The following is a 288,358-nucleotide window of genomic DNA, read 5'->3' on the forward strand; positions in this document are numbered from 1 at the left end:
AATGGTACATTGTGTTTGCTAATCGCCTTAGAAGACTAATGTCTGATTAGAAAACCCTTGTGCAATTATGTTAGCACAGCTGAAAACAGTTATGCTGGTGATATAAGCTATAACTGGCCTTCCTTTGAGCTTGAAGTTTGAAGAACAAAATTAATACTTCAAATATTAATCATTATTTCTAACCTTGTCAATGTCTTGACTATATTTTCTATTCAATTTTCAATTCATTTGATAAATAAAAGTGAGTTTTCATGGAAGACACGAAATTGTCTGGATGACCCCAAACTTTTGAACGGTAGTGTATATACATATATATATATGTATATATATATATATAGCGTGCTAATATATTTAAATGTATTTTGTTTCTTTGCATATATATATATATATATATATATAGCGTGCTAATATATTTAAATGTATTTTGTTTCTTTGCAATGTTAAAAAATATATATTTCAGCTTCGTAATCATCACTCTCCTTCAAATTAAAAGTCAGAAAAATATCCACTGAATATTTTACTCTCATGCGATCGCGATCGGTTAAAGTATGGAGTCATATTTTTGGGATATATAGCTAAAATATCACATTTTGGAATATACAGGACTGTCTCAGAAAATTAGAATATTGTGATGAAGTTCTTTATTTTCTGTAATGCAATTAAAAAAACAAAAATGTCATGCATTCTGGATTCATTACAAATCAACTGAAATATTGCAAGCCTTTTATTCTGATTTATTGCTGATTATGGCTTACAGCTTAAGAAAACTCAAATATCCTATCTCTAAATATTAGAATATCATGAAAAAGTATACTAGTAGGGTATTAAACAAATCACTTGAATTGTCTAATTAACTCGAAACACCTGCAAGGGTTTCCTGAGCCTTGACAAACACTCAGCTGTTATAAATCTTTTTTTTACTTGGTCTGAGGAAATATTAAAATTTTATGAGATAGGATTTTAGAGTTTTCTTAAGCTGTAAGCCATAATCAGCAATATTAAAAGAATAAAAGGCTTGCAATATTTCAGTTGATTTGTAATGAATCCAGAATGCATGACATTTTTGTTTTTTTAATTGCATTACAGAAAATAAAGAACTTTATCACAATATTCTAATTTTCTGAGACAGTCCTGTATCTCCTCAATTCAAATCCACAGAGAGAATCAATAAAACGTGTTTAAACATTTTTACGAGCAATGCGATAAGGATTTAGGCCTCGCCGGTCAGAAACCTGGTACCAGGCTGCGAGGGCTCATCTGCAGGGGGATCGGCGAGCTTAGAAACAGACGTTCAGGACCGCCAGCAGATGGCCGGGTGACAACTTGAGCTGCCGGTTCTCGTGGTGACATATCACAGCGAGGTCACGGCCGATGACGTCATCGCATCGAAATCCGTCTCTCACCGGGTAACGGAGAAATGGGCTAGCAAAAGGTTCATAAAAGAAGAAGAGAAATACTTTAAATGTTTCGCAGTATGTAGACGATATAAATGCATCAGGGGGGGTGGAGAAAATACTCGGATCCTTTACTGAATTTAAACAACCAAATATCACAAAATAAGAATATCCTAAATGTCCTTAATTCGAAAGGAAGAGAGGGGTGAGGAAGAGAGGGATGAGGAAGAGAGGGGTGAGGAAGAGAGATGAGGAAATATTAAAGAAGTACTGTAGCCTACATATAGCATATTTGACTCTTATACACCAGTAGTAGGAAGCGTTAATGCAGGGCACCGTAGAAGGAGCTCGAGAGCGCCCCCTAGGTGTCATGAGGTCAACAACGTGAGAGGAATAAAAATAAAAGAACAAAGTTTTGCTCCTTTTAACAAAAATGTAGGTTTAATCTTACATTTTGACTCTAACAATGTTTTGTTTTTCCATAAGCTTAGCTGTTTGTATAATTTGCATAATCTGTGAACTAGAAACGGCATTTATTAGCAATATTTCACTCTGAAATGTAGCGGGATGGAAGTTTAAAGTGGGCTCTGAAGTACTTTGAATTTGCGCTCTGTGGGTAACAGCGGGTAGCAGGTCCGTCTTCCAATGTGGGGGTTGGCGGTTCAATCCCCGCCCTAGTCGATGTGTCCTCGAGCAAGACACTTCACCCTGAGTTGCTCCCTGTAGCTGCGTCTATGAATGTAACAGGATTAGGTCGAGCGGTGCTTCAGTCAATGCACCGGTTTCCACCACTGACGTAAAGTGTCCTATACGTCTGCAGAACTCAGGAAATATAATTTGACATGTGTGCGTTCACCGCCGAGCTAATCCAATTCTTCCGACGATAGGAGCTATTAGCGTGGAGCTAATGCTAACCACACAGTTCAGTTCCTCGTCCTCCGAGTGGGACACGTACGGCTCATCTCGGACCATCGTGATCTTGCAGGAGGAGCAGAGGGCCGGGGCATCTTTCTGATGTCATCCATGCGTATATGCTTTCATAAACCCAATCCCAGGAGTCGCCCACATGCATGAAAATACACGAACACACGGGACGCAAGAAAGAAAACTCCAAGCCACGTGCTGGAAAAAGTCGGAGCTGTGCAAACGTCGGCATGAGGACGATATTGTGAACAAACTGGCAGATGTCAAAAGGCTTTGGAGGGTTTTAGAGGAGAGGAAAAAAAGAAAAAGCACTAATACGGATGTGCTGTAGTTACTGTGTGCTTGTTTCTGAGTGCTCTGGACCCCGGGCGGCCAGCCAGGCCCGCGTCCTACAGGCGTGAGAAGTAAAAGCATTTCCCTGAAAAACAAACAGAATTTAAAACTAGAACGGGCACTCGGTAGAGCGCATACCTTCGCATATCACAAGATTGGGCATTGAATTATGAACATGTTGGCATTAGTTGCATGCCAATTGGATAGAAATTGACCGCGCTATGGTAAAAAGAAGATTTTGACCTTTTCATGACCTTGACCTTGCCTTTGACCTGTTCGATCCCAAAATCTAATCAAATGGTCCCCGGATAATAACCAATCATCCCACCAAATTTCATGCGATCCAGTTTAATACTTTTTGACTTATGCGAGTAACACGCATACAAATAAATAAATAAATAAATAAATACACGGCGATCAAAACATAACCTTCCGCATTTTCAATGCGAAGGTAAAAATAGATGGGAGGGAAAAAAAGGATGTGATAGGAATTGTTGTGTACTGAATTCTAAGGAACAACTTTATCCATCTGTACAGATCTTTGAGACTTTCAGGACACTCAAGTTTACCTGAAATCCACCCAAATCCCCATGTACCTCTATTAAAACATAATTTGTGTAGAAGTGGAGATGTTCTCCCTCCTCCTGCACCTGAGGGAAGTTTATTTGTCTTTCTTTGGTTTATTTAAATAAGATACGGTGCATATTTATAAAAACATTTCAGTTTTAGCCAAGAGGCTATTTTTCATCTGAAGTCCCGAGAGGCAGACGTCATAAAACAAACCTAAAAAACATAAGATTACATATTTAATGTGTGTACAATGTTTACGCTTTCCAAAGGGTGCGTAAACAATTAATGAGAATAGTGAGAATACTCTTAGACGTTGTCAAGTACTGACAAGACAGAAGACCCGCGTTTAAAACACACAAAGCAAATAAGATAAAGGAGAGTGCGATGTTAAAATGGGCAGATTGATGTTTTTCTTGAGTCTTATATGCACTTCGAGGCTGTAATGACAACTTTACTAAAAATTGGCAACCTTTTATTTTTAATATTTTCTAAATCTGCCTGTGTTGCCGACTGAATGAGAGACATCTGGTAATGTGTCTGTAGTATATGGTAGTATATATATAGATAGATAGATAGATAGATAGATAGATATATACTTTATTAATCCCCAAGGGGAAATTTGTCGAGTCAGTAGCAGCAACACAAGAATAAAAAAACAAAACACAAAATATAAGAAGGGTTAGGGTGATCTGGCAAGAGGTGAACTGTTGTAGAGCCTCATAGCCGCCGGCAGGAATGTTCTCCTGTATCTCTCCTTGTGGCAGCGGAGCGTGAGGAGACGTCTGGAGAAAGTACTCCTCTGTCCCTGTAGGAGGTGGTGGAGAGGGTCCGGGTTGTCCAATATGGACACCAGTTTCTTCAACGACCTCCTCTCCACCACCTGTTCCAGGTGCTCCAGCTGGCAGCCGATGATGGAGCCAGCCTTCCTAACCAGTTTGTTAAGGCGGCTGGTGTCACCGGCTCGATGCTGCTCCCCAGCAGACAATGGCAAAGTGCAGCACACTGGCGACAACCGACTGGTAGAATAACTCCAGCATCTTGCTGCACACGTTGAAGGATCGAAGCTTTCTCAGGAAAAGAGCGACTCATCCCTTCTTGTACACAGCGTTGATGTTGGCCTTCCAGTTCAGTCGGCTGTCGATGGAGGCGCCCAGGTACTTTCCTCCACCATGTCCACGTCCACTCCCAGGACACTCAGAGGTGTAGGAGCTGTCGCCTTCCTCCTGAAGTCCACCACCATCTCTCTGGTCTTGGCCACGTTCAGCCGCAGGTGGTTCTCATAAGTCACTCACCACTGCCCTGTACTCCTCCTCCCGTCCATCCCTAATACACCCGACCACTGCAGAATCATCAGAGTACTTCTGCAGATGGCATGACTCCGTGTTGTACTGGAAGTCACTGGTGTACAGGGTGAAGAGGAAGGAGACAGAACAGTTCCTGTGGGGCTCAACATCACTGACCACCGTTCCAGACAGCACACGCCCATTCTGACAAACTGTGGTCTGCCTGTGAGGTAGTCAGTGATCCAGGAGATGGTGGGCGGCGTCCACACCGGCCGTCGTCCACCACACAGCTTCTCACTCAGCAGCAGTGGCTGGATGGTGTTAAATGCACTGGAGAAGTCAAAGAAAGTGACTCTCACAGAGACATCGGTTCCATCCAGGTGCGACTGAGCTCGTTGCAGCAGGTAGATGATCACTCCCACATGAGGCTGGTAAGCAAATTGCAGAGGGTCCAACGATGATTTCACCTGCGGCGGAGGTGGGCCAAGACCAGCCTCTCCAGCACCTTCATCACATGGGAGGTGAGGCGACCGTCGGTAGTCGTTGAGGCCAGATGGTGCTGACTTCTTTGGGACAGGGACCAGGCACGGCGTCTTCCACAGCACGGGACTTCCCCAGCCTCAGGCTGAGGTTGAAGAGGCGCTGCAGGACACCAGACAGCTGGGTGGCGCAGGTCTTTAGGACCCTGGGGCTGATGCCATCAGGACCTTCAGCTCTGCGCTGGTGTAGTTTCTCCAGCTGTCTTCTCACCTGGTCAGTCGTCACAGAGGGTGGAGGCTCGGTGGATGTGCAGCTCAGCAGGGGGACAGAGGGGAGGAGGTGTTTGGGAGGTGTGATGTGTGGAGGACTGAACCTATTGAAAAAACAGTTCAGCTCGTTGGCCCTCTCCAGTGAGCCCCCTGGCTGTCTCCCTCCCACCTTGAAGCCAAGATTCAAGATTCAAGATTCAAGATGTTTTATTTGTCACATACACACACAGGGTGTGCAGTGAAATGAAAGTGGCAATGCTCAGCAGGAATGTGCAAGGGCAACAAGTACACACTATTTACAAATAAAAAACAACACAATATTTACAGTAAGTGTGTGTGTGTGTGTGTGTGTGTGTGTGCCTAAGAGGGGCAGTTGTGTGGGTCTATGTGGGGGTCCTGGTGAGGTCGGAGTTCACAATCCTGATGGCCTGAGGAAAGAAACTCCGTCTCAGTCTCTCTGTTCTTGCAGCGTGACTACGGAGGCGCCTGCCTGACCGCAGCAGCTGAAACAGTCTGTTGTTGGGGTGGTGAGGATCCTTCATGATCCTGCGGCTCTGGTTCTGCACCTCCTGGTGTACAAGTCCTGCAGGGTGGGAGTGTAGTTCAATAGTGCGCTCAGCCGAACACTACTCTCTGCAGAGCCTTCCTGTCCTGAGCGGAGCAGTTGCCAAACCAGGCTGTGATGCTTCCTGTCAGGACGCTCTCTACAGCTCCAGAGTAGAAGGACTGAAGGATCCTCTGGGAAACTTTAAATTTCCTCAGCTGCCTGAGGTGGTAGGCGCTGCCTTGCCTTTCTCACCAGAGTGTCTGTGTTTGTTGACCATGTCAGATCCTCGGTGATGTGGACTCCCAGGTATTTATACCCGCTCACCCTCTCCACAGTAGTCCCGTTAATCCCCAGTGGTGAGTACGTCCTCTGTTGTTGTACCCTCCTAAAGTCCACAATCAGCTCCTTAGTTTTGGTGACATTCATGATGAGGCTGTTGTCCCGGCACCAGAGTGACAGATCAGCAACTTCCTCCAGGTAGGCCAGTTATCTGCTTCATGCCAGACCACACCTCCCTTGTGTTGTTCAGCTGGAGTTTGGCCTCCAGCTTCCTCCTGTAGGAGTCCTTGCCCTCCCTGAGCTTCACCTTCAGGTTGCGCTGGGCTTTCCTCAGCTCATCCCTGTCTCCAGACCTGAAAGCAGCTTTCTTCATGTTAAGAGCGCCTTCAGGTCCCTGGTGATCAGGGCTTGTTGTTGGGAAGCAGCGCACAGTCCGTGATGGGATGGTGGTGTGTTCACAGAACTTGATGTATTCCGTGATGCAGTCGGTCATACTGTTGATGTCCTCCCGTGCGGTCCACAGCACATCCCAGTCCGTTGACTCGAAGCAGTCCTGTAGGCGTCGTTAGCCTCCATAGACCACCTCCTCACAGTCCTGGTGGTCACGGCAGCCTCTTCACCAGAGGAACATACCTGGGTGTCAGCGGACCAGGTCATGATCAGACCTGCCGAGGGGAAGGGCAGTGGCTAGCATACAGCAAGTCCAGAGTTTTATTGTTCCTAGTTGGGCAGTCTATGTATTGATGGAAGGTTGGCAGAGCTTTATCCAATGTGGTGTGGTTAAAGTCACCAGTGATAGCCATGAATGCTCCAGGCTGATGATTCAGCAGAGCAGACACAGTGGAGTGGATGGTGTCCACAGCTTCCTCAGCGTCAGCTGATGGCGGCACGTACGACAACCAAAATGGCGGACGTGAACTCTCTCGGCAAATAATGCGGGCGCATCCCCACGGCCAACAGTTCAATGTTCGGGCTGAAGCGCTCCTTCACGCACACATGGTCCGGGTGGCACCACCGTTCATTCACATAAACAGCGATCCGCCCCTCTTCTTACCGCTCTGTGTAGCGTCTCTGTCAGCCGAACAGTCCTGAAGCCGGGCAAAGGCGCTGTGATCCGGATAGTCGCGTGCAGCCACGTCTCAGTGAAACACAAGAGACTGCTCTCACGGAAGACCCTCTCGGTCATTACCAGCGCCGAGCTCATCCGTCTTATTCGCCAAAGACCTCACGTTCCCGTTATGATCGGCGGTGCGAGAGGTTTGTATCTCCTCGTTTAGCCCTCCGCTTGACACCCGCTCGGCAGCCAGCCCTTCTCCGTAGCTCCAGCGGGATCACAGGTCTTTCTCCAGGCAGAAGCTCGGCCTGCACAGCGCGATCAGCTGAGCAGCGAGTGAGCGGACGGGGCCCGTCATTGTTATGGCTCACCGATACTCACGACAAAGTGAACAAAAGCCACAGTAGAAGTATCGAAAAAAGTAGTTATGGTCCAGTGTAGACAAACGTGAAAGAAAAGAAGAAGAAAAAGAGAGGAAAAGTGCAAAAAAAAGACAATAAAATAAAAGCAAAACGCCACTACTGAAACAAGCAGCCGTTGGCACAGCGCTTCCTCCCGCTTCCTCCCGCTTATATGTATATATATATATATATAAATAGCCTGCTAATATATTTAAATGTATTTTGTTTCTTTGCTATGTTAAAAATATATATATTTCAGCTTTGTAAATATATACATATATATATATATATAAAATAAAAAAATAACAAATGGACAGAATAAAAACATCCATGTCAGAGACACATGAACAAAAAAGCAGAAGTTGAGAGGGGATCTGGAAAAAAAATAAAACGCGCTAGAGACACACACACACACACACACACACACACACGCGTGTACAGTGTTTTAACCCCGAGGCCTGCAGGGTAATGGTAGGATTAATTACTGTGTGTTTTGACCCCAGAACAACTGGAGCAGATGATCCCAGATGCTGCAGAGGAAGGAATTAGTGCCGGTCGTCAGGGAGACGGGCACCTCGACCGCGAGCGTGTCACCGTGACATCGCAGATTCTTGGCCAAAATAACCACACCGAGGCGGCGGCGTGCAGGAGGCTCACGTGGCGGCGGCCATGCAAGAGAGCACGACCACGCGTCAACCATCCGATGAAGAGTGGGTCACCGTAAAGCCTCCTCCTCTCCGCGAGCATCAGAGGAGGAGAATAATGTGTAATTACAATAGACAATCTAAAACAAAGCCCTTCACTTTCAATGAGCTGCTCCTAGAGAAGGGAAGGTTACCTCAAGGGGGAATTATAATGAAGCAGAAGGCTGAGCGCACACCGGGGCCGATGGAGACCGAACTCCTATTTTTAAAATATTTTTTTTAGACAGACTGCCAATATTTCCAGTATTCTGAGGAGTTCCACCTGGCTCTTCTCAGTTCTTTGTGTGCATCTGGAAGAAAAATGTGACCTTTACCACAATGGTTCTCAAATGGGGGTACTGTACCCCCTGGGGGTTACGTGAAGGCCCTCTAAGGGGTACGGGAGATTTGTCTTAAATGTATTTTAAAATGACCATCCATTAAAAAAGCCTTTTGAAATAGTTATTTAATAAATATTCAATAAAATATTGATTTTGTTAACATGTTACTTCATATTTTTTAGATTATTTAATAAATATTCAATACAATATAGATTTTATAACCATGTTACTTCATACTTAAAAAAAATATATTGACAACAATATTGATTTTGTTAGCATGTTACTTAATATTTTTAATATTATTTAATAAATATTCAATAAAATATTTATTTTGTTACCATGTTACTTAATATTTATAATATTATTTAATACATTTTCAATAAAATATTGATTGGTATCATGTTACTTAATATTTGTAATATTATTTAATAAGTATTCAATAAAATATTGATTTTGTTACCATGTAACTTAATATTTGTAATATTATTTAATAAATATTCAAGAAAATATTGATTTTGTTACCATGTTACTTACACTTGTAGGTTCATAAACTGAATTGTATATATTATATGCAAAATGTATTACATTTTTTTTCAACCCAAAATGCTTTGCACTGGTCGGGAGTGTACTCGGCTGAAAAAAATATTTCACAGGGGGGAACATAACTGAAAAAAGGTTGACAACCACTGCTTTACTGCACCTGAACACACCTGTATCGGCAAAATATACACAATGCAAAATGGACCAAAGAGGTCCAAATATATTGCATTTTGCGAAGTAACTTTTGTGATGTGCAATTGAGAGAATGCAATGAAAGAAAGACTCCAGGCAGATGCTCCTTATATTTATTCTATACCGTTTTATGTCATCCATGTGTGCTTATCGACAACGCAGGTTCGGCCTCACTCCTTCGACTCACGAGCCACGGCTACTGTGTGTGTGTGTGGGTCAAAGTCCTGCAGGTACACACATCCAGTCACACACACCAGTACAGTTCCTTTATTGCTTTGTTCTCCCATAGTTCTCGTGTTGAATGCAGAAAAAAATAGATATCCATTGATCAATAGCAAAGCGGTCAAAATACTGTCCTCCCCCAAAAAGTTCCCGTGTCCTTGTGAGAAGTGTCGAGCTTCAGATAGAAAGTCTTATCAAACATTGACGTCCCGCTCCATGCGCCACCGCAAAGAGATCACACAATGCAAATCACACGTGTCCTCCGAAATCATGAACATGTTATGAACTCTGTATACACACACACACACACACACCATTTTGGTGAGGACATCGCTTATTGTTATGCCGACGATGACATCACTTATTTAAGAGTCTAAAATGAATACAGAAATATAAATATGGAAATATATAAATCTGTATAAGTACCACGTTCCCAACGTCAGATCAAGAGGAATTATAGCTCACGCTTCCGTAAATGAAGGATAGGGTTGGAAAGTAGATTTATTTGTAATTTTTAAAGTAAACCGTTATCTCTCCAAATGTAGGATGAATTAACCCTTTCTGTCCCCCCAGACTAATCCAGGGAAGAGCAGCATCACCTTTGGTTTCCACACAGGATTTTAAACCAGTAGAAAAAAAAACATATTAAGCAAATCTAAGCATCCAGGTACATTTGTTAGTTTACATGTCAACTGCATCATATGAATAAGCCGTAAAGTTGGTTTGAATCGCCGACTTCATATCGACGGCGACAAAGAGCGAGCGACACAGTCGTGGCGTGAACTACTGGCATGCTTTCCCTAAACTAGGTCACGTGCAGGTAACGCTGCCCAACGGCTCGCTTTGTGGTCAAAATAACATTATTGTTATTCCACCTCGCCGGAGCGGCAGCGAAAGAGGTCAGTCGTATTAGACGCCACGATAAACACACGCGTAGCAATCTTTTTTGTTCCGTATCATATCCAATCACTCTGAGGTACGGCGGCGTACGGGAAACACCTGATTGTGGCGCTCGCGTACGAGATAAATCGAGCGATCGCGGGACGAATTTGCCGTCGTGAATGAATAACGAGATTAAAAAAAGAAGAAGAAAAAAAAAACGCTCACGCGCACATTTCGCGGGTTCGATTCCGCCGCCGCGACATCTAATCCTCAATCGCGGCAAATGATTTCATTATAGCGTGCATCGCTGATTCCCCAACCACGTGTGAGTGGGGCGAGGGGCTGACATCGGAAGTGCACCAAACGGAATCTGAGAGTTCTGCTTTACGGGAAACAACCGTGAATTTAGAAATAATACCCAAGGTGCCATGTGGAGCCCAACACATCTCGCTGGGGCCAGAGCCTCAAGCAGATATATGAATAACTTCTGCCAGACAGTATTCATTGATATACATCCTTTCTCCAGACTAGGTCGCCTTGATCTAGATCAGATTCAGAAATTACCCAATAATACCTTTCAGGATCAAAAAGCACAGACCTGGCAGTAGGTAGTGCTTTCCCTTCTATTCCTTCTGGTATTATTTCCTCCGTGTTTCTTGTACAGCTGTTTTCTCGCCACGTTTAGACGGGTGACGTGGAGAGAACTCGTGGAAATAGTTCCCCGCACGAGAAACGTGAGTCACAGTGAGTTTTATTCTTACGTCGCTTCTCTCAGAAGAGAAAGTTTCAAAGGCTCCATATCCAATTCCCAGATGAAGACTCTCTCTACGCGACGTACGAGGCCGCAGCCGATAGTTTTGGGAGGATGGAAGTACTCCCCTCTTTTAGAATAATCATCGATGTCTTTACTCGGAACGAAGGGTTACTCGCTGTCTTCTGTGAGTTGAGAACGGTATCGTAAATCCCCTTTTCCTTTACATTGCCGCCAATGAAAACACTGCTTTATTTTCCAGTTCTTTCTCCAAGGTCTTGCATAAAAAGTCCAAGACAGATCTTGCGAATGACGTCGCCCCAAAAGAACCAGACGGGACGTCGTGCTCTCTAACCGACAGCGACAGATTCGACCGATATCTGTGATAGTGGACCAGACTAAGTTCAGGCCGACTAATCGATCCCTATCCGACGTCTATCTCTGAGTAAACTATGACCTCTGCCTCCCTTTCCCACCCCTACTCCGATAGCGGCCGGCCTCCAGCCATCGACCCTGCTCACACACACACACACACAAGCTGCATATCAATGCTCCTTATCAATTAATTGTACATCGACCTCCACGAGCTATATGCCCCACGAGAAACAGATGCTCTGTCCGCATGAGGAACCCACGAGGTGCCCGTCTACCTGCCCTCCCCCATGGCTAAAAGCCGGACTCCACCATCCCCTCATTGCATCGACGTCTCCCATCTACGCCTTCGTCTCACGAATCGACTTCAAACTGTTCTCCGACGCCACGTCTAAATAGAGTCATATTGGGATGAAGAGGGGGCTACACCTGATGTGCAAGGCTCTCAGATACAGGAAGACGAAGGTTTTAAAGCCCAAGACAATCAGTATCCTCTGCACGGCTCCTACCAGGAGGTCCGAGGCCAACGAGATGTTTCACGGCCTATCGGATGGTCGCCAACTGCCGATGTAGACGATGGCGTCTAATGCGGAAGAGGTGACCGACACACCGCTCGAGCTATGCCGCTAACTGCTGCTCCGTCTTTGAAGAAGACCATGAAAAGGTCACGCGTATCCAGATGAACGCCGTGATGCATTATCGATTTCACTCATGTAATCCGATTCAAGAGTAATTCCATAATGAAAAGCCAATCACGGAGTTCTCGCTTCGTCTACTTCCCCTCATTCGGCCTAATCAAATCACATGTCAGTTGTTGATAGACTACATTTCCCATGACCAGAAACGCAGATCACTCAGCTTGTACGTGGGTACGTACAAGTGCTGGCTCTATAAACCGGGCTGTCTAATCTGATTGCAATAAGAAAGTGGAAAATCGATTGGTAATAGATCTGCAAATCCAGTAATTTCACAAAAGTCTTGCTGAATATTTAATATTTTTGCTTTGGTTGTCGTGTGGACGTCAGTAAGTGAGCATACATGCGTCACTACATTATAGGGACTTCTTCTGGGAACTGTAATGAAGGGGAAAGAAACCGTGGTCACCGCCATCGCCTCACGAGATTACAGACATGTCTCGTTAAATTAGGCGGATGTGGCTGAGTGGCGTGACTGAGTTAGGGACTCAGCTGTCTGAGTGGAACCTTGGTCTGTCGTGGTGATGAGCTACAGACAAACATGTAGAAGCATATCCTCTCCTTTGGGGGGTGTAGGGATACCTTCACTCCGCTGTGTATTCCACTTTCTTGTCCACTTTGAGGCTCCTAGATGCTCCGTGCATGTACTGTACATCATCCAGAAATGTAACCACAACTAAAGTCAAAATCCTTCAACGATGTTGAACTCAAACCAAAAGGTTTTCGAGGTCTTTTCCTGCTCCTCTATGTGAGCAATAATGTCTCTCAAGAGTTAGGGAAGCAACGCAGGATGGATGGCACAACATTAACCCTCCTGTTACCTTCACATGTACGAACATCTTTTACCCTCGGGGTCAATTTGAACCAAGCAATTAAAACCTCCAGAAAATTATTAGAATTTATCATGTTTCCCAAGTGTAAGTGTGAGGTACTTTATGTTTGTTTGTTGACTCCCTAAATAGCCCTTTAAATGAATAATAAATTTGATATTTCTCATATGTTTTACACAGTGAAAAACAGCCTGGGGTCAAATTGACCCCGAAGAACACCGATGCGTACAAGTTGTGTACAGGACAGTGAAAACATATCATCATGTGAATTTTATGTTTTTCCAGTTGTCCTCAATAAATTAGGAAAAGTCATGAAATACGAAGCAAAACAAATTCTGTCAATCATTTTTTTAGAGACGTTAAACATTGAATGGGGTCAAATTGAACCCAAAGGTAATAGGAGGGTTAAGGAAAACATGCAGTCAAGAATGGGCTGTTTTAAGCAAATTACTCAGTCGTATATATTCCGCTTGCCTTACACCAAGTGAGTCAGTTCTGTGTCTTGCTAAAGGACACTTTAGGCAGAATAAATGGCTACTGATGAAAACGTCAAAGATGTTTAACCCCAATGACCAGTTCAGTTACGGAACAGTCTCTTCAGCCCCGCTGCTACCGCGGCTACTGCACCTGCTTTTAGCTACATCTCAAGAGGAAACATGTCTATATTGATCTCATAGCAGCTATACTAGAAGTAATGCACAAATCATATTTCCCTTCTTTGGATATGTCAGCTTGTGTGCTGTAATGTAACTGCATTTGCCCAACGACTGTACGTCTAGTTTGTCATATTTGATTGTTGTTGCACAAACGTGTTCACAATGCAACACACAAGCTGCGGTTGATGGAAGGTTTTGAGTAAAAAAAAGACCAACATCCTTCTGATAAGTCCAGGGAGGAGTTATCCTTGCATCCACACTACCACTCACACATTAACAGTTGCACACAGTCAGGAAGAAAAACAACACATGCTTTCTACGCACGTTAGCGGCATGAGTTTGGAAGACAAAGTGAGCTTGTAAGGACGTGGTTGAGGACGATGCAGAAAGTCACTCACATATTGTTACGCCTCCATATTGAGAAGGAGGGTTGCTCCTTGAATATATTTCCCACCCCCTGCTTCAAAAAACATTATTATTACAATAACGTGGTATGAAATAAAGATCGACGGGCCGAGAGGAGGTGAACGAACCCCACAGGAAAAGTATTTTTGGTTTCCTAAAATCTCTTCTCCATCTCTTATTGATAGGTTTTTTAAAAGTTTATACAGAGGATAAATAAGTACAATCTAATAGATACATTTAAGGATCAGCAATATGTGATCCCGTATGAGATGGTACAAGATTCAGCCTCTCGAAGTATTTTTGCTTTAGCTAAAAAGTTATATAATTTTTTGGGAAACACACAAAAAGCATTTATACATGCAGGTATTAGTGCATAGATTCCTGCGGGGGAAAAAAGAGTATTACTGTGTAGTCAAATGAATTGTGGTAGAAAACTTCACCAGATGAATTTGGCATAGTTATAAGAATAAAGAAAACGACTGTCCTTTAGATCTAGATCTTTTTTTTCACACCCTCCTAGACAATTGATTAACTTATTTAAATATATCTCTATCTATGTACAGCATGTATGACTAAACAGAAGAAGAGGTCAAAGCATAAAAGAAATATGGAGTGATCTAGAGCTCTGAGTTACCCGGTAAAGTGTCATTAAAATCACAGTAATTCATAAGATTCGGTAAAATGAGGCGGAACACAGTGATATCTGAAGACACGAAAAGAAAACAAGCATCTCGCACACGGAGATAGTTTGTGTGTGCGTCTCAGTTTCGAGGAGCACTGGAGGGTGTGATCAATCCTCACAAATTGGAAGGGAGTTTCGAGCGGACAGTTTGAGGTTCTAGATCTGATGGGTAGGCAGCGGAGGTCCTCCGTAGAGGCAAGGCCGGGGAGGACCCGGGGGCCTGAGTCTGGTGAGAGTGCCCCGGAGACAAGTGGATTGGAGGAGTCTTGTGTCCTGGCACTGAGCTACAGGGTTTGGGCAGAAGAGTGGGCGAGGAAAAGGGCGACGGGTAATATCCAGTTTCCACAGAGGGGCAAGAAGTTTGTCTGCCTAAGGCATGGGCCGAGCCGGATAAAAGCTTAAGGTCCTCAGAAAAATGGCCCAGTGGAGAATCTCTCTCCGTTGTGTGTAGCTGGCTGGCCGGCTGTGAAGGGAGAAAAGTGTGAGGCATGAACGGAGAACTGTTGGATCCGGTGGCACTTGAGGGGTCGCTGTCGTAGAAAGTCCTACCCGCCACGGGGCTTTGAATAGTCGGGCTGGGCGCCACTGGGGTAAGGCAGGGGGAGGCGTTTGCTGAACCATACTGAGCCAGGGAGGCCAGGGCAGACCTCTCCAGGGACATCTGGTGAGGCAGTGAGCCAGACTGGAGGCCTGCCAGGCTGAAGTGGCTGAGGGAGGACGGGGAGCCCTCAGCCGGCTGCTGGCTGTGCTGCCCTCTGCTCGAGGATGGAGAGCCATGCGGAGGGGAATGGAAGAGGTTCGAGCCACCGCTAGTCCGGCCGCCCCCGGCAAACTGCTGCAAAGGGGCTACCAGAGGCGGCTTGGGCGGTGGCTGGCTATGTAGAAGCTGACCGGGCGTCGGGCTGGATGAGCCGGTAGATATAGGACTCTGACAACACGAGGATCCAAGAAGTCCCGCTGTAGTTCCAGCAGAAGTTCCTCCTACAGCACAGGCTGTCGGACCCCCTATATGGCTCCCTGATGCTCCTCCTGGTGCTCGGCCATCATGTACTCCAATCACCGCTCCCCCTGGCCCACTTACACTCCCAACTCCAGTTGTGGATCCGTCAGAAACCCTTCCCAACAATCCTCCAGGGTTCCCTACCATGGAATCACCAGCCACCCCTCCAAGTGGTCCCCCAGAAACCACTCCTATTGATCCACCAGAAGCCTTTCCCAACGATCCTCCGGTAGTCATCTCTACCAGGGACTCTCCATAAGCCCCTCCCACTGATCCCCCAGAAGCTCTTTTCAATGATCCTCTCGAGGTCCCTCCCATTGATCTCCTGACTGCATCTCCTATTGACCCGCATGTAATGCCCCCTGCTGATCCCCCTGGTGCCCCACCTGATAACCTGCCACAAGCTGCACCTACTGATCCTTCAGATACCCCTCCCATTGAATCCCCTGAGATCTCAACTGATCCACCAGCAGCTCCCCCCAACCCAAAGTGCACTCCAGGCAGTAGCCCAGTCGCTCCAGTTGTAAAGTCCTCTCCAGCCCAAGAAGCGTCTCCTCCCACGGCTCCTTCCGCTGACCCTCCAACTGCTCCACCTGAAGACCACCCTGCTGCACCGCCGCCGCAGGCTCCGACTGCCCCTCCACTTATTCCTGACCCCGTGCTTCCACCTGGAGACCCTTGGTGGAAGAGGTTTGAGAGCGGTGGGGTGCTGGAGCAAAACGACTGTTGGCGCTGTGGTTGTGTGTGCAGTTGGGCCATGCTAGACGGGGGCGAACCAGAGGAAGAGTACGGTCCGAAAGGGAACGCAGAAGCCCCCCGTCCACTGGACCCCGAGCCAGTCCCGCTAGGTCCGTGCTGGCCTCCGCTACCCGAGGCCTGTTGGCTAGAGCCGGTCGGCCCTGTACCTGACGTCATGTGCAGAGCCCGAAAAGAGGCCAGCAATGGCATGTCCAACCCGGCGTGCAGTGTGCCAGAAGGGGAGGAGTCTCCAGGTGTTGGGGATGGAGGAACAAATGTGTGGAACTTCTTAAGGGGAGGGTCCTTCAGAGACCCCAGAACTGAAACCGGAGGCCTGAAAAGACCATGGTGCGTCAGGGCAATGGCTATGGAGGTGGTGGCAGCCGCCGCCTGGAGAGGGGCCTGGATGAGCGGGGCCCAGATGACGGGGATCGGGGAAGGAGGCGCCGGGGGCGGAGCGTTCTGCAGGAGGTGGGCGCCGTCGGCCATGTCCCTGTCGTGCTGCACAATCTGCTGAATGATCTCACTCTCGTGGTCGTCGAGTACACCGGAGCTGAGGTCGTGTTGTACCTTGTCCTGCAGGATGGAGTTTTTCTTGCCTGTAAAAAAAAAAAGAACACGCAAACAACAAGATCAATAGTAGACTCTGGCACAGGAGAACGCTTTGAAAGGAGTACACACAACAACGACAAAAATGCGCACCTGAAGATCACAAGTGGGATAAAAGGAAGGAAAAGAGATTTAAGAAAGAGAGAGAGAGGATGGAGCAGAATGGGAAAGACAAAGCGTCAAAGAGCAGAGGATAAGAGAAACAACAAAGGATATAGGTGGGAGATAAGTACCCGGAGACGGAAGCTCAGGATGACGGCTTACGGTGGAGGCGGCGTCTGTTTGACGAGTTCTTTCTGCGATTCCCTCGGTAACATAATGCAAATATTGTACCATGAGATACTGCAGATAGAGGGTGAGCTTCACTGAGGTCACAGGTCTAGCCATCTCTCTTGTGTCACGTCTTCTTTCCTTGTAAAGGTAAAGTTGAAATTCTACTATAACTGGGACTAACAATGTGTGAATCATTGCTGTGTAAGGTACGTAATAAAGTAAAGAAGGGTGTACATGAGCATCGCGCCCATGGAGGAAGGAAACATCCCTATCAGCCCAACACATCTTCTCAAAGCAGCCATTTTCTACAAAGAGAACCCCTCGAGCCGTTTCTCTCTTTCTTCCATTCTAAACATAGCCGAGGATAAAACCGAGCGCGGCCGAGTGATGAGACGGGCGTGCCTTTCATTGGGAATTGTTCATCTACTCATGCTGAGCCTGGGAACAGCGGTGGATATATGGAAAGAATATACGTTGTAAGAGGATTCACACATTGCCATACCGAAGCTCTATCGGCACGTTCATATGCAGATGACTTAGTCGTTTCCGTCAGTGAATATCAGTGTGGATTTATGCATGTTGGGCCATGCTGAAGATGTCTACTCTTACCGATACGGTCCAGTCTGTCCACGGCGACCGTCTCAAACGCCCTCCTCATCATGGGATACTCCTCCAGCACCTCGTTGAAGTTGTCCACGGACAGCGAGTACAGGCGGCAGTACGTGTTGGCTCGGACGCTGGCCGTCCTCCGGCCGCACGTCAGCAGACAAATCTCTGCAAGACAAGAGATGGTAACGTAAGGGAGTTAATCTCTATTAGTATTTGTCCTTTTCCCCTCGGCAGATACTGACTGCTAAGCGGCAGTCTCTGAGCAAAATGGGCACCAAAGACTGGATTTTTTGGGGTATCTTTTAGCGTTAAAACCTACAACGTCTCTGGCATTACTCACAGGAATAACATATTCAGAGGTCAAGGGGGTCTGCCAGCCCTCATCTGTCATGCACAGGAAAAATAACGCTCCATTAAACAAGCTGCACGGCTGCAGAGCTCTGGCAAACACACGGGGTGTGTGTGTGTGTGTGTGAGTACCGTATTCAGATGGAGCACGTGCAAGCATGCACTAACCAAGTGGGATGTGTGTGTGAGTCGGTGTCTGCACATTCACAAATGAATGTGAAAGTACTATGTGTGTGTGTGTATGATGATGCCAGTGATTCATTAATGAGAGCAGGTTAGATATGATATACACTTTACATACTTACATTGTAATGTACTGTATGTATGTATGTATACAATGTTATATATTGTATGCATGTATTTATATGGACAGGGATAGGTGACTTTGATGTATATGTTAATGTGCCATGTGTTTGTATACAGTCCCTAATGTGTCTCTTCTGTCCCTCCCTTCCTGTGTTTCCCTTTCTCAGAAATCCATTTCCATCTCATCTTCACACACACACACACACACACGCACAGACACACACACACACACACACACACACAGACACACACACACACACACACACACACACACTCAATCAATTCTCTCACAGAATGCACTCTTGCCCCCTGTAGCCTACATCCACGTTATCTCCTTGAAATCACATGCATAGCTTCACTTTGCACAATAACTGTATTCGTTCTCCGGCGTCCCATCTTGGGGTATTGCCCATCTGTAGAATGTCAATGTTTGTGGGTTTTGCATTAACATCTCTCTGACCTGCCGCCACACACACACACACACACAGACGGACACACAATAAGAGGCTCCTCGTACAGTCTAGGTCGGCCTCTGTGCTTTAAAACAGAAACATCAGTAACACTGTTATTTTCCCGTGCTTTCGATGTGGGTATGATGACATATGATACGATGCTGTCGACGAGTCTGCTGCGTTAGGGCAGAGTGACAACCACGACGGCTGCTCTCTCACCCTTTAAAGGCAGATCCCACATCAACACATTCAGAAAACCTACACATTAGTGTTTCTATAGTACATCTATACTCAAGGTCGTGAATACGAGCGGCCGAAATGAGTTCCCTCCGTCGGGCGGCCGGGCTCAGCCTTAGAGAGAGGGTACGGAGCTCGGACATCAGGAGGGAGCTCGGAGTCGAGCCGCTACTCGAAAAGGAGTCGGCTGAGGTGGTTCGGGCATCTGATTCGGACGCCTCCTGGACGCCTCCTGGACGCCTCCTGTTAGAGCTTTTCCAGGCACGTCCTACTGGGAGGAGACCCCGGGGAAGACCCAGGACACGCTGGAGGGATTACATCTCCCGGCTGACCTGGGAACGCCTCGGGATCCCCCAGAATCCCCCAGAATCCCCCAGAATGAGCTGGGAAATGTTGCGGGTCGAGAGGGAAGTCTGGGTCAGCCTGCTGGGTCTGCTGCCCCCCCGACCCCGGACTAAGTGGATGACAATGGATGGATGGATGCTATTCATACTGAAGGCATGATCCAGAGTGTTATGGAAGCATCACAGTCTTAGTTATGTATTATACAACTTCACGACTTAAAAGACGAGATGGGACATCAACCTTTTTTCTTCTTCTACCCTCTAAATGCTCCGTCGGTTGACGTCTATTGGATGTCAGAGTTCTGCCGATTTTGACCAGGGATAACTTCAACAGGAGAGGAGATGTCTGCGTCCAATAGACGCACACCACTCGCATGAGGAAGTGCAGGTGGAAGACTTTCTGTAAGTGACAGCCGCATCAGGAGATAATTAACCGAGAGGAAAAGCCTTTCGGTTAATTAGCCCCAGCGTCTTAACTGTTGTCGATGACAGATGCCGGTAAGCAGCACATATTTAATATTCCCTCTGCCTTCCCCGGCATTAATGAATAATCAGTTTTTTTTTTAAATATCCGTGCAATTTGATGTGAAAAGACAGGTAGCATGAATTAAACAGAAAGGTTGGACCAAGACGAGAGGCATCTCTATTATCTATGGACAGAACATTTAAACTAAACATCAATATTCCCTTTGTGACAGAGAACAACACCTTTTAATATGATAAACGTCAACAAACACCACCGATAAACAACGGCCGAGTGACCACGAAACAATGTGAACGCTGCAGAATTCACATTATGTAGCGTTCACTCCCCAGAGATTAAACTTTACATCGACTCCAAGTGGTTCAGATGCTAATGAGGCTTTATATAGGTCAGCGGATAAAAGGTACAAATGTGTGATTTGACAGAGCAGAGAATGAGAAAGGTACTTCGTACGTGGCATTTAAAAAACCTCAAGCGTTCCTGTTTATGCATGTATGTGTGAGAGAGTGAGAGGAGAGAGAGGAGAGAGAAAGCATGGCTGAATGGACAATGGCCAATTTAGCAAGAGAGCTGTGTGCAGTGTGAGAGAGTAAAAATACACCGTGTGTGTGTGTGTGTGTGTGTGTGTGTCAGCGGGACAGCCCTTTATCTGTTGTAGCTGGGGTTCCGCGTCCCTGAAGCTTTGCTCCAGTAACCCCTGGAGGAGCCTCACCGCTCCGGCCCCGTGGCCTCCTGCAGGAAGCAGGACTCAGAAGACGAGGCGCCGAGCGGCGCCGAGCCCGCTGGCCTCGTGCAACCGTCTTTACAGAAAGAAAGTGAAGCAAAGACACTTGGAAGGTGCCACCTGAACGACAAGTGGAGGAAACTAAATCCTCGGCGGGGGTCTGGTGCAACAAAAAAGGGATTAGCGGCTAAACGCATGAAGCTGCCCTGAGGCTCAATCCTCTAAAATACTCATAAAATACTCATATATATATATATATCGTATATATATACACTACCGTTCAAAAGTTTGGGATCACCCAGACAATTTCGTTTTTTCCATGAAAACTCACACTTTTATTTATCAAATGAGTTGCAAAATGTATAGAAAATATAGTCAAGACATTGACAAGGTTAGAAATAATGATTTGTATTTGAAGTATTAATTTTTTTCTTCAAACTTTGCTTTCGTCAAAGAATGCTCCTTTTGCAGCAATTACAGCATTGCAGACCTTTGGCATTCTAGCTGTTAATTTGTTGAGGTAATCTGTTGAAATGTCACCCACGCTTCCTGAAGCACCTCCACAAGTTGGATTGGCTTGATGGGCACTTCTTGCGGACCATACGGTCAAGCTGCTCCCACAACAGCTCAATGGGGTTGAGATCTGGTGACTGGCCACTCCATTACAGACAGCAAGCTGCCTGCTTCTTCCCTCAATAGTTCTTACACAATGTGGAGGTGTGCTTTGGGTCATTGTCCTGTTGGAGGAGGAAATTGGCTCCAATCAAGCGCTGCCCACAGGGTATGGCATGGCGTTGCAAAATGGAGTGATAGCCTTCCTTATTTAAAATCCCTTTTACCTGGTACAAATCTCCCACTTTACCAGCACCAAAGCAGCCCCAGACCATCACATGACCTCCACCATGCTTGACAGATGGTGTCAGGCACTCTTCCAGCATCTTTTCACCTGTTCTGCGTCTCACAAATGTTCTTCTGTGTGATCCAAACACCTCAAACTTGGATTCATCTGTCCAGAACACCTTTTCCAATCTTCCTCTGTCCAATGCCTGTGTTCTTTTGCCCATACCAATCTTTTCTTTTTATTGGCCAGTCTCAGATATGGCTTTTTCTTTGCCACTCTGCCTAGAAGGCCAGCATCCCGGAGTCGCCTCTTCACTGTCGACGTTGACACTGGCGTTTTGCGGGTACCATTTAAAGAAGCTGCCAGTTGAGGCCTGTGAGGCGTCTATTTCTCAAACTAGAGACTCTAATGTACTTGTCTTCTTGCTGAGTTGTGCACCGGGGCCTCCCACTTCTCTTTCTGCTCTGGTTAGAGCCCGTTTGTGCTGTTCTCTGAAGGGAGTAGTACACACCGCTGGAGGACATTTTCAGTTTCTTTGCAATTTCTCACATGGAATAGCCTTCATTTCTAAGAACAAGAATAGACTGGCGAATTTCACATGAAAGTTCTTTTTTTCTGGCCATTTTGAGAGTCTTATCGAACCCACAAATGTGATGCTCCAGATAATCAACTAGCTCAAAGGAAGGCCAGTTTTATAGCTTCTCTCATCAGCAAAACAGTTTTCAGCTGTGCTAACATAATTGCACAAGGGTTTTCAAGGGTTTTCTAATCAGATATTAGTCTTCTAAGGCGATTAGCAAACACAATGTACCATTAGAACACTGGAGTGATAGTTGATGGAAATGGGCCTCTATACACCTCTGGAGATATTTCATTAGAAACCAGACGTTTCCACCTAGAATAGTCATTTACCACATTAACAATGTATAGAGGGTATTTCTGATTGATTTAATGTTATCTTCATTGAAAAAAACAATGCTTCTCTTTGAAAAATAAGGACATTTCTAAGTGATCCCAAACTTTTGAACGGTAGTGTATATACTGTATATATATGGTTTTACACAAAATGCAACGAAAACTCCTCATCTAAAAAACACATTATTGCTAATATTAACGAGAAATACATCATTGACTATTAAACTATGGAATTCTTTTTAATTTAAATATATATTTTTTCAATATTAATTTAAATACATTTACAGTTATTTATTCTTTGTTTCTATTTCTCCACAAAAATACATATACCATCGTAGAATATTGTTTTCTATTAAATAGTAATGTGTCCAATGTAGAATATGTATGAACCGATGAATTGTCAAAACATTTAATGAGTTCTTAAAAGAATTGTAAGCTATTTATTAAATGTTCATTTTATTAAATAAAATTTCAGGAATAAAAAAAAAAATCCCAGTGACATGTTTTATTTTAATGTAACTTTTCATGACGGCGGTTAAATTTAACACTTAAATGCACTTATCTGTCGGCCTCAAAGCGTCTACATTAAATTTATTCATGCTCACTTACACTTTCTGTGACTCATCGCAACGCTCCCAAAATCAAAGGCTGGGCTGAGTTGACGGCCGTGTGTGTTCTCCTCAGACCGACTGCCGCCTCGCTGTAATTACACACTTTCTTGAGGTCCTCGGCAACAACGAGATGATTCATAACCGGCCCAAAAAAGCTGTGGGCTTCCTGACCTCAAATTAGCAACGCTATGATATCGTCATGACGCCAGACAAAATGAGGAAATGGCATTGTACTCAATATTCAGATAATTCCCCCCCGGCCCAAAAAAGAAGCTTTTCGAAAAAGATAAGAAGTAAAAGTAGAGAAAACAAAGCTGCAGCTCTGAGAATAAACTTTAAAAGGTCATGTGACCTTAGTGAGAGAACATCAAGGAACAGGGCACTTCCTGTGAGTGTCTTTACACTATGGGTTCTGTATACAGTGTAGAGACATCTCTGCATGTTGTACATATAAATAGAGGCACAACCGCTACGCTCCCTAGGGGAGTTTTTATTGACTTTCTCCTGCACTGGGAACAACAAACTAAGCAAAATATAGTCAATAAAAACATCTCTTTATGATCGACATCTGGTGAAGCACAATTATAAGCTCTAAAAATCATTAATACCCAAGAGATAAGTCTTTAAAAAAAACACAAAACATTGTTTGCACTTTAAAATAGTTAATTTAGGCAATAAACACACATTATAAATAGAAGAAACCAAGTTAAAAATGTAGATATATATAGTAAATTATGCTTCAGAACTTCAAAACTTTAGGGAAAACAACAATCAGAGAGCTCTACTGAAACAAGTGAGTCAAACTAATGAATGCAATGAGTAATGAACATCCAAGGGGGTGTGGCCTAATACGTAAAGACAGAACTTCCATATCACTGGGCCTATCCTCACCAAATTGCTAGCCTATGTCCACATGGCATCCCTAAACCTGCCCTAATACTTTCATAATATGTGAACAATAGGGGGCGCTACAATCTATCTCTCAATATCTGCATTTTTTGCCATTTTTCACGTTTTGGGGATCCAAGGGGGTGTGGCCTAATATGTAAAGACAGATAACTTCAAAATCCCTGGGCCTATCCTCACCCAATTGCTAGCCTAGGGCCATATGGCATCCCTAAACCTACCCTAATTCTTTCATAATATTTGAACATTAGGGGGCGCTACTATCTACCCCTCAATATCTGCATTTTTTTTGCCATTTTTCACGTTTTGGGGAGTTGTAAACCAGTCAACTCCTCCCAGAGATTAAACCCGATTCCTTCCAGAGTCGGGCAGTCTGGTCTTGAGACAATTTGCAGTTGAAAATCTTTGAAAGATTGAGAAAATATTATGTGCGTTGGGTGCAACGGCAAAAAACCCACCAATCGTTGTTTTAACTGGGCCATACGTGATATCCATATTTCTCACGTGTCATGACATACTGACTCCGAAGACATCCGTATGACGTCGTTTCACATCATACATCAAAACGCAGCCTCGTATCAAGTCCAACCGTTCTTGAGACTACTCGATATATATATCATCACATCCCTCTTTCTGTCCCTCACTCATCTGCTGCAGTGCCTCAGAATTAGAGGTGTAGGAGGTAACTGGGTTAAGGACCTGGAGGATTACCTGGCCCTCAGTCACAGCCAGCTGTAAGCTTTGAGAAGAGGAACAAGCGACACGAAGATAACAGGGAGCATGAGAGGACTGTTTGTTCCCTGACCCTCGGACTACAGCACCGTTCACAGAAAACCAGCCAGAGATCCGGTAAAGCCCCCAAAAAAAGATGAACCGGGAGATTTCACACAGTCGACGCTCTTCACTCGCACTCTGCGACCAGCCGCTCGCTCAGAGGCAAAGTGAGCCGTCTTTTAGGGGTGCGATCGAAAAAGGCAGCTTTTTGAGAAGCGCCGCTGACTGGCGTGCAGGGGTCACCGCGAGGTCACCGAGAGAGAGAGACGGAGCCTGCACGGGGCGACGCGAGGAGGAACTACAACAATAAGCTGCTCGGTCTGGGCTCCGAGAGAGCAGCGGAGATGCTGCGAAGATAAGCGGGCGAACTATAAAGAGAGGAAGTGGGAAGTGGAGGGCGGAGGGTGGAGGGCGGGGGGTGGAGGGTGGATGTCGCCTTCAGGAGCCCAGTGCGGCGTCCAGAGAGCGGCGTCGGTGCGGCGCTCCATGTGTCTCTCGGCGTTAGTGTTGCAGTCACATCACATGTTCTCCTTCTGCGTCGGATCTCCGGGTCGCGTCAACTCGAGACTTCGGGCTCTCCGGCTGCAGCGAGTCCGACAGATACCGAGGCTGGAGAGCCGACTCGCCGGGTGCGTCGGCACGTGAATACCGTAAACTGAAGCCTGCCGACGCGGAGTGTCGAAGCTCCTCCACGACGGACCGGGTGGAGGCTGCTCTCGAGTCAAAGCCCATCGATGCATGTGGAGTGGAGCGAAGCCACCCCCCCCCACAAAATATGAATAATACCTGCATTTGACTTCCTGCTTGCTGATACTGACACACTGACAATGTGCCTCATACTCCTTGTGCTGATCCTGCAGCAATTCATTTTATGAATGACTAACTTGTGTTGGGTAACAAACTCCCGGCAGCTCTCGGTGTACACCCCCCCCCCCCCCCCCCCAGAGGAGTGGCACTGCCTGGAATAGTGGGGCGGCTGTAGCTCAGTGGGGTAAGGGGGTCGTCCTGCAACCCCAAGGTTGTCGGTTCGATCCCGGCTCTCCCCATTAGTTGCAAGTCGAAGTGTCCTTGAGCAAGGCACTGAACCCCCAGTTGCTTCCCGGGCGCATCACTGCAGCCCACTGCTCCTTAATAACTAAGGATGGGTTAAATGCAGAGAACTAATTTCCCCTTGGGGATTAATAAAGTATCTATAAAAAAATATGTAAATAGTCATATGATAATGGAGTCAAAGAGCCTTGTGCCTACAATGTGGAATAATTTCTGATCCGAGTTTTAAGATTAAAGCGAGCTTCTGCTCCGAAAAAGTTAATTAGCACTTTCTGTGGGTGACACTGTAACAGTGGTTTCTGTAAGAGAGATGTTAATGCCCCACCGCCCCCAACAAAATTGTCACAAAATGGTGGATGCTGAATTGCAACCTTTGCGAAAAACTAAACAAGGTCAGGTATGCGTGAGTCATCACGTGTTGTCATTATTATACTCTGCAATGAGCTTTCCACTACACCTCTTTTTAAAAACGGGGTTGCAGGCTCGATGCGGCCACTCTGAAGTCATGCTCAATGTTGAGCTCTTATTTTGAAGGGCAACGAGAGGAAAGCCGATCTTACGGAGGTAGGATGTGTCGCCAAGAATCTCGGCCGCGCGCAGCGTAACCTGTTGGTAACGTAAACATTCACACTTAAGTACAGGTATTATACTTTTTATTTATTGATATAGCACCTGCTCAACATCACACTTTTAGTTTTTACTTTTAATTTATTCATCTGGTTGATGAACATGTTTTAAAAAATTATAAAAACTACAATTTCCCTCAACCGTAGCAAGATCCGCAGACTATCATGTGAAGTTCTCGATAACGGTCTTGAAATAAAAACAAATCTGCATTTCCCCTTTACACCTGTAATTCCGTGGCGCTCCACCAGAGGGCCGCGCAGTTTGAGAACCACTGCTCTGTAATAACTTAAACTTCTCAGGACTTTACGGTTTCAAATCGCTGGTTTTCTCTTCAATGCAGCGATTGACGATGAAGCGGAGGACGCTTTAGGGCGTTCCGACCGTCACCGCCGGGTCACCGCCGCTACCAAAGCCCCAATAATATGCCGTCTCTACGCCGCTTCTCTGCATTCCCGAATGCGGTAACCTCCATTTATTGGTTGCGAAAAACAACAACATGGCGACGGCCGTAATTCAAGATGGCGTCTACAAACCAACAGGTGAGGCCATAATGAATACGTCCTCTTCTAATATACAGTTTTGGATTTTTTAGGTCTCCTCACTTCATCTTCTTCAGCGCCATCATCACAAAGCTATAGAAACAAGTCCGTCTTTTATCTTTTAATCTGATTTCTCGGCGAGGAGCGACAGGTGGAGGAAACGTTTTTGCACGACGTCTCAGACAACATGGCCTCGGCTCGCTCCGGGGTCCATGTTGTTTAAAATGTTGATTAGATTTGGCACGTGTAAAGATAGATTGCCTGCCATCTTTTCATTATTTCTCTGGAGAGAGGGCATGGAGATGGACTGGAGCGGGCGAAGGCGTAATTAAACTCCCACGGCCAGGTCATGTGCCGTTAAACGCTTTGCCACCACGTCTCATAACAGGGGAGACTGAATGATACGCTGTCACCGGGCAGATTAATTGGTATTTGGTGAGGGCAGCATTGTCTTCTACACGTGTCATCGGCTCCATGGGACCGTGAGATGACGATGCATGATCTGACCCTGATTCAGAGCAGAACACGAGTCATGGTGCATAACGTCTCTGGTTACTGCACACGTCTGAAGCATTCACAGTGTGGTATTTCACATATTTCTGTCCCCTTTGATTGTTAAATGCAGATTTCTTATTTTGTAAATTTGGGTTTTTCCTTAGAAAACATTAGTAATGGTCATTTTTCATTTGCACACACACACCATGAAGCTTTATCTGCAGTGTGAAGTCATTTCTCACTCACATTTTATATCATTTTGGGGAACGGTGTGACAGACATGGTGTGACATCATTTCTACTCCAAAAACGATAATACAAAATGTGGTTTTAGACATTTATTTACATGTATTTACCATTTTATTCATATGTTTCACTGCGTTTGTGAACCCAAGACCTTTTTTGGTAAACCAATTTCAAACACCAAAAACAGTTTGTTCACATAAATAAAAGGTTTGTTTTCACAAGAGATGTGAAGAATTAAAAAAAATCTAACTTCAATTTTCAGCTTTTAGGGTCCAAATTATCCATTTACACTTGAGCCTCATTATATAGAGAGATGAGATTGTTCTGGGTACACACAGAAAAAAATAATGGTTCTTAAATGGTTCTTTAAAAGGCTTTGTGGTTCTACGAAGAACCATCACCAACTGAAGAACCATTTTTTCGCTTGAGACACCTTCGTAGGTTATTTGAAGAACTCTTTAAGGAAATGGTTCTTTAAAGAACCCTGGTTTGAAAGGTTCTTCGTGGAACCAGAAATGGTGCCTTAAAGAACCATTTTTAAGGTTCTTTGAGACACCTTTATATGTTCTTAGAAGAACTCTTTTAGGAAATGGTTGTTTAAAGAACTCTGTTTTGAAAGGTTCTTTGTGGAATCAGAAATGGTGCCTTGAAGAACCATTTTTTAAGGTTCTTTTAGACATCTTTATAGGTTATTTGTGGAACCAGAAATGGTGCCTTAAAGGACCATTTTTTAAGGTTCTTTGAGACACCTTTATATAGGTGCTTTGTGGAACCAGAAATGGTGCCTTGAAGAACCATTTTTTAAAGGTTCTTTTAGACACCTTTATATAGGTGCTTTGAAGAACTCTTTAAGGAAATAGTTCTTTAAAGAACCCTGGTTTGAAAGGCTCTTTGTGGAACCAGAAATGGTTCTTCTATGGCATCCCTCTGAAGAACCATTTTCGGTTCCAGATGGCACCTCCATGTTTCTGTGTGTGCGTGTCATATGCAAGTGCCTTTAAAAGGTGAATTTAAGAAATAGTGTCAAATGGAGAAAATGACCCCGGAGGGTTGAAACCGCTCCTGACGTGAAGTTGTGCATAAAACATGAAGCAGAACTTTAAGTGAGCTGACACTCTACCACACACCGCTTGTTCTTCACGATGAGCTAATACCAGGAGCCACAACGCCTGACAAATACAAATTCAAACCAACCTTTCAAGGTACCAAAGGAGAGAGTTATTAATATTAAAGCAGATGTGTGTGTGTGTGTGTGTGACCTTTGTGGTTCTGGTGCAGCGCCGGCTCTCCTCACCTCCAAAGTAGGAGCCGTCGGCCAGCTTGGTCTCCTTGTTGCCCTTCGTCAGCACGCCGACGACACCGTGCTGTATGAAGTACATCTTCTTGCCGATGGTGCCCTCCCGGATGATGTAATCCCCGGGCTGGAACACCTCAAACCGCAGCCAGGTGAGCATGGAGGTGACGAAGTTGGGGTCGGCGTTGGCGAACAGCGGCATGGACGCCACCAGCTTCCGACAGTTGAAGTTCACGATTTCCTGCGTGAGCGTACGGAGAAACCGGTTGGAAAGAACGGCAAGAAAAGGTGGAGCGCTTTAGGAAAGACATCGACCTCTTACGACCTTCAAAGAATAAAGACTCAGCAAACATTTGTTTTTGTTTTTATGAGCTCCTCTCGGTTTTACTCTTGTTGGGATTCAGGCCACAAGATAAAAGAACTGAACCGAGGGGAATGTTAAGAAGCATACAATTTTTGTTGTTGTAATTGTTAAAACATTTTTTGAAACATTTGACAAATTTTTTACAACAAAATGAATAAAAAAATTACAAAAGATGTACCTAAAATGTAATTTTTTAAAACATTTCACAAAAAATGTGTAAAACATTAAAAGATTAAAAAAAAAAAAAATGTAAACAAATTAATAAAAGTAAAAAAAAAAATACATACATTTACAAAAAATTACATTTAGAAAATGTACAAAAAATGAAAAACATTTCACAAAAAATGTACATTAACATGAACAAAAAACCAATTTCAACAAAAAGTACAAAAAAGTAAAAGAAAATACGAACAAATTTAACAAACTACTAAAAGTTTAATTTTTTTTACAAACATTAACAAAAAATATGCAAAACATTAACAACTAATTTAAAAATAATTACAACAAAAGTACAAATAAATACTAAAAAGTTCCAAAGAAATTACAAAAAGATGTACACAAAATGTACACAAAATACAAAGAAACTTTTTTTTTTAATACAAAAATTACAAACAAATTTACAAAAAAAGTTTAAAAAAATTAACAAAGATTTTGCAAAACGAGCGTTTGAATGCGTCACGCAGAAGACGGACAGGTGCTCTCACCTCTCTCAGCGGCTCGTTCAGCTCTCCCAGGATGCTGTCCTCGTCGAACATCTTGCCCTGGTAGCGATGCTCGTAGTAGTCGTGGATCCTCTGCCTCATTTCCGTTGGCAGCTTGTGGAAGGACATGTACTGCTCCACCTGTTTGTACTGCGGGGACACACACACGACAATTAGGTTACTCAAAGGCCACACACACTGCTGCAGAAACACAGCCCCGGGGAACACACAAACACACACACACACACACACACACACACACACACACACACACACACTCAAGGAGATGGAGACGGATGCTCATCGGCCATCGGGGCTCTTGTGCTCAGCAGGACCTGGATTACAATCTCAAAGTTTGGTAAATGTTCAGTTGGATGTGTCCTCACCGACATTATATTAACGTTCATTCGCGGAACTAAAATACTTTGCATCCACATATATTATCCAATAATAAATAAATAGTGTCTTAAAAATGAGTGTGTATTGGGAAGTTAAGATCCAACATAGAAAGTGGAAGACAAAATGAAAGGGATAAATTGATTATATATCCACATATATATATATATTTAATATGTATGTGTATTATATATAAAATATATGATATAGTATATATATATATTATATATATAAGAAAAAAGGAAAGGGATGAAGTGATTATATATCATATACATATATAATATAAATAATATACATATATAATATATATTTTTTATATCGTATATATTATATATATTATATGTATATTATATATATATATTATATATATAATACACAGAAAACACGGCACTATAAATGAAAGAAAAGTGTGTGTGAGTGTAAGTTTATGTTTCTGTGTGTTTATTAACATCATACATGCAACTAAATCATACTAAGAAAAACGAGCAATATGTTCTTATTCATCTTTGATTATAAAGCTTACACATATATAGAAAATGACATTATGTTATATGCATGTGTTTCAGCTAGTAATACACAAATCCCAGAGGTTCCTCGAACACCACATGCACCAACACAATTAACAGTGTAATTCCTGCATCTGTCTCCACCCTCGAGTCTCTATGTTGGTTGTTAAAAAATAGAAGTATTGAAATGTGTTAGATGGCCTTTTCATTGATGTTGCAGTATAGGAAGCAGAGATGCAGATCCAAATACACTGAGAGCACCTCGGGGAATAAAACCAGGTAGAATCCTTGACCCTCAGTGATGGAGAAAATAAATTAACCATTCATAGCGCAATGCTGCCGGAGGTGCTCTTTGATCACCGCTCCCACTCGACCACAACGCTGACCTCAGATGTCTCCCTCTTTATTATTCCACTCTACTACACTAGTCACCACTTTTCTCGTAGGAGATCATCAAAAGGCCGATCTTTTTGGAAACAGAGCACGGTAAATGAGGGCAGCTGTCTCATGCAAGTCAGATTGGGTTTTAGTTTTTTTTGTGAAAGCAGAAAAAAAAGCTGTCGGGGTTCCTGAAAATCAAAAGAAGTGATTAGAGATGGAGAGAAAAACACACGTCAGGGTTAAAATCCACACATTTATGAATGAGGCCAACGACCTGCTGGCACCCTGCTGTGTGTTTAAGCCTCCGCGATGTTTTCCTTTTTTTTAAACCAAATGTTCATAGATTTTAGGGCTTTGTGAGTCCTTCAAGGACAAATAAAACATGCTGGAGGTAATCTGCGTACAGATTGTTGATGATGAGTTTACTATGAAGTGTTTAAATGCTGCAGATGAGGCAGAGTGGATGAACCGATATATATATATAAATATATATATATAAATATATATATATAAATATATATATACACATATATACACATATGTAAATATATATATAAATATAAATATATCTATATAAATATATATATAAATAAATATATTTGTAAATATATATATATATTTATATAAATATATATAAATATGTATAAATATATATCAATATATAAGTAAAAGGGAATATTCTGCGCATATGTAAACACATGCACACACAGTCTGCACCCCTAAAGGTTTTCACATTCCATAGTATCATTAATATCCTAAATATTTGTGCAAAATAAATAAACTTTATTGACTTACTTACTTACAAAAGACTGCAGATAAATTGGTTGAACTGATAAACTATCTATGTCCAATATAAATAAATTGCTCCTCAGATATTACAACAATATCCATCAAGTGACAGATTTAACAATTCACACGTGCCGATGTTGTGTGAAGTCAAATATCTTGCAGAGGCAGTAATAAAGATGTGGAAAGTATGTCTCATGTGTGTGGATGTGGATGGATGGGGGGGGTGTAGTGGTCTTGAGTCTTTACCCACACCCTTTTTGGCCATATAATTGAGCTTTTTACTGATGTGACGATGAAATGGAGGAAGTTTCACTCAAAGAGACAGACGGCCGGAAAACAATCACAGGCTGGCGTTCCCATTGGCTGCGGCGGCGGCGGCTCGACGGCGCGTTGACACCGGGTGTGTAACCCGCGTCCTGCGTCTCGTCACACGTCTTAATGTCTCGCGGCGGCACTCGATTATCATCTCCTTCAGAACAAAGAGAACATCCCGGCTCAGCTTTCTGCGGCATTTTTCACGAGGGCATCGGTCGAGTGAACGAATGCGAGATGGCGTCTTATTTATTGTACTACTACACTGCGTACAGTGGCCCAGTCAAAGGCATTTTATCTTTACTCGTCACAGCTGACGGGGATGTAAAGACTCTCCCGATGCTGCCGTGGGCTGATTACATAAACGATCGGATTCCTGCACAGCCGCCATCCCACCGCCAAGAGGAAGACCCTCCGTGCTCCCCCCTGCTCTACTCGGCTAAATCAAATCACAGTCAGCATCATGGAGGTAACCATTACCTCCGCTGCACCCCCCCCCCCTGGGTTCAACACGTAGGAGGAGCTGATGAGATTCCCCGGGTTAATTCTCTCTTTCTTTCTCCTCCATCTCGCTTTAAATTGAGACATTTTGGATCACGCGCTAAATGGTTAGATTAAAAGATTCACACCCCCTTTAATATATGTATAGTATCCACAATCAGCTGGGAACTACTTCTGCCCTCTGAGCGATGCAGAACTGCATCTTCATGCACTTTAATGTCACAAATCCTCTCTTGGTTTTGCACTTGGCCGTTCTTTGGATTCCCATTCATACTTTTCTTTTTCTTTCTGTCTGTGTCTTTTATCGGGGTATTTATTTACTTCCTTTTTCTCTCTCCCGCAGCTCTCCAAATAGATGCAAATGTAGTTTTAAAAAAAAGTAAAATCTGAATAATTCATTTCCCCAACAGAGATTTCAGCCCCTAATTATACTCTCTAGACATTTTATTTGTCCTCCCATGTTCATAAAGTACGGGTCACACTTTAAGGCCAACTGAATTGTTTTAACCCACCGATGTATGCATAAAAAAGGGGCAACGGAGAAAATAACAAACCACTTCAAAGACAACGCTCCACCTGCTTTGTATGTGCAGGAGGAGCGCCGAGTCCTGCTGAGCTGTAACTATTGGATGCATTGCTATTTAAATTTAAACAAGAGATTCAAGGTTCTCAAAAGGATGACGCCCAATCATTCTGGTGATCTCCTGACTTGAGCTTCACATTCAGTGCGGTTACATGCAATCGAATTATTGGCTTAGTCGGACTGAAATCGAATTATCCGTTTCATGTAAACACCTTAGTCGGACTATGTGCGGTCCGACTTCGGTCCGATTAACACCCCTGGATAGCTCGGTCCGATCCGGTTGATAATTCGACTCTCGCGGCATGTAACTCTGAATTCGATTCGGAACTGGACTTTGCGTCTTTGCGCATGCTCGAGATCCCGCCGCCCTCCCGCCCTCCCTCCCATGTCGTGACCCGGAAGTCGAAAGAGACGATAAATTAAATTCTCCGTGTACCTTCGGCGACGGCGTCTTCTCTCCATTATCAACTCAGCCAATAGCGCCATTTGCATTAGCTGTACTCCTATTAACACCATGGAAGAATAGTAGAGGGATGTAGCTTCGCCTTGCTCTCTGTTCGCCATCTTTCTCGAAATGTTGTTGTTGGTGGTGGTGAAGAGGTCAAGCGGAAATGGCTGTATCACCACGAGTTGTAATGAAAACAGCGCCGCCTATCGTATCGGATATGACATGCTTTCGGCCAATGATTCGAATTACTCACTGCCATGTACAGGACTGTCTCAGAAAATTAGAATATTGTGATAAAGTTCTTTATTTTCTGTAATGCAATTAAAAAAACAAAAATGTCATGCATTCTGGATTCATTACAAATCAACTGAAATATTGCAAGCCTTTTATTCTTTTAATATTGCTGATTATGGCTTACAGCTTAAGAAAACTCAAATATCCTATCTCTAAATATTAGAATATCATGAAAAAGTATACTAGTAGGGTATTAAACAAATCACTTGAATCGTCTAATTAACTCGAAACACCTGGAAACACATTTTCAAATGTTTGATTTTGTTTTGCTGTTATAAATCTTTTTAACTTGGTCTGAGGAAATATTCAAATTTTATGAGATAGGATTTTAGAGTTTTCTTAAGCTGTAAGCCATAATCAGCAATATTAAAAGAATAAAAGGCTTGCAATATTTCAGTTGATTTGTAATGAATCCAGAATGCATGACATTTTTGTTTTTTTAATTGCATTACAGAAAATAAAGAACTTTATCACAATATTCTAATTTTCTGAGACAGTCCTGTATATTGGGATAACAGCAGATCCCCCAAAAGATAGCATAGTCCGACTAAAGCAAGATTCGAATTATACCATCATGTAAACGCACTGAATGACTCTTTCTGGTGTCAATGTCTTGATAACTATTAGATCAATTGCAATTTGGTGACCGTCATATCTTAAGGAGCTTGTAGTACCTTATTGTCCCACTAGAGAGCTTGTAGTACCTTATTGTCGCACTAGAGAGCTTGTAGTACCTCATTGTCCCACTAGAGAGCGTGTAGTACCTTATTGGCCCACTAGAGAGCTTGTAGTACCTTATTGTCACACTAGAGAGCTTGTAGTACCTTATTGGCCCACTAGAGAGCTTGTTGTACCTCATTGTCCCACTAGAGAGCTTGTTGTACCTTATTGTCGCACTAGAGAGCTTGTAGTACCTCATTGTCCCACTAGAGAGCTTGTAGTACCTCATTGTCCCACTAGAGAGCTTGTTGTACCTTATTGTCGCACTAGAGAGCTTGTAGTACCTCATTGTCCCACTAGAGAGCGTGTAGTACCTTATTGGCCCACTAGAGAGCTTGTTGTACCTTATCATTCCACTAGAGCGCTTGTAGTACCTTATTGGCCCACTAGAGAGCTTGTAGTACCTTATTGGCCCACTAGAGAGCTTGTAGTACCTTATTGTCCCACTAGAGAGCTATTGTCCCACTAGAGAGCTTGTAGTACCTTATTGTCCCACTAGAGAGCTTGTAGTACCTCATTGTCTCACTAGAGAGCTTGTAGGACCTTATTGTCCCACTAGAGAGCTTGTAGGACCTTATTGTCCCACTAGAGAGCTTGTAGTACCTCATTGTCCCACTAGAGAGCTTGTAGGACCTTATTGGCCCACGAGAGAGCTTGTAGTACCATATTGGCCCACTAGAGAGCTTGTAGGACCTTATTGGCCCACTAGAGAGCTTGTAGTACCATATTGTCCCACTAGAGAGCTTGTAGGACCTTATTGGCCCACTAGAGAGCTTGTAGTACCTTATTGGCCCACTAGAGAGCTTGTAGTACCTCATTGTCCCACTAGAGAGCTTGTAGGACCTTATTGGCCAACTAGAGAGCTTGTAGTACCATATTGGCCCACTAGAGAGCTTGTAGGACCTTATTGGCCCACTAGAGAGCTTGTAGGACCTTATTGGCCCACTAGAGAGCTTGTAGTACCTCATTGTCCCACTAGAGAGTTTGTAGTACCTTATTGTCCCACTAGAGAGCTTGTAGTACCTCATTGTCCCACTAGAGAGCTTGTAGTACCTTATTGTCCCACTAGAGAGCTTGTAGTACCTCATTGTCCCACTAGAGAGCTTGTAGTACCTTATTGTCCCACTAGAGAGCTTGTAGTACCTCCTTGTCCCACTAGAGAGCTTGTAGTACCTTATTGTCCCACTAGAGAGCTTGTAGTACCTCATTGTCCCACTAGAGAGCTTGTAGTACCTTATTGTCCCACTAGAGAGCTTGTAGTACCTCATTGTCCCACTAGAGAGCTTGTAGTACCTCATTGGCCCACTAGAGAGCTTGTAGTACCTTATTGGCCCACTAGAGAGCTTGTAGGACCTCATTGTCCCACTAGAGAGCTTGTAGTACCTCATTGTCCCACTAGAGAGCTTGTAGGACCTCATTGTCCCACTAGAGAGCTTGTAGTACCTCATTGGCCCACTAGAGAGCTTGTAGTACCTTATTGGCCCACTAGAGAGCTTGTAGTACCTCATTGGCCCACTAGAGAGCTTGTAGTACCTCATTGTCCCACTAGAGAGCTTGTAGGACCTCATTGGCCCACTAGAGAGCTTGTAGTACCTTATTGGCCCACTAGAGAGCTTGTAGTACCTCATTGGCCCACTAGAGAGCTTGTAGTACCTTATTGGCCCACTAGAGAGCTTGTAGTACCATATTGGCCCACTAGAGAGCTGCGCTCACTAAATGCGGGGCTACTTGTGGTTCTATAGAGTCTTAAAAAGTAGGATGGGAGCCAGAGCCTTCAGTTATCAAGCTCCTCTTTTCTGGAACCAGCTTCCACCTGAAGACCACTAGAATAGACAAGCCTACCCAACATCAGCAATCCATATGGAGGCTGACCAAGAATGCATCGGCAAGGAAGTAAGTATATATATCGTGTATTGATATAGCACTGTATTATTTTAGTTAAGAGGGTGTACATGATTAATGTTCCCTATGTTGCATCCTAGCCTCCTAAAGCAAGGATATAATCTAATAATCTAATAAAATGCTTTACATCTGTTGAAATGACCTTTGACATGAATACTGGAGATGGTGCAGCTACCAAGATATCAAATGAAGAGAATACTGACATTGGTTGTGCTTTTGATTTGTGGTTATACGACGTTAACGGGCCCGTTAGACTCGGCTTGTGTGAAAGACGGGGAGGAAAAAGGTAATGTAACCGGGTTAATGTCGTCGGTCGGGTCCAGACTAATGAGAACGTCTCTCACTGTAAGGCAGAATCAGACTTAAGCTCCTCAACGTGTGGACAGCTGCGTCCTCGGGCTTCCTGCACGACTTACCCTCTACTGAGGTTGGATACACTACATCTTCTTTTAAACCGCTTGTTAGGCCTTTAAAAGGAATTAACCGAGTACATATTTAGCTTGAATAAGGAATCGCTAGTTCACTGCCAGCATTATTACATTAAAAAAAGAAAGGGACAAATCTATAAGTGCAACTTTAGTCCTCCTCTGATGACTATTTACTGTGTTTCCAAAAGGTCTTGATTGGGGGGATTGAAGTGAGGGAACACAAAGTTCTCCAGAGCCTCTTCACCCGCAAATAAAATCAGCTTTTGGGCCTCGTATGAACTAATCCCCAAACAGCTGTGTTTAATTGCCAAGTGATTAGAGATTTAAAGGGGGAGGCGCTGCAGCCACCCCCCCCTTCCCCCCATTGCCATTTCCTTCTAAAGCCATTTGGGGACCCGGCGTGCCACAACACGCCGCCCCTCATGGGCATCCCCGGATTTCCTCAGGAACTACCAACAACAAACAGAACATCGCTCAGCTATCCCACGCTGAACAATATTAATAATATACCGCTAAAAGGAGAAGAAATGCTCGAAAAAGCATCGGAGGGCTTCTATAAAAGAATCACCTACAAGTGGATGAGATCATCTCTTGTGCTTGGCGTCCCCGTCTCGCTATGCGGTGACAGATAAGCGCCGGAGTGGCGGGCGTATCCTGTATGCACGGTCACATGTGCAGCCATCTTGTGCCCCCAATCTGGAGAGGATGTCATTCTTTTTTTTTGTGTGACGATGGCTCCCAACATGCCCGAGACAAGAGGGAGGATTCCTCAGGGGGAATTTGGGCAGATGCTTAAACCCGTTCCAGAGAGGAGTGTAATTCAATAATACTACTGGGGTATTGTAAAGCTACAGGAGTCGACAGTACTACAACATTACATCATTACAGTATTGCACTGTGTAATAACAGTGTAATTCTTCCAGAGGAGCATTCTACTGTAGTGATGGTTACAAATCAAATCAATTAAAGAGTATTTTTAAATAAAAAGAAAATCACTGCCGCAGCTCAACACTGTTGTCATATTTTAGTTAAATATATCAGATTTTGACACGATTTAAAGAAAATAATCATTTAGTCAATTTAACACAAATATTTAAGTCATTTATACAACAACTAATGATTATATTTATTTGTTTCTATACATTTCTATAATATTTTATTTATATATATTTATTTATATTTGTTTTATTTATCTATTTATTATTATTTGTACTTAATTACTTTTATTTATTCTTTGTTTTATATTAAAATGTCCTGTCTTAATGTTTTTATACGTGTTTTTATCTGTTACTGCTGTACTCGCCAACATCATGTCATTGTATGTTTTTACAATAACAATAAATATCCTTAACTTACTTTACATAAAATGCATTTCTTTTTTTAAATGATGGATTCAGAGCTTCATCTGTTTATTGTCATTAAAAATGTAATATCTTTGGGGGTTTTGGACAAAACAGTTCACGTTAAATATCGAACGTTTTCATTATTTTACCATTTTATAGATTCATGTTTGATTTAAAAGAAATTGAGAGAAAAATTGCTAATTAAAATAAATTTCAGTGCAATTAAACTCATTAAACTAGCAAAGAGAACATAAATAGAGATACGGCACCATTCACATCTGACGCGGACCCATCTAACACATGCAGTCGGATGCATCTGCAACCAATTGAGTTGCAAACAGATGAAGAAGAAAAAATGCCTCCACCTTAATATTCTGCACCAGCAGCTCCGTGTTTACATACGCGGCAAAACGACCGGCACGGTGGAGACGAATCAAAGAAGCGTTTTCTCGTCTCGGCGTCGAGCCACATTTCAAAGCCGACTGTTGGAGTCTCTACGTTGTGTGTAACAGCGATTCCCATTTAAGAGCTCGTCTAAATCTGCTCGCTGCAGCTTCTGACAGCCCGGGCATCTTTCACACGGCGCCTCATTGTAATAGAATCCCATTCAGGAGAAGATTACAACCCGAAAGCTTTCTGATGATAATTTCCCACCGTCTTCGAGGGAAGAGCTTTTTTCTTTTTCTTCTTCTTCTTCTTCTTCATCTCCTTTCTTTCCTATTTCCCATCTGTACTCAATAATAGACTGGTATTTTTCTTCATATAAGTCCCTCGGTAAGAGGGGGTTACATCTAAATATAACCGTTACCTGGACATCGGCTTCAGAGCGCCATGATTTATGCTTTACATCTCATTTATTTATGCTTTTTACATCTTATTTATTGTGGATAAAGACATCGAAAATGTGCACGAGGCATTTTAAGTCAGTATCTTAAATACAAGTTAATGACATATTAAGGCACTTGGCATTACAACTTTAAATCCACAGCTTTGAAATACCAAATGTTGATATTTGCACAATATCAAAACTCCACTGTGAAAGTCGTGGGTGTGAAGGTCAACTGAAATACAGCTCCATGGTACCTAATGTTCATATTTATCAATACTGCCAACCACTTTTTACCTGTGTAATAACTGTGTAATTACTGAGTAATTACTCTGTAATAAGCACAACTATGAAAACACATGCCAGTGACTTATGGGGATGATTCACAACGCGTGCTACTTCACAGAGTTAGAGGGGTAAGATGCAGATTATGCAGTTTTTGTATAGTTGCTGACGGTGTCTTTGGAATATCAACATGGGAATATTTGTCTTATACTAACACAAAAAAGCCCAAACTACAGAAATCCATCCAAGCTTGCCAATGGAAGAAGAGACCAGCGTTAATCGAGTGAAAATGTCTTAATTCCTCAAACTTCATGGTCTGTAATCTACCACATCAGCAGTCTGAACACTGCGAAACAAAATGACGTATTAGGTTTTAGTTGAATATACTTTAGAGATTTTGAAAGTCATTTTTTTTCCTCTTCACGACAAACTAAGAACACAAAATATCACTTTGTGCAAAACTGTTTTATATAATGAGTTACACGTTACACGTTTAAAGAGAATTAAAGTGAGTGAGTTTGTGGGTAATATGAACACATGTACTATTATTTAAAGTACATACATTATGCAAATATCAAAAGACGTATATGGGTTTTTGTGTGAAGATTTTGGTATTTCAAAGCTGTGGACTTAATGTTTTAATGCCGAGAGCCTCGCGGCGTCACTAACTTCACCCGATGTGTGTCTTTTGTGTGTTTTTAAAGTGTATCTACCACATTCTGCTGTGCATTTGTAATCATCATGTATTTTATTGTACCGTCGTGGCAATCACATTATTATTCTGTTATTGCGTATGCTTTATTAATGGTTAATTAACAATAAGCCAACCTGCGGAGTAAACACAACCGTCCATCACTTCGTAGGTTGCTTTCAGAGGTGACTGTTTGCTTTAGGAGGTGAATATTCAATATTTAATATATAATATTAACAATATTTGCGATGTCACACATAGCCGCTGCATGTCGGTAATGAGACTGCGTGGCATCACAGGTGTGTGTGATGACTCGGTGGCCCGGCTCGCCTCTCTCCGGGCCGAGTGGTCCCAGCAGAGAGGAGAGAACAGCTGTTCCCCGTCACGGCCGCTCGGTGAAAACAGCTTCCTGTAAAACTCCGGGGAGCGACGGCGGGCGGTCGACTCCCGGAGCGCTCCGATTATTAGGCTGTTAAAGTCGGACGGGGAGAAGAGCCGAGAGAAATCTACGGGGAGCACAACCCATCATCACAGCACCGATGTGAGGATGACAAACGGGTTTATTAAGGAGGAGGGGAGGAGGAGGAGGAGGGGGGGGGGTGAGGATGATGAGGAGGATGATGAGGGGGAGGAGGATGAGGAGGAGGAGGAGAATGCTGATGAGGATGAGGAGGATGATGAGGAGGATGCTGATGAGGAGTGGTGGAGGAGGAGGATGATGAGGAGGATGCTGATGAGGGGAGGATGAGGAGGAGGATGCTGATGAGGAGTGGTGGAGAAGGAGGATGATGAGGATGCTGATGAGGGGAGGATGAGGAGGAGGATGCTGATGAGGAGGGGTGGAGGAGGAGGATGATGAGGAGGATGCTGATGAGGGGAAGATGAGGAGGAGGATGCTGATGAGGGATGGAGGAGGATGATTAGGGGGAGGAGGAGGAGGATGCTGATGATGAGGGGGAGGATGCTGATGATGATGAGGAGGAGAGTGCTGATGAGGAGGAGGGGGAAGATGAGGAGAAGGACGAGGAGGATGATGGGGATGATGATGAAGAGGACAGGGAGGATGCTGAAGAGGAGGATGATAATGATGAGGAGGTGGAGGATGATGATGATAATGAGGAGGAGTGTGATGATGATGAGGATGATGAAGAGGACGGGGAGGATGCTGAGGAGGAGGAGGATGATAATGAGGAGGAGGAGCAGGAGTAGGATGCTGATGAGGAGGAGGATGATGAAGAGGACGGGGAGGATGATGGGGATGAGGAGGATGATGAAGAGGACAGGGAGGATGCTGAGGATGATGAGGAGGAGAATGCTGAGGAGGTGGAGGATGATGATGATAATGAGGAGGAGTGTGATGATGAGGAGGATGATGAAGAGGACGGGGAGGATGCTGAGGAGGAGGATGGTAATGAGAATGTTGATGAGGATGCTGATGAGGAGGAGGTGGAGGATGATGATGAGGAGGAGGAGGGTGATGATTAGGAGAAGGAGGAGGATGATGATGGTGATGATGATGAGGAGGAGGGGCTAAAGTCTAGAAACTACCATCCGGCTCACATCGTGCCGAAGCCCCCGGCGTCTCTCCACCGGGAGGAGAGACACGCGATCTGCCCTCTTCAAAGAATTAATTGGCGCAGCTACAGGGAGCAACTCAGGGTTAAGTGCCTTGCTCAAGGACACATCGACTCGGGCAGGGATCGAACCTCCAACCCCCTGATTGCTACCCACTGACCCACACTCGCCATATATTCTTCTACATGTTATCTTTGACACTATGTGAAGGCTCTGTCAATCATCTTCTGTCCTGTAAAGGTTACTCAGCATATTGCATAGCACCCTCCTTCCCTTTGTCAAAGAAACAATGAATTGTGGACATTAGAAATGAGAGATTAGAAATTAAAACAAAGGATGAAGATTGATAAGTGTCATAATTCCCAGGATATGTCAACGTGGAGGGACGTGAAGACAAACGTCTCCATCTTGCTTTTCATACGTGTGTCATGTGTCGTTTCATTGACTCCGTGTCGCGGCGACTCTTCTCGCAAGAATCACGATTTCATGGACAAGTTCTGGTTCTTCGATATTCGTCGTTTCAGTTTTAGAAAGACTCGACATTGGGGGACAAATTTTACCGTTTTTAGCTGGTGAGAATCTGCCGGAAAACTATGTATATTTTATAAAAAATTTACGCCCCCTTTCCTCCTTTCTGAAGATGTCGCAACGCGCGCCCGCTACGTCAGATAATCTGTCGCTCTGCTCTCAGCGTGCCCCAATATCTCTCTCTATCTATCAGTGCTTTCTGTGTTTGTTGAAGAAGATGAAGTCGTTCTTCTTAATTCACAGAGTGAGACAAAGACAAAGACGCCGCACTGCGTCAGCTGAAATGCGATAAAGGTAAAAAACGTTATTGCTGCAATTTGCTTCAAAACTAATTCTCTTCCTCGCAGTCCAATCTAAACACGTCGACATGATGCACGTTTTATTTTTTCCGATGAAGTGTGACTCGCACTTAGAACTCGCCGGGGATGAAGAGTCACATGTTGAAGTTCTCCAGTGATCAGTGACGGAGACAATCGAGACCATTTTAAACAAATACTAACAGCTGACGTGGACATATGATACGACTTCTTTACATCTACAGAGGCGGTAAAGGGGACGTCGTGTTTCCACAACGTCAGACTCTTGGAACCCGGTTCAGAGGATGATCGTTTTCTCTTTCTGGAAGACACCCAGACGTATGTGTGTCAAACACAAACAACAACAACATTCAATGTGTGGGTGACCTGCTGCATTAAAAGACAGAATAAGAAATAATAAGACATAATCCTCCTTTTTTTGGGGGGGGGGGGGAATTTGAAAATAAAATGGTGGTAATAATTATATAAATACAATTGTTATATTAGGTTGATGATGATTCATGTCCGTGTTGTTCTGTCCTCATCTGGACGTTTTGCTGTTATGTCCTTTTTATTTGTTTGTGTTTTTGTTGTTGTCTGGTAATGTGTGACTTGTAAACAAATAATAATAATAATTGAAAGAGATGAAAAACAGAAAAAAGACAGAAAAAAAGACAAAGCGACAATGGACGACCCGACATGTCGCCTCCACCTCCACCTTCCCGACCTCTTCCTCCTCCACCTTCTCCTTCACCCCCAGCTCAACCTCCACCTCTACATCCACCTCCTCCTCCTTCACCTTCACATCTACCTCCCCCTCCACCCCACCCCTACCTCTACCTCCTCTACATCCACCTCCACCCCCACATCTACCTCCTCCTCCACCTCCACTCACCTCCATATCTAACTCCTCCCCCACCTCTACCCCACCTCCACCATCCTCTCCACAGCCCCACTCCTCCTTCTCATCCACCTCCTCCACCTCCACCATCCTCTCCACAGCGTGGTCTCACTCACCTTCTCATCCACCTCCACCCTCACCATCCTCTCCACAGCGTGGTCTCACTCACCTTCTCATCCACCTCCACCCTCACCATCCTCTCCACAGCGTGGTCTCACTCACCTTCTCCTGGTACTGCCGCCTGGAGGAGTCCAGGGATTGGATGAGCGCCGTGGCGTGGCCCACGAACATGGCGTAGCAGGTGGCGCCCACGATCATGCTGAGGATGGTGAGCCACACGTCCGTCATGCCCACCGGGGGGTACATGCCGTAGCCGATGCACAGCATGTGGCTCATGGCCTTGAACAGCGCGTAGGAGTACTGCTGACCCCAGGGGTCGTTCTGGAGGGAGGAGAGGAGCTGGGGTGAGGAGACGTTATCACTCTCACTCTCTCACTATCTCTCACTATCTCTCACTCACTCACTCTCTCTCACTCACTGACTATCTCTCTCACTCTCTCTCACTATATCTCACTCTCACTCTCTCTCACTATCTCTCTCTCACTCTCTCCCACTATCTCTCTCTCTCTCTCTCACTATCTCTGACTCACTCACTCTCTCTCACTATATCTCTCTCACTCTCTCTCACTATCTCTCTCACTCACTATCTCTGACTCACTCACTCTCTCTCACTATATCTCTCTCACTCTCTCCCACTATCTCTCTCACTCACTCTCTCTCACTATCTCTCTCACTCACTATCTCTCTCACTATCTGACTCACTCACTCTCTCTCTCACTCTCTCACTCACTCACTCTCTCACTCTCTCTCACTCTCTCTCACTCTCTCTCTCACTCTCTCTCTCTCTCTCACTCTCTCTCACTCTCTCTCACTCACTCTCTCTCTCTCACTCTCTCTCACTCTCTCTCACTCTCTCACTCTCTCACTCTCTCTCACTCACTCTCTCACTCTCTCTCACTCTCTCTCACTCACTCACTCTCACTATCTCTAACTCACTCACTCTCACTCTCTCTGACTCATTACTCTCTCTCACTATCTCTCTCACTATCTCTGACTCACACTCACTCTCTCACTCTCTCTTTGACTCACACTCACTCTCTCACTCTCTCTGACTCACTCACTCACTCTCTCACTCACTCACTCTCACTATCTCTAACTCACACTCTCACTCTCTCTGACTCATTACTCTCTCTCACTATCTCTCTCACTCACTATCTCTCACTCACTCTCTCTCACTATCTCTCTCACTATCTCTCACTCACTCACTCTCACTATCTCTAACTCACACACTCTCACTATCTCTCTCACTATCTACAACATCTATTCTTCTGTCCATCCTGGAGAGGGATCCTCCTCTCTTGCTCTCCTGAAGGCTTCTTACCTCTTTTATACCCTGAATGGTTTTTTTCAATTTTTGGAGAGTTTTTCCTGATCTGATGTGAGGTCAAAGGTCAGGGATGTCGTATGTGTACAGATTGTAAAGCCCTCTGAGGGGAGTTTGTAATTTGTGATATTGGGCTACACAAAATAAACTGAACTGAACTGAATCCCTGAAGACCCAGCTAATGGCAGACGTCCACTTCAGACCTCCGTGGTTCAATACAGAGCAGCTGGCAGCGGGAAACACACTTTTCAATCGGCAGACATTTTGGACAAGAGCCTAAAACTGAGCCCCCGAGACTGGGCGGAGGTTTGCATGGCAGAAAGTAGGTCAGCTATTTAAAGAAACAAAAGTGATTTAACTTTTCTCATCTGTAGATACATTGCACCCTTTTCTTCCTTTTAGATCCCGGTAGTAGTTCACGGTAAAATCAATATCAACTCTCTCCTGGGGGCGATGTGTCCAAATTGCTTTAAAACTCATTTCCACAACAGAAAAGTGGCGAGAGAGAGAGAGAAATATAGTTATTTTATTAGTAACCTCCTGAAAAGGTAAAGGAGCGATGACCTGGCAACATCCCGGGACAGCTCCTGTAAAAAGAAGACCAAAAAAATTTGTCTCCTAATGATTTTGATCAGAGCCGAGCGAACCGAGACATTACGAACTCTTCGTGTCTCGGGTGATGTGAGAGGTGCTCTGGATCCATTCAAGATATATTTGTTATTCCCTCCACATTGAGAGCATTTCTTCTACGTTAATACAATTAATTTCACCGTGTTTACTGTGGGAAACAACACAAGCTCCATGTTGATGTGAATGAGAGGCGACATCCCTCACACAGGACTTTAAACTCATTGTATATATAAATAAATATATATATATGTATTTATATAAATGTATATTTATTTATATAAATATATATGTATTCATGGAAATATATATATATATATTATTTATATATATAAATATATATACAGTATATAAACATGTATATAAATACATATATATATATATATATTTATATCAATAAATATATTTATATCAATAAATATGTATTTATTTATATATATAAATAAATATTTTTTTCTTTATATAAATATATATATATATATATATTTATATACATGTGGGGGGGGGGCGCGGCGATGCACGACGGACCGAATGCATCATACCGTTGAGCGATGGAGCTAGTCATGTGACCTCAGCTGTGGCACGGAGAGCCGGGCCCACGGCTAGTGACGCTTTGTGTGGAGCTCGATGTCGGCTTCCTTCAATTTGTCGCCACGGTTTTTAATCTCAGCATTTTTCCACGTAGAAAAGGGAGTTCTGTCTTTGACTAGAATTACTAAATTATTAATGTAATAAGTACATTCGTAATATTTTTTGCAATCTATTCCTTTTTTACCCTCTTCTTCTTTTCGTGAGCACCATCTGATGTTTGTTATTTGTGTGTTGTGTACACCTGAATATCACGTGTACCGAGACATACAACTGGAACTTTTACAAAGAAAGTGACTGTATAAAAATACATTTTGTTATGTTGAAAAAAAATTATTACAAAAAAGTGAGTAAAAAAAAAAATGCTTTTAATGTCAGCATGTATCATAAATATAAAAATACAAAGAATGAAAATAAAATTGTGTATCTTCCTCACATGGGACAGAATAGCTGTGATCATTGGATGGATACTAAATAGTTGCCAATACACTTACAAATTGGCCCTTATATTGAATTATATTGATAAGCCATCAGATATAGGGACCGCTCAGCTGCTTCCCATAAGAGTTAAATATACAGTACGTTGATTTGTTGTTAGGCTGTCATAAAAAGATCAATCACAGCCACCGCCACATAAACCTGACAATAACCCTGATACATTATGCTAATTTAGCAGGAGAGCCAATCAGCTGCGGGCGAATCCGAGTCACGCATCAGGTGTGACTCGGTCTGCTTCCACAAGCACAGAAAAGATTACTCGACAGCAGCTGTTTAACAATAAAGATAAATTAAAACCTGGAAGCTCTTAATATTCAACCAATATACAGTATGTCCTTCAGAAAATCAATATCCTTTGCAAAGCTTCAGTAGATGTCGGGAGCTCCGAATAAATAAATAAAACGAATCAACAAATTGAATAAATGTGCGCAAATGTAGAAGATAAATATTGTTGGGGCTATTTATTTTATATTTGTTTTAGTTATTTTATTGACAAGTTGTTTAATCATTCAGGTCGTTTTAATGTTTTGATATATTAGAATACGTTTTTCTTGTGATAGTTTTTAGTTTAGTTTGATTCGTTGTTGTTGTTGTTGTTGTTTTTTAGATATATTTAGTCTTTTGATCCTTTACTTATTGGGTAACACTATGGGTACCTGTGGTTATATGTAGGAGTAGGCAGGTACAGAACCAGCATGCACCTGGGTTGTTTACCAGCGTTAGGAGTTCCTTTGTTCTTTTGTTTGTTTGTTTGTTTTAGTTAAATAAATTATCAGAAAAAAGAATCCTGATTGGACAAAACTTTCTTTTAGCTGCGTGAATCTCAAACTCATGAGGCGTCAGTGGCAATTTGATTTATGTTTGTTTTTGATTTGTTAGACAAACGGCAACTATAAATATATTTAATTTAAATTAAGAGCTTAAAATTACAGATATGCGAGGCAATCTTTTCCCAGGATGCAACTTTTTGTAATTTTTTTTAACAATAATTATCAAAGTTGACCGATAAGATAAGACGGGGCCGTCAGAAGCGCTCACCACCATCTTGTTTTTGGACACCCAGCAGTCGGGGGGGAAGTCCTGCAGCATGGGCACCAGGAACTGCAGGCAGCCGTCCCAGTGGCACAGCAGCAGCATCATGCCGATCAGGTTCACGATCCTCACCATGGCGCTCGCGAGGTCATAGGTCATGTGGAAGATCTGAGGAGAGAAACCAGGAAAAGGGGGTTAGGGTATACCAGGGGTGTCGTTAGGCCTATTTTAGGACCCCCCCTAAATAATTTAGCATTATTGGCTATTTTTTGTGTGTGATGTTATAAATTAAACTATTGTTTGTTACATGGACACGGCCCCCACTGACTGACATCCAGGGGCATTTAAAAAGAAATTGCGGGCACTTTTTGAAACTTGTGAAATAACATTTAACCTTTGTTAAAAAAAAGAATATTATTTAGGCTAACAGTATATGAGCAATTGTCATAAAAATGGCAATAATAAGACTATTAGGCAGTAGTCTACAGATTCAAAATGTTTAGATTTTTTGAACAAAAAACAAAACGTAAATCAAACGATCATATTAAATTGTATTCTTATTTCTTCGTGGTTATTTATTGTTATTAATTTTTTAACAACTATTAACAATTATAACTTTTATTTATTTTTATTATTCAAAATGATATATATTTAAATATACAGGACTGTCTCAGAAAATTAGAATATTGTGATGAAGTTCTTTATTTTCTGTAATGCAATTAAAAAAACAAAAATGTCATGCATTCTGGATTCATTACAAATCAACTGAAATATTGCAAGCCTTTTATTCTGATTTATTGCTGATTATGGCTTACAGCTTAAGAAAACTCAAATATCCTATCTCTAAATATTAGAATATCATGAAAAAGTATACTAGTAGGGTATTAAACAAATCACTTGAATTGTCTAATTAACTCGAAACACCTGCAAGGGTTTCCTGAGCCTTGACAAACACTCAGCTGTTATAAATCTTTATTTTTACTTGGTCTGAGGAAATATTAAAATTTTGTGAGATAGGATTTTAGAGTTTTCTTAAGCTGTAAGCCATAATCAGCAATATTAAAAAAAATAAAAGGCTTGCAATATTTCAGTTGATTTGTAATGAATCCAGAATGGATGACATTTTTGTTTTTTTAATTGCATTACAGAAAATAAAGAACTTTATCACAATATTCTAATTTTCTGAGACAGTCCTGTATATTGCTAATGTAATGTAATATATATATATATTTATGTATATATTTGTGTGTGTACCTACCTAGTAAAGGCAATACGGATAGGACAAGCAAAACAAAAAGGTATTAAATTATCATAATTATCAGAGGAAATTATGGGGGAATTTTTTGCCCCTCTCCTCATAATATATAATTAGATTTCTTGGGAGCAGTTTTGCTCTTTGCCCTCGTGTATTTCCGACGCTGCCTGACATGCAGCTCCCTTGGGGCTTAGCCCCCCCTTTCTTTGAATCCTACTCAAGACGATTTAACACGCCGATGGTCAAATCCCCGATATCTCCCGAACGCACACACACGAGGGTCGTTATTTAGGAGTTAGACAACAACGCACTAGCCTGTATACATCATAGTTATGATGCATCATAGGAGGCAGATGTTGCCCCTCTGAGAGCCGTCCACTGGGGGCGCTCTGCAGACGGGGGACCGGAGCCTCGGCTCCCCCGGTGCCGAAGCCACTCAGCGAAAAACACAACAACGGTACGAGGAGTACGAGGCGGGAGCAATCACAGTTAATCCTAATGATGAATATACTCCAGGACTTCTGGTGGAGACGTGTTAATGGCCTCGGCCGGTCAAAAGCCTCTTAATCCCCATTGAAGACCTGAAGGCGTCCGCTTCCTCAGTCACATCCGCTCCTTGGAGAGCGCGCGAGCCAGAGGGGAATATTCCATCTGCACTTTGAAAAGACGCAGCGACGTGTTTGTCGTCTTCAGAATCAGAATCCTTATGGCCATTCATGTTTTCCCGTGCACGGTGTTTGTCACAGCGGGTGGTACGACAGTCGAAAACAACAATCAACGACAATCAGCACAGTGCGAGAATTAAGAATATAAATATAAAGATAAAGTGCACAAACGGGCAAGCTTCAGAACTTTAACCAGTGTAAGTTAGTTTAAAGTGACACGTGTATTAAAAGTGAAGAGATACGTGTATCTAAGTGTATTTAAAGTGAAGAGTTACATGTATTTAAATTAAAGAGTTATGTGTATTTAAGTGTATTTAAAGTGTATTTAAAGTAAAGAGTGACATGAATTTAAGTGTATTGAAAGTAAAGAGCTAAATGTATTTAAGTGTATTTAAAGTGAAGTTACATGTATTTAAGTGTATTAAAAGTGAAGTTCCGTGTATTTAAAATGTATTTAAAGTGAAGTTACGTGTATTTAAAGTAAAGAGTGACATGTATTTAAGTGTATTAAAAGTGTATTTAAAGTGAAGAGCTACATGTATTTAAGTGTATTTAAAGTGAAGAGCTACATGTATTTAAGTGTATTTAAAGTAAAGTTATGTGTATTTAAAGTGTATTTAAAGTGAAGAGCTACATGTATTTAAGTGTATTAAAAGTTAAGTTATGTGTATTTAAGTGTATTTAAAGTAAAGAGTTACGTGTATTTAAGTGTATTTAAGTTAGGCATTAAGTGTTGTCCAGGGGAGTGAGTGGAAGTAAATTGTCGGGGGTGCCAGTCAGTCCTTCCTGAAGCTCCGGGCTTGTTTATTTGTCTTGTCGTGTGCAGTGTGTGTGAGGAAGAAGGAGGCTGGCAGGGATCAGGGTGGTGTTTGTCCAGGACGGTGTGGGCGCTGCAGCTGCAGCATCGAATCACATCAACTCGGCTCCGTCAACAGGCCTCAACCCACCGGATCCTTTAATTTTCGACACTTCTGTTTCACAGCTGCACGACAAATGTGAGCTTTATATACACACACTACCGTTTAAAGGTTTGGGGTCACTTAGAAATGTCCTTATTAAACCCCCCACACACACACACACAGCAGGTATTTTAGCATGTGCTACAAAAGTGCTGATATAAGGGTATTTAATGAAAACAAGGATTGCATGCACATCATTTCACAACGTGCCGTGTTTTATAAACGATGATGGATTGCTGGCCGCTTTTCTTTTTAATTGATCGGGAGCGCGGCTGCATTAGCATCAGCATGAACAGGAGAGCTTTGATGGATGAGGGCTGGTTGTTACTCTCACTACCTTCATCAGGCCTCTCCATACGGGAGGATCTGCTTGCCTTTAAAAAAATAACATGGGTCAGATCACACATAACCCAAAGTAATCACTCTAATGTTGTAGTTTCATAAATCCAACTAATGAAATATCAGTTACAAGGTTGTAAGACATGGAAGAAACACTACAATACTGGTATCTTAATGCAGAGTTTTATGCATACATGCATGAAAAAAAACTGTAGAGTTGTAATTAGTTGTGTTATTTTCATTTGCACATGTAGATAAGGGAAGTATATGTTTACAGTACAATGCATTAAGAATTGTACCGGTTTGTGATGACACATGCAACAATAAACTGTATGATGCATGAGAATTAATGAGATTTTATTGTTTAAAGATAGTAGTTAAAAGACTATATTCTGAAGGCAAGATAAGAAAGTTTTATGTTGAAGGCGACTTTACAGTCTTGAACCAGGAAACTCGCACCCGCCATCTTGAATTGGCTTTAAGCCAAACGAATTGTTGCATCATTTGAACCTGCCAATGACTCACTTTTGAGGAGTTCAGTGGAGTGTCTGTTACTAACTCCCGGAAAAGTTGTCATGGAGAGTTTTTTGGGGGCGAGCTGGCGTAGCACCCTGAAATATGTTATGTCATATAGGGAGCTTGTTGTCCCTTTTGGAAGTGAGCGCTGTCTCTTTAAGAGAGGGGCGCTGTCCCTTTAAGAGAGGAGCGCAGTCTCTTTAAGAGAGGGGTGTCTCTTTAAGAGAGGAGTGTCTCTTTAACAGAGGGGCGCAGTCTCTTTAAGTGAGGAGCGCAGTCTCTTTAAGAGAGGAGCGCTGTCTCTTTAAGAGAGAGGCGCAGTCTCTTTAAGAGAGAGGTGCAGTCTCTTTAAGAGAGAGGCACAGTCTCTTTAAGAGAGAAGCACTGTCTCTTTAAGAGAGGAGCTCTGTCTCTTTAAGAGAGGAGTGCTGTCTCTTTAACAGAGGAGCGCAGTCTCTTTAAGAGAGAGGCGCTGTCTCTTTAAGAGACGGGCACTGTCTCTTTAAGAGAGGTGCACTGTCTCTTTAAGAGAGGGGGACTGTCTCATCTTCTCCAGAAACAGGCCTCCATTGTCTTTGTTAGGGGAAGCAGCTAAGTTCTCCTCTCTTAGAGTACCCGTGACCAACTTTTTATCAGTGATTGAAGAAGAATACTGATTAATATTTGGACTTCCTGGTGCCCCCCCCCCCCCATCCCAGCAAGACCTTCAGACCATAAAAGTCCAACATCCTGTGAATTGCACATCACAGGATGTCACAAGTCCTGTTGAAATTGATATTTTAAAAATGAATATTGTTCAAGTTTAATTCATCGAATCCTGAGCCCGAGACGTCCTGGTGGATGAATCTTTTCACTATCAAGAGAAATAAACCAAAGAAAAATATAACCCAAAATCTGAACAGGGGTTTGGTTCCCAGGCCCATGGGTGGAGGCAGTGAAACAGTTGGAGGAAGGCGAGCGTGGTCCAGGGAGAGGAGGATGCGTTGTGTCCCACGGTGCTGATGGGAGCCGCCCAGACACATTTGATGCGGCGCTCCGCCGAGGCATCTGGTGTCCGCTGCTCCCGCCGCTAATGATGATGAATGTTTGGCGTGATGGCGACCCGACACGGCGGAGGAAAGCTCAATTCCTCCCTCGTATTTTCTCCTGACTGATTTCTCACATGTCGGATTTACTTTTTGGGCTTTTCTATCCTGTGAATCTTTTGTTTTCGTGCAGTCCAAACATGGCATTATAGTTTATTATTGGGTTTAATGTTCTAATAAATGAAAATAAACAGAATTTTGTCGTCTCATGGTGCGTTCACACCGGACGCGTCGAAAAAATTCTCTACGCGTCTGACGCAGCAGTCTTGACGCGCGTCGAAAAAAGGGTGTTCACACCAGACGCGTCGGGGGCGGAGTAATAAATGAGTCGAGGAACCACAGGACCGCAGCGTACTTCCACTTTTTAGTGGACTGAGCTGCACTCTCTGACTGCGCTTCTCGCTGCTCTCTCTCTCTTCTCTCTTTGATACGTGTCTCTGAGACTTTTCCACCTACGGCGGCAGATCTCCTCTGCCATGAAACACATATGCCGGCGGTTGGTTGATAGTAAAGTACAACAAATAGCGAGAATAAAAGCAAATACATATTCAAAATTTACCAGGTAGTCCCACGGCTTCTCCGACCTTGTTCCACGCTTTATCTTTATAGCTCCGGTTTCGGTAAGCATAAAGAGTTGTATCGTAAAGTTCGGGGTGCCCACAGACAGCGACAATAATCTTTTCCTCCATTTTTTTCGACCGGCAGGACGATGACGAGCGGAGCTGCTCAACGCTGATTGGCTGACGCAACTATGACTCACGCGTCTTTGCTGCCAGAGTTGGGAAATTTGAACTCGCGCGTCAACGAGCTGCGTCTGTTCGCGCTGTTCGCTGAGTTCGCCCCGCGACAAACCCTCTGTTCGTGCTGCTTCAAACGCGTCTGACGCGCTGCTCGCTGGAAAATACGCAGCTACGCAGCTTCGACGCAGTTTTGCATTGACTTAACATGTAATCTCGACGCGCGTCAAAATTTTGACGCGTCCGGTGTGAACACACCATCAGTATCTGTCCTGTGATCCTTTTGTGTTCGTGCAGTCCAAACATTCTCCTTTTAAATAGTTTATTAATGAGTTTAAGGCTCTAATAGTTCATGTCGTTTCAGTGGTTTCTGAGTTTTGAAGCGTCGGCTAAATTCGTTAACATCTGCTCGTTTATGAAGACGTGGCTTAACATATACATTGGAAAGCGTGCGCTCGTATTCACACCAGAGCATGATAATCTTATTAAATCAGGTTTAAACATATATGCAACATAAAAATGTTTATGTTTTTATCTTCAAAATTCTACCTTTTTATAAATATACACCTTTTTCAATTGAATTAGCTGGTTATTTGAATGCCACGTGTCTGTAGTCGTGCAAATTTAATTCATTTACAGCACTGTGTGTATTACATAAACGTGTCGGATTACCTTTTTTTTGGGATGGTTTCACGGTTCAATGATTACGTTAACTGCTTTTTAAAAATGTGATTTTAGCTTCATACTTTTTTGATGGATTTGATGGTTATTTGAATGTCATCCATCTGTGGTAGTGCTTAATTCAAATTTTCGGGGGGAAATATAGTGGTTAGCAGGTCCATCTTCCAATCAGGGGGTTGGCGGTTCAATCCCCGCCCTTGTTGATGTGTCCTTGCGCAAGCCGCTTAACCCTGCATTGCTCCCGTAGCTGTGTCTACGGTGTATGAATGTAACATGTAAAGTGTCTTTAAAGTACCGTAAAAATCGCTTCATAAATTAAATGGATTATTATTAAGCAATTCATTTACATTACCATATGTATTACATATACTACATAATGCGTCTAAATATCTTCTCGTTTTTTTGAGCGAGAATAATTTTTTGTGCATCAGCTCAATCAATGTTATTTCTAAATCACCCCTCATGACGGAGGATTCTGGGAGCAGGCCGCGTGGGCCGGGCTGAGTTTTCTGACTATAACCGCCTTGACCAGAATGTCATGCTCACGCACGCCGTCACACTGGATGAGGCGCATGTGGAGAATGAGAAGCAGGCCTGGGAGTGCACCCCTGGGAGCACCCTTCCATCATCCGTCTAAACAGGCCCGGAGGGGCTCGGAGGATCACACGAAGAAAAAAAGAAGAAAAAAAGAAAACCCGCTCTGACTCCGCTCCCTGCCGAGATATGTGCCCATTGGGTTTTCTGGAGGATTACACATATTTTGTGGGTATTGATATCGCAGCCGGCTCATTCAGAACATTGAGGACCTGTCACTGCCCCATTGTGCACTCAATAATAGCCCATCAAAATATATTATTTCCTTATCTCTGAGAGACCAGTCTTTTTGCTAAGGTAATGGGGGTCAGTGAGTGGGTGGGTGGCCGATTAGTGAATTTACCATATTTAAATATATTTTTTTTGTATAGATTTACTGGGTAGAAGTGAAAGGCATTGGAATCCTCTGGACCCCCCCCCCCCCCCCCCCTTGAGGCTCCACATGGCTGACTTCTATCAAAGCACCTGACGTCAGCCTTTTGTTTCTGCGGCACACTGCCAATCACAGAGCCCGAGAGGATCCAATATTAAAAGAGATTGACGAACGGCCACCTCGTGATAAATAAACACAGGTGTTGTCGCGTAGCGGCGAACCACCTCGAGTCATTTCGCTTTTCACCGTCCTCTTCCTCGCCTGAAAAAGCCTCCGTTCGCCGCGTGGTAGGCATCGGGCTCGATGGGAGGAAGTCCCCGGAGCTTAGTCATTAGCGCGCCGATGACTAATCTCATGCAAGTCACCGGTTCGTCACTCGGAGACGACTCCGCTGAGCAGAACATCCGGTCACAGTCTTATTTTTATCCCGGTGACGAGAGGAAGGAGAGACAGGGGAGACGCCATGACGGCGGCAGTGTGCAGGGCGATGGATATCTGCACGCCATGTGGAACGCCATTATGCGTGACAGTGTCATCACAGCCAACGCCACCAAAATCTCAGCAATATGGCAAGTCTGGCAACGCGGCAGTTATACAAAATCAAAGTTTGAAATGGAAGCAATCGGCACATTTCTGACAGCTGTGATGAAGAAAAAGGAAATTAAAAAAAGGATATTGATGGGGATCGGTGAGCTGGTGTGACACGGGGAGGAAACGAAACACAAACAATAACACTCGAGATTAATTTGTGCCGGATTATTTATAGCGTGCAGATACTTGTGAAATACGAGGAAATACAAATAAAATCAGCTATTTGGAGAACATCACAACATCAAAGGTTTGCTGCTTCTACAATATGGCGTTAAGCGATGATAGTCCTGTCTCCTGGGCGAGAATCCCGTCTCCTGGGCGAGAGTCCCGTCTCCTGGACGAGAATCCCGTCTCCTGGGCGAGAGTCCCGTCTCCTGGGCGAGAGTCCCGTCTCCTGGGCGAGAGTCCCGTCTCCTGGACGAGAGTCCCGTCTCTTGGGCGAGAGTCCCGTCTCCTGGGCGAGAGTCCCGTCTCCTGGGCGAGAGTCCCGTCTCTTGGGCGAGAGTCCCGTCTCCTGGGCGAGAATCCCGTCTCCTGGGCGAGAGTCCCGTCTCCTGGGCAAGAGTCCCGTCTCGTGGGTGAGAGTCCTGTCTCTTCCTGACTCGTCTGCCTTCCTCATGAGGACTGTATTCTGCTCTTTACACTCCACCGAATGTCCTCACGAAGCTCAGAGCTAACAACCGAGCGGTGCCGTGTTTGACGACAACGTGCCACCCCGAGCTCGACATGCCGATGTGTAGACCAATGTCAGCTATTTGGAGAACATCACAACATCAAAGGTTTGCTGCTTCTACAATATGGCGTTAAGCGATGATAGTCCCGTCTCCTGGGCGAGAATCCCGTCTCCTGGGCGAGAGTCCCGTCTCCTGGGCGAGAGTCCCGTCTCCTGGACGAGAGTCCCGTCTCCTGGACGAGAGTCCCGTCTCCTGGGCGAGAGTCCCGTCTCCTGGGCGAGAGTCCCGTCTCCTGGGCGAGAATCCCGTCTCCTGGGCGAGAGTCCCGTCTCCTGGGCGAGAGTCCCGTCTCTTGAGTTAGAGTCCCGTCTCCTGGGCGAGAGTCCCGTCTCCTGGGCGAGAGTCCCGTCTCTTGGGCGAGAGTCCCGTCTCCTGGGCGAGAGTCCCGTCTCTTGGGGGAGAGTGCCGTCTCCTGGGCGAGAGTCCCGTCTCCTGGGCGAGAATCCCGTCTCTTTAGCGAGAGTCCCGTCTCCTGGGCGAGAGTCCCGTCTCCTGGACGAGAGTCCCGTCTCCTGGGCGAGAGTCCCATCTCCTGGGCGAGAGTCCCGTCTCCTGGGTGAGAGTCCCGTCTCCTGGGCGAGAATCCCGTCTCTTGAGCGAGAGTCCCGTCTCTTGGGCGAGAGTCCCGTCTCTTGGGCGAGAGTCCCGTCTCTTGGGCGAGAGTCTCGTCTCCTGGGCGAGAGTCCCGTCTCCTGGACGAGAGTCCCGTCTCCTGGACGAGAATCCCGTCTCCTGGACGAGAGTCCCGACTCCTGGACGAGAGTCCCGTCTCCTGGGCGAGAGTCCCGTCTCCTGGGCGAGAGTCCCGTCTCCTGGGCGAGAGTCCCGTCTCGTGGGTGAGAGTCCCGTCTCCTGGGTGAGAGTCCCGTCTCCTGGGCGAGAATCCCGTCTCCTGGGCGAGAGTCCCGTCTCCTGGGCGAGAATCCCGTCTCCTGGGTGAGAGTCCCGTCTCCTGGGCGAGAGTCCCGTCTCGTGGGCGAGAGTCCTGTCTCTTCCTGACTCGTCTGCCTTCCTCATGAGGACTGTATTCTGCTCTTTACACTCCACCGAATGTCCTCATGAAGCTCAGAGCTACCAACCGAGCGGTGCCGTGTTTGACGACAACGTGCCGCCCCGAGCTCGACATGCCGATGTGTAGACCAATGTTAGGGTTCTCAAAAATATTCAAATGGCGACGAGAGACGTGCACGTCGTCTGAAGTGTCGCCGATCGGAAAGGAGAAAAAAAAGTAAAAAAGGCGGTGGGGTGGGGAGATATTTGGTCGGCAAGTTATTCTGTGCTGACGGGTGACATTTGTGTGAGGTTGCATCTGGAGTTCTCTGGCGCTGAGGCAAAGCTGGCCTTTCACTCTGACACTCACACACTCACGTAAATGGCAGCTGGCTCTTTGCGTGTAATGTCCTCTCTCTTTGTCAGATTGCCTCGGTGGTTTGTACACGCTGCCCCGTGAAGTCCTGGACATTATGTAAATTGCAACAATGGGTTGTGTTGCTTTGTTTTATTCTCACCGTACCGTCTTCCTTTCTTTCTGAGACAGAGGACGAGTCTGGTGATCGATGACAACCAATAAGCTAGTTCGACGGGCGATACTGATTCTTTCCTCTTTTTTTTCTTCCATCCTGTGGTTCCCCTCTGTTGTTTCCTCCCCTCTTGTCTCCTTCCCTCATCGCCTCGGTGCTGAGGCTGCACGTGTGACAGCTGACTGTCAGTTCATCCATCCTATTCAAATGAGGGCTGGCCTCAACTGCTCCTATCTCTGCCTTCATTTCGGGGCTCACACACAGAACGGTAATGGTTCTTAAATGGTTCTTTAAAAGGCTTTGTGGTTCTACGAAGAACCATCAACCGACTGAAGAACCATATTTTCGTTTGAGACACTTTTATAGGTTATTTGAATAAGGTTCTTACACAGCGGCGAGCATGCACGAGGTGGTAGAGGGATTCTCTCCCCCCCAGGTTATTCATTTGAACTTTTCCTCGCTCTTGAAAAGGCATCCGAGGCCTTTGCATGATTAATGTCGCCACACTTTACATACGCTGTTAAACACGGAGCAGAGAGCTTTTTGAGAACGCCCGAAGGCGGGTCTGGAATATCGTACTTTGATTGCCAATCAAGCTTTCTATTCAACGTTTCCAATCGTCTGTATAATGTCACACGTTAAGAACACGCCCACCGACCCACTGGGCGGCGCTGCATTGGGACCACAGCGTGCACAAATGTCCCGATACTGTGTGTAACTGTGACATTACAGCAGAAATATTCAATGCAGCCAGAAAATAAGATTTAAAAAAACAAAATTCTTGATGTATTTCATAGTTTCACGACCACTTTAAAGTTCGATGGTTATTTTGTTAATAAGAACCAAAATGATGTCTACTTATTTGCCTTTCATTCATAAAATCCAAACGGCTCCGATGAGACATAACAAAAGTCTGTTTGATATACGATCTACTTAAAAAAAACCGAGGAAAGGCAAAGAACGGGAGTTATTTCCTGCATTTCCACACATATCTTTTCCAAGAATGGATGATCACAAGAAGCTAGCAATTAACGAGGAAGAAAGAAAAAAGAATCTGAAGGAGAGAATTGTTCGGGACACACAGATACTGTAGCAGGATTGTCAAAATGAATACATGGCATTTGTCGCTGATGCCATTTTGCCTCCGATTTGGGGCTCTTGGCATGTAATCTCCCCAAAAAAATCACAAAAATCTAATTAATAATCTGTTATTATCGAGAATGATGCAATATCATCGCAATAATAATAATATTTAAAATATTTATTTGATGCATGATGAAATAATTATTCAGAGCACAGGTGGTCACCAACGTCTACAAATATAATATATAATATAAATCTGATAAATCCCATCTGTTAAATGGCCATTGTGTTTTCCGATGTGGGGCTTTTTGCATGTGATCTCCAAAAACTCACAAAAATCGAATTAATAACCTTTTATTATTGAGAATTACGCACTGATGCATAGTGAAAACAATAATTCAGAGCTTAGGACACTCTGGGTAATAAACACAATGTATGGATTTCTTACATTAGGCGCATAAACCCATCTGTTAAATGGCCATCTTGCTTTCCGATTTGGGGCTTTTTTGCATATGATCTCCAAAAAATTCACAAAAATCTATTATTATCGAGAATTACGCAATATCACCGCAATGATGCAGAGTGAAAACAATAATTCAGATCTCAGGACACTCTGGGTACTAAACACAATGTATGGATTCCTTACATTAGGTGCATAAACCCATCAGTTAAATGGCCTCGAGGGAAACAACCTGCCGAGTGTTAGACGTTGCTTTGACAGTATGAATTGCATAAAAACATGATCAACATCTGTCGTCCATGCACCTCGTGTCAAAGTACTCTTTATCAACACCGACGCTGAGCTGAAGCCTCCGGCCTCCATCGCCTCGTGGAAATACGACCTGTACTGGAGCTTTCATTAAATCTCGGGGAGGACACGTGGAATGACAAACGGCCGCTCATCGTAAAGCACCGCGACGCTCGGAAGAAGTCGTGGGTAGCATTTAATAAATGATCCCGTGTTTTCACTTACATTGTGACGGACCGTCACACATCATCCTCTAGCGGAGTGACTTCCTGCTGACTCCGAGCTGAGACTCCGATGCTTCACTTTGCACCTTTTACCTCTGAGACTAAAAACAACAAGACCCATTCAGTGAGAGCATATGGGACCTTCTTCTAATTATTGCCTCCAATCATAATCACGCTCGTGTCGCAGCAGAAGGCCTCGGTGGGCTCTGTGGTCCCCGTCGCTAGCTGGATGGAGGCACACGGGGGAAAAATGCTAATCAACATCCGGCCTCATTAACTTATCGGTGAGTGGGGGTATCAGCAAAAAGAGCCTCTTCACTCCTTTCAAGGGTGGATGTAATCAGAAGCAGCGTCTATCCAGATTCGCTTCTCAGGGGGAAGGGAAAAGGTGCGTGGCTCGCAGTGGGTCCTCGGCATTGGGAAAATAATGTGGATTATAATCGGATTCAAGAAGAAAGCCCCGTGTGTTCGACGAGCTTCATCAAATAATGGCAATCATTGAGATCTCCTTGGTGTTTTCTCTTTCTTTTCTCACTTGTAGAAAGCAAAGGAATCCAGCTCGCCACGGTCAACTTAAAAGAAGCAGCGTCGCGAATATTCGCGTGAGTTTACTCGCTTGACTATTTGTGGTTTATTCGCTTCATTCGTGCCTTAGAGGGGGCGGGGCTTATCTCTGTGGTTTTACTCCGTGGAAACAGTTATCATGTTCTTCATCCACCATGAAGAACTAACCACTAGTTCTGCTTTTCGCTTCATTCGTGCATTCGAGGCGGGGCTTAGAGGGCGGGGCTTATAGGGGGCGGGGCTTATCTCTGTGGCATTACTCCGTGGAAACAGTTATCATCTCCGAGGACGTCCCACAAACGTCTGAACATCTAACGCCCTCGTGTTTGGGTTCATAACATTAATATAAATATATATTTATACATGAAACACCCGTAGGCTCACACAGCTCGGTGACTTTCACCTCTACGTCTCAATAACTGTCTCTTCCGGCTCGACGAGAGCAGCAGTTAGATTCACCAACGGCGGAGCAGCTCGACGCTGATTGGCTCTCGCAACTCGGCGTCGGGCGAATCTTTCGCCAAAGTTTAAATATTTCAACATGAGGCGAATTTGCGTCAATCGAAACCGTTCGCGTCCGTACATTGACTTTGCTTATGGGATCTTCGCAGCATTACAGGAAAATGGCCAAGATTCAGCACAACTACACACTAAAACACACACACAAACACACACTGCGGTGCACTCCCCTACCTCTTCCCACTGGTGGATGTAGCGAATGAGCCTCGAGAGGCGCAGCAGTCGCAGCAGGCTGAGGATCTTCGTGAAGCGGACGATCCGCAGGGCGCGCGCCGTCTTGTAGAAATCCGAATCGATGCGCGTCTCCACGATGAGGAAGATGTAGTCCACGGGGATGGAGGAGATGAAGTCCACCACGAACCAACTGCGCAGGTACTTGATCTTAATCTGCCGCGGGTCCAGGATGATCTCCGTGTTGTCCTCCTTGACGATGCCGGTCCTGAAATTGAGGACCAGATCCATGAGGAAGAAGGTGTCGGAGACCACGTTGAACACGATCCAGGGCGGCGTGTGCTCGTCCTTGAAGAACGTGATGCCCACGGGGATGATGATGAGGTTGCCCACCATCAGCAGCAGCATGGTCAAGTCCCAGTAAAACCTTAGTGCGGATAGGAGGTGGAGAAAGACAAGAGATGGGATGGTGACAGAGTCAGAACATAGAACAACGACCTCGAGAACTCTCAGAAACATCCTGAGGGTTTCACTAATCTTCTGTGTGCTTTAAAAAATATTATTTTTGGACTGTATGATATACAAACTGTGTGTAAATCTCTTTGCATCATGCAGTAAACACACGTTTAAAGTGCAGGTGAAGATGATACGAATATTATCTTCTTTTTAACGGCCGAACCAAGAGACATCGACTCACACACGTTGCAGAAGTATAGAGATTGTTTCTATGCACAAGCAACCACTCTGATCCACTCTGAGACTCATCATGTATTTTTTATTATTATCAATTTACCTTTGGGTGTGCTTGTGTGGTGGAAGCCAGCATAGCCACACAGGGTGTAATGATAGTGTAATAAGCCAGTGGTTCTCCAATGGGGGTGCGTGTACCCCTGATGGTACGTAAAGGCCCTCCAGGGGGTAAGTGAGATGTTTAAATATATATAAAATGAGCATTTTAATCATAAAAAAAAGCATTTATTAAATATTCAATACAATATAAGTGTAAATTCCTAAACTGAAGTGTATATATTGTGTATTAAATCAGACACTGATTGCACAGCGCTGTATAAAACAACCTTTTTCCTTTATTTTCCACGGGGTATTTGGCTGAAAGAACTCTTTCACAGGGGAAGATCATTAAAAAAAAAGGTTGAGAAGCACTGTAATAAGCTATATGAGTAACTTCCCCACTGGGGGCAGCGTGACGTATAAGCTATGTGTGTGTGTGTGTGTGTGTGTGTGTGTGTGTGTGTGTATACTGTAAATTCCAATCCAAAGGTCGATGAGGTTTAAATGCTAATTACAAACTGCCCCGTGACCTCATCCGTCTTCTGGGCCTGAGAGTTTGGATATAAATTGCAGTATTTTGCCGGCTTGGTAATTGAATCCGGATTGGCTCTTTTGTTTTAAGGGGCGATATATCTGGATCCTCCGGAGATTGCACCGTGGCGGGGGGTGGGGGGGGGGGTCCTGCATGATGGACCGGCCCGGTGAGCTTTTCATGATTCACCATTAAACTGGGCCACAATGATCCGTCTCTGCCCAAAGGCCAGTTCCAAGAGCAGGGCCGGAAGAAACCAGGAAGGAAAGGATAAAAGCAACCAGGGTTGGATATGCTAGAAAGTCTACAGCGAGTTATTACTGCTCTCTCACTCCCTTATTTATATTATGAAACGAACTGCAGGATGATGATGCATCCTGATCCAACATGTCCTCTGTCCCACGACATCATATCCAGTGGCACATAGACCCCGTTTACCCTCCTCGTGTTCTTCTTTTCTTTTCTTTGACTTTTCTTTGCATGTCTGTGTTTGCTTTGTTGGAGGTTGAAAGTTCATTTTAGTCGCGATTAGTTCGATTTAAAATGTCCTTTTCTCTTCAAAGTCCGTCGCGATACGCTTGTGATGAAGCACAACGACTCCAAAGTACTTTTACCCTGATGATGTACCCCGATATTCACATCGATGATACTACAACCAAAACTAATTTGAGATTTTGTCTGATTTTATTTTATTTTCTGTGAATAAACATCATTGCCGATTAATTATGTAGGTAAAACCCAAATAAATCATGACATGGTTGCATTGGTAGACACAAGAGATCTCTTTGACTCACATAAATATGTGGAAGGAGTTACCGGTACTTTAAAAAAACAAACGTGATAACGGAAAAATACTGCAAAACTACACCGAGTTGTGATGTGTTCAGGTTACACGTTGTGGCAGCGGGGGGTGTTAAGGCTCGGCTGCAGAGTGGGTGGAGCGGGGGTGTGGTTCAGGGAACGGTGTCTGATTGTCATCAGCTGGTCTGGGGACAATCAGACCAGCTGATGACAATCTGTGTTTGTGTATCTGCGAGGCGGTGACTTCAAAAGGAGCTGGATGGACTGGAGAGGGGAGGAGCGTGCAGAGCAGAGACACAGTCTGCGGTCGGAATAAAAACTATTACCGAATATCCCTCTGGCTGCTGGTGACTTATTGGTGCTTTAGGGGGGGAACCTACTAGTGACAGCGACACACTTGTCACACACGTTAACAAGAGGATTTCACACATGCAGACAGACGTGTAAAGTATACACAGACACACACACACACACACACACACACTGAGGAAACCAGGACAGTAATTGGAATTCTTCAAAGTAAAAGCGTATCTACTGTTCCAGCTTGTTGTCGAGTTATATTTAGACAGACCTTGGCACCGCTGTGTTTTATCATGTTGAGACTGAAAGCCCAACAGGACCAGAGAAATGCCAAAGGAAGCAACACAAACATAGATTATGATTTTTTTTAGTTTTTATCGCCACGTTAGCTAACGTCATAAAAAATGCTAGACAGCGTGTGCATGTTGTTGTTTCCTCAGTTTACAGCTCACGAATAGAATAAAAGTGTGCTCCCGCTTGACGGAGTGCATCCGTAATGATATAAAGTTTTCTGTTTTATCCAGAAAATATAAAAATATTTCCCTTTGTTTTGCTTTTTGTATGAACCGTGACGACTCCACCGCCAACCAAGCCGCCAGAAAATGTTAGCATTGTAGATTTCTGCTAACCACGGGGATACTTTTGAACTCCGGTGTCTGAACCAAAAACAATATTCATAAAAGTTGTAAAATATGCCTCGTTTCATTGCAGAAACACACAATTACACGTGGTTAGCTTTGTGAAATAATTTGTTCGCTTTAAAACAACAAAACAACCGCCGTTAGCAAACTTTTCTTACATAGAGTTATGTAACAAGCGCGGCAGTGTTACGCAACAAGCATAACGTCCATGTTAAATTTGGGTTTTTAGGTATAAAATCCTGTGTTTATTTCCCCATCTACCTTGGTCCCACCTGCCCTTAGTGACCTTTCTCGTTCCTTATAATTACACCACATAACGTTCAAACTAAATAACCTTTAGTGAAGAGATGGCACTAACTCACTAAAGTGTCCACATTTTATATTTCTACAGTTTGCCAAAACTTGCAACGCCAACATTTGTGGACTATAATTCACATTTAAAATGTCAGTCTCTTTCAATTTCAGCAGCTTCTTTTCACATTTACAGACGCATGCAATATAATTCAGGATAGTCAAATGTGCTTCTCCATTCTTAAAAGGCAAACATGTGTTTTCATTGAATTTCCCACAGTTGAGTTAACTCTTGTGTTGTCTCATCAATCTGTGACGCAATAAAGATCAACACACAAAACCAATGGTACTTTGGAAAGATACAGCCAAATATATTGGATTAAACTGCTAAATTATATATATCATTTAGAAAAAAATAGTTTTATCCTTACTATTATACTAAGATACTATTTAATTACAGAGTGATATCCTGTGATTGGCACACATGTTGTTATGCCGTTGTTCAACATCAACTGGCTATTCTTCAGAACAACAAAAGAATAAGACGAGCCGTAGAGGTAAAGATAACAAAGATATCTGGCGTCAGTTCGATGATGTGTGAAGGAAAGAAACAGAAGAAGCTTCTCCACATCTGTGCAGATGGAACACGCCGGCGTGCCGTCTGAGACACCTGGAGGCAGAACACTGCTGCCACCTGTTTGAGTACACCTCAGTTCTTATAGGATGGGTGGGCCTCTATGGTCACTGTAAAAATGCATCTTTCTTAGTATGCACCGCACAAAAAACAAATGAGAGCGTGGATACTTTTTGTAAAAAACAATTAATAAATCAATCTACTGGTGGAAGAGCGTTCCTTATCCCACTTTAATGTGTTGGGATGAGGAAAATCCCTCAAAGAGCTGTGAAGGAATCCTTTTGGATTTCAAGTGTTTTTATGTGTGGACATGTTCCTGCGTGTGTGTGTGTGTGTGTGTGTGTGTGTGTGTGTGTGTGTGTGTGTGTGTGTGTGTGTGTGTGTGTGTGTGTGTGTGTGTGTGTGTGTGTGTGTGTGTGTGTGTGTGTGTGTGTGTGTGTGTGTGTGTGTGTGTGTGTGTGTGTGTGTGTGTGTGTAGTGAATGCCTGTGATTTCTCCTTTTCACTCCTGTGGAGGTCAGGCCACCTAAACATAGCAGGGATCCATTTACTGTGTTGTATTATTCACTGGGACCCTGACACAGAAGAACATTGCTCTATAAATACAGTTGGATGTTGGGCGGACGTTTCAAAGGCATTAAACAATCCCATATTTCTGTATTCATCCCAAATCACTGGCTCGTGCCGTGTGCTATGCTGTTGCCACTCGTCTTGAAAATGAAATGAAAGCACAGTGCAGCGACCTTGCAGTGGTGCTGTGAAGGTGGAATTACCAAGTGTATATATATATATACACACACATATATATATACACATATACATTTATATACACATATATATATGCATATATATATTTATATACATACATACACATATGCATGTATATATATTTATATATATATACATGCAATTAAAAAAACAAAAATGTCATGCATTCTGGATTAATTACAAATCAACTGAAATATTGCAAGCCTTTTATTCTGATTTATTGCTGATTATGGCTTACAGCTTAAGAAAACTCAAATATCCTATCTCTAAATATTAGAATATCATGAAAAAGTATACTAGTAGGGTATTAAACAAATCACTTGAATTGTCTAATTAACTCGAAACACCTGCAAGGGTTTCCTGAGCCTTGACAAACACTCAGCTGTTATAAATCTTTTTTTTAACTGTGTCTGAGGAAATATTAAAATTTTATGAGATAGGATTTTAGAGTTTTCTTAAGCTGTAAGCCATAATCAGCAATATTAAAAGAATAAAAGGCTTGCAATATTTCAGTTGATTTGTAATGAATCCAGAATGCATGACATTTTTGTTTTTTTAATTGCATTACAGAAAATAAAGAACTTCATCACAATATTCTAATTTTCTGAGACAGTCCTGTATATACATACACATATATACTGTATATATACATATACATATATATACATATATATACACATACACATATATATATACATATATACATATATAAATACACATATATATACACACACACATATACATATATACGCATATATATATATATATGAGACAATAGTTTGATTAAAAGAATAAAGATTTATCTAAATGTTTATTCTTTTAATTCAAACTGCGTAAATAAACATATGAATATAACAAAATGTCCATAACTTTTCTAAAACTTTTGGGATTCAATATTTTTTTCTACGACTTTTCCAGGCCTGGAAATAACCATTTTGAAATGCCATGACTTTTCCAGGTTTGCCATGACCGTACAAAACCTGAATTTATTAAAGCAATGCCAACAGTTAAATATTAAATACTTTTTTATGTAAAACAAAAAATTAAAAAAATGGGTGGAAACTGTGATGATGACTCAAATTAATCTTTTTGCTTTTATTTGGTTGTAAACAAAGCTTTAAAAAAAAACACACGATATAATCTCTATAATCTACAGAATAATGTGGCCAGAGCTCAAGTATGTAGACTAAGGAAGTAGACTAAAGAAAAAGTTTTCAACTGCACACCATGCAGAGCAGAGAACCAGTGGGAACGTTGAGAGTGATGAGCATTATCGCCAACGCGAGTGTTTAATGTCCCGACGAAGGGCGCCCTGACATTTCCCCACCTGTAGGGATGGAGCCAGAGTGGGGTGACGAGGGCCGGCAGGAACATGCCGTCGCCCTCAGAGTGGCTCTCAGTCTCCAGCCCAGGCTACCTGAACGGGGCCGTGAGCCACTAAAATACAGCCTGAAATGGACCTATATGGCCTATATACACAGGGTAAAGGAGTGGCGGGTGTATACAGTGCTGCACATATACGGGGCATTTAAAAAGGGGGTATATGTTGATGCTATTGTTTAGATTCCCCTCGTAGAGATGTCTCTCTGTTGGCAGTCTTGCTGGGTGAGTGATGGCAGAGCTCGGGAGCAGATCACCTGTCATGTCAGGTACACGTGGCAGACGGCGTTTACCAGTGCGCTCCCGTTATTTCCGGACCACATTGACTGAATGGGAACAGCAGAAGAACACCGGTGCACTGTACATGTGATTTGGGCTGCTTAGATGACGGGAATGTCTCTGTTTTGAGCTGTTGAAGCAACATGTAGGTGCCAAAAACTGCAATTCTTAAGATTTGTGGCTGGCTCTAACAGCGAGTCACGCTCCTTCGACCCCGATGCACTCCAACTTTACGGCATGTTTACAGCCTGCTACAACAAAAGTAAGGCATCATTGAGGGATGGGCTGCTTTGAGTGACAGATGGGGGCCCAGGACCACCTCAGCTCCAACAGTTCTTTGCACATTTTTGGATTAGATTAAAAAATGGTCAGAAAATAACAATTCCAAAATATCAAATCAAGAGACCTTGAGGAACGCCAAAGAAAAAGACATCCTGTGATTTGCTATCAAAAGTATTCGATGTCCACACCTGTAACCTAACATTTCAGTGGATGTTCTGGGGGTCGTTAAGCTTAAAAACTGAGCCCGTTACAACCTAGTAAAGGGCGTAATGTCGGCCGGGATCTCAGGCGACCCCATGAGTCCGAGGTTTAAGGAATCTAAATCCAAATTTGGATAGAAATGGAAGTTTCTATACGTGCATTGAGAGATATTAATTAACATTTACAGTAACTACGTAACCTTTTAAAGGTCTATGGACCGAAAACTCTTTCACACTTGTGGACCTATAAGTGTGCAAAAGTTTGCCTCTTTTAATATCATAATGAACACATTTATTTGATCATGTTTGATGTTTACTAGGCCACTTTCATGTCATGTTCTAACATGTAATTTATAATGTGCCACAACAAGTTTTAAAGGCAGAGAGTGGGGGGAATTTATTACTTATTTATATCGCTAATTTCCGAAGTAACCAAATATTAGCTGCGAATAGCTGTAGTTCCACTTAAAAGATAACTATTTACCCCCATTGACATTTTTGAATGAATAAATGAGGAAGATTTAACACAAATTAAGCATGAAGGGCTCCTGTGAGATAGGGGGAAAAAAACACTAATTTATATATAAGCTACACTTAGCAAGACGAAGAGGTAATCTATGATGAAGCCCATCACGATTACCAGGAGAACATCTCTAACAGGAAAGAAGTGCGTGTTTATTGCCCATAAAAGAGCAGCTCATTTGTGTACACAAGCCCGTTGGCACTCACGTCGAGATTTAAGCATCTCAGGAGAAATAGAGAAAAATGGTTAAAAGGGTTAATCCTATCTTTGTTGTCAGCCGCTCCAACGAACTGTCATAAAACAACGTGAACAGCCAGCAGGCACGCTGCACATGACACTGTGCGGTTGCAAGTGGCTATATTTAGGTGTTTTATCAAACTGTGGCGGATTGCATCGGAGGAAGAGGCAAATCTCCCCCAACCTCAGGCTACAAGAAAACAAGAGGGATTTACTAAAAATCACCCGGAAGGAGTCAACCTTACCTAACACTTATAAAAGAGATCCAGAGACCAGATTACAAGTGGTTCTATGGGAGGAGCATGAAAGCTCTGTAAAGGAGTGTTATTCAACACGGCCGAGAGAAAGACAATGCTCAAGACGATGCCAAAGACAACGCCAAAGACAATGCTAAAGACAATGCTAAAGACAATGCTAAAGATGATGCTAAAGACAATGCCAAAGACAATGACAAAGACGACGCTAAAGACAATGCTAAAGACGATGCTAAAGACAATGCTAAAGACGATGCCAAAGACAACGCTAAAGACAACTCTATAGACAATTCTAAAGACAATGCTAAAGACGACGCTAAAGACGACGCTAAAGACGATGCGAAAGACAATGGCTAAAGACAATGGCTAAAGCTGACCCTTAAGACGACGCTAAAGATGACACGAAAGACAATGCTAACGACAATGCTAAAGACAATGCTAAAGACAACTCGATAGACAAATCTAAAGACAATCCGAAAGACGATGGCTAAAGCTGACGCTTAAGACGACGCTAAAGATAACTCTATAGACAACGCTAAAGACGGCGCTAAAGACAACGCTAAAGACGGCGCTAAAGACAACGCTTAGAAAATGCTAAAGACAATGCTAAAGATGACGCTAAAGACAACGCTAAAGACAACACTTAGAAAATGCTAAAGACGATGCTGAAGGCAGAAGAACATTTTCTAACAGTTATGCCCCCTTCAAAATGTGCTACTGACAATGAACACATTACCAGTAACTCAATCAGTATTAAAGAAAGAAAGAAAGAAAGGTTCACTTGTATTTCTTCTCTGCATTTGACCCATCCTTCGTTATTAAGGAGCAGTGGGGCTGCAGTGAAGCAACTGGGGGTTCAGTGCCTTGCTCAAGGACACTTACTAACGGGGAGAGCGGGGATCGAACCGGCTGCCTTGTGGTTACGGGACGACCGCTCCCCCCCCCAATGAGCTACAGCCGACTAAATTACAGCTGGAATTGGATTCATAAGTATCTTAAACATACAGAGGCGTTATTAGCTCGCGGGTGTATTAATAATCTGTATTGTATGACAGAACATTGGATTAATGATGATTCTCTATTACCGGTTTGATGGGAATTTAAATCATCACCAAATTGCCCGTTTCTTTTCTAGTTTTTCTTCATTCAGAATTGGAGACGTGGGCAGCGATTGAAGAGGTCTGGAACCCGGCTAACCGTCTTATGGATAATCACTAATCGCCACAGCGTCGGGGTCCGACACTCAAGAATGTGCCCCAGATTCCCGCATTGAAGCGAGCCCAGCCTAAACGTGCACTGATGTTGGGAATAGCTCAGACGTGTGCACTTAATTGCTGGACCTAAAATCATGAAATCACCAGAGCCACTTCACAAACTCACCAGATGTAATCAGAGAGCCGACTGAGAAGAATTCTCTGAAGAAGAGATATATACTTGTATTAATCCCCAAGGGGAAATTAGTTCTCTGCATTTAATCCATCCTTAGTTATTAAGAAGCAGTGGGCTGCAGTGATGCGCCCGGGAAGCAACTGGGGGTTCAGTGCCTTGCTCAAGGACACTTCGACTTGCAACTAATGGGGAGAGCCGGGATCGAACCGACAACCTTGGGGTTGCAGGACGACCCCCTTACCTCACTGAGCTACAGCCGCCCCTCAAAGGAAGGAGGAACCAAGTCTCAAATCAAATGCAAAAACCTGTTTGACTATTAGGTCCTTGTGCAGTAAGTTATGGCTCAACTTTTGCGCCACGCAGTCATCAAATGAGAAGAATTCCCTGAAGTAACCAAAGTCTTTCTAATTGTCATACCAATGGGATTACATTAAAAACATTTTTAATAGAGCTTCTGGAGATGCAAGTGCCTACTAAGTACCCCCGGCTTTATCTTTCCCAGAGTGCAACCTGCTGAGTACACTACCGTTCAAAAGTTTGGGGTCACCCAGACAATTTGGTGTTTTCCATGAAAACTCACTTTTATTCATCAAATTAATTGCAAAATGAATATAAAATATAGTCAAGACATTGACAAGGTTTGAAATAACGATGTTTATTTGAAATATTATTGTTGTTCTTTAAACTTGTGGCTCAAAGCAAGGCCAGTTTTATAGCTTCTCTCACCAGCGTAACTGTTTTCAGCTGCGCTCACATAAAAAGGATTTTCAGGGGTTTTCTACCCCTCAGTTAGTCTTCTAAGGCGATAACACAATGTACCATTAGAACACTGGAGATCGGCCTCTATACACCTCTGTAGAGACTTCATTAAACACCAGAGAATAGTCATTTACCACATTAACAATTTATATAGTGTATTTCATTGAAAAAAACAGTGCTTTACTTTGAAAAACTTTTGAACGGTATGTCTACATGAACAAATATGACCCTTGTGTGTAGAACAATAGAGAGACGGTGAGTGTGTGAGAGAACAATAGAGAGACGGTGAGTGTGTGAGAGAACAATAGAGAGACGGTGAGTGTGTGAGAGAACAATAGAGAGACGGTGAGTGTGTGAGAGAAGACCCAGAGAGGACACAAAGCTCTCCGGGATGCCTCGTTATCTCCAACAAGGTCGTCAGGGGTCGTGTCAAAAGGACCCCGTCAGAGGAAACCCTGGCCGGTGCCTCCCAACTGGACACAAAGACTCCTCCACCCGATAATGTAATGTCTACAACGCCAGGCGCCGGCCCCACTGTACACCGTCACCTTGTGCCCTTGCTCTGCAGCGGGGCCATTATCTTCACCACTGCAGGTGCTGCACTCAGCACATCTAGCAGCACACAATGGAAAGCCTTTATTCTAATCCATCTCCAAAAAAAAAAAAAAACGGCAATCTGAGGTTCAAAGTGTGACGGGGAGAGAGAAGAAATAAGGGGAGAGAAAAGGAGGCTCTGGGTGACGTATAAGGACAAAAAGGACGGGGAGGAAGAGTGTGAAGAGAGATAACATAGTAGGATGGTATGCTGGAAATAGGAGCCATGACTTTTCTTCCCACGCTGTTGTTTTGAGGTGATGAAACCATAATTAATAGAAGCTTAAAAGCCGATTGAAAGGCCTCAGAGAGAAGACACTCGGAGCATGAGTTCAAATCAAATAGGAGATGCTGTTTAGCGTGAGTAAGCAAATACTGGAGGATTATCCGACTGCTCGACCAAACGGGGGCAGGATTCATCATGTTTATTTGTTAGCTCTTGTAATTTCTGGACGTTCTGGACGGTACACGCTAAACAGGGTCAGGGTTGGATTTACACACGGCAGCGTTGCTCTTCAATCAAACACCGGACCCGCTGCAGTTTGCTTATCGCCCAAACAGATCCACGGATGATGCTGTCTCCCAGGTACTGCACACCACACTCTCTCATCTGGACAGCCAGAGGGGGGGCTATGTGAGACTGCTGTTCATTGATTATAGTTCAGCTTTCAACACCATAGTCCCCTCCAGACTGGCCGGCAAGCTGATTGAGCTGGGACTGAACACCCCCCTGTGTGCTTGGATCCTGGACTTCCTGACCGCCAGGCCACAGGTGGTCAGGGTGGGCAGACACACCTCAAATCCTCACCCTGAACACAGGATCCCCCAGGGTTGCGTCCTCAGCCCCCTACTGTACTCCCTGTACACACATGACTGTGTGGCCAGGTTCAGCACCAACACCATCATCAAGTTTGCGGATGACACAGTGGTGGTGGGCCTGATCTCCACACACGACGAGAAGGCCTACCTGGAGGAAGTTGCTGATCTGTCACTCTGGTGCCAGGACAACAGCCTCATCATGAATGTCACCAAAACTAAGGAGCTGATTGTGGACTTTAGGAGGGTACAACAACAGAGGACGTACTCACCACTGGGGATTAACGGGACTACTGTGGAGAGGGTGGGTATAAATACCTGGGAGTCCACATCACCGAGGATCTGACATGGTCAACAAACACAGACACTCTGGTGAGAAAGGCAAGGCAGCGCTCTACCACCTCAGGCAGCTGAGGAAATTTAAAGTTTCCCAGAGGATCCTTCAGTCCTTCTACTCTGGAGCTGTAGAGAGCGTCCTGACAGGAAGCATCACAGCCTGGTTTGGCAACTGCTCCGCTCAGGACAGGAAGGCTCTGCAGAGAGTAGTGCGTTCGGCTGAGCGCACTATTGGAACTACACTCCCACCCTGCAGGACTTGTACACCAGGAGGTGCAGAACCAGAGCCGGCAGGATCATGAAGGATCCTCACCACCCCAACAACAGACTGTTTCAGCTGCTGCGGTCAGGCAGGCGCCTCCGTAGTCACGCTGCAAGAACAGAGAGACTGAGACGGAGTTTCTTTCCTCAGGCCATCAGGATTGTGAACTCCGACCTCACCAGGACCCCCACATAGACCCACACAACTGCCCCTCTTAGGCACACACACACACACACACACACTTACTGTAAATATTGTGTTGTTTTTTATTTGTAAATAGTGTGTACTTGTTGCCCTTGCACATTCCTGCTGAGCATTGCCACTTTCATTTCACTGCACACCCTGTGTGTGTATGTGACAAATAAAACATCTTGAATCTTGAATCTTGACAGATACAAATACAAACTCCCAGTGTGGATCCATCCAAGACGAGGAAGAGCTCACCAGACAGAACGGCTATGCTAACTGGGGAAAAGGGGATCTGGGGCTGGATGACTAAGGAAATATGTCTAATAATCTAGACTCTCTAGAACACAGGTGTCAAACACAAGGCCCGCGGGCCAAATCCGGCCCACCGCATCATTTTATGTGGCCCCTGACGGCTTGAAAGACATGTGATCACCCTTTCTTAAAGAAATTGAAGAAAAGTTTCCTGTGCTATTATTTTGAAGGTTTCAAATAAAATGGATTTATGTCGTAATACTAGAGACATTTTCTTATGTACAATATGTCTACACTCAAATAGACAACAATGAAATACAAAGAAAGTTATTTAACAATATGTTCAAGGAGCTTCTAAAGCAGGCACGTGCACAGACATTTTGGGGGGCAGGTGCTCAAACCCCAAAAAAGGGCACCCAAGGCAAAAAAAAACTGACAGAGTTGAAGCATAAGCAGCAATACACGGATGATGCTGTCCTCAACCTGCGTTTCCTCTGGGCAGCATCAGACCACTAGCTTACATTTTCTTTATGAATAAAGATGAATTATTTTATAGCAACAACAGTACAAGCATTCTGATTGGCTCATGGGTCGTCATGCCAGCCACGTATTGCCCTCCTCGCTGGTCTGATACGGATCCGTATTGCCCTCTTACGTCATTTTCCAAATGAGCGAAATTGATAGACATCAACACAAGACCAGTGGTCCTCAAACTAAGGCCCGCAGGCCGGATACGGCCTTAGCCGCAACCCCCTCGTCCTCCAGCCGCCGCCACCCCCTCATCCCCCAGCCGCAACCCCCTCGTCCCCCAGCCGCCACCCCTCGTCCCAGCCAGCCACCACCCCTCGTCCCCAGCCACCACCACCCTCGCCCCCAGCCCGCCACCCTCGCCCCCAGCCGCCACCCCTCGTCCCCAGCCGCCACCCTCGTCCCCAGCCGCCACCCCTCGCCCCCAGCCGCCACCCCTCGTCCCCAGCCACCCTCGGTCCCAGCCAGCCACCCCTCGTCCCCCAGCCACCACCACCCCCTCGTCCCCCAGCCACATGCCCCTGCCCCCAGCCGCCACCCCTCGCCCCCCAGCCAGCCACACCCTCGTCCCCCAGCCGCCACCCTCGCCCCCAGCCGCCCACCCTGTCCCCAGCCGCCACCCCTCGTCCCCAGCCACCCTCCACCGCCACCCCTCGCCCCCAGCCGCCACCCTCAGGTCCCCAGCCGCCACCACCCTGGGTCCCCAGCCGCACCCTCGGTCCCCAGCCGCCACCTCGCCCCAGCCACCACCTGGTCCCCCAGCCACCCCTCGCCCCAGCCACCTGGCCACCCCTCGTCCCCAGCCGCCACCCTGGTCCCCCAGCCGCACCTCGCCCCCAGCCGCCACCGCCCCAGCCAGCCGCCACCCCTCGTCCCCAGCCGCCACCCCTCGTCCCCCAGCCGCCACCCTCGCCCCCAGCCGCCACCCCTCGCCCCTCCAGCCGCCACCCCCTCGCCCCCAGCCCCGCCACCCTCGTCCCCAGCCCGCCACCCCTCGCCCCCAGCCGCCACCCCTCGTCCCCAGCCCGCCACCCCTCGTCCTCCAGCCGCCACCACCTCGTCCCCAGCCGCCACCCCTCGTCCCCAGCCGCCACCCCTCGTCCCCCAGCCGCCACCCCTCGTCCCCAGCCGCCCACCCTCGCCCCAGCCGCCACCACCTCGCCCCCAGCCGCCGCCACCCCCTCGTCCCCCAGCCGCCACCCCTCGTCCCCAGCCGCCACCTCGTCCCCAGCCGCCACCCTCGCCCCCAGCCGCCACCCCTCGTCCTCCAGCCGCCACCCCTCGCCCAGCCGCCACCCCTCGTCCCCAGCCACCACCCCTCGTCCCCAGCCGCCGCCTCGTCCCCCAGCCGCCACCCCCTCGTCCCCCAGCCGCCACCCCCTCGTCCCTACCCCTATAGCAGCAGTGTGTCTCTGCATGTCTCGCAATCCAGCCATTTGTCTGAGTTTCCTCCACAACCAGCGTGTGTTCAAACACATCGATCAGGGGGAAGTATTTCTTGTGAATCGTGCTAGACACACACACACACACACAGACACACACACACACACACACACACACAGTTCTTTTATTCGGGTTCCGTCTCTGAGTGGAAGCCCCACTGGGTCCAAAGTGCTTTAGCCTTCTATACATTCTGACAGAGCACACCTGAGGTCATTTAACACCAATCCTCCTGTCCACGTCTGCTCTGCACAGGCAGCTGGAGAGTTGTATCGGGGCAATGGAATAAAAGATGGTGGGCAAGAAAGAGAGGGACGAGTGAGATAGAGAAGAATGAAAGCTCTCCGGTGGTATCCCGCGGTCGTCTACCTGAGTCACCAGCAGGGGAACCGGGTAGTGTTTCTGCCAGTCGGCTCAGAAACGACTGAAACTGAAGAGAGAGAGAGAGAGAGAGAGACAGAGAGAGAGGATAGAGAGAGAGTGAGAGAGATAGAGCGAGACGACAGAGAGAGAGTGAGAGAGACAGAGTGAGAGGATAGAGAGAGAGAGAGACAGAGTGAGAGGATAGAGAGAGAGTGAGACAGAGAGAGAAGATAGAGAGAGCGATGGAAAGAGAGCGAGAGAGAGGGCGAGATAGAAATAGAGAGCGAGAGAGATAGAGAGCGTTACTGTTTATGCATGTATGTGTGAGAGAGTAAGAGAGAGAGAGGAGAGAGAATGAGAGCGATAGAGAGTGAGACAGAGAGAGAAGATAGAGAGAGCGATGGAGAGCGAGAGAGAGAGAGGCGAGATAGAAATAGAGAGCGAGCGAGTGAGAGAGAGATAGAGAGCGTTACTGTTTATGCGTGTTTGTGTGAGAGAGTAAGAGAGAGAGAGGAGAGAGATAGAGAGGAGAGAGAGCAAGAGAGAGGGACAGAGTGAGAGGATAGAGAGAATGAGAGCGATAGAGAGAGAGACAGAGAGAGAAGATAGAGAGAGCGATGGAGAGCGAGAGAGAGGGAGGGCGCGATAGAAATAGAGAGAGAGAGATAGCGTTACTGTTCATGCGTGTATGTGTGAGAGAGTAAGAGAGTGAGAGGAGAGAGAAAGAGGTCGTGCTGTATCCACGTGGACGGGGGAGGTCAACAGGGGTCAAGTGTCCCTCATGCAGAGAGAGGCCACTCTCAGTTCACAGATGTTGTGACTTGCAAAGAAAGCCAGAAGCAGCGCGTTCATACAGAAGGTCGACAGACGTGTTCTTCGCCCGAAATACACAAGACAGAGTCAACTCTCCTGGAATGTGGAGCTGGACTGAATCTGACATCTTTATCTCTGGTTATCTCTCCAGTGGAGAAGAAATAAATGTGACACTGAAATGTGTGAAGTGGAAAAAAAAAAACTCGGTGGACTCGTGTTGTGTATCCACCTGGAGAGATTATAAATTGATGTGGTGGTGCAGAGGGTGGCGGTGTGGGAAGGACACAGCGCATTACATCTGGTCAGGTGACCAAAAAATACATGGAGCAGCCTACCAGCTGGGGGACGGCACTCGGCAGAGAAAAAAGAAGAAAAAACTTCCGGAAGCATTTCCCCATTTTCAAAAATGGATACGACGACCAATCAATCAAAAATAATCTCACCTCCAGATTACTGTCACTTCAGCTCTCTGCCTAATACCTAGAGCGGAATTAAATGACAAATCAGGAGGGAGGAGGAGGGGGGGGGGTATTGTGTCCTGATTTCACACACACACACGCGTGTGCGCGGCGAGGTCACGGACGACATCATACCAACTAAATTGTGCCCGTTAATAATCTCTCGGCTCCTAATGTTGGTGCATTCCTCTTTTGATTACCCCGCTCTCCGGGCCCAGAGCCGACTGTGATCCACCGTGTTTTGCCACAAAAAATAAAAAGAAAGGAGGAATTATTTTGATGGAGACCTGAAAGGAATATAGTGTCATTCCTCCTGTGTTTTTTGGGGGTTTTTCTCTTCCCGTGTATATTTACACGAAGGTAGCCGACGAGATGAGGGCCCGCTCCGACTCCACGGTCCATCTTTCATCTGAAACATGCTCATCGGATATGGATCTTTCAATTATCATCATCATTAAGACTAAAAAAAACCTGTCAAATCTCTTTAAACAGGCTTCACATTCCTCGACTGCATCTCGAGCGCCTCACCTTGACCTCTGTGAACCTCTCACCTTGACCTCTGTGTACCTCTCACCTCGACCTCTGTGTTCCTCTCACCTCGACCTCTGTGAACCTCTCACCTCGACCTCTGTGTACCTCTCACCTCGAGCTTTGTGAACCTCTTACCTCGACCTCTGTGTACATCTCACATTGACCTCTGTGTACCTCTCACTTTGACCTCTGCACCCCTCACCTCGACCTCTGTGTACATCTCACCTTGACCTCTATTCAACTCTCACATTGACCTCTGTGTACCTCTCACTTTGACCTCTGCACCCCTCACCTTGACCTCTGTGTAACAGCCTGTGACTGGTGGTAGCTGCTCATCAGGACTACAAAGCTAAGGCGCAACAATTTGTGTAGTGCCTTAAATTCATCAAGGAGATAATCCCGACCAAAAAAAGGCTCCACACGACTATGCTGCTGTGAGGATCTGTCTATCGGGGCTAACGGTGGACATGTAAACTGCAGCGAGAGAATGAAACAATAAATCAAAATTAAATTGATAGGCAACACAGAAACTCTGAGGAACACAGCGCAGTCCCAGTCAGTCACCACGTTGCCTCAATGTTACTCTCCTTGAACAACATCGGTGACCACGTCTGCTCTACTTCTTCTTCAATGTATTCTCTGAAGAAGAAGAAAAGAAATAACAGAAGTTGTAAGATGTCTTTCCAGAGGATTTATGTCGGTAAGTGTCTTCTGGGAAACAGAGCTGGATGTGTGGGAGGAATAAAAAAAATAGGCGGTTGGACTTTGCATATAAGGGGATGGAAGGACTGCTGCAAAGGGATTTAACTGATTGATAGCCCCCCCTCTCTGATAGTGTTATAAAAGGAGAAATCGGGGATTAATAGAGCCGTCAGTACAACAACAAAACTTCTAAATTATGATGTGCGACGCCCCCTTTTCCATCTCCCCGGGGGTAATGCAGGAAGACTTTCCAACAGATGTGTCCTCTGGGTCCTGAATCGCAAGATAATTAAAAAAGGCACTTGACGATCAGAGGGATGCATTAGAATATTGCGTCCCGAACGCTGCACAATGCGGCCGCATTGATAGAATCCACTCAAGCGGGGCTCGTCCATACAACGGGTAAGGAAACCATCACGCAGATGGAGGCTCCGTCGTGTGAGAAGAGCCTCGATTTGTCAATCAAGCCCGGAAAAATATTCTTTAAAAAAAAGAAAAGACAATGAGCATCGACTTTTACCAATCTCTATTTTACGATAAATGCGGCTTCGATGCGTCTCGGAAACAGTTTTAAAGTCGTTTAAAGGAGCGGGGAGGAGGCGGCACTAATCCCACCAATCAGATGCATTGTTCAGCAATCCTTTTCAAACCCCCAGAGATATGTCATGGTCAGCATAATAATCGACCATATTAAAAAGACTCCAACTGAATCAGTCGTTCTATAGCACAGGTGTCAAACACAAGGCCCGTGGGCCGGATCCGGCCCGCCGCATCGCTTTATGTGGCCCCTGGCGGCTTTAAAGACACGTGATCACCTTTGAAGAAAAATATCCCGTGCTTTTATTTTGAAGGTTTAGGATTAAATGGATTCATGTGGTAATATTAGAGACATTTTCTGATGTACAATATTTCTGTCTTAAAATATTTCTGACTCCAACTGAATCAGTCGTTCTATAGCACAGGTGTCAAACACAAGGCCCATGGGCCGAATCCGGCCCGCCGCATCGCTTTATGTGGCCGCTGGCGGCTTTAAAAGACACGTGATCACCTTTGAAGAAAAATATCCCGTGCTTTTATTTTGAAGGTTTAGGATTAATTGGATTCATGTGGTAATATTAGAGACATTTTCTGATGTACAATATTTCTACACTCAAATAAACAATAATTAAATGCAAAGAGAGTTATTTAACAACATGTTCGATGAGTTTATAAAGTGTTTCCGGCCCTTTAAGAGGGCGGCCATGATGCTGATTTTGGCCCACGGTGAATACGAGTTTGACAGCCCTGTTCTATAGGAAAGCTCGTTTCCGTTTTGTTCCCCTGGTGGACGTCGTGGTGAACTGACCCCGCCGGCTCACTGGGAAGACGCTCGTCTCCAGAATCCAACGAGGCCGCTCGAGCTCTGGGTCCGGAAACGAGGCCGTAGATTGGATTATGATGACATTTTTAATCCCTTCTTCCCCCTTCGCAAGATATCGCTGCTCCCTTTGCTTCTCAGCGTTATACAATACTCGGCGAGAGCAAGATTCTGGCCGAATTTGGGGTGCGGTGACGACTCGTGATTCCTTGTGACATTCTAATTTGAGTTTATGGTGCTTAAAGCTTTGATGCAGACATGGGAATATAAAAAAAACTTCTCTTCTCCGGGAACATTAAAAAAAGGTCCCTCTCATCTTCCTCTCGTACTTTAATTACAGTCGCATTGTCCCGTCTCTGATCCTGATTTTGGGAGAAAGTCGGCGCCCAAATACAACGTCCATTAAAAAATAAAATACGAGCTGTAACTCATCTCACCACGTCACGATGAACTATTTTTCTCCTACGGGTTTCAAATAGTTGAGGCATTTTCTCACTGACGAAAATGTATCATAGATACTTGAATCTATTGATTTGTTCCGCCATAGTTCGCTTAAGCAGCAGCTCATTGGCCGTCCTCTCCTGATCGAGTGCTACAGCTGCGGTTGTAATTGTAGAGCTGGGTGATTATGATAGAGTTGAGTGACCCAGCCACACAAAATGTTTAATCATGGTAATACAGAGTATCCGCCCTCAGACCCCGAACAAGTGGGCTGCTAACCTAATTTGTTTGGAGCACTTCCCTCTCAGTGCATTTTGAATTATTGTCATAGATCTCACTGAGGGAGTCACACCGAGTCCATTCAGGTCCGTTAAGTGCAGCGTGGTTCGAGCACCTTGCTCAAAGGCACTTCAAAACTGGTGCCAAATATCTGACCTTTCAGTATCAGGACAGTCCCCCCCCCCCCCCCCCCCAAGCCCCCAAAATCACCCTTCATCCCCGTGGCATTTGAGTGAGTATAAGCGAGCAGAGGAGGTCACACGAGACGAGCGATGGGAGAGCGTCACCCAGCTGACCGCGACACGTCTCGCTGCCTGATGATGTCTGAATGGTTTGGGGAAAGGAAACGTTCATCAGTGTTTTAGGATCTACTGCTTTTAAATATGGAATGAAAGAAAAGGAGGCTCCCAAATATGTCAATGTTTCTTAACCCTCCTTTTACCTTTCGGGTCAATTTGACCCCATTCAATGTTTAACATCTATGTTCTTTGGGGTCAATTTGATCCCAGGCTGTTTTTCACTGTGTCCAACATATAAGAAATATCAACTTTTTAAATATATTTAAAGGGCTATTTAGGTAGTCAACAAACAAACATAAAGTACCTCACACTTAAACTTGGGAAACAATATTAATTCTAATAATTTTCTGGAGGTTTTAATTGCTGGGGTCAAATTGACCCCGAGGGTAAAATATGTTAGTAAATGTTAAGGTAACAGGAGGGTTAAATAACTCTGTTATGACACAGTCTCTTAACTTTTAGTTTCTTTAAACTCGTCTTGTTCTGCGTTTCTTTTGTTTGTAACTTTGTGTTTCTTATGTTTTTTATTTGTAACTGTGTTTCTTAATTTTTTTGTTTGTAACTTTGTGTTTCTTTCATTTTTTATTTGTACCTTTGTGTTTCTTGTGTTTTTTATTTTTAACTATGTGTTTCTTAATTTTTTTGTGTGTAACTTTGTGTTTCTTGTGTTTTTTTGTCTGTAACTTTGTGTTTCTTACGTTTTTTATTTGTAACTATGTGTTTCTTATGTCCCTGCCTGTCTTGTCCAGGTCACCCTCGAAAAGAAAGATTTTTAATCTCAATGGGATTCACCTGGTTAAATATAGATTAAATAAATAAATCTGCAAATAGTTCCCAGACAACATTTTGCACTTGTTTACATGCAGACCGTGGACAAATACACTGTAAAAGAGGATTTGAACATTAAGTTACTATTAGGCACTATTATATATATATATAAATAAATATATATATATATATAAATAGATATATAAATAGATATAAATATATATATATATAAATATAAATAGATATATATAAATATATATGTATATATATGTGTTGTATATAATTCACATACACACAAACCGTTGAATTAAAAATATACTTTTCGAGACAGCTGACAAATGAGTATAGAACAAGTCCACTGCAGTGTGTGTGTGTCCCTTCAACAGGAAAGTGTGTGCTTCTCTACCAGGGAGACTCCGAGTCTTTTCCACTGAAGCCGATAAGCAACTCACACTTCCACTCACACGGCTCTCAAAGTCACACACCTCGCTCTCGAGGTAGAACGACACACTTTAAGTGAGATTCTACACGCCACGTGGCATTAAACCATTATAGCCAAACCGGAGAACGCCGGACAACGTTCAATGACACGGCCGAGGAGAAGTTCAGTAGAGCAGCGACTAACAACACAGACTTCTACTACATGATTTAAATGATATGAAAACATATGAATCCAAAGCTTGTAATGAAACATTCACCTGCATTAATAAATCAGAAGAAAAAAAGAAGTTATGGTTAATTAACTTACTGAACCCTCCTGTTACCTTCGGGTCAATTTGACCCCATTCAATGTTTAACCCTCCTGTTACCTTTACATTTACTGACATATTTTACCCGTGGGGTCAATTTGACCCCAGCAATTAAAACCTCCAGAAAATTAGTAGAATTAATATTGTTTTCCAAGTTTAAGTGTGAGGTACTTTATGTTTGTTTGTTGACTACCTAAATAGCCCTTTAAATATATAAAAAAGTTGATATTTCTTACATGTTTGACACAGTGAAAAACAGCCTGGGGTCAAATTGACCCGAAAGAACACCGACATTAAACATTGAATGGGGTCAATTTGACCCTAAAGGTAACAGGAGGGTTAAGAAACAAGCTATGAATAAAGGAAAATAGATCTTAAAATGTAATTGAATTAGATAAGTTGAAGGAAAAATTATATGAGCACTCTCAAATGAAATCCATATGATTATATGAGGCATAATAATATCAAGATCATAACTCATGGAGGGGGGGGGGGGGAAGTACAGTATGTAGTCCAAGCCACAGCACTGTTCTATAAGTAAATTCATGAACAGCACAATGGGACTTTATCATCATTTGAGATGCACAAAGTGAGATTCCACGTGAAATGCTTTGTATGACATCCATATAATCCCAAAGGCGAGGATGAGGGACCTTACAGCTGGTCCTGCAGCCGAGAGCCTCCATGAATCAGATGCATGTAATAAAGCCAATCACAAACTCAAGGGCACTAACAATGGAGCCAATCTGTAGGCCATCAAAAGAGCACGCATGGACTCATTATTCAGTTTCGCAGATGCAGTTTCTCAGAGATGAAATGAGTCGGTGATTATAAAATTGCACTCGAATTGTTAGTATTAATCCAAATACACTTAACCCTGGTATGTTTGAAAAGACCATTTATATAAAAAGTAGAATATGAAAATCTATTTTTTTTAAAGCCTGTGAAGACTTTGTGACGTGAAGGCCTCATTACTTACCGTCATCAACGATAAACTATATGACAAGTTGTCTCTATAATAAAGGAGGAACCATAAGGCTTCATGTATGAATGGCATTGGTCCTAATGAGTAGAGGTTGTGTTATCTGCGTTGTTTCATGGCATATATATCCATATATCCTGAAACTAAAGATTATAATTGATATATGTGTTATGACAATAACAAAACAGATATAGGTTAACACATTTTTTTTTATACGGCAGTAAAGTTAATTGATTACTTTGTAATCTTTTAAAGTGAAGGTGACTAAAACAAGGAGTGTGTTGGTCTTAATCTGATGAGTATCTTCATGAACGATGACACCTGGACCGGTGAAAGGCACCGACGGTCACGTGACCCTTCCTTCTAACCCTCGTGTCGGCTGCATAGCGCAGGGGGGCTTCGCTCAGGAAAGGTGTGCGTTTACCTGAAATCACTGTACGGGTGAATTATCCAAAATCCGGCGGATTTAACCCGCTCCTGTTCGCGCTCCACCGCCTTCTCACTTCCAAACATCCTCAGGGAGAACTTGTTGACCCCGGGCTGGAGCATCGCCCCGAGCTGTCTGTGTATGAACCCGGCTTGATATAATCTCTCGTCGTCCGGCAGAATTTGATCGACGCCATCCAACTTTATAAACCCGGGCTGCTGGTCGGCGGAGTCTCTTTGGGTATCGGTACCACCGCCGGTACCGCCGCCGCCGGCCCCTTGCGCGCCTTGATCCGGCGGCTCGTCGCCGGTGGCTCCGGGGGGGCTCTCCTCGCTCGGGGTGACGTCCCCCTCGGTGATGAGGCGCCTCTCCTCCGCCGAGTCGGAGTCGTGCACATGGCGACTCGTGATGGACGAGAGGCTGCCTCGGAACCTCCGGCAGTCTCCATTCGAGCTGGTCTTCATCGGTCTCCCGATGTCCGTCTCCATGATCACGGACTCCCCACTTTTGGTCTCCCCGATGCCTTTGCAGCTTCCCCCAGAGGTCGGCGACGGCAGCGACTTCATCCGGAGACTCTTCCTCCGGGTGTCCTTCTCTGCGTCTTCCCCTTCGCCCATTATGGATGCTTTCTGTCCAATGTGCTGGGGCAGACTGTACAGCCTTTTACGCATGGAGGAGTGTAACCGGTCCATTGTGACAGCGATACTTGGTGGTGGTGGGGGGGGGGGGGGGGGGGGGGGAGATGAAATAAATCCAGGTTGTTATAGCGGCTGTATAGAGTAACGAGTTCTGCCTCCGGCGCACGCGCTCCCTATCCGTCTGGAGCTAGAACCTGAATCCCCGAAAGCCCGCTACACATGACACGCACCGCCGTGGCGCTGCTGACACACACCAGAGAGACACACTCTGTCACATCATTAGACTACCTGACAGTGTTTGCATACGCGTCCTCACGCGCAGCCCCGGGCGGTCCGCTTTGGCCACTGGGTCCCCAAATGTGCATCTTTCCGCCGTTCCGACATTTGTGCGCAAAAGTGGGGCAAAAAAAAACAAAAAACTGTTTGAAAGTCACCTTAGCGTGACATGTGAGGGACGTGCGTCGCGGCCGGGAAAGGTCATGCACGCGCGCGACGAAGGATGCCAGATGTCGGGCCAGCTGCCATCAAAACAACGCGACGCAATCTCACGCACAATATATACAGTAGAGCGTTTCTAGAGAGCGCTGACATCACTGATCCATATCGCGGGTGCGTTCTTTTTCTCTTTTTTTGGTGGTGAATTGTGAATATTCATGATGCTGATCTATTGGGTTGCCATAGGAGCGGGAACTGCAAATAAGCTCAGCCCACCTTGTTTAAAGGGGAACGCTCTTCCCATTCTTAAAACGCGGTGCTTTCAACCGCTGGCTGTCGAGGTGGTGCCCAGCGAATAATGTGGGCTACGTAGACAACTGGAAGACTTTCTGGGGAAAACCTGATCTGATGAGGAGAGACGGCATTCATCCCACGTTGGACGGAGCGCGTCTCATTTCTGCGAATATGACCAAGTTGATCACCGGACTTAATCTATGACAACCCAGGGTTCAGATCAGGAACCGGGAGCAGAGTTGTAGTTTAACACCCTTCTCTGCTCTTCCATTCGAGCAGTTACCCACCCTTGACTTTAGAGTAGAGACTGTGTCTGTCCCACAGCCACTTCAATTAAATAAATCAAAAGTAAGCAGAAGAGGTCGTACACAATAACCTTATACAAGTTAACACAATTATTTCAGCAGTGCAACAAAATAGGTCTATTAAATGTGGTCTCCTAAATATTCGATCTCTGTCATCTAAAGCTGTGTTACTGAATGATTTCTATGAATAAAGGAAAATAGATCTTAAAATGTAATTGAATTAGATAAGTTGAAGGAAAAATTATATGAGCACTCTCAAATGAAATCCATATGATTATATGAGGCATAATAATATCAAGATCATAACTCATGGAGGGGGGGGGGGGGGGGGGAAGTACAGTATGTAGTCCAAGCCACAGCACTGTTCTATAAGTAAGTTCATGAACAGCACAATGGGACTTTATCATCATTTGAGATGCACAAAGTGAGATTCCACGTGAAATGCTTTGTATGACATCCATATAATCCCAAAGGCGAGGATGAGGGACCTTACAGCTGGTCCTGCAGCCGAGAGCCTCCATGAATCAGATGCATGTAATAAAGCCAATCACAAACTCAAGGGCACTAACAATGGAGCCAATCTGTAGGCCATCAAAAGAGCACGCATGGACTCATTATTCAGTTTCGCAGATGCAGTTTTTCAGAGATGAAATGAGTCGGTGATTATAAAATTGCACTCGAATTGTTAGTATTAATCCAAATACACTTAACCCTGGTATGTTTGAAAAGACCATTTATATAAAAAGTAGAATATGAAAATCTATTTTTTTTAAAGCCTGTGAAGACTTTGTGACGTGAAGGCCTCATTACTTACCGTCATCAACGATAAACTATATGACAAGTTGTCTCTATAATAAAGGAGGAACCATAAGGCTTCATGTATGAATGGCATTGGTCCTAATGAGTAGAGGTTGTGTTATCTGCGTTGTTTCATGGCATATATATCCATATATCCTGAAACTAAAGATTATAATTGATATATGTGTTATGACAATAACAAAACAGATATAGGTTAACACATTTTTTTTTATACGGCAGTAAAGTTAATTGATTACTTTGTAATCTTTTAAAGTGAAGGTGACTAAAACAAGGAGTGTGTTGGTCTTAATCTGATGAGTATCTTCATGAACGATGACACCTGGACCGGTGAAAGGCACCGACGGTCACGTGACCCTTCCTTCTAACCCTCGTGTCGGCTGCATAGCGCAGGGGGGCTTCGCTCAGGAAAGGTGTGTGCGTTTACCTGAAATCACTGTACGGGTGAATTATCCAAAATCCGGCGGATTTAACCCGCTCCTGTTCGCGCTCCACCGCCTTCTCACTTCCAAACATCCTCAGGGAGAACTTGTTGACCCCGGGCTGGAGCATCGCCCCGAGCTGTCTGTGTATGAACCCGGCTTGATATAATCTCTCGTCGTCCGGCAGAATTTGATCGACGCCATCCAACTTTATAAACCCGGGCTGCTGGTCGGCGGAGTCTCTTTGGGTATCGGTACCACCGCCGGTACCGCCGCCGCCGGCCCCTTGCGCGCCTTGATCCGGCGGCTCGTCGCCGGTGGCTCCGGGGGGGCTCTCCTCGCTCGGGGTGACGTCCCCCTCGGTGATGAGGCGCCTCTCCTCCGCCGAGTCGGAGTCGTGCACATGGCGACTCGTGATGGACGAGAGGCTGCCTCGGAACCTCCGGCAGTCTCCATTCGAGCTGGTCTTCATCGGTCTCCCGATGTCCGTCTCCATGATCACGGACTCCCCACTTTTGGTCTCCCCGATGCCTTTGCAGCTTCCCCCAGAGGTCGGCGACGGCAGCGACTTCATCCGGAGACTCTTCCTCCGGGTGTCCTTCTCTGCGTCTTCCCCTTCGCCCATTATGGATGCTTTCTGTCCAATGTGCTGGGGCAGACTGTACAGCCTTTTACGCATGGAGGAGTGTAACCGGTCCATTGTGACAGCGATACTTGGTGGTGGGGGGGGGGGGGGGGGGGGGGGGAGATGAAATAAATCCAGGTTGTTATAGCGGCTGTATAGAGTAACGAGTTCTGCCTCCAGCGCACGCGCTCCCTATCCGTCTGGAGCTAGAACCTGAATCCCCGAAAGCCCGCTACACATGACACGCACCGCCGTGGCGCTACTGACACACACCAGAGACACACACTCTGTCACATCATTAGACTACCTGACAGTGTTTGCATACGCGTCCTCACGCGCAGCCCCGGGCGGTCCGCTTTGGCCACTGGGTCCCCAAATGTGCATCTTTCCGCCGTTCCGACATTTGTGCGCAAAAGTGGGGCAAAAAAAAAAAAAAACTGTTTGAAAGTCACCTTAGCGTGACATGTGAGGGACGTGCGTCGCGGCCGGGAAAGGTCATGCACGCGCGCGACGAAGGATGCTCTTTTCACCAGATGTCGGGCCAGCTGCCATCAAAACAACGCGACGCAATCTCACGCACAATATATACAGTCGAGCGTTTCTAGAGAGCGCTGACATCACTGATCCATATCGCGGGTGCGTTCTTTTTCTCTTTTTTTGGTGGTGAATTGTGAATATTCATGATGCTGATCTATTGGGTTGCCATAGGAGCGGGAACTGCAAATAAGCTCAGCCCACCTTGTTTAAAGGGGAACGCTCTTCCCATTCTTAAAACGCGGTGCTTGTCCTCTTTAAGTTGGGTCCACAGGTAGGCAGTGCAGACCCGCTGTGCAGCCCTGCTGGGCTTCACTCGGAAACATAAACAAGGCGCCATATTATAAGCCTGACCCGCTGCGTAATTTGCACACATAAATACAGATGAACCTGGAAAAGACTTGTCTATCATGGTAATAGATCGTTTTATCAAATCAAATACACCCGTCGAATGCCAACATGTAAATAAGTGGTGTACAAACAATAAGTGTACATCATTTGATTTGATGTGTTGCATATCGTGCCATAGTATATAACACATTTTTTAAAATCACAATTCAACATTCAATTAAAAATAATGCACATATGGCCTGTAACAATTAGGATTTATATAATAGCCAATAAAGTCCCAAATATTTTACATAAATATTTAAACATTAACCAAATGAAAAATGAGACACCTTCATTGTCTGTGACAGATGGCTTGTTTATACCTGTGAGTGACTCTTGCCAACATGTAAATAAGTGGTATACTACACAATAAGTATATCATTTGATTTAATGCGTCCAATTAAGTATGTAAAATGTACAACATATTGCATATCGTGCCATGGCAAGTATGAAAATACATCACAAATGTGTTCAATTAATAGTAATGCACATATGGCCAATAATTAGGTTTTGTATAATGGCCAATAACGTTCCCCAATATTTCCCCAAAAATAGTTAAACATTTAAAACATGAAAAATGAGGCCCCTTCATTGTCTGTGACAGATGGCATGTGTTTATATCCTTCATTCACAATGTCCTCATGAGCGTATTTTACCGTTAAAAAGCGAAAGAATTGCATCATGAATTGGAAAGGCCAGAAGAGGTTGAACTTCTCATTAGCCACCGAGAGGGAAGACTCGCTCCCCAGAGGGTAAAAATCATCGGAGACCTCGTCTTGTGGGAGAGTCCATTGGGGAAGACAGTGGGTGGAGCACATCCCGACTTATTTGAGGAAGTGGAGGTTGCAGCATATGAGTCCAAAACACACTTCGCTCGCTCCATGAGGGCAGCTGCTGTCAAATATCAAGAAAGCACAAGTCCAACCACTGACACAGTCCAGCTACTACAGAAGGATGTGGCTCAGACCAAATTTACAGGTGCCAGTAACCGTGAGTTCCTTGAGTGGTGGCACTGGGACAGCATTGGAGCTGCATGTGAGCCGAGATGTGAAGGATGCCGATGTGGCAACTGTCCACCGGGAAGAAAAGAAATGACCCTCGCAGAGGAGAGGGAGCTGGAGATCATTAAAGGAGGCCTCATCTACAAGGAGGGGGATGCTCACACACCAGATCCACATTGGGACGCAAAGTATCCTTGGACGGTAGATCCATCTTCTCTCCCAAACAACAAAGGTGCAGTCAAGGCTTGTTTCTTAAGAATGGAAAAGCAACGAAGTAGAGAACCGGACTGGAAAGTCGCATATGCTACCCAGATCCATGACATGGTCAAACGAGGGGCAGCCATAAGACTCACCAACGAGATCATGGATGAGTGGAACGGACCAGTGTGGTACGTCAGCCACCTGGTGGCGCCAAACCCTCATTCTGTGACAACACCAGTTCGTATTGTGTGGAATAGTAGCCAGAAATACAAAGGCATGAGTATGAATGATCTTCTTCTGAAGGGACCAGACATTCTCAACCCTATCAGAGCTGTCCTGCTGAGGTTCAGAGAAGGGACATATGCATCTCTAAGAGACATCAAAAAGATGTACAACTCTGTATGGCTGGAGGAGCGTGAGATGCATCTACACAGGTTCCTCTGGAGGGACAGCCCAGATGAAGAGATAAAAGAATATGCAATTACCAGAGTCAACATTGGGGACAGACCCGCTGGTTGCATTGCTCAGTTGGCTATGAGGGAAACAGCACGCCTGCCCAACTTTCTTCACTTGGAGGATGAGCGCAGAGTCATTGAAGAGGACAGTTATGTAGACGACATCTTGACCTCCCAAAATGATCTAAAGACACTGGAAAAAATCACAGAAAATGTTGAAGAGATCTTGAAAGCGGGAGGTTTCTTCCTCAAACCATGGGTTCGGTCTGGGCAAAGTGGGAGGCAAAGAATGGAGACAGAGGGTCTGTCTGAGACACGAGGTAAAACCTGAATTCTTCCAAATCATACGAGGGACAACAGAGCCTTGGATGAAGACAAGCTCTACATGTTAACCTCAGTTAACTTTTCCAAAAGGAAGAAGAAGATGAGAGTCGGAAAAGATCTTCTCAAGGAGGAGGTGAGAACTGAGACACCTAATCCACTGACTAGGAGGGCTCTCTTAAGCCAAGTGGCTGGACTGTATGACCCAATCGGCTTAGTTACACCTGCCAAACAAAAGGGAGCAATTCTTGTGAGGAAAGCATTCCAAGAAGGAGGGGGTGGGAGACTAACCCAAGAAACCTGGGACGAACCTCTCTCAGAAAGCCTCAGAGAAGAAGGCATACAGCTTTTTGAAGAAAATGTGCAGCTTGGAGAGGTGAGATTCCACAGGAGCCTCACACCAGCTGGCTGGAAAGGGAGACCTTGGGGCATCACATTCTCTGATGGGAGTGACAAAACCTATGGAGCTGTGATGTACTTAAGATGGGAGACAGGTCAAGGCACTGAAGTTCCATTCGTTGAATCAAAAGCCAAGTTGACACCCCTGGATCAGAAGGGAGAAGCTGTGAAAGCTGAGATCTGTGGTGCTGTCTTCGCAGCCAGGATTAGGGAGTATGTGGAAAAGCATGCCCGCATGAAGATCGAGAGATGGCTCCATCTAATTGACAGTCAAACGGTCTTGGGAGCCATTCAAAGAGTCAGTTATGGATACAAAACAAAACAAGGAGACAGCCGAGAGAAGACCTACAAGGCACTCAGGAAAGTCCAAAGAGTGAAACTCCAGGGGGGATACCTTTGGTGAACCCAACGCTTCTTCTAAGAAGGAAGCCCACTGGCTGGGTCAAAGATCTTGTGGAGGTAAAAAGATTCGGGAGCCTGTCCAAAGTGGTGAGAGTCGTGGCCTGGGTTTGTCTAGCTGCCAAGCAGTGGCTGAAGAGGATGCCGGGCCCCTAAACAGTCAAAGTGGGAGGTAGAATCACCAAAGCAAGCTGTTCTGACTGTTGAAGAACATAAAGAGGCACTCTTCCTTGCAGCTCAAGAAGGTACAGTTTCAGACACAACTCTAAGCAGACTGGTAGGATACAAAGATGTAAACTCTGGACTCCTAATTTGTGGAGGCAGAATTCAGACGTTCACCGAAGAGAAGACAGCAGTGCCAGTTTTACCATTTGAAGCATGGGTGTCCACACTGCTGGCACAAGAATCCCACACAGCAAACCACGAGGGAGTGGCAGGAACTCTTCTCCGGGTGAGGAAGAAAACCTGGGAGGCGAACGGCAAGGAAAGAACCAAGAGGCTTCAAACCAAAAACCCAGCCACGATTCTTCATAGAGATGTCAGACGCCTTGCCATTCTGCTTCCAACTGAAGAACAAGCAGAGGGTTAAAGGGTTTGTGTGACCTCTCTGGATTGGAAAAACCAGGAGCTCAAGTGGGAGGTGTTGAGCTGAATCTGAGGGCCTAGTTGTGTGAGACTACATTTCCCAGAGTGCAGCAGGAGCAGCAGCAATCAGTGTTGCTTATTAGGAGCACCTGTGGGGATGCTCTGATGCATTTTGTAAAGACAAGCAGCAGAGAGAGGACGCTTCAGGTCACTCCACGGTTCAACCTAAAGACGGCAATGGTGAAATGATTTGTTTAATTTCATGGTGTTTAAAAATGGTGATTTTGTGTTAAAAGAATATTTCATTTTGATTTTGGAAAATGAAAAGTATAAAATGTTTAATTAAAATGTTTAATTTAAAATGTAATTCATGTTCTGTCTTTAAGGTTACAACCTAATTCACTGGCAGAGCAATCAACGAACAAAAGAAAAATAAAAGAAAGATTAAGTCAGTAATTTGAGTTGTCTTCACGTCCTTTGGAAACGGTGAACAGGAGCTGGACTTGACAGCCACAAATGCATTGCTCCCGGTGAGACTCATTTCTGTTGTGTGATTTCAGTTAATACACATATACCAAATAGCCCCTTTTTATCCTTTTATTAATCAAACCACATGGCTATGGTGCAATTTCAAGAGAATAGAGTACTAAACAAAATAACTATACAGCGGGGTTGCAAAACAAAGCTTAATACACTTAACAGTCAGCACATTTAATGTATTAAGTTAGTTGTGAACTTTATCCCTCTTCTTACCTTGTGTCATGTCTCACCTGCTGTCAAGTCAGCATCTGGACCTGAGAATAAACGAGATCAGAATGATGATTATACTGTAAATATAATCAAAAACCACACTGCATAATCCCTGCAATATGTATTCCAATAATTCATTGCACTCTTGCAATATGTGTATAATGCCAACCAAGCCCCGACTTCAAATAATATTCAACAGTATTTTTCATAGACGCTCCCTTGTAAATAGCTAAAGCCTCTAAGCACCAACACTTAAATTCGTCCAGATATTATGACAGGAACTATAAACAATAAAATCAACTCGGAACATACCATTCCGTTATCTTCGTTTCCAAAAAGAAAATTGCAGACAATTGCAGTCTGTCTATTCTAAGTTATCCAATAAGGATGTCATGTTATTTGTTACGTGTGTTTTTGGGAATAGCGTTACGTAAAAACAACAACCAGGCGTTACACTAACTACGCTAAGCCGGTTAGTTATATACAGACAAAAACAACGCCTTGAACGTCCCTGGAAATGACCACCAGTCCGTCATGGAGGTTGAAGCGCTACGGGCGGTGTATTCCAGACTCCACGGGGGGGAAGCAGTGGAAGGTAACGGACGTTTAACGGTTCTGGCGCGTGCGCGGAGGGCCTCAAACCAGTTAGCTATAGAGTGGCTAAAGCTACTGTTCGCTATTGAGCTAACTTCCGGTTAGGCCCAAATAACACAATCTAATTTATTATAGCACGATTTCACAGCACGTCACACAGTCATGTACGGTCTTGTAACTTACATTTTGTTCTCAAAATAAATAAACTGTTGGTGTCATTTTAAGTTCCCAGGGGCTTGTTTTAAGAGGAGATACCCCACATTTAACTGCTAGTTAGCTAAGCTAGATATCACCGTGACACGTCCCCAGTTGAAAAGGCCTGTATGTTATGTTTAAACATATTCAACCGAGGCCTCTATTTTTACCACTCCATGAATCAGAAAATACATCGTCAATAGTCTTAACACCATGATATAAATCAAGCTATGTATGATGTTTGAATACATCCATCAGAATATAGTGGTAACTGGAAAGTTTGGTATCTGTTGGCTAGCAGTAAGTATTACATTAGTGGAGGCCTGCCCTGAGTACGTGGAAAAAGTAACGTTAATTGAGATAAAACTAAGTTAACACATTTTGCACATACACCTGAAATTTGCTGACAGCTTTTTGTTTGTAGCTGTAGTGTATACACCTCAATGTGCATTTTGGATCTTTTCTTTCCACTCGTCTTGAGAGAAGACAGTTTCTGGAAGCTAAAAAGCATTGTTTTCATTTCAGTTTCTGGTACTCAAATAACACTTCAAGACACAGAAATAAAAATATATTGGAAATACAAGTGTCCCAGTAAGCAATGAGCCAACATGCACAACATGGCTAAATGGAATTCAGCAATCAATTGGATTACTTACATCTGTGCTTTTCATTTCAAATGTCTAATGAAGATGCCTCTAAGTTAACACTAAGTGAGATAAATACCTTTGGTCAGGCAAAGTAAACCATTTAAAGAACCATCATCTGGTCATTATTTATTGTACTTTATAAACTGGACTTCCATTTTAAAATAATAGACTAGTGGACAATTTCTTGATACTTATTACAGCAATTTTGTGTTGCATTCACATGTTTCACATGCTTTAAGTCAAATATATATATACTACTCCAAATAGCTTTGGATCCAAGCGTGAGTAGTAATAATTAGGGCTGTGAAACGATTAACATTTTTAATCGGGTTAATCACAGGTTTTTGTGGATTAATCATGATTAATCACATATTACCGATATTCTCGGTATATTTTGTGAGAACATAGAGATTTATGACAAAAGACGGATATATACATTTATACATTCTTCTATACAATGGTGCTGCAACTCAGCAGTTATTTAGCAGTTTTCTTCCATATGGAACATTAATACATCTTCATCCTAAACAGAATGTTTAACCCTCCTGTTACCTTTCGGGTCAATTTGACCCCATTCAATGTTTAATGTCGGTGTTCTTTGGGGTCAATTTGACCCCAGGCTGTTTTCACTGTGTCAAACATATCAGAAATATCAACTTTTTATTTATTTAAAGGGCTATTTAGGTAGTCAACAAACAAACATAAAGTACCTCACACTTAAACTTGGGAAACAATATTAATTCTAATAATTTTCTGGAGGTTTTAATTGCTGGGGTCAAATTGACCCCGAGGGTAAAATATGTTAGTAAATGTAAAGGTAACAGGAGGGTTAAACAGAGCATTTTTCTTGTTTGTCAACCATTAACTCCACCATGATACAATCTAAAGGTGGACAGATTGACAAGTGACTTTTTTTGCTCGGTCCCGATGCGCGCTACGGAGCTCTGTGGCGCGCCAGACGGAGATCGATAAGTGTTAACGCAACGTAGAGACAGAGATGACATGCTGCTGTGGAGATACGATCAACAACAGACGTTTAGTTTAATAAAGAACAAAGACGTGCTCTAGAGAACATGTCAGGGGCAGGCCAATCTCTTTAATGTCATGCGATCTACCGACACTACGCCGCGATCGACTGGCAGGTCGCGATCGACGTGTTGAGACCCTGATCTACAGGAAGTAAAGTCGTAACAAGGTTTCCGGAGGTGAACCTGCGGAAGGATCATTACCGATGAACAGACCGTCTGCATGAGAGCGGACAGAGTTCAGATTGAAGTGGTGTATTGGAAGCTCATTTTGCAAGTGACTTTTTTTTCGTCCCAACGACCAACAACAGACGGATTGGAAGCTCATTCTGCGCATGCGCTAAATGCGTAAAAATTAAAAAAACTAGTTAAACCTGTAATTGGATTAACTGAGTTAACGCGTTATTTTTCACAGCACTAGTAATAATGTAATGCAAAACTGTTTTTTACATGGGCAAACCAAATGTCAGAATAAACAACTACGTTATAAATCTATGACCACAGCCTTATAGAGACTTGTCAACTTTTTCACAGTTAAGATAAAACTATTTGGCGACTATGTTGATTACTTGTGGAAGTCTGTCTCGCAATTGTCAATATTTCCCCTCACTTGTTAATTATCTTTTACTTGTTAAGTATCCAAGTTACATTTTTACCTGTGAACTGGGAATGCAGATGTTTCTATGGATGCCGTTGTGCCTTTCATGAAAAATATCTAACTAGATGGAAAACTGTACCTGTATGTTTAGTGTGAAGACAGTAACCAAGTATAGTATTAGAGCTACATCTCCGAATTAGTTCGGTGCATTTACACTCCAAGCACAATACAGTGTGTAATATACAGTTCAAGGCAATTTGTGAGGCTGGAACGGCAAGATTTTATCAACTGATTAATAATACAATTATTAGATTCTAGATACTCGTGATTTTATAAAACCACATCAGAAGGAAGTGTATAGCTCAATGCTAATTGATTGTCTTATTTAGGCCACCTTAATATGAATAGATAAACCCATCATAAGTTAATCAGGAAAAGCAATTACTCACTAACCGGCTAATATGATCTTTTATTTCCACCAGGTCTTTGAGGCAAATGACAACGGACCAGAAATGTTCCTCACGATTGTGAAATCTGGATACCTGCTGGTGTTGCAAGGACAGGAAAGCTTGGTAAGAAGACCGTGTCGCTAGACTTACTTTGTTATTGTTTTGTTTTACATTTTCTGATATGTGCATACACCTAGCGACTACGCCTTATTTTACTGATGCTGATAGACTGCATGTTTAAACTTCTTTATTTTGAGCTTTCAGAAACTTTAGTTAAGATTTAATACCATACATTTTATTTACTTTATAGATGATTCCAGTTATGTCATTTCACTCGATACAATTTACATTCTGAAAGATTAATAATTGATACAATTTAATTTGATTAACATGATTTTGGTTCAAAATATTATCAACATAGGATAATCAAAATGTTGACAAAATGAAAAAAGAGAAAGCGTACCTTTTAAATTTTTTGTGTGGCTTTATTCAGGCTGATCTAAAAAAAAAAAAATTTTTTACATGTTGATATTGTCTGTCACTGTTTTATGTTGTATTGTATGAAACTTTGTGTAATGTGCTACTGCTGCTGTCTTGGCCAGGACACTCTTGTAAAGGAGATTTTTAATCTCAATGAGGCATTTCCTGCAGGTTAAATAAATAAATAAAAAATTGGCATAGTTTGGACCCAAATACTGATGACGAGGCAGCACGTAGTGTTCAATAATTTTATGACACATAATAAATTTACTAATTCACTCCAAAAACAGGCACCAACAGAAGACAAATCCAATATAGAAAAAACTAAAACATTTGACCGCTAACGCTATAACTTCTCCCAAAGAGAGACAACCAACTGACACTCAGAATAAATACACAATAAGAGGAGGGAGATTGGACACAGGTGGGACCAATCAGGGCGGAGCAGGCAATCACAGAGGCGGGGGAAAAACAGAACCGTAAAAATATAACATGAGACGAGGAAAAAAACACATAAAACAAGAAAAAAGTCGAGATTACGGTTCACATAAAAACAAAAGCAGATCATCCAATAAAAGCCTAAAAAAGATTGTAATGCCAGAATTTCTTTTAAAAAGTCTGAGGGCTGTCGACTTTATGTCCGACAGCTATAGTTCTGTGGCGTAACATAAATCTAATTTCTTAAGGCTTGGATGAAGACCTTGAGACATGTTCTGCTGAAGAGCACAACGTTTCTGCTCAACCCTGGTGACATTAAATCAGATTGTTTTGCTTGGGTCACGCCAAATGTCCCTCAGAACTTTTGGGGCTTTAGGTTCAAAATCAGTGATGTAATATATGGAGTTCGTACGGTCATGGAAAACCTGGAAAAGTCATTGAATTTTAATTTTTTATTATTATTTCCAGGCCTGGAAAAGTCCTTGGAAATGTTTTATTCATATGTTCATTTACGCAGTTTGATTAAAAGAATAAACATGTATATCAATATTTATTCTTTTAATTAAACTATTGTCTCATATGTGTCATTTAAGGTATATACTTGTGTGAGATTTCACAAAATGGTTGGTCATGGAAATTTGGTTTAAAGTCCTGGAAATCCATTAATCAACATGTGGATGAACCCTGTTTATGTATTATGCTCACATTAACCTAAAATGCACTTAAAATATGTGATGTGGTATTCAGGTTTAGCCAGAATGTGCATGCCATTCAATTTACATCTCACATGCCTCATAGAACACAGACTTGACGTGTGAAAACAATGACCACAAATAGTTCGGTTGAGCCAACTTCTTCAAAGTAGAACATGATACCGGGGCTTTTTTTTTTTTACCAATTATTGTGTCCGTCAGATATAAAAACTTCCTGCCCTACGGACAACCAATACATGTGACGGCCTCCTCGGTGTCTCAATAATGGAGTCGTGGCAGGTGACACGGATATCCAGGGCGTCGAGCCAGACGGGTATTCGTGTCAGGCTGCAGAGAGGATGATGGACGGCTTTGTGAGATTTGGGGCAGTGAAGAACGCTCCGGAACTTCTGGGCTCTGAAGGAGAGTTTTGGGAATTTTCTTTGAACACAACTGGAATGTTCTGTATTTGATGAAATCGAAGGGTTACTTTGCGATCGATGTAGCTTAGCGTCTCTCTTTTTAAAATATTTTTTTCACAGAAGAGTGCTTTTAATTTCATTGTTATTGTTGTTGTTATATATATATATATATACACTACCGTTCAAAAGTTTGGGGTCATCCAGACAATTTCGTGTCTTCCATGAAAACTCACTTTTATTTATCAAATGAATTGAAAATGTAATAGAAAATATAGTCAAGACATTGACAAGGTTAGAAATAATGATTAATATTTGAAGTATTAATTTTGTTCTTCAAACTTCAAGCTCAAAGGAAGGCCAGTTGTATAGCTTATATCACCAGCATAACTGTTTTCAGCTGTGCTAACATAATTGCACAAGGGTTTTCTAATCAGACATTAGTCTTCTAAGGCGATTAGCAAATACAATGTTTCATTAGAACACTGGAGTGATAGTTGATGGAAATGGGCCTCTATGCACCTATGGAGATATTTCATTAGAAACCAGACGTTTCCACCTAGAATAGTCATTTACCACATTAACAATGGATAGTGTGTATTTTTGATTAATGTTATCTTTATTGAAAAAACAGTGCTTTTCTTTGAAAAATAAAGACATTTCTAAGTGACCCCAAACTTTTGAACGGTATATATATATAATATGTTGTCATTAGAACATAATCAAATGGTGTTGTGGCGCTCCAGTGGTACTTCTGGTTCCACTGGCATCTCATAATGTACATATCAGGCGTTCATTCTCATGGAGAATGTTGAGATGTTGACAATTCAAAGAAAAAACAACAACAACAGCAGCAACATAACGTGTTCTATTAAAACCTTCTGACCATTATAAGCCACCAGAGCAGATTCAGCCCCAGATTCAGCCCCAGATTCACCCCCATGGCATAGTTACAGATTGTAAAGCCCTCTGAGGCTAATTTGTAATTTGTGATTTTGGCCGATACACAACAACTGGAATTAAATTGAATGCAACGCCATTCCTCCTATAGATATTCCCTCATTTAGTGTTTTGATGATGATGATGATGATGATCAGGGGAGGACATTTACATATTTTTTAGGGGGCACTTTTTTCTTTAAAAAAGAAATTGGGGGCACTTTTGAAACTTGTGAAATAACATTTAACCTTTGTTCAAAAATAATAAATATACTTATTTAGGCTTACAGGATATGAGCAATCGTCATAAAAATTATAATAAGACTTTTTTAGCAACATTCTACAGATTCACAGATTCAAAGTGTTTTCTTAGATTTTTAGAACAAAAAACAAACAGAAAACATAAATCAGACAATCATATTACATTTCATTCATATTTCTTTGTGGTTATTTATTATTACTTTTATTAAACAACTTTTAACAATTATAACTTATTTCTTTGTTTTTTATTTAAAAAATATATATTTATTGATTTGTTTGTGTCTACCTAGTACATGCAATAAAGATAAGACAGCCCAACAAATAAATATATATAACACTATTAAATTATATAAATTATGGGGGCATTTGTTGCCCCCCTCCTGGTCATATCTGGGGCAACATTATATTTCTTAGGGGCAGTTTTGACCTTTGCCCTCGTGTATTTCCGACGCGGATGATGATAATGATGATAAAGATGATGATGATGATGAATTTGCATAGTTCTCAAACCATCTCGTGACCCCCTCCTGCCTTGTCTGGGGGAACATCTACATTTGATAGATTTCTGCACACATTTATTCAGATTATTCCTTTAATTAACTTCAAACTGCACAGTCGGTCACTCACATTTGCATCTGAATGAACATTTAAATCCAATAATCTGGTTTCCTAATTGGTTATTGTAATAACGCATTTGGATACCACCATAGAAAACAAGTTTATGCAGAAAAAAAAGATATACTTTCTTGTTTATTTCCATAATTACACATCCAGAAATTGAGTTGTTTAGCATTGAAACCAGAGCTCACTATTACTATATTGCATAACTGTGATATAATATAGTAGAGCACCTAGCATTGTTCAAAGGGAAATGATTTTTATATACCTACAGTGTTCTTTTAAATTTGAAAATGCATTCATCAAAATAGTCTGATCACACTATTAAGTTATTGTTTGATTCCCTGTGAGAAAACATGTTTCCATGAGCCTCAAAGAGGCTGTGAGGTTATTAAGTAAATAGAGACCCCTGCAGACAGCTTGAGGGAACTATTTTAGAGCGAGTGGAAATGAAGCTGCTTTTCACTTGGAGCAGTACAGAAGAAGATAATTAAACATTCATAAAACAGGGTTCATGGAAAACCTGGAAAAGTCCTGGAATTTAAAAAAAAGTCATTAAAAAAAACATTACAAGTTTGGGAAATTTGAAATGTTTTTATATTCTTATGTTTCATTTACGCAGTTTGATTAAAAGAATAAACATTTATATGATTATTTATTCTTTTAATCAAATTATTCTCATTCATTTGCATCATTTAAGGTTATTATACTTGTGTATACACGGAGAATTCACAAAATGTTTGCTCATGGAAATTTGGTTCAACGTCATGGAAAGGTCATGGATCCCTGCTATAAATATCCCAAAAATATATATATTTTTTATATGTATGTTTCATTTACACAGTTTGATTGAAAGAATAAACATTTATATAAAAAGTAAAAAACCTATTATTTTATTAAAACTGTTGTCTCATTCATTTGCATCATTTAAGGTGTATACTCATGTATACATGGAGAATTCACAAAATGTTTGCTCATGGAAATTTGGTTTAAAGTCATGGAAATCCATCAACATGTGCTATAAATATCCCCAAAATACACTACCGTTCAAAAGTTTGGGGTCATCCAGACAATTTCGTGTCTTCCATGAAAACTCACTTTTATTTATCAAATGAATTGAAAATTGAATAGAAAATATAGTCAAGACATTGACAAGGTTAGAAATTCTTCTAAGTCGATTAGCCAACACAATGTACCATTAGAACACTGGAGTGATAGTTGATGGAAATGGGCCTCTATACACCTCTGGAGATATTTCATTAGAAACCAGACACTTCCACCTAGAATAGTCATTTACCACATTAACAATGTATAGTGGGTATTTTTGATTAATGTTATCTTTATTGAAAAAACAGTGCTTTTCTTTGAAAAATAAAGACATTTCTAAGTGACCCCAAACTTTTGAACGGTAGTGTATATATTTTTTATTATGTAATCCAGCCTATGGAACCTGTTTACATTATCTTTGTCCTCTTGTCTCTTCTCAGGATACCATCCCTTTCCTCGGTGGGTCCGTCAAAGTGCAACATAAATCTGAAAACCTGATATTTCGATACACCGTGAACGTGAGTCGCACAAATATGAGGATTTTCTCCAGTTATGTCCTAATACAGGGGTCCCTAAACTTTTCCCTGTGATGGGGGCCGGGGTCAGTTTGTAACAGCAAAAGTGTGACGATCGCAGGGGTGCCTAAATGTAAACATTTATTGTAAATATTAATAAACCTTTCCGGGATCTTCACAGAAAAAAAAGTCATGAAATAAATAACACTATTTATGAAATATATAATAACCAAATACCCCTCTCTGGGTTCTTCACAGAAAAAAGTCAGGGAATAAATAACACTATTTATGAAATATATAATAACCAAATACCCCTCTCTGGGTTCTTCACAGAAAAAAGTCATGAAATAAATAACACTATTTATGAAATATATAATAACCAAATACCCCTCTCTGGGTTCTTCACAGAAAAAAGTCTAGGGTTTTTCGTGGCCAGACTGAAAAAAAAAATCATAATGCGTCTCTGGTATTGTTCAGGAGGCCGGGCCAAATGTGGAGGCGGGCCGTTTCCGGCCCGCGGGCCTTAGTTTGGGAACCACTGTCCTAATACTTTACATTGATTAAACTGTAACTAATTCAAAGCAACGGCAAGTAGTCCAGGTCTGGATTTCCTTTAATACTATTTATCCATGGATTCGCCTGAACATTGAATTTCTAAGAAGTCTTCCTTTTACTTAATGAGATGTCAGTTTAACACACACACACACACACACACACACACACACACACACACACACACACACACACACACACACACACGGGTGTGTTTTCATTGGTACGATTTAGATGGACAAACCCAGATTGTGTGTGTTTGTGTTTGCAGGGAGAGAGCCGCGTGATGAGGATGCAGCTCGACGGAGCGGAGGAGTGCGCCCGCGCGGTGGCAGAACTCAAGAAGTACGTGTCTGTCACCACTCAGGACGCCACCCCCCCGCCGCCGCCCCCCTCCAATCAGCCCCCCGCCGAGGCCTCGGCGCCAGCCGCGCAGGTTCACCGCTCCGCACTCGAGTCAATCAAATGTCTGCCGCGGAAAAACCCACACTCACACCCCAGAGGATCTGTGTGTGCGCTCAATGGGCGGCATTCTTTGAATTCATGTATTTCAGTGTCATTTTAAGTGACGTGATTTAAGCGGTGCGGTCCGGACCGATTGCGTAATCGACGGTGTTGCGGTCACTAGATGGCGGTGTTTACAAAATACTGATTTTCTTCGAGGTGACATTACAGCTACAGTAGGCCCTGAGATAGAGAACAGCTTGTGTGTCGTGAGCCAATCACAATACAGCATATGTCATGGAATTTTAAAATGGTTTATTTCCAGGCTTGGAAAAGTGCTGGGAGAAAGAAAATTCCCCAAAGTTTTGCATAAGACTTAAGAATATAAGAAATGTGTTATATTCATATGTGCATTTACGCTGAGTTTTAAATCATTAATATGCTTTTAAAAGAATGACGCTCTAAATATAAGCCGGTATACGCGCTTTCATACTTTCAAATGTTCCTCGCTGCAAGTGAACGCACCGTAACTGAAAAGACATAAATGTCTATTCTTTTAATCTTAATTATCGCCTGTTCATTGGTCATGTGTGTGACCCCTGTTCATTGGTCATGTGTGTGACCCCTGTTCATTGGTCATGTGTATGACCCCTGTTCATTGGTCATGTGTATGACCCCTGTTCATTGGTCATGTGTGTGACCCCTGTTCATTGGTCATGTGTATGACCCCTGTTCATTGGTCATGTGTGTGACCCCTGTTCATTGGTCATGTGTGTGGCCCCTGTTCATTGGTCATGTGTGTGACCCCTGTTCATTGGTCATGTGGATGAACCTGTTCATTGGTCATGTGTGTGGCCCCTGTTCATTGGTCATGTGTGTGACCCCTGTTCATTGGTCATGTGTGTGACCCCTGTTCATTGGTCATGTGTGTGGCCCCTGTTCATTGGTCATGTGGATGACCCCTGTTCATTGGTCATGTGTATGGCCCCTGTTCATTGGTCATGTGGATGAACCTGTTCATTGGTCATGTGTATGACCCCTGTTCATTGGTCATGTGTATGAACCTGTTCATTGGTCATGTGTATGACCCCTGTTCATTGGTCATGTGTGTGACCCCTGTTCATTGGTCATGTGTGTGACCCCTGTTCATTGGTCATGTGTGACCCTGTTCATTGGTCATGTGTGTGGCCCCTGTTCATTGGTCATGTGTGTGGCCCCTGTTCATTGGTCATGTGTGTGACCCCTGTTCATTGGTCATGTGTGTGGCCCCTGTTCATTGGTCATGTGTGTGGCCCCTGTTCATTGGTCATGTGGATGACCCCTGTTCATTGGTCATGTGTATGGCCCCTTTTCATTGGTCATGTGGATGACCCCTGTTCATTGGTCATGTGTATGACCCCTGTTCATTGGTCATGTGTATGACAAATTGTTGATTTATTTAGACAAACAATAACAAAACAACAACATGCCAGCATCTAACCGGTTCAAGTTTACACTCTGTGGATGAAATAGTTTATTGTTATTTTGCGTCTGGATACCGAGTCAAACTTCGACCCGGCCTCAACATGAAGGACAGAGGAAAGGAATGGCCATGTGACCTTTATGGAGGCGACACGCTGAAGGAGTTCACAGAGCGGATGAAAAGGGGCTTTGAGTGGAGCATCTGATTCTATCGGAAGCCATTGATTGGTCCTCTGCTGGGTTGGGCAAACACGTTTCTTCTCTCACGCGACAGGAAAAGGTGGAGGTGGAGCCCGAGGTCGTCACAGGGTCGTTGACCATCAGGCGTCTGACCCAGGTTGGTGATCCTGAACGTTCTCTACGCACCATCTTTATTGTAATCTCGTGTTTCTTTTAACTTGCATTCGGTTAATTTTGCTTTTCTAAATTAAAACCTTTAAAGGAAGGTATCCCAATGATTTGTTCTTCTTTTTTTTTTATGTCACTGAATTTGAGTTTGAGTTCATTTATTTCAATCAGCAAAATATACAACCATCAGTCGTAAACAAAAGAAGAAAGATACCTGTGGCTGACCGAGAGGGTTGAGGCTGAAGCTATCGAGCTGATAAGTGCCCTAACCGATGATTGCTTAAAAAACGTATTCCAAAGAAACTTATATTTATATATATATATATTTGAAACAAAACAAACTAGAACGGGCACTCGGTAGAGCGCTTACCTTCGCATATCACAAGATTGGGCATTGAATTATGAACATTTTGGCATTTGTTGCATGCCAATTGGATAGAAATTGACCGCGCTATGGTAAAAATAAGATTTTGACCTTTTCATGACCTTGACCTTGACACGATCGATCCCAAAATCTAATCAAATGGTCCCCGGATAATAACCAATCATCCCACCAGATTTCATGCGATTCGGTTTAATACTTTTTGACTTATGCGAATAACACGCACACACGCATACAAATACACAGCGATCAAAACATTACCTTCCGCATTTTCAATGCGAAGGTAACAAACCATAAATTCAAGCATTTGTCCCCATAATCCGTTACTTCTTATGCTTCATCAATACCGTCAAGTCTATACTTCTCCAGAGTCATGTTTTACATTTTTTTGTTATTAAATTGCACCTGATTTTTTACTTTCTTTGATGACGTCATCAGTTAAATTATCTGTCGGACCTTCCGCAGCACATCCTGGGGGAGTCGGCGGTGACTCTACCTCAGGCGTACCGCGACCCTTCTCAGGCTCCGGGGGACCTGGAGCCCGTCCTGCGCCTCTGCCTGCTGGACCCCGGCTTCCCCGCGTTCGTGGAGTCCGTGGAAGACGAGCTGAGGAAGCTGCTCGAGGGGTGAAGGAGAACCTCGGGAAAGGTCAAGCGGAGGTCAGACAGCGCGTGTTGCTTATCGTGAAAAGGGACAAACTTTTACAAACACCACCCCAAAAAAAATCTGGATTCAATTTTTCATTTTTTATTCAGAAAGAAAATATTGGTCTCACTTATATGTTTGATTGTGGCTATATACTCTGGTCCCTCTCTTCCCACCTTAACGCAGGTCCATTTCCACTGCAACACACATGGGGGGGTACACCGTATTGAAAGAGGAGTCATGCAGCTACAGCGGTGAACGTTGCTATGCCAGCTTCCATCCCACAATATTAAAGCTTCACTGAGTCAAACAAACTGCCCTCCATATATCTATTTAAGAATACATATTGCATAGGATTATAGCCATGCTATACAGTTAAGAAGAGAAAAAACTAAAGAAAATTAAAAACCAATTTGTGACAATTGGGAAATATATATATATATATATATATATATTAAAAAAAATATTTTTTTTCTTCCAAAAGATTTTGCTATCATTTGAACACTCATACTTCAACATATACAAGACACCTAAGTTACTCTGGAAAGAAACAAATAATAATACACTTTTATCGTTTTTGTTTAGATAGTTAAAACACAAGTCATTTTTCTGTAATAACTGTCAATTAAATTTAAATACTGCCATTGAAGCCCTTGCTTCACAATAAAGTGTCACAAAATCAAACATCTGACCATGATATGCTGTACAAATTCTCAAGAATAAAACTATCGTACACATATATATATATGCGTATACATACATACGTCAATATATGTATATATACGTATACATGTACAGGTCATTTCAGATGCAAAAAAAGCCACACGAGGGATAACAACAGAAAATGTCTATTCTGAGTATCCTATTGCGTAATTATCTTGCATGCATTGTACATGATATGTAATACAAAAGGGAGCACCTCATGTGAGGGTGTGACCAAAGGAATAAAGGAGACATCGAACGGCACGTTGAAGATGTGTACACCTTTGCGGTGGTTTTTCGTCATTATTCGTCATCCTGAAATCTCCAACGCTGAAAGACTGAATAAGGCATGCTTAAGACAGCCGTTATGTTCTCTTTGTTGCCAGTGTTACGCTGATATTGTTTCTCATCGAAATGAGACGATATATGCTTCTTTTTTTTTCTTTCTCGAAACTGATCCGACCTCTCGATACCTTCATGTTGTCAAAAACTGCAGTTTAGGCAATTTTCTTTTGCCTGTGAAGAGAAAAATGCAGAGAAGGCGTGACCAGGGATAATCCTCACATGACTTCTATATTTAGATATCTCTACAGCCTCGACAACGCCGGCTTACCCCCGTGAATTGCTTATTTTGTATTCCTCTGGCGAATGTTTTTGTCCTTGTGGTTGTTTGTTGAATTGGTTTTCCTAGCGGGGGGGGAAAAGAAAGGAGTTGAGATTTAGGGATTTGCAGATAATTCGGTAATTCAAATCCCAGAATTTATGCGGAAATAAAGGGTATTTATCTATTTATTTAGTTACTTACGTCGGTGCGGCTGGTTCGTCATCTGTGACGGGAGAAGAGAGTGGAACAAAAAAGCAGAATACAGAAGTCAAATATGGGAAAAGCTTAAATTTCCGTGTTGCACAATTCTGCACAATTTCGGCGAAATATACTGTGTTTCTTTATTTTCACAATGTTCCTTAAAAAAAAAATCCATTTTCAGAAATCTTAAATCGGCAAGAGACGACTAAATATCCTCGACTACTTGAACACTAGCGTGGGAGAGTCGTGCGCTGGTGGGAAGCTGTGACATCACAGACATGGGAGTCAGCAGCAACAGGTCAAAGTTCAAAACTGCCCCTAAGAGATATAATGTTGCCCCTGATGTCACGAGGAGGGGCAACAAATGCCCCCATAACTTAGATGATTTAATAGCATTTTGTTTGTGTGTCCTATCTGTAGTGTCTGTACTGGATAGGTACACACAAAAAAATCTATAAATATAATTTTAAATTATAAAAAAAACATAGAAATAAGTTATAATTGTGAATAGTTGGTTTAAAAAATGTAATAACAATAAATAACCACAAAGAAATAAGAAGACAATTGAATATGATTGTCTGATTTATGTTTTCTGTTTGTTTTTTGTTAAAAAAAATCAAAGAAAACACTTTGAATCTGTTGAATACTGCCTAAAAGTCTTATTATTGACATTTTTATGACAATTGCTCATATACCGTAAGCCTAAATAATTATATTTATTATTTTTGAACAAAGGTTAAATGTTATTTCACAAGTTTCAAAAAGTGCCCCAATTTCTTTTTAGATGCTTCTAGAGTTCAGTCAGTGGGGGAAAAAAATGACCTCCTAAAAAATATGTATATTTCCTCCCCTGATGGACAGACTCAGAAGGAAATGTTAAGACAAGCTGCTAATGGCTGTGACATTTGTAGCAAAAGGGCCAAAATGTAAAATATATATATATATTTATCTTTTAACGCCAAGCATTCAAATACCGTAACCTCACATCTGGCTCCCTGTGTTCACTTCATTTCAGACACACGGCTCACTTAAAGCCGTCTTTTGATTTCACTTTTTAAAAGAGTGATTTTGAAGGAGCCGAGGACACGGCGGCAACGCCAACTCGGCATAAAAGACACGAGTCACCTTCGAAGCTTTTTTCTCTCTCGGCATCAAGTGCGGAGTGGATATGACCTCTTCACGCAATACAATTTATTACAAAAAAAATACACATTTTGAGGAATAAATAAATAATTCTCAGTGCAATGAATAAGAAACAGTGCAGGAAAGAGGGACGTCGGGTTAGTCCAAGTAAACCCACGGCCGTGTCGGTTGGTGTGTGACGTCCAGGTGAGAAATGTGTCAACAGGTAAGTCACCAGATAGTTTCCATGCAGTTAAAAGTCGGGTAAGCAGCATTAGCAGCATTCCAAGCCAGTAATAATGAACAGGTTATGGTTATAATGCCAGACACAAAAAAAACATGGCTCTGTGATTGGAGGAGGGACATTTTGACGGCGCACCCCTCCATCTTCACGCCTCACAGCACGATGTATGTTCACTAAAACGCTTTTTCGCAAGCACGCAACAAACATATTCATACCGTGTGAGATTAATCACTGTAGTGCGAGTCGTGTTGCAATTCAATGTAATTTGAATTTTTGTGTAATTTCGAATTTGTTTTTATTGCGTAAAAATGCGTTTTTTATTATTATTTTGCAAATCATCACACGGCAAAAAAAATTGTCATTTTAGCATTTGGTTTCTTGGAAACACAGAGTTTTAATGTCAGCCCGTGGCTCTGGAGGACGACAGTGTTCAAACACAGAATATTCATGACGCACGCAGACGGGGGCCAGCACCCCTGGGAGTCGCCATGCTAAAAGGAGATTCTAGACAGGCAGAGCATCGTGAGCTCGGGGGTCCTCGTTCCTGATTTGAGTGGCTTAAACACGGCAAATGTAGAATCCGACCTTAATCGCTTCAGTTTTTTCTGCTCGATGAAACCAAACTAGACGGCGTGCAAACAGGAAGCTGGATTTGTGTCTTTGTTACGCTAAAAAAAGAAAACGGTTTTGAGAAAAAAATTCTCGTTTGTAAGTAAATTTATTGTTAGTTTTTGTTAGTCTAAAAGAAGTTCATCTATTTAATATTCCTCACACTTTCGTTCAAAGTAAATATTCTTTTGCACTTTTAGAGATTTTTAAAAAAAAAAGCGTGATGCCCCCTGGAGCTCTCTGTAGTTTTGCAGTCTGCGGTGATTCATATTAGTCGTCGTGGTTTGTGTGTCGCTCGTGTTCATGTTTTATTCCAAAATGAAAAGAAGGTCAACCAGAAGCTGTGGTGAGTGTGGCGCCGCGGGGCGTTACGGGCATTCTCATCTGGTCACATGTCTGCGTCCTGATTGGCTGAATGTTAACGCTCATCTTATGCAGGGAACCCCAAAATACACTCGTTGAAATACATGCACACAAGTCAACAACATGTATTATTTATGTGTTTACGTTTGCATTCTTTTGTTAGTGTCTTTAATATTTTTGGCATCATGCTGTAGCCTCACTTGGCCACTAGGGGACTTTATGGTTTATTTTCATGTTTATGTGTTGCTAAAGTGTTTACAGTGTTTTCTTTTATTCTATAGACTACATTGCATCATATTTTAGAGGACTACACATTCAAGTATTAATAACAGTCGATGTTCCTATTGAATTAATACTTTACAGCCTTAATATTTATAGACTAGATTGATCTGATTCACTCCTGAAAAGAAATACATTGTTTTTAATGTCTTTGTGTACCTAGAAAAGCGCTCTAGAAGTCTGAATTATTATTATTATTAAATGATATGTCAGTTATCATACAGATAGAGGGAGGTGTTCAGCAAGCAAGGGGATAATAATTGTGGAAGTGAAATAAGGCATGCAGGTAGTTTGGATTTTAATGTGTACATTTCATTGTGAGGAATGTTGTGTTGTCAACGTGGATCCTTTATCTGCCTGAAGGTGTAAACTTTAATTGTTTTTCACTTCTTCCACTCGCATCATTTGTATAAATAAATTGAGAGAAATACAAATGTTTGTTTATTAAAAAGTCTCGCTCGGGCTGTTAATATAAAGATTATGGCTTTTTGGAGATTATAAAACATTTGAATATCTCCTGCTGAAACGTGTGGAACCGCATGGGTTCAACACAATGAAGAAGGAAATGATTACGCAATAAATACAATAATGTAATGTTTTGGATGGACTGTCGGCTCGTTGGAACACACACATCGACACAAAAATGAATAAATAGCATCTCCAAAAACCATGCAGCGTCTCTCACTTACCACCGTTTAGATTATGTTGCCATTTGGAAAGAAGTTGAAGGGAAAAGAATATTAACCAATTAAGTCACATAGACGGACTGAAGTGTTTTATAGCTGCAGGCCGATGACCTCAAGTTTCCGATGGCGGTAATACACGGAAACACATGTGCCGTTAGCATTAGCGTTAGCACCCAGATAGCCAAACCCTTGGAGAGGTGTGCTAATGTAGATTATATTCATATGCATCCAATGTGAGGCTCATAGGTGACGATGTTCTCCTTTTCTCCTTCTCGCGAAGAGAAGCAAGGGAGCAAGGATGCAAGGATGTAAGGATGCAAGGAAGTGATCCCTTTGATAGACAGCTGGCCTCTGAGAGCGGATGGAACCTCGTGGTTTTTGCATCTTTTGACATCTGATTAGAGCTTACAATCTAACGGGCTCCTCTTTCGATGACATTAAACCTTACGGCCATTGTCCCTTTGGAACAAGGAGGCACGGGGACATTTATGATGTTATAGTTTAAAGCAAATCTTTAATAATCGATCATAATTAAAAACGTAGTCTTTATCAGGGCTGTGTGTAAAGTAATGTATCTATAAAATATTGCATTTCCTTAAAAGCAAAGCACCAGAAAAATATAAACTTGGAATTCTGTAAATTGACCACAAATAATGTCACAATATGACATTATTATAGAATAATTATTCAAATAATGTCACAATATGACATTATTATAGAATAATTATTCAAATAATGTCATAATATGACTATTGCATAATATTTATGATAATAGTCATAACATTACATTATTATATATTATTTATTCTAATAATGTCATGAAATTACATTATTATAGAATATTTATTTTCATAATGTCATAAAATTACATTATTATATAATATTTATTATAATAATGTCATGAAATTACATTATTATATAATATTTATGATAATGTCATAAAATTACATTATTATATATTATTTCTTATAATAATGTCATAAAATTACATTATTATATAATATTCTAATGTCATGAAATTACATTATATAATATTTATTATAATAATGTCATAAAATTACATTATTATATAATATTTATTATAATAATGTCATAAGATGACTTTGTCGTAATATGACATTATTTAAGGTCAATTTACAATTATTTTGCCTAAATCATCTCATGACACTGGCCACCTCTGGTACAACCGCCTACATCATCAGTTGAACACATGTGACTCTACCCCTGTCGTTTAATATATCACAATATCACATATAGATCAATACGTGGTCACGTTATTATTGTTTTCTGAAAAATCTGTAAAAATGACTTAATATTTGAGGAAGGTGACTATATTTGAGCATTTCACAGTTCCATCGTTTACCTTTAAGCGCCTACCGCTCGACAGAAGAAAGTCGTACGAACCATCGATGAAGTCGTCCGGCCTCTTGCGTCTCTCGTACATGCCGATGATGACGACCAGGATGAGGATTTCGGCGAGCACGCCCAGGAAGGGCCACAGCGGCGCCAGGTGGCTGCGCACCCGCAGGATGGTGGTCTCCGCCGTGTTCCCGATCACGTTGGTGGCGTTGCATTGGTACGTCCCGGGGTCGCTGCCGATGTCCAGGTGCAGGATGTTGAGCTCCGTGTAGTTGTCTCTGATGGTGATGAAGAAGCGGCCGGTGGAGTTGTCGATGTCCTGGAAGTCCGTTAAACGGAAGAACTTTAAATGAATATACTGTATATATGTAGATCAGGGTTCATACACATGTTGACTAATGGATTTCCAGGATTTTTCCATGACTTTAAAGCAAATTTCCAAACAAAATCTCAGTGTCATACATGAAGAAAATGTTGTATTTAAACTAATAATGAGGATTCCAAAGTATACAGTATATATGTATATATATGTGTATGTATATATATATTCACATGTTGAGTGTATATATAAATATATATATATATACAGTATATATAAATATATATATATATGTATATATATGTATATGTATATATATATATATTCACATGTTGAGTTTATATATATGTATATATAGATATACAGTATATATATATATACATATATTCATGTATATGTATATATATAAATATATATATGTATATATATATATATTCACATGTTGAGTGTATATATATATGTATATATATATATTCACATGTTGAGTTTATATATATATATGTATATGTATATATGTATATATATATATTCACATGTTGAGTGTATATATATATAAATATATATATATGTATATATAGATATACAGTATATATATATAAATATATTTATGTATATATATGTATATGTATATATATATATTCACATGTTGAGTGTATATATATATATATGTATATATATATATAATATATATATACACAGTATATATACAGCAGGCCTATATGTGTACATTCTATATGTGCGTGTACCTGGGTTGATGTTCCGTCCATCTTCCACCACGTCCAGGTGGGATGTGGGTAACCGACGGACTTGCAGTACATCATCGCGTTTTCCCCCTCGTTCTTATTCTCACTTCTCTTGTGGCCGGTGACGTCGGGTTTGGCTGGAAAAGTACAAACATAAATAAATAAATAAATAACTAACAGGGATCATGAGCTGAGTTGGCAGAAGCAAGACATTGAAAGGTTTTAACTCCCCACCAGATGGCACGAATAAGGAGAAGAAACACGGCGGGCTGTTCTGGATATGGTAATAATGTGTGTTGTTCAAAGAGTGAAGTGTATTTAAGAATCTATATAGCAATATTTATACGAGGAAGCAGCTTATTTTTCCCTCAAACTATTGAAGAAGCTCTTTTCAGTTATTTTCATTTGCATCAAATTGCTTTATTTAGTTTAAATCACGGCATTACTTCATCGACTTCAGTCATTTTAGCACTAATTATATTTAAATTATTAGTGCATACATTTCTCTGTATCTGTTAAAACCTCACAGGCGGCAGGAATTAATTACTGCTTATAAAATATTATAACTTAAGAGAGAATAAATAGGTTTTGTCGTAGTTGATACCCGATAAGCTTAAAAGGAGGCGCCCCCAGACAAAAACATGATTTTTTTGGGCCATTTTGCTTACATAACACACATTTTTGAGCCATTTTGCTTCCATAACATGAGCTTTTTAGCCTTTCTTTCCATAACATGAGTTGTTGAGCTATTTTGCTTCCATATATATATTTTTTGGGCCATTTTGCTTCCATAACATGAGTTTTTGAGCCATTTTGCTTCAATAACATGACATTTTGGGCCATTTTGCTTCTATAACATGAGTGTTTGAGTCAGTCTAGTGGAAATAAATCCTCCAAAATACACATTTAGGTGTTCTATCTATTTTGCAACCATAGATTTATCCTAAATTCACCAGTTGTCATTATTTAATGCCCCATTTGACATTTTAAACCTGCAATTACAGAAAACTTGTAATTTAAAAAAGAATAATTATCAAAATATAAGTTATCAACTGAGGAAGTTTCATGGTGACATTGATTAGTCACCTGAGGTGTTTCCCCTTAAAATAAAGACAAAATAATGCGATTATTAATATATAATATTACTTTTCAGCATATCAGAAAGATAGATGAAAGAAACCATATTTTTCAAACTATATTGAGTTCAGTAGAATAGAGGTCTACAATTATTCATTGAAGAAAAAGAAGAAGATAATCTTGAGCGTGCACGTACACCACAACCACACAACCTCAGCAAGGGAGAATATCACTGAGAAAAAGAAGAAAAAAAATCATTTCAATCCAATCCATAATGAGGTCAGGGGAAGCGAGGGATGAGTCTGACATGAGCGTTTCCAGATGTGCCCATTCAGAATAATTCCACTATGAATTCCACAAAAGAGATTTTGAGCCAAAGGGAAAACGGTGTGAATTGTCTCTGATTAATGAATAAAAAATCCAACACAAAGGTTAGAAATTAAATAAAGGCCCCGCAACAGATGCCGAGTCCAATTGAACCATCAATAGAGTATTAATAATAATATTTCCCAAAGGTGAGACACAGTAACTTCTGCACAGCATCAGGAATTTAGCCGTTCCCGCCTTTCCACTAATCCTCAAATAAAATTACAATAATTCCTTCCATGCAATTAAGCAGGATAAGAGAAAGAGAGAGAGAGAGAGAGAGAGGCCTGGAGTGAGCATTTGGATAATAGAGCAGAAGGAGGTCTGAGCTCCTCGGTGACATCACCACGTTTTAATTACGGTGCACACGTGCCCACTGAGCAAGGGGGCGTGGCCAAAGCCTTATCCTGACTGTGTTATCTGGTTGACTGACAGCATAGAGACACTCAAGCCCTCAAGAGGCAGAGATACAACCTCCATTTCCACACTGCTGACTACAATTACAGTGATTAGTAATCTGCGTGTGCTAGACAGCGGTAAAAAAAGTGATGTATGAATGTGAGGAAGAAGCAAAAAGGAACAACAAATTTGATTGATGGGAAATCAGATGTGGAAAAAATAAGACAATACATATATTTTGCTGATTTAATTCAAATTGTATACATTTTGGAACATCAATATTTGTTTTTCTTGATGAAGAAATGAGGTCCCGAACAACATATATCTGCTGTAAGCTTAGTATCGCAGACTAAGAACTCTAAAAAGTAAAAAGTGACGTATGAATGTGAGAAAGAAGCAAAAAGGATCAACAAATTTGATTAATGGGACATCAGATGTGGAAAAAAGACATCCGATCAAATCCCTCTGTCTATATTTTGATGATTTAAGTCAAATTGTATACATTTTGAACCGTCACTATTAGTTCTTCTTGATGAAAATGGGAATTTTGAGCAAAGTTTGAGGAAAAAATGGGGTCCTGAACAACGTATATCTGGGGTAAGCTTGGTATCAGACAATAAACTCTAAAAAGTAAAAAGTGACGTATGAATGTGAGAGGAAGCAAGATCAGAGCCGTCAGAGAGAATAGGAAGAAAAAAAATGTATTAATGGGACATCAGATGTGGAAAAAATAACATTATATATATATATATAGACATATTGATGATTTAAGTCAAATTGTTTAAATTTTGGACCGTCAATATTAGTTTTTCTTGATAAAACCTGAATTTTGAGCAAAGTTTGAGGAAAAAATGAGGTCCCAAACAACGTATATCTGGGCTTAGTATCACAGATAATAAACTCTAAAAATTAAAAAGTGACATATGAATGTAAAGGTCAGAGCCGTCAGCGAGAATAGGAACAAAAAAAATGGATTAATGGGACATCAGATGTGGAAAAAATAATATATATATTTTGATGATTTAGGTCAAATTGTTTACATTTTGGACCATCAATATTAGTTTTTCTTTATGAAAATTGGAAATTTTAGCAACGTTTTAGGAAAAAATGAGGTACCGAACAACATATATCTGTGGGAAGCGAATTACCACAGACAAAAGCAAGGTCAGAGCCGTCAGAGAGAATAGGAATTAAAAAAATGGATTAATGTGACATCATATTTGGAAAAAATACATCTGATCAAATCCCTCTCTCCATATTTTGTCAAATTGTCTAAACCTGGACCGTCAATATTGGTTTTCCTGATGAAAATGGAATTTTTTTTGGCATAACGTGCTCAAAATGGAGGAAAGATGAATCACCGAACATCGTATATATCTGTGTTCAGCTTTAGCATCGCGGACAATAAACTCAGAGATGGCTGGGACCGGCTTCAGAGCCTTAATCCTCCGGCAGCACAGAAGCCTCCATCTGTTGCCTCTGAGCCGAGTCTCTGCGAGGGGGAGCGTGCCAAGGACACTGTAGGCGAGGCATCCCAGTGAGCGGCTGCCAGCAGCAAACGCTGGCGAGCAGAACAGTGGGCCGGCTACCTGGGTCACAAAAAGAGCTTCTCACACCTCTTGAAAAATTACAAGAGTATTTAAGAAGTGAGGAAAATGCTTTGTGTAGAGCAACCGACTTTAAACTCTGACGCACACACGCACGATCGTTAACCATGTTGCGCAATCAGACAGCCGCGGAATAATAAGAGGCGGGGGCGTGTTCAGTATGCACCGTGGCCGCGCCGCGGCAGGTGAATTGGCTTAAGCGTTGTTCCACGCGTGCGAGCTGTAGCTCGGAGGGGAGAGCGGTCGTCCCGTAACCACGAGGTACCCGGTTCGATCCCTGCTCTCACCGTAGGTCATGTCGCAGGGTCCTTGAGCAAGGCACTCCAGTTGCTTCACTGCAATATACGTCAGATATATCCCAAAAAATATTCCTTATTCCAGTTGATGGCTTTGAATCAGAGGAGTCTCAAAAACCCACAAACAAATGTGTAGCGATTCATAAACAAATGTGTAGCGATTCACAAACAAATGTGTAGCTATTTACAAACAAATGTGGAGCGAGCCACAAACAAATGTGTAGCTATTTACAAACAAATGTGTAGTTATTTACAAACAAATGTGTAGCGATTCACAAACAAATGTGTAGCTATTTACAAACAAATTTGTAGCGATTCATAAACAAATGTGTAGCGATTCACAAACAAATGTGTAGCTATTTACAAACAAATGTGTAGCGATCCACAAACAAATGTGTAGCGATTCACAACAAATGTGTAGCGATCCACAAACAAATGTGTAGCTATTTACAAACAAATGTGTAGCGATTCATAAACAAATGTGTAGCGATTCACAAACAAATGTGGAGCGAGCCACAAACAAATGTGTAGCTATTTACAAACAAATGTGTAGTTATTTACAAACAAATGTGTAGCGATTCACAAACAAATGTGTAGCTATTTACAAACAAATTTGTAGCGATTCATAAACAAATGTGTAGCGATTCACAAACAAATGTGTAGCTATTTACAAACAAATGTGTAGCGATCCACAAACAAATGTGTAGCGATTCACAACAAATGTGTAGCGATCCACAAATAAATGTGTAGCTATTTACAAACAAATGTGTAGCTATTTACAAACAAATGTGTAGCTATTTACAAACAAATGTGTAGCTATTTACAAACAAATTTGTAGCGATTCATAAACAAATGTGTAGCGATTCACAAACAAATGTGTAGATATTCACAACAAATGTGTATCTATTCACAAACAAATGTGTATTTATTCACAACAAATTTGTAGCTATTCACAAACAAATGTGTAGCAATTTACAAACAAACCCATCGTAATTTATTTACGTCTGCATTGGAATGTATTTGTGAATTGTTCTGTGTTCATTTGCAATTATCGAGACTGATCTGGAAGCTTTGGTCCGCGTATGCACTGCCCGTCCATTTTATTTTGTTCTCCTGTCATCTCAGTGAAAAGCCAAGAGTGACAACAGCCCCAGGATCTTTGTCCGTCACCACCACCACCACGGCACACGGGATGAATTCAAAACATCTCCGTCGACAGCGGCTTCGGCCGCTTGACGTCTGTCACCTCCCCGTCTCTCGGTAGAAAAACCACGAACCACGAGGAGAGAAAAGCTAAATCAAAAGGCTTTTTTTTGTCCTTCAGAATTTGAAGACACTGTGTGGTAAATCAATCGTCAGACAGACTCTGGCATTTCCTGTGATATTTGCGTTCCCTTGTGTGTCAAAGGTCGCGCGTTGAATACGGCAACGGGAGGAATCTTACCTTTTATTTCGATCGTAGCGTTTGCATTCGGCGACATGGCAAACGTGTAAACGCACATGTACTCCCCGGAATCGTCCGCCCGCGATTTAACGATCCTACAAGAAAATACAAAAAACACACCATCTGATTCGATAACTTCATCGTCTACCGGTAAGCAATCAAGTCAATAAAATGAACTAACTTCATAGTAATTAGTTTGGACTAGAGGAGTGAAGCCTTCAGGGGAGCTACGGGAGATAAAATGGTCACGACAGGCAATTTATCTGTAATCCTCAGAGAGTCTCTGATGTAATGTGACAAGGAAGTGACCAGTTGGTCTCCTCTTGTAGGGAGAATCTAATATGTCTACGGGGCCGACGGTGGCTCTGTGCTCCAGTGATGAATTAACAACTAGATGCTACTTAAGGGTAGTTCCTGTGTCATCACATGCATGTAGGTATAGATCGATACTTGGATTAAAGTAGTGGTGTGTAAACTGGTATTTGCTTAAATAGAAGAAGAAGAAAAAATAGGTGACAAGGAGATAAATATTGATATCAAATGATAGCGGCTCGGAGATATTTAAAAAAAAGCATCTTCCATCAAACATTAGATTAAATGTGTGTTTATTAATTGCCTCAGTAACGGCTTGAAGATGACATGTGTTCATATATTCTAACTTATTGTTGCCTCTCTATTGTTTATGGAAAAACAACGTGCCATTGTCTGCTTATTGTACGCGGTCTGAGCCATATACAAGCAAATATTGACACAACAACAACAACAACCTGGAGTTACTAGTAGTGGTGTGTGCGCTGGAATTTGCTTGAATATAAAATTAATAAACAGGAGACAAGGAGGTAAACATTGATATCAAACGACAGCGGCCTGGAGGTGATTCAAAATGCTCATGATGAAGAACACAAAGCATCTTCCATCAAACATGAGATCAAATGTGTGTTTATTTATTGTCTCTTGAAGATGACATGCGTATAAATTCTAACTTATTGTTGTCTCAAATGTTTATGAATAAACAACGTGCCTGACATGCACATTCTCTGCTTATTGTATGCGGTCTGACCCATCTACAAGCAAATACTGACAGTTATAACAACAACAACCTGGAGTTATTATTTCTGAAAACGTGAGCAACGCTCTTATTTTGAAATTAGATCCAATCGGTGCACTGCTTTCTCTCAGCGAGGTGCGCTGCTCTCCTCACAAGACCCCCGAAGCTGTTTGAGATGTGACCTCCGCTTGCTCAGCCACTTCCATTTCCCATCAAACATTTAGACACATTGTAGCTGCATCCTCATTCCATCGCTGGGAGCACTTCCCGTCCCACTTCCCATCCCACTTCCCGTCCCACTTCCCGCACACAGAGGTCAAAAAGCCGCGTCGTCACCTGTGCGCCGTGTTCCTCAGCTCCGTCCGAGTGTTCTGGATCTCCTTGCCGTTCTTCATCCAGAAGCTCTCCCTGTGGGGCGTGTGGGCCGTGGTGAGGTTGCACTGCAGCGAGATTTGTTGCCTGGGGTTCTCCGCCGACAGGACGGTCTGGTCCGAGGCGCTGATCTTTGGTTCTGGAACACAGAGACGGTCAGAACCGGATCACAGGGAGCGGGGCTTCGACACTCCGGCGCTTCGTCGTGGTGTGGGAGCTGGAGGCTGTTTATATACGATGTGTGTGGGAGGGTGTCGATGGAGCGGACACACAAAGTGCACACAACAAATAAACAACAAGACATAATGTGAGACCTTAAATCCAACATGCATCTTGAGAGTGAGAAAGAAGTGATTAACATTATGAGCACGAACAAAACGTCTCTGATGTTGAGGGAAAAAATATATGTAGGGCTGGTCAACGTCTTCCATCAGGATATACACTACCGTTGGAAAGTTTGGGGTCACTTAGAAATGTCTTTATTTTTCAAAGAAAAGCACTGTTTTTTCAATAATGATAACATTAATCAAAAATACCCACTATACATTGTTAATGTGGTAAATGACTATTCTAGGTGGAAACGTCTTGTTTTTAATGAAATATCTCCAGAGGTGTATAGAGGCCCATTTCCATCAACGATCACTCCAGTGTTCTAATGGTACATTGTGTTTACTAATCGCCTTAGAAGACTAATGTCTGATTAGAAAACCCTTGTGCAATTATGTTAGCACAGCTGAAACCAGTTATGCTGGTGCTATAAGCTATACAACTGGCCTTCCTTTGAGCTTGAAGTTTGAAGAACAAAATTAATACTTCAAATATTAATCATTATTTCTAACCTTGTCAATGTCTTGACTATATGTTCTATGAAATGTTCAATCCATTTGATAAATAAAAGTGAGTTTTCATGGAAGACACGAAATTGTCTGGATGACCCCAAACATTTGAACGGTAGTGTATGTGTCAACGAATTATATCTTTATAGAACATGTTTAATAAATGATATTCATGAAACAAGCATAAACATATTTATGTATTCCACTGTGTGAATTAAATACATAAGAAGTACTTTTTCTCATTGAATTAAGAACTTCCCGTCACGACAGTTTCAAGTGAAATCATAGAGAAATAATATTTCCAGTTATACACCTTTTTTTTTTGCACTTTAAATATAAAGTAATTCGATTAAGACAATAGTTTGATTGAAGTGAATTTTATCAGATTTACTGAGAATTTTTTAGTCGGTGTCTGCTCGCAATATTATCAGTTTAGATGAAATATATCCCCATAAATAATTCATTCAAAATACGAGTCCATTGAAAAACAATAGATTAATTTATTGAATTTTCACCCAGCCCTAAATCTAAATATTAATCTGACTGATAACACCTATCTCTGGAACGAGCGCCGCGCCCACAGATGCTTTTTAATGTGTCAGATAGCAGATATAACGCAGCTGATAACGGCATCTTTCATTTTAACGGAGGGATCTGGACGGACTCTCCAAGATGGCTGATCCTACGCTGGCATGTGAATGTCATCACAATGTAGAGGTGATACATAACATCTGAGCTGCAAATACATATATATCTATAGATCTATATCTATATATAGACATATATATACTGAACAGTTCTCTGACATGAAGGACTACCTACATGACTTCTCCTCCACATCTCTAAACACGCCGGTGACTAAACAACACCAGGGTCCGTTTCTCAAGGACGTTCAGGGAGGCAGGGAGGTGTCATCTGAGAGCGAGGCGCCCTTTGCTCTGCTTTGAGTCGTGAGCAGGAAGCCTCCTCCTCCTCCTCCTCCTCCTCCTCCTCCTCCAGGGCGGGCCAACCATGGCAACGATGGAGCCCCCAAGGGGAGGAGCAAGAGAGGAGAAGCATCATAATCCTACTACTGGCTGCTGCTGCTGCAAGGCCACACTAGCTCGGGAGGAGGAGGAGGAGGCGGAGAGGAGGAGAGGAGGAGGAGGAGGAGGTGGAGAGGGGGAGAGAGATGACTGGAACCTGCAAGCGTCCTCTGTTAGCATTCGTTTTTGCATTGCTGTGTCGTCGATAGCTGAGGGGATACCGCTCCCCCCCTCCCCCCTCCAAGCAGAACCACATGTACTATTAATAGCATCTTTGAGACACACACACACACACACACACACGATGAGGTACATAAATTAACATTTAGCAAACACGGCACACAGTGGTCCACAGGCAGTTTTTTTTTTTTTTTTACCAGAAGGTTGTTTGTCGGGCAAAATGATGCAACACGTATCTCCATATCAGAATGTCGTGAGATGTGGAGGAACTGGATCCTCTTTTCCTCCGCGCTGGCACTAGAATGCTGCATTTAGATCGATATCGCATCCGATTAACTGACGGATCGAAAAATAGATTTGATTGAATATCAAGTACATTTCGCCAAGATGTATAACATCTATTCACCTGAGACATAGAAACCAACTTGGGTCTATATTTAGGGGAGCATTACATCATCGGAAGAGGTAAAGCTAGCCCCGAAATCATGAGACGATATGATTATGATGCAATAGTGGACCTCCTGTGGATAAGGCACATTTTAATACGCTCTTGTGTGTAATTTACAACACACATGTGTGTTACTGTAATAACATATATATATATATATATATATATATATATACAAGCATTAGAAGTTCACATATCATTATGGCTGTTTAAAAAGTCTCACACACACACACAGATGCAGCGTCAAATAGCAAATTGTTTGTGAAGGTGATGAAACATCTGTGTGTGTGTGTGTGTGTGTGTGAATACAGCTGAATTAATTACTTTAATGGGAATTTTGGATTCAAGAAGGCTGATGAAAAAAGGCTGAAGAAACGTATTTAGCCATATTTTGGTGTAACGGGACCAACGATGATGCAACAATGAGCGGTTAGAGAAGTTTCCACAGATGTTTTTTTTTTTAAATGTCCGATGACCCTCCATAACGATGTCAAGGGATTTGTCAAAATATGGAAACCGCATGGTGGACCCCTCCGGGTGGACTTCGCCCTGCCTGATTAAAAACACAGTCCCGATGCTGACGTGATGTGACGATGTAAAGATGTACGGTTTGATCCTTAAAGATGTTCTTATGGCCGACTGGTGATGTGTGAATGTTTTATTTGCTGTGATTTTTCTAATTGTCCTCTATTTTTTGGTCTGTTTTTTGTAGTTCTTTCCCCTTTTATCTCTCCTTTCCCTTAAAGTCCTGTCTTGTTAATTTGTAAAATCCAAAGAAATATATTTATATTAAAAAAAAGATATTAAATGGCCGTTTGTATTCAAGTCTCAAAACTTTAAAGTGGTATCAAGGTTCACATTATAAATATCAAACTATTCCTTCAGTAGGAGTTTCATACTCAAATGGTAACGCCTCATTTTGGGCATCACTTCCCATTTTTTTTAATGGGAATGAATTACGACATACATACAGTAAAAAAAGAAAAGTGTGGATGTTCAGAAGTTTTGGGAGTAAGTATATATAGATTTAGGTTATTTTTAGTGTTAATCAACCCAAGAGAGTTATTGTTAAAAATGAGTTGAAATTAAAGGAGTCAAATGGCAATATGAAAAAACAACTTACAGTTGATTTTACACCACAGCAGCTACAGTTAAACCCAGACCCATCTGCCCATTGGACTGGTATGGGAGATTTGGGTTTGCCGAGACACGCACTCAGACTCTTTTCTGACTCTTGGACTGCCACAGACATCATTCATCATCATTCCACTTTCATGAGTGTGGAAAAAGTATGTTGCATGTATGTCTTCATTAAATGTTCTACCCTAGTTTAGTGTGTTTCTCTATTCTACAGGTAACATTTGGTATTGGTATAGGTATATGTTTGATGGTTAGCTATAGTGGTCAGCTATCCAGCTTAGCATGTTTTAAAAAAAAATAAGAATGAAAAAAAAAGAGCCAAAGAGAGTAGTACTATGATAGTAGGATTTATTTATTACAAAGAAATTAGAATAATCATTTTAGAATAATCAAATTACGCTGATTATCAAACGTTATCCGTATTTCTTTTTTAATTTTTTAATGGTAGATAATTAATGATACATTTATTTTGAAGAACAATTATCCATTATCCTATGTTTATTTCTTTATTTTTTTTTCTTTATTACCACCATTTTTTTATTATGTGTTAAACAAATTTTATAAACAAGTTTGTTAATTAGACACTTTTCCAAAGACACTCTTCCAATAAAGAAATCGAAAATTGGTAATTTTGAAATAATAATCTATCTTTGCATTCTTTTTACTGTATTCTGTTCAATGTTCTTTTAGCTTTACTTCCGCAGTTTAAGTACTCTTCCACTCTGCTCTTGCGCTTCCACTTCTTGGTTCAAAACTTGCCGTGTTTTGGTGTAAATTTTCGGACTGAAGTTATTTGAAATAAAAGGAATGTTGTAGGTCTTTAAAATACATTATTTTCTTGTCTAATAATGTGTGGGTAGGAAGACTGTGTGTGTTTCAGTGTGGCAAGGGCACATGTATCGAGAACTTGTGCTAGCATTTGTGTGTAAGTGTGTAAGCATATGCACGTGTATCGATAATGCGCAATAGAGAAAATGCAATAAAGACGAGGAGTACAACAATTAAACATGCTTTGGACAAACAGAAGAGAGCAAATGAACTAAAGACTCTCGCAAGCCAGACCATACCCAAATGGTTAAGAGAGCTCGGTAGACAGGCAGGTTGTCTTCTTTGATTTCAAAACCCGCGCCCGGGTTCGCGCCTCGCGACGAATTTTAAGATTTGGTTTTAATATCATTTCTCAGCGAAAACGCCCAAAGCTAAGTCGATTCTGCATCATCGTGGGGCGCTGAGCATCTAAGCTGCCCATCCATGGCGGTAGTGGGGCGAACTTTTCTTTGCCGGGCAGCGGAATATTGGGCGGGTAAAAACGCTACACAGTTTCCTGATCGACAAGTCTGAGAGTGGTTTGTTCTGACCAAAATTGATGACTTTGCAGCTTACTGAAAACTTTGCAGCTCTCCGCTCGCCTTGGCAGTGTGATAAATTTAGTAGTACACATTTCATGATGCGTTTTAATTTTGTTTGTATGTACACTGGTTTGTGGCATAGAAAGGCGGGGGTAAAGGTTTGGCAATTAGACTTTTCATGAATGTTTTTATGTTTTTTGTTTTTCACTATCACAAATGGATTTTGGCACGAGACGTTATGAATATGCTGAATTAGTTTAGAAACCCAGCATATTATGAAGACTACAACAACATATAATGAAATATTGGTATTAATTATTTGCTTATGCAATAAACTCGTTTTATTGTTAATTTATTACGTTGACCAATTGTTATGTCTACTATAGTGTATTTATGTTGACAGTATGTTGGTTCTTTGTGAGCAAGTCAAAATGGTTTTTAATGTTGTTGATAATAATGTGTTGTTTTTGACTGATTAAATGGACAATTTATAATAATAAAATTCTCAAATTATATTATGTGTCAGGCTGCATTTATAATAATAATATGTCAATCAATAGGCGGAAAGGATAGACTTCTAAATCTGATATTCTCAAAGTGGTATAATAGGGAAAATATGCCTGAAAGACAGAGATGGTGATGATGGATCAATCAGGGAGAAGGTGGATGATGATGTGATAAAGAAAACTGTGGGGGACCCAACTGATTGTTAAGGGAACAGAAAGAATGTGAGTAAGTTCGAGCTTTGTATTGGAAAAAAAATGAATCAGCAGTAACTGTGTTGTACTGAGTGGTTCTTTGACTAGTATTGTAGAGAAAGAACTTGTTTCAATATTGTGTGTGTTTTCTTTCGAAAAAATCTTGAGTGTAATCAGAGCAATGAGCTAGCAGACAAGTGTCGAATATGTTGTCAGACTGGATCTTCTGTGAGACTGATTGTGATGCTGCAACAATAACAGTTGAATTGAATTGTGGGAAGAAAGGACCCACGACGATCGAACATCAGCTGACATATATCGCATATCATTTGTTAATAAAAAATATCTGCCCTTCATTCCAAGCCAAACTAATTCAGTTGTCAAGAGGTTAACATTATACGAAACTTGTCTTGTTCTTTCTTTTTATTAATAAATCATTGATGTTCTCAATTTAATTTAGGAGAAAAGAGTATGGAATAATTGTCAAACAGCAGATATGACGGATGGAACCATGACCTATGATAAACCTACTGGTATCTGACATGATTGAGGTTGTTCATTAGCCTTTATGTCTATATAAATTTTTTCTTCATAGTTGGAGCTAGTAATTATATGATGCAGTTACATTAAATCAATGGTTATATATTTTATTAAATATTTTACAATTAAAATTTTTAAAGCATGTTTAAATTAAATATAGTACTAATAAATACATTTCTGAGAAAAAGAATATATAGTTTACGTTAATACAGGAATTGTTTTCACAAAGGAATTGTAATAAAAAGATAAAGTAAGTTCAGTTTGTAACAAATCATTTAAAAATAGGTGTATAGTTTTTTTTTTTCTGCACTTGATTTTAATTGCATTAATATAGTTTACTTTAGAATTTTGTTCTTTTAAAACAATATTAATAATTTTCTTTTAATATGTTTTACTCTTTTTAAGTAGGAATATCCCAATACCTTTTACTTATGTTTATTTAACTGACTTTTCCTAATGGGCAAAGCATATAAATGTTGTAAAAATCTTTCTTATTTTCTAAATGGATGCGTAAGTTGCATGGTGATCTGCTTAGACTTTGCTGTTATTTGGCCTTATATTCTGAATGATGCTTGTTTTTGTTCTGCCCAGCGCTTATGAGATTGGTTGTGACCTGTTTCTAATTTTATAGTATGCAGACTTCATCTCATTTTCTTATCTGTTTATTGCTACAAGATTAAATCAATCACCGATGGATGGCTATATTTTCTTTATCAGAGATGCTCAATTCAAAGGCTTCATACATCTTCTTTGGACCAAGATTCATTAGGTTTTGTAACCTTTCAGAAATCTTTCTTTTATGCGCCTTCCTTCCTCATTGTATTCGAGTAAAACATCAACTGTGCTTTTTAAAATTTTTTCTTCTTGTGGGAAACAAATCCCTGTACTGCATCCGTCTTGCTCGCTTCCTACTTCTGGTTTCACAAATTTCCTACCTTAGGTCAAATTAGTCGCATCCTTGCAAAGTCACAGAAGCAGACACCTCTGTGTGTGGAGCATCCAATGTCAAAACTAAATGGGCTCACTCTTTGTTTTCTCCTGCAAATGTTTTTTTAGACCCACGGCATTTGTTTTTCCTCATGAGAGTTTGTTTCCATTGCAATGTTGCTTTGTGTTATCTGCAAGTTAAGAACCAAACATTTCCATCCTGAATGTGTTGAGACCTCAAACTTCATCATTTCCAGATTGTCCTAGTGATGAGACCTTCTTGAGAGTCCCCTTGCATCCACTTCATCTTCAGCGTTCATCCAGAAGAACTTTCATTTTCTTTTAACAATTGAGGCTCTTACAAGTCCACAGCTTGCAGTAAGTATTAGGAGAAGAACTTCAACTTTGCATTGATGGCTAGTCCAATATGAAAGTCCTCGTTCAGGTACGTAACAGAAACAGATTTTCACATATTGAAATCTGAGGTGTGCAAAACACATGTGCAACCAAGGATTGTTGTTTTATCTGGGAGCCATGATTCATTTGGTCTTAATTTATAAGTATGTTGATTTGATTTATCCACAATTTAATGTTGTATATTTGTTGTATTGATTTGTTAATGTATGGAAGAATGTTCTATATTATTTTGCACTTATTCAGCCAATTGAATGTTACTGTTCTGCTTTTGCTTATACAATCAAGATGTTAAAATGGAATTGTTTGTATTTCTTTTGTTGAATAAACAGAGCAATTAATTTTCCTGTTTCATTGTTCTAATGAGAGGGATTATTATAACTGTTAAAAAACTTACTTGCATACTATATCATGAAAAATATATATTTTATGCTGTTGTGAGTTTGAGTTATTGAGGCATGTTAGAATTCTATGAATAAATGTTAATCATATAGTGTTACATGGATGAAAAAAATTTTATTTAAGCAAACTACGTTTGTATTGAGTTTTTGTTTTATATTATGCGCTGTATATTGAAGTTTATGTAATTAAATTTGTAAAGTATACAGTATTTTATGTTATTTTAAAATATATGTACATGCACTGATTATGGGTGATTTACAAACACAAACCTAAATAAAACAAAAGGCCAAAACAAGACAATCAGACTGTGTTAGCTACAAACTATACATTAATACCAATGCATAGCCTGTTATATGCATGTCATAACGTGCATGGTATTACATGCATATGAGACATTTACTCCTTAGTAATGACAGAATATATTTACAGAGGACTTGAATACGTTTGATAGGTTAGTATTGGGGCAGGAATGTAGTAAACAAGTCTTATAATAGTCTAAAGTGCATCGGCTCCGATACCTTATATCATATATTGCTCACAGAAACTAGAATGTGTCAGTCTAATACAGGTTTTTGAAATGGGAATGAATTACTACGCTCATATACTGATCCTGGGTGTATTGGTTCAGAGGGATTTACATTCACAAACCTAAATAAAACAAGACAATCAGACTGTTAGCTACAAACTATACATTAATATAAACTATTATGCACAGCCCGTTATATGCATGTAATAACATGCATGGTATTACATGCATATTAGACATTTACTCCTTAGTAATGACAGAATATATTTAGTGAGGACTTGAATTGCAGCTTTTAGAAGTTAGTATTGTGGCAGGAATGTAGTAAACAAGTACATGTGAGTCCTTTGCACATCTTATATAAAATAGCGCTCACACATAAATCTAAATGTGTCCGTCCAATCAGGCGGTCAGGATCAAACCCCTCTAAGCTTCCCGGTGACGGGCAGCGTTCCTCACGCCCCTGTGCTCCACTGGAGCAAGAAATTCAGTTTGTTTAAATGTGTGTGTGCATAGAGCGGCGGGTTAAAAGGTAAATAATGTCATTACCGATTCACAGGCGCACACTTAACGGCTGAGAGGTGTAGAGTTATATGACTGTTATATGGATGTTATATGAATGTGCACATGTGAATGAGAGCCTATATGTTTTAAATGAAGACATAAAGAAAGATAAGACAATTAATAAGGGATATTATGAGGTATATTCTGAAAACATAGGAAAAAAATATGATGACTGTAGTATTATTGTAACTATAATGGTGATTTTTTTTCTGGTTCTCTTAATAACAAGATGACTCAGGTGTGAATGAGATGTTTTGATTCTGGGACGGAGCAGCTTTCTCTTGAAATATCAGACAAAATACAGCTGTTTCCGGGCAGAAGAAGCTCTTATTTTGAAGCCATCGTATTTTGAAGTGTGAACAGAAGGCCCGAGGTTACACCGCGCTCAGAGACCTTTTTTATGTCAAAGAAAAGTGAAATCTGCCTCGTCTGAATGAGAAACGAGACGTTCGAGGTCCTTCAGGGGGTCCGATCCCGCTTATTGGATTACCGCCCACAAATTATTTGAAAGCATAATGTTTTTTGTTTTGCTTTCATCAAGGAGAGAGTAGATGGCAGGAATCCACTCGTCTACACCTCAGCGCATCTCTCCTTGTGTCTTCTTGGCAGACCCATTGTGTGCCCGGTAAGGAAGGAAGCCAAATATTAAAAACAATATTACATCAAAAGAATCCAAGTGACACGAGAGAGAGAGAGACACGACGTCGTGTTGAGGGAATTAGTATCTCAAAAAAAGAAATCCAGGGACATGGAAATGAGTGAAATTAGAGATACAGAGAGAAATAAGATAATGATCAGAATCTGGTAAGAAGACCCACGAGATACAGCGAGAACAAAGGTTTGGTTGTGGGAGGGAAGACAGAAATGTAGATAGAGATCTTGGGTTTGTGGTCAGTTACAACACGATGCTCAAGGGAGAATATATATATATATATATATATATATATACTGTATATATATTATAATAATATATATATATATAATATATAAATAAAATATAATATATATATAAAATATAATAAAATATTATAATACAATATAATATATAATATATATATATATAGTAGAGCAATGGTTCTCAAATGGGGGCACGTGTACCCCTGTGGGTACGTGAAGGCACTACAGGGGTACGTGAAATTAGCATCCATTAAAAAAAATCATTTCAAAATAGAATATGAGTGTAAGTTCATAAACAGAATTGTATATATTCAATATTAACTCGAGCACTGATGGCACAGCGCTGTGTATTTAACCAAAATCGTCTAGTTAAGGGATACATCACTGAAAAAAGGTTGAGAACCACTGGAGAAGAGAACATGTACAGAATTACCAAAATAGACAAAACACAAAAAGGCCAAATACTCGTATAAGAGATTTAGATAATTATAATTTTTGTTTGCGAAGTGTTGAGGGTGGGTTCTCCAGAGGGTCTGGGGTGGTCGGGACATGGTGTAAAGGACTCTGAAAAGGTTCTGTTACTATGGCGACTATTTCCCGCAAGCCTTTATTTTGTAAGTGCCTTCGTATGTTTTAGGTCCTTTTATTTTGAAGCTCTTCCGGCGAGATCGGAAGTCGATGTAAATCTCGTAACATGACTTCGCAAAAAAGTACGTTAGCTAGGTGAACTGAAGGAAAAGGTGTTCATGAGTATTTTTCTTACTCCATGAACGTCTAAGCACCGAGCTGGAACGGGAACACGGTACTTTGGGCTTTTATTTGGGCTTTGACTTTATGTTTAGTGACTTTATTTGTTAATTAAAGTGTAAAAATAGATTTTAATAAGATCCTAATGCTAGATTTTAGCTGTATGTGCCCTTTAAGAAAGAGAAAATGTTGTGATTAATATCCACATGTATATATGAACATCATCTAGTTAATGTTTACACTCTTAAGAGCTCATTTCTGTTTTATTTGGGCTTTGACTACATGTTTAGGGACTTCATTTTTTTATTAACGTGTAAAAATGTATCATATTAAGATGCTAATGCTAGATTTTAGCTGCATGTTCCCTTTAAGAAAGAGAACATGTTGTGATTAATGTCCACATATACATGTGGACATTAATCACAACATTTTCTCATGAAAATTTTACCGTGATTTCTGGAAGTTAAATGAAAAAAAGAGAAATTCTTAAATCTATGTTCGTCAACATGGTTGAGCGTGAATAAAGGAAATTCTGGAAACATCCGTACGCTTCACTATTGTCCGCCGGGGGGTCCGCTACACATGGAATCAGGCGTGTGTTCATCATCTACAGGTACGACAGGACAACGGGCCACTCACTCTGCAGCACCAAGATGGTGGCCTGGGCGCGGATCCAGGTGGTGGCGGGGTTTTGCCGCAGGTCGTTGCGCTTGGGGTCGTTGCTGGCCCGGCACTCGTAGGTCCCGGAGTCCTCGAGCGTGAGGCGCGTGATGCCGAGCACGCTGACGCGGTTGGCGCCGTACGCCGTGTTGATGGACACCCGGCGCTTGCGGGCTCCGTCCCACAGCAGCTTGAAGGAGTCGGCTCGGTTGATCTCGGCGTACCACCACTGGATGTCCGGCATGGGGTTGCCGACCACGTCGCAGTACAGCTCGAAGGTGTCCCCCGTGAGCTTGGTCTCGGACATCGGCGACTTCACGAACCCGGCTGGAGAGGAGGGGAAAAAAGGGTAGAAGGAGAAAAGAAAGCAAACGTTAAATCATCGACAGGAGGAAAAAGGAAAAGGTTCAAGGTTAGCAGTCCGTTCAGGGTCAGGCTCAAGCTGCGTTGTAGATCCCATAAGTAAAGTCAACAGACACGATGTGGTTGCGTTAGACGCTAATTTTTCTCCGGGCGGCGCGTTTTCCGCGAATTGCGTGGCACGAAAAATTCTCCTCATTCGCTTCAAGTTGAAATATTTAAACTTTGCCGAAAAATTCGCCCGACGCAGAGTTGCGAGAGCCAATCGGCGTTGAGCTGCTCCTCCGTTGGTGAATCTAACTGCTGCTCTAGTGGAGCTGGAAGAGACAGTTATTCAGACGTAGAGGTGAAAGTCACCGAGCTGTGTGAGCCTACGGGTGATGTCATGTATAAATATATATATTTATATTAATGTTATGAACCCAAACACGAGGGCGTTAGATGTTCAGACATTTGTGGGATGTCCTAAATAAGTATAAAGCAGAACTAGTGGTGAGTTCTTCCGTGGCGGAAAAGTTAACTTTTTTCCATGGAGGGAAGTCACAGAGATAAGCCCCGCCCCCTCTAAGGCGGGACAACATCTGATTGGCTACAGATCAGCCTCAACAAGTATAAAGCAGAACCAGTGGTTAATTCTTCATGGTATGAAGGACATGATAACAGTTTTCACGGGGTAAAACCACAGAGATAAGCCCCGCCCCTCTAAGCCCCGCCCCCTTTAAGGCGCAAACGAAGCGGAAAGCCACAATTATTCGCAACGCTTTTTTCTGTGGAGGCAGCATGAGGCCCGACGACTGTCAGACCGAGTCAGAGCCACCGAGTCACAAGTCCACGCCAGCAAGCAGTGCTGCTTTCTTTTCCTCTCCTCTTTCATTCCGTCTCTCTCACATCTAACGTTGTACGGATGAGCGCGGCGGGATTTGCGAACGCTCGAGCAAACGGCGTAAAACACGGGAGATAGAACATCGAGTGCGGGGCACGGAGAGCTCACCGTGCGCCTTCAAATGTCACGAAGAAGTCCGTTCGCCGGGTCGCCTTAAAGGTTTGTTTATCGGGAGTAAGTGACCAATCACTCAAGAGCCCTCTCCACACTCAACAATCAGCGGCTCCCACTTGACCCCGTTGACATTGACACTCACAAAGGGGCGCCACACAGTGCGGAATAAAACACACTGAGGAGAAAAATCCTGTGATTTTTGTTGAAATCATTAACTTGGAAAATGTTCACCTTGAGCTTAATTTACAGGAAGAAGTGTGAGTTGTGAGTTATTACACCTGATGAGATTAAGACATATACATGTAGAGTAGAGTGAGTATTGTCAGGTTATGGCCTCCACTAAAGATGTCAGAACGTTTGTTAGTTTGAAGGATAAACAAATCAATAAAATCTTGAAAGGCAATGGGAAGAGTTATTAATCTGTGGTTGGGAAAATACCAAAACAAAGCCATTAACAAAGCAATAGATTTTTTGCAGGAATTATATTATATTGCCTGCAAATGTGTCTCAATCGTCACTACATGTGGTAAATATACTATATTGTATACGCGCCTTCTGGGGAACTGAGGGAAAATAGTGTATTCCAACTTCTTATTCTATTCCCTACCTATTCATAATAAATGAATATCATTAAAAAAAAAGACAATAATTAAGCAATAGTTGTCTTGAATTTGGGCTCTTCCCTAAAATGTGCCGGCTGATACAGACGCCATCTTGTGTCAAAAGAAAGGGGAAATTGTCATCTTCCCACCCTGACCCACGTGGTATCACTGGAAAGCCCAGGATGTCTACATATATATATATATATATATATATATACATATACACATATATATATATACATATATAAATATATACACATATATACATATACACATATATATACATATATACATATATATACATATACACATATATATATATAGATATATATATACATATATATATATACATACATATATATATACATATACACACATATATATATACATATATAAATATATATATATATATACATATATCTATATTATATATACAGGACTGTCTCAGAAAATTAGAATATTGTGATAAAGTTCTTTATTTTCTGTAATGCAATTAAAAAAACAAAAATGTCATGCATTCTGGATTCATTACAAATCAACTGAAATATTGCAAGCCTTTTATTCTTTTAATATTTAATAATTTTTTAATTGCATTACAGAAAATAAAGAACTTTATCACAATATTCTAATTTTCTGAGACAGTCCTGTATATGCAACATATTTTTGACTTTATATTTTTGACTTAAACAGATACACTTGTATGAGATGGTTTGAATTTTTCATTAATATTTTGATATTCCTAAAAAAAATAAGTCCATTTTTATTTATTTTTTACATTTTGTAAAATTTCACCGAACAAAAAAGAACACAATAAAACATTGTAAATGACAAAAAGAAGCACTTAAAAAAATAGAAAATAATTGTAAAAAGTTTTTAAATACAAATAAAGAAAAGAGAGACATAAGTAGAAAATAGAAAGTAAAATATATACAGTACATTTACTATATATTTTCAATGTGTGTTTTAACTAAAATGCATAATCTATATGTAAAACCCATACAATTATTGAGTAAAAAAAAATACAACATTTAATATTTTTGGAAAGGAAAATGTTCACATCAGTTTTAAAAGATGTGAATTCTGTGTTATCATACATGTTATGTTACTTCCTTAATACAATCACAGATACTTTTCCTGGTTTATCTTTGTTACTCAGAGCTTGAGATGCCTATGAAAAGAAATTCACAGAAATGTTCCCAAATAGACGTAACTTCATGTTTCTGTAATAATGTAATAAACTTAATCTCTTCATTCATATCAGCTTCTGCTGCTAACGCCCGAAATGAGGTCAGCCGGCTCTCACCTTGGATAAGCTGGACTTTAAAGAGCAGGTTTAAAAAACCAAAATGCACATATGGTCCCAGTGGAACAGGAGAGGTGAGGACAGAACCACACACAGAACCACACACAGAACCACACACAGGTGGAATTTGAATATGCATACGGCGTTGTACAAATAGCCTCCATTTTTCCTCATCAGGAAGTGGAACAGGAAACTCATTTAAAAAATGTAAAATGCAGTGGAATTAAAAAAGAAAAGAAAATAGGATCCATAAGCACTATTACCACGACTGTGAGGTGTGCCGCGCGGTGCCTGATTCATGACCCGGTTTCGCATCGGTGGCCCAGAAACATGCTGTCAGCCCAGATGAAGCTCACTCAGAGACAAATCACCTGGACCACAGGCGCCGTGGACCTCCCAGTTAAAAGAGCCGTAACTCCGCAGTGGGAACAAAGAGCTGTGGTCTCTCTGGGGGGGGGGGGGTTGCGTCTCAATACAACAGCTTACCCCCCCCCCCCCCCCCCCAGATCTTCCTGCCCATGCTTAAAGTGATGTATCATAAGCACATGAACAGATAAGCCAGTGGAAGCCCGGTGGAGGGTGAACAGCTCCGTCAGCTCTCCACCCGCTCCACAGCAAACACAGTTATATTCCATTTCAAGGAAATGAGATGAATATCATCAGAGGGTTCCCGGTTCACATCGTCCTCTGGACTCAAAAAGACTCGCAAAGAGAAAGAAATGTCGACTTGTGTTGATCCTCGTGTTGCTGCTCTGCATTGGACTGAGGAGCAGAGCGGCTGCAGTGAAGGGTTCAGGGTCTTGCTCAAGGGCACTTCAACACGCAACTAACGGGCGGAGCGGGGTTCAAACCCCCATGAGCTACAGCCGAAAAAGTAGAGCTACATGATTTCACATAGTTTGTGCCGTGGTAAGAAAGAAAGAAAGAAAGGAAGGAAGGAAGGAAGAAAAAAGGAAGAAATGAAGAAAAAAGAACGAAAGGAAGGAAGGAATGAAGGAAGGAAGGAGAAATGAATGAAGGAAGGAAGAAAAACGAAAGGAAGGAAGAAAGGAAGGAAGAAATTAAGAAAAAAAGTAATGAAGAAGGAAAGAAAGAAAGGAATGAAAGAATGAAGGAAGAAACAAAATGAGAAACAAAAAAAGAAAGAAAGAAAGAAAGGAAGGAAGAAATGATGAAAAAAAGAAATGAAGAAGGAAGAAATAAAGGAAGAAAGGAAGGAAGGAATGAAGGAAGGAAGAAATGATCACTTTGCAAATACTTCTAATATTGAATGCTGTGTTCCTGATGTGAACTTCTATTCTCTGCCTTTAACTCACCTTTAGTTATCGTGGAGCAGTGAAGCGCCCGGGGAGCAACCGGGGGTTCAGTGCCTTGCTCAAGGACACTTCAACATGCAACTGACGGGGATAGCGGGAGATGGAACCGGCAACCTCGTGGTTACGAGGCGACCGATCTCCCCCCAACTCAATTCAGTTTATTTGTATCCACCCATATGTGTCTCAGAGGGCTTTACAGTCATCCCTGACCTTTGACCTCACATCGGATCAGGAGAAACTCCCAAGAAATAGAAGAAAACCCTTTTAGGGGGAAGAAAAATGGAAGAACCCTCAAGGAGCGCAACAGAGGAGGACCCCCCCCCCACCCCCAAACAGACGACCTCAAAAACTACACAAAGGATTTCACACACAAGGATTTTTAGTTTGTGAAAAATGAATTAGACGATAGAAGAAACGAGAGGAACGCTTTGCGAGTCATTCTACGCCTGCGAGAGACGTGTCTGAGGACATTTAGTGCTTATAACTCGCGTTTCCGTGTGCAACGCCTGGAGATGTGCACCAGAGATAATTAGCATTCGTTTCTTTTTCTCTTGGAAACATCTGGGCCCATCACGCTCGCCCCGTGGTCCCGGAGGCCGAGTCCAAGCCCGTCCCGCCCACGCCGCGAGAGCGATGTTTCAGCTCGGCAGAACATTTATTACGACATTCTTTGCTCCGGGTGTGACCGTGAATACGCTACACGATATATAGATATATAGATATATAGATAACTAATACCGGCCGCGCGCAAGTGCTCATAATCACGGGGGGACAGCATCTGGGGGTTTTTTTTAAAGAGAAAAAAGTTATGAATGTCCTCCGTTTAAATTAAAACTCGGGGGTGAAAGATGGAACAGATGGCTTCATTTACATTCCGGCTGAGGGAGGATGTGTGGAGGAACAGCCAGAGAATGACACACGATGCTGGTATGACTGGAACGTGGGACCGGACGTGGACATGTGTTTCACGGCCGCAGCAGACAGCCAGTCTGAGTTTTCAATCCATCCAAAATGTTGTTTTGTCCAAAGTGTCAATAAACAACAACAACAACAACATCAGAATTTCACAGAGTCGGAGATGATGTCGTCCGATTCATATTTTAGTCCAAAAACAATATAAAACTCAGATTTTAGCAAATTATTGCTCGGTAAATTAATTGAACAATTAATCTCTAATCAATATAATCGGACGAACCAATCAACTAATTAATGTATTGCACGGAAATAACTTACTTAAAATATATATATATATATTTATATAAATATACAAATATATATAAATATATATAGAGATATATACATATATATACATATACATATATATATATATATATATATATTTAAAAAAATATATATGTATACATATATATATTTATATATATAAATATATATATAAAAAAATATATATTTATATTTATACATATATATATATATATGTATACATATATATATTTATATATATATTTAAAATATATATATTTATACATATATATATATGTATACGTATATATATATATATGTATACATAAATAATATTCTTTGCATTTTCCAGCAGTGCCTACGAGGCTGGATGCAGGACACTTTGTGAACGTGACGAAGCCGCCGCATACTTGATGTACACGTGAACATTAGAGCAGCAGACAACGAGCTCTCAAACATATAGATCGACAAAGGAAACAGTAAAACAACAAAGTAAGTGCATGCCGGTGGGTTGAGTTCCTGTGAACTATAAGACGACTAGAAGCTTATTATTAAAGGTGGGATGATCCGTATGAACTGATCCTTCTCTCTGGATGCTCTGTGCTGTCATGTTATGTGTGATTAAACTATGAGTTTGCATAACCAACATGACGCTGGCACCAACACACATGAATACACACCAAACTATTGGGGGTTTCTCTCGTGTCACGGAGTCAATTAAAGGGCCGTTACATCACGACATGTTCTCAAAAACATCATATGGGGTCAGTTTGAACCAATCGCAGCGCTAGAATATACTTTATTTTAATTAAAAATGAAGCTAACATGTAATGTGTGGAGAGATGTGGTAGCTATGCTAAGCTAAGCTACGCTATGTCCCGCATACACACGTTTACATGGCACGTGATTTCTCATTCCACACAAAATGATGAACCCCCTCTCCGAGTGTGACTCTACTCCCTCGAGACTTCGAGCACGACAGAATCCCAAAAATAACCACGAGCTAGTTTTCTGGTGACGAGCTCTCGTGTCTTTTGTTTGTTGGCTTGTGTGGGAGTCACAGTCATCACAGCCGATACGTCCTAGAGGTAGCGAGGAAGGAGACGAGCTCCCCTGAGGACCGACAGCCAGCCGCACAACACCGTGTGAGTCAGCTTCCTTCCTAGGAGGTAGGAGAAACCTCCCGGGGCCTCCGGACTGGTTGCGTGTTGGGTTCAGGTGCATCTCTGTTGTACTGGGACAGATGGCCGTTTATACTGTAATATCTCTCACTCCCTGTTGGAGGATGAAGGAGTAGGTGGCAGTTGTATATTTTTATGATGTAACAGTTGCACAAACTCGTGGTTCTCCATCCTTTTTTCTTACAAAATGTCCGCATACAAGACGTGTTTCGGTTATTCTGGCTGGAAATGTGTCACGGTCGCCTTGGTTACCAAATACCTAAAATAATCATAAAGGTGCAACTTTCACCGGCCGAAGAGAGGCCACAAAAAACACATGAGGACAATCAGCTGTCACTGAAGGACGGTTTTCACACCATTTTGGACCAAAATACTCATTTACATGACACTTGTTCACTTTTAAGCCATCGATGCCTGTATTTTATTTTATTTATTATTATTACCTTCGCATTGAAAATGCGGAAGGTAATGTTTTGATCGCTGTGTATTTGTATGCATGCGTGTTATTTGCATAAGTCAAAAAGTATTAAACTGAATCGCATGAAATTTGGTGGGATGATTGGTTATTATCCGGGGACCATTTGATTACATTTTGGGATCGATCGGGTCAAAGGTCAAAGTCAAGGTCATGAAAAGGTCAACATCTTCTTTGAATCGCATGAAATTTGTTGGGATGATTGGTTATTATCCGGGGACCATTTGATTAGATTTTGGGATCGGTCGGGTCAAAGGTCAAGGTCAAGGTCATGAAAAGGTCAACATCTTATTTTTACCGTATTGTAAAAAAAAATTACTATTATTTTTCCATTTGTATCCAATTGGCATGCAACTAATGCCAAAATGTTCATAATCCAATGCCCAATCTTGTGATATGCGAAGGTATGCGCTCTACTGAGTGCCCGTTCTAGTTTATTTATTAAATGTCTGGTTTTAAATTTGAAATGTCCCGTCTGAATGTTTTTAGACATGTTTTTACCTGTTACTGCTGTACTGACTGATCGCCAACTTCATTTCCTGACAATAAACTTCCTTAACTTACAGTTTTGAGAAAAGTATAGATTAGGCCCCTGTGTGAGATCACAGGTGTGAGCTTATTACTTGTCTATAGATCAGACACAATATCGGGAATATCTTCAAAATGACGTCATTCTCCATCGGGGGTTCATTCCGACCTTAAGAAGTGTTACGTAACACAACTTTAGGAAAAGTCAAAGCCCGGGGGGGTTTTGAATATTGTATTAAAATAAAGTTATATACAACTGGAGAGCACTCACAGAAACATGGAGGAGACATCTGGAACCGAAAATGGTTCTTCAGAGGGATGTCAGAGAAGAACCATTTCTGGTTCCACAAAGAACCTTTCAAAACAGCAGCATTATAGAAAATTATATAAAAGAAAATTTATGTAAATAAACCCGTTTGTGCTCTTTTTTTCACCCCTTGCCCAATAAGAATCGATAAGAGAATCGATAAGGAATCGAATCGATAAGCAGGAATCGATAATGCATCGGAATCGTTAAAATCTTATCAATTCTCATCCCTATTCCTCAAAGAACCTTTGAAACCAGGATTCTTTAAAGAACCATTTCCTTAAATAGTTATTTAAAGAACCTATAAAGGTGTCTTAAAGAACCTTAAAACATGGTTCTTTAAGGCACCATTTCTGGTTCCACAAAGAACCTTTTTAACCAGGGTTCTTTAAAGAATCATTTCCTTAAATACTTATTTAAAGAACCTATAAAGGTGTCTTAAAGAACCTTCAACAAATAGTTCTCTAAGGCACCAAACAACCTTTCAAACCAGGGTTCTTTAAAGAACCATTTCCATAAAGAGGTCTTCAAAGAACCTATGATGGTGTCTCAAGTGAAAGAATGGTTCTTCAGTAGGTGATGGTTCTTTAAAGAACCCTTACTTGAGGTTAATGTGCACGCTGTTATCCTCCAGGTTGAACACGTATCGAGCTTAAAGAACCTTAATGTGGAGGTTTCGCATGTTTTACCTAATTAACTACGAGTCACATGACCTGAACTTTACTGCCAGACATTTACGTAAACTCTACACTATTTTTTAGTTCTAGAGGCGTTTCCTACTTCTGTACACTGAGGCCGGTATATTCTTATATATTATATATTATATATTCTTATTCTTATACTACATGGTTCCTGGCACCGTGTTCCTGTGCACCTGTACATGCTGCAGCTGCCCTGATGCAGTGGCGTGTCCAGACCTTTTTGACTGGGGTGGGGAACTGACTTATGTAGGGGTGGCATGTTTTGTCTCTACTATCCATATCTACTTTAATTACTTTATAGTGTCCATTCCTGTGTTTAAAGTTTAAACCAATCTCAACAGAGTGACACCATACAAATGTTTAACAACTTGTAAAAATGCACATTCTCACAAACTTAAAATAAAGTAATATTGTAAAGTAAAGTGCCAATAAAATAAATACAATTAAAACTGTCACAGTATAAAGTAAAGTGCCAAAAAACAGCCCAGATACATTTAAAACAGTTGAATTCTCCTGTTCTTGTGCAATGTAAATGGCTTAGAATTAGCTTTAGAGCAGAAAAGCTCCTCAGCACTGCTGACTGGAAGGGCTACAGCTATTTTGCACAGCCTGAAGAGCTCATGAAACACCTCTTGGAAACACAGTCTCGAAGCTCATGAGTAAGATCTCATTTCACCCAAGCCAAATACTTGTTGTCTTGAAGGAATGTACTGCTTTTTAGAAACCCTTCATTATAAAAGGTTTAGAACCTTCTTCCAATTCACCAATCATGGAGTCAAGGATGGGTCTGAATGTTCTCTTCCGGCCTATAGTACATGTCACATAAGACCCTTCTTCCTATTCTCAACAGCTATATTACACTGTTTGGCTGTCTCTACTATGTCATGCCACAGTTGATCACAAAATGTATCGTGAAGTGACTCCACCATGTCTACTGCCATAGCTAAATCAACTGAGGGTGAAGGTCAAAATCAGTGGATTTTTCTTCTATATTTTGAAGACACAACACAGCTGGTAACCTATCCATGAAGTTCCTGCAAGACAATGCTCTACATGCCCATCTTGTGTCACTAAGTTTTGTAACTCCTAGGCTGGCCCCATACATCTCCTTTTGAACATCCAGCCATTTCTGGTGCACATAAGATCCTGACATACATAGAGCTTCTCAAGCAGTGAGAAGAAGCAATCAGCCTCTGAACTGACTTCACAGTGTCAACTAAGACCAGGTTCAGACAGTGCGCATTACAGTGGACATAAATTTAGCCTCTGTCTTAATTCTGGCTACACCTGTGTGTTTGCCATCACTGAGGCCCCCATAACCTTGTCCAACAAGATTTTCTTTGTACTGAAGGCCATATCTTTCTAAACACTGGATGATCATGAGCCATCTAGATGTTGGGCATGTTGAAATCAAGAAAGCTATGCACAGCCCTAGTAATACCTAACTACTAATGACAGCTGCTCCTTCTTTTTCAGATCTTTGGTTTCATCAGCAATGACAGAGAATACCTTCACTCATCACGCACCTGCAGAATTTCATTCTGTATGGTATTGTTTGTATTTTGCATCATGCTTGTCCCTTCATTTTTGGGCTACCATAGGATTGTGTTTAGCGATCATTTCTAGAATTCCTAAGAAATTCCTTTGTTGTCATATTCTTCCGATTCACGGTGACCTCTGTGTTGTCAAAAGCAGTACATCTGCAACTGTTTTAATGTATTCTCTTCAACTTTCTTTTGTACTCTGTTAATCATATCTAAGATAGAAGAATCTTGTGCTCATTCCAAGCAAACATGGCATTAATGTGAGACTCAGATTTCATGCAACTTAAAGCCAGCATCTTTTGCTTTTTGAAAAGCCTGATTCTGAGGAGAAAACAGATTCTGACGCGCAGGGAGAAGTGTCTGCATGCGTGAATCTTTGCTTTGTGAGTATGTGGTTAAACCACAGATTGAACGCCTCCTTCTCACCTTGGAGGGTTCTTGGAAAAACCCTTAAACCTGAGAGGGACCTGCTGCTCTTGACTGTGAAATATCTGAAAGTGACAAAAGCATGAGAATTGGATCAGTGTCATGTACTTGTTGGGACAGAAGTGCTCATTGGGGCATTAGTACAGATGAAAGAATTGAATTAAGTACAATATATTTCATAAGAAATATTAAGGCATACCATGAGGTCCAGGTGGGCCCACGTGTCACTGCATGGCCTGCAGGTACTGCTGGATGGTTCTCAGTGTCAGTGTCATTGTCAGAGAGTGGCTGATAATATAGGATTTTAACAGTTGTATCAATTATTTGTATGTCAAATTAGTATTTTAGCTTTATTGTTACAAATAGGGCTTTGCCCTGAATCTCAGTATAAGCCACTATAAGTATAGCAAAAGTGAAACATCTCAAGTCATAGCAGATAGTTTTATAAAGATGCATACATTACATACCCTGATGTGCAAGTGAAGATGAAGGGCCTTCATCACCAGTATCCTGTCTACAAATCATCAGAATGATAATAAAATCAGCCTTTTGTAAGGCCCAGATGAAAATGAAATAATGACTATTGCACTTCTACACTAGTTAGTGTCAACTTTAGTTTCAATGTCTGGCAATTAACCACAATGTCATTGATATTATCAAGGCAATCAAATAAGTGCTTAAGAGAAATCTGAACTATCAGGATTTTATACATGTGTACAGCGAGGCCCTGCTGTACATCCCCTCATCCTCAGACTGACGCTGCTCTGTCCTGCTCTGTTGTTTTGGATTTCTTTCTTTGAAGAATCCCTGAATGTTCTGATTTCTTTTCATACTGTAATAGTCGCATGTCATGATGCATGTCACTATCTTGCAATACATTTAGCCTAATTATGAATGCATGAATGAATGTGACATGCAAAACTTACTCAGGTCTAATGTTACAAAGTTAGAAGAGATACAAGACAGATTTACATACTGTAACGTTAAGTTAGCAGCATCAGCGTTAGCAGCGTTAGCATTAGCGTTAGCGTTAGCATCGTTGACAATAACCAAACAATGATGACGACAGGTTTGCTAGTAAGCTGAGTCAGGAAATAATAAAATAAGATGGGAAAACGTTTTAGCTTTTAAACCATTCACATGTGTATCAATAAGTCTACCACATCTTTCAGGAGCTAAGAATCCTGGACAGGTTTGCTAGGACACTGTCGCGATGACAGACCTGCACCACATATCGTGAAAATCAAAAACGTTTTAGCTTATTACAGTTCAAACTTTTTAATGTAACTGTTATCAATACTCACATCTTTCAGGATAGCCGCAATCTCTTGATGTCTTGATGTCTTCTTGTCGGTTGAAAATGAAAGTTCGTAGTCACACAATTCAAACGCCTGCCCTGATGAGGATGCATTCACTTGGGGCTTCATCTTCACATCTTGACCTTTGACACTCATATATCTACTGAGCAGGAACGCGAGCTGCAAAATGGAGGACATCCTGGTATTTGTTGGCATACTGTATGTTATATAATAGTCATTGGGACGTACTAAATATGTATTGTCTACACTGCTGGCAACTGAATGACCAAAATCACTTCATGAATACATTTAATTACATTTAATTGAACGAGTACATTGTTCTAATGTTTACTATGATGAAGTACATGCGTCTATATCTTCACAAATTGATGTAAAACAAGGTATGCTTGGACATTATGGCAATTGCTTAATAATAACAGCAGTTATATATGTTATACAGCGATATTAGCAAAGTTGTGTAATAGGAAGATTACTTAAAAATTTACAAATTAATCAAGTAACTAGAACGGGCACTCGGTAGAGCGCATACCTTCGCATATCACAAGATCGGGCATCGAATTATGAACATTTTAGCATTAGTTGCATGCCAATTGGATACAAATTGACGTACTGCGGTAGAAAGAAGATGTTGACCTTTTCATGACCTTGACCTTGACCTTTGACCCGATCTATCCCAAAATCTAATCAAATGGTCCCGGGATAATAACCAATCATCCGACCAAATTTCATGCGATTCGGTTTAATACTTTTTGACTTATTCAATTCAATTCAATTCAGTTTATTTGTATAGCCCAATTTCACAAATTACAAATTTGTCTCGGAGTGCTTTACAATCTGTACACATAGACATCCCTGCCCCAAAACCTCACATCGGACCAGGAAAAACTCCCAAATAACCCTTCAGGGGAAAAAAGGAAGAAACCTGGAGGAGAGCAACAGGAGGATCCTCTCCTAGGATGGACAGATGCAATAGATGTAATGTGTACAGAAGGACAGATTTAGAGTTAAAATACATTCAATGAATATGACAGAGTGTATGAATAGTTCATAGTAGGCATATTCCACGATGGAGACCTCCACGATCCATCAGGCAGATGGCGGTGGGGAGGAGGAGGGCGGAGTCTCAACAGGACAGTGGCGTAGTCATGAGCAGGAATTCCACGACCCAGACGATCCATCAGGCAGATAGATTTATGCTGTGCCCTCATAGGGTCCGATGACCCCATGAGACGTAAAGTCAAAAGGACTTCCGGGAGAAAGCAGAGTTAGTAACGGTGATTGAGAGATGAAAATTCATCCTTAAGGAGAGAAAAAGAGGAGATAGGTACTCAGTGCATCCTAAAACGTCCCCGCAGCTATAAGCCTATAGCAGCATATCAAGGGCTGGACCAGGGCAAACCTGATTCAGCCCTAACTATAAGCTCTGTCAAAGAGGAAGGTCTTAAGTCTACTCTAAACGAGGTGACTGTGTCTGCCTCCGGACTGAAATTGGAAGCTGGTTCCATAAAAGAGGAGCTTGATAACCAAAGGCTCTGGCTCCCATTCTACTTTTTAAGACTCTAGGAACTACAAGTAGTCCCGCATTTAGTGAGCGAGCTCTCTAGTGGGGCAATATGGTACGACAAGCTCCTTAAGATATGATGGAGCATCACCAATCAAGGCTTTGTAGGTTAAGAGAAGAATTTTAAAAGTGATTCTTGATTTTACTGGGAGCCAGTGCAGAGCAGCTAGTGCAGGAGTGATGTGATCTCTTTCTTAGTTTTAGTGAGAACACGAGCTGCAGCATTCTGGATCAACTGAGGGACCTAAGAGATTTATTAGAGCAGCCTGCTAATAAGGAGTTGCAGTAATCCAGTCTCAAGTAACTAAACGCGTGAACCAATTTTTCTGCATCTTTTGAGACAAGATGTGCCTGATTTTGAAATATTACGAGATGAAAGAATGCAGTCCTTGAGATTTGCTTTACGTGGAGTTAAAGGACAAGTCCCGATCAAAGATAACGCCAAGATTCTTTACAGTGGTGTTGGATGCCAGGGCAATGCCGTCTACAGAATCCACATCACCAGATAATTGATCTCTGAGGTGCTCAGGGCCGATTAAAATTACTTCGGTTTTGTCTGAGTTTAACATCAAGAAGTTGCAGGTCATCCATGTTTTTATGTCTTTAAGACATGCTTGAATTTTACAGAGTTGGTTGCTCTCCTCTGGTTTTATCGATAAATATAGTTGAGTGTCATCTGCATAACAATGAAAGTTTATGGAGTGTTTCCTGATAATAAACTTATGCGAATAACACGCATACAAATAAATAAATAAATACACGGCGATCAAAACATTACCTTCCGCATTTTCAATGCGACGGTAATTATATGAGAACTTCAAATATACACTTTGACGGTGTGATTATGGGATGTGCAGCGACATCCGTGTGAGCCGCGATGATGTAAAGCCGTGAACACGCTGATGACGTGAGCTTTACCGCGCCACCGAAGCACTGAAGTCGCCGCGTCGTGGCGAAGAAAAGAAAACGCCGGGGCGACTTTTCTCCATTCTGCCGGTAAAACTCGAGTCGGTCATTCAGACGAGAGGAAACCGTTTATAATGAGATTTAAATCCCTGTAACCCGGCCGCTGGGTAGAAATGCTCTAATCCCGTTCCTCTAATCACAACCGGCGAATTACTTCCTATGTTTCTCTTTTCAGAGGTCAACACGAGGGAATTCAAATGATTTGATGTCAAATCCAAGAAGTGCAGAGACAAGGTGCATCATGGGACATTGATTATCATCCTCAAAGACACAAAAGAACACTAAGTTAGAAGAGAAGTCCCTCCTACGACGAGTGGTTCTGCTCCTGGGTGATGAACGGTGTTCCTAAATGTCATGTAAATAATCCCTGTGTTCTGAATGTCAGCTTATTGGTTGCAGTGTGTCCTGGTTGCAATGTGTCCTGGTTGCAGTGTGTCCTGGTTGCAGTGTGTCCTGGTTGCAGTGTGTTTCAGTTGCAGTGTGTCCTGGTTGCAGTGTGTCCTGGTTGCAGTGTATCCTGGTTGCAGTGTGTCCTGGTTGTATTGTATTTCGGTTGCAGTGTTTTTTGGTTGCAGTGTGTTTTGGTTGCAGTGTGTTTTGGTTGCAGTGTGTCCTGGTTGCATTGTATTTCAGTTGCAGTGTGTCCTGGTTGCATTGTATTTCGGTTGCAGTGTTTTTTGGTTGCAGTGTGTTTTGGTTGCAGTGTGTTTTGGTTGCAGTGTGTCCTGGTTGCATTGTATTTCAGTTGCAGTGTGTCCTGGTTGCAGTGTGTCCTGGTTGCAGTGTATCCTGGTTGCAGTGTGTCCTGGTTGTATTGTATTTCGGTTGCAGTGTTTTTTGGTTGCAGTGTGTTTTGGTTGCAGTGTGTCCTGGTTGCAGTGTGTCCTGGTTGCAGTGTGTTTTGGTTGCAGTGTGTCCTGGTTGCATTGTATTTCGGTTGCAGTGTGTTTTGGTTGCAGTGTGTCCTGGTTGCAGTGTGTCCTGGTTGCAGTGTGTCCTGGTTGCAATGTGTCCTGGTTGCAGTGTGTCCTGGTTGCAATGTGTCCTGGTTGCAGTGTGTTTTGGTTGCAGTGTGTTTTGGTTGCAGTGTGTCCTGGTTGCAGTGTGTTTTGGTTGCAGTGTGTTTTGGTTGCAGTGTGTCCTGGTTGCAGTGTGTCCTGGTTGCAATGTGTCCTGGTTGCAGTGTGTCCTGGTTGCAGTGTGTCCTGGTTGCAATGTGTCCTGGTTGCAGTGTGTTTTGGTTGCAGTGTGTTTTGGTTGCAGTGTGTCCTGGTTGCAGTGTGTCCTAGTTGCAGTGTGTCCTGGTTGCATTGTGTCCTGGTTGCAATGTGTCCTGGTTGCAGTGTGTCCTGGTTGCAGTGTGTCCTGGTTGCAGTGTGTTTTGGTTGCAGTGTGTCCTGGTTGCAGTGTGTCCTGGTTGCAGTGTGTCCTGGTTGCATTGTGTCCTGGTTGCAGTGTGTCCTGGTTGCAATGTGTCCTGGTTGCAGTGTGTCCTGGTTGCAGTGTGTTTCGGTTGCAGTGTGTTTTGGTTGCAGTGTGTCCTGGTTGCAGTGTGTCCTGGTTGCATTGTGTCCTGGTTGCAGTGTGTCCTGGTTGCAATGTGTCCTGTTTGCAGTGTGTCCTGGTTGCAGTGTGTTTTGGTTGCAGTGTGTCCTGGTTGCAGTGTGTTTTGGTTGCAGTGTGTTTTGGTTGCAGTGTGTCCTGGTTGCAGTGTGTCCTGGTTGCAGTGTGTTTTGGTTGCAGTGTGTCCTGGTTGCAGTGTGTTTCGGTTGCAGTGTGTTTTGGTTGCAGTGTGTCCTGGTTGCAGTGTGTCCTGGTTGCAGTGTGTCCTGGTTGCATTGTGTCCTGGTTGCAGTGTGTCCTGGTTGCAATGTGTCCTGTTTGCAGTGTGTCCTGGTTGCAGTGTGTTTTGGTTGCAGTGTGTTTTGGTTGCAGTGTGTCCTGGTTGCAGTGTGTCCTGGTTGCAATGTGTCCTGGTTGCAGTGAGTCCTGGTTGCAGTGTGTCCTGGTTGCAGTGTGTTTCGGTTGCAGTGTGTTTTGGTTGCAGTGTGTTTTGGTTGCAGTGTGTCCTGGTTGCAGTGTGTCCTGGTTGCAGTGTGTCCTGGTTGCAATGTGTCCTGGTTGCAGTGTGTCCTGGTTGCAATGTGTCCTGGTTGCAGTGTGTCCTGGTTGCAATGTGTCCTGGTTGCAGTGTGTTTTGGTTGCAGTGTGTCCTGGTTGCAGTGTGTCCTGGTTGCAGTGTGTTTTGGTTGCAGTGTGTCCTGGTTGCAGTGTGTTTTGGTTGCAGTGTGTCCTGGTTGCAGTGTGTCCTGGTTGCAGTGTGTCCTGGTTGCAATGTGTCCTGGTTGCAGTGTGTCCTGGTTGCAATGTGTCCTGGTTGCAGTGTGTTTTGGTTGCAGTGTGTCCTGGTTGCAGTGTGTCCTGGTTGCATTGTATTTCGGTTGCAGTGTGTTTTGGTTGCAGTGTGTTTTGGTTGCAGTGCGTTTTGGTTGCAGTGTGTCCTGGTTGCAATGTGTCCTGGTTGCAGTGTGTCCTGGTTGCAATGTGTCCTGGTTGCAGTGTGTCCTGGTTGCAATGTGTCCTGGTTGCAGTGTGTCCTGGTTGCAATGTGTCCTGGTTGCAGTGTGTTTTGGTTGCAGTGTGTCTCGGTTGCAGTGTGTTTTGGTTGCAGTGTGTTCTGGTTGCAGTGTGTTTTGGTTGCAGTGTGTCCTGGTTGCAGTGTGTTTTGGTTGCAGTGTGTTTCGGTTGCAGTGTGTTTTGGTTGCAGTGTGTTTTGGTTGCAGTGTGTCCTGGTTGCAGTGTGTCCTGGTTGCAATGTGTCCTGGTTGCAATGTGTCCTGGTTGCAGTGTGTCCTGGTTGCAGTGTGTTTCGGTTGCAGTGTGTTTTGGTTGCAGTGTGCGCTCCGTCTCAGGTTTCCCAGTCCGACCTCACATTCGCTATTGAATGGTATGAAGCTGTAAGAGTTGGCAGCAGCAGCAGGCTGCATGCTTCATGTGTGTGTGTGTGTGTGTCTTACATAAGACCACTTCCTCGGGTCGGCCCCCCGGCCACCTCCTCAACGGACTTGTATTCCCTTTGCATTAAAGATCACACATCATCTTTTCAGCTTCAAACCATTCTTGTTTCTCGGCCTCCTCGCGTTTCCCTTTCAGAAAAGAAGCTGCGCGTGGAGCCCCCCCCCCGTCCATTAAGGGTTAATGAATTCACTCTCACAAAAGGACCGTAAAGCCACAGTCCTCCACCCGCCGACCGCCGTGTCTCGCTGGTAAAAATAGAAACGGGGCAGAACGGACGGATGCTATTTACGGGCCCTCGGAATAATATCTGTCGCAGGAACTCGCCATCTAGTCGGCGTCTCTACTTCTCACCCCGAACGTGAGCGAAATTTATAGCATGGATTGCCCCCCCCCCTCCTCAGCTTCCCAGATGCAGTGATTACATCTCGTGTACTTATAATTAGTATTACCCCCCCCCCCCCTCCGCAGCCTGAATTCTCTTGCGCAAACTCTTGCACAATCCTAAAAAAAAAATCTAGGATTGCGTAAGAAGCCGCGCCATGCACATATTAACTTTAATCTGAACAGCGAGAGACATAAAAAGTATTGTTGGTGCACGTGAGGACGCGTCAGATTATTACGCCGACTGCAGCCTGCGAGGAACGCGTGGGGTCTATTTACTGAGAAATGAAATGCCTGTAGATGAGCTGTGATTTCTATATTAAACAGACCCATTTAATGGCATTAGTGGCTCACCAGTCTGTCTGCTAATGGGTTGCATGTGTGTGTGTGTGTGTGTGTGTGTGTGTGTGTGTGTGTGTGTGTGTGTGGCGAAGACCACATGAAGTGTGAGGAATGCTTTTTGCTTAAGCGTTGTCAAACACACGGAGGAGGGCCTATTATTGGGGATTTGTTTGTTTTTTTCAGATAGCGAGAGAGCAGAGAACACCTGAACATGCACACACACACACACACACACACACTTCAGAGAAATTAACACATAAAAAAGAAGATAATTCAAAAGGGGGATAACATTTAGTTATATAACTGCTGTGGTATATTTCAGTTTCTTCGTCTCCTCACAAGATGTAGACGGAGAAAAATTATCTATATTTTTACTCATTGTGTTTTTTTAATGTACATATTGTGCTTTACGACAAAAAACGCACCCAAAATATTTTTTTCACTTATTTGAATTGTTTCGGCATAAATATTCTGGAATATTTCCCCATTTCAAATATGAGAGAAATGCAATCCCTAAAAGGTCTAGAAGGACCTTCTCAGCACGTCGCATGTCTTATTAATAAATCCTGCACGGTGGAGTTTGAGATTATCCCACATAAACAGACGAGGTGGACGCTGAGCGTCGACATTTGAAATTCCCCTGAAAAAAAGAGGATTATATCGCGTCGACGCGTCGACATATATATCGACGCGTCGACGCTCGTATCTCCACGCGTGGGCGTGGAGGAGCTTCTTAAAAGCTATCGACACAGGAAGCGATTGTTCCATTTGAATATTGTTAAGTTGTAATAGTTTATTTTGATAACATCTGCAGAAGTCTTATGTTTTAAATTAATACATATAGAAAGATATTATGATAGACAATATTAAGGAGAATATTGATATTGTTATTAATGTATTATGGAGCATAGGGGTAATGTTTACTCTATGCAAATGTAAATGGCAAGAATTAATGTATATTGCATGAGAGTGACTGTGTGTATTATAGATTGACGAAGCCGGTTGAAATCCGTGAAGTGACTCTCAATAACAAGAGACTTTTATTGTGAAGGTGACTTTAACAAGACGGGTTTCTTATTGTGAAAGCGTCAGAACCGGAAGTGACGTTTCGACCGGCGCAAGAGAGGATTATGAAACAGCGTGTTTTTAGAGAGCTCGTTCTCTTTCTCAGGTAAGCTGGACCCAGGAGGGTGTGCTCCCAAGAGCTCCCGTGAGCTCCCGGAGGAGCCGAGAGCAGGGACACGAGGAGAGCGCCTCGAATGATTGTTTTACACTTCCTGCCATTAAATGTTGATAACTTAATCCATGCGTGTCCGGAAGCCTGTTTTCCCACCATCTGCGTAGTGCCCCAGTTTTGAGAATACCTTACAATATCAAAGGAGTCGAACAACCATGTCAGGGGTTGTTGCTCGAGGGACCCATTGATGTTCTTTTGAAAAATGGAAACCTCATGAGTGGCTGCTGATGTGTGTGTGTGTGTGTGTGTGTGTGTGCAACAGACTCTGAAGTCAGAGGAGGGAGAGCTGCAACAACCCGACCTCCGCGCTGCAGCTGACTCCACATCCACCGAATCACGCCACAATTATCATTATGATTAATGTGCGGGGAACTTTTTTGAAATGAAACTCACAACACGAGCATCTTCTTTCGAGTTCCCCGTCTTCAAATATTTGGACGAGACACTCGCAGCTGGTGCTCAAACGTGATAATCCTTAAACTAAATAAGGCTTTAAAAAAAAATAAAAAAAAAAATAAAGCACAGACAGAATCTACCGGGCGGAGAGAGAGAACGAGCAACTGAAGCCAGCGTGACAGGAAACGTGGTCTAACGAGGGGAGGAGTTGTGTGTAATGAATTTTAAAAAAGATGCAGAGGCCTAATAACTATGATCCAGAAGGGCCTACACACACACACACACCTACACACACACACACACACACACACACACACATACACACACACACACACACACACACGCTGGGCTTAAAGGCACAAGTGCTAAGCCTGTGTCGGGTGATGATAATATGTTACTAGCTCAGCAGCCATAGCAGTTTAGTCTTGCTTGACACACTCTGCTACCCCCCCCCCCCCCCCCCCTTTACAACACACACACACACACACACACACACACACACACACACACACACTGCACACTGGCAGCTCGAGGCTACTACTAGCATTTATGTAATTATTCAGAAGTTATTCCAAGACCTCGGCTTTGGTCCCAGCAACACTCCTAAAAGCACCTTTTTTTTTTAAACACACATTTGAAAGACACATTCATATCCTCTGTTGCACACACACACACACACACACACACACACCTGCAGTGTGTAGGTCAGTGGGCAGTGGATAACCTTGCAAATGTCACAAGCGCGTCAGTGTCATGCGCGGGGAGTTCCTTTGGGGTTGTTTCAGTAATCGAAGCTCATCTCGGTCTCACTGTGGCCTTGTCGGGATGCGCGTAACGGCGTTATTAACAACGCAGATGTTCTCCAGACATCCTCTTTAGGAAACGTCTCCTGCAGTCAAAGTCGCGTTGTTTACAAAGGACGCCGCACGCGCAGGGTCACACCTGCTAAGGCTTACCGTTCTGCGCCGAGGTGAGCGGCAGCATCAAGTTCCCCAGGATGAGGACCAGCGCCGGCATCATCACTGCGCCAGGATGCATCGCGGGGGCTCGGCGAGAGGACCGATGGGTCTCCCGGTGGGGGTCGGACGAAGGTGGGAGGAGGAGGGGGAGGAGGAGAGATTCGTGTATTAATCACAAGATCTAGAGAGATGGGCCCATAGCGTAGCACCGGGGTTCTTTTTTAAAATAAAAAAATAAAAGATGTTTGAAGAAACTGTCTCTCCGCCCGGATTCAAAGAGCTCCTCGAGGAGCAGGAGGTGGTAGAAAGGTTTCCGGGACGAGGCCAGCGGGCTCAGGGACGCCGATGCGCGGCCATAGGCGGTGAAGAAGAAGGGAGGGAAAAAAAGCCCCCGTCGGATTGCAGAGGAGAAGGTCTCTGGATGTCAGGGAGAGATTGTCCACGGCGGAGTTGTGAAGATTCAAAGATGCGCAGACCGATGCGCATTTGCGCGCTGCGCGGTCACGCTTCGGTGATTAAAAAACGAAAGTGTAAATATAGCGCGCGTGAAATTATTGTACCCACCCCCCCCCCCCGCCCCCCCTTCTGACGTGCTGTGATGCATCCGAAACATAAGTCTGTTCCCCCCCCCCCCCCTCCCCCCAAAAAAGAAGAAGAAGACAGGAACAGATGCCAGTATAGGACACGGACCGCAGCAACGACGAGCTGCGCGTGCCCTATGCGCTCACGACCGTGGATAAATGCACGCAGACGCACGTGCACGCGCATATAACACGTACGCGGGCGTGTGTGTGTGAAGTCAGGCAGACAGTTATTATGTGCATCCTCAGCCCTCGTTTCCTTGTCTGCGGACTCACGTGCACATTTTTTTTTGTTATCACCCTGCTCCTGCTCATTCAGTATTTACGGAACTCTAGAGGAACATCCGGATCTACGTTTATTTATCCACTCTTCAATATGAATGCAACTCTAAATTGTAATCACGGGAAGTCGAGACAGATTCTGCAGAGAAAATTCTACAGTCCAGATTTAGCTTCAGATAAAAGCTGCATTCAAAAATATATTTTTTGCAATGGTTATTTATGCAGATGAATAAAAAAGAAATCCACAGTTTCATCATTTCATATCTTACAAAGATGGTTCCACAATGGGTGAATACTTTCCTCCTGCGATGACTTAGTGGGCGTGGGAGCTCACGGTGATGCTCTTGAGCTCACTGAGGTCATTCATAAATCATGTCATCACATCAGTGGTCTGGGTGTTCTCGAGCTGCATCCCCCTTGGAACTTCAATATGGCCTCCTGTAAGTCCTCTCTGCTCTTCATCTGCGCATGGGCGACCTCGTGTGGCCAGTGGAGGTACAAACAAAGTCAGTAACTTAAAAAAATTTTTTTAAAAAAAAATCAGCCAGCAATGCATTCCATTTGATAATAACGTGAAACACATGAAACGCAGAAGCAAACCGGATGAGCACGTGACACATTCATAACTCGCCTTTTAGTTTTAGGAGACGGATCCTGTGACCTTTATTTTGAAAAAAATTGCTTTTTTTGATTTGTAATAGTTCCTTATTTTGTTAAGTTTCAGTGGACATGTGCCTGTAATTTGGTTCCTGAGAATTGCCTATATACACCTCCATGTTTTTGTTGTTTTTGTTGTTGTCTTCACTCCACTGTGCAGCCCTCCCTCCAGTTTGGAGAGCATTTAAAAATGTGACCCCACCTGGAACCCTTTGCACACCAATCAGCTGCAGGAGGTGTCAGCGCGGTCACACCCTCCTCCTTTCAAACCCAATCAGAGTGGAAGTGTGTGTGTGTGTGGGGGGGGGCATTGGCATCACTTAGCGGCTGCCAATGCGTTCACGCTGGTGGAGGATATTTCACTTTTTCTTTTTTAATAAATGGGAAAAAAATTCTGCATTTCTGTTTTTTTCTGTCAAGATGGGGTGCTGAGTGAACAATAAGGACAAATAAAATGAACTTTTTTGACTTTAGCAAACAGCTGCAATGAAACAAAGAGTGAACATTTTAAAGGGGTCTCAATACTTTACGTACCCACTGTATATTAACACATGTGAAAGCGAGGGGCCCTTTGTAAAGACAATATTTAAAAAAGTATAATAAACATAACATGCTGCAAAGAGCATGCCATCTGCAGGTCCTCCGGTCAGCATCACTTCACCCAGACGAGGCCTCTGGGGGTTCGATGCCTTTAATTGGCTGACCTCTGCGTGTCTGCTGGAACCTTCCCATGCAGCAGTGCAGTGCAGCTCTCACTTGTATTTATTGATATTTACAATATTCCCCTCATGCCAGTTAAGCCCGTTAAGTGTAGAAATTGGGGCAGACCATGTTCATCCTGTAGGGGTGAGGAGGGGGGGGGGGGTCTTATTCAGGACTTCCTGTATGGCCCTGAGGAAGTCGTCTTTATCCACTCCTCTTCCCTCACAGTGAAGACTCAGCGGGGCGTCGCCGTCATCGGAGTCTTGAACTCGTTTTCTTTCATGAGCAATAAACTTCCCGGACGACCTTGAAGCCCGGAGTACAGCCGGCTCACCCCTCGTCGTGACTTTCAGGAGGGAATTTGGCAAACGCTGCAGCCGTCTGACACTAAAAACGTCTCCGGAGACATATCCACGGTCAAGAATTAAAGGGACAGCTTCAGGGGCAATGGGAGATTTAAAACACATTGGCAACTCTCCAGAGACACAGATGCTAGATTACAATATGACACGGCCCTGGGTCCAAAGTATTCGGCTAACAGATAACAATGTTCCCCCTTCCCTCGAGAGGGACAGTCAAAAGAAGAGAGAGAAATATGAAAAAGTATGAGTTTCATTTCATGCAAACTCCTCCAGACCGCAGATGGAATAAATCTAAATCTCTTGGAAGATTCATTTTCTTGAAATGGTCACATCCTTTGAGGATAAAGGACATTTTTAGAGTCATTATCTCCACATATTGACTTCTGGAATGAAACCCGAGGTCAGGTGATCAGATTGAAACGAGGCTTTCCTTCTCCATTGATATTAATGTGGTACTATATTACGTAATCCTACAGGTGAAAAAAGAAGAAGAAGACATTGCTTATATAGATAAATGATGAAACCATTAAAGAGCCCAGTTTAGCTATTCTCATCTGTGTGGGTGGAATTGGATGTTTGATTCCACGTCTTGGATGAGATAAGAACATGACTCTCAAACACAGAAACATAGAGGACGAAATGTAGTTGTTTAAATATGTTTAATCTAAGTATATCATGTTCCAGTGTAAACGTGAAATGGAGCGCAGCACATGTTGAACCTCAAGGTTAAAGTGATATGTGTGTGGACTCTGATCTGAGGTCACAGATATGAACCACGCACACAAAGAGTATCGAATGTACGATGCAAAACTATTTAAAAAGGGGGACGACGTACAGTTAAAACATAAATGTGCACTGCACCAGATTGTATCTATACAGCTAATTTGCATCTGAAGTGCATTGACAGACCATAATAAACATAAAACAAAAACACACATGAAACAATAACACATAAAACAACAAACATGAAACAATAACAAACATGAAACAAGAACACACATAAAACAATAACAAACATGAAACAATAACAAACATGAAACAATAACACACATAAAACAATAACAAACATGAAACAATAACAAACACTACAACAGTATATGTGGTAAGAAGAACACACAATTCACACACGGCGAAGCTACAGTACAGAATATTAAAAGTAAGTAATACATACTATTAAAAGTAAGTAATAAAAAACATTAAAAGTGAATAATACGAGCCTGACAAGATATTTTTTGAAATAATTTTGCCAGCCTGCAAAAATAAATGTGCATGCTAAAGATATGACACGTTTATCAGGGTTTATGAAATAAAACCACCCTTAAACGTACACATTCTCCTTTGTTAATAAAATAATATAAAAGCACTGTCTGCTTTTGGCTTGAAATAATTTAAAACTCAAAGAACTGATTCTTCTTACGGCTTTTAAATATAAAATGAAAAGAATAGAGGTTCCCAAAGATGTCAATGTTTCTTAAATTAACTCGGTTATGTCACTGTCTCTTAACTTTGCTGTTTGTAACATTGTGTTTGTAACATTGTGTTTATGTTTTATCTGTTTGTAACTTTGTGTTTATGTTTTTTGTAACTGTGTTTGTTTTTTGTAACTTTGTGTTTATGTTTTTTTGTTTGTAACTTTGTTTCTTATCTTGCTGCCTGTCTTGTTCAGGTCATCCTCGAAAAAGGAGTTTTAAAATTTCAATGGGATTCAACTGGTTAAATCAAAAGGTAAAAAAACAACATCATTCAAGGTGCAAAAAGTGTTATGGAAAATCTCTTCCGTCATCAGGAAAGCACCGTGAGTTAAGAAAATGGATGAAGCCCCTTTGGAATCAGAGTTGTCTCTTGTTTATTTCTTGCAAGAGAAAAGTTACAACAGTTTCATGCTTCAACATATTTATCACAAGCTTCTTTACACACCGCAACACGTTATCTCCTCACGAGGATTTATCAGTCCGTACGCAGCGTCTGAAACACAAGTTACGACTGTACAGTCAGTAAAGTCTGTACCTTTCGGTCCATAGAAGACGAGAGGAAGCGCCTTGCCAGGAGCCGTAGTAAATTATACAAATCAAGTTTTGGCACAGCTCTACATCACAGGTGTCAAACACAAGGCCCACCACGTCATTTTATACGACCCCTGGCGGCTTGAAAGACGTATGATCACCTTTGTTTCCTTTTATTTTGAAGGAAATAATATTCGAGAAATGTTCTTGTGTACAGAGTAAAAACAGAGTATAGAATAAGTCACTGTCCTAAAGAAGTCACTCGTGGGTTCTCAGGAAAGTAAAGGTTACACGGTCACTTGCCCTCATAAGCAGAAATGATTAGTACTCCATCAGCTTGCTTTTGCATTTCCTGACTTTACTTTACACTTGTTTCCTAAAAAACATAGCGTAACATTTCAGGTAAAACCCTCGATTCCTTTAAATATTCAACTGATCACGGCGAATGTGAAAATTGATCATTCCTTCTTCACCGTTTTATCAGATTTCACTTTACGCTTGCAACACAATCTAAAGCACGACCACGCCAACCCCGTAACAAACGACAACACGGCGAACGCGACGGTTAGGAGGAAGAGCCCCACGTCCACCGAGTGGTAGGAGTACCAGGGCATCCTGTAGGACTCCGTTCTCAGGTGAGCTGCACCTTTGTGCCTCATGACAAACTCCATCCAGAAGAGGGCCGCATCCAGCGGCTTCATGGGCCGATCTCTGTGCAGCACGGAGAGCCTCTGCATGTTCTCCCTGTAGGACGGCTCCTGCAGGACTTCCTGCACGGCCTTCAAAAATGTCTTCCGGTCCAATTCAGACACATCCATGACCTGGGCGACGCCCTTCGCCCTCAGCCTGGAGAGGTTGTCGGCTTGGTCGAACGCGATGGGAATGCCCACGATCGGAACGCCGTGATAGATGGCCTCGTATATCCCGTTGGTTCCTCCGTGACTTACGAATAGCTTCATTTGTGGATGCCCCAGAAGATCGTTCTGGGGCATCCAGTCGACGATCAGCGTGTTGTTGCCCAGAGTGGCCGGTCTGTCACCTTTATACCTCCAGATGACCTTCTGGGGTAACTCGGCAAACGCCGCAGCGATCTCATCAGCGAGGTCCCGGGGAAGCTCTCCAATCAACGTCCCCAGAGACATGACGATGACCCCGTGCTCGCCAGAGCTCTGCACAAACGCCTCCAAGTGGTCAGGGAGAGGCAGTGCCGGTCTACACTGGAACCCTCCGATGTAGACGACATTGGGCATGGTGGGCCGAGGGAACTCGAACACAAAGTCCACTCTCATGAGCCACAGGTCGGCGGCTTGAAACAGGGAGAAGTAGTCCACGTCTGGACCAAAGTAGCGCTCGCACAACGCAGAATAATGCGGCCCGACCACCTGCTTGTACAGATGCATCCTCATGGTGTAAAAAACAACGTTTTGCACCCTCTCGACGAAGGTCATTCGGTCCGTTAATTCCGACGGCGGGAGCGGGACGTAGGAAAGGGGAGAGGGCGCGATGGCGAAGTGGGCTTCGCCGTGAACGGTCCACCGAGCGTTGAACATCAACGGCAGCCCGAGGCGGCGCGCCAGCATGGCCCCTCCTCCGTTGGCGGGGTCCGTCAAAACCGCGTCGTACTCGGCGTCTCGGAGGGACTTCATCAGCTCGCCGTTCTCGAACATGTGCGCGACCACTTCGCAGACCTTCCGGTGCAACTCGAAGAACTTGCCCTTCAGCTCCATGTCCAGAGCGAAGCGGGCCCACGGCGCCGCCGCCTCGCTCCGTTTGATCCGGATGACTTCGGAGACGAAGAGACGGAAGAAGTCCTCGCCGCCGCCGCCGGCGACGTCCACTGTGACGGCGTCGTAGAGCGGAGACGTCTCGCTGATGTACCAGCTGTCTTTGGCTCGGACGACGGTCACGGCGTGCCCCCTCGAGTGCAGCGCCTCGACAAGCACCCGCATGTTCACCCAGTGGCTGCCGTCGTGGGGGAACACCAGAACTTTCCCGGCGTGGGAGGCTGGAATAATGCCGGCCAAAAAAATAGAGACGACCACGACCACGACGGAAGCCAGGGACAAAAACATCCTGGAGATCTTCGCCTACGGCGTCGCCTGAAATACAAAGAACAGAAGGAAAAACTAAAAAGCTGCGTCTGTGGTCTGCCGGGGGAACGTGTGTCGATGTGCAAGAATGCCCCGCAAAGGAGCCGCAGAGATGTTCCCTTTCTACTGCCTCTCTACTCGAGTGGATGGAGCACGTGGAGCCTCTCATGAAATCAGAGTGCCGCTCGGTGCCAAGTGCTCTGCATGCATTTAGTGTCGAAGCCCACATCTCCCTGAGAAGTGCTTTGACACACAGCGGAACCGTCACGAGAGCTTCCATTCAACAACCACATAATCCCCGTGTCACGAAACCCCGTGCACCTACTCATTAAATATCTCCGTTCAATAACGTTAGCCGGTAATAGCTGGAAACTATAATGCGTTCCTCTCGCTATTGAAAAGCTGACAAAGATCGCACTCTTTTCTTTAACTGTCAGATTTACAGAGACAACGTTACCGGCACTGTTGTAGACAGAAGTCTTTCTCCAGAGAGTTAAGATGCAAACTAAACAAAAGCAGCTGCAGGTCGCACTAGTGTGTGGCTGTGAAACACTTCCTGGTTTCCTTTTTCTTTTGTCCCACCCACACAACAGTTACAAAGAAAAGATGTGTGTCCCTCGCTTAGTCATCATGGTGCAACAGTATGCTGCAGGAGAGTTACTGGGTATGCAGTCCGGCCACCGGATGCTTTGAACTCGCCGCGAGGGAGCGAGCGAGAGAGAGAGCGGCCTCGTGCGATACAGGTCGGCGAGTCTTTAAATACAAGATGGAAAAAGGGGGAGAAAAATACTTCAGTCCGTTTTTGCTGCAAGATTTGTACACCTTAAACTATTTAATAAATGAAAAAAAAAATGCAATGTGTAAAATCTTGCAGTATTCTGCAAATAAATAGGGGCGAATGTCCATCGTTGATAAAACTAGAAACAAGACTAATTATTAACCAACAGCAGGGCAAGAATACACACAATTCAACCACACTACAGAAACTTACAGTGTGTATGTCTATATATATATATATACAGGACTGTCTCAGAAAATTAGAATATTGTGATGAAGTTCTTTATTTTCTGTAATGCAATTAAAAAAACAAAAATGTCATGCATTCTGGATTAATTACAAATCAACTGAAATATTGCAAGCCTTTTATTCTGATTTATTGCTGATTATGGCTTACAGCTTAAGAAAACTCAAATATCCTATCTCTAAATATTAGAATATCATGAAAAAGTATACTAGTAGGGTATTAAACAAATCACTTGAATTGTCTAATTAACTCGAAACACCTGCAAGGGTTTCCTGAGCCTTGACAAACACTCAGCTGTTATAAATCTTTTTTTTAACTTGGTCTGAGGAAATATTCAAATTTTATGAGATAGGATTTTAGAGTTTTCTTAAGCTGTAAACCATAATCAGCAATATTAAAATAATAAAAGGCTTGCAATATTTCAGTTGATTTGTAATGAATCCAGAATGCATGACATTTTTGTTTTTTTAATTGCATTACAGAAAATAAAGAACTTTATCACAATATTCTAATTTTCTGAGACAGTCCTGTATATACACATATATATACACACACATATGTGTATATATATACATATCTCAGCGGGGGGGGGGGGGGGAGTCTTCTGATCCATAACTAAAGATCCATCTCCAGGACCCATCCTTCATTTAATTTTTTAACTTAAAAAACAACAACTAAAACTCCATACTTTACACACTGCACCTTTAATTACCTTCGCATTGAAAATGCCGGAAGGTTATGTTTTGATCGCCGTGTATTTATTTATTTATTTGTATGCGTGTTTTTCGCAAAACTCAAAAAGTATTGAACCGAATCGCATGAAATTTGGTGGGATGATTGTTTATTATCCGGGAACCAGTTGACTAGATTTTGGGATCGATCGGGTCAATGGTCAAGGTAAGGTCAAAATGTTCTTGAATCGCATGAAATTTGGTGGGATGATTGGTTATTATCCGGGGACCATTTGATTAGATTTTGGGATCAATCGGGTCAAAGGTCAAGGTCAAGGTCATGGAAAGGTCAAACTCTTTTTTTACCATAGCACGATACATTTTTGTCCAATTGGCATGCAACTAATGCCAAAATGTTCATAATTCAATGCCCAATCTTGTGATATGTGAAGGTATGCGCTCTACCGAGTGCCCATTCTAGTTAACACTGCATTTAAGGTGAGCGCCACATGCAGTGTGCCTATAATTTTAATGACGCACTAACTGATTGAGCAGTTTAACATTTTATACGACATAAAGTGTGATATTTGGGGGGAAAAAAGAAAAAACAACTTTTAATGTGTTGTTGAATGCCAGTAGTTCAATGTGCAACGCATGATACTATTTTACATTATGTCGTAGATAAAACTCCCTCAGCAGAAGTATAAACACATTTATTTCATTCATTTTATGATGCACATAATTTAATCAAATATATCGACCTGCTTTTATTAAATTATTAGATTTATCCATCATAAAATTCACTTTAGTCACTACCTTGTATATATATTTTGTATTCCTCTCTATATTTAATATTGTTATTGCATTTAAATCTTTTATTACTGCTCTAATGTCCCCCCGCTGCTGTGATCCTCCAATGTCCCCACTGTGGGACTAATAAAGGAATATCTAATCTAAGAAACAGGACGTAGATATTTACATTTCAGTCGAGCAGTTTTACTTCCGCATAACAAAACGTATAAAAATCTTAAGGCAAGAAGTAAGCAACACATCTATGAAGGATGAACCGGCATTAAAACCTTCTTGTCTAAACTTGTGCCTCAAGCTGTCGAGGCTGTAAACAAACCCACGAGACCAATGAACCACTTCCTGTTAGATGTGTTTGGTCTCGCCCCTGTAAAACGGTCCTGCTGACATACATAACGTTTAATTACTGTTTCCTTAAGAGACATTCACTCATAGTGGAATGAGGCTCTCTGACTTTAGACGTATTAGAAGTGAAGTAATCTGAAAAGACATTAACGAGCTGTACAACTAATGAAGAGTAATAGAAGTCACTCAGCTGAAAGCTCTTGAAGTTTGAGATTCCACCTCCCGGGAAACATGTTTATTACAAAGAGTCAAGAGTTGCATTTTATTATCCTCACACCGACGGGCCATTTAAGAGTCTCCAATTAACCCGAGCTGCAGGTCTTTGGACTGCGAGAGGAACCCGGAGAACCCGGAGGGAACCCACGCTCAACACGCTATCATAAAGACACGAGTGTAGTCTGATTATCTACCTTTAAAGAAAAGCCACTGCTGTGAGACTTCTATAAATACTTTTATTGTTGTAGGTTCTCTGCAGCTCACCATTGGTTGATCCGGTGTTCTCAAGCGCTTCCCTTCATAACGTCCCACAGATGGTAGAAGACCACAAACTCGAGCATAAACAAAGAGGCCGTGGCTCTGTGCGGCAGGAGCGCGTTGAAACAAACTGAAGGCTCATCACGCCGAGCAGCGACACCTGGAGCTGATTGCAACGACCTCCTTCCTTCACCTCCGACACCTGGTGGTGGGAGGCGTGAAACTCAGAACGGCTCATGAGTCAGGGCACAAATTAAATAATGAATGAGTCAGAAATCATATTTTAGCTTCTAGTTTTTCATTTTGCAACACAGGTCAAAGGTCAAATACAGAAATATCCCGACTGTGACAAATAAAATAAAACTACATTTCCATTGTTCCCTATGATCTTTTCTTGTAGTGTTCATCATGAAAAACATCCATTTAGTTTGTACATATACTTCACTAAAATAGGATAATTAAAAATTTCAAAATAAAATGTGAAGTCAAAAAAATCTATGATATATGTCCCAAAATCTATTACAGATGGAAAAACATATGATTAGTCACATTTCACTTTATATATTTATATATATTTTTTGTTTCCACAAATTAGGTCAAAGACAGAAATATCCCGACTGTGATAAATAAAATTAAATGTCCATTATTCCCTAATAATAGGGAATCTTATCTTTCTTGTAGTGTTCATAATTAGAACAAATCCATTTAGTTCATACACATACTTCCCTTTAATAGGAGCATTTAAAATTTCAAAATAAAATGCTGCGTAAATGTGCAGTCCAAAAAATGTATTACATAAGTCCCAACATCTATTACAGATGGAAAACAAATGATTAGTCACATTTCACTTTATATATATTTTGTGTTACCACAAATTAGGTCAAAGGTCAAATACAGAAATATCCCGATTGTGACCAATACAATTAAAATACATTTCCATTATTCCCGAATAATAGGGAATGTAATCTTTCTTGTAGTGTTCATGATTAAAAACATCCATTTAGTTCATACACATACTTCACTAAAATGGGATTATTTTTCAATTTCAAAATAAAATGCTGCGTAAATGTGCAGTCAAAAAAATCAATTACATAAGTCCCCAAATCTATTACAGATGGAAAAACATATGATTAGTCACATTTCACTTTATATATTTATACATATTTTGTGTTACCACAAATTAGGTCAAAGGTCAAATACAGAAATATCCCGATTGTGACCAATACAATTAAAATACATTTCCATTATTCCCTAATAATAGGGAATGTAATCTTTCTTGTAGTGTTCATGATTAAAAGCATCCATTTAGTTCATACACATGCTTCACTAAAATAGGACTCTTTTTAAATTTCAAAATAAAATGCTGCATAATCCCATAATCTATTACAGATGGAAACATACATCCCCTGAGTGATTATTCACATTTCACTTCATATATATTTTTTGTTTCAACAAATTAGGTCAAATACAGAAATACACATACACATACTTCACTAAAATAGGAGCATTTCAAATTTCAAAATAAAATGCTGCATAAATGTGCAGTCAACAAAATGTCTTATATAAATTCCAAAATCTATCACAGATGGAAAACACACATCCCCTGAGCGCCTAGTCACGTTTCACTTTATATCTACACACTGCGGTGGACAAACACCTGATGAAAAGGAACACAGTCAGAAGCACGAGCAGCCCGGCTGCAGCCAGGAACAGAGCCACGTCCACCGAGTGGTAGGAGTACCAGGGCATCCTGTAGGCCTCCGTTCTCAGGTGAGCTGCACCTTTGTGCCTCATGACAAACTCTATCCAGAAGAGGGCCGCATCCAGCGGCTTCATGGGCCGATCTCTGTGCAGCACGGAGAGCCTCTGCATGTTCTCCCTGTAGGACGGCTCCTGGAGGACTTCCTGCACGGCCTTCAGGAAGTTGTCGTCTTTGTCCACGGTTTTCATGGTTAAGAGCTTCGCCGCTCCTTTCTCCTGCAGACGCAGCAGGTTGTCGTACTGGTCGAAAAACACCGGCAGACCCACGACTGGGACTCCGTGATAAATGGCTTCCTGGACTCCGTTGGTTCCTCCGTGAGCCACAAACAGTTTCATCTTGGGATGTCCCAGAAGATCATTCTGTGGCATCCAGTCGACTATCAGCGTGTTGTTGCCCAGAGTGGCCGGTCTGCCCCCTTTATGCCTCCAGATGACCTTCTGAGGCAGTTTAGCAAAAGCTGCAGCGATCTCATTGGTTATTTCAGCAGGAATCTCGTTCACGAACGTCCCCAGAGACATGACGATGACCCCGTGCTCTCCAGAGCTCTGCATGAACTCCTCCAAGTGGTCAGGGAGAGGTAGTGCCGGTCTACACTGGAACCCTCCGATGTAGACCACGTTGGGCATGGTGGGCCGAGGGAACTCGAACACAAAGTCCACTCTCATGAGCCAGATGTCTGCATTCTGCACCAACTGGTTATAGTCGTATTCTGGCCCGAGATATTTGTCACATATCTTCTGGTACGTGAGCTTAACCACCAGGTGGTGTTGCGTTTGAGTTATTATATAAAAAATGGTGTTTGTAACTCTCTGAAAAAATGTCATTTTATCCGTGTATCCAGTTCCCGTTACAGGGATGTACGATACAGGCGAAGGCGCAACAGCAAAATGGCCATCTCCAGCGATCACCCAGCGGACATTAAAAACCAAAGGAAGGTTTAAATATTTGGCCAGAATGACCCCGTGACCCCAGCAGGGGTCCGTGAGCACCATGTCAAACTCGCCGTCTTTTAAGGTTCTCATCAGCTCTTCGTCGTCCAGCATCGCCGTTGCAAATTCACCGATGGTTGCGTGAACGTCGAGAAACGTGCTGAACAATCCGATGGTCATGTGGAGGAAATTCACGAAAGGAAGGTTCCCCCGTTCGCTGTCGATGATGCTGGAGATCATTTTTGTAATCACCTCGGGATCGAAGCTCCTCTCCGACTGAAATCTGTAGGTGTGGTAATAGGAGGGGCTGTCCTTGATGTACCAGCTTTTGCTGGAACAAACGATGGTGATGTTGTGTCCTCTGGAGTGCAGAGCTTGAAGTAGAACGTCCATGTTTATCCAGTGGCTGCCTTCTATGGGGAGGACCAGGATGTTGCCACCTCGACAGGCTGTGGGGAAGAGGACGAGCAGCAGGACAACGCTGCAACAACAGATCGACTTCATCTGGAAATACAACAAAAATGGACATTCAATTGATCTTGGTGGAGCAAAAATAAAGTCTCAATAATGTTTTTATTTTTATTTTTTACAGGGGCAATGCAAACCAATCAACAGTACAACTGTAAGTGAGCCAGAGTTAGACAGAAAATAAAAAATTTCCAATAACATAACGCAACTAAGATTCATCGATAGACAGACAGTGCATAATAAGAGGTCCTAAAACAGAACCCTGGGGTACTCCCACACGAGATCTCAGAGTCGATGATGAAACATTGAGTTCCTCCTTCAGGGCAAAAGAACCCTCTGGAAAAGTAAAAATGTGAGTTTATGTATCAGGACGTTGTGATTAACTGTGAGGTCAACGCTGGTAGAACCCCCCCCCCCCCCCCCCCCCACCCATGGTTCCTGTTCCTGAGGTTTGTATGGTTCCTGTTCTTGAGGTCTGTATGGTTCCTGTTCTTGTGGTCTATATGGTTCCTGTTCTTGTGTTCTGTATGGTTCCTGTTCTCGTGGTCTGTATGGTTCCTGTTCCTGTGGTCTATATGGTTCCTGTTCTTGAGGTCTGTATGGTTCCTGTTCCTGAGGTCTATATGGTTCCTGTTCTTGTGGTCTATATGGTTCCTATTCTTGTGGTCTGTATGGTTTCTGTTCTTGTGGTCTATATGGTTCCTGTTCCTGAGGTCTATATGGTTCCTGTTCCTGAGGTCTGTATGGTTCCTGTTCTTGTGGTCTATATGGTTCCTGTTCTTGTAGTCTGTATAGTTCCTGTTCCTGTGGTCTATATGGTTCCTGTTCCTGTGGTCTATATGGTTCCTGTTCCTGAGGTCTGTATGGTTCCTGTTCTTGTGGTCTATATGGTTCCTGTTCTTGTGGTCTGTATGGTTCCTGTTCTTGTGGTCTGTATAGTTCCTGTTCTTGTGGTCTGTATGGTTCCTGTTCCTGTGGTCTATATGGTTCCTGTTCCTGAGGTCTATATGGTTCCTGTTCCTGAGGTCTATATGGTTCCTGTTCCTGTGGTCTATTTGGTTCCTGTTCTTGTGGTCTATATGGTTCCTGTACCTGAGGTCTATATGGTTCCTGTTCTTGTGGTCTATATGGTTCCTGTTCTTGTAGTCTGTATAGTTCCTGTTCCTGTGGTCTATATGGTTCCTGTAGTCTATATGGTTCCTGTTCCTGTGGTCTATATGGTTCCTGTTCCTGTGGTCTATATGGTTCCTGTTCTTGAGGTCTATATGGTTCCTGTTCCTGTGGTCTATATGGTTCCTGTTCCTGTGGTCTATATGGTTCCTGTGGTCTATATGGTTCCTGTTCCTGAGGTCTATATGGTTCCTGTGGTCTACATGGTTCCTGTGGTCTATATGGTTCCTGTTCCTGAGGTCTATATGGTTCCTGTGGTCTACATGGTTCCTGTTCCTGTGGTCTATATGGTTCCTGTTCCTGTGGTCTACATGGTTCCTGTTCCTGTGGTCTATATGGTTCCTGTTCCTGAGGTCTATATGGTTCCTGTGGTCTACATGGTTCCTGTTCCTGTGGTCTGTATGGTTCCTGTTCCTGAGGTCTATATGGTTCCTGTTCCTGTGGTCTATATGGTTCCTGTTCTTGAGGTCTATATGGTTCCTGTTCCTGAGGTCTGTATGGTTCCTGTTCCTGTGGTCTATATGGTTCCTGTTCCTGTGGTCTACATGGTTCCTGTTCCTGTGGTCTATATGGTTCCTGTGGTCTATATGGTTCCTGTTCCTGTGGTCTATATGGTTCCTGTTCCTGTAGTCTATATGGTTCCTGTGGTCTACATGGTTCCTGTTCCTGTGGTCTGTATGGTTCCTGTTCCTGTGGTCTATATGGTTCCTCCACACAGGACCAGTCAGGAGGGAACTTGCTAGAAGGAGTGAGTGAAATGTAATAACCGTGAACGGTCTGCTTGTAAACGCCACGATAAGAAAGTTACTTATTAATAAGATCGGCACACCAGGAACTACATATTGAAATATCTATTAATGATCATGTCGCTTTAATAAATTAAAAACATATAACCATGGCCCTTTGGCTATACACTATTATATTCATTCATCATCAGTTAAAACATGTGTCTTGAATTTTACACATTTTCATAAATTACCCTTTTAAAAAGCTACTTTTTTATTCATTTATCTCTCTCTCTCTCTCTCTCTCTCATAACTAAAGTTACTCAGTACAATAAGAGCTATGCACTTATTCCTCCCTTCATCCGGTCTTGCACCGGAGATGCTCCACTCTTACCGTCTCTTTCCGGATCTCTCTTATTTTGGTTGTATTGACCTCGATCTGAGGAGGAAACCAGGCACTGAAGCAGGAAACATGCGCGCGCATATCCGTCAGAGCGGATGGGCGGGTCCTTCGTGTTTTTCTGAGTGTCCATTGGTCCGTTGAGAAGGACACATGTATCCACCAATCGGCGCCCGGTAAGAGGCAGAGAGGCTCTGGGGCCTCTTTAGAGGAACTTCTGATTCTGTCTCAGTTTGAATTGTTGGTGCTACAGACAAATGTTTCCCCAACTGCATTTAAGTGAAAACTAAATGTGATGTGAGACAAAGCCAGGACTTCAGGATTTACCTCTATAAAGGATTTTCCTTATCTTTGAAAATAATAATTAAGATAGGACAACTCTCTCTTTCCGGGCTGTATTTCTGGGCTGTATTATCGCTAATGTATTAATAAAAACCTGAAAACAGAGGATTTTGCTAAACAGAAGATGGTGAACTTGTCTGCTTATTCTTTTATTTTGTGACTTGAGCAAATTAAACAACAGGCTACGCATGAAATGCCAATGAAGTAGATGCTGAAATAATAATATGATAATATGAGTCTGCTCTGGCTTTGTAATGCAGCCTTTTGTACTGATTGTGATTTGAGAGCACACTTGTCAGCGTGTCATTAACAACTCAAGACAGAACATGCCGTAAACGCCCCGTGACAAGGAGTCGAGTGACATAGAGTCTCATTACCTTCGCATTGAAAATGCGGAAGGTTATGTTTTGATCGCCGTGTATTTTTTTATTTGTATGTGTGCATGTTTGCGTGTTATTCGCATAGGTCAAAAAGTATTAAACCGAATCGCATGAAATTTGGTGGTTATTGTCCGGGGATCAATTGCTTAGATTTTGGGATCGATCGGGTCAAAGCTCAAGGTCAAGGTCATGAAAAGGTCAAAATCTTCTTGAATCGCATGGAATTTGGTGGGATGATTGGTTATTATCCGGGGACCATTTGATTCGATGGGATCGATCGGGTCAAAGGTCAAGGTCATGAAAAGGCCAACATCTTCTTTTTACCATAGCACGGTCAATTTCTATCCAATTGGCATGCAACTAATGCCAACATGTTCATAATTCAATGCCCAATCTTGTGATAGGCGAAGGTGTTTTGGTTATTTTTTGGTGAACTGTCCCTTTAAGGATGAAAGAAATGCAAAGGTTCTTTATTTGAACGTGTTTTTCAAGCTAAAAATAAAAAGTAGGAAATAAGATGATGGTGAAAATTGATTATACAACAAGCTGGATACCCCCTCCCCTCCCATCCCCCATCCCATACAGCAAAACAACTATAGGCAACTCAAGAATTTAGATTAATAAATAGCACTGAAGATGAGAGGAAAAGTATCTATATTTGTTATATTGGGCTGAATTGTCCCTTTAAAGATGAATAATTAAATAAAAAATAGAAACTGAATCAAACAAATGCAAAGGTTCTTTATTCGAACGTGTTTTACAAACTAAAACTAAAAAGTAAGAAATAAGATCATAATAAAAACTAAATATGATGGTGTAAATTAATTACACAACACGCTGGATATCTGCAAAACTATAGCAACTCAACAATTTAGATTAATAAATAGCAATAGAACTGTCCCTTTAAATATGAAAAAACAAACAAATGCAAAGGTTCTTTAATAAAATATGTTTTACAAGCTAAAACTAAAAAGTTCGAAATTAGATCATAATAAAAACTAAATATAATGGTGCAAATGTAAAGCTGTATATTTGCAAAACTAGAGACAACTCAACAATTTAGATTAATAAATAGCACTTAAGATGAGAGGAAAAATGTATATATATTTTTTATTTTGGGGTGAACTGTCCCTTTAAGGACCAACAAAATAGAAACTGAATCAAACAAATGCGAAGGTTCTTCATTCAAACATGTTTTACACAAAGTAAGAAATAATAATAAATCGTAATAAAAACTAAATACGATGGTGCAAATGTATTATACAACAAGCTGGATATGCCGCCTCCCCCATCCCATACAGCAGCTCTTGGTCCTCCAATATGCTGTTGCCATGGAAGCACATATAGTGGTACCCAGAGATGCTGTATTCTCTGAGAGGAGCTGAGCGAAGTACACCATGTAGCATCACATCACGAGCAGAATACCAGCATCAGAAGCTGCACACGCTCTTCCCTGATGCTGCTGTGGAGCGGCAGGGAGGCAGCTGCATGGAGGGGGGCGGGCTCTCTGGAGGAGGAGGAGGAGGAGGAGGAGGAGGATGCGTTGCCTGTCCTCAATTGGAAGCAGCAGGGGGGTGAAGCAGCATCCGTATGAGGCGAGAAAGAAAAAGAACCTGCATGGAATGGAGGAGCGCTAGAGCGGCACCGTCGTCAAGACTCACACCGCCTCCGCCGCCGCCTCCGCCTCCGCCGCCGCCGCCCATCCGGATCTGAGTGTGAATGGAAGACACTCAAAGCAGGTACGTCTCCCAGCATCCCGGCATGTTCTCGACTGTGTGTCACATGTAACGATTACCTGTAAGAGGGGTCCGGGTCGAGATGCGATGCGTGTTGTTCTTGACTGTGGAGGGAACCAGGATTCACTGACATCAGTACCTGTGGTTTGACCAGATGGGACCATCGGTGCCTCTGGATTCGAACCCTTAAACCAAAGGCACGATTAAAGCCGTTATATATATTACCGGCTTTACAAAAGCCGACGTGTTTTCATTCATAACCCGTCTGCGTTCTCCATATTTCCGGTCCAGCTGGGCGCTGCCCGAGGGACCGGCCGCGTGGATCCAGTGCCGCCGCCGCCGCCGCTGCCCGCCATGATGCCGAGAGCCGGAGGGGCAGCCGCCGCGCTCGCACTGCTGCTGCTGCCGCTGCTGTGCTGCTGCCACCTGTGCCACTCGCTGCGTGAGTTTTCTGGGGGAAAAAACGCCTCGTCGAAATCACGCACGGTGGAATGCGATCGCCTCGGTGTGACAGATGGCTCGAGTCAGAGACGAGTCGGTGATGAGTGGAGCGAGTCAGATGCTCAAGGAAGAGGGAAACACACACACAACAACACCACTTCGCTAACAACATCACATTTTACTGTTGTTCTTGTTGTTTGATTTCATTTTTTTTTGCTGGTGATCAATAATCTTTGCTGCATTGAAGAAGCAGACCATTTCTCATATTCTTTAAAGACAGCAACGCAATCAATTCAGATGGGAATCGATTCGACTCCTCGTGCATTTTTTTCGATCTCAGCCTCGAGCTAATATTGTGAGGAAGTTTGGACAGTCGGCCAAAGGTCATGTGGATGGATGGGGAGCGTTCCCGTGGTTACGACTTTGAGAGCGTTCGCATCGCAGGACTGTAGGGACGGGTGTGTCGTGGTGAGTTGTTCACGTGAGAGTAAAACACGTTGTCGGCTAGAGTTCTGGGCACTTCTGGGAAAATCTCATTCTCATGAGGCCTGCGTGCCGTCACACGGTCATCAGAAAAGAAACGAGCGACAGAATGCAATTTGTTTTTGGCTTAAAGGGGCAACAGATAGCTGACCCCCCCCCCCCCTTTCTGGATCGTGGTCCATTCCTACTACGAACTATTCATACACTCTATCATATTCATTTAATCTGTTTATGTAACTCTGTGATGTTTCCTTCTGGTCACATGACGTCTATTGTTCTGCCCATCCTGGAGAGAGGAATCCTCCTCCGTTGCTCCCCTGAAAGTTAAAAAAATATATATTTCTTGGGAGTTTCTCCTGCTCCGATGTGAGGTCAAAGGTCAGGGATGTCGTATGTGTACGGATTGTAAAAAGCCCGCTAAGGCAAATGTGTATTATTTTGATATCGGGCTGTATAAAATAAACTGAATTGAATTGAAAATGAATGAACGACCCGGGGTCATGTGATGAGCCGGGTTGTTAAACTCTGTAATGACAGCGTGGTGGCAGCTGGGGAACAGCTGGTGAGGAAGGGCGAGGAAGAGGTTAATACAATATGCACAACACAGAGATCAACCGTATACGTATACGAGCTGGAGGAGAGCGAAGAGACGGGAACCGCTGTTGCCATGACAGCGTGTATATATGTGTGTGTGTTAATTTATCAACTGTGGAGTGTGCTATATAAATGTATACAGTATAGGTTTATGCATATGCTCGTATCTGTATGGCCAAATCTATTGGTTTCTCTTTTCGTCTTTATTGTTATTGATGTTTTGCATATTTCTCCGGTCTATTTGGATCTCACTGTACGCCTCACCGTCTGTACGACAGCACACATCATATTATTCATGTTTCATTTATATTGATCTATCAGACAGCATTGATTTGGGTCTCCTTGAACATGAGTAATCATTAGATAATTATTGTACTCGGCGTGAGGTGCAGACGAGATACATCCTTCACCTCGTACACACAGAAACATGGAGGAGCCATCTGGAACCGAAAATGGTTCTTCAGAGTGGTGCCATAGAAGAACCATGTATGGTTCCACAGAGAACCTTTAAAACCAGGGTTCTTTAAAGAACCATTTCCTAAAAGAGTTCTTCAAAGGTGTCTCAAAGAACCTTCACAAAATGGTTCTTTGAGGCACCATTTCTGGTTCCACAAAGAACCTTTCAAACCAGGGTTCTGAATTCCTTAAGGAGTTTTTCAAGGAACCTATAAAGGTGTCTCAAAGAACCTTAAAAGTGGTTCTTTAAGGCACCATTTCTGGTTCCTCAAAGAACCTTTTTAAAGCAGGGTTCTTTAAAGAACTATTTATTTAAAGAGTTCTTCAAAGAACCTATAAAGGTATCTCAAAGTACCTTAGAAAAATGTTTCTTCAAGGAACCATTTCTGGTTCCACAAAAACCTTTCAAACTAGGGTTCTTTAAAGAACCATTTCCTTAAAGAGTTCTTCAAAGAACCTATAAAGGTGTCTCAAGGAACCTTTGGAAAATGGTTCTTCTAGGCACCATTTCTGGTTCCACAAATAACCTTTCAAACCAGGGTTCTTTAAAGAACCATTTCCTTAAATTTTCATTCAAAGAACTTATAATGGTGCCTTAAGCGAAAGAATGGTTCTTCAGTCAGTGATGGTTCTTCATAGAACCACATATCCATTTAAGAACCATTATTTTTCTGCGTGTAGCACTTACATTATATGTGTGTGTTCATTCATTTCTGATCCTTTCCTTCCATCATAGACACTAAAACAGAGGAATAGCATCTTAGTGGAGGCTGGTGATAGTGGAGGGTCAACAGATGATGAAGCTGCTGATCACAGTCATTGATTGAGAGCATTGTCTTCATTGATCCACACACACACACACACTGAGGGGTGACACCACCGTACATTTGTGGTCAGCCTTCTGGTAGATTTTCAGCCACATTCTGCGTCCATAAATTCAGTTTATAACCATGACGGTGAAGGATTTAAAAAGCAGGGTGAATATAAATGGTCTGTAATTCAAAATGCGATCGATATTTTCTACACAGCCGAGGAGCAAAACATTGCACCGGATTGGCCGTGATGAATAGCGTGTTATATGAAACATGTGTTGTATGCTTTTATGAACGCATGGATGAAAAAATACTAGTTTTTTTTCTTTTAAGGGGAGCACAGGAAGCTCAAGTCAAGTCATTACATACACTTGATGCACCTTGACTTGATAGTGCAGACATTATTTACAATCACTGATGCATATGATATCTGTTTCTAGCTGTAGTGAAGGAAGTGCAGTAAACAGGAAGTGGGCTATACAGCTCTCATTCAGACTGTCATGCTATAAGGACTCTTGACATGTTTGTGTATTCTGAGCGTGTTCGGCTCTTGAAACCAAAGCTATGGAGGTCACATCCAGAAACTATAGAGGACATAAGCAATCTAGTGAGGTCAGAGAGGTGAATGCAGTGCTGTATGAGAGCAGTGCTCGAATCAGAGCTGGAAATTGATATCTATATAAATACATATATTATATATATATAGAGAGAGAATTATAAATATATATATATATAATATATATAAATTATATAATTTATATATATATTATATATAATATATATAAATTATATTATAAATATATTATATATATATATATTATATATATATAAAATTATATATATATATATAGCTTATTAACTGGATAAATCAAAGCTGCTGTTGATTTTGCATTAAAATGTATAAAAAACTCTTGAAGGAAGCAAGTATAAATCTATAATTCTTTATTTCTATTCATTTCATATTTTTAGGGGTTCCACAACTCTCCTCCTTTGCAAAAGCAGAGGACAAGCTGTTCAAATACCTATTTGGAAACTACCAGAAATGGGTCCGCCCAGTGGAATACCTGAACCAGACGATCCGCGTGAAGTTTGGACTCGCCATCTCCCAGTTAGTTGATGTGGTGAGGAAAACTTGTTATTCATGTGTGTGTGTGTCACTGAGGGGTTAACCACAGCCCATGAATGTTTATCGAATCAAGAGATATTGTCACGACTGTTGTATCCAGAGAGAGAGAGAGAGAGAGAGAGAGAGAGAGAGAGAGGACCCAAATGCCGACAATGATCCACAGAAACTTTAATCTTCTTAATTCAGTACGAAATTACAGATCAATAAGGCCTGATCTGAATAGTACAATCCAACAGTGGTGAATGAGACCCACAGGGTTTAAATACACAGGTGCAGGTGATTGGACACAGGTGGAAACAATCAGGGACATGGCAGACAATCTCGGGGACAGGAAGTGCAGAAGACACGAGAGACTGGGACTTCAAAATAAAACCGGACACAAGACACAAAAACTCAGATATAATTATATATAAATTGTTTCAACTTGGCAACTTTTTAAAATAGAAATTCTAACTTTTGTCTTTTCACCGCAGGATGAGAAAAACCAGCGAATGACGACCAACGTGTGGATGAAACAGGCGAGTAGAGCTCCACGTCTACCCTAAGTCCCTAAACATTACACCGTCATCAGTAAACCTGCAGGTAAAGGTGTCAGGTCATGACTGTCAGCTTTTACTTTACTCTAGAACACACTCTGGCATTTCGTGGCATTTAGAGACGAACCGTCGCCCTTTTTTAATCTGGCCTGGTGGCATTTCAATGACAGTCCTCCTTTAGATGAGTCCTTTATTCGGCCCTTTGCCCACGCACCTGCCTCCACAGGCGTTCCATGTCTCCTGCTGCTCCTGTCAGCCTCATTCAGGGTCTCGGATGTCATGTGTGTCATGCATCTTTTGAGTTATCCCCACAGACCGGGCTTCGCCGTTGGGGTCAGTTGCTCCCTTTCACATTGATGGATTGCATCGTGCAAAAAGGGGGGATGGAGATGAAGGGCAAAGGGACCCAGTACGGATATCTAGCTATCAGAAATATCATTTGCATGAAGCGTGTCATTGTATGTCCTTTGTTTGGCTATTATCATACATATTACCCCTTCAGATTATTGTGCTTTCACAATGTACTTACCATGTAGCATATCAAACCAAATCAAATTGATTTGATAGTTAGCCTAACAGTAACTTGTGCTATCTTTACTTACCGTGTACCCTTCCCTTGAGCTGGGCAAAATGTTGTATGCAACGCATAACTAATAATAAGTTTAACAAAAACACTCTTATTTGCTTTCTCGCAGAAAAGTCTGTCAATTAAACATGAAGCTAGCGCCAGTAGCTGGTTAGCTTAGCTTGGCACAAAGAGTGGAAACGGCGAGCCTTGCTCTTTCCATAAGGAACAACATTTCCCTCCCACCATCTCTAAAGCCAAGAGGCAACTAAAAATGCTAAGATAATAATAAAGTTTAAAACATACTTGAAGGCCTTGCTGCTTTGAGTGACAGCTGGGTGCCGTCCCAGGTAGCTAGATGCTAGCTGTCTGCTCTGCTGTTAGATTACGTCCATGTGTTGTAATTCAGTCTACGTCTAAAGCTAATTAATTAAGACAATGTAAACCGTCATTTTGACACATATTTCCACTATAACTTCAGAGTTGCTGATGGGCAGGTTTGCTGTTGCCCCCCCTGCTAAGTTAAGATAGCCGGCTGCTGGCATATTTTCCCCAAAATGTCAAACCTTTATTAAAGGCCTTTTGGTGCGTTTCTTTTAAAAAAGTAACCACATTTCTAAACGTCTCACAAGCCAAGGGGCAACTTCAAAATGATAAGATAATCATAAAGTTTTAGTTTAATACATATTTGAGGGGCCATTTGGGTGCCGTCCCAGGTCGCTAGACACTAGCTGTCTCCTCGGCTGATTGTTATAAAAACACAACGGATAAGCGTATTTTCCAAAAAATGTCAAACCTTTTATTAAAGCCCCTTTGATGAGTTTTTTTCCTACATTTTCCATTCTTAACGTAGGAGTGGCTTGACCGGAAACTCAGATGGAACCCTGATGACTATCAGGGCATCACGACTATCCGAATCCCTTCTGACAGGATCTGGCGCCCTGACATCGTACTGTATGATAAGTATGTGTCATTATGGAAGGACATTTCCGATTATACTCTTCAAAATGTACACGATATTCTTCCTGAAATCTCTCGATCATTCAAATTCTTTTAAAAAGGACCAAAAAGAACGTCCTTAACCCTTGTGTTGCCTTAGGGTCAATTTGACCCGAATCAATATTACACCCTCCCCCCGCTTTAGGATTAATTTGACCCCATTCAATGTTTAATGTTGGTGTTCTTTCGGTAGTCAACAAACAAACATAAAGTGCCTCACACTTAAACTTGGAAAACAATATTAATTCTAATAATTTTCTGGAGGTTTTAATTGCTGGTGTCAAATTGAACCCAAAGGGTATAATATGTTAGTAAATATAAAGGTAACAGGAGGGTGAAACATTGAATCGGGTCAAAATGACCCAAAGGCGGGGGGAGGGTTAAATATTTAATCGGGTCAAAATGACCCTAAGGCAACAGGAGGGTTAAAAGAAACTTGCAGCTATGCATGAAGTAGATGTTCCAACAATTTGTCAACAGTTCAGATGGGCGTTTCGAGGGTATTGCCACCAAGGCGGTTGTTAAGTACGATGGAACCATATCGTGGACACCGCCAGCCAACTACAAGTCAGCCTGCACCATCGATGTCACCTTCTTTCCTTTTGACCTCCAAAACTGTTCAATGAAGTTTGGCTCCTGGACATACGACGGCTCGCAGGTGAGTCTCCGCTCCACCAGAGTGCATTGGAGTCATGACATGAGATTTAACTCTGTGTTTAACAGGTGGACATCATTTTGGAGGACTTCCACGTGGACAAGCAGGACTATTTTGACAACGGGGAATGGGAGATAGTGATGGCCACAGGTAGCCGTGGCCTGAGGACGGACAGCAGCTCCACCTATCCCACCATCACCTACTTCTTCATCATCCGCAGGTTGCCTCTTTTCTACACCCTCTTCCTCATCATCCCCTGCATCGGCCTGTCCTTCCTCACCATACTTGTGTTCTACCTGCCTTCCAATTGCGGCGAGAAGATCGCTCTGTGCACCTCGGTCCTGGTGTCCCTCACAGTTTTCCTCCTGGTCATCGAGGAGATCATCCCTTCCTCCTCGCAGTCCATCCCTCTCATCGGGGAGTACCTGGTCTTCACCATGATATTCGTCACGCTTTCCATCATCATCACCGTCTTTGCCATCAACATCCACCATCGCTCCTCTTCTACGCACCACGACATGGCACCCTGGGTGAGGAGGATCTTCCTGCACCGACTGCCCAAGCTGCTGTGCATGCGCAGCCACGCCGACCGCTACGCCGGGGACGGAGTCGCCCGAATTGGTCGAGCAGCGGGACGGGGCACGACGAAGCTCTCATCTCTGCTCTACACCAAACACAACCTAGAATCAGCTTTGGATTCTATCCGCTACATAACCATGCACGTGGTTAAAGCCAATGAGCTCAGAGCGGTGAGTAGGTGTTTGTCACTCCAAAGGTAATAATAGAAATAGTCAATAGTTGTACTCCACAAAGAAAAATGAAGGTTCCATCTGGTACTGAAAATGGTTCTTCAGAGTGATGCCCTAGAACAGGGGCCTCAAACTCATGTTCACCGTGGGCCACATCAGCGTCATGGCCGCCCTCTTAAAGGGCCGGAAACACTTTATAAACTCCTTGAACATATTATTAAATACCTCTTTTTGCATTTGATTATTCTTTATTTGAGTCTCGAAATATTGTACATAAGGAAATGTGTCTAATATTACAACATAAACCCATATAATCTTAAACTTCAAAATAAAAGCACGGGCTATTTTTCTTTAATTTCTTTAAGAAAAGGCGATCGCGTGTCTTTAAAGCCGTCAGGGGCCACATAAAGCGATGCGGAGGGCCGGATTCGGCCCGCGGGCCTCGTGTTTGACACCTGTGCCCTAGAAGAACCATTTTTGGTTCCACAAAGAACCTTTCAAACCAGGGTTCTTTAAAAAACCATTTCCTTAAATAATTATTCAAAGAACCTTACAAAAATAGTTCTTTAAGGCACTATTTCTGGTTCCACAAAGAACCTTAAAACCAAGGCTCTTTAAAGAACCATTTCCTTAAATAGTTCTTTAATGAACCTATAACGGTGTCTCAAAGAACCTTAAAAAATGGTTCTTTAAGGCTCTATATCTGGTTCCACAAAGAACCTTTAAAACCAGGGTTCTTTAACGAACCATTACCTTAAAGAGTTCTTCAGAGAACCTATAAAGGTGACTCATAGCACCTTAAAAAATTGTTCTTTAAGGCACCATTTCTGGTTCCACAAAGAACCTTTCAAACCAGGGTCCTTTAATGAACCATTTCCTTTAATAGTTCTTCAAAGAACCTTACAAAAATGGTTCTTTAAGGCACTATTTCTGGTTCCACAAAGAACCTTTCAAACCAGGGTTCTTTAAAGAACCATTTCCTTAAAGAGTTCTTTAAAGAACCTAAAATGGTGCCTCAAACTTAAGAATGTTTCTTCAGTAGGTGAAGGTTGGAACCACAAAGCCTTTTAAAGAACCATTTAAGAACCATTATTTTTCTGTGTGTAACAATCATTTTTGGCCCCATGCTTTTCACTAATTTATGACAAAGTCTGTAATAAATCTTGCAAGATTGAATAATATTACTCACCACATAGATGAATAGACTTGTAACTATGACGTATTATGCTTTCTTTTGTTTTGTCCCAGGTGGTTCAAGACTGGAAATATGTTGCCCAAATCCTGGATCGGATGTTTCTTTGGGCCTTCCTCCTGGTGTCCATCCTGGGCTCGGCTCTCCTCTTCATCCCCGTTATTTACAAATGGGCCAGCATCATCGTCCCTAACCACGCTGGAAGTACCCTCTAGGAACCGCAGTTCAACTAACCGCAGAGCACATTAACGGCTCCTCGTGGGTCTTATTTGAGTGTTGAAAGACTGAGATACTGTGATTACCACTCAAGATAGAGTCTTGCTCTGCTTCTCCGCTGCATTCGTGCCAGAGATCAAGTTGCAGATTTTGGCCTCGTTTGCTGAGTTTAATCTCAAAGAGAGATTATTCAGTTGTTGTATCTGTTTGTTTCAGATGGATTTAAAATTCTGTATTTCTGAGTTTAAAGATGAATGAAAAGATGAATTGATATATTATGATACAAAAATATATATATTCCATGTCCCATTTGTGGTGTCCCTATCTCCAATATACAGAACATTTCAATGCATTCATTTCACTATACTTGCTGGTGTCATGATGGAAGGGAGATTTATCTTTGAGGTTGGTAGGTAGGATATTTTTGAATAATTTAAGACTCAATATATCGATTGAGTGGAATTCAATTAATTTTAATACTTTTATTTATTGCCCGAGGTGAATTTGATGGCAGCTCGCTAACAAGATTGACGGATACACAATAGCTAGGAGAATAGCTCTATTCTCATTTAAAATACCACATACACACTTAGAAAGATGACCACTTTATCTCATTGGCATAATTCACGAAATTCAACTTTGATTTTTCTGTAAATCTAGTTTCACATACAGGGAACAAGGTTGTTATCGTTTTGTTTGTAATAAAGAGCAAGAGGAGAGAACCACACATTCCTTACATCCCTGAATGAATTGTCCTGTGTACATCAAGAAGACCACGAATACATGAACACAGACTCTTTAGGGACACTCGTGGTTTCGTCGTGTCTTGGTTCGTTCTGCTCGACTACGCGTCGGAGGGAGAGTTTGACTTTCTTGCCCAGACTTGAGTTTCTCTGGCAGCCCTTCCTTTCTGCTCGAGGACAAATCCCACATTCTTTATGGGAGACAGCAATTACTCTTCACAGTGTTAGGAAATGAATGGCTGCCCTTCTCCCAGGAGAGAGAGAGGTCCGTTAATTTTTTGTGTGCAGAATTGACGGTTCCAGTTTCAGTCAGCAGGTCCCAAGACCTTGAAGAGATTTGTCAATTCATTCTATTATTGGTTTTCCTATCTTTAGATGCTAGAATGGCAATTAAGTTCTCACTCTCTTAAACTTTAAATCTTGAAATAATGTGTTGTGTTTGTGTGTGTGATTTTGTGTGGTGATGTAAACTCAGCTGTCATAACAAGCAGCAGGAGAGTACCTTGTTAACCTCTTGGTATACTGCATGCTCAAAACATCAGAGCATTGTTTATTAAAGCTGCCCACATAGCATTTATCACTTTATTTTGCAGGCCTAGGAAAAGGACCCTCTCAAAAATTTTCCAAACAGCTCTTTGAACAAGTAAGATGTATTATAAAGAATTTAACATAAAGACAGGACATTTGTGCAATAGGATTAGGCATGTTTTTGTAAATGAGAGTAGAGTTATTAAAAAACATTTTAATTATTTAAGGTAGCAAAGATGCCTCGTAAAAGACCTTTGCCAGGCCAGAATGCAGGGTACAACATGGGTACAACGCCACATTAATTCAAATGTCCTGATATTTGAGCCACCAACGTGTGTGGCTGCGTGCGCGGCAACATTTTGGTCACCCCCGACAAAATCTCACTCCAAGGATTTTTGAAAAGTTGGCAGCTCTGTACATTTGTATAATGTGTCTTATAACGAGTCCAAACCTGTCTTGTTATTTGATTGATGTTTTAATGCAGATACTTCACATGATGTACTTATGGAGATTTGGAATAATAAAGGGCCTACGGTTCACCACACAACACTCCCTCCAAGCACCAGGAAGTCTGTTCCCCAGCAGCTGACGAGCTCAGCCATTGGTTGAGCCTGCACTGCCTCCGCGTGGCCGTGTCTTCACATTACAACTGCAAGAAAAAAAAGGTTAATAGAGAGCTTCAATAAAAGTACAAAAGCAAGCACATAAAGAACGTTAGGCCTTGTTTTGGTCTTTTTATTGCATCTCGGGAGGAGAAACTCCAGAAAACGCAGAGTACTTATATGGCGTGTATATGATGATGTAAATGTTTGTGAAGTTGTCATGAGGTAAACATACACAATGTGTACAATAAGGCCACAAGAAAAGCAAAGCCACACAATTAAGAATTGAACCAGCCAAGAACACAGAGATGTCAAACAGCTCAGTTCACATACAAACATTAAGGAAAGACATAATCAGGGGGGTCTGGTGGTCTGGGGCTGGTTGATGGGGCTATGGGGGATTGCGTCAGGACTGTCCCATTGTCTTTCAAATCTACAGTAGAACTCATTCATGGAGTGGGGGGTTTTGGGCTTGTAGTTGGTGATCTGTCTGAGCCCTCTCCAGACAGAAGCAGGGTCGCTTGCTGAGAGCTGATGTTGTAGCTTCTCAGAGTACAGTCGTTTAGCATCTCTCACGGCCTTGCTAAACCTGTGTTTTGACTCTGTATGCAAGTCCTTGTCCCCACTCCTGTGTTGTTTCACTGACTCTTTAGTTCACCCTTGGCCGACTCCTGAGGGACTCCGTGTAACGGTGACTCTTCAGTTCACCCCTGACAGATTCTTGAGGGACTCCGTGTAACGGTGACTCTTCAGTTCACCCTTGGCCGACTCCTGAGGGACTCCGTGTAACGGTGACTCTTCAGTTCACCCTTGGCAGACTCCTGAGGGATTCCGTGTAACGGTGACTCTTCAGTTCACCCTTGGCAGACTCCTGAGGGACTCCGTGTAACGGTGACTCTTCAGTTCACCCTTGGCAGACTCCTGAGGGATTCCGTGTAACGGTGACTCTTCAGTTCACCTTTGTCAGACTCCTGAGGGACTCCGTGTAACGGGGACTCTTCAGTTCACCCTTGGCAGACTCCTGAGGGACTCCGTGTAACGGTGACTCTTCAGTTCACCCTTGGCAGACTGCTGAGGGACTCCGTGTAACGGTGACTCTTCAGTTCACCCTTGGCAGACTCCTGAGGGATTCCGTGTAACGGTGACTCTTCAGTTCACCCTTGGCAGACTCCTGAGGGACTCCGTGTAACGGTGACTCTTCAGTTCACCCTTGGCAGACTCCTGAGGGATTCCGTGTAACGGTGACTCTTCAGTTCACCTTTGTCAGACTCCTGAGGGACTCCGTGTAACGGTGACTCTTCAGTTCACCCTTAGCAGACTCCTGAGGGACTCCGTGTAACGGTGACTCTTCAGTTGACCCGTAGCAGATTCCTGAGGGGCTCCGTGTAACGGTAACTCTTCAGTTGACCCTTGGCAGACTCCTGAGGGACTCTGTGTAACGGTGACTCTTCTTGCTAGAATAAATGAGATTTCATAGACAAGTTCTGGTTCTTCTATGTTCGTCATTTCAGTTTAAAAAGACTCAACATTGGGTGGGGACACATTTTTACGTCACCAACGATACTGAGGAAATGGAACATACCACTCTAAAAGGGGTAGGCGGTGCCTTTACCTCTCTGAGAGGGGAATAGTCCAACGTGATGTAACCTTTGTAGCTTCAACAAAGAGGCCACATTATTGTCCATTTCTGAGCCCAAAAGAAAAGCTTATCCATAATCCACCCTGGAATTTATCATTTGTTTGTTTTGGTATTTCAAGCCAACATCCAAGCACACGAATGCTCGGAGCTACTTCACGTAAAACAGGTATGTTACAGATCTTCTTGTCTGTTATTTTCCTTTGCTGGAGGAAAACGTTAATTAATTGTATTTCATGGCCAGAGAGTTATTAATTTTTGTTTTTTTATCTATTTGTTCCCTTCAGGTCAAACATGCCCCCCTCCCACGTATATGTAACTTCTCTTCTCTTGTTTGTTGTGTTGAGAATTTGTCACGGAGGACATATCCTGATTTTCCCTTTAGAGGGAAGCCACTGGGTAAACATGGAGATCATGATCAAGGCTCTCCACTCTCGAGGACACTCTGTGGACGTGGTACGAACCGATAAGAGCTGGTCTATCCAGGAAGACTCTCCGCACTACAGCACCATCACGGTCCCTGTCACCGAAGCCTTTAATCACGACTTCATCAACCCCATCGTGAGAAAGGTCATTGACATAGAAAGGGGGGTGGAGAGCTCAGTGTTGAGCTTTGTACGTTTGCAGGCTGAGATGTTCTCCGCCATGTTTAACGTGAACAGAATAATATGCAAAATGGCTACAGACATGTTTGAAGATAAAGACTTAATGGACACTTTAAAGGGGAGAAAGTACGACCTGGTCTTAACGGATCCGGCGTTGGGTGCAGGCATCATGTTGGCTCATGCTCTAAAGGTGCCTATGGTCTACAATGTGCGGTTTATAACTAGCGGAGAGGCACATATGGCCGTCGCTCCTTCTCCTTTATCTTATGTCCCGCTCACCGGCTCAGGACTGACAGACAACATGACTTTCATCCAAAGAGTCAAAAATCACTTTTTCTCTCTCATTTGGCAAGTTCAGGACAAACTTTTAATCAGTTCGCAGTATCAAGCTGTTTGTGACCGGTTCTTTGGCCCAGAGGTCAGATATATTGATTTATTACAAGCAGCAGATATTTGGCTCATTAGAGTGGACTTTGTGTTTGAGTTCCCTCGGCCCACCATGCCCAACGTGGTCTACATCGGAGGGTTCCAGTGTAGACCGGCACTACCTCTCCCTGACCACTTGGAGGAGTTCATGCAGAGCTCTGGAGAGCACGGGGTCATCGTCATGTCTCTGGGGACGTTCGTGAACGAGATTCCTGCTGAAATAACCAATGAGATCGCTGCAGCTTTTGCTAAACTGCCTCAGAAGGTCATCTGGAGGCATAAAGGGGGCAGACCGGCCACTCTGGGCAACAACACGCTGATAGTCGACTGGATGCCACAGAATGATCTTCTGGGACATCCCAAGATGAAACTGTTTGTGGCTCACGGAGGAACCAACGGAGTCCAGGAAGCCATTTATCACGGAGTCCCAGTCGTGGGTCTGCCGGTGTTTTTCGACCAGTACGACAACCTGCTGCGTCTGCATGAGAAAGGAGCGGCGAAGCTCTTAACCATGAAAACCGTGGACAAAGACGACAACTTCCTGAAGGCCGTGCAGGAAGTCCTCCAGGAGCCGTCCTACAGGGAGAACATGCAGAGGCTCTCCGTGCTGCACAGAGATCGGCCCATGAAGCCGCTGGATGCGGCCCTCTTCTGGATAGAGTTTGTCATGAGGCACAAAGGTGCAGCTCACCTGAGAACGGAGGCCTACATGATGCCCTGGTACTCCTACCACTCGGTGGACGTGGCTCTGTTCCTGGCTGCAGCCGGGCTGCTCGTGCTTCTGACTGTGTTCCTTGTCATCAGGTGTTTGTCCACCGCAGTGTGTAGATATAAAGTGAAACGTGACTAGGTGTTCAAGGGGATGTGTGTTTTCCATCTGTGATAGATTTTGGGACTTATATAAGACATTATGTTAAATGTAAATTTATGCAGCATTTTATTTTGAAATTTGTAATGATCCTATGTGTGTGAACTAAATGGATGTTTTTTATTATAAACACTACAAGAAAGATTTGATTCCCTATTATTAGGGAATAATAGAAATGTATTAAAATTTTATTTGTCAGTCGGGATGTTTCTGTATTTGACCGTTGACCTAATTTGTGGAAACAAAAAATATATATAAAGTGAAATGTGACTAATCACAAACTAAATGGATGTTTTTCATTATGAACACTTCAGAAAATATGTCATGGAATAATGGAAATGTAGTTTTATTTTATTTGTCACAGTTGGGAAATTTCTGTATTGGACCTTTGACCTAATTTGAGATAGGGGCTGATCATTCAAGGGTTGTATGCTTTCCATCTGTATTAGATTGTGTGGCTTATATAATAGATTTCTTTGTGCAGCATTTTATTTAGAAATTTGAAAAGATCCTAACTTAGTGAAGTAAATGAATGTTTTTCATCATGAAAACTACAAGATTTTAGGGAATAATGGAAATGTAGCTTTGATGTGGTTCTGTCCTTTTTGGCTTTTCTCCCTCTTGTGGTTTTCAGATGTCTTGAAAAACATTTGAAAAGAAAAAATAAATAAAAAAATGTCAAGAAACTATAAACTGTAACTACTTAAAAAAAAATGTTTTTTACAATGTCAAATTTGGAACTTAATTTTTTTTTAACAACAAAAAGGAAATGTTTCTTAAAAATACAACCTAAAAACAGGTATCCCTTGTCCACTATGAATAACCCTTTTGTGTTATAATGTAAACCTTCACTTACACACAGGCCAACTCCTTCCAAACAAATGTGACATTGTCCAGATGAAGGTTTTCACTCAGGAACTTACAAATACTGATTAGAAGTTACTGAGACATGAGTTCTAGAACTATATATTCGCTTTCAATGCAGAGTGCTAATACATTCTGTTATTGTTCATAGAGCACTTTTAAGAAAATATATAGAATTTTTTTTTACTTTCAAAGGAAATGCTCCGGTGAGTCAGGTGACCTCACATGTTGACATGGCACACAGTTAAATCCTCTATGAACAGAAGCTGCAGATATATACAAATACATATACATATATAGAGGCACACATTACTATCAGTCACATTTGTATGTATTTTATCAATATTTTGAAATTTATTGAAATCAAAAAAATATATATACTGTATATCATATTGTTTTGCCTAATTCATTGATAAAAATAAAATAAAAATGACTATCAACTTCTCGTAAGTTAGGGAATGCTCTTAACTTCATCAGACAGCACCAATGAGACTGAGGTCAAAGGTTAAACTAGCTGAAATAGGGAAAATAAATATGTACAGTGTTAAAATTTTCAGGTTTATAATGTGTCAGTGTCATACAGATCATAAGTTAGATCTGTGGACTAATAACAAATCATTTTTCATGGAATTCAATGATACAGTTCTACATACTGCAAAATAGCATCTCTAAAACTTGCCTTTTGATTTCCCATATTTTTGTTGATCCTCCATAGACACAGACCCACCAATGAGATCAGGGCTCAAGAGAGGGTCACTCGGAGGCCCAAACTTACTCGCGTTATACATCCATAGAGGTTTTTTTCTCTTGAATGCATTTAGATGTCGGCACCACGCAGCTGTAATGGCCCAAATCCCTGTTGACACCTTTCGATGGTGAACGTCGCCTCCGGGTGACGTTGAACGCTCGTTCCTCCTCAGGTAGGAGTGGAGGACTCGACACCTGCCGAGTGTTTGCAGGGTGTCAGAAAAGAAACATCTGAAAGCAACACCGTCTCCCTCAGTGACAGTTGAAGACCCAGATGTTGAAATATCTGCAGTCAGATAATTGGAGAGAAATAACGTTGACATGGATGTAAAGACTCACATGAAACCAGAACCTGAATCGCGTCGTCTCCTCTCTCGGAGAATCGTTCCTGATGGAGTAAACACAGCTGTAGTTTCCACTGTGATGAAGGCCAGCTCTCCGTATGGTGAAGGTGGTGTCGTTTTGCAGCATTGATCTCTTCATTGATCCAAAAGTCTCCTTGACATAAATAAAGATAAACCGTGATCTTCCTCTTGAACCCAAACGGGCTGCAGGTTGCACGAAGGTCACTGTTCTCGCTGGTAGTTTTTCTGCTGGTGCCACGAGAGAAAAAAGATATCAGTTGCATTGGGTTGTTGTAAACAGAGACAGACAGATTATTTTATAAATAACTCAATGGGATAAAATCACAGATGAGTAATCTGAAATGAAAGATCACCGGGAGTTTTTTAGTGACTTGATTTGACCTTGAATGAAAAGAAGTCACATTAATTATTTTATTTTCACATAAACAATGAAATAATAATAACAAAGTTTTGACAAAAAATAAAAAAAGATGAAAAATTCCAATTAAAACAATAAATAGTTTAAACAATTTTTTTTTTTACATTGTCAAAAAAATAAAAATTAATGAATAGGAAGGGATTCCTGGTTGTGTTGCATAATGCCAGCCTTCACTTACACACAGGCCAACCCCTTACAAACAAATGTGACATTGTCCAGATTACGGTTTTGTTCTATTTGACGAGATGTTCGGGTTGTTATAAAGACAAACCGTTGAGTTCATGAATCAAACAATGCGAGACAATCACAGACGAGTTCTTTGAAATGAAAGCTCACTGCTAGTTTTGACTACTGACCGGATTTGAGCACTTCGAAGGAAAATAAGCCACATTAAGTCTTTTCTCTGCACACAAACAATGAATGTTTACATTGTCAAATTTTGGAGAAAAAAAATACCTAAATGTTTCCTTAAAAATACAACCTAAGACAGACAATTAAATTCATAAATCAAACAATGCGATACAATCACAGACGAGTTCTCTGAAATGAAAGCTCAGTGGTAGTTTTGACAAGTGACCGGATTTGAGCACTTCGAAGGAAAAGAAGCCACACGAATCCTTTTCTCTGCACACAAACAATGAAACATCACTTGTCGACGTCCTTAAACAGAAGGATGGTGATTATGATCATGATCATAAGCAATGTAACAGCAGACAGCAGCTTGTGGAACCTTCAGGTTTTGGTGGCTGAAACACACACTGAGCCACTTCCTGTGCATCCTGTGGAGTCTCGAGACTCTTTTGTTCCAGTCATATCTAAAATATCCCCCGATACCTTTCAAAGCTCCTTCATTTCGTTCATCATATCTGTCCGGCAGATTTACTGCAGATGAGTCACGCACACGGCCTCTGAGTGAGCTTTAATTAAATTAATGAAGACGAGGGGTTTCTTATCAGATGGGACAGAGAGCTGGTATCTGTCTGTGCTTCCCCGCCAGCATTCAATTAAATATGGGCTGGATCTTCTGGTAATCACATAGCTCGCCATCTGCTCCAGATTTTTAGTTGTATAATAGGAATCAGACAGATGACGTGCTGAGAGTCATGCAGGCATCAGTCAGGACGCCCACACTCACACTACATATATATATATAATAATACATAGATATTACGTGTTTTTGGAACATGGAGATTGTAATTTAAGTGTAATTTCCATCAGCCTCTTTGATTCATAAGCAGAGGAAAACTTTGAACATCATAAGTAATATACAAGTGAAATATATGGTTTGGTCCATGAGAAAAGTTAAATGTCACAGATGGTGCTCCAACGTCCCCAAATGTCCATTTTAGAAATCTCTCTTAAATCCGTTTTACTTAAAACTCTCTAACTTTGTTCTGTTTCACTTATTCCAAGTCAAACTTTGCAGACGGACTGTTCACACACTGTGCTACTATCTGGGTTAGTTTGAACCTTTTCTGTGCATCCTTCCAAGAGATAATCATCCTGAAAGTGCTTTTCCCCCCCTATAGGCGAACCTGAAACTTCTATTTTTGCTGCGTTTCATCTTTATTTACTTTCAACCAGTAACATATACAGGACTGTCTCAGAAAATTAGAATATTGTGATAAAGTTCTTTATTTTCTGTAATGCAATTAAAAAAAACAAAAATGTCATGCATTCTGGATTCATTACAAATCAACTGAAATATTGCAAGCCTTTTATTCTTTTAATATTGCTGATTATGGTTTACAGCTTAAGAAAACTCTAAAATCCTATCTCATAAAATTTGAATATTTCCTCAGACCAAGTAAAAAAAAGATTTATAACAGCAAAACAAAATCAAACATTTGAAAATGTGTTTCCAGGTGTTTCGAGTTAATTAGACGATTCAAGTGATTTGTTTAATACCCTACTAGTATACTTTTTCATGATATTCTAATATTTAGAAATAGGATATTTGAGTTTTCTTAAGCTGTAAGCCATAATCAGCAATATTAAAAGAATAAAAGGCGTGCAATATTTCAGTTGATTTGTAATGAATCCAGAATGCATGACATTTTTGTTTTTTTAATTGCATTACAGAAAATAAAGAACTTTATCACAATATTCTAATTTTCTGAGACAGTCCTGTATACGAATATTTTCCAATCTGAGCAAAACCTCACACATGTTGCCTTTATTATAACACCGACTTTATTCAAATAGCCTTTGTGGTTGTAGAGATATAACCTTTTTAGTTTGGGTATCTTATGCCGAGCAGAAACCTACAAAAATAGGTTGGTTTTAAAAAGGTAACCATGGCGCCATATGCTGACAGCTTCAGACCTGCGGTGCAAACCCCTCGCAGTGAGAGAAAAACATTGCATATTTGTCAGGATTAGAAGCAGAAAAGAGAGGAATCCAATATCGGCCGTTGACCTTAGGAACCTCACGGCCTCCTTGAAATGACATCCCTGGTTCAGAGAAACCACAGATACAACCGAGGGAACACCTTACACCTTATTGCATCATGTCTTTAGCATATTTATTTACAGGAATATGTGATTGAAACAGAACTGAAATATGTGTTTGTGTTTTTCTGCACATTGAATACTTTCAGGGCATAAATAAATAATACATAAATATCCAGTTTACAAGGTGAAATGAATTGTAGACGACATTCTTCTCGTGGTGGAAGCCTCAAAAGCATAAACTACGAGTATAACTTTACAGACAACGTTACATCTGGGAATATGTTACGACCGAGATGATGACAACACGGGTCGCATAGCAAATGTTTTTCATTTGAGAGCAAATATTTTGTATCTGCAGCAACAAATTCAGCAAAACTAACAATTAATTCACTTACAAATGAGAAATTTGCTCTCAAAATCTTTTTGTTTGTTTGCGTAATAAAGATACACATCTAGCTTCATAGACATGTCCCTTTTTAACAATCAGAGAGTAATGTTATCACTTGTAGTAGCACCGAACCGCCACATGGTGTCACTCTTTGAACACCGGCCATGCTCTCAGGAACATGGAAAGACATGTTGTGAAATGCTTCTTTCTTCTTCTGTTATCTTCATAAATAAGTTAGCTTTTTTTGGCATTGTGGACTAAACATCTAAAGAAGAAAACACCAAACTTTACTGGTGATATGAAACTTTCAGATTCAATATTATCATTTAAACTCCATCTCAAAACATTCCTGTTTACTCTGGCACTTGGTTAATTTAAATATTATATGGCCTTTTTTTATCTTCTGTTTATTTATTTTATTCCACCATCTTTTACAGTGTATTGTACTTTTTGCTCTTTTTTAACATTTTTGGCCTCTTTTATTGTTAAATTGTTTTAATTGACTACTGTACTGCACGTTGTGACACTTTGTGCACTATAAATAAACTTTACCGACTTACTTACAATGGTTGTATATGTGAACGTGTGTAAAATCTTGCTTTACGTGAAATGAGGTGCTTCAAGTTCACTAAATTTTAATTAGTTTCCATTATTTACTCCTAAAAAACATCTTAACCGGACAGAAAGTTGCTGACCAGCGGGTGATGATGATTTGATGACTTCCTCTACTAGAAATGGTTGCCGTTCTCTTTCACACTCTCCTGAGGAAGATTGAAATGTTGCCTTATTAAGCAGAGAAAAAGATAAATACATTATTTATTGAGAGCCCAGCAGTGTGTAGACCTCCTGCGTGTCGATTATATTGCTATTTCCTGAAGAACTACTGTGTAAACAATAAAATGACCACCGTGGACTTTGCTTTATTTCTTAAAACCACTTATTCCAACAAAAAGGTATCTACTCCATCTGTGAAAGCACAGTCACTTAAACTTGACTCTGTATTTCCTCCGGCTGTGCAAGTTAAAAGCAAATCGAAGTTTTTTGCTTTTATCGATTTAAATGTCGTCCCAGAGCAACAGAGGCTGCAGGAAGAGGCCGGCGGTTCCCATGATGCACACCAGCACGAACACCCAGAGGAAGATCCTGTCGATGACCATGGCGACGTACTTCCAGTCATCCTGAACCTGGGAGAGGATCACCGTGAGAAGAAAAAAAAGGATTATCAATGATGTGGTGACCATGTCGACGTTTCCTAGAACGGTTTATGGATGGATTCTCATCTCTTCATTGCACATGACTAACTCTGCTTCCTCGTGTCATGTGACCAGAAGGAAACATCACAGAGTTACATCAACACATTCGATGAATATGACGGAGTGTATGAATAGTTCGTATAGTCGGCATGTGCCCCGCCCCCTCCTCTCCTCTCTACCTCCATTAGCCTGATGGATCACGGAGGTCTGGATCGTGGAGGTCTGGATCGTGGAGGTCTGGATCACGGAGGTCTGGATCGTGGAGGTCTGGATCTTGGATGTCTGGATCGTGGAGGTCTGGATCGTGGAGGTCTGGATCGTGGTCCATGCCTACTCTAAACTATTCATACACTCTGTCATATTCATTGAATGTGTTGATGTAACTCTGTGATGATTCCTTCTGGTCACATGACATTTATTATTCTGTCCTTCCTGGAGAGGGATCCTCCTCTCTTGCTCTCCTGAAGGGTTCTTCACTTTTTTTACCCCCGTGAAAGTTTTTTTTGCTATTTCTTGGGAGTTTTTTCCTGATCTGACGCGAAAGGTCAAAGGTCAGGGATGTCGTATGTGTACTGATTGTAAAGCCCTTTGAGGAAAAATTTGTAATATCAGGCTATACAAAATAAACTAAAATAGAAATTGCTACGTGGCTTCCCACCTCTCAGATAGCAAAATGCTAGAGAGGGTGAGGTCAAAGGTCAGGGATGTCATAATGTGGACAGATTGTAAATCCCTCCGAGGCAAATTAGTAATCTCTGATATCGGGCTATATAAACTGAACTGAACTGAACTGTGAGCATCACTCACCTCCTTCGCTTGGTTCTGTCGTCTCATATTCTCCGCGATGTACTTGACGCTGTCGATGGCCTCCCGGACCTCGGGGGACAGCATCCCTCCCTCCAGGGACTCGGAGCTGGAGCGCCGACTCCTCCCTCCGCCGGCCAGAGCCCCGCCCCCTCCCCTGGAGTCCGCAGGCAGGGTCTGGCCGGACCACCGGTGCCAGCGGCGGCAGCTGCATCGTCCCTCGCGGCCGCCGCCTTTGGCCGAGTCTCCGCTCAAGTCGTTGAGGTTCCAGAGCTCCGCGTTGTTGTCGAGCCGCTGGCGGTCGGTGGAGCCGGACGCCGCGCCGCAGGTCAGGGTTTGCTGAGGTTTGCGGCGCTTCTGCAGGGCGCCGGACGAATGAACGCCGCGGGGCCTCGAACGCATCGCCTTAACGTCGCCGGCCGCTTTCTCGGGGTCCCTCTCCGGCCTGGTCATGAACATCGCCCGGGGCAGCAGCCCCAGGAACACGGCCCGCACCCAGCGCGGCATGGCGTGCGTCTCCGGCGTGCGGTAGTGGACGTTCAGCACGAAGACGGTGATCACGATGGAGAGCGTGACGAAGACCATGGTGAAGAGGAGGTACTCGCCGATCAGGGGGATGACGAGCGAGGTGGACGGGATGGTCTCGGTGATGACGAGGAGGAAGACGGTGAGCGACAGCAGCACGGAGATGCACAGCGTGACCTTCTCGCCGCAGTCGGACGGCAGGTAGAAGACGAGCACGGTGAGGAAGGAGATGAGGAGGCACGGGACGATCATGTTGACGGTGTAGAAGAGCGGCAGCCGGCGGATGTACAGCGAGTACGTGATGTCCGTGTAGATCTCCTCGCAGCAGTTGTACTTGACGTCGTGCTTGTAGCCGGGGGCGTCGATGATGGTCCACTCGCCGCTCTCCCAGAAGTCCTGGAGGTTGACGGCGGAGCCGACGAGCACCAGGTCGATCTTGGCCTTGTCGTAGGTCCACGAGCCGAACTTCATGGTGCAGTTCTGGTAGTCGAAGGGGAAGTAGGTGACGTCGATCTCGCACGAGCTCTTGAAGATGGCCGGCGGGATCCAGGTGACGTCGCCGTTGTGGCGGAGGTGGGCCTTGGTTTTGTCGTCGACCTGGAAGTTGCCGACCGCGCTGCGGAGAGGCGGAGAGGAGGCGGAGAACGGGCGAGGGGATAGAAGAGGACGAGGGAGAGGGGGTGATGGAGAGCAAGCGGAAGGATATGGACACATTATTATCGCTTCGTGAAGATATCAAATGAAATGTACACGACCGTTCAAAAGTTCGGGGTCATCCAGACAATTTCGTGTCTTCCATGAAAACTCACTTTTATTTATCAAATGAATTGAAAATTGAATAGAACATATAGTCAAGACATTGACAAGGTTGAAATAATGATTAATATTTGAAGTATTAATTTTGTTCTTCAAACTTCAAACTCAAAGGAAGGCCAGTTGTATAGCTTATATCACCAGTATAACTGTTTTCAGCTGTGCTAACATAATTGCACAAGGGTTTTCTAATCAGACATTAGTCTTCTAAGGCGATTAGCAAACACAATGTACCATTAGAACACTGGAGTGACAGTTGATGGAAATGGGCCTCTATACACCTCTGGAGATATTTCATTAGAAACCAGACGTTTCCACCTAGAATAGTCATTTACCCCATTAACAATGTATAGAGTGTATTTTTGATTCATGTTATCTTTATTGAATAAACAGTGCTTTTCTTTGAAAAATAAAGACATTTCTAAGTGACCCCAAACTTTTGAACGGTAGTGTATGCCATGAGATGCCCTCATGATACATTAACGAGTGTCAAGTGTCTTGCTCAAGGACACATTGACTAGGGCCGGGATTGAACCGTCAACCCCCTGGTTGGAAGACGGAACTGCTGACCACTGACCACTGACCCATAGTCGCCCCCCTTAGAAGAATATTGCAAACAAATTTTTGTTTATATCGTTTGCCATTGTGCAGCGATCCTGTATCCTAACTGGGATTTTGAGCCATGTGTGCATTTGTTTTTGTTGTTGTTGTTGTTCTCACTTGTTGTAGAGCACGATGTCGGGCTTCCATATCCTGTTGGATGGCACGCGGATGAACTCCACGCCTCCAAAGTCCTTCGGATCCCATCGGAGTTTGTAGTCATTCCAGACCTGGAAAAACAAAAACAAAACGTCAGAAAAGTCAGAAAAGTTAGACAAATAAAAAAATTAAGAAAACATTTGGATCAATGATAAAAAAATGTTTATTGGATCTTAAAATGTTTTTGATATTCCATCCGATAGTTGTCGATTTTTTAAAACTTAAAACCATAAATATCCACCTTCAATATCAGAGGGTCACCAAAATCATTAAAATGCATCTTCTGGTATTTCAAAATGATCCCACAGGATTAATCCTCCTGGATTGGATTTAATCCTGATCATATTTTTAAAAAACGGGTATTTCAAAGCAAATCTGATCCTGAAGATTCAGATTCAGATTCAGATTTGGTAATCCAATCCTGCCTTTGATCCGGATTAAACACTGCTGCTGAGTATTTCAAAACTGTAGTGGGAAATCTGGAATCAGTTTGATCCTAAAAATCAGGATCACTCTGATCCAATCTGGCAACGTTTTGAAATACCGGGATAGATCAGGTTGATCCGTAGCTGAGGAAAGGGGGATTTGGTTATCCGGATCATTCTGATCTGGATTACAAGGATAATCAATGTCTGTATAAATCCACAGTGAAACAAACCCTAGCAGGTTCAAGGAGGCCACATCTGCAGGCGCAGTTGAGGCGAGCGATATTTTGTATTCCCAAACAGTTTAAACTAAACCGGTTTCGCGTTAACGTCTTCATGAAGCCACAAATGTGGAATAAAAGCCAGAAGGATCCCAGTCGTGATTCTCTGTTACTCTACAGACCTTAAACCCATTCTCTAGTAAACTGTTGAGAGGTGATCGTCTTCCACTGGGACGTATAAACCAGACTTTACACCGCATGCCGTCTGAGAGGAGACATAACGGACCGCGGTTTACGGCGTGTTTTATGGACCCATCGGCGACTGTTTTTCACCCTCTCTTGAGGAGCCACAGACAGTGAAACTCAGAAAGCGACTTCAGAAAGCCTCAAAACAGATTAAACTAGAATGGGCACTCGGTAGAGCGCATACCTTCGCATATCACAAGATTGGGCATTGAATTATGAACATTTTGGCATTAGTTGCATGCCAATTGGACAAAAATGTATCGTGCTATGATAAAAAAAGAGTTTGACCTTTCAATGACCTTGACCTTGACCTTTGACCCGATTGATCCCAAAATCTAATCAAATGGTCCCCGTATAATAACCAATCATCCCACCAAATTTCATGCGATTCAAGAACATTTTGACCTGTTCATGACCCTTGACCTTTGACCCAATCGATCCCAAAATCTAATCAACTGGTCCCCGGATAAGAAACAATCATCCCACCAAATTTCATGCGATTCGGTTCAATACTTTTTGAGTTCTGCGAAAGATTTTGACCTGTTCATGACCTTTGACCTTGACCTTTAACCCGATCGATCCCAAAATCTAATCAACTGGTCCCCGGATAATAAACAATCATCCCACCAAATTTCATGCGATTCGGTTCAATACTTTTTGAGTTCTGCGAAATATTTTGACCTGTTCATGACCTTTGACCTTTGACCCGGTCGATCCCAAAATCTAATCAACTGGTCCCCGGATAATAAACAATCATCCCACCAAATTTCATGCGATTCGGTTCAATACTTTTTGAGTTCTGCGAAAGATTTTGACCTGTTCATGACCTTTGACCTTTGACCTTTGACCAGATCGATCCCAAAATCTAATTAACTGGTCCCCGGATAATAAATAATCATCCCACCAAATTTCATGCGATTCGGTTCAATACTTTTTGAGTTTTGCGAATAACACGCATACAAATAAATAAATAAATAAATAAATAAATACACGGCGATCAAAACATAACCTTCCGGCATTTTCAATGCGAAGGTAATGAAGAAGCAGGAAGTGTTTACGGCGTGTTGTAAGATTTGGACGGTCAGTGCACAGAGAGACGACAAAACAATAAACATCAAAACAACGTCGCTTCAACTCTCAGAACCGAAGAGCAACTGCAGCTCAACCTGTCATCAACATGGACGGTGTGGATTGGCTCATTGGAGACATGCCCCGCCTCCTTTGATCTGGTTTGCTGTCACTTTGCATCATTGCGCAAAACCGTCAAGCCACACAGCGCATACGGCTTTATTTCTGTTTCACGTGATTATGAAATAACATTGAGTTTAAAATCAGTTGAATCGGCGTGTTGGGGATGTTTCCGTCCCACCGTCAGAAGGAATAAATAAGATATGAAAATTATGTAAATTATTCCAAAATTGGCCACAAAATCCCAGTGAAATTGTTTTGCTCGATTTCATTCTTTTATTTTCAATTTTTTAAAATATTTTCTAATTTTTTTAATATTTGTAATAAAAAAAATTTTAATATTATTTTTTTTCAAAAAAATTATATAATCTTTTTTCTAAAAAATAAAATCCCAGTCAAATTGTTTTGTGGGATTTAATTTTTTCATTTTCCAAAAAATATAATTATTAAATCTTTTTATTTTCACAAAATTAAATGATTTAATTATTTTTATTTTCCAAATAATTAAATATTTAATTTTTTCAAAACAATATAATCCCAGTCAAATTGTTTTGTGGGATTTAATTTGTTTATATTCCATAAAATAAAATGATTTAATTTTTTTATTTTCAAAACAATAAAATGATGTAATTTTATTATTTACATTTTTTTTAAATCATTTAATTTGTTTACAAATCTAAAAAATAAAATAGGCCTAGAAGGATGTGCCTGAAGACCGTCCTCCCATGAATAACTCAACCTGTCAGTCCAGCCCCCAAGCATCACGTATCCATACCCCATGTCCTTCTTCAAGGTCCACTTACATGTCTCAGCCACAGATTCGTCTCCATGATCTGATTGAGCTCGTCCTGAAAAACAGAGCAGAATTGATAATGAAGAAGAAGAAAAAACAAGTCATGCTAACATCTTAGAGTAAGAACACTGTCACAGGCTAATTGGCTGAGGCTCGTCGGATGTGGGGTCAGAGGTCAGAACCGCCGCGTAGGCCGGAGAAGATGATTAAGAGAGACGCACCTGGGTCCTCCACGCCTGAAGCATCACTGAATGACAGCTGGAGCCGAGAGGTCGCAGGCCGTGGGACCAGTGTGCAACTGGGTTATCTTTTGGGAGGCTATAGCATCCTGGTAGCTAACGGCACACGCATCTGTATCGCATCATCAAATCAGTGCAGAAACACACAGAGGACACACAGTTTCTGTCGGCACCTGAACACACCATCACGGGGCCATCGGCACGGGGAGCATCGCAGCCGGCTACAGAGTTAACCCTTCATAGGGAACTCATTGAAATACTTTCAAATTCAAAATGTGAACACTACGTTGCTATTGGAGGACGTAACAATACCGTAATGTTGTGACATTTAAAAAAAGAAGATTGTTTTTAGGTAGAAAATCAACAGCAACGAAGTGACCATATATGGTTCCAAGGCCGATAAAGGGTTAAGGAGAATATAATAAAATACACTTTGACAAATCTAGATCCAGTAAGGTCTTCGATACGCGAGATAAACCAACAACAAGGAGATTGCCCGTGGGCGAGAGGCAAAGGAAACCCGATTAGATGATGGCCCACAATGTGTCGGAGCCTTTATGATCCATTCGTGTCAAGGCAACTGCACAGTGACATATAACTTCATCCCAAACTCATCCGAGACTGCACCGACCTTCCTTCTCTCATTTCATTTTCATATATTTATTTATTTGAACATGGGCCGGACACATCAATCAACCCATGTGTAAACGTGTCTTAGCTATAAGGCTACATTTCAACCGTAGTCCCTGTGGTCAGATATTAGAAGCCATAACTAAGGGAGAAAACGGTTATCACAGAAACATTATAAAAAGCAATAAACATACAGGTTATGATCAAATCCCAAATAAAAACTCACCTGTTCAGAGCTTTTAATGTGTGACTGTGTTCTCTACGTTCTTATTTGCTATTATCTATTGTTTTTAATTGTAATTTTTGTTATTTCTATCGTATAGCTTCTAGGATGTTTTAATTATGTGATGTAATGCGTTTTTGAGTACTTCGAAAAGCGCTGTAAAAATGTTATAACGTTATTATTCATTATTATTATAATAAATATTATTGGTTGCTATTAGCTGATAAAAAAATGTTGATTGAAGATTAAGTGACTCTGTGAATGATGGTTAGTTGGTTCAATATGGAAGATGATGATTTATGATTTATGTTTGTGTTTATATATTTTTTAATTTAATTAATTGAATTTTTTTATATTTTCCTCCTTGTCTGATTGTTCGTATAGTTGGTTTATATGTCATTTGTATTTATTCGTTGTTGTTTTTGATTGTCTGGTGTAACTTTGTAAAAACTTAAAATAAAATGATTGAATGAATGAAGATTACATTAAAAAAATATATCGATTGGGAAACACGTTTAATGCGAATGCCGAACTGCAGCTCAAGTTTCCTTTGCTGTAGTTTATTTATTTAAAGACGACGATGATTTCATTTTAATGCTTCAAATAAAAGCAGCGGAGCACCTGACGGAGGCTGACGGAGAACCAGGCTGTTCATTTAGTAACGAAGCTCTTTGCTTCATCATTGTTGGAGAAGATTTGTATGTTTTTGGGAGAATAGTTTAAGTTTTCAATCAATATGTAAAACGTGTGTATCTGCTTTCACGCCACATAAGGAAATATAAACACAAGTCACCCCTATGCTACAGACCAGAGGTGTCAAACTCATGTTCACCGTGGGCCACATCAGCGTCATGGCCGCCCTCTTAAAGGGCCGGAAACACTTTATAAACTCCTCGACCATACTGTTAACCCTTGTGTTGCCTTGGGGTCAATTTGACCCGAATCAATATTTAACCCTCCTGCCGCCTTCGGGTTAATTTGACCCCATTCAATGTTTAATGTCGGTGTTCTTTCGGTCGTCAACAAACAAACATAAAGTGCCTCACACTTAAACTTGGAAAACAATATTAATTCAAATAATTTTCTGGAGGTTTTAATTGCTTCCGTCAAATTGAACCCAAAGGGTAAAATATGTTTGTAAATTTAAAGGTAACAGGAGGGTGAAACATTGAATCGGGTCAAATTGACCCTAAGGCAACAGGAGGGTTAAATAACACTCTTTGCATTTGATTCTTGTTTATTTGAGTGTTGACGTATTGTACATAGGAAAATGTCTCCAATATTCCAACATAAATCCATTTAATTTGAAACCTTCAAAATAAAAGCACGGGAATTTTTTCTTCAATTTCTTTAAGAAAAGGTGATCACGTGTCTTTCAAGCCGTCAGGGGCCACATCAAATAATGCGGCGGGCCGGATTTGGCCCGCGGGCCTTGTGTTTGACACCTGTGCTATAGACAAAGACAGAGAAGACCTGTTTAGGTCTGGTTTACATCCCAAAACCAGCAGAGACAGCGTTGCATTGTAGGAAAGACAAGGAACCCGAATACGGTAATGTTTCCATCCTCTTTCTCTCTCCATCTCCACATTCCTGTGTCTCTGTTTCTCAAATCAATTCACACACACATATATGTTTACCATTACATCATCAACATTCGCCTGCATGTCAACGATATCTGGAGAACCTCCTGCTACACCCAGAGGTGATCACGGGAAGTGATGGAGTGATGGAGTGAGAGGTGTTCTCAGACAGCTGACATCCCCCATCTTGTCTGGACCCCACAAACAACAACACCGCCCCCATCTTCTGACGGAGCACCTCCCTCCTCGGGGGTCTGCTCCTCTCGAAGCCATTAAAGGCCGTGTGATACGTAAGTCACGGGACGAACAGACGTCAGCACGTACCACTTTGACCAGCTGTGACATGGACACCTCGAACTGCACCACCACCGGGTCGGTCACGTTCTCCACCGGCCGGATGTGCTGGTTGTAGCTGGAGAAGATCACAGAGAAGAGCCTGTGCTCCGCGTCTGAACAGGAGCCTCCTGGAGAAGAGATTCAGACACCTGTCACTTGAATGTGGTCCAGTTGCTCCTTCAGTAATGTTAAGTTGTAATAGTTTATTTTGATAACATCTGCAGAGGTCTTATGTTTTAAATTAATACATATAGAAAGATATTATAATAGAAAATATTAGGGAGAATATTGATATTGTTATTAATGTATTATGAAGCATAGGGGTAATGTTTACTCTATGCAAATGTAAATGGCAAGAATGAATGTATGTTGCATGAGAGTGACTGTATGTTAGTATTATAGATTGACGAAGCCGGTTGAATTCCGTGAAGTGACTTACAATAACAGGGACTTTTATTGTGAACGTGATTTTAATGCGGACAATAACAAGACGGGACTCTTATTGTGAAAATACTTGTTTAGCGACTGGACCGGAAGTGACGTTTTGACCGGGGCCAGTGAGATTGAGTATGAAACTCCGTGGATTAGAGAAATCGGGTCTCTTCTACAGGTATCCTCGAGGCCGCAAGGCTGAGGGGGCGGAGGAGCCGGGAGCCGAGGAAGAGCGCCTTGAATGTTTGTTTTACCCTTCTTGCCATTAAATGTTGATAACTTAATTCACGCGCGTCCGGAAGCCTGTTTTCCATCATCTGCGAAGTGCCCAGTTTCAGAACTACTTTACAGTATATACGCTATAGAGGTCTCACAGCCAAGGGAATCGGGCGTATGCCTTCATATGAACCTATTTCAGGACATTCGTTGACTAATAGACATTTTATTCGTCACCTCAGAGTGTTAACTTCCATCCGGCTGTGTCGGTAAGATTTATTTTGAGGGTTTTCTTCAATTCTTTGCATTAATACAAATGTGCGCATCTTTAAATTTAAGGTATAATATATGACGTCCAAGAGTTGTTGACTCAAATAAAATGTAGGATTTGAATGTGAGCATATTTCACACATGAGGTTATTTATAATATTTCAAATTGCTATAATTCTATACAAGTAAAGCCTCCGTCATTAATAGTGGTGATTATTGTGAAACACATAAAGCAACAGGTGTTAGAGTAGAAGCTCGTTTACTCACGTCGGAGAAGAAACACGAGGAAGGAGCACACGCGCACAACGAAGCACAAAGTGTCTTTCATCCTTTTGGAAATGATGAATCTGATGAATTGTATCCTGGGTGAGCGGCAGCAGCGGCAGACGCGGCAGGGGCGGCAGAAGCGGCAGCAACGCACTGAGGAGCCGACGGGAAGAGAAAGTGAGGAGAGTGAGAGCGCGTCCGCAGCTACAGGGAGAGAGAGGTGGGGAGAGAGAGAGGAGGGGTGAGAGAGGGAGAGAGAGGAGGGGAGAGAGAGAGAGAGGCAGAGCACTGCACGTGGTTCTTACCAAGAGTTCAGTGATCCTGACATGAAAATATAATCTTCTTTTTTCCCTAAATTCGTGAATGTACAATGGAGAATAGATCACATTGTTTTCTTTTTTGTTTCATCCTCTTTGTTGTTGTATATTCTCTGTTTTACACTTCTTGTAACTAAAATGAGCATTGTCTAAACATCTGCACATGTAATGTCAATTGTCTGAAAGACATCTGTAAATGTCTAATTTATCAATAAAAAAATAATAAAAAAATAAAAACAATATAATCTTCTGGCCAAAGATTTGTATTTCATTTTTTCAGAGATTTCAATGTTTATTTTTATTTCATATTTCGGTTTGCATCATTATTCATTTCATCTGGCTGATCTTAAGTGGGCGGGGCTAAATGTGACGTCAGGATTCAGCAGCATTAGAATGACGAAGGTGTGTTGGCTGTCAATCAAATCTAATCAATCAGTCTACATGAAGCTGATCAGCTGAGTGTCAAACTATTAATAAATGTTATAATAATATGTTATATAATATAATATATACATGTGTTCCTTTTGTGGTCTAGGGAAGTTAGGTGACTTGCACAGATTGTTTTGTTTGTTATTTTGGGCCAGGCCTCGCCCTGAAGAATATTTTGCACTTGTGTTCATAAATACCTTTTGTTGACTACAAGCTGCCGCATTGTTCCTGTTTAGGGAATTGGGGAGACCCGTATTTTTGTCACGCTCAGGCTCCCCTAGGCCGGGCGTAACAAAGGCCAAAAAACATGGTCTCTTGACTTCAATGAAGGTCTCAGCTTCGTGAAGCTCGGATGTGTGTGACACCGCCTCGAGCGAGCAGCTACCAGAGCTCTCAAACGAACGTCCGGGAGTCAAGTGTCTGAAACGAGTCGACTTTGCTTCAAACCATTGCACACAATTCTTTTCAAAGTTTTCCGGCTGAAGGATATTTGGCTTTTTTTTAAAAGCGCCTCAAGTCCACGGATCGGCTCCCATCTCCTCATTTTTTTGCTGCGTCGGCATCATTTTCGTCGCCGGGTCCAAACACTCTGATCTTTCAAACGAACGACCGTCTTATTTCTGTGATGAAATGTAACTGGCACGTCTTCATTGGCTCTGAAGACGGAACTTTATTAACAGAGCACTTATCCTGACAATGTGAAGACTTTATTGGGGGTGGATTTCACACATTTGATCCAAACTGAAAGAAGACATTATTCATTCTTTAATCACACATCACATCTCCGTGACACGGTAACGGAACTTAAACACAAATATGGCCGACAGACCGCAGACGCGTGTTCCTCAGGGGATGACATCATTGCTACTTCTATTGCAGACGTCCCGTTTCCTCAACATATGATGGTTGTATTGCTGTCGGGACGTCGTGGTTTAAGATTATTACGAGACATTCGATCTACCTCTGCTCCACCGAAACACACAGTGAGGGGTTGCTAGTACTTTTTTTTTGTCTGCTTTAACTTCTCAGATGCTTTAATGACGGGGTTCGGAATAGAGGACGATGATGTCACTGCTTTTCGGCCCCACTAGTACGGTTCTACAGGCTTTAAGCAAACGACAACAAAAATGTGCTGCAGGCCTGCAGATGCTATTTTGTTGTTGTAGCCTCTGAGTTGGGCGGCTGATTGGGAACAATCTGAGTCTGGAAGACGGGCTGCAGGAATAAGCCCAGCGTGCCCGTCACGCACACGATCACGAAGATCCACAGGAACATCCGGTCCACCACCATGGCCACGTACTTCCAGTCATCGATCACCTGCAAAGAGACAGAAATCAAACTTAACTCAGGTTTCTGTGAAGAAAAAAATAACCTCAGTATTGCAGAGCGGTGAGATGAGCAATCCTGTACCGCTGTGTCATCTGCCGACGCTGCAATACCATGTGCTGCCACTAGGGGGCAGAGAGCGTAACTTCGTGGATGAGTGAATTGAGTGTTTCTGAATCCTCGCATACGTCAAATCAATACGTCTTGTAGTCCGTTGTGTTTACTGGCAGTAGAATTTGGTTGAATTGGAACATAAAATTGTTCTGAAATATGATAAATAAGATAAGATAAGATAAGATAAAATAAGATAATCCCTTATTAGTCCCACAGTGGGGAAATTTCAGGATCACAGCAGCGTGAGCACATTAGAGCATTAATAAAAATAAAAGATAAAATAAAACACAAAACACAATAACAATACTAAATCATAAATACTAAATACGAAAGTACTAAATATACAGAGGAAACTAAATATATATACAAGGCAGTGACCAAACTGAATTTACAGCAGTGATAATATAAATATTCTGTATGTGTTGCATCCCTCCTTAGCACTAATATAGCGTAAAAGCTCATCTATTCTTTAGAGTGCTGACAGCTGACATATTGGAGGTAAAATACAGACGTTTCCATTTTTGCAGAATTATCTCTTGACCCTTTCACCCCGTTATGGTTCTTCATTATGTCATTCATTTATCAGAGGGCCAGATTAATTACCAAAATGGCTGCCTTCAATCTGCCCGGTCACAGCCCCGAGACTTAAGGTCAGCGAGTCCTGAGTGGATGTGGAGTAAATGTTATCACGCCTAAAACACCTTTGATCCAGTTCTGAAATAGTGACGGAACATAACTTACCACATGATCAAACCATTGTCCATTTTTTATTAATTAATTCATAAGTCAAATAATGAGTTTCAGAGGGCTTGGAGGTGGATTTTTAAAACGTTATGCTTTTTTTGTAAACTTGCTTGGGTGTCTATGAGCTATTGTTCTTCTGGTCACATGACATCTATTGTTCTTCTGGTCACATGACATCTATTGTTCTTCTGGTCACATGGCATCTATTGTTCTTCTGGTCACATGACATCTATTGTTCTTCTGGTCACATGACATCTATTGTTCTTCTGGTCGCATGACATCTATTGTTCTTCTGGTCACATGGCATCTATTGTTCTTCTGGTCACATGACATCTATTGTTCTTCTGGTCACATGACATCTATTGTTCTTCTGGTCACATGGCATCTATTGTTCTTCTGGTCACATGGCATCTATTATTCTTCTGGTCACATGGCATCTATTGTTCTTCTGGTCACATGACATCTATTGTTCATCTGGTCACATGACATCTATTGTTCACCTGGTCACATGGCATCTATTGTTCTTCTGGTCACATGACATCTATTGTTCATCTGGTCACATGACATCTGTTGTTTATCTGGTCACATGACATCTATTGTTCTTCTGGTCACATGACATCTATTGTTCTTCTGGTCACATGGCATCTATTGTTCTTCTGGTCACATGACATCTATTGTTCTTCTGGTCACATGACATCTATTGTTCTTCTGGTCACATGACATCTATTGTTCTTCTGGTCGCATGACATCTATTGTTCTTCTGGTCACATGGCATCTATTGTTCTTCTGGTCACATGGCATCTATTATTCTTCTGGTCACATGACATATATTGTTCTTCTGGTCACATGGCATCTATTGTTCTTCTGGTCACATGACATCTATTGTTCTTCTGGTCACATGGCATCTATTGTTCTTCTGGTCACATGACATCTATTGTTCTTCTGGTCACATGACATCTATTGTTCTTCTGGTCGCATGACATCTATTGTTCTTCTGGTCACATGACATCTATTGTTCATCTGGTCACATGGCATCTATTATTCTTCTGGTCACATGGCATCTATTGTTCTTCTGGTCACATGACATCTATTGTTCATCTGGTCACATGGCATCTATTATTCTTCTGGTCACATGGCATCTATTGTTCTTCTGGTCACATGACATCTATTGTTCATCTGGTCACATGACATCTATTGTTCTTCTGGTCACATGACATCTGTTGTTCATCTAGTCACATGACATCTATTGTTCATTTGGTCACATGACATCTATTGTTCATCTGGTCACATGACATCTATTGTTCATCTAGTCACATGACATATATTGTTAATCTGGTCACATGACATCTATTGTTAATCTGGTCACATGACATCTATTGTTCATCTGGTCACATGATATTTATTGTTCTTCTGGTCACATGACATCTATTGTTCTTCTGGTAACATGACATCTATTGTTCTGTCCATCCTGGAGAGGGATGCTCCTATGTTGCTCTCCTGAAGGGTTCTTCACTTTTTTACCCCGGGAATGGAGTATTTTTCTATTTTTTGTGGAGTTTTATTCTAATCCCATGTGAGGTCAAAGGTCAGGGATGTCGTATGTGTACAGACTGTAAAGCCCTCGGAGGGGTTTGTAATTTTTGATATGAGGCTATACAAAATGAACTAAAATAGAAATAGCTACGTGGCTTCCCACCTCTCAGATAGCAAAATGCTAGAGAGGCAATATCAGGGTGAGGTCAAAGATCAGGGATGTAATGTGTACAGATCGTAAAGCCCTCCCAGGCAAATTAGTAATTTGTGATAAACACGTGGTTAAAAGGTGGATACGTACGCTCTGGTCGTCGTCGTCTCCCATCATGTGCTCCGCCACGAAGAGCACGCCGTCCACCGCCTCCTGGACGTCGGCGGCCCAGTCCGCGTGGCTTTTCCGCCCGAGGTCCTGGGCGAAGGCGGCGAAGCCCCCGGGGATGAAGTCGGCGGAGCGCGAGTGCCCCTTCCTGTTGGGGTGGCCGTGTCCGCCGCGCTTGTGTCCCGTTGTGGAGAAGACGCTGTGGGAAGTCTGCAGGGCGGAGGACGCCGAGGGGAAATCCGGGAAACCCGAACCCAGGACGGATCTCCTCGCCCCGAAGCGCCGGCGCAGCCTCTGAGCCGCGGAGATGTTCCGAGGCCGCCTCATGAAGAGCAAGGCGGGCAGCTTGACGATGAACACCAGCTTGACCCACGGAGGCATGCTGTGGGTGCTGGGCGAGCGGTGGTGCACGTTCAGCACGCACACGCTGGTGACGATGGAGAAGGTCACCAGCACCATGGTGAACATCAGGTACTTGCCGATCAGCGGCACGTCCAGCGAGGTGGGCGGCACGATCTTGGAGATCAGGAGCAAGAAGACGGTGAGCGCCAGCAGCACGGAGATGCAGAGGGTGATCTTCTCGCCGCAGTCCGACGGCAGGTAGAAGACCAGGATGGCGAGCGAGGTGATGAGCACGCAGGGGATGATGAGGTTGATGGTGTAGAAGAGCGGCTTCCTCTTGATGATGAAGTCGTACGTCAGGTCCACGTAGGTGGGGTCCAGGGCGCTGACCGTCCGTCGGCCCGGCAACGCCAGGATGTCCCACTCGCCGCTCGGGGTGAAGTCGTCCATGCTCGCCGCCGCCGACTTCAGGATCAGGTCGATCTCCGTGTGGTCGTAGGTCCACGAGCGGAACTTGAGCGTGCAGTTCTGCTGGTCGAAGGGGAAGTGCTTCACCTCGATCTTGCAGGCGCTCTTGTAGATGGCCGGCGGCAGCCAGTTGACGCTGCCGTTGGAAAGCACGATGGCGTTGGTGAACACCGTCACCTCGTAGGTGCCGTCGGCGCTGTGAGGAGAGGGGGGGTAGGGGGGGAAGAGTGGAAGAGAGAGGGGAAAAGAGTGAGGGAGAGAGAGGGGGTGAGAGAAGGAGAGGGCGGGAGAGAGGGGGAGAGGGAGGGGGAGAGAAAGGGAAAGGGAGTGAGGGAGAGAGAGGGAGAGAGAGGGAGGGAGGGTGAAAGGAAGTGAGGGAGAGAGAGTAGGAGAGAAAGGGAGTGAGGGAGAGAGAGGGGGTGAGAGAAGGAGAGGGAGGGAGAGCGAGAGGGAGGGTGAAAGGAAGTGAGGGAGAGGGGAAAGGGGCGAGAGAGGGAGAGAGAGGGAAAGGGAGTGAGGGAGAGAGAGGGAGAGAGAGAGGGAGAGGGGGAGAGAGAGGGAAAGGGAGTGAGGGAGAGAGAGGGGGTGAGAGAAGGAGAGGGAGGGAGAGAGAGAGGGAGGGTGAAAGGAAGTGAGGGAGAGAGAGTGGGAGAGAAAGGGAGAGGGGGGAGAGAGAGAGAGAGGGAGGGAAAGGGAGTGAGGGAGAGAGAGGGAAAGGGAGTGAGGGAGAGAGAGGGGGTGAGAGAAGGAGAGGGAGGGAAAGGGAGTGAGGGAGAGAGAGGGAAAGGGAGTGAGGGAGAGAGAGGGGGTGAGAGAAGGAGAGGGAGGGAAAGGGAGTGAGGGAGAGAGAGGGAAAGGGAGTGAGGGAGAGAGAGGGGGGAGAGAGAGAGAGAGGGAGGGTGAAAGGAAGTGAGGGAGAGGGGAAAGGGGCGAGAGAGAGAGAGAGGGAGAGGGGGGAGAGAGAGAGGGAGGGTGAAAGGAAGTGAGGGAGAGGGGAAAGGGGCGAGAGAGGGAGAGAGAGGGAAAGGGAGTGAGGGAGAGAGAGAGGGTGCGAGAAGGAGAGGGGGAGGAAGGCAGAGAGGGAGAGAGGGAGAGGGAGAAGGAGAGGGGGAGAGGGAATGAGAGAGTGAGAGAGAAAGGGAGAAGGGGAGGGAGAGAGAGAGGAAATATCACTGCATATCAGCTGACCCTGACACTGTATTATAGGGAAAGTGTTGTTGTTGATGAGTAAACAGATTCCAGTGAATCAATACGTTCCTCTGAATGTTATAATGACAGAACGCTTCTCATCAGGAGCAGGTTAAAAATGTACTTAGCTCCGCCTCTCACGTCACTTCCTGTTTCATTTTGTCCTATCCGTGTAATGCCTTTGTTTCCAAACTATTTTCTATCTCACCTGTGTTTACAGGTTGATTAGTCCTGTGTGTATTATATTATATATATATATATATATATATATATATAGGTTGTGAGGTTGTCTTCAGTTTAGTTTTATGAATTGTTCCTTTTCATTTATTCTCCCTCGGCTTTTGTTGCCAGTCAATTCTGTTTTTTTGGTAACAAGCTTTTTGTTCATTTTTAGGACCTTATCGTCAAAACATTCCACATATGAATAATAAAAAGTCTCTGTGCGCTCACTTGTTGTACAGGACGATATCCGGCAGCCAGATGTGTCTGGAGGGGATGCGCAGCTTGTCGATGCCTTCGTACTTTGCGGGTTCCCACGATAATCTGTAATCCACCCAGTGCTGCAGAGACATAGAGAGACATAGAGAGACATGGAGAGACATAGAGAGACATAGAGAGACATGGAGAGACATGGAGAGACATAGAGAGACATAGAGAGACATAGAGAGACACGGAGAGACATGGAGAGACACGGAGAGACATAGAGAGATATAGAGAGACATAGAGAGACACAGAGAGACATGGAGAGACATAGAGAGACATAGAGAGACATGGAGAGACATAGAGAGACATAGAGAGACACAGAGAGACATAGAGAGACATAGAGAGACATGGAGAGACATAGAGAGACATAGAGAGACATAGAGAGACATGGAGAGACATAGAGAGACACGGAGAGACATGGAGAGACATGGAGAGACATAGAGAGACATAGAGAGACATAGAAAGACATAGAAAGATATAGAGAGACATGGAGAGACATAGAAAGACATAGAGAGACACGGAGAGACATAGAGAGACATGGAGAGACATAGAAAGACATAGAAAGACACAGAGAGACATAGAGAGACACCTGGCCGTCAAGTCCAAAGCACACGGCTCATTTCTAATCACACGCTTCATTATCGGTTAAATGTGTCCGGAGCAAAACATTACAGGAGCAGTTTGTTCCACGCCGAGAAGACGAGGAATGGATGCGGTCTAATTCAAGTTCAGAGGGAAGGACGTTGAACACGACACACAGGTGAGCTTCAGCACACTCACCTGAGTGAGCCACACATTGGTGGTCATGATCTGCTCTCTTTCATTCTGAAAATGCACAAAAGAAGGATAAATTATGTTCATGCACAAATACAAATGAAATTGTGTATAGAAATATAACTGACCCTGAATACTGTGTTTAGGGGAAAGCTACGGGGTCAGATCTGTCTCAATAATTGCAAATCTACACACACAGGTTCACAAAAGCACATAGAGAGACTCACAAATGCAAACGCACAGATTCACAAATATATTCCAATGCAGACGTAAATAAATTAGGATTTGTTTGTTTGTGGATGGCACTGCATTTATTTGTGAATTGTGCTTGTTAAGACATTTGTTGATGGCATTGTCATGAATAAAAATAAATAATAATAATAATAGAAATGAAAGCGTAAATATAATTAAAATGAAAGCATGAATATAATAAAATAAAAGTATAGATATAATAAAAATGAAAGCATGAATATAATAAAAATAAAAGCGGAAATATAATAAAAATGAAAGCGTGAATATAATAAAAATGAAATCGTAAATATAATAAAATTAAAAGCATAAATATAAAAATGAAAACGGGAATATAATAAATATAAAAGCATACATATAATAAAAATGAAAACGTGAATATAATGAAAATAAAAGCTTAAATATAATAAAAATAAAAGTGTAAATATTAATAAAAATGCAAACCGTAAATATTGTACACACATTGTAAATATGTAATCTTATATTTGTAGGTTTGTTTTAGTACAATCTGCCTCTTAGGACTACAGATGAAAAATAGCCTCTTGGCACATTTACAGAAAGGTTTTTTATTAATGTGCACTGACCCTTATCAAATAAACCAAATGAAAATAAAAAACATAATACCGAAATGGCAATTATTACAAGATGAAAACTCATCCCGTGAGCCTGTGAGTCGTGCTGCCTTGGATGGGAGCCTCCCCTGTAAATCACAGGAGAACCTCCATCACTGTGAAACAGATTTATAGCCCCTTTGAATCCAATGTGCTGAAGTTTCAATCTGGACATGACGGAGGCCGAGAGAGCACAGCTGACCACATCTATCTCCATCCACCCATGTGCAGCTGTGTCCTCGCTGCACCAGCTGCTTGATAACTTAATGCTTTCTCTAAAGCTTCGTCATTCTCCATCGTCCTCTTTGTCACATATCGTCTCCCCACATGAAACGAAAAACACACCTCTTCATCTTCGTGGTGGGTAGATCTTTTTTGGGGGGGTATTTGGTTTCCTTACCACGCTGATGAGCTGAGCCAGAGACACCTGCAGCTTCACCGGGACTCTCTCGGTCCGGCTGACCGCCGGGCGGATGAGCGGGTTGTAGCGATCCTTCCCCAGCAGCCAGTTCACGAGTCGCTCCTCCGAGTCGGCACAGCCGCCACCTGGCGACACCATCGGGTTCAATGAGTTGTTTTCATATGCACCAGGTGGTATGTACACATGCAAAAAATATCAGCATCAAGACCTTGAGAGCATAACTGTTCCATGGAGAGGCAATTGGAGTCCATACTTCTTGTCATATAGTCACATTGGTTGTTGTTTAAAGCCACGACATGCACCTGTGTGATTTAACTATTCTAAATATATTTTTGAGGTCTGGAAAACGGTCCGGAAGGAGTTTTAAAATCCAGAAATGAGTTTTCATCTCGTCAATACGTGCTTTTAATGGGTTTCCGGTGAAATGCCATGTGGTTGACACGCTTCAAGAGATTCTCATGTTTTGTTCTACGGTATAAAATACAGTAGTAAATACCCTTCTCGTTAATTTTGAAGCTTTTACGTTTAAAAAAAAAAAGGCGGTTGCTGGAAAAATCCCATTCGCTTTTTGTCGGGGAACCAATGCAATGCTGACTACCCCAAAAAATATCAGGACTCTAAAAGATACAGGTCGAGTAGCAGTGTGATTCATGGTGATATTAATCTACATGGAGACTCTCGCTCTGTATCTGTGCTAAAACTCTCTAAGCAATAAACGTAAACGAAGGGACCGAATCTATTTGAAATGAAAACAATTAAATATAATAAAGGCCCCAATAAGTCATTAATTTGGGATGTGGTCAGACATTTTCACAGCATGTGAAGAATTCTTTTTTTGCCTTAAATATTTTATATATATTTTATTTTTTTAATGCAAAGTAGCGTGAATATGTGTGTGAACAAACTTGACTCAAAAGCATTATAGTCTGGTTTTGGAGTCATTTGATTGGTGTGTTTTTCTGTCTGTGTGCTCTGCTAAACGCTGCTCTCCACTGCCCCACCGTTACCATGGAAACACCAATATACGTGAACCACACAGGCCAAAGTTAACATTGAGCGGTGGGGCACTTTCAGATGTGCCCCATGAAATCTGCCTGGCAACTAGACGGGAATAATGCGAAAAACCGCGAGACCTGTACCCCGTGACCAAGAAGAAAAAAACATACAATCAGATCAACAGCTACGGGTGACTTAGCTATCGCTAGATTTCGACAACTTTGGAAGAGTTTTTTAAGTAATATTAATAACGTTATAACAGAATGACATCATCGAGAGGTTTGCTCAAGCAAAGAACCGCCGCGCCAACTTCCTTTTTAAGTGATCGGCATTGGTGAGTCAAAACTCTTTTTTTTTAGAGCTGAAGGTTGTCGTCTTTTTTACAAAGTTTTGTTTAATAAATTATGCAAGTTATTGAAGCTATGTGTCTGTCGAATCTTTTTACTTTGTTGCAATCATTTAACTTTCACGCTGTATTATAGTGCGTACTATGTTGGCACTCTGAGATTCTTTGGAACGAAGAGCGAGTAAAAAATATAATGCAATATTATTATTATTATTATAGGCAACATCTTTATGTCGTGCTGAGCGCTTAAGCATCTGAAATGTATTTGAAATCGTATTTCTGCTCCCTGCTGGCTCTCAAAATGCAGCCCATAGTATATCTGACCTGTAACAGAACAGCTCCACACCTCCTTTTTATTAGTTGTTTTCATCCTGTCTCACTAACTATCACGTCGTTCCAGATCCTGCTTCCCACCTCGTCAGTCCAACTCCCTTCACCTGTTCTCTCACCTGCCTCTGGCCACTCCCACCTCGTTAGTCCCTCATTCCCGTCACCTGGTCCTCATGCCCGTCTCACCTGTTGCCCATTCCCTCGTTAGTCTCTCTGAACGCCATGCACAAAGCACACCAGGCAACCCTGAAGGCCAGTTAGAAGAAGCACCGCAGAAGAACACATAGTAACCAGGCTGAGGATCGGGCACACAAGGCTGAACAAAACACTGCATCTCGTAAATAAACACCCAACAGGACTATGTGAGCACTGTCAAGTACCAGAATCTGTAGAGCATATAATTTGTCATTGTCAGAAATACACGCTTGAGAGACACAGGTTGAAGAGGAAGCTGGGAGTGGAGGAACTAAATCTAACATGCGTTAAATTTGGGGGCAGGACAGGTATTACAATATTTGAAAGAAACAGGATTAAGTAATAGAATTTAAAGCACTGACATTTTTGACTCTCCCTTTTGTTTTGTTTGTTTTATTGTTTTTGTTTTGTGGGTATTATTTTTGGGTTTGGTTTTGTTCGTTTGGTTTTGTAAGGGGATAGGGTACTCTGGTCCACACTCCACTACAGCAGGTGGCGGAAATGCACCGTTCATTGGATGCCATCCGCCTAAAAACTTAAAAAGAAGAAGAAGGCAACCCTGAAAAACCCCTCATTGAGCACCGCCAGACAGCAATGGCAGAGGGTGAGGCGTGAAGTGCAAAAGACCCTACGGACAATGCAAAACAAGTGGTGGACAGAGAAGGCACAGGAAATCCAATCTTTCGCTGACAGAAATGATATGCATAACTTTTACAATGCAGTCAAATCTATCTACAGCCCAACAAACCACTGCATCACTCCTGTTAAAACCGCAGATGGGCTCAGAGTCCTAAAAGACCAGAGCAGTATACTGGAGAGGTGGGCTGAACATTTTAATCCCCTGCTTAATCAGGACTCTAAAGCAGACCGCACCGTTCTGGATCAACTGCCTGAACTTCCACCGATTGACAACCTTAACCAACCCCCGACCTTCCTGGAGGTCCTGTCAGCCGTCCGCTCTCTGAAGAACAACAAGTCTCCTGGCATGGACAATATCCCTGCGGAGCTGCTTAGACAGGGTGGTTACCTCTGGATAAGAGTGCTACATTAACACATCACGAAAGTATGGGCTGATGAAAACATCCCACAGCAATGGAGAGATGCCAAAATTGTCACTATATATAAAAACAAAGGTGACAAGACCATCTGTGGCAACCACAGGGGTATAGCACTCCTTGCTGTTGCTGGTAAGGTCCTGGCCAAGGTGCTGCTGCAGAGGCTACTCAACAACATCACAGAGGCATTGCTCCCAGAATCACAGTGTGGCTTTAGGAAGAACAGGAGTACAGTCGACATGGTCTTCACAGCCCGGCAACTTCAGGGAAAGTGCAGGGAGCAACATCAAGACCTGTTTATGGCTTTTGTCGACCTCTCCAAAGCCTTCGACACTGTGCAGAGAGACCTACTGTGGGACATCCTGCTCCGGTTTGGATGCCCTAACAAGTTTGTCAACATCCTCCGACAGTTTCATGATGGTATGAATGCTAGGGTGACAATAGGAGGACAAGAGTCTGCCTCCTTCCCTGTGTGCACAGGGGTCAGGCAGGGTGTGTGCTAGCACCAGTGCTCTTTAACATCTTCCTCCTATGCATCACCCAGCTTCTCCATAAGGAAATTGAGGACAACAGCGGGGTGAGAGTCGTCTATCGGCTCGATGGCAACCTCTTCAACATCAGGAGGCTGCAAGCAACCACCAAGCTGCACAGAGTGAGGGTCCTTGAGCTGCAGGATGCAGATGACTGAGCTCTGGTAGCTCACACTCCACAAGACCTCCAGGCTGTCCTGGATGCAGCTGTGAAGGCTTCCAGCAGGATGGGGCTGACCATCAACATCACCAAAACAGAGGTAGTCTGTCAGTGGAGCGCCAACATCCCACCACGCCACCCATCTTCAGCATCAATGATAAGCATCTGTCTGTAGTACCATCATTCAAATACCTCGGGAGTATCCTCTCTGAGGACAATAACATCGACAATGAGGTCCAGAACAGAATCAAACAAGCATCAGCTGCCTTTGGGAGACTCAGGCGCCGGGTCTTTCAAAACAAGAACTTATATCTCCATACAAAAATCTCTGTGTATCAAGCAGTTTGCATCACCACCCTCCTCTACAGTTGTGAAGCCTGGGTCACTTACAGCCGCCATGTGAAGTCCCTGGAGCATTTTCACATCCGCTGTCTTGGCGTGACCGAGTGCCACACACCGAGATCCTCAGGAGAGCAGGCTGTAGGAGCATGGAGGCCACCATCACCACTACCAGCTACGATGGCTGGGGCACGTCATAAGGATGCCTCTCAATCGGCTGCCTCACAAAGTGCTGTATGGCCAGCTCGCCCAAGGCCAGCGCTCTGCTGGAGGGCAGAAGAAGCTATAAAGACCAGATAAAAACAGCGCTAAAGAAATGTAAAATCAGACCAGGGGACCTGGAGGGCTTGGCTGCTGACCGTAACACCTGGCGTCAGATGTGCCAAGACGGGACCACAGCACTGGAGGACAGCCAGGAGACAGGAAAGAAGGCATACAAGAAAAACAACCAAGGTTGCCAGTACCACCACGACTACATACGCATGTCCCACCTGCGACAAGACCTGTGGATCCAGGATAGGACTAAACAGCCACCAGAAAACTCACCGCTGAAAGTCAGAAGTGGACGTCATCATCGGCCTCGATGGACAACGACAAGCAAGCAAGCAAGTCTCTCTCTACTTAGCTCCCATCACTTGTCCTCTGCCAGATCGTCTTGTGTTTCCAGCCCAAGCCTGCATGCCTTACTTGAGTCAAGATATTTCGTAGTGTTCTGTTCTGAATTACGTTCTAAGTAAAGATAATTATTTCCAGTGCTGTGTCCGAAGTCGTGCTTTTGGGTCCGTGACATTACAAACAAAAAAAAGGAGCTAAACTGTTACATGCCTGGTCTATAGAGGCCGACTGTTATAATAATCAGCGCACGCTGCCCTGACTGTGCGTTGGCTGCGGTCCCATCCCGACGCAGCCGGACTCTCACGGCGCCGACCGGCGAACAGACGGCGTGTTGTCGAAGCCCTGAGAGACCCGAGTGAAACAAGCGGCGCCTTCCCCCCCGGCGCCGAGCCACACTTGTGATTACCTGCTGTGAGCTGCCACCTGTGTGTGTGTGTGTGTGTGTGTGTGTGTGTGTGTGTGTGTGTGTGTGTGTGTGTGTGTGTGTGTGTGTGTGTGTGTGTGTGTGTGTGTGTGTGTGTGTGTGTGTGTGTGTGTGTGTGTGTGTGTGTGTGTGTGTGTGTGTGTGTGTGTGTGTGTGTGTCTGTGTGTGTGTGTGTGTGTGTGTCTGTGTGTGTCTGTCATTCTGTGTGTGTGTGTGTGTGTGTGTGTGTGTGTCTGTCATTCTGTGTGTGTGTGTGTCTGTCTGTGTGTGTGTGTGTGTGTAAGAGTGTGTGCGTATGAGAGTGTGTGTCTGTGTGTGTGAGTATAGATAGATAGATAGATAGATATATACTTTATTAATCCCCAAGGGGAAATTTGTCGAGCCACACAAACACACACATAAAAATAAAAAAAAAAAAAAAAAATAAGAAGGTGTGTGTGATCTGCCTGTGTGTGAACTGTGTGTAGAGCCTCATGTGATGTGTGTTTCTGTGTGTGTGTGTGTGTGTGTGTGTGTGAAGCGATGTATTAGTTTGCATGCATATCAGTGGAAGTTGAAGGGTAAATCATGTTTTATTAACAATTCCCAAATTATTTCCCAGATTTTTCCAGATACCTGCTCTTTTGTTTGATGAGAAGTAAACACGCCCTGTAAATAACCCCATGAAGGGTTTATTGTTTTGAGTTGTTTGACTGTTCAGCATTTTCCTTATTGATTTTGATGTATGCCTTTTATATTGTATTGTTTGAATAAATATAGACGTTTTATACTACTTCCGCTTAACAGACAAATCGGACTTTTATTTTGAAAGGTAACAAGGAAGCGCACTTTTTTTTAGGTTAAAATGCGAACTTTATGGTATAGATTACGGACAGATGCGCATTTTATAACAAGTTTAATAGTTGGTTTGACCCGTATGTGACTGACTCTGTTAAGGTGGTGATGAGGTGGTGATAGTTTACGAGTTTTAATTAATGTATTGTCACCTAAAAAAAGAAAATAAAGGAGAGTCACCAGCAGTCTTCACGCCAATTCATATGATCCGACAACGCTTATTGCTGTCAGAATACGCAGGCGAAACAACATATATAACATAATAATAAATAAGACTAGAGGACGCTTTTTACAATTCATAACAGCATTGTAGAAAAGAGAGATAACAAACGGCAAAGATACGTTGATCAGAGACGTATTTGTTATTATAATACGTCAAATACAAACGTAATCTGGAGAGAAATACGTTTCAGTCAAACGTAATTTGGAGAGAAATACGTTTCAGTCAAACGTAACTGCAAATTGCATTTTAGGTCTGGGGGAACGTAATTTTTGTGATACAGGGTTGCCTCAAGTGTTGTGTTGACGTTGCGTTGATGGAGAGTGAAGTCCGCCGTGTTAAAACAATGGTAGAGTCAGCTGTTCATAAGGTCGCTCTGCACGGCAGTGGATTATACATTATTTTTACATTAATGTAAAAGAGTTAAGAGACCAAAGAGCGTAATGAGGTGGGAAAAAAAGAACAGTTGTACAACGGTTAAAAAAATGATTTTCTTTTTTTTCTTTCTCTGACTTCTTTATATTCCACCGCTTAGTGATACACAGAAACATGAGGGTGCCATCTGGAACCAAAAATGGTTCTTCAAGGCACCATATATGGTTCCACAGAGAACCTTTCAAACCAGGGTTCTTTAAACAACCATTTCTTTAAAGAGGTCTTCAAAAAACCTATAAAGGTGTTTCAAAGAACCTTCAAAAAATTGTTCTTTAAGGCACGATATATGGTTCCACAAAACCTTTCAAACCAGAGTTTTCTAAAGAACCATTTCCTTAAATAGTTCTTCAAAGAACCTAAAAAGAGTTCTTCAAGAAACCTTCAAAAATGGTTCTTTAAGGCACCATTTTTGGTTCCAACAGAGAACCTTTCAAACCAGAGTTCTTTAAAGAACCATGTCCTTAAATAGTTCTTCAAAGAACCTATAAAGAGTTATTCACGGAACCTTCAAAAATGGTTCTATAAGGCACCATTTATGGTTCCATAGAACCTTTCAAACCAGGGTTCTTTAAAGAACCATTTCTTTAAAGAGTCCTTCAAAGAACCTAAGAAAAAAATTCATTTATGGTTCTTTGAAGCACCGAAAGAAAAAAAGGTTGAATACATAATTATTTTCAAATGGTCCTTCAGTTAAACAATGGTTTAACCAATATAATTTTCTCTTAACAGCAAAACAATCCAATCAGGGTTTCCACCATTTTCTCAAGATCATATTTAAGGATCTTTTCTGTGACGATCTGGAAAAACATCTTTTCTGAATCAGTTCAACGGGCACATCTTCCTCCTCTCATCGGGGGAACCAGACGAAGAGCAACAGCGTGTTGTCTCTGTTACACGAGACGGATTCATCACTTCAATGTCATCCCTGACATTTATTCAATTCAATTCAATTCAATTCAATTCAATTCAATTCAATTCAAGTTTTTATTGTCACATCCCCTTTTATACAAGTATAATCGGTTCGTGAAATTCTTATGTGCAAAACACCCGACAGCAGTAGCAGACTAAAAAAAGAATAAGAATGAGAATAAACTATACAATATCCACACAAAAAAAAGAAAAGAAGAAAGTATTAACAATATATATATAAAACAATGTAATAGAATATACATCATGGCAATATATATATATAAAACAATGTAATAAAATATACACTTTTTTTGAGACTATATATATATATATATGTATATACATACAATATATATATATATAAACAATGTAATAAAATATACACCATGGCCATAGATATTCACAGAATATGTTCTGGTGTGTAGTGTTAATGAGGGTCTCAGTCCTTGTTCAGCAGCCTGATGGCCTGACTGAAGAAGCTGTCCCTCAGTCTGTTTGTGCGGCACTTGATACTGCGGTATCGCCTGCCTGACGGTAGAAGGGTGAACAGTTTGTGGCCGGGGTGGTTATTGTCTTTCAGCATCCGTTTGGCCCTGGCCACGCACCGCTTGGTGTATATGTCCAGGATGGAGGGAAGCTCACCTCCAACGATGTACTGTGCCGACCGCACCACCCTCTGTAGTGCCCTACGCTCCAGGGCGGTGCAGTTCCGTACCAGACGGTGATGCAACCTGTCAGAACACTCGATGGTACTGGTGTAGAATGTTCTGAGGATGCGGGGCCATGTTGAATTTCCTCAGTCGCCTAAGGAAATACAGGCGTTGTTGGGCCCTTTTCACCACGTGAGTGGTGTGCGTGGTCCATATGAGGTCCTCGGAGATGTGCACGCCGAGGAACTTGAAGCTGCTGACCCTCTCTACTGCAACTCCGTCAATGGAGATGGGGGTGTGCTCTCCTCTCCGCTTCCTGTAGTCCACGATCAGCTCCTTGGTCTTCTTGACGTTGAGGACGAGGCTGTTCTCCTGGCACCACTGTACCAGTGATCCAACCTCCTCCCTATAGGCTGTCTCGTCGTCGGCGCTGATCAGCCCCAACACTGTTGTGTCGTCAGCAAACTTGATGATGACGTTGGAGCTGTGCATGGCCGTGCAGTCGTGGGTGTACAGGGAGTAGAGGAGGGCTCAACACGCATCCCTGAGGGGCTCCCGTGTTGAGGGTCAGCGGCTCTGAGGTGGTACCGCCCATCCTCACCACCTGGCGGCGGCCCGACAGGAAGTCCAGTATCCAGCTGCACATGGTAGAGTGCAGGCCTAGACCTCTGAGCTTGGTGTCGAGCTTGGCGGGAACAATAGTGTTGAACGCTGAGCTGTAGTCCACAACCAGCATTCGCACACAACAGTTCCTCCTCCAGGTGGGAAAGGGCGGTGAAGTGCCATGGCAATTGCGTCGTCGGTGGATCTGTTTTGACGATATGCAAATTGCCATGGGTCCAGCGTGGCAGGCAACATGGAACAAATGAAGTCCTTGACCAACCTCTCAAGCATTTACTGACAATCGAGGTGAGGGCTACGGGTCTCCAGTCATTCAGGCAGGTTACCTTGGGGTGTTTGGGGACAGGCACAATGGTGGACATCTTGAAGCTCTCAGGAACAACAGCCTGGGACAGGGAGAGGTTGAAGATGTCTGCGAAGACTCCTGCCAACTGGTCTGCACATGCTCTGAGGGCGCGCCCGGGATGTGGTCGGGACCTGCCGCCCGGATGTCCACCCGCTTCAAGGCTCTGCGCACGTCAGCCTCTGAGATGATCAGCAGGCTGGTCTCCTCGGCGGCGCTGCCTTCGCGGGCTGCCGTCACGTCGAACCGAGCAAAGAATGTATTTAGCTCGCCTGGGAGGGAGGTAGAGGAGTTCTCTTCACCGCTGGTTTTCCTCTGAAGTCCGTGATTGTCTGTAGCCCTTCCACACACCTCTCACGTCATGGCTCTTGAGCTTTTCCTCCACCTTGTTCCTGAACTCCCGCTGGCAGAGCCGATGGTCTTACGGAGGTCGTGGCGGGCTCTTTTGTATTCCGCCATATTCCCGAGTCAAAGGCGGTGTTACGCGTCGGAGTGCAGCCGAACATCGCCATTTATCCACGGTTTCTGGTTGGGATAAATCCGAACCGACTTGGTAGGAACAACGTCATCTATGCATTTCTTGATGAACCCGGTGACTGAGGACGCGTACTCACTGACGTTGTTGTCCGACGCGACCCTGAACATATCCCAGTCAGTACGTTCAAAACAGTCCTGTAGCATAGACTCCGATTGGTCCGACCAGCGTTGCACTTCCTTCACAGCGATTGGTTGCTGCTTAAGCCTCTGCCTGTAGGCGGGAGTAGTTGGATGGAGCGGTGGTCCGATTTGCGAGCGGTGGGCGGAGGAGGGCTTTGTATCCATCCCGGAAGGGAGTGTAGCAGTGGTCGAGAATCCGCTCCCCTCGTGTTGCTTTTATGTGTTGGTAGAACTGGGAGAACTTTCTTCAGGTTCGCTTTGTTGAAGTCCCCGCCACAATGAAAGCAGCCTCGGGTGTGCCGACTCCTGCTCGCTGATCGCCCGTAGAGTTCCTTCAGCGCTATGTCCGTGTTAGCTTGAGGCGGAATGTACACAGCAGTTACGGTGACTGCTGTAAACTCCCTTGTAGCCAGAATGGTCGACACATGAGCATTAGGTACTCCAGGTCCGGGGAACAGAACGACTTGAGAGTATGTACATGACTTTGGTTGCACCAAGATCTGTTTATCATGAGACATACCCCTCCACGATCTTTACCAGAGAGAGTCTTTGTTCTGTCAGCGCGGTGGACGGAAAATCCTGCCGCTCGATGGCTGAGTCGGTAACCTCCTCCGACATCCATGTCTCCGTAAGGCAGATGATGCAGTTGTCCTTAGTTTCCCGGTGGAATTGAATACGAGCCTGGAGCTCGCATAGCTTATTGTCCAAAGACTGTACATTTGCCAGTAAAATGGTGGGTAGTGGGGGTCGATTGGCTCGACGTCTCAGCCTAACCAGCACGCCAGCTCGCTTCCCCCTCCGTCGGCGACGTTTGCGTGAGATCGCGCCTAAAATGGACGGAGATAGTTCCGCTACTGTTCCTGGCGGGACGTCCGAGTAAGAGTTGAAAAACTCTGGTAGGCGGCGAGCAACTGCCGATCCAATCTCCAGAAGTGTGCATCTGTCGTACGTTAACTGGCTGCTAACGTTTTGTGCAAAAATAGTCGCAATAAGAAGAATAAATAACAAAAAACTACTACAAAATCCGGGAGCTCGCAACACAGCCGCCATCACGTACGGCGCCATATCATTACAGTCACTTGGTGAGATGTCGGTGTTCCCAAGTTGAACCCATTTTGGTGACGTGAACAAAAGATGTGAAAGAAAAAGATGTGAAGTTGCTGAAACCAATACGTGTATACAGGTTCAGGGGTTCCCGCTGTCGTGTGTACTTCTTATGTGTATCTGTTATATAGCATATTAAAAATCTTAAAATACGGAGATGGCCACATTTTACCACGAGGCCCGGTCTGACTAATCATGAGCATGTCCCTAATAGGACACCGTAGTATATCATACTGTTTTATGTATTCATGCTTTTAAATTAAATTTGATGTTTTTTACATTTAAATTAATTTAATTGATTAAAAAAAAATAGCATTTGAGGAATATGCACCACGGAACAAAAGCACTTTGCACCCCCCCACCTCACCCCACCCTACTCCACCCCACCCCACCCAAATGTGGAGCCGGAGACACACAATGCACAACATGCTGAAACCAGTACTTATATACAGGTTCAGGGGACTGTAGTTGTAACTGTAGTGTGTACTTCTCAGGTGTATATGTATATGTTGCATATTAAAAATCCTAAAATACAATGAAGGGGAATACAGGCCACATTGTACAACCAGACCAGGTCTGACTAATCGTGAAAATGTCCCTCATGAGACCTCGTAGTAGTGTTTTCCTATTTATTCATGCACGTGTATATCAATTAAATAAAATGTAACGTTTACATTTAAATTAAAACGTAAATAAAGCAATGCATATGAGGAATCTGCACCACGGAACGGTACCACTTGACTGAAAACTTCCAAAAAACAGACGCACCCCTCCACCCCACCCACCGCCACCCCACCCCACCCAAATGTGCAGCCGGACACCACACACAAAGCCAAAAGCCAAGCGAATATAGAGCAGCCCTCCATTCGTAGGTGTCATGTCACTAAACGTGTAAAGAAAGCCAAACTCACAGTGAACCAACGAGAGGAAGCACGCGAGGGTCCAGAGAGTCCGCGCCATGTTCTCGGCACCATCTGATACGCGGGAGTCGCCGGTGTCGATGCCTCGGAGCCGCGGGGTCCAGCGCTCTCCCTCTCGGACATGCCGGACTCTACCGCGGTGGGGGTAGGAACACTTCGACAGCACGGTGCTGATGCCTGGAGAAGCAGAACGAACAAGTGGTATATATCTAGCTGCTGCTCCGTGTTTTTGGGGGGTTTGATTGGAAGCAATCCGCCCCATAAAATCCCCCGAATCTCCTGTAGGGTCTTTACGCGCAGCCAACACGCAGCAGCCTGGACCCCGGAGCGCTGCGCCCTCCGTGCCTGTAGTCCTGCAGGACCCGGTCCCCCCGGTCTGTGCTCACACCAGCGGCTGCTTTAAGATGTATATTAATAATGGGATTGTATGGGTTATGAATTTATGAACTTTTGCGCATGGATGTGGTGAGAACGCGCCTGAACGACAGGGATGTAAAACATACTTATATATCTGACATCTAGGGATGTAATAAATACTTATATATCTGACATATAGGGATGTAAAACATACTTATATATCTGACATCTAGGGATGTAATAAATACTTATATATCTGACATATAGGGATGTAAAACATACTTATATATCTGACATCTAGGGATGTAATAAATACTTATATATCTGACATATAGGGATGTAAAACATACTTATATATCTGACATCTAGGGATGTAATACATACTTATATATCTGACATCTAGGGATGTAATAAATACTTATATATCTGACATCTAGGGATGTAAACATACTTATATATCTGACATCTAGGGATGTAAAAAATACTTATTTATCTGACATATAGGGATGTAAAACATGCTTATATATCTGACATCTAGGGATGTAATAAATACTTATATATCTGACATCTAGGGATGTAATAAATACTTATATATCTGACATATAGGGATGTAAACATACTTATTTATCTGACATCTAGGGATGTAATAAATACTTATATATCTGACATCTAGGGATATAAAACATACTTATATATCTGACATCTAGGGATGTAATACATATTTATATATCTGACATCTAGGGATGTAATACATACTTATATATCTGACATCTAGGAATGTAATACATATTTTTATATCTGACATCTAGGGATGTAATACATATTTATATATCTGACATCTAGGGATGTAATACATACTTATATATCTGACATCTAGGGATGTAATACATATTTATATATCTGACATCTAGGGATGTAATAAATATTTATATATCTGACATCTAGGGATGTAATACATACTTATATATCTGACATCTAGGGATGTAATGCATACTTATTTATCTGACATCTAGTGATGTAATAAATACTTATATATCTGACATCTAGGGATGGTAATACATATTTATGGATGTAATACATATGTATTTATGTGTCTGTTGCCCTCACACCCTAATGACGGGATTCCAAATCAGTATCTTCCTACACTACATAAAATACGTAATTAAAAATAATTAGACATGCACACTTTCCAAAACAATGTTATAAAAGACCACGTGTGAGGATTTAAAGTAGAAGTTTTACGTAATTGTCTTAAACCCAGCATGTCAGGGGTGTCAAACTCATTTCCCCTGTGGGCCACATCAGCATCATGGCTGCCTCTTAAAGGGCCAGTACTGAAACATAAACGTGTAAACTACTCTCTTTGCATTTGATTCTTGTTTATTTGTGTGTAGAAATGTTGTACATGAGAACATTTCTCTAATATTATAACACACGTCCATTTAATTTGAAACCTTCAAAATAAAAGCACAGGATATTTTTCTTAAATGTCTTTAAGAAAAGAGAATCATGTCTTTTAAGCCGTCAGGGGCCACATAAAATGATGTGGCGGGCTGAATTCGGCCCGCGGGCCTTCTGTTTGACACCTGAGCAGTATGTAGTCACATGTCCGCGTGAGCCCTGTCCCCTGGTCTGTGCTGACACCAGCGGCTGTATTTTATTAATAAATAAGCTGAAATGGGGGTTATGAATTTCGGATCTGGTGAGATGAGAACGACAGGGATGTAAAACATATTGATGTATCTGACATCTAAGGATGAAATACATATGAATTTATTTATCTGTTGGCCTCACACCCTGATAACGGGATTACAAATCAAACCAAAAACAATATTATAAAAAGACCACATGTGAGGATGTTCTACAGATTTTTTGTGTTATTGTCTTAAACCCAGCAGTCACATGTTGAGGCTCCTTTCCTCATAGCGTTGGCAAAGGAATCTCCTCAATGAGACAACAGGGATGGAGAACCCTTCTGTGGTCTAATTCTCCTCCCATCACCCAACATGAGATGAGCATCCATATGGGACTTCCTGTCGTTTGCTGATGCTTTTTGGAAAATGTGGTCGTGGAGAGGATCGTAAATCATTCTCTCCGGTCCTGGATGTGAGATTTAGTGAGCTGAGGGCCAGTCAGACCAGGACCAGAGCAATCTGAGCCAGGCAGATTTACAGTGGCCTCATTACAACGGCCAGTAGAGGAGCTCTAACGGCAAAGAGGAGCAGCCCCAAGGACTCGCCTGGAGGAGGAGTAAATTATGACTCCAAAGATTTCTATTCTGGATTATTGGGAGCAGATCAATGGGGGGGGGGGGGGATTATGGAGCCCCACGTGGTCTAAGGGGCCACAGGCTTGAACAATTGCCCAAAATTGTGTGGAAACAAACAAAAGGTTTCATTAAAATACACATTTTATTTTGAAGACACAATTGGATGTATAGAGTCTAGACTAAACTATTGATGTTTCTTTCTTCACTCTATTCATGATAAACACATGTCTTCAATGTTTTCTTATTATATTAATCCTTGTATTCGCTGTATATTCACCTGCAGAGACGATGCATCCTATTACGCAAGCTTTCCCTTTTCATCGTGACGGTGCAACGTTATTGAGGTTTACGTGCAACGAAGGAAAGAAAAGCTTTGTCGCCGCACAATATGCGACCTTAGAAATGCTTTAAAATAAAGATATGAATGCCATTTTGTAGTTGGTTCTTTAACCAAGCTCAATGGCTCAAGCAATTAGTCCATTGGTTGGTTGATCCACGCTGAAGTAACCCATTGCATGTGTTGCCATGCAATTTGACATTCACATCCTGCTGAGGATGAATTGTAATAAATCAGGTAAAATCAGGGATATCAGGTCAACGTTTGGTTAACGATCAAATACTTATTTAGCTGCCGTGTTTATGTACTGTCACGATTGGCAATGCAGGGAAACAGGGATTGGACCTGTAGTGTAATTTCATCTACTTTATAATGTCAGATTATCAAAAACATGCAAGTGAGAGCTCAAGGTTTCGAGAATCTGAGTGATGTGCCTCGATTTAGGAACTTCCACACTCCGGGGTGTAGATAATGTGAAGTATTCACATTCATAGTGTTTTTCTTTGTCTGGGGACTATTTGCATAATCATGTATTCTGGGTTGAGGGTGTAATTTTAAAAGGATTACACATGGAAATGCTTTTTATTTTTAAATAAAGCTTCTCAGAAATGAGTCATTATTCCAAGCAAAGCATTTTTAAATGTATTAAAATGGGGTGATTGCAGCTGTTAGGATACAACCATGACAAATGAAACCTATAGGGTCAATAATCTATTTATATTCGATATATTTACATATTAAATTATTTGTATTAACTTACCAACTTGTAGTTACGCAATTAATGAAAGAAATGTAAAAAAAAGATATATGTATATTTTCTGACACTTAAAATAAGAAACGCAGTTAAATAAAATTCAGCAATATATTTCATGTTCAGCAATATGATGAGCAGCCAATAAGTTCAAGGGTCACAGCGTCACCTGAAGGGTATATTCTCTCATGGGTTGGTGTGCAGGGACACTTTTATTCTGTTATGTCAGAATCATTGTTTATTTTGTCTATTGCACAACAAGGAATTTGATTGGGGATCAGTTGGGTGTCATCAGCAGCCATGCGAGCGAATGACAGGTACAGAAAGAAGAGGAGGGGACCCAGGACGGAGCCTTGAGGGACCCCAGTAGCGAGACGGCAAAGGTTCAGACAAACATCCAGAGGTGAATGTGCCGTAGACGTAGAATAAAATGAATAAAACAGTAAACGTACAATAATCAAGACATCATTTAAAGGTGTGTGGCGTTGTCGGCTTACACAGCTTGTTGCTTACGTCTGTCTGGCAGTAAGTCGGGTGTGCAATAAAAACAGGAAACAGTTCTGAAAATCCTGGAGGATACAAAGTAGTCTTGAATATAGAGTTTAACTAGAACGGGCACTCGGTAGAGCGCATACCTTCGCATATCACAAGATTGGGCATTGAATTATGAACATTTCGGCATTAGTTGCATGCCAAATTGATAAAATGTGACCGCGCTATGGTAAAAAGAAGATGTTGACCTTTTCATGAGCTTGACCTTGACCTTTGACCCGATCGATCCCAAAATCTAATCAAATGGTCCCCGGATAATAACCAATCATCCCACCAAATTTCATGCGATTCGGTTTAATACTTTTTGAGTTATGCGAGTAACACGCATACAAATAAATAAATGAATAAATACACGGCGATCAAAATTTTCAATGCGAAGGTAATAACACGTGTAATACTCATTGGTTTAACCCTTGATGCTTTGACAGTTTCCCCGGTAGCAGTGCGGCGTCCCTCAGTCTCGGACTACGGACCTCCATGAAAGAAGTGACCCTTAACTCACAGTCTATCACTCGGCAAATAATTGCTGTTGTTGCAGTACCATGTCGCACCACTGCAGCCCCACCCTGAGGGATATGTATATATCAAGCAGGCAGCTCATTACCCAGAGTGCTTGGCTCCGCCTCACATGAAGATATCGATCGCTCACCATCCATTGGCTGCTGGGGAACCACCCATCGCAGAGGTTCATGCAGTGTGGTTCACGGAATGTGGTTCAGTGTTGCGGTGACACTCTTTGTGTGTGTGTGTGTGTCTGTGTGTGTGTGTGTGTGTGTCGCACAATACACAAGAGCACACAAACTGTTCTTACGGCTAATTTAAGGTAAAGAACTTGTACTTTACTTGAGGGTTTCCATTTAACGGTTATTTGTACTTAATAATACTACACCACATTTTATTTTACACCCCCATTACCTTTTATTACAGGAACAATTCTAATAAACTTTGGATTTCAATTATTATTTTTTAATGAATGTGATGAGTAATTATAAATAGAAAGCTTGACAAGCTACAGGAGTAAAATACCATTTACACATCAGTATAAACAGTCCAAAAATTACATATTCGATTAAATAACACTTGTACTTTCATAGATAAATACATGTTGGATACTACAACTTTACTTTTACATTGTGGTATTGCATATTCAACTTTTTTACTGAATACATCTTCCACTGCTGTTCAGAATTATGAAAACAGATGTCAACAATGTGGTGCATTACATAGCTGTATTAATTATAAAACATATCCACGAAGCTGATATAAGATGGAAGCTCTCTGATTGGTTCAGGCCTGTTATGGAAACTGCTTCAACCACTGGGAGGCATCAAATTTGAGGCACGTCCACCTTTGCAATATTGTGGGGGAGATGGAAAATGGTATTGGGGGGCTTTTTTTTTTATTGAGGAGCATTTTTTGCAACCCAAAATAAAAATCTCAAAAGCGTAGAAGTAACAGAAATCGGTCGAGAGAGCAAAAAAAACGCTGGAAATATTGATTAGCCAGAGGGAGTTTCCATCTCAATAGTTTATATGTGTTGAGTGGTCAGTAATGAATAGTCTCTGGAGGAGACGGATTAGCCGGTTTATTAATGTATGGATGTGACGGACAGGACAGTGAGACGGCTCCCGAGTGTCGTGAGGAAGATGAACGGTCTTCTGCGACACCTGCAGATCGAGCAGGACCTGCTGAATCAGGATGGGGGCATTAATCCTGACCTCAGCCACAACGCCACACATCCTGAAGGGCTTCATTGGTCTGGGCAATCCCCCCCCCCCCCCCAGACACACACACACTAACACACAAACAGGAACAGAAGTCTGATTTAGAGGTGGCCTTCTCCTAACCGACACACTCACGGGTCCTCTCGGGTCCTTTCACTTCAAAGCCTCGAGCGTTGAAAGGCCGCTTTACCTAGTTGTACGTCGCCGGTTAGAAACTGAGACGCTGAGTCCAGAGCTTTTATCCTCCACTGGTGTTTAATTTGAAGATATTTTGTGCTTTTTAAAATGGAGTAAAAGATTGAGAAAGAAGAAACGGTTACAGGGTTGTGAATCTCATAATAAGGCTCAAATATGTTGTTCAGTTGTTGTGGACGTCTTTGAGAACCCGTGGGTACTAAGAGTTCATCTATCAATCCATCCATCGATCCATTTTCATCCGCTTATTCCCGGGTCGGGGGCAGCAGATCCAGCAGGTTGACCCAGACTTCCCTCTCACCCGCAACATTTTCCAGCTCATTCTGGGGGATCCTGAGGCGTTCCTCCCAGCCGGGAGATGTAATCCCTCCAGCGTGTCCTGGGTCTTCCCCGAGGTCTCCTTCCAGTTGGACGTGCCTGAAAAATCTCTAAAGGGAGGCGTCCAGGAGGCGTCCGAATCAGATGCCCGAAGAGGTGGGTGCTTCTAGAGGGACTCCTGCACACACAACAATGAAGGTGCCATCTGGAACCGATAAGGGTTCTTCAGAGTGATGCCATAGAAGAACCAGTTCAAACCTTTCAGACGAGGGTTCTTTAAAGAACCATGTGCCTAAAGAGTTCTTCAAAGAACCTATAAAGGTGTCTCAAAGAACCTTAAATGGTTCTTTAAGGCACCATTTCTGGTTCCATGAAGAACCTTCCTAACCAGGGTTCTTTAAAGGACCATGTCCTTAAATAGTTACTCAAAGAACCTTTTTGCCATGTTGTTTTATGCAGTTCTGCAAAAATACACAATTCAAGAATTTGCATTGCGCACAATCGTATTGTTGATGAGAAAAAAATGCATGACAAAAATCCTGGAAACCCATTTGTGGATGAACAGAAGACATTGGACATAATTATTTATGATGGAGTGTCACGACGCTATTAAGAGTGGATCCAAAAGCACGACTCAGACAGGAGTAACAAAGATGAATGTCTTTGGTTGAAAACAGGCTGGGTCAAAACCGGGAGATCAGTCCAAGAAGCAAACAAGTCCAAAAAGGGGCGGGGCAAAGAATCAGAGGTCAGGGCAGGCAGGTCAGAAATATACTCTAATAACACTGGAGAACTTGGCACGAAAACACAAGACAATCTGGCAGAGAACAAGTGAGGGAACCTAAGTAGACAGGGACTAACGAGGGAATGGGAAACAGGTGAGACGGGCATGAGGACCAGGTGAAGGTAATGAGGGACTAACGAGGTGGGAAGCAGGATCTGGAATGACATGATAGTTAGAGACAGGATGAAAACAACTAATAACTAGAATAGGCACTCGGTAGAGCGCATACCTTCGCATATCACAAGATGGGCATTGAATTATGAACATTTTGGCATTAGTTGCATGCCAATTGGATAAAAATTGACCGTGCTATGGTAAAAAGAAGATGTTGACCTTTTCATGACCTTGACCTTGACCTTTGACCCGATCAATCCCAAAATCTAATCAAATGGTCCCCGGATAATAACCAATCATCCCACCAAATTTCATGCGATTCGGTTTACAGCTTTTTTTGTTACGCTAATAACACGCATACAAATAAATAAATAAATAAATACACGCCGATCAAAACATTACCTTCCGCATTTTCAATGCGAAGGTAATAAAAGGAAGATGTGGAGCTAAACTGTTACATGGAGTGGGTCTGAGCTGTGCAGATGCATTCAATGAAATGACCATGAGGGTGAGATTGCTGATACAAAATATTCGGGTGGTCCCAGTGTGTGTGTGTGTGTGTGTGTGTGTGTGTGTGTGTGTGTGTGTGTGTGTGTGTGTGTGTGTGTGTGTATCTTTAGAGCACACAATTTAATTCCCTGTTGGACGAGACATTCAATATCCATCATGTTCGACAGAGTCGGAAAAGAGCAAATATGACTTGAAACTTAAAACGTACAGTTATTTTTCGTGCAATTAATGTTTGGAATTTACGACCTCATCATGTTTCTCATACAGGAAATAATTTATCATTTAAAACAAACAATTACAGGCATCAACCACTTGATATTAACTCCTTTACATGTCTTTAGCCATCTGATCTTTCTTTGTATAAATTACTGCACAATAGCACACCCTATAATCCTCGACTTTATTGTACTTTTTTTTTTGTGTTTTCCGTTTCCGTGCTTTGCATGCTTGTATGTATACATGTCCTTCCTTGTGGACTCCAACGAAGATTAAGGCGTCGACTGCGGGATCAGTTAGTTAATAATCTAAACTTGATACTTCCAGGTGGAAAGATGCACTGTAGTTTTGAGGCTGTGCTATCACAAATTGCACTTTCATGTAGGAATTTCATGTTGGTTAGAATTTTCTTCACTTGGATCCATGTGGATCTATCGCGAGTAGCGTAAACCACAAACACCTCAAACAGACACGGATTGCAAACGTCATTATAGAATGAAGAGTTGCGTAATCGATGCGAGTGACCTGTATGTGACTGGAGCTTTTCATGACGCAACCATATCCTCTGCAGCCGTTGCTCACGTTGATACCTCGAAGTTAATGACGTCTGGACTGGTCGGGATTGTTATGTCTTTGTGATTCGATTCAGTGTGTGTGTGTGTCACCATATAAACCAGCTGTCCGAGGAAAAGGATGGAGAGGATGAAGCCGGTCTGTCATCCATGCCCAAGAGATCGTAATCATCGCAGAGAGCTCGTCCTTTGGGGGGGCTGGGGTTCAGATGGCGAAGGGACTGATTGCAGTGTGTCTGTCTGGACTGGCTGCTAATGATGCAAGGGCAGAGATAATCAGCTGACCACAGGTATCGTTGCTTCGAAATAAGCGAAACAGATTGGATGGGAAGCTGCATTTCCCGTATAAGATCCATCCATCAATTAGTTGAAAGCAAATACCCTCAGGCCGAAAGGGACAGTTTTAATCTTTATACACTACCGTTCAAAAGTTTGGGGTCACCCACCCAGACACAATTTCGTGTTTAACATGAAAACTCACACTTTTATTTATCAAGTGATTTGCAAAATGAATAGAAAATATAGTCAAGACATTGACAAGGTTAGAAATAATGATTTTTATTTGAAATATTCATTTTGTTATTCAAACGTCAAGCTCAAAGGAAGGCTAGTTTTATAGCTTCTCTAACCAGCATAACTGTTTTCAGCTGTGCTAACTTAAAAAGGGTTTTTAAGGGTTTTCTAACCCTCCGTTAGTCTTCTAAGGCAATAACACAATGTACAATAAGAACACTGGAGACAGGCCTCCACACCTAGAGATATTTCATTAAAAACCAGACGTTTCCACCTAGAATAGTCATTTACCACATTAACAATGTATAGTGTGTATTTCTGATTAATTTAATGTTATCTTCATTGGATAAAATAGTGCTTTACTTTGACAAATAAGGACATTTCTTCGTGACCCCAAATTTTTGAACGGTAGTGTATGTTTCACGTCCTGTTCAACATGATGTGCGTTCTGAGGTTTTCCGGCTAATAAAAAGCGTTATCATATTTATTGTGAGGTAACAGTATAGACTAACAGAATGAACAATGTACATCAATTCATTCTGCAATGCAGAAAGTCAACAAAAGTTAAATCTGCTCTTTACTTGAGGGAGAAATGTGACCCGTTGGGAAAAGGTGTGACCTTTCAGGTGTGACTACCTCTAATCTCTCTGGCTGTTGCCGTGGCGAGGACGACAGAGAGGCTGCGGACCGGTCCACCAGGTAGAGGTAAATTGGATGCGTCGCAGTTCGCGAGATTCCAGATGGCACGTTGCTCCCCCTCGAGACCCTCTCCTTCTTCTTCAGAGCCTCCACTGTGATCAAGAATCATTGGTGGAAAACTGCCTTCTGCACACACACACACACACGCACACACACACACAGCTTCTCAGCACAGCCACCATATGTTTCTCTTCTCCAATCCCCACCTTTTCTCTTTGTGTGACACCCCTCCCTTTGTGGTATACCCCTCCCTGGCCTCAACACCCAGGAAGGCAGACAGTCAGACGGGCGGAGGGAAATATTAGAAACTGTCCAGATTGCCTCTTCAGCCACAATTCTCCTGGATTTGTTGAGTCAGAGTCACAAAGCTGATGTTTTATAGAAAATTGCCCCCTTTCCTCAACACATACATGACCTTAGATCATATTCACAGTAGTAAACTAGAACGGGCTCAGGCGCATACAACCTATATCACCCCAGACAATGAGATATAGATTATAGAACAATCAGACACACACTTTCTTTCTGGCCCGGTTTCATAATGCCACACACTCAAGCGGACACCGCTCAAAGCCTCACTCGGAGTGTTTTGATTCTAAATTTATTTATTCAAAATTTGATCTCCAATTTGACTTCTGGTGCCGGTTTGATACAGGTTGATGTGTACACATCGAACCACCGCCATCGTAAACTCCTGTCAGGAATGAGCGTCAGGGCTATTCTCTCTTGCCTCCATTTTCAGGCTCGTTGCTCAGGGTGTAGGATTTAGATGATATTTGTCCTCTTAGCTAATTGATTTAGCCGGGCCTCCTCCGTTGTCAGCCTGGCAGGGTCTCCCACTGGTCCTGTAAACTGTAGCATACATTGGCACGAGGTGCACTCATTTAGGGGACCCCCACCCCCTCTTTTTGCCTCTTGCCGGAGCAGCAGTGCCCCAGAAAGTCATAAGACTTTGGCCTCGAATGTGATTAGGCAGCAGTTTACTTGGTTAGACCACATGAGGAACAACAGATCCCACCGAGCAGTGCTCACAGATGCAGGATATCCTTTACAATTAGATTGGCAACAACACAGTCCATTTATCCATTACCTGTAAAACTGAAAAAGTAGATGACTCGACGAAATACAAGGACCGACGTCGAATCATCTTTTCTTTGCGTCTTCCGGGGTTTTGGCATTTCCTTTTTCACAATAAACCTTTAGCCTGCCTCTTTCCACACGTTTACCTTATATATCAATATCAATCCGTTACAGCTATCTAGATATATGCTCGGCATTTGATTATAGAATCTGAAAAGGCATGAGCACGTGACTATCCTGATGTCAGAAACCAGCACACGCAGCAGTATTACTACAGTGATTGTTATGCTCGGCCCTCTGGTTGATCTGCTCTGGTTAACGCTCTCTGTGACCACAGATACCGGTTATGGGAGACAGAGAGGAGATGTCTGTCTGAGATATGCCGACCAATATTAAAATGCGCGATAGACATGTGAAAGCCCGATGTGTGTTTTTATTAATTTATTGGTTTCTGTTTTTCAAACCACTCTATTGTGAATAAATAATTGGTGTTTTAATGATTATGTTTGTTCTGTCTTTGAAGAGGAGTTGGTGTATGTACAGTCTTTTATTACATTAAAAAAAAAACATAAGATTTTGATTTAAAAAAAATAATTGTAAACATGTATGTAAATAAGTATGTAAATAAAGTGTTTTTGAAAAATCTAAATCTCTCTGCACACACATAGATCATACACAATCCTCTCTGAAAAGCATATATAGCACATGCAATACAACACTCAGGAGTGGACAATTATTATTTAAATTATTTATTTGATTTGTTTGATTTGTATTTCTTTTTTTTAATAAATATTATTATTTAATTTTATATTCATTATTATCCTTTTCCCCCCTCTTCTTCTTTTAGTTTTTTCTTGGAGAGAGCACCATTTGATGTCTTGTGTGTGTGTGTGTGTGTGTGTGTTGTACACTGTATACCTGTAAATCACACGTACCAAGACATACAACTGGATAAGTGTCAAATAAAGTGGCTGTATGAAAATACATATTGTTATGTTGTCATAAACTAAATATAAAAAAGGGAGCACAAAAAGGGTTGATGGTGATGTAGATGTTATTGTGTGTCCTCCACGCAAACATTGTGTATTTACATCTTATAATTGGGTTTGAGTTCCAGAGGAAGGAGGAGAGGCATCTGTTGTGCCCATACTTCCTTTAGCTCTGGTGTTGCTCATAAAGAAAATAATGGAGGCTCTGTGAATGGCGGAGGAGATGATTTGCGCGCTGTCCCTGTCTGATGAAATGAGGACAAGAGTTTTTTTAATTGAATTTGCGGAGGAGAGGAGGAAGGAGAATCACGGAGGACAACAGCAATCTGCCTCTTTAGGGGCGGCGAGGCAGCAGCTCCATCACAGGCGCCAAGAGACCATCAGGATTCAACCAGGGCATGTTGGCCTGGTGCTGACCTCTGTGACCTCACACGGCGGAGACACTGGAGATATTTATTATTTAATTATTTTATTGACATATAGTATTGTTTAATCATTCAGGTTGTTGTTTTTTTGGATATTTTTTTGGTTTAGTTTAATTCATTGTTTTCGATATATTCGATATATTTAGTCTTTTGATTGTTGTCATTTTACATAATAGATTATTTATATATTATTTTATTTATTTGATATTTATTTGATATTAGTATTTAGTTATTTTATTGACATGTAGTATTGTTTAATTATTCAGGTTGTTGTTTTTTTGGATAGTTTTTAGTTTAGTTTAATTCATTGTTTAGATATATTTAGTCTTTTGATTGTTGATTTGTTCACTCATTTTTACATAATAGATTATTTATATATTTTGTTGCTATTTATTTGATATTAGTATTTAGTTATTTTATTGACATGTAGTATTGTTTAATCATTCAGGTTGTTGTTTTTTTGGATAGTTTTTAGTTTAGTTTAATTCATTGTTTGAATATATTTAGTCTTTTGATTGTTTATTTGTTCACTCATTTTTACATAATAGTATATTCATATTTGTTGTAGCTATTTATTTGATATTAGTGTTTAGTTATTTTATTGACAAGTAGTATTGTTTAAGATTCAGTTTTTTTTTGCTTATTTAGGTTGTTTTGATATATATTAGAATTTTTCTTGTGATTTTTATTTTAGTTTAATTCATTGTTTATATATATTTAGTCTTTTGATTGTTCATTTGTTCACTAATTGGTAAACACTGCTTTTTGTATTATATGTATAGGAGTAGGTAGTAGGTAGGTGCCTGACCAGGTTATACTGTAGAAGTAGACAGGTAGACCAGGTACAGGACCAGCATGCACTGTGGTTGTTTTCAGTTGAGTTAGGAGTTCCTTTGTTCTTTTGTTTGTTTGCTTGTTTTGTTTAAAGTTAAATAAATTATGAGACAAACAGAATCCTGAATGGATAATACTTTCTTTTGGCTCGTAACAAACTCATGGCGTCAAGCGGCAATTTGAATTACATTTGTTTTGATTCATTGGGCAAATAGCCACTCAGAGACGCTCTGCCAAGAATGTTTTGTAGCCCTAAAAAGATATGAAGCATGGTCTGAGCTTTTCGTCTCCAATACATTTCTCAATTATCTGTCTTCTAGTTGAGTGTAATGGATGTATGGATGTGCGTCGATCAAGATTGCGATTATTCAACATCAAGTATAACTATGCTTTTCAATGCAAATAAACATGTGCAGAGTGTACACTTTTTTGATGCCAGATGCTGAGATACTGCTATGAGCTATAGGCTGCTGGGGCTGCTGGGGACATTTAGGATACTCTCCTCACCTCTCTCCTCTTAAGGATGAATTTGGGGATGAATTTACATCTCCATCACACATTACTAACTGCTTCTCCCGGGGTCTTACGTGACTCCCGTCTCTGGTCCGGACCTGGCTGAGTCTGGTTCCTCCTGCCTGGTGGGCGGCCGCCCTGCTGATGTTGGGCTACATAAAATGAACTGAATTTAATTGAATCCTTGTTGATTTAACAGCACAACCTGCTCTTGCAGTGCCCACTCCCCGCCCCACAAAAAGAAATGTATTACGGTGCTTTCTAGACTGGAACCTTGACCTTTGATGAGAATCTCACCTCACGGCACACCAGTGAGTTCAGGTGGATTGTTGAGTTTATTGCACACATGGGTTTTAATATTCTAACACTGATGAATTAAAGAGATATGTGTATTAACTCATTATATATGAACATATAAATACACTTTACTTACTTGCTTACTAATTCACAAAGAGAATGGCATGGCTTTCAAAGTTTTCTTTTAGGTGTGGTGTGGTGTAACATGAAACCCATGCAATCTGTCAAATTGAATTAAAGGGCAACACAACACTGACTGCCACCTGAAGACTTTCTGGCTCCTGAAACCTGTAAGTTAAAATTTGTTCCAGGTTAAATAAGATTACTGATCTAAGAGCAGTTTTTTTCCGATTAGTATAGCCCAGCGTAATCAATTGTTCAACAATCAAATTGTTTAAGAATTAATGTTAGCACACATACATCTGACACATACAGAACATGAAGACATATGACATATATATAGCCTGAAATACAACATCATGATTTTCACCATGAGCTAACCCTTTAACTCAAACCTAATTTAACTCAAACTGGTTAACTCAAACCCTAATTGTTTCAAACCCTGAGCCCTTACTACCCCTAGTGGCCACCGTTGCTACTATGTGGATATACGACACACTGCTAATGGTTTCTTGTGTGGACAGATCCAGAGTTCTACATCGGAGGAGATGTTATTATTCATATGTGAGCAGTGGGCAGCCATTTAGAACAATTCTATATTCATTATATTGTATGTATTCTATGTTTATTACAAGATATATTATGGCTATTTTACAGAATCTTACAAGATATCAATCACCAATAATAGATAAAAATCCAAGAGTTGAGATGACACATTCTGAACACAGATAATTGATAATTCTGACTTTTAATTGAATGGACTTTTAAAAACAAAAGAAAGAGCATGCAACATTGGTTATCATAGTTTGATACATACAGAGCTGGGCTCAAGCATGCTAAGCATGCTATTTAACTTTGCATTTGAATATCAAACATGCTTATTGTCCCATCATGGGACCCATTTAATCATATGTTTCTATTTCTATTTATAAACATGTATGGCCTTCAAATGTATTAAGTATAATCATTTATATTCTTCTTTGTAATAACCTGTTATTTCCAGTTAACCTATTGTTAACAAGATGATAGAGGCGCATTGATTGTGACCTTCTGTTAATTCAGTAAAAAAGCTCAGACCGACTGATAATAATTTAGATTAAAATGAATTGGAATCATCCAGCCATGTTCATCCTGTGCAGAACTGACAATAAATAATCAATAGTTGTTAAAATAGTCAATGCCTTATTTACCTAGCAACAGAATATATCATTTTTTACATGTCTGTGAGTAAACACAAATATAAAGCCGAAGATTGTCCGGTTATATTAAAGACTCATGTGGAGTTGTAAAATCCAGTGAGTCCAACTTGTGATGGACACTGCAACAAAGATACTTTTTTTCATGAAATATATCCACAAAATATCAGCCATCTTTGTGGTACTATAAAGTAAAAGAGGCGAAGGAAAGACAGACAGAACAACTCTACTCGGATCTCAAAAATGTTTCCCACTTTCCATGCTTTATTGAAATGTGATATCAATTTAGAAATGTTGATTAAATGACCCAGGAAATGTAACTTATAGATGCCTTAACTGAGCCAACATTAACTGAGCCAACATTATATACATTATATTTATACATTACCAAATGGCCATTTAAATTACTGAGAAGATGTAAATATGAAGTAACTGAGCCACGTGGGGTGTTTACATATACCTTTTAGAAGATGTAAACTTAAAAGTTGATTAACTGAGCCACGATGGTGTTGTTGAGACACCTTTTGAATATATAACTTAAATGTTGATTAATATGACTGCCAACATAGGGTATTTTTCTTGCCTTAACTGACAACATTGGAGGTATTTTAAGTGTTTGTGATATTTTGGAATAAGTGTAACCATGTTCTTTAAATAAAAACAAAAATTGAAGCTGTACACATTGACTGACCAAAAAATAAAATTATATATATATATATATATAATTTATAAATATTTTTTAATAAAATATAAAAGTAAGCTATCGTAAACTTTCTTTATGTTCTCACCCTCAAATATTGTTTTACATTTCTGAGTAAACACAAATTGAAATTGAAGATTGAGCAATTCTATTAAATTAGACTTATGTGGGTGCATATCATGACACTGCAATGTGCATAATTGTCATTGGAAATATCTCAAAATACAGCCATCTTTGGCAACATACATTACTATGTTTAATTTTAAATGTCAATTCAATTACTCAGAAAATATAATTATAACAATATGAATTGAGCCAACACAGTGATAGGTTTTGATGTATTTCTTTAAATATTGGAACAAGTGTTTTTGTACATGACTTTTTAACTGCAGTGATTGTACCTGTGTCCTCATATAAAGTAATAATTGTTATATATATTGTTGTTGTATTTGTTTATTTGTTTTATGGACTCATGAGTCACGGAATATCTGAGTTAAAACAGATTAGCACTTCAGTAGCATAAATAGCTCAATATGGTCCTCTTGGTTCGACTATGTTGAGAATGTTAATTTCTGTTTTCTTATTGTTCTTAGTTTGTACTCTAGATTGAATGCACTTATTGGAAGTCGCTTTGGATAAAGCGATCTGCTAAATAACAATATAATGAATCAAATAAAAATATACTACCGTTCAAAGTTTGGGAGGTCATCGAACAATTTTGTGTCTTCCATGAAAACTCACTTTTATTTATCAATGAATTGAAAATTGAATAGAAAATATAGTCAAGGAACTTGTTGACAAGGTTAAATAATAGTTAATATTTTGAAGTATTAATTTTGTTCTTCTGAAACTTCAAGCTCAAAGGAAGGCCAGTTATAAACATATCACCAACAACTGGCTCAGCTGTGCTAATATATTGCACAAAGTTTCCTAATCAGACATTAGTCTTAAGGCGTTAGCAAACACAATGTACCGATAGAGCACTGGGTGATGGGTCAGTGAAATGAGCCTCTATACACCTCTGGAGATGTTCATTCGAAACCAAGCGTTTCCGCCTATAGTCATTACCGTTAACAATGTAGAGAGGTATTTCTGATTCATGTTATCTTTATTGAAAAACGGTGCTTTTCTTTGAAAAATAAAGACATTTCAGTATTTGGAAGCGCAGACGGTGAGTGTATATCCAAGTGCTGTGCACTAGTTTTACTCAACCTTCTTATTATCTGATGATGGAAATAAGCGTGGTTGTTTTTCCTCACCCAAAAACAAAAAGCACATTAGACATAATGACAGACAAAATAATATCTCAACTGTTGTAAGCTTTCCTTTATTTCCTCACCCTCAAATACACGAACCTGCGCGATTACCACATGACTTTGCTGCAGTGATTGCACCTGTGTCCTCATATTGTATTGTATTTTATATATATAGTTGTTGTTTTATGGACTCATGAGTCTGGAATAAAATAAAGATATATATCCAAGTTCTGTGCACTAGTTTTACTCCAGCATGTATTATCTGATGGTGGAAATTGCTTTATTTTCACTCCCAAAAAAACCACATTGAACCTGTAATGACAGACAAAATAATATCTCAACTGTTGTAAACTTTCCTTTATTTTCTCACCCTCAAATACACCGAGCACGCTGTACATGCGAGATTACCACACATGACTTTTTAACTGCAGTCATTGTACCTGTGTCCTCATATTGTATTGTATTTTATATATCTTGTTGTTTTTGTTGTTGTTTTATGGACTCATGAGTCTGGAATAAAATAAAGTTATATCTCCAAGTTCTGTGCACTAATTTTACTCCAAGCATGTATTATCTGATGATGGAAATAGCTTTATTTTCACTCCCAAAAAAACCCCCAAAACACATTGAACCTGTAATGACAGACAAAATAATATCTCAACTGTTGTAAACTTTCCTTTATTTTCTCACCCTCAAATATACCGAGCATAAACATATGCCGGGATTACCACACATGACTTTTTAACTGCAGTTATTGTACCTGTGTCCTCATATTGTATTGTATTTTATATATATTGTTGTTTTATTTGTTTTTGTTGTTTTATGGACTCATGTGTCTGGAATAAAATTAAGATATATATCCAAGTTCTGTGCACTAGTTTTACTCCAGCATGTATTATTTGATGGTGCGGTGCTTTATTTCCTCCCAAAAAACCACATTGAACCTGTAATGACAGACAAAATAATATCTCAACTGTTGTAAACTTTCTATTTATTTTTTATTTCTCAACCCTTAAATACTTTCCAAATAAAATTGTTTATTGTACCTGTTTCCTCATGTAGTCTAATATTTTATATATATTGTGTACCTTTTTTTTATTTTTTTTGTGTCATATTTTGTTTTTGGAATTTTTTTACCATTTCATTCCCAAAATGTTATTATATATCCAAGTGAAGTTACATTTGATTTATTGTTTTTATTGTTGTTTGTTTATTTTTGTTTTTTCACTATTCAAATGACAGAAAAATAATTTCAAACTGCAAAAAACTTTTCTTTACTTTACTGCCCTTGTTATTTTCCCACCCTCAAATACACTCAGCCACACCTGTTTTAACCATCAAACCAGTACTGGGTCCTCATATTGTGTATCAGCTGTTATTGTTGTTTTATTTGTTTTTGTTGTTTATGGACTCATGTGTCTGGAATAAAGCCAACTAGGGTTCTTTAAAGGACCATGTCCCAATAGTTACTCAAAAGAACCTTTTTGCCATGTTGTTTTATGCAGTTCTGCAAAATACACAATTCAAGAAATTAAAATTACAAGCACAATCGTATTGTTGATGAGAAAAAAATGCATGACAAAAATCCTGGAAACCCATTTGTGGATGAACAGAAGACATTGGACATAATTATTTATGATGGAGTGTCACGATTATATTAAGAGGGATCCAAAAGCACGACTCAGACAGGAGTAACAAAGATGAATGTCTGGCCTCTGGTTGAAAACAAGGCTGGTCAAACCGAGACGGAGAGATCAGTCCAGAAGCAAACAAGTCCAAAAAGGGGCAAACAAGGGGCAACTCAGAGGTCAGGGCAGGCAGGTCAGAAATATACTCTAATAACACTGGAGAACTTGTACGCACTAAACAACACAAGACAACTTGGGCAGAGAACAAGTGAGGGAACCTACAGACAGACAGGAGGAATGAGGAATGGGAACAGGTGAGGCCACGGCATGAGGACCAGAGTGAAGGTAATGAGGGACTAACGAGGTGGAAGCAGGATCTGATCTGAAATGACATGATAGTTGAGACAGAGACAGGATGAAACAACTAATATAGGCACTTTCATTAGAATAGGCACTCGTAGATGGGCACCTTATGCATATCACAAGATGGGCATTGAATTACATTTTGGCATTAGTTGCACGCCAATTGGATAGAAATTGATCATATGGTAAAAGAAGATGTTGACCTTTTCATGACCTTTGACCTTGACCTTGACCTTTGTTGATCAATCCCAAAATCTAATCAAATGGTCCCCGGATAATAAATTCAATCATCCCACCAAATTTCATGTCGATTCGGTTTTCAGCTTTACGCTTAATAACACGCATACAAATAAATAAATAAATAAATACACGCTGATTCAAAACATACTCTTCCGCATTTTTCAATGCGAAGGTAATAAAGGAAATTGGCTAGACTGGACTGTTACATGGAGTGGGTCTGAGCTGTGATGCATTCAATGAAATGACCATGAGGGTGGATTGCTGATACAAAATGATACAAAATAAAATCTGGGTGTGTGTGTGTGTGTGTGTGTGTGTGTGTGTGTGTGTGTGTGTGTGTGTGTGTGTGTGTGTATCTTTAGAGAGCACACATTTAATTCCCTGTTGGACATTACTAATATCCATCATGTTCGACAGAGTCGGAAAAGAGCAAATATGACTTGAAACTTAAAACGTACAGTTATTTTTCGTGCAATTAATGTTTGGAATTTCTCATAATTTTCTCATACAGGAAATAATTTATCATTTAAAACAAACAATTACAGGCATCAACCACTTGATATTAACTCCTTTACATGTCTTTAGCCATCTGATCTTTCTTTGTATAAATTACTGCACAATAGCACACCCTATAATCCTCGACTTTATTGTACTTTTTTTTTAACTGTTTGTTTCACGTCATGCTTTGCATGCTTGTATGTATCTACATGTTGTCCTTTTCGTGGACTCCAACGAAGATTAAGGCGTCGACTGACGGGGATCCAGTTAATAATCTAAACTTGATACTTCCAGGTGGAAAGATGCACTGTAGTTTTGAGGCTGTGCTATCACAAATTGCACTTTCATGTAGGAATTTCATGTGAGTTAGAATTTTCTTCACTTGGATCCATGTGGATCTATCGCGAGTAGCGTAAAACACCACAGTCCCTCAAACAGACACGGATTACCTGCAAACGTCATTATAGAATGAAGAGTTGCGTAATCGATGCGAGTGACCTGTATGTGACTGGAGCTTTTCATGACGCAACCATATCCTCTGCAGCCGTTGCTCACGTTGATACCTTAATGACGTCTGGACTGGTCGGGATTGTTATGTCTTTGTGATTCGATTCAGTGTGTGTGTGTGTCACCATATAAACCAGCTGTCCGAGGAAAAGGATGGAGAGGATGAAGCCGGTCTGTCATCCATGCCCAAGAGATCGTAATCATCGCAGAGAGCTCGTCCTTTGGGGGGGCTGGGGTTCAGATGGCGAAGGGACTGATTGCAGTGTGTCTGTCTGGACTGGCTGCTAATGATGCAAGGGCAGAGATAATCAGCTGACCACAGGTATCGTTGCTTCGAAATAAGCGAAACAGATTGGATGGGAAGCTGCATTTCCCGTATGGAAATCTAACCATCCATCAATTAGTTGAAAGCAAATACCCTCAGGCCGAAAGGGACAGTTTTAATCTTTATACACTACCGTTCAAAAGTTGAATCTTACCCACAGACAATTTCGTGTTTAACATGAAACTCACACTTTTTTATCAAGTGATTTGCAAATGAATAAAATGAATATATAGTCAAGACATTGACAAGGTTAGAAATAATGATTTTTATTTGAAATATTCATTTTGTTATTCAAACGTCAAGCTCAAAGGAAGGCTAGTTTTATAGCTTCTCTAACCAGCATAACTGTTTTCAGCTGTGCTAACTTAAAAAGGGTTTTTAAGGGTTTTCTAACCCTCCGTTAGTCTTCTAAGGCAATAACACAATGTACAATAAGAACACTGGAGACAGGCCTCCACACACCTATGTAGATATTTCATTAAAAACCAGACGTTTCCACCTAGAATAGTCATTTACCACATTAACAATGTATTTCTGATTAATTTAATGTTATCTTCATTGGATAAAATAGTGCTTTACTTTGACAAATAAGGACATTTCTTCGTGACCCCAAATTTTTGAACGGTAGTGTATGTTTCACGTCCCTGTTCAACATGGTCGTTGATGTGGAGGTCTGGCACGTTTTCCGGCTAATAAAAAGCGTTATCATATTTATTGTGAGGTAACAGTATAGACTAACAGAATGAACAATGTACATCAATTCATTCTGCAATGCAGAAAGTCAACAAAAGTTAAATCTGCTCTTTACTTGAGGGAGAAATGTGACCCGTTGGGAAAAGGTGTGACCTTTCAGGTGTGACTACCTCTAATCTCTCTGGCTGTTGCCGTGGCGAGGACGACAGAGAGGCTGCGGACCGGTCCACCAGGTAGAGAGGTAATTGATGCGCCGCGATGAGTTCATGTCCAGATGGCACGTTGCTCCCCCTCGAGACCCTCTCCTTCTTCTTCAGAGCCTCCACTGTGATCAAGAATCATTGGTGGAAAACTGCCTTCTGCACACACACACACACACGCACACACACACACAGCTTCTCAGCACAGCCACCATATGTTTCTCCCCAAATCCCCACCTTTTCTCTTTGTGTGACACCCATCCCTTTGTGGTATACCCCTCCCTGGCCTCAACACCCAGGAAGGCAGACAGTCAGACGGGCGGAGGGAAATATTAGAAACTGTCCAGATTGCCTCTTCAGCCACAATTCTCCTGGATTTGTTGAGTCAGAGTCACAAAGCTGATGTTTTATAGAAAATTGCCCCCTTTCCTCAACACATACATGACCTTAGATCATATTCACAGTAGTAAACTAGAACGGGCACTCGGTAGAGCGCATACCTTCGCATATCACCCCAATGAGGACGAGATATAGATTATAGAACAATCAGACACACACTTTCTTTCTGGCCCGGTTTCATAATGCCACAAAGGTTCAGCGGACACACGCTCGACACTCACTCCGAGGGAGTGTTTTTGATTTACAAATTTATTTATTCAAAATTTGATCTCCAATTTGACTTCTGGTGCCCGAGCCGGTTTGATACAGTAAGTGTACACCGAACCGTCGACACCGCCATCGTAAACTCCTGTCAGGAATGAGCGTCAGGGCTATTCTCTCTTGCCTCCATTTTCAGGCTCGTTGCTCAGGGTGTAGGATTTAGATGATATTTGTCCTCTTAGCTAATTGATTTAAGCCGGGCCTCCTCCGTTGTCAGCCTGGCAGGGTCTCCCACTGGTCCTGTAAACTGTATTAGCATACATTGGCACGATGTGCACTCATTTACGGGACCCCCCCCCCCTTTTTTTGCCTCTTGCCAGAGCAGCAGTGCCCCAGAAAGTAATAAGACTTTGGCCTCGAATGTGATTAGGCAGCAGTTTACTTGGTTAGACCACATGAGGAACAACAGATCCCACCGAGCAGCGGTGCTCCACAGATAACCCTTATCCAATTAGATTGGCACAACACAGTCCATTTATCCATTACCCTGTAAAACTGAAAAAGTAGATGACTCGACGAAATACAAGGACCGACGTCGAATCATCTTTTCTTTGCGTCTTCCGGGGTTTTGGCATTTCCTTTTTCACAATAAACCTTTAGCCTGCCTCTTTCCACACGTTTACCTTATATATCAATCCGTGCAATGGCTTCCATCTAGATATATGCTCGGCATTTGATTATAGAGATACGAAGGCATGAGCACGTGACTATCCTGATGTCAGAAACCAGCACACGCAGCAGTATTACTACAGTGATTGTTATGCTCGGCCCTCTGGTTGATCTGCTCTGGTTAACGCTCTCTGTGACCACAGATACCGGTTATGGGAGACAGAGGAGTCCGGCGTGTCTGAGGCCGAGATGTGCCGACCAATATTAAAATGCGCGATAGACATGTGAAAGCCCCGATGTGTGTTTTTATTAATTTATTGGTTTCTGTTTTTCAAACCACTCTATTGTGAATAAATAATTGGTGTTTTAATGATTATGTTTGTTCTGTCTTTGAAGAGGAGTTGGTGTATGTACAGTCTTTTATTACATTAAAAAAAAAACATAAGATTTTGATTTAAAAAAAATAATTGTAAACATGTATGTAAATAAGTATGTAAATAAAGTGTTTTTGAAAAATCTAAATCTCTCTGCACACACATAGATCATACACAATCCTCTCTGAAAAGCATATATAGCACATGCAATACAACACTCAGGAGTGGACAATTATTATTTAAATTATTTATTTGATTTGTTTGATTTGTATTTCTTTTTTTTAATAAATATTATTATTTAATTTTATATTCATTATTATCCTTTTCCCCCCTCTTCTTCTTTTAGTTTTTTCTTGGAGAGAGCACCATTTGATGTCTTGTGTGTGTGTGTGTGTGTGTGTTGTACACTGTATACCTGTAAATCACACGTACCAAGACATACAACTGGATAAGTGTCAAATAAAGTGGCTGTATGAAAATACATATTGTTATGTTGTCATAAACTAAATATAAAAAAGGGAGCACAAAAAGGGTTGATGGTGATGTAGATGTTATTGTGTGTCCTCCACGCAAACATTGTGTATTTACATCTTATAATTGGGTTTGAGTTCCAGAGGAAAAAGGAGAGAGGCATGCGGCGGCGCCTTCGTGGCCCCGCCCACTTCCTTTAGCTCTGGTGTTGCTCATAAAGAAAATAATGGAGGCTCTGTGAATGGCGGGAGATGATTTGCTCGCCGCTGTCCGCGATGAAATGAGGAGACAAGAGTTTTAATTGAATTTGTTGTCGTCCCGTGGAGACGGAGGACAGGAGAGGAGGATGAATCACGGAGGACAACAGCAATCTGCCTCTTTAGGGAGCGAGCGAGGCAGCCGCTCCATCACAGAGCGCCAAGAGAGACCATCAGGATTCAACCAGGGCATGTTGGCCTGGTGCTGACCTCTGTGACCTCACACGGAGACACTGGAGATATTTATTTGATAGTATTTAATTATTTTATTGACATGTAGTATTGTTTAATCATTCAGGTTGTTGTTTTTTTGGATATTTTTTAGTTTAGTTTAATTCATTGTTTCGATATATTTAGTCTTTTGATTATTTATTTGTTCACTCATTTTTACATAATAGATTATTTATATATTTTTTAGCTATTTATTTGATATTAGTATTTAGTTATTTTATTGACATGTAGTATTGTTTAATTATTCAGGTTGTTGTTTTTTTGGATAGTTTTTAGTTTAGTTTAATTCATTGTTTAGATATATTTAGTCTTTTGATTGTTGATTTGTTCACTCATTTTTACATAATAGATTATTTATATATTTTGTTGCTATTTATTTGATATTAGTATTTAGTTATTTTATTGACATTAGTATTTAATTTAATCATTCAGGTTGTTGTTTTTTTGGATAGTTTTTAGTTTAGTTTAATTCATTGTTTGAATATATTTAGTCTTTTGATTGTTTATTTGTTCACTCATTTTTACATAATAGTATATTCATATTTGTTGTAGCTATTTATTTGATATTAGTGTTTAGTTATTTTATTGACAAGTAGTATTGTTTAAGATTCAGTTTTTTTTTGCTTATTTAGGTTGTTTTGATATATTAGAATAACTTTTTCTTGTGATAATTTTTAGTTTAATTCATTGTTTATATATATTTAGTCTTTTGATTGTTCATTTGTTCACTAATTGGTAAACACTGTGGGCACCTGTGCTTATATGTATAGGAGTAGGTAGGTACAGGACCAGCATGCACCTGGGGTTATACTGTATGTAGAAGTAGACAGGTACAGGACCAGCATGCACTTGGGTAGGCCTGTGGTTGTTTTCCAGTGTTAGGAGTTCCTTTGTTCTTTTGTTTGTTTGCTTGTTTTGTTTAAAGTTAAATAAATTATGAGACAAACAGAATCCTGAATGGATAATACTTTCTTTTGGCTGCGTAACAAACTCATGAGGCGTCAGCGGCAATTTGATTTACATTTGTTTTTGATTCATTGGGCAAATGGCCACTCCAGAGACGCTCTGCCAAGAATGTTTTGTAGCCTAAAAAAAAGATATGAATCTGAGCACTGAGGTCTCCAATACATTTCTCAATTATCTGTCTTCTTCATGAGTGTAATGGATGTAATGATGTGGGTGCGATCAATATTCAACATCAAGTATAACTATGCTTTTCAATGCAAATAAACATGTGCAGAGTGTATTACTTTTCTGATTTATGAGATGCTAGACCCTAGAGATACTGCTATAGGCTTCTAGGCTGCTGGGGGACATTTAGGATACATGTGAGCACCTCTCTCCTCTTCTCTCTCTCCTTAAGGATGAATTTACATCTCTCCATCACACATTACTAACTCTGCTTCCTCCCCGGAGTCTTCGTGACTCCACGTCTCACAGGGTCCATCGGACCTGGCTGGGTCTGGTTCCTCCTGCCTGGTGGGCCGGCCGCCCTGCTGATGTGATATTGGGCTACATAAAATGAACTGAATTTAATTGAATCCTTGTTGATTTAACAGCACAACCTGCTCTTCCACTGCCCACTCCCCGCCCCACAAAAAAAGAAATGTATTACGGTGCTTTCTAGACTGGAACCTTGACCTTTGATGAGGAATCTCACCTCACGGCACACCCAGTGAGTTCAGGTAGATTGTTGAGTTTATTGCACATGGTTGCAATATTCTAACACAGTGAATTAAAGAATGTGTTAACTCACATTATATAGACATGTAAATACACTTTACTTTACTTACTTGCTTGCTTACTAATTCACAAAGAGAATGGCTTTCAAAGTTTTCTTTTAAGGTGTGGTGTGCTCCCTTGAAACCCATGCAATCTGTCAAATTGAATTAAAGGGCAACACTGACTGCCACCTGAAGACTTTCTGGCTCCTGAAACCTGAAAGTTAAAATTTGTTCCAGGTTAAATAAGATTACTGATCTAAGAGCAGTTTTTTTCCGATTATATAAACGCGTCAATTGTTCAACAATCAGAATTATTTCAATATTCATACACATACATCTGAACAGGAGACATATGTATATAGCCTGAAATACAACATCATATTTTCATGAGCTAACCCTATACTTTAACTCAAACCCTAATTGTTTCAAACCTGAGCCAACACTACCCCTAGTGGCCACCAGGTGCTACTACAGCGGATATGTGACACACTGCTAATGGTTTCTTGTGTGGACAGATCCAGAGTTCTGCATCAGGAAGATGTTATTATTCATGTGAGCAGAGTAGAACAGCCATTTCATTCTATATGTATTATATTCTATGTTTATTAAGATATATTATGGCTATTTTACAAGAATCTCCAATAATTTGATATCAATCCTGAGTTAGATAAAAACAAGAGCACAGATGACACATTCTGAATATAATTGATAATGGACTTTTAAAAACAAAAGAAGAGCATACGCTTATTATAGTTTCACATTTGATACGTCTGGGCTCACTCAAGCATGCTATTAATGATTTAACTTTGCATTTGAATATCAAACATGCTTATTGTCCCATCATGGGACCCATTTAATCATATGTTTCTATTTCTATTTGTATGGCCATGTGTATTAAGTATAATCATTTATATTCTTCTTTGTAATAACCTGTTATTTCCAGTTAACCTATTGTTAACAAGATGATAGAGGCGCATTGATTGTGACCTTCTGTTAATTCAGTAAAAAAGCTCAGACCGACTGATAATAATTTAGATTAAAATGAATTGGAATCATCCAGCCATGTTCATCCTGTGCAGAACTGACAATAAATAATCAATAGTTGTTAAAATAGTCAATGCCTTATTTACCTAGCAACAGAATATATCATTTTTTACATGTCTGTGAGTAAACACAAATATAAAATGAAGATTGTCCGGTTGTATTAAAGACTCATGTGGAGTTGTAAAATCAAGTGAGTCCAACTTGTGATGGACACTGCAACAAAGATACTTTTTTCATGGAAATATATCCACAAAATGTCAGCCATCTTTGTGGTATAAAGTAAAAAGACGGAAAGGGAAAGACAGAGACAACTCTATCGGATCTCAAAATGTTCCCACTTTCCATGCTGTGTTGAGGAATTTGATATATCAATTTAAATGTTGATTAAATGACTGAGAAATGTAATTATAGAAGCCTTAACTGAGCCAACATTAGGGATTTTATATATACATTTTATTTATACATTTAAATGGCCATTAAATGACTGAGAAGATGTAAATATAGAAGCCTTAACTGAGCCACGATGAGGTGTTTTACATATACCTTTTAGATATAAACTTAAATGTTGATTAATTGACCGAGAAATGTAATTATAGAAGCCTTAACTGAGCCAACATGAGGTATTTTTTCTTGTTTCTGGAAACATTGGAATAAGTGTTTGTATGTTCTTTAACCACAAAAATAAAAAACACATTGAAGCTGTAATGACTGACAAAAAATAAAATTATATATATATATATATATATAATTTGTAAATGTTTTTAATAAAATATAAAAGTAAACTGTCGTAAACTTTCCTTTATGTTCTCACCCTCAAATATTGTTTTTACATTTCTGTGAGTAAACACAAATTGAAATTGAAGATTGGGCAATTCTATTAAATTAGACTTATGTGGAGTTGTAATATCATGACACTGCAATGTGCATAATTGTCATTGGAAATATCTCAAAAAATGCAGCCATCTTTGTGGCAACATACATTTTATGTTTAATTTTAAATGTCAATTAAATTACTCAGAAAATGTAATTATAACAGCCTTAATTGAGCCAACACAGTGATAGGTTTTGTTCTTGTTTCTTTAAATATTGGAACAAGTGTTTTTTAACCACACATGACTTTTTAACTGCAGTGATTGTACCTGTGTCCTCATATCGTATGGTATTTTATATATATTGTTGTTGTATTTGTTTTTGTTGTTTTATGGACTCATGAGTCTGGAATATCTGGATTAAAACACAGATTAGCACTTCAGTGGCACTTAAATAGCTCTTATTATGGTCCTCTTGTAGTTCGACTATGTTGAGGAAATGTTAATTTCTGTTTTCTTGTTGTTCTTAGTTTGTACTCTAGATTGAATGCACTTATTGGAAGTCGCTTTGGATAAAAGCGTCTGCTAAATGACATGTAATGTAATGAATCAAATAAAAATATACACTACCGTTCAAAAGTTTGGGGTCATCCAGACAATTTTGTGTCTTCCATGAAAACTCACTTTTATTTATCAAATGAATTGAAAATTGAATAGAAAATATAGTCAAGACATTGACAAGGTTAGAAAGGTTAATATTTGAAGTATTAATTTTGTCTTCAAAGTCAAGCTCAAAGGAAGGCCAGTTATAGCTTATATCACCAGCATAACTGTTTTCAGCTGTGCTAATATAATTGCACAAGGGTTTTCTAATCAGACATTAGTCTTCTAAGGCGATTAGCAAACACAATGTACCATTAGAGCACTGGAGTGATCGTTGATGGAAATGGGCCTCTATACACCTCTGGAGATATTTCATTCGAAACCAGACGTTTCCGCCTATAGTCATTTACCACATTAACAATGTAGAGAGGGTATTTCTGATTCATGTTATCTTTATTGAAAAAACAGTGCTTTTCTTTGAAAAATAAAGACATTTCTAAGTGACCCCAAACTTTTGAACGGTAGTGTATATCCAAGTGCTGTGCACTAGTTTTACTCAGCATGTATTATCTGATGATGGAAATAGCGTAGTTTGTTTTCACTCACCCCAAAAAAACAAAAAAGCACATTGAACCTGTAATGACAGACAAAATAATATCTCAACTGTTGTAAACTTTCCTTTATTTTCTCACCCTCAAATACACCGAGCACGCGCTGTACGCCGGGATTGCCACACATGACTTTTTAACTGCAGTGATTGCACCTGTGTCCTCATATTGTATTGTATTTTATATATATAGTTGTTGTTTTATGGACTCATGAGTCTGGAATAAAATAAAGATATATATCCAAGTTCTGTGCACTAGTTTTACTCCAGCATGTATTATCTGATGGTGGTGCCAAATCCCAAAACCACATTGAACCTGTAATGACAGACAAAATAATATCTCAACTGTTGTAAACTTTCCTTTATTTTCTCACCCTCAAATACACTGAGCACGCGCTGTATGCCGGATACACACATGACTTTTTAACTGCAGTCATTGTACCTGTGTCCTCATATTGTATTGTATTTTATATATCTTGTTGTTTTTGTTGTTGTTTTATGGACTCATGAGTCTGGAATAAAATATCTTGTTATTTCCAAGTTCTGTTTAATTATACTCCAAATGTATTATCTGATGATGGAATCTCCAAGTTATTTTCACACCAAAAACCCCAAGCATTGAACCTATCTGATGGAAATAGCTTTATTTTTTTTCACAAAACCCCCAAAACACATTGAACCTGTAATGACAGACAAAATAATATCTCAACTGTTGTAAACTTTCCTTTATTTTCTCACCCTCAAATATACCGAGCATGCGCTGTATGCCGGGATTACCACACATGACTTTTTAACTGCAGTTATTGTACCTGTGTCCTCATATTGTATTGTATTTTATATATATTGTTGTTTTATTTGTTTTTGTTGTTTTATGGACTCATGTGTCTGGAATAAAATTAAGATATATATCCAAGTTCTGTGCACTAGTTTTACTCCAGCATGTATTATTTGATGGTGGAAATTGCTTTATTTTTCTGTGCACTACATTGAACCTGTAATGACAGACAAAATAATATCTCAACTGTTGTAAACTTTCCTTTATTTTCTCACCCTCAAATACACCGAGCACGCGCTGTATGCCGGGATTACCACACATGACTTTTTAACTGCAGTCATTGTACCTGTGTCCTCATATTGTATTGTATTTTATATATATTGTTGTTTTATTTGTTTTTGTTGTTTTATGGACTCATGTGTCTGGAATAAAATTAAGATATATATCCAAGTTCTGTGCACTAGTTTTACTCCAGCATGTATTATTTGATGGTGGAAATTGCTTTATTTTCACTCCCCAAAAAAACCACATTGAACCTGTAATGACAGACAAAATAATATCTCAACTGTGTTGTGTTTTTTTTTCCTTATTCTCTCACCAAATACGCACCGGCACGCGCGCGCCGGGATCGGGGAGATTCGGTTGCGGAACGCCATCTTTAAACCCCACCAGAGGCCAGGCTACGGTTGCACACCCGGGGATGAACAGCACTGTCCGGAGCGGCGGGACACATCACGTCACATCAGCGGAGATTATATGATCGAAACCGGGTTACATTAATAACAAGCCGCCGTCTGGGGGATAACGCGGGGAGACGCGCCGCGGGACATCGCGAGAACCACCGAGCTGCGTGTTATCACGGGCGGACAACAACAATAGACGGGAAGACAACAACAACGGACTAGCTCGCTAACTAGCATCTTGTTAGCATATGCTAACTGACGGCTCGCGAACTAATCGGCTAAAAAAAACTCCTAACGTCTTTTAAAAATATATATATATATAGCTGATCCTAGGCGTCAAAGATACGTCTAACCGGGGTAGTCCGCCATATATTTGTTTTAAACGCATTTTGCACGTATACATCTTCGCGCAGTGGCTTTAGCTCGCGTTAGCTTCGACGGGCTAGGTCCCGACTTCTCCCCCCTCCCCAAGCGGCCCGCCGGCCGGAGATGCGTGGAAGATGTCGGTGTCGGGGCTGAAGGCCGAACTGAAGTTTTTGGAGTCCATTTTTGATCCGAACCACGAACGTTTCAGGATAATCGACTGGAAACCCGACGAGCTGAGCTGCCAGTTCAACGTGACCGGGGAAAAGCTGTTAATTATCCACTGTAATATCACGGTAAGGGAGACGTTTTTTAAAAAAAAATACACTTCCCTTGTTGGTGGTTAGCGAGCTAAAGTTAGCCGGTTAACTGAGCTAGTCGGATAGCACCCCCCAACGGCCGAGCCGCCCGATGCGATGCGGGACGAGCTCCTGCGTAGCGTCCTAAGGAACTACGCAGTTTTGACCCAGCGTGTGTTTATCTTCACAATACGACGTTAAAACATGACATAATTAGCAGCCTTAGCTGCTGAGCTAACGCCGCACTCTGAATGCTAATTCGGATTTTTTTAAAGCGCTATTTACTGATTCTATTCATCCTGCGACACGCGAGTAAATATAGGTCAAATATTTTGATGTAACAATTAAATTTTTTTTGCTGTGTTTTATTATTTTTAGGAATCGTATCCATCTACGCCGCCAATATGGTTCGTGGACTCTGATGACCCGAGCCTGGCGCAAGTTTTGGAGAGGTTGGAGGATGTGAGAAAAGGCAGCACCCTGGTATTACTCTTATCTTTATTTAACACGGACCAAGTACAGTTAAAATACATATCACGTGATGCGCTGTACCAGATTGTAGCTATGCAGCTAATTTGCGTATGTCGACGCTTGACAGACCACAACAAACTTAAAACAATAACAAACAGCACAGCAGTATATATAGTTGTATTCCTAACTCACTTGTTTATGTCTTCTCCAAAATATTAGCGTTGGGTATATGACGTCACTAGGTGACTAGGAGACATATGAGGAAACATGAAGAACGATGAGCAGGTCGTTTATTTCCCAGTCGCTTGACAGACCACAACAAACCTAAAACAATAACAAACAGTACAGCAGTATATATAGTTGTATTCCAAACTTGTTAATGTCTTCTCCAAAATATTAGCGTTGGGTATATGACGTCACTAGGTGACAAGGAGACATATGAGGAAACATGAAGAACGATGAGCAGGTCGTTTATTTCCCAGCTGACTGATTAACCTGTAGACGTCTTATGTCTGTTAGTTTCACGAAGACGACAATATACTGAACTTAATTTCTTGGCGAAGCAGGTGTTGACCCAGCTGATTCAGCAGGAGTCTGTTTTTTGCATTATTTTTGACACACTGCTTTATAAGAGGGAGGTGCACAGAGAGTTCAACTAATCACTAAATTCACTCGGGACTGGCTTTAAAAAAAGGAGTGTGTTCTAGATTACATTTCATTAAGTAATAGTCCTTTAAACATTTGTTTTCATCATTCTTTACATAACATGACATGTCATTTAGCAGACGCTTTTATCCAAAGCGACTTACAAGAAGTGCATTCAACCTAGAGTACAAACTAAGAACAACAAGAATACAGAAAGTAACATTTCCTCAACATAGTCGAACGACAAAAGTACCATAATAAGAGCTATTTAAGAGCCACTGAAGTGCTAATCTGTGTTTTAATCCAGATTTTTGCACTATTTCTTCTTAAAGAGAGAGAAAGTGATGCACGTTGAGTTTTTTAAATTTGAGTGATGTATTTCCAAGATTCACACAATGTGGAGCTTATGTAACATTAGTTTTGGACTTCTAAGCACAAACAGACCGTGTGTGTGTATGTGTGTGTGTGTGTGTGTGTGACTTTGTACTTGGGGAATGAGTGGAACGTGTTTAACTGGCAAGTGCAAACATGCAGATTTGAAGCACACCACATGACTGACGTAAGATCACCGGGACAACTTCCAAGTCCAGAATGTGGCGGTGACGAGCAGCTTGTTATGTAATCCTGCTCGTTTGTTGACACCCTGAGCTTCAGTTCGCCTGCTTACTTTAGCCTACATTAATATATGAAACGTAGTTAGTGTTTTGTCAGAGAAGATCAATCCAGATGTTTTATCGGCATCCTATATTAGAAATGCATTTGTGATTATGTCACCGTCCGTGTTCTTATGTGTAAATACTTACAGGGTTCGTACGGTCATGGAAAACCTAGAAAAGTCATGGCATTTAAAAATGGTAATTTCCAGGCCTGGAAAAGTCATGGAAAAAACTTAAATCACAAAAGTTTTGGAAAAGTCATGGAAATTTGTTATATTCACATGTTCATTTACGTCGAGTTTAAAATAATTCATATGTTTTTGAAAGGAAGACTCTCAAATTATAAGCCGGCGTACGCCAAGTCCAAACAGGTGGATTTGCACATAAAGGATAATAGTTTGATTAAAAGAATAAACATTTATATAAGTGTTTCTAAGAATAAACATGTATAGTAATGTTTATTCTTTTAATCAAACTAGTGTCTCATTCATTTGTTTCATTTCAGGTGTATTGTATGCTTTGTAATTCTCAATGTTTGAATGCTACATTTTCCAAAAGTCTTCATGTACACACCGAGATTTCAGTTTGGTCATGGAAATTCGGTTTAAAGTCCTGGAATTCCATCGGTCAACATGTGTACTCTGTACTTACCTTGAAGTCGTGTGAGAGTCGTTGGCCCTCACTGTATTATTCATATTCATGCCGTGCAGGTTATAAAGCCCCTTGAAGCAGATTTACATTTTCCATTGATGGACTTTATACATCTCAAGATGAACTTGATAATCAACTATTTTCCGTGTCTGCCATCCGTCACACGACGGCCACGCGGCATTTGCATTCACAAATGTTTTGTCTAACTCTTCCTCCCCTCCTGTCTGCGTTTTTTCTTCTTTTTTCTAGCTCCTGCAGCAGTTGAAGAAGCTTATTTGTGATCTTTGTCGGCTGTACAACCTTCCTCAACATCCAGATGTGGAGATGCTGGACCAGCCCCTGCCCGCAGGTCCTGTAGGACAAGACCGGAAGGCAAGGCGACCTAGTTTTAGGCTTTTGGAACGGCACAGCCAGCACAGTGCCAGTATTTCATCACTTTTTAAGGAATAAGGCGTGCTCATTACCTTCGCGTTGACAATGCGGAAGGTTATGTTTTGATCGCCGTGTATTTATTTATTTATTTGTATGCGTGTTATTCGCATAACTCAAAAAGTATGAAACCGAATCGCATGAAATTTGGTGGGATGATTGGTTATTATCTGGGGACCATTTGATTAGATTTTGGGATCGATCGGATCAAAGGTCAAGGTCATGGAAAGGTCACAATCTTCTTTTTACCATAGCGCGGTCAATTTCTATCCAATTGGCAACTAATGCCAAAATGTTCATAATTCAATGCCCAATCTTGTGATATGCGAAGGTATGCGCTCTACCAAGTGCCCGTTCTAGTTTGAATAAGGATTGCTTTTAATTGTGCGCTTTCAAACAACTTCTTCTCAGAAGTGAACATTACAGAAGGCCTGATCTGTGTGAAGTCGCTCTTTAAGCTGATCTACAGTCTCTTCCTGTGGTTGGGGAACACCATCTCAGGATGCCCTTTCAGACGTTATCCAGCTTGACTTAATGCCTTCTCTCTCTGTATGTGTGTGTGTGTAGCATGGGACAGAGGAGGTCACATCTGAAGAAGAGGAGGATGAGGAGATGGGAGAGGTACGTTATCGCTCCATGTATCGCTCTCAAAGGGCCGCACTTGAACGCGGACGTCGTCGGCTCGTCCGCCGGCGCTGGTTCCCGGATGTGTTGCCGCGCGACCGGAAAGTATTTAAAATCGTCTTAAAATGTCAAATGTGACGCGACAGGACATCGAGGATCTGGACCACTATGAAATGAAAGAGGAGGAGCCCGTGGATGGAAAGAAGTCCGAGGACGACGGCATCGAGAAGGAGAACTTGGCCATCCTTGAGAAAATCCGAAAGAACCAGAGGCAGGACCACTTAAATGTGAGTTTTTATAAAGTCCGCTCGCTACGCTTCTCATGCGCTACGCACGGCGAGCTGTACTACCGGGTGCTCTGTCTTTATTATTACTGTTTTTTGAATTGTTGCAGGGAGCCGTGTCTGGTTCAGTGCAGGCCTCCGACCGCCTGATGAAGGAGCTGAGGGAGATCTACAGGTCTCAGAGTTACAAGACAGGTATGCCGCCCACACGGCGGGCCGAGTGCAAAGACGTCGACCCCGAAACTGTCATACGCACGCCTACAAACCCTCACACACTGTACTCATCCATTATATCCCCTTAAAGTGACTGGCAAGTACTGGTGAACATCGAGCTTTATAATAAGAGAGCCACGATGTTTTACAGGGTTCGTACGGTCATGGAATACCTGGAAAAGTCATGGAATTTTAAAATGGTCATTTCCAGACCTGGAAAAGTCATGGAAAAAACTTAAATCATAAAAGTTTTGGAAAAGTCATGGAAATGTTGTTATATTCACATGTTCATTTACGCCGAGTTTGAAATAATTTATATGTTTTTTTTAAAGAAAGACACTCAAAAACGCACAACATTTTCTAAATTGTTCATGTTTATACCGAGATTTCAGTTTGGTCGTGGATATTTGGTTTAAAGTCCTGGAAATCCATTGGTCAAATGTGTAAGAACCCTGTTTATAGGCTGGTAAGCACATTGGCACACTTTTTAAAAAAAAGATCCTTTTAAAGTATTTTATTTTCTATGAATTCTTCACCTTTTGAACTCGACCTTTGACCCCGGCCTCAGAATTAACCGACAGTGGTGTGATAGTAATAATAATAATCCTTAGTCTTATATAGCGCTTCTCTAAGTACCCGAAGTCGCTTTACAGAGTCCAGTAGTCATACATACAGTCATATCGGTGTTTAGTGGGGCTGTAAGTTCAATTACATGTAACGCCGCATTACCTTTTTTTAAAGTTTATAAAATGGAGATTAAATCATTCTATTTTTTACTAGGCCTATAATCAATTACCTTCTTGCAGGCATCTATTCAGTGGAGCTCGTTAACGACAGCCTGTACGAATGGCACGTCAAGCTGAGGACGTGAGTAGCCGCAGCAGCTTGTGTATTATTTTTTCTCCGTGTCGGCGTAAACACTGATGATGTCATCACTTCATTACCTACAGGGTGGATCCAGATAGCCCGCTGCACAGCGACCTACAAGTCCTGAAGGAAAAGGAAGGAATGGATTACATTTTACTCAACTTCTCATATAAAGTGAGTATATTCGACTAATAATAAATAACATTTTGGACTCTTTTGAAGTCTGTAAATTGAGCTTTTTTTTTTTTTTTTGGTTCTGTTTTCCAGGATAATTTCCCCTTCGATCCACCGTTTGTCCGGGTGGTTTCGCCCGTGCTTTCCGGAGGGTAAGTTCATTTAGCCGGTAACACTTTCACAGTTTCTTCCATCCTCATTGACACTTTTCTAAGTTGAGGCGGCAACCTCTTTTTTCCATGATAAAAAAAAGAAATTGTGATGCAGCGTCGGAAATACACCAGGGCAAAGGGCAAAACTGCCCCTAAGAAATATAATTTAGCCCCTCATATCACTAGGAGAGGTGCAACAAATGCCCCCATAATTTCGATCATTTAATAGCGTTTTGTTCTTTGTTGTGTGTGTCCTATCTGTACTGCCTGTTCTAGTTATAGGTACACAAACAAATCTATAAATATGTTTTGTTATTATTAGTGCTGTGAAAAATAACGCGTTAATTCAATTACAGGTTTAACTTTTTTTTTTTTTTTTAACTCATTTAACGCATGCGCAGAATGAGCTTCCAATCCGTCTGTTGTTGGTCGTCGGGACGAAAAAAAAGTCACTTGCAAAATGAGCTTCCAATACACCACTTCAATCTGAACTCTGTCTGCTCTCATGCAGACGGTCTGTTCATCGGTAATGATCCTTCCGCAGGTTCACCTACGGAAACCTTGTTACGACTTTTACTTCCTGTAGATCAGGGTCTCAACACGTCGATCGCGACCTGCCAGTCGATCGCGGCGTAGTGTCGGTAGATCGCATGACATTAAAAGATTGGCCCGCCCCTGACATGTTCTCTAGAGCACGTCTTTGTTCTTTTATTAAACTAAACGTCTGTTGTTGATCGTATCTCCACAGCAGCATGTCATTTCTGTCTCTTCGCTTGCGTTAACACTTATCGATCTCCGTCTCGCGCCGCAGAGCTCCGCGCGCGCATCGACCGAGCAAAAAAAGTCACTTGTCAATCTGTCCACCTGTCCGGGCCGGTGAGGTTTCAGCTTTGCAGCGGTGTCCCGCCGTCCCTTTCATCACGGCCCAGTTCATGAAGAAAACCCACACAGTCAGTTTGCCTCAGCAGCTGCTAGAGGAAGACTAGAGGCCTTTAGATTGTATCATGGTGGAGTTCATGGTTGACAAACAAGAGAAAAATGTTCTGTTTAACCCTCCTGTTAACTTTACATTTACTAACATATTTTACCCTCGGGGTCAATTTGACCCCAGCAATTAAAACCTCCAGAAAATTATTAGAATTAATATTGCTTCCCAAGTTTAAGTGTGAGGTACTTTATGTTTGTTTGTTGACTACCTAAATAGCCCTTTAAATAAATAAAAAAGTTGATATTTCTTATATGTTTGACACAGTGAAAAACAGCCTGGGGTCAAATTGACCCCAAAGAACACCGACATTAAACATTGAATGGGGTCAAATTGACCCGAAAGGTAACAGGAGGGTTAAACATTCTGTTTAGGATGAAGATGTATTAATGTTCCATATGGAAGAAAACTGCTAAATAACTGCTGAGTTGCAGCACCATTGTATAGAAGAATGTATAAATGTATATATCCGTCTTTTGTCATAAATCTCTATGTTCTCACAAAATATACCGAGAATATCGGTAATATGTGATTAATCATGATTAATCCACAAAAACCTGTGATTTACCCGATTAAAAATTTTAATCATTTCACAGCCCTAGTTATTATAAAAAACAAAGAAATAAGTTAGTATTGTTAATAGTTTTTTTTTTTTATTATACAAATGAATAACCACAAAAAAATAAGAATAAAATTGAATATGATTGTCTGATTTATGCTTTCAGTTTGTTTTTTGTAAAAAAATAATTTAAAAAAACACTTAAGTCTTATTATTGCCATTGTTATGACAATTGCTCATATACTGTAAATCTAAATAAGTATATTTATAATTTTTTTAACAACAGTTAAATGTTGTTTGACAAGTTTCAAAAAGTGCCCGCAATTTCTTTTTAAATGCCCCTGGATGAAGTCAGAGGGGAAAATTACCCCCTTAAAAATATGTTAATGTTCTACCCTGTCGTTCTGTTGTTGCGATACACCTTTCTCTGATATCTTTCCTCTGTGTTTGCTTAGTTATGTTCTTGGAGGAGGTGCCCTGTGCATGGAACTTCTCACCAAACAGGTACTTTTTTTAAAGCAATAAATTAATGTGGGTTTGCACTTCTGCATAATATAAAATGTACCATTGAATCCTATATTTGTTTAAACCCCACTGTTATTGACGTTGGGTTTCTGTGATCCTAGGGTTGGAGCAGTGCCTATTCCATTGAGTCTGTCATCATGCAGATCAATGCCACTTTAGTCAAAGGAAAAGCCAGAGTGCAGTTTGGAGCCAACAAGGTAAGCGGAGGAGGCCGTGATGAGCGATGCGAGGGTCCGTTATGCGGCGGGACGTCTTCTGTTCATACGACGCGCTTCTCCGAGTGAATCCTAATCCGGCTGCCGGCTTCTCCCGGAGTTTGACGCGTCGAGTACCAACAGGGTTCGTACGGTCATGGAAAACCTGGAAAAGTCACGGCATTTTAAAATGGTCATTTCCAGGTCTGGAAAAGTCATGGAAAAAAACTTAAATCATAAAAGTTTTGGAAAAGTCCTAGAAATGTTGTTAAAATCACATGTTCATTTACGCCGAGTTTGAAATAATTAATATATATTTTTAAGAAAGACGCTCAAAATATAAGCTAGCGATAGCTCTCAATACGCACAATTTTCTCGAGTTTTCATGTTTATAACGAGATTTCAGTTTGGTCATGGAAATTTGGTTTAAAGTCCTGGAAATCCATTGGTCAAAATGTGTAAGAACCCTGTACCAAAGAGAAACGGATACTTCATGTTTCATGAGCTCTGAGATGGAAATTCGGAGACGTTTCTCACTTTTTTTCAATTTTACGTGGTTCGTGTTTTCATTTTCTTCACATTTGAATCTTTGCACCATGTAAATATAGAAGAGTTCATTTGATTATCCGACGGCTGAAAGTGTTGCAGCGGAGGCAATTTCCATCAAAAATAATAATATTCCAATTATTTTTAAGAAGTATAATTGGGAGATAATGTCCAAATAATGTAGGCTGTTAATGCATAATTTTAGCAATATAATGAACGTATATAATGAAGTGTTATTGTGCGGCCCGTGCAGACGGCTGAATTTATTTAAAAATAGAAGCGTGTTAGTTTCAGATGCGAGTGAGAAGGACGGCGTGACGCTTTGCATATAAAAATACATCTTCCAGGGAGGAGAGTTATTTTTGAAATGATCCTAAGCCTGAAGAAGACTTGAGCCCCGCTCCAAAGACGCAGCAGCTCGACTCTGCATTGAGATTCAATAAAAATATACACATTTTCTCACGGTGACACACTTTCCCCTCTAAAGTGTCCTAAAACTGTCGAGTTCTTCCACGACATGTTCAGTTGTCGGCCGTGCTCGGGGTAACAGATGAATTTAGACTATTCCTTCGCTCCAGGCCGTAGTCAGAGTCCATCTTTGTCCATCTTTCATGCTGCTTCACTCTTAAATTAAGGGAATTCCTCGCGTATAGATTTGTCCAAAGTCTTGAGCAAACGACCCGTAGCTGAGCTCACTAACTTTACGCACTCCCTGCATAAATATGATCAAAGTTTTGGAGAAACAAATCAATAACTTGTCAAAATTAACTTGGGTTTAAACCTAAACACGGCAGCTGCAGCCTAATCTGTTCTAGGCTCTGCTAATCTTAGCGCCACAGGTTGTTACATAGAAATCAGCGGATCATTTATATATATATATATTTATTTATGAGTATCACTATTATCCAACATTCATCCATAACTGGCTCAAAGACGAATGATTCCACGGGAGCCCAGTTGTTGTCGGTCCCGGGCGAGCGCCTCGGCACGCTGCGCTGCGATTGGCCGGTCTGCGCTGGAGAGGCGGGACTTGGAGACGAGCGTTCCTTGTAGTTCAGCTCCAGGTGCAGAGCCGCCTCGGTCGACCCGCCGGCGCCGGTTCTCTCCACCGCGACCCCTCTGTGACCTTAAGCTGCGTGTTCGTCTTTCACTACAGAACCAGTACAATCTCGCCAGAGCGCAGCAGTCCTACAAATCCCTGGTTCAGATCCACGAAAAGAACGGTGAGTGTTTTCATCTCCAGTTTCCCGCGCTGTGCGTCACTGACCCCGTGAATGAAACCCAATCCCTCCAATCGGGGACGGACCGCTTGTTCTGTGTCTAGAACACGGACAACGTTTACATTCACACATTGTTACACTCTCTTTGTAAAGTTAGAGATGCCAGTACTACACACACAGACTACAAGTACACACTCTGGTTTATGCTTATGCAACAGCTTGTTGCTGATGATGAGATTAATACTTTTGTAAATGATTCTTGATTCAAAAAAACTCAAAAGTAAACTAACTATTGTTTTGCCTTCAGCTCATAATTTGGTGTTTTCAGGAGTGCATAACATAAGTTATCGTTAACTATTTGGCCTACGTGTATTTTAAACATTCCTGCTTCGAACTAAAGTGCATAATAAGAGTTTTAACAACAATTTAGTGCGTATAGTATTTCATTATACTTCCTGTTGCCTCCTAAGCTTTCATAAAGCTCACGACTATAAATCTAAAGTATCTAATATATACAAAGTGTAGGTGGTAGGTGTCGGGAAAGTATTCAAATTATTGATCTAACTTTCTGTTAATGTCATGTTCAGCGTTGCATCATCGTTCCATAAACGGACGAGAATAAAATAATGATGTCGCCAGTCAAATCCACTCAAAGCCAACAACAAGATTTGTTTGTTGTTATCCGTGTCATCATTCTGTGTTGTCTCCCCCCCCCCCCTCAGGCTGGTACACCCCCCCGAAGGAAGACGGCTAAAAACGGACCGGAGCTCCTCCTCCACTGGGACCACGCGTCTTCAATTTCTCTCTCTTTTTTTCTTTTTTCTCTCCTTGCGACCAATATATATATATATTTTTTATCCTGCAAACCGTTTTGCTCACACACACACACACACACACACGAGAGTTTGAACTCCAAACCAAATTCCTCCCAGAAACACACACACACACACACACACACACACACACACACGCGCCTCTCTGACATCTCCATCCACGCTCATCAGCTCCTCTCCTCAATATTTATCTCTGTACACCTTGTTGCCCGATTCAATCTCTTACTTTCTCTCCATCGCGACGTTCATCCCACCCTCCAGGACTAAATACCGCCGCCTCCCCCCCCTTTTTTTTTTGCTGTGGTTTTGGCGTTTCCACGGTTACTTGCTGGCCGTGTGAGTCGGAAGGTGCAGTGTGGATTGGGGGGGGGGCAGTCTCGATTCCTCCAGTAGCCGGACACTGGCCACAGGCTGGACCCCCCCATGTGACGCTGTGGCGGGACATTTAAAATGGAGGCGGCCATCTTTTTCTCCTCTCTCTCTCCGATGGACGTCCTGTGATATTGTGCCCGTGTGTTATCTTTGCAATGCCCAGATCCCTCCTCCTCCCTCCTCCCTCCTCTCCGGGGATCAACACGCTCCTGGGGGGGCGGGGGGGCCGAGCTCGCTTTTCAAAACCTCCTTTCCCCCCCCTTTGTTTTAAAGCTTGAAGCTCTTGAGGTGGGGAGGAAGATCAAAGAGACTTTTGCAGCACATGACGAAGAGCAGCATTTTGCAGGCCACCATCATCATCATCATCACCAGCAGCTGGACCCCCCCCCCTCCCTGCAGGAGAGGCTCGGTGTGTGTCGGCAACCTCAAGAAACCAGGCGAGGCGGTGTGTTGGGGGGGGGGGTGTTTGGATCTCACTGTAATGTCGTTTGATTTTAACTTCACGTGTAAAACATGTAAATTTGTATTTCTGCAAAAAAAAGGATTTAATTGTTTATAATGTAAACCTTGTTCCGGTGTCTTTGGACCGGGGGCAATGACTGTATTACTATATCTACCCTTGACTATTAACAGCAGGGGGCACTGCAACTCCTCCTCGAGACCCCCCCCCCCACACACACACACACACACACACACACACACATACATCTAGAATAAGAACAACGTTGCTTCGTGGATGCTCTTGCAGAAGGAAAACAAAAAATAAGTACACCGTGATGATCTTATGTACGCTTAATGACTACTGTGGGATTTTTTGTTTGTTTAAAAAAATATATATTACATTGATTTGTAAACATCGACGGCGCCATTCCCTTTTCTTTTCTTTTCTTTTTTCCCGACGGCACCTGTTATTTACGACGATGGCGTGGTCGGCTCCTCGTGTCGCTCAAACCGGACGACGCAGCGGACGAGCTCGTTCACATCCTGGAGTCGTACCAGTGATGGGGGGGGGGTGACTTTTTAACCTTCTGACTGTTCCTCGACCTCACCACGGCCGCAGCCCCGAGTTTAAAGCGATTATAATTCACAGCAATAGTCTCCACCGTGTAAACCTCCTTCTGGCGTCGGGCGCCCGGGCCGACGGGCTGACGGGCCGGGGGCCGGATCCACCTCCGGAACATCAAGTTGAAGGTTTTCCACAAAAAAAAATTATTTGTTCTGTTTTTGTATTTAAACTTTTTTTTTTTTACCCACCGGCTCCGGTTACTATTCATAACCACTCTCTCTCTCCTCGGCGCCGCCCGGGGGGGTGGGGGGGAGGGGGGGTCTGTTTCGATGTAATGTGAATAATATGCAGACAAACTGAGTGTGTGTGTGTGTGGAGCGTCCTGTCGTGGGTGTTCTGTCGTGTTACTCGCATTGTTTTTAAGTATCTTGTCCTGAAAACCAGCAGAGAGAAGCTCAGCTACGCTAAATTCATGAAGTCATTCCGCCGTTTATTTTTTCTTCCTCTTCTTCTTCTTCTGAAGTTTTTCCTCAACGTGACGCCGACCTCAAGTCACAGCACAACCAATATTTCCAAAAACCGGTTCATCCTCCAGCACGTGCGCGCGTGTGTGTGTGTGTGTGTGCGCGTGTGTGTGTGTGTTTTTTCGACTTGCGTCCATAACGAGGGTCGAATGCCCCTCCCCCCTTCCCCACGCCCCTTCCTCCTCCTCCCTCCTCTTCCTCCCGCCACCACGACTCCTCATCGGCATGGTTGTTAGCTGTTGTGTTGCCATCGGTGACGTACTGATCACTTCATTCCGGTCACTTTTTTTTCGCTTTTGTTCTCGTGTTGGGTGGAGCCCGCCGCTGCATCTCTGGAGAAGCAAACTCAGGAACGCATCCCGCCACTCGACGATGTCGCTGAGGATTCGGAAAATATCGTCGCGAAGTGTCAGTCTTCTTCTTTTCTTTTTCTTTCTTTGGGGGAGGGGAGGGGGCATTTTAACGAGACGCGCGTCTGTTTTACCAAGAGGCTTCGCCGTGCGCTTTGCTGTCGATTTCTGAAAGAAAAGGGGGGAAAAAAGACCAAAAAAATAGTTTTGTGGAACATGGGTTTGTTCCCACACTAGATGATGATGATGATGATGATGAGGAGGCGGTCCATGACACATCGTGCCCCGTCTCTCTCTCTCTGTTTTTTGATATTGCTGTATTTTGCATGTCAATATATCGATGGGTGTTTTCAACACCGAGCTACTGAAGACGGAGAGCGGTCGGGTATAGGGTGATTTAAAAATTAAAAAAAACGTTAAAAAAAAAAGGACTAGATGTATCTGTTGTTCATTGTTTTCCTCGTGGTTCCCCTACATCGGCTTATTTAACCGGGTCCGACGCGGCGAGAGACGCATGGAGACGTCCGGCCTGCTCTGGATGACCTTTTATTATTTTTTAAAGATGCCGGGATTCCCCACCAACACGTAGCAGCTCAGATCCGTGCGCCATCAGAACAATAGTTAACCCCCACGGCGTCAACGCGAGACTCTCTCTCCTTACGGACACCTGCTCTGCGTCTGGGCGAGCGACATATTGGATCCTGGGTTCTTTAAACGCTTCATTAATAACTGCAGTGGCCGGGTTATAAAGTTATGCACTGTTAAAGCATGCTTTCCTTTCCTTTGGTTTCTTGTTTCTTTTTCTTTTCATTTTTTTTTGGCTTTCTTTTCTTCCATTGCAAGGGTGATTTTGACCATGTAAAGTAATTTTTGTAAACTTGCATCAAGTTTATAAATAAAGAATTTTATGAAATATCACTTTATTCTGTTTTGAGGAAGTTGTTCATCGGTTAGGAAATGTAAAGAAATAAAAAAATGTTTTTTTTCCTGGAAGAGTAATCCATCCACACAAAGTGCGTCTCCATGCCATTCTGAATGAAAATGTATCGCCAACAAATAGCAACCAATAAAAAGTATTGATTAGGTAACTTGTTTTGGCACTAACACTCCCACTAAGAGGTCACATGCATGACGTCATCGACCCACTGAGCTGCAGGGCCACGTGGATCACCGGGGGCCTTCAGGGGCCTCGTGACTTCCGGGGTCCTCCAGTAGGTGGCGGTCTTTACCTAAAAAGAAGGACGGACCACATAATGACCACGTGTTCTCTCCTTCAAACCTCACGTGTCAGAGGATTTAAATGAATGATTCTGAATCAGTTCGTCATGGTGAGGTCGACGAGGATCGGAGGGACTTCACATGTTGGTCCAAAGAGATTTCCTCTTCATTGTTCATCATTGCTCTTTGCTCTCTCTCTCTTTCTCTCTGGTCTCTCTCTCTCTCTATCTGATCTCTGGTCTCACTCTCTCTCTTTCTGGTCTCTCTCTCTCTCTCTCTAATTGGCTTTATCGGTGTGAATGTTGCAACAACAATATTGCCAAAGCTTCAAGACACAGCAACACAAAAAATACACATATGAATAAAAATAATGTGACATAAATAACAACATTGAAAGAAGGTACAGTTTACACAACCTCTCTCTCTATGCTATCCATCACCACTAGATGGCGGTAGAGCACTTTAGTGACCTGGCCATTGTTCGCTCCTGACGTCATCAGCACCACGAGCCTCATCACGGCTGCGTGGCTCGTTTCCTTCAAGGTTAAATGAATAAAGGTCGTTTGTTTCAGCTGTAGATGGAACACTAAGTGTTTGATAAAAAATTTAAAAAAGGAATCAACCTTCAGTTCACATGAGAAAGGAATAGATAACGGGCGAACGACAGTCTGAGGTCCGTCAGCCGAGAGAGAGAGAGAGAGAGCTCTGCAGTTGCCCAACAAAAAAGATAATTGCCTATTATTGTAGCACTTTGTGTTTGTTGTGTTGTTGTTTAGCTGGCTGCGTGTCCGCTCTGTCGCTGCTCGCCTCAGTGAGGAGGCCTCTGGGGCCCCGGGGCCCCCTGAAGGAAAGAGGCTGCTGCATCTCTGTGATTAACTCGCCCACCACTGAGACAGAGAGGAATGGCCTCCTCCTCCTCCTCTTCCTCCTCCTCCTCCTCCCCACAGCGAGGAGGAGGCGCACGGCGGGCCGCGTTCAGACTCAGAGTTGAGTAAACCTCCTCTGGTTGGTGACCAGAGAAGCTTTCGACGGTGCAGCAGGTGGTTCATGCTATGAAGAGACAACCAGAGCGTTGTCATGGCGATCTGTGTGTGTTGTTGGAATACACACTGAACACACAGCTGCAGGAACAACGCTCTGGAAGAAGAAGAAGAAGAAGAGCCGATGCCTCTGTGACCTGAAGCTGGAGAGCACCGAGGTGAAGGAAGGAAGGGAGCCAGGCAAGGAGGCAATGAAGAACGAGAGGAGGTAAGGAAGGAAAGGAAGCCAGGCAAAGAAGGAAGAAAGGAAGCCAGGCAAGGAGGCAACTAATGAAGGAAGGAAAGGAAGGAAAGAAGCCAGGTAAGAAGACAACAAAGGAATGAAATGAGAGAAGGAAGGAAGGAAGCCAGGCAAGGAGTCAATGAAGGAAGGACAAGGAGGAATGAAGGCAGGAAAGGAAGCCAGGCAAGGAGGCAACTAACGAAGCAATGAAAGGAAGGAAAGAAGCCAGGTAAGAAGACAACAAAGGAAGGAAATGAGAGAAGGAAGGAAGGAAGCCAGGCAAGGAAGGAAGGAAAGGAGGAATGAAGGAATGAAAGGAAGCCAGGCAAGGAGGAAAGGAAGGAAGGAAGCCAGGCAAGAAGGCAACAAAGGATGGAAATGAAGGAAGTAAGTCAGGCAAGGAGGCAATTAAGGAAGGAAATGAGGGAAGGGAGGAAGCCAGGTAAGGAAGCAAGGAATGAAAGTAAGTAAGCCAGGCAAGGAGGCAATGAAGGGAGGAAATGAGGGAAGGAAGGAAGCCAGGCAAGGAAGGAATCCTGACAAGGAGGCAATGAAGGAAGGATAGGAAGCCAGGCAAGGAGGCAAGGAAGGAAATGAAGGAATCCTGACAAGGAGGCAATGAAGGAAGGATAGGAATCCAGGCAAGGAGGCAAGGAAGGAAAGGAAGCCAGGCAAGCGGTAAGCTGTAAAGGTCTCCACTGCTGACACTGGTTTCAAATCAACAGCCCATTGTTTTTTAATTCTTATTAAGGCCAAAAGTTCTGATATTTTCTCCACAAAATGTAAAACGTGTGTTCAATGAAACTAAATGAACATCTTGTAAATCCTCAGTCGAGGTGCAGGGAGGAGGGGAAGTGTGATTCTCAGGTGGTGAATGACAATGAGAGATCTTTACTGAGAACATCGACTGAATAAGATATCATGTCTGGACCCACATGTTTACATGTTTATATGTTTTTTTATTTTTATTATACAAATGAATAACCACAAAAAAATAAGAATAAAATTGAATATGATTGTCTGATTTATGCTTTCAGTTTGTTTTTTGTAAAAAAATAATTTAAAAAAACACTTAAGTCTTATTATTGCCATTGTTATGACAATTGCTCATATACTGTAAATCTAAATAAGTATATTTATAATTTTTTTAACAACAGTTAAATGTTGTTTGACAAGTTTCAAAAAGTGCCCGCAATTTCTTTTTAAATGCCCCTGGATGAAGTCAGAGGGGAAAATTACCCCCTTAAAAATATGTTAATGTTCTACCCTGTCGTTCTGTTGTTGCGATACACCTTTCTCTGATATCTTTCCTCTGTGTTTGCTTAGTTATGTTCTTGGAGGAGGTGCCCTGTGCATGGAACTTCTCACCAAACAGGTACTTTTTTTAAAGCAATAAATTAATGTGGGTTTGCACTTCTGCATAATATAAAATGTACCATTGAATCCTATATTTGTTTAAACCCCACTGTTATTGACGTTGGGTTTCTGTGATCCTAGGGTTGGAGCAGTGCCTATTCCATTGAGTCTGTCATCATGCAGATCAATGCCACTTTAGTCAAAGGAAAAGCCAGAGTGCAGTTTGGAGCCAACAAGGTAAGCGGAGGAGGCCGTGATGAGCGATGCGAGGGTCCGTTATGCGGCGGGACGTCTTCTGTTCATACGTATCGCGCTTCTCCGAGTGAATCCTAATCCGGCTGCCGGCTTCTCCCGGAGTTTGACGCGTCGAGTACCAACAGGGCTCGTACGGTCATGGAAAACCTGGAAAAGTCACGGCATTTTAAAATGGTCATTTCCAGGTCTGGAAAAGTCATGGAAAAAAACTTCAATCATAAAAGTTTTGGAAAAGTCCTGGAAATGTTGTTAAAATCACATGTTCATTTACGCCGAGTTTGAAATAATTAATATATTTTTTTAAGAAAGACGCTCAAAATATAAGCCAGCGATAGCTCTCAATACGCACAATTTTCTCGAGTTTTCATGTTTATACCGAGATTTCAGTTTGGTCATGGAAATTTGGTTTAAAGTCCTGGAAATCCATTGGTCAAAATGTGTAAGAACCCTGTACCAAAGAGAAACGGATACTTCATGTTTCATGAGCTCTGAGATGGAAATTCGGAGACGTTTCTCACTTTTTTTCAATTTCACGTGGTTCGTGTTTTCATTTTCTTCACATTTGAATCTTTACACCATGTAAATATAGAAGAGTTCATTTGATTATCCGACGGCTGAAAGTGTTGCAGCGGAGGCAATTTCCATCAAAAATAATAATATTCCAATTATTTTTAAGAAGTATAATTGGGAGATAATGTCCAAATAATGTAGGCTGTTAATGCATAATTTTAGCAATATAATGAACGTATATAATGAAGTGTTATTGTGCGGCCCGTGCAGACGGCTGAATTTATTTAAAAATAGAAGCGTGTTAGTTTCAGATGCGAGTGAGAAGGACGGCGTGACGCTTTGCATATAAAAATACATCTTCCAGGGAGGAGAGTTATTTTTGAAATGATCCTAAGCCTGAAGAAGACTTGAGCCCCGCTCCAAAGACGCAGCAGCTCGACTCTGCATTGAGATTCAATAAAAATATACACATTTTCTCACGGTGACACACTTTCCCCTCTAAAGTGTCCTAAAACTGTCGAGTTCTTCCACGACATGTTCAGTTGTCGGCCGTGCTCGGGGTAACAGATGAATTTAGACTATTCCTTCGCTCCAGGCCGTAGTCAGAGTCCATCTTTGTCCATCTTTCATGCTGCTTCACTCTTAAATTAAGGGAATTCCTCGCGTATAGATTTGTCCAAAGTCTTGAGCAAACGACCCGTAGCTGAGCTCACTAACTTTACGCACTCCCTGCATAAATATGATCAAAGTTTTGGAGAAACAAATCAATAACTTGTCAAAATTAACTTGGGTTTAAACCTAAACACGGCAGCTGCAGCCTAATCTGTTCTAGGCTCTGCTAATCTTAGCGCCACAGGTTGTTACATAGAAATCAGCGGATCATTTATATATATATATATTTATTTATGAGTATCACTATTATCCAACATTCATCCATAACTGGCTCAAAGACGAATGATTCCACGGGAGCCCAGTTGTTGTCGGTCCCGGGCGAGCGCCTCGGCACGCTGCGCTGCGATTGGCCGGTCTGCGCTGGAGAGGCGGGACTTGGAGACGAGCGCGTTCCTTGTAGTTCAGCTCCAGGTGCAGAGCCGCCTCGGTCGACCCGCCGGCGCCGGTTCTCTCCACCGCGACCCCTCTGTGACCTTAAGCTGCGTGTTCGTCTTTCACTACAGAACCAGTACAATCTCGCCAGAGCGCAGCAGTCCTACAAATCCCTGGTTCAGATCCACGAAAAGAACGGTGAGTGTTTTCATCTCCAGTTTCCCGCGCTGTGCGTCACTGACCCCGTGAATGAAACCCAATCCCTCCAATCGGGGACGGACCGCTTGTTCTGTGTCTAGAACACGGACAACGTTTACATTCACGCATTGTTACACTCTCTTTGTAAAGTAAGAGATGCCAGTCCTACACACACAGACTACAAGTACACACTCTGGTTTATGCTTATGCAACAGCCTGTTGCTGATGATGAGATTAATACTTTTGTAAATGATTCTTGATTTTTTTTTTTTTTTTATACAAAAAAACTCAAAAGTAAACTAACTATTGTTTTGCCTTCAGCTCATAATTTGGTGTTTTCAGGAGTACATAACATAAATTATCGTTAACTATTTGGCCTACGTGTATTTTAAACATTCCTTCTTAGAACTAAACTGCATAATAAGAGTTTTAACAACAATTTAGTGCGTATAGTATTTCATTATACTTCCTGTTGCCTCCTAAGCTTTCATAAAGCTCACGACTATAAATCTAAAGTATCTAATATATACAAAGTGTAGGTGGTAGGTGTCGGGAAAGTATTCAAATTATTGATCTAACTTTCTGTTAATGTCATGTTCAGCGTTGCATCATCGTTCCATAAACGGACGAGAATAAAATAATGTCGCCAGTCAAATCCACTCAAAGCCAACAACATTTGTTTGTTGTTATCCGTGTCATCATTCTGTGTTGTCTCCCCCCCCCCCCCTCAGGCTGGTACACCCCCCCGAAGGAAGACGGCTAAAAACGGACCGGAGCTCCTCCTCCACTGGGACCACGCGTCTTCAATTTCTCTCTTTTTTTCTTTTTTCTCTCCTTGCGACCAATATATATATATATTTTTTATCCTGCAAACCGTTTTGGCTCACACACACACACACACACACACGAGAGTTTGAACTCCAAACCAAATTCCTCCCAGAAACACACACACACACACACACACACGCGCCTCTCTGACATCTCCATCCACGCTCATCAGCTCCTCTCCTCAATATTTATCTCTGTACACCTTGTTGCCCGATTCAATCTCTTACTTTCTCTCCATCGCGACGTTCATCCCACCCTCCAGGACTAAATACCGCCGCCCCCCCCCCCCTTTTTTTTTTGCTGTGGTTTTGGCGTTTCCACGGTTACTTGCTGGCCGTGTGAGTCGGAAGGTGCAGTGTGCATCTTTTTCTCCTCTCTCTCTCCGATGGACGTCCTGTGATATTGTGCCCGTGTGTTATCTTTGCAATGCCCAGATCCCTCCTACTCCCTCCTCCCTCCTCTCCGGGGATCAACACGCTCCTGGGGGGGGGGGGGGGGGGCCGAGCTCGCTTTTCAAAATCTCCTTTCCCCCCCCTTTGTTTTAAAGCTTGAAGCTCTTGAGGTGGGGAGGAAGATCAAAGAGACTTTTGCAGCACATGATGAAGAGCAGCATCTTGCAGGCCACCGTCATCATCATCATCACAACCAGCAGCTGGACACCCCCCCCTCCCTGCAGGAGAGGCTCGGTGTGTGTCGGCAACCTCAAGAAACCAGGCGAGGCGGTGTGTTGGGGGGGGGGGTGTTTGGATCTCACTGTAATGTCGTTTGATTTTAACTTCACGTGTAAAACATGTAAATTTGTATTTCTGCAAAAAAAAGGATTTAATTGTTTATAATGTAAACCTTGTTCCGGTGTCTTTGGACCGGGGGCAATGACTGTATTACTATATCTACCCTTGACTATTAACAGCAGGGGGCACTGCAACTCCTCCTCGAGACCCCCCCCACACACACACACACACACACACACACACACACACACACACATCTAGAATAAGAACAACGTTGCTTCGTGGATGCTCTTGCAGTAGGAAAACAAAAAATAAGTACACCGTGATGATCTTATGTACGCTTAATGACTACTGCGGGATTTTTTGTTTGTTTAAAAAAATATATATTACATTGATTTGTAAACATCGACGGCGCCATTCCCTTTTCTTTTCTTTTCTTTTTTCCCGACGGCACCTGTTATTTACGACGATGGCGTGGTCGGCTCCTCGTGTCGCTCAAACCGGACGACGCGGCGGACGAGCTCGTTCACATCCTGGAGTCATACCAGTTAAGGGGGGGGAGGGGAGGGGGGGGGGGGGGTGACCTTTTAACCTTCTGACTGTTCCTCGACCTCACCACGGCCGCAGCCCCGAGTTTAAAGCGATTATAATTCACAGCAATAGTCTCCACCGTGTAAACCTCCTTCTGGCGTCGGGCCGACGGGCCGGGGGCCGGATCCACCTCTGGAACATCAAGTTGAAGGTTTTCCACCAAAAAAAATTATTTGTTCTGTTTTTGTATTTAAACTTACCCACCGGCTCCGGTTACTATTCATAACCACTCTCTCTCTCCTCGGCGCCGCCCGGGGGGGTGGGGGGGAGGGGGGGTCTGTTTCGATGTAATGTGAATAATATGCAGACAAACTGAGTGTGTGTGTGTGTGTGTGTGTGGAGCGTCCTGTCGTGGGTGTTCTGTCGTGTTACTCGCATTGTTTTTAAGTATCTTGTCCTGAAAACCAGCAGAGAGAAGCTCAGCTACGCTAAATTCATGAAGTCATTCCGCCGTTTATTTTTTCTTCCTCTTCTTCTTCTGAAGTTTTTCCTCAAGGTGACGCCGACCTCAAGTCACAGCACAACCAATATTTCCAAAAACCGGTTCATCCTCCAGCACGTGCGCGCGTGTGTGTGTGTGTGTGTGTGTGTTTTTTCGACTTGCGTCCATATCGAGGGTCGAATGCCCCTCCCTCCTTCCCCACGCCCCTTCCTCCTCCTCCCTCCTCTTCCTCCCGCCACCACGACTCATCGGCATGGTTGTTAGCTGTTGTGTTGCCATGGGTGACGTACTGATCACTTCATTCCGGTCACTTTTTTTTCGCTTTTGTTCTCGTGTTGGGTGGAGCCCGCCGCTGCATCTCTGGAGAAGCAAACTCAGGAACGCATCCCGCCACTCGACGACGTCGCTGAGGATTCGGAAAATATCGTCGCGAAGTGTCAGTCTTCTTCTTTTTTTTTCTTTCTTTGGGGGAGGGGAGGGGGCATTTTAACGAGACGCGCGTCTGTTTTACCAAAAGGCTTCGCCGTGCGCTTTGCTGTCGAATTCTGAAAGAAAAGGGGGGAAAAAAGACCAAAAAAATAGTTTTGGGGAACATGGGTTTGTTCCCACACTAGATGATGATGATGATGAGGAGGCGGTCCATGACACATCGTGCCCCGTCTCTCTCTCTCTGTTTTTTGATATTGCTGTATTTTGCATGTCAATATATCGATGGGTGTTTTCAACACCGAGCTACTGAAGACGGAGAGCGGTCGGGTATAGGGTGATTAAAAAAAAAAAAAAAACTTCAACAAAAAAAAGGACTAGATGTATCTGTTGTTCATTGTTTTCCTCGTGGTTCCCCTACATCGGCTTATTTAACCGGGTCCGACGCGGCGAGAGACGCATGGAGACGTCCGGCCTGCTCTGGATGACCTTTTATTATTTTTTAAAGATGCCGGGATTCCCCACCAACACGTAGCAGCTCAGATCCGTGCGCCATCAGAACAATAGTTAACCCCCACGGCGTCAACGCGAGACTCTCTCTCCTTACGGACACCTGCTCTGCGTCTGGGCGAGCGACATATTGGATCCTGGGTTCTTTAAACGCTTCATTAATAACTGCAGTGGCCGGGTTATAAAGTTATGCACTGTTAAAGCATGCTTTCCTTTCCTTTGGTTTCTTTTGTTTCTTTTTCTTTTGGCTTTCTTTTCTTCCATTGCAAGGGTGATTTTGACCATGTAAAGTAATTTTTGTAAACTTGCATCAAGTTTATAAATAAAGAATTTTATGAAATATCACTTTATTCTGTTTTGAGGAAGTTGTTCATCGGTTAGGAAATGTAAAGAAATAAAAAAATGTTTTTTTTCCTGGAAGAGTAATCCATCCACACAAAGTGCGTCTCCATGCCATTCTGAATGAAAATGTATCGCCAACGAATAGCAACCAATAAAAAGTATTGATTAGGTAACTTGTTTTGGCACTAACACTCCCACTAAGAGGTCACATGCATGACGTCATCGACCCACTGAGCTGCAGGGCCACGTGGATCACCAGGGGCCTCGTGGCTTCCGGGGTCCTCCAGTAGGTGGCGGTCTTTACCTAAAAAGAAGGACGGACCACAGAATGACGTCACGTGTCAGAGGATTTAAATGAATGATTCTGAATCAGTTCGTCATGGTGAGGTCGACGAGGATCAGAGGGACTTCACATGTTGGTCCAAAGAGATTTCCTCTTCATTGTTCATCACTGCTCTTTGCTCTCTCTCTCTTTCTCTCTGGTCTCTCTCTCTCTCTATCTGATCTCTGGTCTCACTCTCTCTCTTTCTGGTCTCTCTCTAATTGGCTTTATCGGTGTGAATGTTGCAACAACAATATTGCCAAAGCTTCAAGACACAGCAACACAAAAAATACACATATGAATAAAAATAATGTGACATAAATAACAACATTGAAAGAAGGTACAGTTTACACAACCTCTCTCTCTGTGCTATCCATCACCACTAGATGGCGGTAGAGCACTTTAGTGACCTGGCCATTGTTCGCTCCTGACGTCATCAGCACCACGAGCCTCATCACGGCTGCGTGGCTCGTTTCCTTCAAGGTTAAATGAATAAAGGTCGTTTGTTTCAGCTGTAGATGGAACACTAAGTGTTTGATAAAAAATAAAAAAAAGGAATCAACCTTCAGTTCACATGAGAAAGGAATAGATAACGGGTGAACGACAGTCTGAGGTCCGTCAGCCGAGAGAGAGAGAGAGAGAGCTCTGCAGTTGGCCAACAAAAAAGATAATTGCCTATTATTGTAGCACTTTGTGTTTGTTGTGTTGTTGTTTAGCTGGCTGCGTGTCCGCTCTGTCGCTGCTCGCCTCAGTGAGGAGGCCTCTGGGGCCCCGGGGCCCCCTGAAGGAAAGAGGCTGCTGCATCTCTGTGATTAACTCGCCCACCACTGAGACAGAGAGGAATGGCCTCCTCCTCCCCACAGCGAGGAGGAGGCGCACGGCGGCCGCGTTCAGACTCAGAGTTGAGTAAACCTCCTCCGGTTGGTGACCAGAGAAGCTTTAGACGGTGCAGCAGGTGGTTCATGCCATGAAGAGACAACCAGAGCGTTGTCATGGCGATCTGTGTGTGTTGTTGGAGTACACACTGAGAACACACAGCTGCAGGAACAACGCTCTGGAAGAAGAAGAAGAAGAAGAGCCGATGCCTCTGTGACCTGAAGCTGGAGAGCACCGAGGTGAAGGAAGGAAGGGAGCCAGGCAAGGAGGCAATGAAGAACGAGAGGAGGTAAGGAAGGAAAGGAAGCCAGGCAAAGAAGGAAGCCAGGCAAGGAGGCAACTAATGAAGGAAGGAAAGGAAGGAAAGAAGCCAGGTAAGAAGACAACAAAGGAATGAAATGAGAGAAGGAAGGAAGGAAGCCAGGCAAGGAGTCAATGAAGGACGGACAAGGAGGAATGAAGGCAGGAAAGGAAGCCAGGCAAGGAGGCAACTAACGAAGCAATGAAAGGAAGGAAAGAAGCCAGGTAAGAAGACAACAAAGGAAGGAAATGAGAGAAGGAAGGAAGGAAAGGAAGCCAGGCAAGGAAGGAAGGAAAGGAGGAATGAAGGAATGAAAGGAAGCCAGGCAAGGAGGAAAGGAAGGAAGCCAGGCAAGAAGGCAACAAAGGATGGAAATGAAGGAAGTAAGTCAGGCAAGGAGGCAATTAAGGAAGGAAATGAGGGAAGGGAGGAAGCCAGGTAAGGAAGCAAGGAATGAAAGTAAGTAAGCCAGGCAAGGAGGCAATGAAGGGAGGAAATGAGGGAAGGAAGGAAGCCAGGCAAGGAAGGAATCCTGACAAGGAGGCAATGAAGGAAGGATAGGAAGCCAGGCAAGGAGGCAAGGAAGGAAAGGAAGGAATCCTGACAAGGAGGCAATGAAGGAAGGATAGGAATCCAGGCAAGGAGGCAAGGAAGGAAAGGAAGCCAGGCAAGCAGTAAGCTGTAAAGGTCTCCACTGCTGACACTGGTTTCAAATCAACAGCCCATTGTTTTTTAATTCTTATTAAGGCCAAAAGTTCTGATATTTTCTCCACATAATGTAAAACGTGTGTTCAATGAAACTAAATGAACATCTTGTAAATCCTCAGTCGAGGTGCAGGGAGGAGGGGAAGTGTGATTCTCAGGTGGTGAATGACGATGAGAGATCTTTACTGAGAACATCTACTGAATAAGATATCATGTCTGGACCCACATGTTTACATGTTTATATGTTTATCCTTTAAATATTTCAGAATTTCATTATATCATGAGTTTTTTTGCCAGATGGACTCAGACGGGCTTTCAGTGGGATGAGAAGGTCCCCATCTAATATCTTTCGATCCATCCATCGTTCCATCTATCTCTCTATCTTTCTATCTATCCATCTCTCTATCTATCTATATATATATATTTGATATCTAATTGCCACTCCGGCCTTAGAGGTGAATGTAACTCACGTCACCATCGGTGGCAGATTTACCTTAAAGGATTTGGACATAAATCGGTTGCTGATAGGGCACAGAATGTTAAATTAATGAAAATATCTTTAGAACACAAACAAAAGAGAGGGATGAAACAAAGAGCTGAAAAAGAAAAAGTGATGGAGCTCATTACACATTCATCTGTTGCGTGTCACTTTAATAGAAACACTAACACCACCTTTTCTGGAGCTTAACTTTTAGATTGTTTTGACATGTTGCAGAATGAGTCTTATAAATCAATTTGAGAGAAATCAAGTTATGAGAAAGATAATTGCTTTATTACTGAAAGGAGCTTGGAGAGATTTAATGCTTTACTGTATTGATCCCCTGATCCAGTTGGTAAAGGAGAAGACGACACAATCTACTTAATACATTACAGAATGTCCCATGTGGAAGGGAAGCCGGTCTTATTTTTTTATTTTTTTATTTTATTCATTTTATTCATTTTATTCATTTTATTCATTTTATTTATTTCATTTAATTATTTATTCTATTTATTTCATTTAATTTATTTAATTTATTTTATTTATTTTATTTATTTTATTTATTTTATTTATTTTATTTATTTTATTTTATTTTATTAAAAGACAATACATAGAAATAACACCTAGAGGACGACGAAACAGTGGACACATCATAAAGTCAGAGTATTGAGAAAAAGAAAAAAGAAATATAAAGAAAAAAACAAAAATGCATGTGTACATGTGTGTGAGCTTTTATTTAAAATGATTTTATTAAATTTTGTATTTAAAGAAACAAAATACATTGATGATGTATATGTATGAGCGTATGCATGTACGTGGAATTGAATTGGTTTCCAGGCAAGGGAAAATAAAAACTAAATAAAATGAATTAAGATGAATTAACTCCTCAATAAGACGAGTGATGTCATGTTTAATGTCTTATTTAATTTTGAGCATCCCCACATTTGTTAGTAGAGTGCAAAAAGCTGAGAGACCGACCTTCACCGGTCTCCTCTCATGTCTCAATTAAAAAGATTCACTTCCAAAGTATTCACAGTTTCACAATCAGGAGCCGGCTCCAAAAATCCAATTCTCCCCGTCTTGAAATATGTAAATATGAATGACCTTGACTTGAACTTGAAAAAAGCGAGAGAGAGAGAGAGAGAAAAGAGGAAGAGGAGGAAGAGGAAGAGGCCAACAGGCGGATATCAAAAAGTCTAAAGTATACGAAAACGTTTGACTTCTGGTATTTCATAGAAAGAAAAAGGGGGAGGAGCTCCATCATCCTGGAGGAGGTTCCTGACGGGAAGTGACCGGGGCTCTTTTTCCACGTCTCTTTTTCATTTCAGATCAGATCGTTCAGCGAGGACGCCGCCCTCGTCTTCGATCGCCCCCGAGGCCCGCCGCCGCTCACAGACCGCCATGAGGGCGCGTCCGGTGAAAACACGTGGAGAGAAAAGAAGATGCGGTCGGCCGCGAACGCTCGTTCCTCCGGACTCTTTGTTGGTTGTTCTCTCGACCTCGACTGTCGCCGGGCGTCCTTCCCTTTAGCTGAAAGGTATCCGTGGGCTCAGGTCGCCGTGACGATACGCTTCCCCGCGCAGACTTCTACTTTCGGGCCGAGCTAAATGGATTTCCATTACGGTGGGCTGTGGCTATGACTCATTCCAGATGCTTACTCGATACGGTCGTGGGCGCCGGAGCGGACGGCCTCCTCTCCGGACATCGCCGAAAAGAAAAGGAGCGAACGCTACGAGACGAGCGTCCGGAGAGATGATCGAACCTTTTTACAATTATGATAGGATACACTGAGCACCTCTCCTCTTTTATAGTGCTTATAGAGAGAGAGGGGGAGAGAGAGAGGGAGAGAGGGAGGGAGAGAGAGGGAGGGAGAGAGAGAGAGATGGAAGAGAGGGGAGAGAGGGAGGGAGAGAGAGGGAGGGAGAGAGAGGGAGGGAGAGAGAGAGATGGAAAGAGAGGGGGAGATAAAGAGGGAGAGAGACATAGAGAGAACGAGGGAGGGAGAGAGAAAGGGAGAGAGATAGATAAAAGAGAGGGAGAGAGAGATGGAAAGAGAGAGGGAGAGAGCGAGGGAGAGAGCGAGGGAAAGAGAGAGAGAGAGAGAGAGAGGGAGTGAGGGAGATAAAGAGGGAGAGGGAGAGAGAGAGAAGAGAGGGAGAGAGAAGAGAGAGAGAGAGATAGGAGAGAGGAGGAGAGAGAGGAGAGAGAGGAGAGAGAGGAGAGAGAGAGAAGAGAGAGGAGAGAGAAGAGAGAGAGAGGAGAGAGAGAAAGGAGAGAGGGAGAGAGAGAGAGGGGGGGGGGGTATATTGGTATTGTGGAGACTGAAGTGCTGTTTGAAGCTTTCATCATCATAATAATATTAATAAGTAAAATCACAAGAAAGTGGTCCTCTGAATACATACATTTACAACAAGGAGAAGGCAATGAAGGAAGGAAATAAGGGAAGGAAGGAAGCCAGGCAAGGAGGCAAGGAACAAAGGAAGGAAATCAAGGAGGCAACAAAGGAAGGAAATGAGAGAAAGGAAGGAAGCCAGGCAAGGAGGCAACAATTAAGGACAAACTGGAACAGTTTTTGACATATTGGGGTAAAGCGGGTTTCATACCGGGGAGGAAGAAGAGTTAATAATGTGAGAGATGAAGAGGAGAGAGGAGCTCAGTGTATCCTAAAACATCCATTCAAGATTCAAGATTCAAGATTCAAGATTCAAGGAGAGAGGAGAGGAGAGAGGAGCTCAGTGTATCCTAAAACGTCCATAAGGAGAGAGGGGAGGAGAGAGGTGCTCAGTGTATCCTAAATGTCCATAAGGAGAGAGGAGAGGAGAGAGGAGCTCAGTGTATCCTAAAACATCCATAAGGAGAGAGGAGAGGAGAGAGGTGCTCAGTGTATCCTAAACGTCCATAAGGAGAGAGGAGAGAGGAGAGGAGAGAGGTGCTCAGTGTATCCTAAACGTCCATAAGGAGAGAGGAGAGAGAGGAGCTCAGTGTATCCTAAACGTCCATAAGGAGAGAGGAGAGAGGAGCTCAGTGTATCCTAGAACATCCATAAGGAGAGAGGAGAGGAGATAGGTGCTCAGTGTATCCTAAACGTCCATAAGGAGATAGGAGAGGAGAGAGGTGCTCAGTGTATCCTAAGCGTCCATAAGGAGAGAGGAGAGAGGTGCTCAGTGTATCCTAAGCGTCCCCCCTATCAGGAGAGAGGAGCTCTCTGAGGAGGTGACCAGTGTATCCTAAGCGTCCATAAGGAGAGTCTCAGGAGAGGAGAGGTGCTCAGTGTATCTGTAATGCATCCATAAGGAGAGAAAGAGATATGCATTCAGTGTATCCTAAATATTGTCTATAATATTGGAGAGAGGAGAGCTTAGAGGAACTCAAATATCCTATCCATAAATAGAGAGGAGAGGAGAGAGGTACTAGTGTATTAAACAAATCACTTGAATTGTCTAAGGAACTCGAGACAGAGAGGGTTTCCTGAGCCTTGACAAACACTCAGCTGTTATAAATCTTTTTTACTTGGTCTGAGGAAATATTAAAATTTTATGAGATAGGATTTTAGAGTTTTCCTAAGCATCCATAAGGAGAGAGGAGAGAGGAGGTCAATATTAAAATAATAAAGGTTTGCAATATTTCAGTTGAGAGAGAATCCAGAATGCATCATTTTGTGTTTTAATTGCATTACAGAAAATAAAGAACTTTATCACAATATTCTAATTTTCTGAGACAGTCCTGTATAAACACCTCATAGACCTGGTTTTATTTTCATAAATCAATGAATGTTTGATAGAGAATAGATCACTTCCGAGTTCTACATTGTTTTCTCTTTCTTTTGTTTTGTTTAATTCTGTCTCTTTGTTGTTGTTCATCCTGTGTTTTACACTTCTGGCTCTAAATATGCATCATCTAAAAAATCTGCACATGCAATGTCAGTTGTCTGAAAGACATCTGACATTGATGTCTAATTGATGAAATTTATTTTAAATATATATCTATCATAAATATTATAAATATATATTCATAATAAATATATATTTATAATAAATATATATTTATAATAAATATTTACATTTATTTGTAAAATATTTTATTCAAACCTACTTTGAATAAAATCTAAAAAAGGAATAAAATTCAAAATATACGCAGAAGAAAACATGACAGATCTCTAAGTATCTCCACAAAGTCAACAGAGCTGATGGACCCGCCTTGGGCAGAGAGAGCATGTTCACGTCTCTCTCTCCTCGGCGCGTCTGGACTCGACCCGCATCGGGCGATCGATGGGAGGAGCATCTCGGGGGAACGGACCATCCGTCTCGCTGTGATTCCCTTCTGGAAGAGATAGAACTGAATTATTGTCTGAGCATTGATTTAGATCTGTGTGAAGCCGCAGCGCTCTCTCCTCTCTGCGTGTGGAAGTCGTATCTCATGGAGAAAAGACAACTTATAAAGATGAGTAGAGACAAAGAGCTTTTTGTGGCGCGTCTGGAATCAGAGCTGCGGCACGTCGTTTAAATCCGGAGATTTGACCTGCAGGTGAAAGGATGAACTTCGGAATTTAATATGCTTAGTTTCTTTATTTTTTTAATGATGAGTACATTCAATTCAATTCATGTTATTCTATATAGCCCAATATCACACATTTACGAATTTACCTCGTGAAACAGCCAGGACCGACGCACCCTCTGAGACGTCACAACGACTCCGGGGAGGAAGAAGAGTTATAATGTGTGATGGAGAGATGAACATTCATCCATAAGGAGAGAGAGAAGAGGAGAGAGGTGCTCAGTGGATCCTCAACGTCCTGCAAGATCCGATGGTGGAAAGAACTCTGATATTTGTGTTATTATATTTATCAATCCTCAGATGTGTTTGTAAGATCCCTCTCTCCCTCTCTTCTATCTCTCTCTCTCTCTCTCCCTCTCCCTCTCTTCTATCTCTCTCTCCCTCTCTCTTCTATCTATCTCTCTCCCTCTCTTCTATCTATCTCTCTCCCTCCCTCTCTCCCTCTCTTCTATCTCTCCCTCCCTCTCTCCCTCTCTCTCCCTCTCCCTCTCTCTCTCCCTCCCTCCCTCTGTCTCTCTCTCTCCCTCTTTATCTCCCCCTCTCTTTCCATCTCTCTCTCCCTCTCTTCTATAAATCTCTCTCTCTTTCCCTCCCTCTCTTCTACCTCTCTCTCCCTCTCCCTCCCTCTCTCTCCCTCTTTATCTCCCCCTCTCTTTCCATCTCTCTCTCCCTCTCTTCTATGAATCTCTCTCTCTTTCTCTCTCTCCTCCCTCTCCCTCTCTCTTCTCTCCTCCCTCCTCTCCCTCTCCCTCTCTCCTCTCTCTCTCTCTCTCTTTATCTCCCTCTCTCTTTCCATGTCTCTCCCTCTCTTCTATAAATCTCTCTCTCTTTCCCTCCCTCTCTTCTATCTCGCTCTCCCTCTCCCTCCCTCTCTCCCTCTCCCTCCCTCTCTCTCTCTCTCCCCCTCTCTCTCTCTCTCCCTCTCTCTATAAGCTCTATTAACCCTTGTATGGTATTCATTTTTTTGATACTCAGAAGGTGTTGTGGGTCTGTTGGACCCGCTGTATTTTGCTTTTAATCAACACAATCAACAAATTGATGTTAAAATTAAATACAGATGTTTTTCTCATCCAATTCATAGCGAGCAATATAAACAGCAAATATGGTTAATATTTTCCCTTTAATTTTGTTTATAAAAGTATTATTAATTAAATTGTTACTTGTTTGTTGTTGAAATAAGAAAACTAATTTTAATCAAGATATAAGACAATATTCAACAAATTTACAAAAATTAAACAAAGATTGTTTTTATTTATTTGAATTTATTTATTTTGTATTTTGTATTGATTAATTCAGGTAATTTCACAGCACAACACACACATTACATTACACATTACGACACATTACACATTACATGACATTTTCATACCAGCCTATTCCTTGCACTTGATGCATGTATATTGCTCTCTCTCTCCGTCTTGGGTCCACACACTTTCCATCTCTTTGTTGCTCCCGCGAATGATGAAAATGATGAAAGATCATGAATTTTACTAAAACCTCTCTCTCGTAAGCTATGAGTGTCAAACATATACTGCAACAGCATCTCACACACTTACCTCAGGCTCTGCATCTGTAGGTTGGGTGGATGGCTCCCATTGTTCTCCTGAATCCTCCTCACGGTGGCTGCAGAGGCTGAGGTTCTCCATGCTGTCTTCTTTTTGTGGTTTCACCAGTGCCTCTCCAAGTTCCTCGCGCCCTCTCTTCCTCTGTTCCACTCTTCCTCCTCTTGCAACTGTAGGCAGACACCAGCTTGTCCAAGTTGTCTCTCCTCCTTTTGAGGCATTGTAGTCCATAATTATCTCTTTCCAAGCATACAAGGAAGTCGCATCACAGCCCAGATCTTTTTATATACTATACTGGGTTTTTTTCGTATGTAATACTGTCAACCCAATGGCATCAGCTGCTCATCAACGGTGACATTGACACACCAGGCCCACCACATAACACACACACACACACACATACTAGCTTACAGCACACACACACACACTTACAGCAGCCACTCACATACACACACACACGCACACCACGCGGGCACACACACGCACACACACACACCACACACTACAGCCCAGACATGAGGAGGACAGGAGGAGGAAGGGACACAACACACAAATTTTTACATTTTTTTAGTCCAGTGGACCCCAACCAACTGTAGTACAAATGTACAATGGGGGGGACGATGATTCGCCGAAAATTTTGTCTTTGGTTTATGTTCTTCAAAGAAAGAAAATAGGCCAAGTCTGAGTTTAAAGAAAAAAAAAATAATATATTATTATATTTTGTTTTGATGAAAAAAAAACGGTCCCTTAAAGAGGAGATTCAGCCATATCTATAAACTCTATTAAAGAGGAGAGTTTATACTCTTAATATTTAGTATCCAGCTGTAAGTCCAACACAACTCATGACTTATTTTAATTATTTAATTAAAGAAAACTTTTCTCGGCTTCTTTACTCGATCCACTTTCCTGCCAGGCTGTGACTGATTAATGCAAAGTCTCGTAAGTTAATTATTGTTTTGTTCTATTACGTTAAGCAGGATCATCTTTAGTTGTTTTTTTACCACCAAATAAGTTATTATAATGCACAGCCTGCAGCTCTACATCCTTAACGGGTTTCTTGCAGGGCAAAGAGCAATTTGCTTTTATTAAAGGTAAAGATCATCTGAAAATGATCATCTTCCATCTCTGGTGTGATTTAAAGAAGTGTTTTTTAACTAAAGATGCTCATGTTAGTGTTTGAGCTCACTGATTGGCTGATCTCCGTGATGACTGGGAGATGATGATGTCACACGTAGTTTCATGTGATTCATCTTTCCCTGAACACTAAGCAGTAAATTAGTTGTAAAGCATTAACTGAAAGGTCCGGTAGTAATGCTGCATGTGTAATATATATATATATATATATATTGTTGTGTTTTCAAGAATCTTCGAGTGCAGAAGCGAGAAAGAATGTCTGGACAGTGCCAAAGTATAATAAAAGGTGTTTAATTGAAAATATTACCAATGGTCAATAACGGTTGCGATACAGAGTATAACTCAGCTGAGGGAGCATGAATCACTGCGTCCACAGACCGCCAAAGCAGTTAACTGTCTAACAGTGAGTCAAGCTCACTAAATCTAATCCTCAGGTGAGGGCTTCTCACAGGATCAACGGCCTACATGCAGCTAACCTGCATGCAGTGCATCTCTGCCGTCATCCAAAAGGTCAAAAGCCTCGTCTCTCTGGTCAACATCTGTTTTTATACCTCCCGGGCGTCCCGGCCCCAGGGGAGATATTCCCTTCTCATTGGTTAACCTGTCTTGGTAAAACATTAGTCCTAATCCACTCATTGGCTGAGCCGTCTGTCCGTCAGTGTTGAAAGCGTGTCCACGCCTCTTGACACTTGAAGTCATCTGTCCCTCTTCCTCTGCGTCGTTCTGTCCCCGCTCTGAATGGCATCACAGGGGTCCTCAGGATGCCTCTCAGTCTGCTACCCCCTTCTCTCCGAGCCAGGTGTGAACTTCCTTCCCGGCCCCAATTCGCTCATCTAACACGCGGCACATTGCATGAAAGGGGTCTCTCCAGGTCGGGGGAAGGGGATTCCTTGCTGCAAGTGATCTGTTCCTTGTCACACAGAAAGATTCATTTTACCAGTTACAGTAATCCATTAAATAATAATCCACAGACATTTACCAAACAATATTGTAAATTATTAAACAATAACACACATTCTATAACAACATATATGAAGTTATGGTATATTAGTAATTCCTAATTTACATATTGCTTTAGTAAATTGTCTAATTCAACAATATATATATATATATATATATGTAATGCTGCATGTGTAATATATATATATATACAAATAATAATAATATATATATATATATATATAATGCTGCATGTGTGTGTTGGTTAGTGAAATAGATTAGAGGGAAGGACTCTGATAGTGTTGTTTTTATCAATCCTCATATCTCTCTCTCTGTCTCTCTCTCTCTCTCTCTCTCTCTCTCTCTCTTTCTCAATGTGTACTCGAGGGACTCAAAATCCCAAAAAAAATATAACTACCGGATTAGAGGAGCCTAGAGTAGTGTTAAAATCTTTTTCCATAAATTGTCACAAAATAGCGTCACTGTAAACGGAATATCTGGATTAAAAAGCAACGTTTTTAAGCATTTACTCTACATAGGAATCATTTTTTGATCCATATAAGTGTTTTATCACTATAACATACATCACTATAGTTCTGTATTAGACTGTGCACGCTATTCTAATTGTACCCACTCCTATTTATATTGAATATTTAATATTATTTTATTATTTATTATTTCTTATTATTATTATTTATTTTTATTATTTATTATTTATTATTATTATTTATTTTATAGGTTTTATTTGATAGGTTTTCATTTGACCCGTAGCGTTAACATGTTGTTCAGAAGGTCTTGATTGGCAGCGCTTTCAGTAGTTACTCAATATTTATCCCCCCCGCCGCCCCACCAGTGTGTGTCCTTACGTCTGCAACCCCCACCCCCACCCCCCTCAATGATTTCCCTTGATGGCTCCATCAGGTGAAGAAGCTGCTGCCGGAAATGGGGGAGTAGAAGCAGGTGTAGGTGGAGGCGGCGGATGTTTAAAGGAGGGACTGGGGGACGGAGGGGGTGGAGGTTTGAAAGAGGGGGGGGGGGGTGATGGACCTCCACGGGGACTCGGCTGAAACGCTCCCCTCTTCCTAATCTCCGGCTCTACTTCCAGAAGCAGCAGGAGGGGAGCCGGTGACGGAGCGTCAGACACGAGGGCGCTCAGGGCCTGATGGATGACGTCTCCACGGCGGCTAAATGGCCGAGGAGAAAAGACAAAGGAGCGTCCATTAGCGGAGGACAACTGCATTAACACAATGGGCTTTTTGACAGGAAGTCATATTTCAATCGCTATATGAGGCATAATGCGTCATCTTCAGCTATAGCGGTAATCACTAGCGTATGGAATAAAGGGTCGGATGTATAGGTACGACCCTCGTGACGACGGAAAGAAAACAATGGACACAGTTATTGTCCCAAGAAATATGGAGTTACCTTTGCAGAAGTCTGATGCTTGAGGGTTTATTAGTGATCGTGATGAGAGTTTTGATTTGTGGTGTGTTCAGTCAACTTCAGTCCAAAGGGTTCATTTTTTAAAATCAGAATCAGAATCAGCTTTATTGGCCATGTATATGTGCATATACATGGAATTTGATGTTATCGTCAAAAATCTTGATTTATTGTGGTAAAAAAAAGAAGAATTTCCAAAACTCACAACATGTTTTTCATTTGACAAAATATTCAGTTTCAATCCCTATTCCTCGTCCGGCCGCGTGAGACCCAGAAGCTAAGAGCCGAGAGAGAGAGAGAGAGGGGGAGAGAGAGAGAGAGAGAGGAGGGAGGGAGGGAGAGAGAGGGAAAGAGAGGGAGGGAGGGAGGGAGAGAGAGAGAGAGAGAGATAAGGCTGCAGAGCCTCGGCGTCGATAAGCATCTTATCGGCCTGTCGTCGGCCTCCTGAACTCCCCGGGTAACGGTGGTTATACACGCTGTATTACAACCTGTAAGGCGACCGCCGCCACACTAAGGACTCACAAAGGACTCACTAAGGACTCACAAAGGACTCACAAAGGGCTCACTAAGGACTCACAAAGGACTCACTAAGGATTCACAAAGGACTCACAAAGGACTCACAAAGGGCTCACTAAGGACTCACTAAGGATTCACAAAGGACTCACAAAGGACTCACAAAGGACTCACAAAGGACTCACTAAGGACTCACAAAGGACTCACAAAGGACTCACAATGGACTCACTAAGGACTCACAAAGGACTCACAAAGGACTCACAAAGGATTCACTAAGGACTCACAAAGGACTCACTCAGGATTCACTAAGGACTCACAAAGGACTCACAAAGGACTCACTAAGGACTCCCAAAGGACTCACTAAGGACTCACTAAGGACTCACAAAGGACTCACTAAGGACTCACAAAGGACTCACAAAGGACTCCCAAAGGACTCACTAAGGACTCACAAAGGATTCACTAAGGACTCACAAAGGACTCACTAAGGACTCACTAAGGACTCACAAAGGACTCACAAAGGACTCACAAAGGATTCACTAAGGACTCACAAAGGACTCACTAAGGACTCACAAAGGATTCACTAAGGACTCACAAAGGACTCACAAAGGACTCACAAAGGACTCACAAAGGATTCACAAAGGACTCACTAAGGACTCACTCAGGACTCACAAAGGATTCACTAAGGACTCACAAAGGACTCACAAAGGACTCACTAAGGACTCACAAAGGACTCACAAAGGACTCACAAAGGATTCACTAAGGACTCACAAAGGACTCACTAAGGACTCACTCAGGACTCACTCAGGACTCACAAAGGACTCACAAAGGACTCACTAAGGACTCACAAAGGACTCACAAAGGATT

General features: G+C 42.1%; 10 protein-coding genes and 1 long non-coding RNA gene across 14 annotated transcripts; 5 read left to right on the forward strand and 6 right to left on the reverse strand.

The window, feature by feature from the left end:
• Positions 1 to 14,489: 14,489 nt before the first annotated feature.
• On the reverse strand, positions 14,490 to 84,859 carry hcn4 (hyperpolarization activated cyclic nucleotide-gated potassium channel 4). Its single transcript, XM_056411981.1, has 8 exons — positions 84,165 to 84,859; positions 61,527 to 61,950; positions 48,172 to 48,333; positions 44,199 to 44,417; positions 30,275 to 30,421; positions 29,207 to 29,447; positions 18,015 to 18,179; positions 14,490 to 17,122 (listed from the first exon to the last, which is right to left on the reverse strand). The coding sequence occupies exons 1-8, from the start codon at positions 84,857 to 84,859 to the stop codon at positions 14,901 to 14,903; spliced, it is 4,275 nt and encodes a 1,424-aa protein (XP_056267956.1). The 3' UTR covers positions 14,490 to 14,900.
• An 8,395-nt stretch (positions 84,860 to 93,254) lies between these two features.
• On the forward strand, positions 93,255 to 105,936 carry rec114 (REC114 meiotic recombination protein). Its single transcript, XM_056412678.1, has 6 exons — positions 93,255 to 93,332; positions 96,279 to 96,368; positions 101,579 to 101,656; positions 102,477 to 102,641; positions 104,385 to 104,447; positions 105,306 to 105,936. The coding sequence occupies exons 1-6, from the start codon at positions 93,255 to 93,257 to the stop codon at positions 105,468 to 105,470; spliced, it is 639 nt and encodes a 212-aa protein (XP_056268653.1). The 3' UTR covers positions 105,471 to 105,936.
• On the reverse strand, positions 105,572 to 152,341 carry nptnb (neuroplastin b). The gene is made up of 9 exons (XM_056411991.1): positions 151,792 to 152,341; positions 130,655 to 131,002; positions 119,290 to 119,464; positions 117,906 to 118,000; positions 112,720 to 112,853; positions 111,700 to 111,973; positions 106,993 to 107,014; positions 106,801 to 106,874; positions 105,572 to 106,703 (listed from the first exon to the last, which is right to left on the reverse strand). Exons 1-8 carry the CDS (start codon positions 151,871 to 151,873, stop codon positions 106,814 to 106,816), a joined length of 1,191 nt encoding a protein of 396 aa, XP_056267966.1. The 5' UTR covers positions 151,874 to 152,341; the 3' UTR covers positions 105,572 to 106,703; positions 106,801 to 106,813.
• A 3,859-nt stretch (positions 152,342 to 156,200) lies between these two features.
• On the reverse strand, positions 156,201 to 161,963 carry LOC130192202 (UDP-glucuronosyltransferase 2A2-like). 2 transcript variants are annotated; one of them, XM_056411985.1, is made up of 2 exons: positions 161,799 to 161,963; positions 156,201 to 158,480 (listed from the first exon to the last, which is right to left on the reverse strand). In XM_056411985.1, exon 2 carries the CDS (start codon positions 158,451 to 158,453, stop codon positions 156,840 to 156,842), a length of 1,614 nt encoding a protein of 537 aa, XP_056267960.1. In that variant the 5' UTR covers positions 158,454 to 158,480; positions 161,799 to 161,963; the 3' UTR covers positions 156,201 to 156,839. The 2 variants fall into 2 exon arrangements, with proteins under 2 accessions (XP_056267960.1, XP_056267961.1); XM_056411986.1 differs by lacking the exon at positions 161,799 to 161,963 and adding an exon at positions 158,929 to 159,945.
• Positions 161,964 to 162,068: 105 nt separating this feature from the next.
• On the reverse strand, positions 162,069 to 167,303 carry LOC130192205 (UDP-glucuronosyltransferase 2A2-like). Its single transcript, XM_056411989.1, has 2 exons — positions 167,241 to 167,303; positions 162,069 to 164,987 (listed from the first exon to the last, which is right to left on the reverse strand). Exon 2 carries the CDS (start codon positions 164,985 to 164,987, stop codon positions 163,404 to 163,406), a length of 1,584 nt encoding a protein of 527 aa, XP_056267964.1. The 5' UTR covers positions 167,241 to 167,303; the 3' UTR covers positions 162,069 to 163,403.
• Positions 167,304 to 170,058: 2,755 nt separating this feature from the next.
• On the forward strand, positions 170,059 to 178,833 carry chrna5 (cholinergic receptor, nicotinic, alpha 5). The gene is made up of 7 exons (XM_056411990.1): positions 170,059 to 170,146; positions 173,460 to 173,611; positions 174,090 to 174,134; positions 175,571 to 175,680; positions 176,197 to 176,374; positions 176,440 to 177,120; positions 178,369 to 178,833. The coding sequence occupies exons 1-7, from the start codon at positions 170,059 to 170,061 to the stop codon at positions 178,525 to 178,527; spliced, it is 1,413 nt and encodes a 470-aa protein (XP_056267965.1). The 3' UTR covers positions 178,528 to 178,833.
• A 2,981-nt stretch (positions 178,834 to 181,814) lies between these two features.
• LOC130192204 (UDP-glucuronosyltransferase 2C1-like) lies at positions 181,815 to 184,738 on the forward strand. Its single transcript, XM_056411988.1, has 2 exons — positions 181,815 to 182,206; positions 182,325 to 184,738. Exon 2 carries the CDS (start codon positions 182,332 to 182,334, stop codon positions 183,916 to 183,918), a length of 1,587 nt encoding a protein of 528 aa, XP_056267963.1. The 5' UTR covers positions 181,815 to 182,206; positions 182,325 to 182,331; the 3' UTR covers positions 183,919 to 184,738.
• A 5,337-nt stretch (positions 184,739 to 190,075) lies between these two features.
• On the reverse strand, positions 190,076 to 200,529 carry LOC130192201 (neuronal acetylcholine receptor subunit alpha-3-like). Its single transcript, XM_056411984.1, has 6 exons — positions 200,392 to 200,529; positions 199,195 to 199,334; positions 196,209 to 196,253; positions 193,287 to 193,396; positions 191,232 to 192,369; positions 190,076 to 190,355 (listed from the first exon to the last, which is right to left on the reverse strand). Exons 1-6 carry the CDS (start codon positions 200,450 to 200,452, stop codon positions 190,227 to 190,229), a joined length of 1,623 nt encoding a protein of 540 aa, XP_056267959.1. The 5' UTR covers positions 200,453 to 200,529; the 3' UTR covers positions 190,076 to 190,226.
• A 1,350-nt stretch (positions 200,530 to 201,879) lies between these two features.
• On the reverse strand, positions 201,880 to 221,864 carry chrnb4 (cholinergic receptor, nicotinic, beta 4 (neuronal)). 2 transcript variants are annotated; one of them, XM_056413209.1, is made up of 6 exons: positions 221,384 to 221,864; positions 209,689 to 209,834; positions 208,435 to 208,479; positions 207,622 to 207,731; positions 205,156 to 206,179; positions 201,880 to 202,454 (listed from the first exon to the last, which is right to left on the reverse strand). In XM_056413209.1, the coding sequence occupies exons 1-6, from the start codon at positions 221,652 to 221,654 to the stop codon at positions 202,287 to 202,289; spliced, it is 1,764 nt and encodes a 587-aa protein (XP_056269184.1). In that variant the 5' UTR covers positions 221,655 to 221,864; the 3' UTR covers positions 201,880 to 202,286. The 2 variants fall into 2 exon arrangements, with proteins under 2 accessions (XP_056269184.1, XP_056269185.1); XM_056413210.1 differs by lacking the exon at positions 209,689 to 209,834 and having other exon boundaries at positions 221,384 to 221,616.
• Positions 221,865 to 251,999: 30,135 nt separating this feature from the next.
• Positions 252,000 to 263,070, forward strand: LOC130192579 (ubiquitin-conjugating enzyme E2 Q2-like). 2 transcript variants are annotated; one of them, XM_056412665.1, is made up of 13 exons: positions 252,000 to 252,673; positions 253,055 to 253,159; positions 255,349 to 255,471; positions 256,096 to 256,149; positions 256,299 to 256,439; positions 256,544 to 256,631; positions 257,456 to 257,516; positions 257,600 to 257,690; positions 257,784 to 257,842; positions 259,842 to 259,890; positions 260,013 to 260,108; positions 261,808 to 261,874; positions 262,594 to 263,070. In XM_056412665.1, the coding sequence occupies exons 1-13, from the start codon at positions 252,515 to 252,517 to the stop codon at positions 262,623 to 262,625; spliced, it is 1,125 nt and encodes a 374-aa protein (XP_056268640.1). In that variant the 5' UTR covers positions 252,000 to 252,514; the 3' UTR covers positions 262,626 to 263,070. The 2 variants fall into 2 exon arrangements, with proteins under 2 accessions (XP_056268640.1, XP_056268641.1); XM_056412666.1 differs by having other exon boundaries at positions 252,002 to 252,673; positions 256,547 to 256,631.
• A 5,353-nt stretch (positions 263,071 to 268,423) lies between these two features.
• On the forward strand, positions 268,424 to 274,673 carry LOC130193183 (uncharacterized). Its single transcript, XR_008831519.1, has 4 exons — positions 268,424 to 268,812; positions 268,935 to 269,030; positions 270,734 to 270,800; positions 271,532 to 274,673. It is a non-coding gene; the product is annotated as an uncharacterized LOC130193183 (long non-coding RNA).
• The last annotated feature ends 13,685 nt before the right edge of the window (positions 274,674 to 288,358 follow it).

Source organism: Pseudoliparis swirei, chromosome 4, assembly GCF_029220125.1.
Source record: "Pseudoliparis swirei isolate HS2019 ecotype Mariana Trench chromosome 4, NWPU_hadal_v1, whole genome shotgun sequence".
NCBI lineage: Eukaryota > Metazoa > Chordata > Actinopteri > Perciformes > Liparidae > Pseudoliparis > Pseudoliparis swirei.

Coding starts and splice junctions, on each gene's coding strand:
- hcn4 (XM_056411981.1), bottom strand. CDS start 84,859: ATGGACCGGTTACACTCCTCCATGCGTAAAAGGCTGTACAGTCTGCCC. Junction 44,418..48,171: donor TGTCCAAAAACAAGATGGTG/GTGAGCGCTTCT, acceptor TCCTCCCTCCAG/AACGACCCCTGGGGTCAGCA. Junction 29,448..30,274: donor TGAACGAGCCGCTGAGAGAG/GTGAGAGCACCT, acceptor ACGCTCACGCAG/GAAATCGTGAACTTCAACTG.
- rec114 (XM_056412678.1), top strand. CDS start 93,255: ATGACCACCAGTCCGTCATGGAGGTTGAAGCGCTACGGGCGGTGTATT. Junction 96,369..101,578: donor TGCAAGGACAGGAAAGCTTG/GTAAGAAGACCG, acceptor GTCTCTTCTCAG/GATACCATCCCTTTCCTCGG. Junction 101,657..102,476: donor TATTTCGATACACCGTGAAC/GTGAGTCGCACA, acceptor TTGTGTTTGCAG/GGAGAGAGCCGCGTGATGAG.
- nptnb (XM_056411991.1), bottom strand. CDS start 151,873: ATGCATCCTGGCGCAGTGATGATGCCGGCGCTGGTCCTCATCCTGGGG. Junction 118,001..119,289: donor CTGAGGAACACGGCGCACAG/GTGACGACGCGG, acceptor ATTTTCTTGTAG/GATCGTTAAATCGCGGGCGG. Junction 111,974..112,719: donor TGGACGGAACATCAACCCAG/GTACACGCACAT, acceptor ACGGACTTCCAG/GACATCGACAACTCCACCGG.
- LOC130192202 (XM_056411985.1), bottom strand. CDS start 158,453: ATGTTTTTGTCCCTGGCTTCCGTCGTGGTCGTGGTCGTCTCTATTTTT.
- LOC130192205 (XM_056411989.1), bottom strand. CDS start 164,987: ATGAAGTCGATCTGTTGTTGCAGCGTTGTCCTGCTGCTCGTCCTCTTC.
- chrna5 (XM_056411990.1), top strand. CDS start 170,059: ATGATGCCGAGAGCCGGAGGGGCAGCCGCCGCGCTCGCACTGCTGCTG. Junction 175,681..176,196: donor GACATCGTACTGTATGATAA/GTATGTGTCATT, acceptor ATTTGTCAACAG/TTCAGATGGGCGTTTCGAGG. Junction 176,375..176,439: donor GGACATACGACGGCTCGCAG/GTGAGTCTCCGC, acceptor TGTGTTTAACAG/GTGGACATCATTTTGGAGGA.
- LOC130192204 (XM_056411988.1), top strand. CDS start 182,332: ATGCCCCCCTCCCACGTATATGTAACTTCTCTTCTCTTGTTTGTTGTG.
- LOC130192201 (XM_056411984.1), bottom strand. CDS start 200,452: ATGAAAGACACTTTGTGCTTCGTTGTGCGCGTGTGCTCCTTCCTCGTG. Junction 196,254..199,194: donor TGTCACAGCTGGTCAAAGTG/GTACGTGCTGAC, acceptor TCTGTTTTTCAG/GACGAGCTCAATCAGATCAT. Junction 190,356..191,231: donor GACAGAACCAAGCGAAGGAG/GTGAGTGATGCT, acceptor ATCCTCTCCCAG/GTTCAGGATGACTGGAAGTA.
- chrnb4 (XM_056413209.1), bottom strand. CDS start 221,654: ATGGGGCGGATTGCTTCCAATCAAACCCCCCAAAAACACGGAGCAGCA. Junction 206,180..207,621: donor GATATCGTCCTGTACAACAA/GTGAGCGCACAG, acceptor CTCTCCTCACAG/CGCCGACGGCACCTACGAGG. Junction 202,455..205,155: donor GAGACGACGACGACCAGAGC/GTACGTATCCAC, acceptor GTCTCTTTGCAG/GTGATCGATGACTGGAAGTA.
- LOC130192579 (XM_056412665.1), top strand. CDS start 252,515: ATGTCGGTGTCGGGGCTGAAGGCCGAACTGAAGTTTTTGGAGTCCATT. Junction 256,440..256,543: donor AGAGGCAGGACCACTTAAAT/GTGAGTTTTTAT, acceptor TTTGAATTGTTG/CAGGGAGCCGTGTCTGGTTC. Junction 257,517..257,599: donor TGGCACGTCAAGCTGAGGAC/GTGAGTAGCCGC, acceptor CATTACCTACAG/GGTGGATCCAGATAGCCCGC.